Source organism: Microtus oregoni, unplaced genomic scaffold (assembly GCF_018167655.1).
Source record: "Microtus oregoni isolate MIOR12 unplaced genomic scaffold, Mior012 000062F_ref0000492, whole genome shotgun sequence".
In the NCBI taxonomy this organism is placed as follows: Eukaryota; Metazoa; Chordata; class Mammalia; order Rodentia; family Cricetidae; genus Microtus; species Microtus oregoni.
The window spans coordinates 4746726-4965615 of record NW_024543872.1 but is presented as its reverse complement, the minus strand read 5'-3'; the positions used below and the strand labels follow the sequence as shown (position 1 = coordinate 4965615).

The 218890-nt window shown below is 48.2% G+C and overlaps 5 protein-coding genes and 1 pseudogene across 6 annotated transcripts in view; 4 read left to right on the top strand and 2 right to left on the bottom strand.

Moving 5' to 3' along the window:
- The first annotated feature begins 12463 nt into the window (after positions 1-12463).
- On the top strand, positions 12464-29962 carry LOC121439666 (uncharacterized protein C2orf16-like). The gene is made up of 2 exons (XM_041640232.1): positions 12464-14372; positions 29614-29962. The coding sequence occupies exons 1-2, from the start codon at positions 12656-12658 to the stop codon at positions 29667-29669; spliced, it is 1773 nt and encodes a 590-aa protein (XP_041496166.1). The 5' UTR covers positions 12464-12655; the 3' UTR covers positions 29670-29962.
- Positions 29963-37761: 7799 nt separating this feature from the next.
- LOC121439606 (intraflagellar transport protein 172 homolog) lies at positions 37762-43331 on the bottom strand. Its single transcript, XM_041640147.1, has 8 exons — positions 43303-43331; positions 41067-41205; positions 40706-40801; positions 39342-39503; positions 38979-39032; positions 38687-38790; positions 38453-38538; positions 37762-37817 (listed from the first exon to the last, which is right to left on the bottom strand). Exons 1-8 carry the CDS (start codon positions 43329-43331, stop codon positions 37762-37764), a joined length of 726 nt encoding a protein of 241 aa, XP_041496081.1.
- LOC121439562 lies at positions 42488-46040 on the bottom strand (annotated as a pseudogene).
- A 3730-nt stretch (positions 46041-49770) lies between these two features.
- Mindy4 (MINDY lysine 48 deubiquitinase 4) lies at positions 49771-160233 on the top strand. 2 transcript variants are annotated; one of them, XM_041640281.1, is made up of 20 exons: positions 49771-49857; positions 50148-50231; positions 50610-50672; positions 54715-54834; positions 58995-59227; positions 62294-62540; positions 67932-68338; positions 105102-105157; positions 109972-110078; positions 112549-112665; positions 113727-113815; positions 122435-122536; positions 123880-123943; positions 124804-124869; positions 130112-130179; positions 142274-142337; positions 145380-145541; positions 149801-149981; positions 150515-150587; positions 159787-160233. In XM_041640281.1, exons 4-20 carry the CDS (start codon positions 54739-54741, stop codon positions 159833-159835), a joined length of 2181 nt encoding a protein of 726 aa, XP_041496215.1. In that variant the 5' UTR covers positions 49771-49857; positions 50148-50231; positions 50610-50672; positions 54715-54738; the 3' UTR covers positions 159836-160233. The 2 variants fall into 2 exon arrangements, with proteins under 2 accessions (XP_041496215.1, XP_041496214.1); XM_041640280.1 differs by lacking the exons at positions 49771-49857; positions 50148-50231; positions 50610-50672 and adding an exon at positions 51479-51607.
- Positions 160234-178106: 17873 nt separating this feature from the next.
- Aqp1 (aquaporin 1 (Colton blood group)) lies at positions 178107-190448 on the top strand. The gene is made up of 4 exons (XM_041640368.1): positions 178107-178563; positions 187270-187434; positions 187707-187787; positions 188542-190448. The coding sequence occupies exons 1-4, from the start codon at positions 178180-178182 to the stop codon at positions 188719-188721; spliced, it is 810 nt and encodes a 269-aa protein (XP_041496302.1). The 5' UTR covers positions 178107-178179; the 3' UTR covers positions 188722-190448.
- Positions 190449-215920: 25472 nt separating this feature from the next.
- Ghrhr (growth hormone releasing hormone receptor) overlaps positions 215921-218890 on the top strand; it is an 11476-nt gene continuing 8506 nt past the window's right edge. Inside the window, exons 1-3 of the mRNA XM_041640375.1 lie at positions 215921-215977; positions 218483-218585; positions 218705-218812. Coding sequence (XP_041496309.1) covers positions 215921-215977; positions 218483-218585; positions 218705-218812 — 268 coding nt within the window. The remainder of the gene's footprint in view (positions 215978-218482; positions 218586-218704; positions 218813-218890) is intronic.

The following is a 218890-nucleotide window of genomic DNA, read 5'->3' as shown; positions in this document are numbered from 1 at the left end:
GGCTCAGCTGGTACCTGAGCGTGCCCACAGCCTGGCTTTCCCTGGCAGGGCCTATTGTGATGTCATTGAATCTCACTATAAAGGCAGAAGCTGTAGCTGAGAGGGGGCATAGGCTTGAGGAATGGCGTTACTGTGGGGCCTGGCTGCCCCACTGCCAGCGTATCTCAGCGTTGTGTTACTTGGTTTTTTAGTTGTTGTTGCATGGATACTGTTTTCTAGGCATCAGAACAAGGGCCAGGTGGCAGCCAAGACAAAGGTACGTGATAACCACTCTTTCTCAAGTCACTTTTCCCCATGCTGACGTCCTATAGGTTTGTCTGAATGCCTGTTCTCTGGGCCATAGGAGGACCTTGATGGAGGGCAGAGGGGAGTTGAGACATTACTAATAGATGCTTCCTCCTTTTTCTTTCTTTCTTTTGATTTTTCAAGACAAGGTTTCTCTGTGTAGCCCTGGCTCTCCTGATTTCTGTAGACCAGGTTGGCCTTGAACTCACAGAGATTCTTTAGCCTCTGCCTCCCAAGTGCTGGGACTAAGGGAGGCACTACCTGCCTTGTCTTTCTCTTAATTCACTTCAAGAAGCCTTAGGATGGGTATGGTGGTGCATACCTTTAGTCCCAACAATTGGGAGGGAGAGGCAGGAGGATCTCCCTAATTTCAAGACTAGCCTGGTCTACATAGTGAGTTCGAGGACAGCCAGGACTGAACAGAGATTCTGTCTCAAAAATTGAAGAATATGAAGAAGAATACAAAGAAGAAGAAGGAGAGGGAGAGGAGGAGGAGGAGGAGGAGGGGAATGAAACGGGAGGAGGACGAGGAGGGGGAGGATGGGGAGAAAGGGGGAGGAGGGGAAAGAGGAGGAGGGGGAAGGAGAAGAGGAAGAAGAAGAAGAAGACGATGACAAGGAGGAGAAGTCGAGGGGAAGGACGAGAAGGGGGAGGAGGAGGGGGAGGAAGAAGGAGGAGGAGGAACGGGAAGAGGAGGGGAAGAAAGAGGGGGAGGAGGGGGAAGAGGAGGAAGAGGGAGAGGAGAAAGGAGGAGGGGGAAGGAGAAGAGGAAGAAGAAGACAACGACAAGGAGGAGAAGTCAAAGGGGAGGAGAAGAAAAAGAAGAAAGAAGTAGCTTCGGTAGCTTTAGGATCTATTATCAAATAGACACTGAGGAAGAATTACTAGGTATAGAGGAAGTGCTGTCTAGGAGTTCCAGCTGAAATGAAGCATTCATATGACTTAACTCTGGGGAAGTTAGGGAAAAGAATGTGGTAAGTAAGAGTGGTGTGGATATTGTCCATCGCATGGATGGGAGGCAGATGGTAGGTGAGCTTGTCTTATGAAGATAGATTTATAACCATATGACAAGACAAAGAAGGTCTCAGGGAGTGAATTGCAAGTGTCTATTTCCAGTGGGAGAGAGATTGTCTGAGTACATTGTTTGTGTGTTTGAAACATCAGTAGATCATGCCTCTTCTGAGTCTTCGATCCTCTGAGCAGACCATGAGCGGCTGGCTCTCCTGCCATCTTCCCCAGACTTGGCACGCCCACCTCTTTATTGAGTCACTCCAGTGAGTGTGTGGTATTGCACTATGGTTTCATGTGCATCCCCCACCCTGCCCCCCGATAAATAATAACATTGAACAACATCTCAGGTTTAATAGTCGTTTGGAAATTCTCCTTTGTAAACTGCCTATTCAAGTCTGTTGTGCATTTTTTGTTTGTGTGAATTCGTGTGTGTGTGTGTGTGTGTGTGTGTGAGTGTGTGTGTGTGTGTGTGTGTGTGTGAGCATCTGGGTGTCTGTGTGTATGTTAGTGATGATCAAATTCAGGTCATTGCTCATTCCAGGTAAAGCAATGACTACATTTCTGGTGTATTTTTTCCTTGATTTTTGTTTGTCTGTTTTAGGTTTTTTTCCTTTTGGTTCTTCAAGGCACAGTTTGTCTATGTAATCCTGGATGTCCTGGAGATCTTTCTGTAGATCAGGCTGGCCTCGAACTCACAGAAATCTGCCTGCCTCTGTCTCTCGAGTGCTGGGATTAAAGGTGTGTGTCACCACCGCCTGGCAACAGTATGTTTCTATTTATTTATTTAGTAAAAACTTTCGTTTCTCATTTTACATACCAATCCCAGTTCTCACTCACTCCCCTCCTCCCTTCCCCTCCACCTCCCTCCATTCACTCCTCAGAGAGGAGTCCACAAAGTCTAGCACATTGCTTTGAGTCAGGACCAACGCCCTCCCCACTCTATCTAGACTGAGCAAGGTATCCCTCCAAAGAGAATGGGCTCCAAAAAGCCAGTACATGGAGTTGGGATAAATCCTGGTCTGTCAGTGGCCCCACAGTCTGCCCCAGTCATACAACTGTCACCCACATTCAGAGGGCCTAGTTGGGTCCTATGCTGGTCCCCTCACTGTCAGGTCAGAGTTGGTGGGTTCCCATTAGCTCAGGCAAGCTGTTTCAGTGGGTAACCCCATCATGGCCTTGACCTCTTTGCTTGTATTCTCACTCCTCCCACTCTTCGACTAGACTTTGGGAGTTCAGCCCAGTGATTTGCTGTGGGTCTCTGCCTCTGCTTGCATCAGTTGCTGGATGGAGGATCTACGGTGATATTTAAGATAGTCATCAGTCTGACTACAGGACAAGGCCAGTTCAGGCATCCTCTCCACTATTGCTTAGTGTCTTAGATGGGGTCATCCATGCGGATGCCTGGGAATTTCTCTAAAGCCAGGTTTCTTGCCAGAATGCTTCTTTATTCTAATATTTTCTTTTCTTTTAATAGTTTTATTTAAGTATTGGATAAAAGAAACATTTCTCTAGAGTTTACGTCAACATTTTGTTGATCAAATACCCGTGCTGTGCAGCCGTGCACATGAGGACGATGCTATTTGGATTTAGTGGGTTATAAAAAAAAAAGGCAAACATGAGGTTGGGAGTTGGATATGTTGTGGGGTATGTGGGGAAAGTTGGAGTGGGGAGGGGTGGGTATGATTATATTTTATTGTATGCATATATAAAGTATTTTGAATTAGGAAAAATTATTTAAAAAACCCCCTCCATGTTGTGATTTGATACATTTTGCTGCCTCTTGTACTTCCTGTGAGTTGGGATTTTTCCAAAACTCATGTAGAAATATATGCATTTTCCAGGGGATCAGGGTTGCCAAGTGTGACCTTCAGGAGGGATTCATGCCATTCTTTGCAGACTGGGTAGGGTCTCCCAGGCGGGGCTCCTTACTCTCTGAGGACTGGGTTAGCTGCCACAGGAGTCGGATCCATTTTGTCTTCCGCATGCACCCACCAGCTCCTCTGCTTCTGCTGTGAGTTGAAGCTGTACAAAGACGTCACGTGAGCTAAGGACAAGCTAGCACTAGGCTCTTAGACTTCTGGAACCATGAGGCCAACTAAACCCCTTCCTTCATAGATAGGCTGATGACAAATATTCTATTTTTTGCAACTCAACATGAACTAGAACCAGGAGGAATTTGTTTTCTGTTGGGAAGAGAGGACATACTTCATAGGTCACGATACTCACCAGGAGGTACATATTGTCTGCTCTGGTATGGCATTCTATCTATCTATCTATCTATCTATCTATCTATCTATCTATCATCTATCATCTATCTATCTATCATCTATCTATCTATCTATCCTCCATCGCCTATATCTATCTTTTTATGTATTTTTAGTACTAGGGATCGAACCCGGGGTCTGGTGTGCTAGGCAAGCAGTCCACCACCTTTCTTTCTTTCGGGGGAGGGGGCAGGGTTTCTCAGTGTAGCCCAGGCTACCCTGGAACTCACTTTGTCACTCTGTAGACCAGGCTGGCCTACTCACAGAGATCCACCTGCTCCTGTTTTCTGAGAGCTTGCATTAAAGATACATGCCACCACTGCCCCTTGTAAATCCCATTTTATAAATGATGCTGAAACCCGCAAATACAACATCTTTCCATAATGATCTGCTTAGAGGACCCTGCTAAGTTTCTCACTTTGAATCTATTCTCCTGAAGGAATATTCTCTAAATCATGTTATGTGTAAATAACAACAGTTTTATTACCTATTTTCCAGTTCTTATTTATGCCTTTGTTCTCCTTGCCTTCATTTATGAATATGACTTCCAGTACAATATTTAGGAGCAGTGTGTTGTGGGCATCTGTCTCTTTTATTAAGTCAAGGAAAGTTTTCAGTAATTCACCAGTTATGTATGTTTTCTGTAGCTTTTCAAATATTCTTTATCAAATCAAGGAAATTTTAGCAAGAATTGGTGTTAATTAAAAAAATCTAAAATTTTAAATTTAATCTCTTCATACTGGGTACTAAGTATTAAGTATATTTCCTGCCTCTATTTAGATGGTCATATTTTTTCTTGTTTGTTCAATCAGTGTACCGAGTTGCATGAGAATGTAAGATAATAAATCAACTGTGAATTCCTAGGAAATGTGTAATTCATTTGTAATGTTGGATCCAACACTTTAATTAGATTTATTAGATTCAGTTTGCTAATATTTTGTTTGGTACTTTTGCAACTTTGCATAAATATATTGAGTGGTCAGGTCTTAATTAGATTTTAGAATGGTGATTGTTCCAGCTTCTTCAATTAAAACAGAAGCAAATCCACATTTCCATCTCACTAACGGAACAGACGCCCTCAATGCTCACAGAGTTACAGGGGTTTTGGAAGTTTGTACTAAGAATCTGGAACAAAGACCAGATTGCTCTTTATTACACACACACACACACGCGCGCACGGACACACACACGCATGCACGCACACACACATGCACACACACACACACTCCAAAGGAATGTGACTAAAGTTAAGAAATTGGCTCTCAGCTGGGCCCGGTGGCGCACGCCTTTAATTCCAGCACTTGAGAAGCAGAGACAGAGGGATCCTGTGAGTTCAAGGCCTCTGGTCTACAGAGTGAGTTCCAGGACAGTCAGGAACCCTTCTCTCTCAGGAAAAAAAAAGAAAGAAAAAAGAAAAAGAAAAAAGAAAGAAAACAACAACAAAAAATTCACATTATTTTTCACATTTGAATTATTTTTTTAAAAAAATAAGAATTGTTTTATTTTCTGTGTATGAGATTTTTGCCTGCCTGTGTACATGACAACACATGTTGCCTGGTGCTTTCAGGGGTCATAAGACAGCAGCAGGTCCCTTGAAACTGGAGTTACAGTTAGAAGACACAGTGTGGGTGCTGGGAACCAAACCCGGGTCCTCTCCAAGAGCAACCAGCGCTCTTAACGCTTGAGCCACCTCTCCAGCACCCCACATTTGAATTTGCGTCCGTCTCCACATCCCATATTGAGAAATGATACACTTTTATTTTTCTCTTTGTTATTTGCCACTGTCTTAGCTCCTTTCCTGTCCCCTGACTGCTCTAACAGAAGTGACTTAATTGGGGGAAAGGTTCAGTTCTGCTCAGTCTCCCAAGGTTATGGTCCACTGGGGAAATCGTGGCCGTGGGAGCTTAGGGTAGCGGTAACATTGCTTCGGCAGTAAAGAAGAGATCAGCGAGGAGTCCAGACTGCAACTTGCTTCTCTTTCCCCACGGACACAGTCTGGGTTCCCAGAGAAGGGCGCCTTGTTTCCTCTGAGCATGTGACACTTTGAGAACCTTTTTTTTTTTTTAAATAAGGTCTTAGTTACTTTATACAGGGCATTCTTTGCCCCAACTCTTTTGCTAACCCAGATTTTTCTAGAGTCTGACACTGGCGTGACTTAGGATTTCAGGGTGGCCTCTGAGGTTTCACTGTTGCTCCTCGGGTTTTTGTTTTGATTTCTCACTCTTTGACACGTGATAATCAATTCAGCCCGAACCTGTAAAATTAAAAGAACTTATTTGAGTCCTATAAGTAGCAATCCAAGAAGCATAGGTCCAGGAGCCTTTGGATCCATGTTCTAGAGAAGACGGGGAAAGTAGGGATCTGTATGGGCAAGCAGCACTGACTATTGAATGCTGGGTAAGAACAGGATCCATGTAACCAATAGAAGACAAAGAATAAGAATCTGCATACTAGTAACATGTCCATAAAACCGAGTCTCTTGAAAAGCCACTGACTCTTTGATATCTACCCCAAATGGCAATTCTTCCATTCTTTCTTAAGAAATTAATCGTGGTCTTCTGTGTTCAATGATATCTTTCTTTCTTTTCTGTTTCTTTTCTCTCCTCCTCCTCCTCTTCTTCTTCTTCTTCTTCTTCTTCTTCTTCTTCTTCTTCTTCTTCTTCTTCTTCTTTTTGAGACAGTGTTCTCTGTGTAGCCCTGGCTATCCTGGAGCTTACTCTGTAGACCAGGCTGGCCTTGAACTCAGAGATCCACCTGCCTCTGCCTCCTAAGTGCTGGAATTAAAGGTGTGTGCCACCACAGCTCGGCTGATATATTTCTATGACATTTACCCCACCCCATCTTTATTTATATATTTAAAAAAGAAAACAAATTATTTCCCTTCATTACACACACCAATCCAAATTCCCACTCCCTCCCTTCCTCTTACTATATCCACATATCTCCCACCTTACCCCATCCATCCTCAGAGAGGTTAAGGCACATTGCTTTGGGGAAGGTCCATGGCCCTCTCTACTATATCTGGGTTGATCAAGGTATCCATCCAAAGAGAGTAGGGTCCCAAAAAGCCAGTACATGCAGTAGGGCCAGTGGTCCCGCAATCTGCCCCAGCCATACAACTGTCACCCACATTCAGAGGGACTAGTTTGATCCTATGCTTGTTCCTTCCCAGTTTAGCTGAAGTTGGTGAGCTCCCATTAGCTCAGGTAGACTGTTTCAGTGGGTGAACCCATCGTGATCTTAACCTCTTTGCTCATATTCTCATGCCTTCCACTCTTCAACTGGACTTTGGGAGCTCAGTCCAGTGCTCCGATGTGGGTCTCTGCCTCTGTTTCCATCAGTTGCTGGATGAAGGTTCTATGTTGACATTTAAGATATTCATCAGTCTGACTACAGGGCAAATTAAGATTGGGCTCTCTCTCCTCTATTGCTTAGGGTCTTAGCTGGGGTCATCCTTGTGAATTCCTGTATCTAGAGCCATGTTTCTTGTTAACCCCATAATGTCTCCCTCAATCAGGCTATCTCTTTCCTTGCTCTCATCTCTGTCCTTCCTTCATCTCGACTATCCCATTCTCTCAAGTTCTCCTCACCCCTCTCCTCCCCTAGCCTTCCCCTTCTCCCCTCCCTTCTCCATCCACCTCGTGCTCCCAATTTTGTCAGGCGATCTTGTCTATTTCGACTTTCCAGGTGGATCTATATATGTTTTTCTTAGAGTTCACTTTATTACTTAGCTTCTCTAGGATCATGAATTATAGGCTCAATGCCCTTTGTAGCTAGTATTCGCTTATGAGTGACTACATACCATATTCATCTTTTTGGGTCTGGGTTACCTCAAAAAGATGCTCAATCATACTACAAGGGCATTTGTTCAACTATGTTCATAGCAGCATTATTTGTAATAGCCATAATCTAGAAGCAACCTAGATGGCCCACAACTGAAGAGTGGATAAAGAAAATGTGGCACATTTACACATTAGAGTACTATTCAGCAGTAAAAAATAACGACATCTTGAATTTTGCATACAAATGGTTGGAATTAGAAAACACTATCCTGAGTGAGTTACCCCATTTTTTAAAAATTACATTTGTAAGCACTCAGGAGGCAGAAGTGGGACCCCTGTGAGCTCCAGATCAGCTTGATCGACAGAGCGAGTTCCAGGACAGCCAGGTTTCTCAGAGAAACCCTGTCTCGAAAAACAAAAACAAAACAAAATGAAAATTATATTTTGTGTGTGTGTGTGTGTACATGTGTGCGTATGACATGGGGCCAGGGGTATGTGGAAGTAGAGGACAACCTGAAAGAGTCTTTTCATGTACCATACTGGTCATAGGGATTGAACATAGGTTGCCAAGGCTTGGCCACAGGTATCTTTAGTCACTGAGTCGTTTTGCTGGCTCCCACATGGCATCTTACCTGTTTGGTTGGCTATTTTCCTTATGAATGCAAGTCTCTAGAGTACAGGACTCATACACACAATAATCTAGGACTAATTTGTATGTGTGTAATCCATGTACAAATGCCCATGGCACGCGTGTGGAGGTGAAGACGACTTGTGGAAATTGCTTTTCTTCTTTTACTCTGTGGGCTCCAGAGACGGAACTCAGGTCATTAGGCTTGGTGTCAAACACCTGTACCTACAGGGCAATCTTGCTGGTCCCTTAGTATACTTAATAAATTATTCACACGTAATTCGATGAGATGGTAACTAATAATATGGTTACAGATGACAACCGTGTTGATACCTGATATAAAATGTGTCACTATCCCATAGATAAGGTGAGAAGTGTTGTCCATAAAACCCCCAATCTAGAGCATAAACCTGACTTTGTCTCTTTTTGTGTGTTTTTCTAGATTTCGAAGAAACATGAAAAATTCCAGAAACATCAACTTACAGGTCAAAATGATTCTCTCCCTTACTGATCAGCTCAAGGCTGGTGACTGATCAACCGTGGGCCATGCTTTCAAACTCTAGTCTTGAACAGCGGGTGGAAGAAAGTGGAAAAAGAGGGTGTTCCTGGAGAGTACCCCCATCTTTCTGACATCTTCACTTCCAAAGTCATGCAGACAGCTCCATAATTCCTACATTGTTTGCTTTCCTCGTGCTTCTCTGTCCCATACATTTTCATGGCATGGGCAAAAATTAACTACCAAGAGTTTGGTGAGGGAGGTCCATCTCCTTATTTCGCTACCACGGATGTGGATGTGGGGTAGACATCTTTAAAGGAAAAGATGTATTGGGAACCTCTGTGTCCCTCACTACTGCATTCCGGGGTCACTTCTAGTACATGATGAAGACAGTATAGTTTGCTTGCAAAACAAAACTTGATAGCTGGGCCGTACCACTCATCACGATGTGACTTCATCTTTGCTCCCCTAATTGTTAGATGATGTCAGTAGTCACTATGCTCACGGTCTCTTTACTCCTATTACAGTTTCACAGCTGAAAAAAGCTGGAATGATGAATATCATTGAAGCTGATCTAACATGGTAAGCAGAGTCTGTCTTCAGACTGTCCTATGACAAATACCATGATGGCTGGTTTCATGTCAACATGATCCAAACTGGCATCATTTTGGAAGAGATTGCCCTCTCTAGATTGCCCTGTGGACAAGCCTGTGCTGCTTTTTTAAATTTTTTTTTTATTTTTGGTTTTTCGAGACAGGGCTTCTCTGTGTAGCCCTGGCTATCCTAGAACTCACGCTGTAGACCAGACAGGCCTTGAACTCAGAGATCTACCTGCCTCTGCCTCCAAAGTGCTGGGATTACAGGTGTGTGCCACCACTGCCCAGCTACATTTTCTTAATTGATGATTGATATAGGAAGGTCCAGCTCACTGTGGGTGATGCCACCCATGGACTGGTGGTCTCAGGTAGCACAAGAAGGCAGGGTGAGCAAGCCATGAAAGCAATCCAGTAAGCAGGGTTCCTCCACGGCCTTTGCATCAGCTGCTGCCTCCTGGGTCCATCTTGCCCTGAGGTCCTACCATGACTTCTGTCAGCAATGGAGTGTAACCTGAGAACTGTAAGCTGAAACAAACCCTGTCCCCCTAAGTTTGTGGTCATCGTGTTTCAGTACAACAATGGAAATCCTAGCTGCAACACCATCTTAACCGTAGATGCTGTATGTAAAATCCTGGGACTTTTACTTCATTTACTATGACAGCAATTGCCTCCTTCCTAAATTAACTTCCTATTCTTATTGGCTGGCTTACTGGTACTTTAATATCACTTCAATTCTACTGACATCCCCTTTTGTGTTCAGTATTTCAGGAGACTCTACTGGCTGGAGCCAGGAATATATATCCAGATCCATAGACAGGAGTTTTCAAAAGATCTTCCATCATTTGGAAAATGCAAGGTCAGGAAACAGAGTTTCTGGGTAGGGGAGAGAGAGAGGGAGTAAAAGGAGGGAGGTAAAAGAAAAGTGAGTTTGAGCAATGGAGAATAATTTTTTAAGCTTTATTTATTCCATGTTTTATATGGGTATTTTACTTGCATGTGTGTTTGTGCACCACATTCATGACTGATGCCCACAAAGGCCAGAAGAGGGCATTGGATCCCCTGGCACTGGAGTTACAAATGTTTGTAGACTACCATGTGGGTGTTGGTAAGCAAACTTGGGTCCTCTGGAAGAGCAGACACTACTCTTAACTGCTGAGCCATATCTCTAGGCCCCAAAGTGTGTGTGTGTGAGTGTGTGTGTGTGTGTACACATCACATTTATTTAGGTATTTATTTATTTATTTATTATTTTTGTGCATGTGTGCACATGTGTACCACATCATGTACATGGTGGTCAGAGGAGAAGCCACAGGAGTCAGTTCTTTCCTTCTAAGATGTGGGTCTTAGGGATCGAACACAGGTCTTCTTTCTTAATGGCAAGCACAGGTTGTGCGTGTGTGCATGTGTGTGTGTGCATGTATGTGTTTGCAAAACTTGGGTGTCATTTCTGGGGAGCCATGCAGCTGGATTTTTGAGATAATTAGCCTTGGCTGTCCAGTGAGCCCCAGGGTATCCACTTTTCTCTGCTTCCCCAGCACTGGGGCACTGTGTCCCTTTCTTTTCATGTGGGTCCTGGGGATGGAACTCAGCTTCTCTCTTTGTACAGCATGTCCTTTCCTCACTGACTCACACATCTTGCTCTTGGTGGAGGGATTCTTTACATAAATAACTGATGTTTGTGAATGCAACCCGTCCTTTCATCTCTCCCTTAGACCAAAAATGTTTTGAACTTGAAACAACCACTCTCTCTCTTCTTACTAATTTTATGCCTACTGATCCCAAAGAAAATGAAAACATTTCTTTTTGTCAGGTCAACACTTACGAAAACCTTAAAAGAGCCCCAAGATTGGTCTTCCTCCGGCTCTGACATTGTGGGTACGACGGGAAACCGTTCTTCTGACTCCAGCATGTCTTCTGTATCATATAGTGACAGCTCGAACCCATCCCTTCCAGTCTTTCCTGGAAGAGCAACGCGGCAATTCCGGAGCCATAGCTTCCCTGCTCTCTCCCGAAAGGAACCGCCTGCTCCCAGGAGCCGGGGCTCATCCCTGCCTACTTTACAGAAGACAGATCTTAAGAAATCTCTTTTAAATGAGAGCCTAGACTCCCTAGTATGGGCTCCACTCCAGCTCTCTCCTTTAGTCAGAGGAGAACTGGAAAGACACATATCACATAAGGTTTCGACTTTGCGGGCACAAGTGGTGCATCTGCCTGTGAAAAAATCCTGGGAAATACGTAACGAATTGATGAATGTACAAGGAGTCCCTGAACAAGGGCTCCCCAAAACTCAGTTACCTACACTCCTCCCTCAGAGGGCTGAGCAAAATACCAACAGTTCTCCAGATGCTCCATCGTTTCATGTCCATGTAAACATTGGGGTGAATTCTGAATTAAGCAGGACGGAAGTGTCACAGACGCTGACCTCAAACAAGCAGTTACAGTCTGCGAATGACCACCAGGTTCTTAGCTACAACCCTGTAGTTATATCAATGGGCACTCCAGCTCCCATTAACATAGTTCGGGAAGAAAACGCTTTAATAAAAAAGGATCCAAGGCATGTGTTAGAGCTGAATAGAGATCAGAGGGTCCTCGGTCTTCCAGAACAAAGGATACAGCCACAAAGGGCACAAGTAACTGACGTGGAACTGACAGCCCAGGTACCACGCTCAGCCACGGACAGCGTAAAGGTCACTCCAGTGGCACTGCTTCAGGTTATGGGCTTGATGGGAATGATCCCAGAATCACATGCGCAGGTGATAGACTGCGTGGGGTTTCCCCCGCAGCCACCAAATCAAGCAGAAACAGTGAATCTAACTCCTCAGCCATCAGATCAAGTAATTAAACCAAAAACAGTAAAAATTCAACAGTATTCAGCTACGGAATCAAAGAGTATGGCCTCAAGACAGAGTCCAGTCACAGATAATATGAAGGTAACTCCTGCGGAATTGCTTCGCATCATGGATTCTATGGGGATGATTAATGAATTATACCCACATGTCATAAAACCAGCAGAAATAGCCCCAAAGCCACAATACCAAGTCATGGAATCTGCAAAGGTGGATATACTGCATGGCCACCAAGAAATACCACCAGAAGATAAGAGTCTAGGGCTACAGCAATCAGTTCTGGGAACTGTGGAAGTGATTCCCCAGCCTCAGCATAAAGTCATGGGAACACCGAACATGACCTTGGGCCCACAGAATCAAGCCACAGAACACATTGGGATTGCTCCCGGTCCAATACATGAAAATATATTGGAAATTAGCTCAAGTGCACTTCCTAAAGCCATTGATTATACAAAAGCAACCCCAGTGGCACAACAAACCATGGATTTCATGCAGAAAATTCCACCAGGAGAGCCACACATTACAGAACCTAGGGCTTTGACCCAAACTGAAAATTTGACCACACTGCCAGCCCAGCCAGACGTTCTGACTTCTACTGTCCCAAGAGGAGCAGCAGAATCTCGAGGCATACCTCCACAGCTACCGTCTACAGTCCTAGCGTCATCAGGAGTGATTCTGCTACCATCAGGTCAATCCCTGCATGCTCTAAAGGTGACCCCGATAGTACAGGCGCCACCTGGGGTGGGAATGATCCCACCACTCCAAGTTGTAGAGCCTCCTGGTTTGATTCCACAGCCAGTGGCTCAAGTCAAAGAACCTCTGGACTTGCCTTCTGGGTTCCAGGTTCAAGCTGGAGACTCTGTGGGGATGACTCCACAACATCAAGGCGCAGAGGGTGTGTCATCGACTCCAGGACTGTCTCAGCAGGTCATGGACCCTTCAAAGTTTACCCCACGGCACCAAGACTTAGACTATTCTGAAGTGAGCCCAAGGCAAAGTCACAAAATCCCAGAAAGGGGTGGGACCTCTGACACCCAGCCCCAAATGAAGAATTCTGTAGAGATGACAGAGGTACATAATCAAATAGTGGAACCTGTGAGAACAATCACAGCACCACTAGATCAAGGTACAATACCCATAGGAAGGAGCCAAAAACATCACGTTACAGAAGTGGTGCCAGTTACACCACTACTTAAGGAAATGAAACATTTGGGGGAAAACTCAATCCCACAGCCTAAGGTTATGGATTCAACGAATTTATCCCCAGAATTACAGAACGTAAAATCTGAGCACCTAATCCCAGATCCAAGATTGCGAAATATGAAATCTGTGGACATAGCCATGGCTTTAGTCCCAGAAAAAGTAAAATATGGACCACCGACCTCAAGAGCGGTATCTACAGATTTGACCCTAGAATTGCATCAGCTGATTATGCAGTTTGAGAAATTAACCCACAGGCCACAATTGCAAAGTGAGGAATCTGTGCCATCAGCCCCTGAATCTCAACTTCAAGATGTGAAATCTGGCCAAGTGATAGTTGAAGCACAACTCCAAAACATACAGTCTGCTGGGCTGGCCCCAGGTCCACAGGTGCAAAGTGATAAATCAGTACATTTGACCCCTGGTTCACAGACTCAAGGCATGCAAAGGGTTGTTCATTCAGCCCTATCGCAGGAGTTACAAGGAGATACAAAAATGGTGGAGTTGGCTCCAAGACCATCACTTGAAGATAAGAAATCTGTGAACTTAACCCGAAAACCATATTCACAAAGCACCAGCTTTGAGAAGACAGCCCATGTACCATTGCTCGAAGATAGAAAGACTCTGTTGGTAGAAGGTAGGAGTTTAATTCCCGAGGCACTGGTGGAAAGTGTGAATCTTAGTGAATTGGTCCCAAGCACACACCTTTGTGCGGTAAAATCCTTAGAAGTGAACCCCGACCCAAGTTATCATTTCCTGGAACCTGCAGAATTGGCCCTACGGCATCAAGCCCCAGAAGAAAGAGTGGGCTCTGACATTTGTCATCAGGTGGAAGAATCTGTTGAGCTGACACAATCATCATTAGGAATGAGGCTGACGCCACTGCGCCAAACCTCAGACTCTATGGAGATGTACTCACCACCACTCCAAGAAACTCTTGAAACTAGGAACCAGGTTGTAAAAGAGATGGAAGAGACTCCAGAATCACAAAACGCAATTAAAGATGCTCTGGATTTGCTACCAGAATCAGAAGTGCAGAATATGAACTCAGTGGTGATGGCCCCAGAACCACATCCCTACTCAGATGGGAAGTTTCTACATGGGACTCTAGAATCGTGTTCAGAAATAACTCTAAGACCAGAATACAAAGACAGAGAGACTATCAGATTAACATTACCTAAAGTTGATGATACTCAGGGGGCCATGATAGAACCATATTCAGAAATGGAATCTCTGGAGTTGGGTCTAGAACCAGGAGTGCAAGGTGAGAAATCGGAGTCCTTGGCTCAACATTTGCAATCTGGGGAAGTAATTGGTAAACCACCTGTACTAGCTGTAGAGACTATCACACTAACTACAGGACCCAAACCACACATTAAACATGTGATCCCAGGGCCCCAGCTCAAAGTCAAACTTAGGCAAATGGATACAGAATCACAGTTGCAAAATGAAGACTCTATAAATGTAACACGACAGTCGTCTCTAGGAGAGGTAGGTCCTGAAAAGACAAAGCCAGAGTCAGGGCCACAAAGTCCATCCCCGAAGGAACTGATTGAGGAGACACAGCCCCCGAAAGTGAAATCTGTGCATTTCAATCTAGGACCACAGCAGCTAAGTATCAAATCTGGGTTGATTCCAGGGCCACAACTGCAAAGTGTCAGATTTCCAAAGTTCTACCAAGGGGGAAAACGAGGAAATGTCATCTCAGGCCCCCCACGTTATGGTGTGAAATCTGATGAGGCACGATCACGTTCCCCAGTACCAGAAATCAGATCATCAGATTGTATCCCGGGGCCAAATCTTCCAGAAGCAAAACTGCAATATGTGAAGCCTGTGGAAGTAAATGTAGGACCATGCTCGCAAGCTGTGAAATTCTCTGATCTGACCCCTGAGCCCAAGCACCAAGGTTTCAGATGTACACAGGTCATACCAGGTATTCACTTTCAAGATAGGAAGTCTCAGGGACTTTTGCCAGAACCCTTTTTGCCATTAAGCCAAGAGCCACAGGTTGAAGATAGGAAACTTGTTCTACCTATGGAAGTATCAGAGTTTCATAGCAGGAAACACACAATACCAGCCTCTGAACTACAATATCCAAGCGTGATATCTGAGGAGGTAAACCCGGAACTGCGGCAACAAGATACCAAAGTGTCTGAGTTCGCTTCTAGGCTAAGACCTCAAGGGGTAAAATTTGGGGAGCAAACTGCAGGACCGTTGTTTCACGGTATGCATTTTATGACTCCAGAGTTGGGGATACATAATCCAAAGCTAGCGAAGATGACCCCAGAGCTCAACGATACAAAGCAGCTGAGTTTTAACTCGTGGCCGTGCCTGCAAAATGTCAATTTTTTTGATGGAACATCAGGAACTCAATCTCAAGGTGTGACGACTTCAGAGTTACACTCGGGGCCACAGTTGGAGTGTGTAAAAATGTTTGAGTTTACCACACAGCCAAAGAGGCAAGGGATGAAGCCAGAGTTAATAATACAGGAGACGCTGTTTGAAGACAGGGCATATGTCACAAGGAATCAAGCACCAAGCTTTGAAGATGAGATGTCTTATAAACTACCTTCTGGGCCACAGATACCAATGGCAGAATCAGTGAGGTTGACTCCTGGGATACAGCTAGCAAGTGTAGACCATTCTGAGTTGGTTGGAAGACCAGAGGCACAAGGTATAGAATCTTCTGAATCGATCCCTGGGCAGCATTTGGGACATATAAAATGTGTGGAGAAGGTCACAGCATCAAAGCAGGAAGAGTTAACACCAGGGCCACATTTGGGAGATGTGAAATCTATGGAGTTAAGGTCAAAGTCAGAGAGGGAAAATGTCAAAGCTATACTGTTAACCCCAGGGAAACAAGCAGGAGATAAAGAACCTGAGGAGCTGCCCCTGGGCCCCAACTTGAAAGGTTTAAAATCTGAGTTACTACCTTCAAGACCACAGTTAGAGGATAGGAGATCTGCGGTCTTAACTCTAGGACAATGTCCAGAGAGGATAAAATCTACAGTGGTCTCCCCATGTAGCTCCCAGTCAGATGGTACAAAAACTGTGAAGTTGATTCCAGGTTCAACAATTCAAGATTTGAAGACTGTGGGGCTGGCCCGTGATACACATGTGCAAGATCTAAATGCCATGGGTTTGAAACTTGAACCAAAGCAAGAAGAGAGTCCTGTGACTTTTGTACCAGGGAAAGAGTTTCAAGATGAGTTTATGGAGGTGTTGCAAGTGCCTCAACTACAAGGTCTAAAACCCAAGGAACTGACTGCACAGTCACAAATGCGGGGTAGGAAACATGTGATTATCTCATGTTTGAAGCCACAAAGTCTAAAACCTGTGAATATAGCCAAAACACAAGGAATCCCAGGAGTAAAACTTGTGAATTTAGTCTCAACACAACCGTGTCGAGGGATGGCGCCTACGGATTTAACTCTCAAGCCTGGACAGGATGACCAGATAACTGTAAGATCACCCGAGTGGAAAGGTGGGGTTTTAGACCAGCTGAGCAAGCATTTTGAGTCAGAAAATGTGTTATCCATGAAGTCAGGTCAAGAAGCCAAACCTGCAGATAAAAAACCCAAAGAGATCAAATTTAAAGTACAATTTAAAGATACACCATCATTTGAATCGACTCCTAAACCAGTTGTTCACAGTGTAAAACCTGAAGAGGCCCAAGATGAAGCCCAGGTGCCAAGTATGAAACCATGCCAGGTGACTCCAGGGCCACAGGAGCACCAGGTGAAAGTCTCAGAGCCAATGTTAGAGCCACCATTTCAAGATGTGAAAACCATGGTGCTCACAGAGCCACACACTGGAAGTACAAAATCCGTCCGATGGATACCAATATCTGAGTTTCAAAGTGAGAAATGGGTAGGGTCAGACTTGAGGTTGCAATCTCAAAGTGCCAAACCTACAGAATTGAAGCCGTCTACAGAATGGAGGGGTGTGAGGCCCTCTGAATTGACTGTCAGGTCTAAAATAGTTCAAGAAGAAAAATCTGTAGGGTTGCATCTTGAGCCACAGTCACAGCAAGTAAAAACCTCTCCGTTAGCACTAGGGCTTCAGAAAACAAAAACTTTGAACTTAACATCAGAGCCACAACCTCAAGGAATCAAAACTGTGGATCAAAACAAAGATCCACCAGTTGGAAGGGTAAGATCCATTGAGTGGATACCAGGACCTGAGTTCCACAGCATGAAGTGTTTAGGGTTAAATTATGGGTCACAATCTCAAGGTGTCAAATCTACAGAACAGAAAATGTCTATACAGTTGGGAGGTGTGAAGCCATCAGAGACGACTGTAAGGCCAAAACTTCAAGAAGAAAAATCTGTGGGTTTTAACCTTGAATCACAAGTAAACTATACGAAGACACCTGAGTTGTCCCCAGAACCAGAGATACAGAAAGGAGAAAACGTCACATCCAATTCAGAACCACAGCCTCAGGGGATCAAAACTGTGGATCAAAACCAAGATCCATCAGTTGTAAGTGTTAGATCCGTTCAGTGGATACCAGGACCTGAGTTCCACAGCGTGAAGTGTTTAGGGTTAAATCGTGGGTCACAATCTCAAGGTGTCAAATCTACAGAACAGAAACCATCCATACAGCTGGGAGGTGTGAAGCGACCTGAAACAACTGTAAGGCCAAAACTTCAAGGGAATAAATCTGCAGATTTTAACCTTGAGCCAAAAGTACAGCACATAAAAACCCCTGGGGCATCCCCAAAACCAGAGTTACAAGAAGGGGAAAACTCAGAGCCACAGTCTGAGTGTGTAAAAAGTGTGGCCTTACACGATGGATCAGAGCCACAGTCTGATTATGTAAAAAGTGTGGCATTACATCACAGATCAGAGCCACAGGCTGAGTGTGTAAAAAGTGTGGCATTTCACAACGGATCAGAGCCACAGGCTGAGTGTGTAAAAAGTGTGGCATTACACCACGGATCAGAGCCACAGGCTGAGTGTGTAAAAAGTGTGGCATTTCACGACGGATCAGAGCCAAAGGTTAAGTGTGTAAAAAGTGTGGCATTACACCACAGATCAGAGCCACAGGCTGAGAGTGTAAAAAGTGTGGCATTACACCACAGATCAGAGCCACAGGCTGAGCGTGTAAAAAGTGTGGCATTACACCACAGATCAGAGCCAAAGGCTAAGTGTGTAAAAAGTGTGGCATTACACCATGGATTACAGCTTGAAAATACAAAATCTGTTCAGTGGATCCCAGCATCTGGCTATCAAGCTAAGAAATCTATGCTGAATCTTAGGTTACAATCTGAAGATGTCACAGCTAAAGAGTTAAACCCTTTGGCACAACTAAAGAATGTGAAGACTTCTAATGAGTTGATTACAGGGCTGAAGTTACAAAGTAAACAACCTACAGGGTCAACGCCGGAACAACAGTCTCGTGGGTTCAAAACTATTGATTTTAAATCGGAGCGCCAGTTTAGAAGTATGAAAGGATGTGACCCAAACGTAAGGTCAAAGATTAACAATATAAAATTCACATTTGAACCCAGGTTTCCCTTAGAAGTCACAGGCTCTCCTGGATTGAACCCTGGAATGCAGCCACAAGAAGTGACCTTAGGGTCACCCCCAGGAACACAACCTCAATCTGTGACATCTTTAGTGTTTAAACAAGAGTCACAGGCCTCAGAAGCGAACTATGGGGTATTAAGCCAAAGGGCACAACCACAAAGCAGTATGGAGTTAAAAAGTGCAAAATCTTCTGAGTTAGCACTTCAGACAAAGCCTTGGGATATAAAATCTGAGATCAACTCTGGGCCCCAGTGGCAAAGTGCAGAATGTTCTGACTTGACACCTGAAACAGAGTCCCAAAATATGAAATGTATCACGTCAAGTCAAGGTAAGCCATTTGCCAATCAAAGTGTCCAGCTAGACTGTAAACATGGGTCACAGTGGCAAGGTATAAAATCCAATCCAGGTCTGAGGACAAAGTCCCAAGAAATGGAAATGGAAGACTGTGAATCAGGCCCACAGTTACAAGATCTGAAATCTTCAAGGACAATCATGGGTATAAAGGTCCAAGATGTCATATCTATGGGCTTTACTCCTGGACCACAATTACAAGGTATGCCATCTGAAGTCCTTACAGAGAAGAGGGTTCATGGTGTGAAACTGGTAGAAAGCAAACCTAGTTCAAAGTTACAAGGTAAGAAACCTGATTTCACCCCAAGGAAGATGTTTTTAGGCACAAAATCAGTAGAGCTGGACTCAGTGTCCCCTTTACAAGATTTGAAATATGCTGAGCAGATCTTGGGTATGAAACTTCAAGATGTGAACTCTATGGAACATCATGTTACAAGTATAAAATCTCCCGAGCTGGTAACACAGATAAAATCCCAAGGCATAAAAGCAATGGACTTTAATTCAGGATCACAGCCACAAAATAAAAAGCCATCTGAGTTGGCTCATGGGAAAAAGCTCCAAAGTATGGAATCTTTGATAGTGGAGTCAAAGTCCCCAAATGGGGAATCTGTGGAGTTAAACTTGTGTGTGAATTCTTCCGTATGCACCCCAGGACCAAGTCCTCCATGTGTAAATTCTTCCATATGCACCCCGGAGCCAAGTCCTCCGTGTGTGAATTCTTCCGTATGCACCCCAGAGCCAAGTCCTCCGTGTATGAATTCCACTGAGTGCAATTCTAAAGCACATTTTCAAAATGTGAATTCTTCTGCATGCATTCCAAGCCAAAACCCTCAGTGTGAACATTCTAATAGGAATAATCTTGGGCCACTTCTTCAAGGAATGCATTCTGGTACAACATTTCCAGCAGCACAAATGATGTGTGTAAATTCTGTTTGGTGCAGTGTCCAAACACATTTGCAAAATGTGAATTCTTCTGCATGTCCTCGAAGACAAGAATCACAGTCTGCAAATTCTATGGGCTACAACCCTGGGCCACATTTAGAAGCTCCTAAACATCAAGGTATGAAGTTTCCTGAGTTGAACCCAGGGACAGGAATTCAAAGAGAGATGCCTATAACGGTTAACCCAGGACAGCACTTGCAAGATTTAAGGCTTGAATTAACTCCAGGGTCAAATATTGCAGGTATAGCACCTGCAGAATACAACCCTGGGCCACAGGAACAATGTATGAATTTTTCTGAATTGAATCCAGGATTAGAATTACAACGCATAAATTTAGCGAAGCTTGGTTCAGGGCCACAGTTGCAAAACATAGAGTCCTTTGCATGGACCCCTGGATCAGAATCTCAGTATACAAGACCTGTTCTATTGAGCCCCGGACCCCCTTTTCAAGGTGTGAAGCCATCTAACTTATCGGTAGGGGCAAAGTTTCAAGAGATCCCATTTTTGAAGAAGCAATTTGGGTCACGGCAGCAAACTGCACAACCCATGTTGACTCCGAAGCCTCAGTCAACTGGTGTGGACTCTGTGGAAGTTTTACCAACACCACTGCCTGAAGATAAAATGTTTCCAGAGATGAGCAAACAACCATTGCTGTTCCTGCCACGAAGTGGAAACTCTGTGGGCTTATCACCAAGTCCATTCCTTCAAAATGTGACATTTGGGAACCAAATTCCCCAAACAAATGATCAAATCACAGAACCCTCTAAGGTGACAGGCAGACCAGCACACCACCTGGTGGACTATGCAGAGATGAACACGAAGATCAGGTACCAAGCCCCTAAATTGGTAAATTATATTCCGCTGCCCGTTTATCAAGAAGATGCGGGATCTTCAGAAATGATGAAAGGGTTGGGACACAAAAGCACAGAAACAACAGAGAAATCTATGAGGTTGACCTCCAAGCCAACGGATACAGTCACAGAATCATTGGGGATGCCGCAGCAGCCAGAGCTTCAAGTGCCAGGATTTGCTGATCTGACTCCAACACTAAGTGATCAAAAAGGTTCAAATGCCTCAGAACTGACCCCACAGAAAAACTACCAGAGCCTAGAAACCCTGGAGTTGCTTTCTTGTTCGTGGCCTCAAGTGAAAGATTTCGTGCAGTCACAGACCCAACCAGCCACAGGATCTAAGAGAATGACCCTCGACCTCAAGAATCATGCCACAGAAATGACGGGGCTAACTTGTAAGATAAGACAAGGGAAAGAATTTCTTAGAGTGTCTTCAACGCCAGTAAACAGAGAGAATGAATGTGTTGAAAAATCTCCACGGCCATATCCTCAAGACTTAGAACCTGTGATGGGGAGCTCCGAGAAAAGATCCCCAAGGGAACAATCTGTAGCCTCGTCACCAAGGCCATTCTATCATGTTCCAGATTCTACTCCGGGGATAACACCAGGACCTCAGATTCCCGAATCTGTAGGTTTGATCTCTAAGCCATGGCTGCAAAGGGAAGAATTCCTAGAGTTGGCCGCCAAGCCAACCAATCAAGTTGTGGGAAATACAGCCTCTGTAGAGCTCCCGTTTGAGGAATGTCAGACAGAAGAGGTAGGAAGTGGTCTACCAACGCCCCAGAAGACAAGCATTGAAAAAGTGAACGCCACTCCAATAGAATCACTGGATCAGATTATAAACTTTGTAACGGTCAGCCCAAAGCCACTCAATCAAATGACAGAACCTGCAAAGACACAGCTTCAAGTTCCTCAAGTCTCTAAATCTCTGACAGTGATTCCTGGACCACCACTTCAAGTTATAGAGTCAGTGATGATACCGGAGCCGACCTCTCAAGGGTCAAAATATGTTGATTTGACTCCCAAACTGCATGATATGATAGTTTCAGAGTTTGCTCCAAGACTTTGGCTACAAAATGTTCAAACTAAGAAATTAATTGCAGAGCCAACACATCAGATTTTAGAAATGATAGAATTACCAGGCTTTCAAGTGATAAAGACAATATTGCATCCCAAGCCCCTGCTTCTGATTGCGAGATCCGAAGAGCTGGCGCCGGGACCAAGTCCTCAGGCTGTAGAACCAATAGGAGTTGCCACAAGATCAAGAACTCAAGTAAAGGATCCTTTGAATTTGCTCCCAAGACCACATCTTCAAGACAAGATAAAACCTATAGAACGAACTCTAAGGGCAAATATTCAAGAAAATTTTCCAGAATTAATCTTACAGCAAACATCTCCACTTGAGGAACCTCCAGTATTAACTCACAAGCAAAGGCTTCAGGCTGGAAAATCTGTAGGACTCAAAAGAGAATCTCCTAAAGTACTGGAAATGGATCTGAATCAAGGACGGGCGTTTCAGAACAGAGATTCAGAAATGATAACATCAGAAAAGTTACAAGCAGAGAATTACTTCTCTAGGTTCCTAAGCAGCCCTCCGATCCCATTCATTTCAAGCTCTGTCAAAACAAGCGAATTAGGGCCCCTTCAGGGTTCTGGAATGCCGGAAGTGTCAAGAGCCCGGACTATGAAGAACTTTAATGTTGGCATTTTGCAGTCTCCAGAGTCCTATACAGACACTATTAGGATACGGTCACCAGCTCTTCCCTTGGTCCTTCCTTCTGATAAAACAGGGAACTCTGTGGGATCCCTATATCCTGAGATCTGGGATATGGATTTCATAACTAAGGAATCAACCGAAAAGAAGCAAATGGAAGAATTTGGGAATACACTGCAGAGCTATTCTCCGTATCCACTGAGATTACTACCCTCGGAGTTTCAGGCAGGATTAGGAGCTCGAAGAAACTCTATTCGTTCTTTCCTGGGCAGACAACTGAACATCTGGGAAAGCCATGTCTGTAGGCAGCGACTACCCAGGAAGTACCTCTCCAATATGCTGATGCTGGGGAATGTTCTGGGAACCACTATGGAAAGAAAGCTTTGTTCTCAACCGTTTTTAACAGAAGGAGCCACTATGGGTATCTGCCAATCGATTCAGAATTTATTTGGGGTTCCAGCTGAATTGATGGAATTTTCCCAGAGCCTACTAGAGAGGGGCCCAATGACAATTTCACAGACGTCAGTGGTCAAAAACTATATTCAGAGACATATCTTAGGCCATGGTCATGAGAAAAGAATACCCTTAAAGATGTGGACACGTGGATCCACATCCTCCATAATACAGCAGTACTCTGGGACTAGATTGGGACTAAAGAAAACGAACTCAAAACTCAGTGATATATTCCAGGAAGTCACTCAGCACGTGCCTGTCTCATGTACAGGGGCCCAGTTTCTTGCCTTAGGGAAGCCAGAGTCTCCTTTCGGGATACTTTACAGTAGGGAAGATCCTGTTTCCAGGGAGCCGAGTAATATCTCCCAGAGCGATTCACAAACAGGAACTTCCGAGACTCACCACTCCTTCGAGGCAAGTTGTTTTTCCCAGACCAATACCGAGCTCTCAGAAGAGCTTAAAGATCTAAAGCTAGAGATAGCAGCAAAACTCTTACGGAGTCAGATACCCTACAACGTCCCTCCACCCTCAGAGTCGGGTCTTGTCCTGAAATACCCCATCTGCTTGCAGTGCGGCCTATTTTCAGAATGTGGATGTGGTCATACGTCCCAGTCTGCTTACATTCTCGTCTACCCACAGACCCACCTTATAAAAACCCCTGAAGGCCGTGGTGAGATCCAGACGCATCTTGGTTTTAGGTTGCACATTAGAAAAAGACCTCAAGTCTCAAAGGATTGTGGGAGAAACAGAGCAGACACATCGAAGAACCCTTCCTCCTCATCACACAGAAAAGCTAAAATCTATACTCCAGCTTCCAAGAGTCCAACTTCTACAAGAGATTTCCAGTCCAGATCTTCCCAGTCTCCGGCTTCTGTACCAGTTCACAGGAGGCAAAAGCAATGGGGCAGCCATGGTGTGGCAGGGAAGACAAAAGCCAAAGACTCTGGGCATTATGAATTCTGTGAGGTTCTCTCCGCGTCAGAGAGTGACTCTGAAAGTAACCAGCATGAAAAATGGGCTAAGTCAAGACTCAGTAAGACCTCAGACTTAAAATATCCAATGAAGAAAATCACCAAGGAACTTAAAAAGCAAAACATAAAGCTCTACAAAAACAGTAGACCCACAGAAGAGTGTCCTTCTGGAACACTGACAGATCCATCAAGAAGCAAGAGTATCAAAACCACTCAAACCAGCACTGTTTCTTCAAAGAGACAACCGAAGAAATCCTCTCAGCCCAGGTTCATCCAGCGGCTTTCTCAGGGCCTAAAGCAGGCATTCCAAAGAGCACATAGAGCTATGGCTATCACCAAACAGAAGCCTGAGGACAGGGCTAGTCCAGACAATTTGTGGTCAAGCAAAAACTTGTACCCCGAAGAAAAAGACGAGGATGATTGTTTAACAGATGGCAGAGGTGCCAGCACTCCTGTTATCAAGCAAAAGTTCATGGGTTCCACCCCTAAGAAAGAAGACAGATCGCAGGAAACATGTGACCAAGCTCAACAATCAAAACAAGTGAGCTCTCTCCAACCCAGACCTTTGGAATTGGCGAAGAACATTGTTTCTGAGAGGAATGTCATTATCCTAGCTACTCCAATCCTACAGCCTTTGAGTAGAGTTCTAAATGTCAACAGCAGAACAAAGAAAAACTATGAATTCTTCAGTCCAGAGTCTAAGAACTGTTCTAAAGTAGGAGCCAAATTTCAGGTCCAAGAGACACTCGTGCCTGACTCCCTTCTGAAGAGAACCATGCAGAGTCACTTCAAACACGAGCAAGAACAACACAGGACCTATCACAGCCTGTCTGAGAGATCTCTTCGGACACACCACAGTCCTCAGAGAAAGCCTAGGAGTCCCTCTGACAGAACCCTTAGCAGCCTCTCAGTGAGGGGATGTCGCAGTCCCTCCCAGAGGAAGGATGGCAGTCCCTCTAGAAGAACCCCTCAGAGTATCTCTGACAGGAGCCCACCCAGGCTCTCTAAGGGGAGAGGTCGCAGTCCCTCAGGGAGGAGCCAACCCAGCCCTTCTGGGAGAAGGCCTCGCAGTTCCTCAGGGAGGAGCCCTCGTAGTAGTAGCCCTCGAGAGAGAAGGGGACGTAATCCCTCCCCCAAGGGTTGGCTTGGTCTTTATGGGAGGAACCAACACAGTCCCCCTTATCAGAGATGCTGCAGCCCCTCCAAAAGGAGCCATCTCAGTCCCATCCAGAGGACATGGGCCAGTCCTTCAGAATGGAGCCATAGTACTCTCTCTGAGATACCCCCTTCCAGATGCTCTGGCAGGACAAGGCAAAGTTCTTCTGAAAGAGGCTACCGCAGTCCCTCTAGGTCCAGGCTCCACAGGCCTTCTTCCGGACTCCACCGCAGCCATTCTCAGAGAACTCACTACAGCCCCTCTGACAGCAGAAGCAGTCATTCTGAGAGGAGCCGACACTTAGAGAGGAACCAGCAAGGTCACCATGCGAGACCCCATCACAGCCCCAAGGGGAGGCTCCGGCACAGTTCCCCTAAGGAGAGACCCAGACATAGCTGGTCTAAAGAGTTCCTGCAAATCTTCACCTAGCTGCCCCTTCCTGCTCAGCCACTGCCTGCACCCTCAGCAATCAAAGAACTATCTAGGAGGGGAGTGAGAATGGGTCCGTAATTTATTTAAGATCAATAAAGGGGTAATAATTGAACTCTCTTTGCAGCCATAAGATCACTTGTGGGGTGGGTGGGACTGGATGTGCAAACGCCCGGAGCTGAAGGGTTGGGGTTCACAAGGACCCCTGAAATCTTCAGGCTTCGCCCACTTGCTCCAAGGAGGTTCTGATCCTCCTGCCTCCACCTCCCAAATGCTAAAATTATAGGCATGTGCTATAATGTCTGGCATATGTGGTGCCGGGGATCAAAGCTGGGCGTCATGCGTGCTAGGCAAGCCCCAGCCCTCTAGAATTAAAATGGTCTTAAAAATTATTTTAGTTATTTGTGTGTATGTATTACGTGTGTGTGGATGCAGGCATGCCTGTGTTATGCTGTGCCTGTGGAGTTGATTCTGTCCATCTACTGTGGGTCCTGGGGACTGAACGCTCATCAGTAGTAGACTTCTGCAGCAAGACCTTTTAACCACTGAGACATCTTGCCGGTCCTATATTGATGGTTTTAAAAAATATTTATTTTATGTGTATGGGTATTTTGTCTGCATATATGTCTATGTTCCATGTGGTCTGTACACCACATGCATGCCTGGTGTTCCCCAAGGCTAGAAGAGGGCATTGGATCCCATGGACTGGAGTTACAGAAGACTGTAAGTTTCTAGGTGGGTCCTGGGAATTGAATCCTGGACCTCTGGTAGAGCAAGCAGTGCTCTTAACTGATGAGCCATCTCTCTAGCCCCTTAGTTAAAAAAAAAAAATAGGTCAAATGTCATGGCACAGGTTTTTAACCTAAGCACTGGGGAATCTGAGCAGATCACTGAGTTTGAGGTCAACTTGGTCTACACTGTGTGTCTCCACTGTGTGATGGGCAGATTTTGAAGGACATGGCTAACATCAGTAAGGTTAGGGAAGAGGCTTTTGTACGACTGAGGTGGGAGACGCTGGCGGTCTGGACTGGTGGTCGTATGGCCAGGCAGATATCAGACTGGGAATACGTGTGAAGACTAAGACCTGGGCTGGGATGTAGCCCAGCTGGTAGAGCACTCTAGTGTTCGCTAAGCTCTGGGTTCATCTCCACCACTGAATAAACTGGCGAGGCAGTGCAAGCCTGCAATCTCAGCACTGAGAGGAAGTGGCAGGAGGATCAGAACTCCAAGGTCACCCTTGGCTATATATGAAATTTGAGGCCAGCCTGGGCTACACAAGACTTTGCTTAAAAACAAAATCTGAAAAAAACAAGACAAAAACAAAATTGGGGCTGGAAGGATGGTTTAGCAGTTAAGAGCATTTGTTGCTCTTGTAGAGGACCTGAGTTTGGTTCCCAGCACATACAAGGTGGCTCACAACCACCTGTAACTCCAGTTTCAGGGGATCTGATACCCTCTTCGGACCTCCATACATGGGTACCTATGTAAGCAAAACAGTCATATACGTAAAAATAAAATATACCTTAAAAGGTAAAAAGTAGACAGACAGAGAGGTAGATAAGTAGATAGATAGATAGACAGACAGACACACAGGCAGACGAGATAGAGTCCTGAGAACTTGCGGACAGCTTACATGGGGTAAAGGGAGGAGGGGTATATATGAAAAAGCTCAAGCTGCTTCCCAGAAACAGCTGACATTACTAAGCCCTTACATCTAAGCCTTTTGCAGATTTTCTTGTTCTTCACCACCATTACCATCGCCACTCTCCTTTATAATACTATGTGGTAAATACTGTCATCAGTGCCCCCATTTTATATGAAGAAAACCAAATCCCAGGGTTGGAAAGGGTGAATGACCTAAGTTTATACAAGATGAAAAGTTGAACCAATGTTTGAACTCAAGGAATTTGAGGTCGCAAATGTGTTCATTACCTCTGTGCCACACCCAGGAAAGACAGAGAGGTATGTTAAAAAGACTTGGGCAGGCTGCAGAGATGGCTTAGTGGTTAAGAGTGTGTACTGCTCTTGCAGAGGACCTGAGTTCAATTCCCAGTATCTACATATGAAGGCTCATAACCGCCTGAAGCTCTCGCTCCAGGGGATCCTACACCTCTGGCCTCTGCAGGGACCATCATTCATGTGGACATACCCACACATGGACCCTCACATAGACACATTGTGGCAGTGTGGATGGGACTGCCTCCCACTGGCTCAGATGTCTGAAGACTTGGTCCCCAGGAGGTGGAACTGTTTGGGAAGGATTGGGAAGTATGGCCTTGTTGGAGGAAGTTTGTCACTGCAGGTGAGGCTTTGCTGTTTCAAAAGTTTTCTGCCATCTCCAGTGCTGTCTGTTTGCTGGTTCCACGATGTGAGCTCTCAGCTGTCCAGGCCACTGTGCTCGCACTGCTCCTATCATGGAACTGTAAGGTCATTTTGTGCGGCTTTTATAGGCTGCCTTGGTCACGGTGTTTTGCCACAGTAATCGAAAAGTGACTAAAACACACCCAGTTCAAAGTAACTAAATTTTAAAAATGTAAAAACTTTAAATATATAAACAGTAATAATACAAACAAGAAACAACCACTTAAAGGAGAACCTTGCAAAGGAGAAGCTAAAACATTAGGACATACTCAGAGCTAGAGGGACAGCTCTGCAGTCAGGAGTGTGTACTGCTCTTGTAGAGACTGGAGTCTGGTTCCAGCACCTTTACCAAGGCGGCTCACAACCGCCTTGAACTCCAGCTCCAGGAGGTTCAAAACTCTCTTCTGACCTTGGCAGGCACTGGCACTCACATGCACAAACCCACACATCGACATTCTTATTCACAGAATTTAAAACTATTTTTATTTATTTTTATTTTTTTTTATTTTTATTTTTTGGTTTTTCGAGACAGGGTTGATCTAGAGTAGGAAGGTGTTTGGAGTAAGTGCACCAGGAAGGGCTCATGTTGGGGTGTGTGGGAAGCAGTGCTCACACACAGGACAGAAGCAGCCCACAGGCCTCCTAGTGGCCAGCATTCAGTTCCACAGCTCTTACCTCTCAGCAGTGCGGAGCTGCCTTGCCTCCAGGGCCAGTTTGCTCAAGGTTTTCCACGTTGCCTCTGTTTCTGGGGTCATCTCCAGGGTCTCCAAGAAGGCTGTTGCCCTGGAGAGGAAGGGAAGAAATCACAGGAGTGAAGCAGGATCTGGAGGAGCAGAGGGGAACCCTGGTGCTGCTGGGGCAGCAGGAGGGGGGGGGGGGGGAAGAAAGGCCAGAAACACCGCCCTTTGTCTAGGCCCCTCCCATGACTCCAGGGCCCCATTGATCTGTGACAGTTTTATGGGTCACTGCAGGCATCTGCTAGGCCCACTCTGGCTCAGCACCACACTGGCTGTTAGCAGCTCTCACCGGGTGTAGTTGCCATCATCGATGACTGTTCCAAACTCAATCAGGCCCTCGTCCAGGGTGTAGACCACAGTCATCACCCCTTCGGTCACCATCACCTCTGTCTTCCCTCCACCTCGCTCCAGACCTACAACGTCACCCTGCACAGTATACAAAGAGTGGCATCCAGTTCTTCAGTAGGAAACAGACTTAGGGGTGTGTGTGCACGCACAGACTGTGGGTGCGTGTGTGACTGCACTTGTCCACGTGAGCAGGCCAGGAGACACGCTCGGGTGTCACTCCTCAGCTGCTTCCACCCTTTCTTTCTTCAACCAGGATCTCAGCTTGGCCCTGGAATTTACCAAGTAAGCTGGGCTGAGCCCTAGGGGTCTGCCTGTCTCTGCCTCTCCAGCTCTGGGATTTAAGTGTGCACTAACACGCTTCACTTTCTTGCTGTATGTTCTGGGGCTCAAACTCAGGCCCCTCTACTTGAACAGCAAGCACTTTACCAAATGAGTTATCTTCTCAACTCTTAGACTGATATTCTTTTTAAAGTATATTATTTTGTCAGGCAGTGGTAGTACACACCTTTAACCCCAGCACTCAGGAGGCAGAGGCAGGTGGATCTCTGTGAGTCTGAGGACAGCCTGGTCTACAGAGTGAGTTCCAGGACAGCCAGGGCTGCACAGAGAAACCCTGTAATATATATCTATATAATTACTTTTTCACGTTTATTTATTTAGCATGTGTGTGTCCATCCATGTGGGCTCTGAAGACTGAACTCAGGTCATCAGGCTGAGCAGCAAGCACCCTTATTCATGGAACCATTTCCCCAGGCCCCAGACTGAGATAGTCTTGGGGGTCCTCCAGGTAAATTACAACTTAAACCTGAACCCAGAACATACTTTTTCTTTTCCGGCACTGCTTAGTTCACGTGACAAAATCACTAAGAATGTTCCCCACCTCTATGCTACCCATCCCCCTTTAAAAAATAAAAAAAAACAACCAAAACAAAACAAATGAGTAAAATGACATTTTTTAGCGGGGTGGTGGTGGCCAATGCCTTTAATCCCAGCACTTGGGAGGCAAAGGCAGTGAACTCTGTGAGTTCAAGGCCAGCCTGGGCTACTAGAGCTAGTTTCAGGACAGGCTCCAAAGCTACAGAGAAACCCTGTCTCAAAAAACCAAAAATAATAATAATAATAATAAATAAACAATAAAAAAGAGAAAAGACAGAAGGGCAAAGGCCAAAAGCTAAAATCTGAGCAGCAGGAAAGGGGGTGCTGCTCTGAAGGCAAATGCATGTATCCGACAATGAGCCTCAGGCCTTCAGCACGTGGATGGGCTGAATCAGTCTCTGAGTAAACCCAGCCTAGCCCGTTCTGTAGCAAAGGGCACCAAAGCAAGCGGAGCACAGCCTTACCATGGATTCTGATTGCTACAGAAGCAAACAACCATCTCAGCAGGAAAACAAGTAGAGACTGCCTTCAGAGTAACATGTGGGTGTATGTGTGCAAGCACACGCACATACAACACAACCAGTACGAAAGAATAAATTGTAATTGTAAACAATAATTTTAGGTCTTTAAGCATTTTAGATATTAAAAATGGCAGTTATAGATAATGCATTGTAATAAAATTAAATATTACATATTTGAAGATATAAAAATGACATGGAAAATTAACTAAGGAAAAACTGGAATGGCTGGGCATACTGGAAAAAGAAATAAAATTTTATGGACGTGAAGCCTGAGACATTGAACATGGAGAAGTTCCTGGCCCAAATTTAACTCTGAAGCAAAACCCCAATTGTGGCATAAGCAGCAGACAAGGAAAAGAGTGAGCCAAGGAGCTGAAGGAGAGATCTGAAGATACTATCTGGAATGTTCATGGAGCAGAAGAAGGAGACACAGAAGAAGCTGAAAAGGCAAACAAGATGGAGCAAGAAACGTAGCATATGCTGAGTCAGAATTCCTGGGAGAATGGTAACAGCGTTCCGAGAGAGAGTGGCCGAGAAGTTCCCAAGACTGAGCATGATGTGTGTGTTCAGAACTACATGAAACCCAACATATGCTGCATGGGATATCATTTAAATTCATGTAAAAAGGCTGGAGTACAGCTCAGTACCAGAGAATTTATTTCTAATGTACAGGTTCAGTCGCTAGCCATCCACTGCAAAAACAACCCCCAAACCCTCTAACCCGATGGGTGGCCCGTGACTACAGTCCCTATCTCTCAAGAGGCAGGGCAGGAGGACAGCCTGGGCCCCGAAATCTGAGGCCAGAGGAAAAAAACTATGTACAAAAATTGTAGTCAAGTGTCAAAACATCCAAAAAAAAAAAAAAAGTAGGTTTTAGGAGCAACCAAAGGGGCAAGAGTAGATAGCTCAGAGATTAAGAACACTGCTATGGCAGAGGGCCCAAGCTTGGTTCCCAGTACACATGGGCACTCACAGCAAGTGGCCAGTACCTCCAGCTCTGAGGAGTCTGATGCCCTCTTCTGGCCTCAGCAGGCATTGCACACATGTGCACAACACATGTTATCTATTGGGATAACATGTTACAAAAAGCTAAGAAAAGTTAGCTGTCAGTTTGAAGTTGGGTACTTAGTCCCAAAGGGTTTTTAGAACAAAAGCTGAACAAAGCTACTTTCAGATCATCAAAACCTGAGAGAGTATAATCTTCCACTAAAGAGACCCTCACCAAAGGGATTTCTAAGTGATATTCTCCAGGCAGAAAATTAATTCCTGAGGGGAGACCAAAACTGCAAGAAGAAAAAGTAGGAAGAAATATGGTAGTGGGGAAATCTAAGTTCTGTCCATATAAGGTAATAGTGTCATAAATCACGTGTGGTGGCCCGTGTTTGTGATACCAGCACTCATGGAAGCCAGCCTGGGTTACAAGTTCCAGTTCCAGGTCATTCAGGGAGGAAGGAGAGGAGAGAAAGAATGAGACATTGAATATGAATGATGCCCATTTTGGGAGTTAAAAAAAAATCTTATAGCAAGGCATGGCGGCCCAGATCTTTAATCCCAGCACTCAAGTACTTAGGAGGTAAAGGCAGGGGAATGGGAGGGAGGAGAGGGAGTGGGAACTGGGATTGGCATGTAAAATGAAAAAAAGATTGTTTTCTCTCTTAAAAAATTAAATAAATAATTTTTTTTTAAAAAAATCCCTCAAAAAACAAAACCAAACCAAACCAAACAACAAAAAACCCCACACAAAAAAGAAAGAAAGAAAAACAAAAACCCATCAAAACTAAAGGAACCCTTTACTACTCCTGGAAGCGCAGTGGTAAATACTTGTGCAGTGTGCTTGAAGCCTGGGTTTGATTCCAGCACAGCAGCAGCAGCAACAACGAAGATTAGCACTAAGAACCAGAGAGAAGGTTCGACAGGTAGAGGTGCCTGTTGGCCTGCATTCACTCCTGGGACCCGCATGGTGGGAAGAGCAGACTCCCACAAGTTGTCCTCTGGCCTCCATAGATGCATACACACATACACAAAATAAATAAATGTAATTTAAAAATTTAAAGGTTAGAATGAAAATATTGTTCAACAAAGAAAAAAGAGAGGTAACCAAAGCCAAAGCCTTGCAAGGTCCTATATTATTTGTGGGGAGAGAGAAAGTTACATGGTGGCTAACTTGAGAGCCTTCAAGGGCTTGCATATGAGTGTGTGGTAAGTGTGTGGTGTGTGTGTATGTGTGTGTGTGGTGTGTGTGTGTGGTGTGTGTGTGTGGTGTGTGTGTGTGTGTGGTGTGTGTGTGTGGTGTGTGGTGTGTGTGTGGTATGTATGTGGAGGATGTGTGTGTGTGGTATATGGTGTGTGGTGTGTGTGTGTGGTGTGTGTGTGGTGTGTGTGTGTGTGGTGTGTGTGTGTGATATGTATGTGGAGGATGTGTGTGTGTGTGTGATGTATGTGTGGGATGTGTGGGGGTGTGTGTGTATGTGTGTGTGGTGTATTGTTGTATGGTGTGTGTGTGTGGTATGTGGTGTGTGGTGTGTGTGTGTGGTATGTATGTGGAGGATGTGTGTGTGTGTGTGGTATGTATGTGGAGGATGTGTGTGTGTGTGTGTGTGTGTGTGTGTGTGTGTGTGGTGTGTGGTGTTGCGATGGGACAGTAAAGAGTGTTTTATGTGTAATTTGAAAAAGGAGGGATTTTGAATGGCCAAGAACAAGGACAAGGATGATGGCATGGAACCATCCCTCCTACTGGGGTCTGTCTTCTAGACTGCAAAGAATGCCATATGGTGACTTTATATAGTCCCAGGGCCACTGGAATGTGGCCTCATCTCTAGGAATGCAACACAAGGTCAGGAAACGCAAGCAAGGATAATTCTGGAGGCCATGCCAGTATGGGGAGGGGGTAAAAGTTTGGCTTGCCAGTTTTATCATAGTGATTGTGGGTGGTGGGTTGAGAACACTGCACGGTCTCCACATACTTCTCCTTGGAGCGCTAATGAGTTAGAGCGACACACCTGGGCCTCCTGGCACCAACGTACCCTGATAGAGGACATGGTGACTCTCTCGGGTGCCTCAATGTTGTACCACACACACAAGCTGTTTCGGTTCTGGGCTACCAGCACATCGCTCCCGGGAACCCACTGCACGTAGGAGCAGAAGTTGAGGATCATTGTCTTGGGGCAGCTTTCAATATCATATAGATGCAACTGGAGAGGGAGACAGCACAATTAGGAGGCGTGCACTGATGACATTTGGTTCTGTCCCTTTCCCCCACAGTGAAATGATCCACCAGTCAGTTATGTGTTGAGTTGCCAGCCCTTGGAGTTTGTGCTAAGTTGGTATATCCTGACTGGTCAAGTATGAGATGACCAAACAACCACGATCTAATTCAAGGTATAGTCAGGTGAAGGTCAGACTAGAGAGTAACCCTGGGCCAGATTAGCAGGTAGGGCTACAAACAAACTAAGTGAACTGACAGTCTGCAGTGAGGCTCTCACTGGAATGAAGCATCACAAGAAAAGTGAACCTCTTTGGAGATGCCACCCTGACAAGAGACTGCTCGAGTCAGTGTCCATGCCTTCAGCTAAGTGTGGCTGAAGCACACTGCGGCAGTGGGATGGGGCAAAGGGCAGCTGGACCTGAGGAGGGGAAGCAGCTTCACGAGGACGCAGCCTGTAAACGGTCTCTGTCAGGGTCCCTAGGTCAGGTTCTGACAGCGTATAGGCTATCCTTGGTCCACTTTGCTATGCTAATGGCATATGGAACCAAGAACTTATGTCCTGCATTGCCCCCATGTAGTAATAAGGGTGGCGGGGCTGCGTCCCCAGCACCCCGGCTGCCTGGCTAGCTTATGCCCGAAATAACAACACACAAACTGTATTCATTTAATCACTGCTTGGCCCATTTCTATCTAGCCACTTCTAGGCTAATTCTCACATATTAATTTAGCCCATTTCTAATCATCTGTGTAGCGCCCCTAGGTGCACTTACTGGGAAGATTCTAGCCTATGTCCATCCTGGGTCGGAGCTTCATCACGTGCGTCTGCCTGGGAGCTGGGAGCATGGCGTCTCTCTGAGGCCTCTGCTCCCGAGAGGAGAGCTGGGAGTCTGAGCTCACTTCCTCTTCCTCCCAGCGTTCTGTTCTGTTTACTCCTCCCACCTATCTTCTAACCAATGAGGGCCAAGCAGTTTCTTTTTATTTAACCAATGACCTTCCTCCATCACCCCCACAATCCCTGGTAACAGCTTGTGGACCAGCCCAGGTCTAAAACCCTAGTAACCCCTCTCACACAAAGTTTCCGATCCCTGAAGAGAAGCTTGTGCCCAGTCTCATTAAGTTCCAGTCAATCCACACAGCTCTCATGACTGATAGTACCAATAATGTAACCACCAATAAGATCCACTGCAAAGAAGACAGGGTAAGAAGAGCAAGCCCCACCATGTAGAGGGCTGCATTTGGTCTCTAGAATGCTGGCTTTATAATCATGTTGGGATTTAGGAACATTTTATCAGTCCAGAGGTATCAATGGGGACCACAAATGACCAATATTGCACGATTTTTCTAAGATGCTTAAAAAACTGGGTCTTGCCAAGTGTGGTGGCACACACCTTTAATCCCAACACACAGGAGGCAGAGGCTGATGGATCTCTGTGAGTTTGAGGCCAGCCTGGTTTACTGAGAGAGTTCAAGCACAGTCAGGAACAGCTAAGGCCACACAGAGAAATACTGTCAATAAACTTGTCTAGAATTATAAATGTTTTACTTGGCTTTATAGGCAACTAGATAGAAGATCTCATGGAGAAATGGTGGTACACTGCTATAACCCAGCCCTCAGAAAGAGTGGGGGTTTGAGGCCAGGCCCTTCTGTGTAGGCCAGTTCCAGCTGCCTCGTTGGAGCCTGTCTTGAAAAGACAGTGAAAGAGGGTGACCGTGTTACTGAGTACCAGAGAGAGCTGAGGAATGAAATGACCTGGTGATGTCACCCTGGCTGCGCGGAGTCACCAGAACAGTGGATGCACAAGTGAGGCGACAAAAAAGGAAGCCCTGAGGAGAGCTCACTCAGTGAAGCTCAGTGGCTCACACCCAGAGCTCAAGCACAAGGCAAAAAGTTGAGGCAGGAGCATAACCAATGGGACCAACCGGCACACAGACTGATAACCTGGAGACAGAAATTATGACAGTAGACATGGTGACTCATATCATACTGACTATAATCCCAGTACCCAGGGGTCTGAGACAAGAGGACCAGAAATTCAAAGCCAGTCAGGGCAACATGAGACCCTGCCTTCAAACACTGAAAAACAACACAGCAACCAAAGCCAAACCAAGCCAAGTCTGCTAGAGCCTCCAGGACCACATAGGGACCCTGAAATTATATATAAATTACATTAAAAGGGACTGGTGACTCAGAGAACCGACTATCATTTTACACATATTGAAAAATATGTAAAATTCATGGCGTGAGCGAATGGACGGGTCTGAGGTCTGAGTTATCACCGCCACGAGAATTAGGCTTCCTGGCCTACATATCATTCCCAGTGCAGATACCTGCGTTTCTGAGCTCAGATGTGAAATGTAATATTCATGAAATAGGAAACTATCTTAAGAAGAGGCCCATATGTATACGAAAGCTTGACTTATGACAGGGATGGTATAACAAATTATTGGGCTTTCAGTAAATGGTTACACAGATGGAAAAAATAAAGTTAAAACTCTACCCACATCACATACAAAAATAAATTCCAGATGGAAATCAAAACTTAAGAATGTTAAAATATAGGAGGGAATATGGGGAAAAGTTTTTAAATGAGACCTCAAAAACCAGCAATTACTATTACTATTATTTTGGCAGCACTGGTGATTGAACACAGGGCTCCCCTGCACTCTGCCACTCAACTATATCCCTAGACTCAATTTTTTAAACTAAGAATTTGTTAATTACATTTTTAGTTCTTTGTTTCTATTTTGTAAGGAGCACACGTGGAAGTCAGAAGACAACTTGCAGGAGTTGGTCTTCTCCTGAGGGACTAAAGCTGAGTCATCAGGCTTGGACCAGTATCTTTAGAGGCTGAGTCATCCCATTGGCCCTTCAATTAATACTTAAAGGTGTGTGCTACAGGGCCTGAGTCTGATCCTCTAGACCCACACAGTGGAAAGGAGGGATCTACCGCCTCAGAGTGTCTTTTCTTTTTTCAAGACAGAGTCTCTCTGTGTACCTTTGGAACTTGCTCTGTAGACTAGGCTGGTCTTGAATTCACAGAGATCCACCTGCCTCTGCCTCCTGAGTTCTGGGATTAAAGGTGTGTGTCACCACTGCCCGGCTTCTCAGGTTGTCTTTTGACTTCTACTTGAGTGCCATGGCATAATGCTTCCCCCAACCGGTTCCATTACATAAATAACTACAATAAAATTTTAAATGTCTCAATACTAAAGATACCTAAAAGAGAGAAAACTCAAGCCACACATACTGAGAAAAAAACTACAATGTAAGTAACCATCAGAGGTTATATACAGAATTTCACATCTCTAACAAAGAGGCCACTTGACTTTCACAATGCATAAGGGATGAGAAACTGGAAGTCACAGAAGAGAAATCCAAGTGAACAATAAGTAAGTGAAACGGCATTGCACACACACCACGCATTTCAAGTCCTGGAGAGGACGTGGAAGAATAAGAACTCTGACTGGGAGAGGAACGGACATTGATCGTCCTCTTTGGAGAGCAATGGGAGACACTTAGTCAGGCTGAAGGCACAGCTGCTCCTATGATTCAGCAATTCTGCTCTAAGCATGGACCTCAGCAAGTAGCAGTAATGTGATTAAAACCACACCAAACAAGAAACCCCCCAAACAACTAGGGGTTGAAGAAATGGCTCAGTGGTTAAAAGTACTAACTGTTCTTCCAGAGGACCCAGGTTCAATCCCCAGCACCCACATAGCAGCTCACACCCACCAAGTTCTAGGGATCCCACTGCCCTCTTTTGGCCTCCAAAGGCATAAGGTATGCACATGGTACACAGCCATACGTGCAGGCAAAATATCCATTCAACTAAAATAAACCTTTAAAAAATTAATACTCAGCAGGCTGTGGCAGCACACACCTTTCGTCCCAGCACATGGGAGGCAGAGGCAGGTGGATCTCTGATTTCGAGGCCAGCCTGGGCTACAGAGTGAGTTCCAGGCCAGCCTGGGTTACACAGAGAAACCCTGTCTCAAATAAAATAAAACCAAACCAAACAATGAAAAAAAAACCCAAAACAAACAAACAAACAAACAAAAAACCACTCTCTAAATGCTCATGAGTAAGAGATGAGGTAAAAAACTAAATGTAAATGCAACAAAAAGTTCTGATTTAATAGCACTAGGCGTGGATAAGCAAGTATTAACAATAGGTCACGACTCTCAGCAGCTGGACTTTATTAACGATTATGTGGCAGGGAAGGATGAGTGCTTCCCTCTGACATAGGTGCTGTCTTCGTTCACTGTGTGGGTTAAGACATTAAGAAAGACGAAGTAACTTTGGTAAGCTCACAGAGCAGTAAGTACGGACAGGGTAGCTGACGCCAGTCCCATCCTTACAGACACACTATGTGGCATGCTCGTCTCTACACCTTCTGCACGATCCTAAGCTAGTCTTAGTTCTTCCTTCCATGCTTGGAACATTTGGTGACAGAAATCATAAAGTGGAGATTGTGAAATGCAGATTACATTTCTATTGTTACTAGTTACTAATAATAAGGGTTACTAATAACATAAATATAAAATACAGTCTTTCCAGTTCTAAAGAGTTTAGGATTTGATGATGTCTAAACAGGAAAATCCTTAAATTTGCGGATAATTCTTCTCTACTGTTCACAACTTGCTGTCCATAAGATATATGATGAGAGAACATGGTAATTCTATGGACAGGCCTTCTGACAGGCCTGAGCATGAATGTATCCATAGCCAGACACTTCATAAAGGCATCCCCACAGGGACTTAAACATTTGCTCTAACACTGTAAATATGAGGTTACATACTTACCTAGTGCCTTTCAGGTTCATCACCGAATATGCTCATGATACACAAGTGCAATGCAGGTATCGGTGTCAGTATTAAAGTTATAAAAGCATCTTACCTATAGCAATAGTCTTAATATCAACAAGATAAGCCAGTTTCTTATTATCTTCCATTCCTCGCTGGCACCTCTTGTTGATACGGATGCTGAAACATGAAACAACAAGGTAAGGTAAAATGGGCTTAGCTAGGGTCTTCTGGAGGGTTCTGAAATAGCACATGGGACAACATTTTTAGCCTGATCTGGGGACATACACTTTAGAAGTCCCATTCTGGATATTCAGGGTTCAGTTACCTGATGAGGTGAGGGTTCATGAATTCAGTGTGTACAGAACCCAAGGAGTCATTACTCCCATATTCCACCAGGGTAAGCTCTCCAGCACTGAAGATCATGCACACCTGGGGAAGAATGAAGGCGGTGTGGAGAGAAGTGGGGGAAGGGGCACTGTAGTTCAGGGTGACCTCTCCCTGTCTTTTCCTGTTTCATCCCCACCCTTTACCTGCAGTCTTCCCATCCCTCGCCTCTCGCCCCTCTGACTAGAAGCTCCTGCTTACTGAAATGGGGGCAGGGAATCGCGGCTACTCACATTCTCATTTTCAAAGAAATATTTCTCATTGCCACCAGATCCCTGCCAGGCTATCTGCAAAGTGAGGAGAAAACATCATAGACAATGTAGACAATCACCCAAGACAAGGCTGGAGGATGTCAGTGGCAAGGAAGAGAGATGGTATTCAGGGAGGTTTTGACGTTACACAAAAGGTGCGCTGTGTCAGACTCTTGCCCTGATCCTCATATTTCCAAGAGAAACCAGTCTGACTGTGGAAGTTTATATTCTAGGAAATAATATCAGAATGGTATCCTATGGGGAATCCTACTTCTTGGGGCCCGCATCTTCAGAATTAGCAAGCCAAGACATCCCATTACCCACCCTTCCTCTCCCGGTTCCTACCTCACTGAGGCGATTGGTGTTCAAGTCTCTGAGCAGCAGCGTGTCCGATGTGTGAGCCACCAAGTACCGTTCCTTCCCCAGGATCTTCACCTCTTCTACCTCATAGCCATAGTGGGACTTGAGCACCACCCTGGTCCCTGAAGACAGGTTCTTCACTATCACCCGGGAAGGGACCAGTCCAACCCATCAGGCTTTCCCAGAGCAGGAGAAGAGTGAAGGTGCTCTGGTCCCTCATGCAACTCCAGGATACCTTGTTTCTCCCTCGGCCTGGGATGCGGTTGCTAAGGACAACACTTGCACCCACACAGGGGTTTGCTACCTAGGAAATACTTCCCCATGGCCTGGGCTGTCCAAGGCCATTCGATTCTGAGAGCTCTACTCGGTAACACTAATCACTCTTTGTTCCCGCACTTCTTAGTACAAAGCTCCTTACCTATGAAGACAATACTATATCATCATTACTGTTATATAATTATGAACCTATTATTATCGTTATTATATCATAATGTGCCTAAGATGACCTCCAACTGGCCATCCTCCTAAATGCTAAGATTTTCTTTCTTTTTCTTCCTCTTCTACTTTTTTTCTTTTTTGAGACATGTAGCCCTGGTTGGCCTGGAACTTGCTATATAGATCAGGCTGGCCTCAAGCTCACTGGCCACATACCAGAGCACAATGTCTTTTTTACAAAGAATTTGAATTACATGTGTGGGTGTGCACAAAGGTGAGTGCAGGTGCCGGATGTCGGAAGAGGGTGTTGATCCCCAAGGCTGAAGACCCAGTGATTGTGAGACACTAACATGGCGCTGGGAACTGAACTTGTGTTCTCTGTAAGAATAGTAAGAGCCGTATCTCTGGCCCTGGTACGATGTCTTACAGATAAACTACCTTTGTACTCTCAGTCCTTAACAGATCTAACACAGTAGAGAAAGGATAGCGTTTCTGGAGAGACTGGAAAGATCCAGGAACAAACTGGTAATAAGAGAGAGGGAAGGGAAGTGGGAGAGTGAGACGCCTGTCTCTGGGACAACAGAGTCCTGCGCACTACAGTTCGCCTGTGATCATACACGTCCACAACTCTAGTGGGCGGCGCTGAGAACAGCTTCACACTGGGGAGATACAGGCACCAATCCCTGTATTTCTTGAGACAGGTTGTGTAAACCTTTGCTTGCGATGGGTTAGAACAACCACCTAGCAGGAGGGTTGCCAGAAGTTGCCCTGACACATTCAGTTGCCTACGATAGCTCTGCCAGAGAGAGGAAGGTTAAATTTGACACTGTGGCTGTGGCCAGCAGGTGGGGGAAATGTTACAAGGACAGATGAGCCAGGAGAGGTCTCAGCATGCTAGGCCATCAGCTGCTCACCTGGCTGGGTCCCACATACGTCAGCTCAAACTTGTTCTTGTAAATACTCCTTCGGAGGCAGCAGTCAAACTGTTCCACCCCACCACAGAGGGTGCCCTGAGAGAGAGAGGGACAGCATGGAAGGCGATGCACGGCGCGCTGGCCAAGGACGGTATCTGGATATATCCCAAGACCTCAGACCTCAGTGTCACAATCTAGACAGAAGTGGCCAGCAAAAGGGTGGGCAGGTTCTGAACATATCAGAAAAAAAGTGGCAATCCCAGGACTTACAGGGATCACATGTGGGTTGGACAATGTTACCCCACTTTTTTTCTTTTGGAACGTCCGGTGGCCGGGGAATGGGAGTCATGCGATTCCTCACCTGAGGGCTCAGCAGGGTCCTCAGGTGCTTCAACTGCAGGACGCACACAGGTCTCGGATGACCGTTGACCGTTGACTGTTGACCGAGAGGACTCCCGCGGTTACATGCACAAACCGCCAAGCTGCGACGGCGCCAGCCACTGATGCACAGGCAACGTGAGTGCGACGTACATCATAAGGTCACCTAGTGGGTTCGCGACCCTGCAAACGGAACGTGCGCAAGCGCAGTGAATCCTAGGGCGGGCACATAAGAGGAGGTCGTCGAAGTCTATCCTCGACCAATCCCGTAATTGCATGCAAACCCAACGCAAAGCCCCACCCGCAAGTCTTCGTCTGTCCCCACCCTCCCCAACCCCGCCCCTAGATCCTGTATCACTTTAACCCCAGCTTTTCTCCTTGCTGTAACCGGCCAAGTGCGCTTTAGTTGCTTAAACTCTGGAGAAGCGGCAAGGCAGGTGCTAGGAGAGCGAAAGCCAGTTCGCAGAACTGCAGCCTCTGCTTTCCCCGCCAAAAGTTCTGTGACTTGCGCGAGGCCACTCAATACTGATAGGGACCAGTGAATGCTCAAGGATATACCTGTTTGAAGTGGGCAGAGGTACAGTCCCATTTTACACAACAGGAGGGGGTCACACGCCAAAGTTGAAACAGCTAATAAACGGTGGAACCGGATTCAACCCAGAGCTGATAACCTTTTAATTCCCGTAAGACGATTCAAGTCTTCTCAACTCGTTGTCCCTTTGTTCAGCTTCTCTAACCTGTGGGTTTGGTAGCACTGGCTAGGGAAAGGCAAGGCACCCTGTTTGATCATTGGTAAACGGTGAGTTCAAGGCTGCTTGCCGAAATCCAGATGTCTTTATGGGTCAGTGCAGCGGACAGAACTTTGCTGGCCTCCTAGCTTAGAGCTGTGTGACACCTTGGGTTGGGGCTTGACTAAGAAAAGATACTATTGTCTTTATTTTGTTTGATTGGAATGCTCTCAAGAATTTTTGTTCTAATTTTTTGCAGCGTATCAGACAGATTGACTGAAATTCAGAAAAGGCCTTCTCTCTCTAAACAGTCCCAGGTTGGCAAGACTTATACCCCCCAAAAAGCATAGCACATGATCTCCAGACCGAAGCTGGGTCCCAAAACCTTGCATGCACAGTGGTTGCCAATGGCAACGAATATTTCTCTCCCCACCACTACCTCCCTCTTGAAAAATTAAGAACGAGTAGAGGGCAGTTCCTATTTTTCACAGATAACACAAATAGGTCCCAGAACCCAGATTATAATTTTTTTCTATAAGGGCACCCAAACCCCTTTGTTTTATTTCTAGAATGCTTTGGATATGTTACAGAGTATAAATATAAACGTCTTTATGGATTACAATTATTAACATTAAATGAACAGAGACATAGATTAAAGAGAAAACGGAGAGGAGGCACTGGTATGCACAGGGTGAGGATACATGGCACCAAGGGACACAGCCGTGATAGCTGCTCTTTGGCTAGCCCCCCCATGACCCTGCTCAGTCCTTCTGACCATTTTCCCAGAGGGAATGGTGGAGTTGAAAGAATGGGGAGGGGGTCGGTTATGTAACCCAGTGGTAGAGCATTTGCCTGGTATGCACAAGGTCCTGGACAAAGATAAAAGAAAGAAAATCTACTGGCCCTTTAATGGTGACATGGCCTGGTTTCCATTGGTGCAAAAACTTCTGTGTCTTCTCATTGCACCCCTCCCTTACATTTCAACAAAGCCAAAGAAAGGAGGCTTCTAGATTCTGCACCCTTTCCTTGTCTTTTCTCCACCCGTCTTAGACGAAAACACGGACACAAACATCCTATAATGGGTCTGTTCCTTTAAGTTGGTGGTGGCGTGAGGGGCCCTTGGAGAGCTGAGAAGGTGTAGAGATGCCTTCAGCAGACCATACAGTCAGTTCCAGTTTGTCCAAGAACCTTTATTGGAAAAATGTCCCAGGGGTGAGATCACCAGCAGCGGGGGGGGGGGGGCTGCCAGGTGAGGGGGGAGCACCTGAGTCTCCGTGGAAGACATTGGAGTAGTGCAGTGTGGCATCTGCCTCGAGACCCAGATGCTTGCTTCCTCTTCCTCCGTGGAAGAGGGCAATACAGACATAAACAGCTCTCTCTGAGGCCCAGAGGCAAGCTGTATGGGCAGCTAGTGGATGCCAATGGTCCTGATGCAGGTGAGATGGGGCCCCATTTGGGACCTAGTGGGATAGGGTCGAATAAATGACTCACCTGGACCTGGGAGATAGGAGATGTTCCATTTGATATCCACTCCCAGGTCCAGGGGTACAGATTCTAACAGACCTACCTTCTGGCCCTGCTCACAGTGGAAAGAGGATGGGTACCAGCCTGGGATTCTGGGAGTGCACAGCCTTGTGGGAGTCTCAGAGAGATCACCAACTTAGGCTTCCCTGACCCCACCCCCCATTATCAGTGCATCTCTCTCTGGTTCTGGTTCTTCAGTCACTCAGTTCACTCAAACGTCGATGGTGTTGATAGAAGGAGACGTTTTCTATGAGAGAAGAGTACCCAAATCTCAAATTTCAGACAGGTAAAGGTGCTGCTCCCACCTTCTGGACTCCTTCATCCCAGACATCCCATTCCCGCCCCACCCCCCTTCGCTGCCTGTTCTGCTTTTCACTGAATACTCCTGGGCACCCAGATCACCCTTCTCACACTCACTGGTCCCCACGTCACCTGTCTTGTCCCCACTGGCCTTCCCTGAGGACTCTGTTCAGGACCCTTCCCCTTCTCCTTGGGGTTGTTGTTGGAGTCGTTGTCCTTGATGATGTCATACTGACGGCAGAATAGCCCGATCACAGCTGAAACACAACAAACCATCTGAGCCTTGATCTTGACCTCTCATTCACAGCCTTGAGGCTGTAACAGCTGCACGACTTCTAGAAAATCCTGGAATCCCTGGGGCCCATACAACCGTCATCCCTGGCCTTGCAATAGCCTTCTCTCTTTCTCCCCAAACTTGTCCTGATTACCTCCCTCCACCAGCCATTCCCCTCCCCCCCCACTCCTTTTCTCTCCTTTTTCTCCTGACGGGTAACCTTCACCACTTCCCACTATCATGGTCCCAAGTCCCTGGCTCCCCATCCGGTACTCACCAGCCCACATGAGCAACACCACTACAATGATGACCACTTCCCCGGTCTGCAATGGCCGCTCTCCATCCAGACCCTTCACTGTGATGTCTCCTAAGGAGAGAACCATCCTCTGGGTTACAGAGGACCCACTGGACAGCTCTGTTATGTACAGAAGGGAGATGCTGGGGGTTAGAGTCAGCGGGACCCATCATCGCCCTTCTCAGGAAGAAGCCCATGGTGGGCAATGTTTAGATACCAGGGTGATCACAGAAATTGCTCATGCAGGCCGTGGCAGGTGTGATGTGAGCTTGGGTGAAAGGAAGCAGGAAGCCCCCCCCCCCCAAAGGATTCATTAGCAGTGTCTCTGTAGCTGGTCCCCTGTCCACCTGTTTTGTTTTCCGTCCCTGGCAGTAGAACAAATTATATCGTCTTTCTATTTATCTGAGCTAGAATGTTGTTAGCTTTAAGCAAGTCAATGAGAGGTTAAAACCCGGTTCAAAAGCTGGAGACTCTTCTAACACAGACCCTCGCCTGGGCTGGAGCTGTTGGAGGGCATCCTGTCAGAACCCTTGAGAGTACGGAAGTGCACACGGGGCCCAGGAGGACTCTCTCCCCTGAGGCGGATGCTCCTGACCTGCACGGTGTAGTCACTGTCTTCAGTCAGGGCCCAAAGAGCACAGGCCCTAGTGGTGGTGTTCACCTCCCTGATTACACGCTGCCCAAAGGGCCTTTCTGTCGCTGCAAGAAGATGTAGAGAAAGGAGAACAACCTAGCCCCGGTCCCTGACCATGAGGCTTAACTCAGGATTCTGTAACATCCAAGCACTCCAAAGGAGTAATGTGCAGGGGTGTTCAGAGACCCAAGGGCACAGGTTGGGGAAACAGGGTGATTCCTACTTGCTGGGAAATGGAGTAGCCAATGACGATGTTGCCTTCTGGGACATCCCAGGACACAGTGGCCGAGTTGGCTCTGAGGTGAGTGACCGTCACATTCACAGGAGAGGGAGGTCGGTCTGGGGGTGCCAGGGTGTTGACAGGTTAAGAGGTTTCACTTCCACACTAGTTCTGACGGACCCCCACGGCGGGCATCCTCTTCACTCACCTGCTCACACAAAGCCCAGGTCACAGCTGACCAGCAGGAGGACAGTGGGACTCAGATATGGGGAAAGAGGCATCAAAGAAGCCATGGTTTCCACCGAGTTCACCGAGGGGCCCGGAGGCATCCGCTTAACATCCAGGCGGGGATCCTGGAAGAGGCAGGAGTAGTGGGGGTCAGTAGCTGCCCAGAACGCAAGCGGGATGCAGCAGCTCTCCCAGGCTTCCCACGGCCCATAGCCCATTTCCCCCGAGCCTTTCCCGCCTTCGCATAACCCTGGTGCCCACCCCAGCCCCCACCCGCGCAGTCGGATCAGCCCACACCCACCTGCCGGGTCCTCGTGGTCGGTCAGGCCTCGGGGGGTTGTTCGGTGCCCAGGGGGCGGCCCATCGCCGGACTGGCGCTGGCCCTACCCCATCCCGACGCGGGCCCGCCTAGGCGGGCAGCGCCGGCCGAGCTGCGGGCAGAGAGGGCAGAGGCGGAGTGGCCGCGGGCCGCGAGTCTGCAGGGCCCCCAGCGTTCCCGAGGGCCGCGCGTAGTCTGTCTCGGAGCAAGGGGCGTTGCCGGCGAGGCCTGGCAGCTGGCCTGCGTCCCTGGTGCAGAGGACAGTGCGGCGGCCGAGGCTGGTCCCCTGCAGCGGGATGTGACCGTCCGGGCCAGCCAGCCGCCTCCTTCTGCAGAGCTGGCCCCGCGCGCTCCGCTGCAGCCCGGCTGGGACGCAAGGACCTGCCCCGCCCCGCTAGGGTTCTCGTCGCCGTCATCCTGCCCCCTCCCCCCCATTACCTACCCCGCCAGCCTAGTTCTCTCGGGGCTCCTCCCACGACCCTCCCAATGGCGGCCTGCTCTAGAAGATGAACTGACTGGGGTACCCGGACAGGTGCAGATGCGAGGGTCTAGGGCACCTGAAAGAGCCCCTCCTTCCCGGCATGAAATTAGCCAAGTTGAGAGGAGGCAGTCCATCTCCGAAAGCAGGAGGGGGCTGAGAGGAGAGGAGACAGATTGGTGTAGATGATAATTGTTTTAACAATCTCTTGGAGACTGCATCAGCCTTTAAGTCTCTTTCCCATTCATGATCTGATTGGATTCCATTCGCTTTCTCATTCATTCTTTCATTTTTTCAGCAAATATTTACTGAGCATCTTCAGTGTGCCTTCCTTTAGAAGAGCTGGAGATGACCTAAAAAAATTCTGGGCATATAGGAATAATTAAAAAACAGACCTCTCTCTCTCTATCTCTGTCTCTGTCTGTCTGTCTCTCTCTCTCTCTCTCTCTCGTGTGTGTGTGTGTGTGTGTGTGTGTGTGAGAGAGAGAGAGAGAGAGAGAGAGAGAGAGAGAGAGTAATTCATTCATTTTTAGAGAAATCCATTAACCTGCGCCTCAGGTTTCCCACCTGTAAAGCATAGAATTCTGGAACAGAGCTTAGACTATCAAATGTGACAATGCCGGACCAAGGCCTTTAAAAGCCTCTGCTAGTGTATGAAGTGCTGTTCCTTTGGGCCAACTTGCTAGTTGTTGCAAAATTCATTCAGGAAGCATGTAAGTCCTTAAATTATTTCATAGTTTAGCTGAGTGTGGAATCTGTGTAATACTAAACAACTGACCACTCCTCTGAGCCCATCTAAACACAAGGCTGTCAGCAATGACCCTAAGTGTCCACGTATCCGGGGATGCCTACCATTTGGGGGAAAGAGACTGGCTGTATTTAGGGCAGGTTCTTTGGTTTTCATTCTTCTTACAGTATTTCTATTTCCGTGAGTTTTCCTCTGTGATATCCAGTTCAGTGCATGTACACCTGGGGCCCAGCAGCCTCTGTTGCTTTTCTTTCTGCAAGGAGAGGATAAAATGGGCCAGTGGGGCAGAGAAAGGCTGCATGCTGACATGTGACCAAGCCATGGCCCTGGTCCTCTGACTTCTACTGACCCCGATCTCTGGCCTTCAGAGGTATTTGTGCCCCAGAGTTCTCTTTGCTCTGACCTGGGTGTTGTTCTGCCCATCCAGGCTCCCAGCCTTCCAGAGGGTCCTGTGTCTGAAGGGCAAGCACAATGCCCTTCTGGTCCTCTTCTTCAAGAGCAAAGCAGAGGCTGGCAAGACAGAGGGTGTGCAAAGAGGACCCTCGGGAGCTCCCGCGGAGGGCTGGGAACTAGTTACAGGAGCGGGTGTTGAAGAAAGGAGTGCAGAGGTGGTGCTCAGAGACACAGAGCCCGCAGGTTAATCATCTCCACGGCTCAGATAAGACCCTGCCAGCTGGAAGCAAAGCTATTGTCACCAGAAAGGTTTGTGTGACTGCAGAGGCAGGAAGGACGGAGTGTCTGCAGTACAGGGCCATGCCAGGCACGAAACGGTATCAGCATGTGATTGAGACCCCTGAGCCTGGCGAATGGGAGGTGAGGCCCTTTCTCAATTTCAGCCTTCTGCAATGATGCCTAGAACAGTTCTGATTTGGACTGGTTTCAAGCGTGGTCTTCTGCTCCTTTCCTCTTCCTCCTCTTCTTTTTTGGCTTTTAAGATAGGGAATAGCCCAAGCCGGCCTCAAACTGCTACATATCTGAGGATAGCCTTAAACTCCTGATCCCCCTGCTGCCACTGTGCAAATACTGGAATCAAAGGCACACACCCCATGATAGACATCCTTTTCCTATCGTCCCTAATGGGCTCAGAACGTCACATAAAGACTAAGTTCTTGGTATGTGAATGGCATGTGTGTGTATGTGTGTGTGTGTGGGTGAAGTATGTGAATCCAAGCCCGATACTGTGCCTACTTCCACTCCCGCCTCCAGCCCAGCAAGCATGAGGCTTCCTGTTCCTGCCCTTGTGCCCCCTTCTCTCTAGTTGTCAGGGTATGAAACAGCTGTTCCAATCACAGAGAAGTCCAATCCCCTGACCCGGAACTTGGACAAAGCAGATGAAGAGAAAATTGTTCAGCTGCTGGGGCAGTGTGAGGCTGAGATCTTCCAGGAGGAGGGGCAAATCGTGCCCACCTACCAGGTGACCTACAGTCAAACCTCAGACACTGCCAAAGAGATGCTAAGCCAACCACATCTCAACTTCTACCCTCCCAGACTACGGTTTCTAATTTTAAAAATCCTGAGCCCCCTCCTCCATTCCAATCTGCTGTCCTCTGTTTCTTTCCTTTTTTCTCATCCCCCATTTTTTGTTTATTTATGTATTTATTTTGTGAGGTGGGAGGATTTATTCCATGGGGAAATGTATGGAGGCCAGAGGACAACTTTTGGGAATCAGTCTGTTCTTTCATCATGTGGGTCACAGGAACGAAATCAGATCATCAGTCTTGGCAGCAATCCCCTTACTCACAGAGCCATAGCATGCTCCCCTCCTAGCTCCCATTTCTTCCTACTGATTCCTGTCCACTCTCCACAGCGACTGTACAGTGAGTCAGTTCTGACCACCATGTTGCAAGTGACTGGAAAAGTCCAGGAGGTCTTGACGGTACTAACTCTCCGCCTGCTTCCCATCCAGACACTGCTGTTCCCTCTAATGTCTTCTTTCTTGGGTCTCTGTTTCTGATTCTTATAAATCTCAACTCTTTACTATCTTGGTCTTCCCTTTGGATGTTTATTATTATCTTGGTCATCAATAGTAGTTATGATAATTGCTAGATGAATACTTTATCATCAGCAATACATTTTTCTAATTTTCCTTTGTATTTTGGTTTTTCAAGACAGGGCTTTTCTATGTAGCCCAGACTGTCCTGAAACTCACAGAGTTTCACAGGCTGGCCTTGAACTCACAGAGCTCTGCCTGCCTCTGCCTCCCAAGGGCTGGGATTAAAGGCATGCACCACCACAATCCAGCATACATTTTCTTTCAAAAATTATTACTTTTGTTATTATCTTTTAAACGAGGATGATTGTTTTGCCTGTATGTATGTCTGTGTACTACATGAGTACCTGGTGCCCATGGAAGGCCAAAGAAAGTGTTGGGTCATCAGGAACTTGAGCTGCCGGTGTCTGGAGGCTGCCATGTGGGTGCTGGCGATCAAACCTGGTTCCTCTGGAAGGGCAGCCAGTGTCTTAATCGCTGAGCCACCTCTCCATCCCTGGCAATGCGCTTTCATACTCACTCAGTGCCTGCACAGAAACCTGTGACACTGGCATTATTGTCTTTTTTCCCCACTTTTCTCTTCTCAGACCAGAAAACAAAGAAAGGATGCTCACAGTAGCTAGCTTGAATGTACCCAACTAATAACAGCTGGATGCGTCTGCTCTCAAGTCCCTGCTGGAATAAGTAAGAATTTTAATGAATAGCTTAGTCTGAGAGGCAAGCCAAGAGGAGTTCTTTCTCCAAATCATTGTTCTTTTTTGCTATTTCACACAGCCTATGTCCTGCTCAGTTTTATGATGAAGAGAAGATTGAGGAGTTCTGTCTTCCTCTATCATTGACAAAGGAGAAAGGAAAGTATGATTCTTCCTGACCTGGGCCTCTTTCCTTCCTCAGGAGCCAGATGGAGGCCTGGTAGTACTGAGTGGAGGAGGAACCTCTGGCCGCATGGCGTTCCTCATGTCTGTGAGAATGCTAATTCCCTGTTTTCTCCTTTTCCTTCTGGGGACGTCACCCAGAACCATAAAGCTAATTAGAGGTAAGTTCTCTCTGCAGATATATTTTCTCCCCACCACCTTTCCAAAAGCTGAGCCCGGGAGCAAGTCCGGTTTCTCTGACCTTACTAGATGGCCGCCCTCCTCTGCCTAGCATTCCCACATCGCAGGCAGCACTAATCAAGCTGCATCTTTAAGTGGCGGATTGCAAATAAGTTAGGGAGAAGTATCGGTCTGAAAAGACCATTCTGCATCCCCAGTCCTCTAGAAACTGAGACTCCACAGAGCATCCTCTCTCTCATTCCTTCTTTCTACCCTCTCTCCTCCTGGACAGGTCTCTTTTAACCACCTGATGAAAGGCCTGGGACAAAAGCCTCTTTACACATACCTGCAACTTACCTGTTGCAGGAGGCGACAGGTAAGTGACCTGCGCATGTAGCCCCCATTTATTTATTTTAGAAACTGCATTTGAATGTAACTGTCAAAGATTATATTGAACCTACCTCAGTCTCCACCATTCCGCATTGCCTTATATCTGGTCCCTTTACAGACTTTTATTACCTACCTGGCCTTGTAGGTATTTGAGGTTTGTTTTTCCTTTTTTTTGTTGTTGTTGTTGTTGTTTGTTTTGTTTTTAACTCCTTGGTGTATCTACCTTGGTCTCCATTAAACAGTAGGAGCCCTTTCAATAGTAACTTTTCTCTGTTCTGTTCTCTCCGTGTGCCCCTTCCTAACGAGCTATAGGGTTCTGCTTCTCGGCCAGTGCAACTGACCTTGATTGTGTCTGCGTCCTTAGGTCTGCCGTGGCCTCTCAGGAACGGACAGAAGACAGTGACACGGGATTGATGAGCTGAAGAAGGTCTGTGTTTTCCAATACTACTCAACTAGAGAGGCCCCTTTTCATAGGGTTAGAAAAACCCCAACCTCAACCAAGGCCTGGCCCCTCCTCTGGTCCTGATTTTTCTCACACAATAGATTTGTACCCTGGTGTCCTCCCCACTCCCTGTAGCTCTAACTCACACCTCCTCCAGGAGACCCCCTGCTCCCCGTCACCCTAACTCGAACTTGGAGGCTACAAGATTGCTGGAGAGTAATTCTGTGGCTGAAGCCACAGACTGGCATTTTACTATGGGAGCACCATCAAACCAACACAACCGGGAAGTACAGAGGTCAAGCAGGTTGAGGTGGTACCCAAGTGAATGATAAAGACCTGGGCTTCACCCACCTATCATCCCTTCCAGTTTCCAGATGCTAGGAATTGGAGTCTTGGTCCCCTTGCTATACAGACGACAGGTCACTAAGGACTGTATCAGTACACCTGGGAGGCAACTGGAGTCCTGAGGGTGGATTGTTGGTGTTACTTTCCCACAGGTTCAGACCTTTAAGAACCACAGGGTAGGCATGGAGAAATGTATCTGTGGAGAAATGGATGTCTGGAGCAGTGACATCCACCACAGGAGGCCAGAGTCAGTCCTGCTCCCAGGGCTCACAGGCTATGCTCCGCCCTCAATTGCTGCACAGCTTCTTGAGCAGCTTGAAGGATGCTCCTCCCTTCTTTTCTCCCGCTCTCCTAGAACGCCGGTTCCCCAGGAAGGGGAGGAGTTCTTCCTGGTGCGGAGGCCACCGTCGCCAGGGCAACGCTGCTTTACTGGGCCCAACGGATTACGCGGCCTGGGGCTGCAGGCGGCCGCGTGGACTCGGGGAGGGGGCGGGCGGGGCAGCGCCAGCAGCATGGACAGCTTGTACGTGGAGGAGGTGGCCGCCTCCCTAGTCAGGGAGTTTCTTAGCAGAAAGGTAATGGCTGTGCACTCCGAAGCCCTAATGGTGGGGGGCAGCCTGGGGTTTCCGGCAGTACCTTTGCACCTTCGGGGGTGGGGGAGCATTCCACGCCTTCTGTTCGCCTCAGATTCCCCCAAGAGCGCACCTTTTTTTCCGCGATCGAGAAACTACATTTCCCAGAAGCCAGTCCTTCCTAGTCCGAGGTCACTTCTACGAAGGAACCGGGCCTTTGGTCTGCTGCCCTCTCTTGGCACCACTGTCACGGCAGTGTCAGGTTGGCAAAGGTGTCCAGGGCAGAGCAAGTTCTCCCAACCTGGGGCATAGGGCATGTCTCTAGGAAAGAGCTTCTCAAAGGAAAGTTCTGGGCCGTCAATCCTCTGTTCATTTAAATAAAAAGCGGAAATTCCAGCTGCTGCATGAACTTTTGTAGAAGAATCATGTAAATCCTTTTATGCCTTGTCCCAGAAGAGTTTTCAAAGTGTTTATAAGTTAGGAGCATGGTGGGCACCCCGTGGGGTCTAGGAGAGGAGGGTGCTTCCTGGGCGCCAGGAGTCGGGCATTGGTTTGTATTTTACATGAAGTGACTGGGGACCATGCACTAAGGGATCTGTGTTTCCAGGTGATGTCATATTCAGCTGGTCCAAAGGGTACTTGTTTGAGATGGAAACACACACACACACACACACACACACACACACACACACACGTTTGAATGGAACAAAGGGGAAGGATCTAATGGTGGAAGTTTAGATACAGTTACTCGTTTGCAGTGTAAATTTGACCTTACTACCTCATCTCTCTAAACAGGAAGTTTGCAATTCCACTCATGAGTAATGCAATTAGTGATAGACAGGCAGCACCCATGCACGACATCTGATGCTTATACACAACCTGCACATGGATATTCAACTTTACACTTGCTTCCCCAGCTCTGAGTGAATCTGTTTTAACATGCCTGTGTGCTTTTATTATGATTTATGTTTATTTTGAAACACTATGGTGCATCTGGCTTCATAGTGTCTGCTTTGATCTTCTATCCCCAAGTCTTGGTTAGCGTTGGGTCACCAGTGACATGGGTTCAGAGGAGGATCGCTGATGCTAAGTCTAGGCGCTAGATGTAGAGGTGTCAGAGAAGTCGTCATCCCTTGAGTGCAGTCCAGAGCCCTCACCAACATCCCGGGATCCCACTGCTTGGCCCCAGCTTACATTCCCAATCTTGCTTCTAGCTGTTCCTTCCTGTTTCCCTTGATCTGTTCTGTCCTGCGACAGGGTCTGTTTCACTCCCATGATCAGACTTGATCAGGATTGGTCCTGGACTCACCTTGACTGTTTACTCATTGGTTCTTATGTGACAGCTGTCACACCTGCTTGTCCCCCTAGACAGGGTCAACAAGCTGACCTCCCAACTGGGTAACACCTCCAAAACCCTACCTGCCTGACCTCCTCTTCTTCCCATTGTTTTATCTCAAAGAGGTATCTATATTTACTATGATGGATGGCTTTATGCCAACTTGACATAAGCTAAAGTCATCTGAGAGGAGGGAACCTCAATTAAGAAAATGTCTCTATAAGATCAGGCTGTATGCAAGCCTGTAGGACATTTTCTTAATTAATGATTGATGGGGAGGGCCCAGCCCATTATGAGTAGGGCTGTCTCTGGGCTGGTGATCTTGGGTTCTATAAGAAAGCAGCTGAGCAAGCTATGGATCCCTCCGTGACTTCTGCATGGAAACTCCTGCCTCCATGTTCTTGCCCTCTTTGAGTTCCTGTCCCAACTTCCATCAGCAGTGAACAGTGAACAGAAGTGGAAGCTGAATGAACCCTCCCACCCAAGTTGGTGTGGTCATGGTGTTCACCACAGCAATAGAAACTCAAACTAAAATATTCACAAAATCACAGAGAGCGAAAGCTATGGGCTAGGGCAATTGCGTGTGTTTTGGTGGTGGTGGCTGGGGTGGTTCTGAGACAGGTCATGTTTACATTGCCCTGGCTCTTTTCAAGCTCTCTCTGTAGCCCAGGCTGTATTCAGACTCTTGGTTCTCCTGCCTCTGCCTTCTGTGTTTGGATTGCAAGTGCCCACCACCATGTCCAGGCGCAATCACTTTCCCATTGCTTCTGCTCTGGGGGTTGCTTCTGGGCCTGCCTCCTTCTTCTCACCGCCATCTTTTCTCCAACACACGCGCGTTTGTTTCTCTCTGTGCTATTCCTTAAGACCCCATTCACTCTCCCTGGTTCAACTCTATGTGCCTATCTCCCCCCGCCCCCAGATTCACTTTTCATCAAAACCCATGGCAGACAGCGAGTTTGGTTTTGTTTTTCAGCAGTTTGCGCCATGATAAAGTTCTGAGGATAAAGGCGGAGGGAAAAGTTGGGGCCTACCTAGCTAGCATTTGGAGTCAGGGATCCATCAGGAGCAAGGGATATCTCTGGCCCTGAAGGAAGGGGTTGAGACCCCTCCTGCAGGTGTTGGGTGGTCGTAGTGTCTTGTGTGGGAGAAAGCAGCTGTCTGGCTGTTTTCATATGGGGACGCCAAGCTCCTGGGGATGCAGGATTCCCCCTGTTTATTGTTGCCAGGCCTTGGTCTTTGTGTGTTTATAGTGGTGGTTTGCTGATGACTTGGCAGTTATCCATGAGCTGCTCTATAGGGGACAGGGTGCCAGTCAGGCTTCCTGGCTAGACCAATGTGGATCATGTGACTTCAAACATGTCTCCTGACTTCCTCAGCTGAGAAGTCAAGGGAACAATTGTTGGCCTTTTGACTGTTTTTTGTTTCAAACTTCCGTTTATTTTTAAAGGTTCGTCTTTCATGGCCCGTGTCTAGGCCAGACACAGAGCCGGAGCTGGCTTTCGGCAAGCTAGTTACCTGGATTTCATTGTTATTTATAAAATAAGTGCACAACCCCAGCCTTAGCTGACCCCAAGTCAAACTGACAGAGCTATCAAGCCCATTGGCTTCATGAGAATGAATTCTGAAGTCAGCTCTGTGGCCGTGCCATGGCCATACAAGGAAGGCAGATGAGCTTAGTCCTAATGGGTCCCAGCAGTTTTCTGTTTACTGTGCGTCAGAGAGGAGAAGGTTTTCATTTCAGATGGCCCGCAGTGACTCAGACTTCTTCCCTCAGGGGTTGAAGAAGACGTTCGTGACCATGGACCAGGAGCGCCCCCGCTGTGAGCTCAGCATCAACAGTAGAAACGATCTCCGCAAAGTTCTCCACCTGGAGTTTCTCTACAGGGAGAACAAGGTATGCGTCTGTTGAGGTGCGAGTCGGCTGGTGTCCTTGCACCTGGGGCCTGGCATCTGTGGCAGGAGGTTTGGGGATTGGCCAAGATGACAACTTTCAGAGTGAACTAGGTTCACCCCACCAGGCCTGAGCGTCCCCTGGTGGGTCTGAGGTCACCGAGTCTGTGCCTGAGAAGCTGAGTTCTCTGTGCCTTTTTCCCTACACAGTGGTAGCTTTAGTAAGATTGCTTAAGGATATGTTATGCAGTAATATTTTATAAAATAAGATTTCCTTTCTGTGGCTGTAAGTCTCTTGTGACTTAGGTCAGCAGAGGTGAAAGCTAGGTTTAGCACACCCAGGGGTGTGGGAGTTGAGACAGCCAAGGGGACATGTTTACATGTCTTCTTGAGGTATGGCGGGACCCCTGGCCCTAGATTCCCTACCCCACCGGACTGTTGTCACAGTGCCCCGGAGGCTTCTCCCGTGCCCTCTATTTGAAGGAGAACGTTTTGTCTCAGTAGTGTCTGCCTTCCTCATGCCCATGGGCTTAGTCGACGGGCAGAGACTGTGTGTCTGTTTCATGTTGTGTCCCCATATTTAATGAGTTGTCTTATGACTTATTGACGAATCCTTATGTATCTGTGTGATATGTGAGCAAGAGGTTAGAAGACTGAATCCGTGAAGGCAGAAGCTATAATCCTGACTTAAATTTTCTTTCTGTTAGAAGAGTCCTCTCCAGGAAATGTTCCTTCATGCCTGGGCATGACAGACCTGATAGTTAGAGAGAGAGAGACTGGTGAATATCACCTCGTTCTGTGTTTGTCGTACTTTAAAAAGAAAGCCGACAAGTGCCATCTCATGCGGAAGTCTGACAGTGAGCATAAGGGAAGCCATGCTATGTTGAGTAAGGGGAGGATGTTCTGCCGGCTTCCGGGCCCACTTCTCTGGGCACAGGACCAAAGCTCTGAACCCACTGGTATGATGGGAGTTTTCCTTTGAGGAGTGCTGTGGGCCAAAGAGGCTGTTTGATGTCTGACTAGGATAGAAATCTTTTTTCTTTTTTTGTCTCCTGAGACACAGTCTTATTCTGTAGCCAAGGCTGGGCCCAAACTTACTATGTAACTTAGGCTAGCCTCAAACCATGGCAATTCTGCTTCAGCCTTCTGAGCATTGGAATTACAAGTATGTGTGCTACCAGGCCCAACACTGGGCTAGAGATTGATTTTCCAAAGAAGACTTGGGTTTGGGGAGATGGCTCAGTGGTAAGAGTCTGAGTCTCCAGCAACCACATTAAAAAGCTAGTGTGGCTATGCTTTCCTCTCTCACCAGCACTAGGGAGCAGAGACGGGTGGATCCTAGGAATTTGCTGGTTAGCCAGCTTCCCATGCAGTGAGACATCTTATCTCCAGGCAATAAGGCAGACAATGATAAAGGATGGTACCTGACACCCCCTTCTGACCTCCTCGTGCCTGTGAACTTCCATGCACACCTGCACACTTATGTGCATGTAACACACACACACACACACACACACACACACACACACACCCCACCGCCTCCCACACATAAAAATAAATAAAATGAAATGAAATCCTAACTGACTGAATGGGCATATAGGAATGAAAACAAGACTGGAATATTCAGAGAAATCTCCAGATCCCTTGACAACTCACCGACTGTGTATGGTGTGGCAGAGAGGACCTTGGGTCAGCTTGCTCCGTGTAAGTGCCAGATGGGGTTCCAAGCAGGTCTACAGACCCCAGCCGCTGGCCTTCAGCTTACAGCAACTCTGTCTGCAGGAGCCCTTAGGATTCCATTGAGGAGGTTAGGCCCTGGCAGCCAAGTGAGGCCGGCCAGAGACCGAGGCATCCCATAGGACCTTTGTCTTGTGTCCTCCGTACAAGTGTGTGTGTGCAGTCCTGGATCCGGGTATGTTGACTTAGTAGCTCTCTATCCTTCCTCTGCTGAGATGTTCATGGTGGGGAGATGTTTCACAGGGACTGGGACCTTCACCCAGAAAATCCAAAGGACCATACTGGTCCCTGGGATTTTATGTAAAACCACTTGCACCTAATTTCTCAGAAGTACCTTGTCATTTATTTTCATGTTTTCACCATACCATAGTCTCTACAGTAATGATTATCTTCAAAACTTAAGGCTTCATCAGACCTGGGTAAATCTCTGACTGTTTGACATAAGCAGTAGTTTTTAGCTGTGCTAGAATGAATTGGAGCCTCTGTTTTAAAGATACGGATGTTTATTGGTCATCTGTTTTGAAATTCCCGGAGCCCAGAGCTCACTGACCCCAGGGAAATGCTACAGCTCAGTATGAATATTCCCAGTACCTTGTTTTTTCTGAGACGTAAGTGATGGATTAGAAAACCCATGTAAGACTGAGGTCTGGGGAAATAGTATTAGCTTCACTGTGAGGCCGTGTGTCCCTTGTGAGCTTTGTGATGTAAGGACTCACAAAAGTGTTACATGGGCAGCCAAGTAGTCCAGAGTGCCTCACTGAGAGAAAAGGCAGGCTGTTTGAAATAAATTTCACATGTTTTCTTCAACTTGCTTCATTGTAATCTTAATTTAGACCAAGACACAAGTTATAAAAACCAAGTAAATAAACCCCTTATTCCCAGCTTTAACTATCTGGTAAGGCTGTTGAACTCAGTGTTTTCCACTGGTCATGGATCTTGGCCAGAGAGGAATAACAGGGGACGGACTTGGCATATGCTGAGGGCTCCACACCAGGCCCTTCTTGGGACACCTGGCTGCTCCGACTTGGCATACAGGGCGTGCAGGCCTGTGCTCCCAGCTCAGCTCTTGGGATGGGACTGACACATGCCAGATTTCTGAAGCCAACCTGTGGGTCACAGCTCTGACAACTAGGTGACTGTTCAGATTGTTTGGGGGAAGGGATTTAGAAGAAATCAAAGCTCTAATTGTTGCTGTTTGGGTTTAGTAAGTCTCAGTTGGTCTCATATTTTAAAAAAAAAGGCTGGAAAACACTGATATCATTTATTCTAAAAACAATTGTTTGCAGAGTTTCTTCACACTTATATATATGTTTTAATCTTTGTGGTATAACCTGAGTCAGTCCCAGATGACTCTGCCTTTCATCTTAGCCTCTGGCTCGAGGGTCTGCAGTCACTAGTGGTCAGTGAAAAGAGGGATCATCCACTGTGTTAGTTACCTTGGTCTTTGCTATGACAAAATACCTGGCAGAAATGACTTAAAGGATGACACATTTACTTCGGATCATGATTTTCAATAGTTTGGTCCATTATGATGGGTAAGATACGGTGGCTTATAACATGATGTACATCAGTGAGGCTGGAATCAGGGGCAGCTATGACCTTCAAAATCCTGCCCCTTATCATCTGTTTCTGCCAGCCAGGCCCCATCTACTAAAGGCTCCACACACTTCAAAAGAGTACCACAAACTGGTGACTAAGAACCCAGAACATGAGCCTGTGGGGGACATCCCAGATTCAAGTCATAACACTCACTACTAAGTGTTCAGGCCTCAACTGCTCCTCGGCTCGGTGGAGGCCAGAGAGCTGGTGAGAAGAGAGAAGTGACTGTTCTCAGTGGTCTTCTGACCCCTACACACTTGCAGTGGCACCCCTGCCTTAGAAATGAAGTGGAATACAGAATTAAATTAAATTGTATATTCTTAATGAAAGGATATATCTCTTCTAGTTGTTTCTATAGGGAAAAATGCAAAAGGAAATTAGCTTTGGACATCCCTCTGTTTATGTCACAATGCACAAGACGTTTGTTCTTGTAGGGTTAAGCCCAGCCTTAGGGGGCGTGTTTGCCTCGGGATAATGTTTACCTATAAATCTGCTGGGCATGCGCCCAGCCGCCCCTTCTGCTTCCTGTTCTCCATGGGAACTGTGGTCTGTAAGTCTATTTCACCATTAAAGCTGTATATATTTTTTACAATCTGTCTGCATTCATTTATGCCGCTACATGTTCTTTTAGAGTAGATTTTGTCTGTGTCTCTGCATCCCTACCCAGTAATGCCTGGCACACAAATGGGTAGGTGTGTGTTTGCTGGAAGTGTGTAGTGTGATGGGAACGCTGGTGACCTGTGTCAAAGAATCGGGATGGTCATCTTTTCACCCTTCTCTTAATGCTGTGCATTCAATTAATGATATTTTTTTCCTTCCCAATGATAGGCAAAGGAAAAGCCTCTAAAAACAAACCTTGAGCTCATTACCAGATACTTTCTGGCCCATTCTGGGAACACAGACAACTTAAACCAAGAAGACCCGATCCCCACACTCCCGGTTCCAAAGAAAAATAATAAACTGTCTTCGAGGTGCTCAGAGACCACCCTGGTGAATATATATGATCTTTCAGATGAAGACACAGGAAGACGGATGTCCTGGTCAGAAACAGGCAAAGCCAGGTACCCGCCTCTTCCTCCGCCTCTTCACTCTGCCTAGCAGCTTGTGTTGCTGCCGTAACAAATCACAGGGACAGTGAGTGTTCTCCAGGAATCAGAACCATGTCAGCCTTCCCTAACGTCAGCTGGGTCTCAGCGTCAGCATCATTTATAGACTACCTTCACAGCAGCACCCAGCCTGCTCTCTCAGTTGCAACCTGTGCATCCATTTTGACCCCGTTTGTTCTCCTCAGCCCATGGGATGGTCCTGCCTACACTGGGGTGGGTCTTTTCCTATTAAATTAAGCCTTTCTGGGAATGCTCTCACAGATGCACCCAGAGGTGTGCCTCATCAGTCTCCCAGGGGATTCTGAGCCCAGTCGTGTTGACAGTGTGAGTTAATCATCACAGATCTCATAGTTAGGGCTTCCAGGGATCTGGATGTGCACATCTTTGGGTGTCGCTGTTCAGTTTACCCCACTGTATGTTTTGGGGTCTCTGCCACAGAGCCATGTTAGTTTCTTCAAAAGGCCATGAGACTGACCATTTTGTGATGGTGTTTACATAAGATTTCAAAGGTAGACTTTATATTCCATGATTCCTAAGGTTCAGAGATGAGCTTTGAAATGGGTATATTGTTTTATAATTGAGCCTTCATTATTTGAAAAACAGTTTCACTGGTCTGCAACTATCACATGGTGCACGTGGTCTCCAATGGTGTGCATAACTTATACAACCCATACTGTATGAAGTTACCAATAGTCGGGTTAGCTTCTGGGGAATGGGTCTTTTCCTCCACATGGCAGAAAAGCATTTCTTTCTGGTGGTTAAACATGGAAGATCAGAAGGGAGGTAAAAAGGTGGCCCCTTTTGCAAAGGCATTTGCTGTCTGGTTGGGAAAGTCAGTATTTCTGAGACAAGGAGCAAACCAACAGTGTGGTAGTTGAAGCTTCCAGGTCCCGATCCTACCATTTTCCCAAGCCTGATGCACCTTGGCATACTTTTTGTTCCCTTTTCTCTTTTTTCTTTCTTATATCCTGTTAGCTCCTGGTTCCTAGTGATGCTAAATGCTTCCACCCTTCCTGACCAGATGACAAAGTCTCCTTGTTCACATGTCCATCCTTTTTCCTTGCATAACTCTTATGAGTGCTGTCCTGGGCGTAATGTGGAGGTCAACAAATCCACAGATTCTGCCCTGACTTGGATAGTGTGAGCGTTCCATAGTTCACATTGGGACAAGTCATTCCTTGCTTGAAGGTCACAAGACATTCCCTATCACTTTTAGGAGAAATCCCAGGTACCAGCCTAGCCCCCACTGCTCACTGGAGTGAGCTAGCTCCTTCCCAGGCCTGTGTGCTGAACTTCAGGAATTCTCCAGGCGCTCCCTCCAGCTTCCCCCAGCCTCTCTTGGTCTTGTCCTCTCTGCCTGACATTCCCCAACAATGACACAGTGACTGCTGCATTCACGTGTGCTGGGAGGTGGCACAGTGTTGGTATCAGTGCCATGTATACCAGGGACCAGGAGAAGAAATCTGAGATCAGGAGATGCAGGCCTCTGAGCAGCCCAGGCAAAGCTCCCCTTTACCTCAGTCCTGTTCTTTTTTGCTTCTTGCTTTTTTCTTCTTTTGAGATTCAAAATCTGGTCATTTCTTTGATACTATGTTTTGTTTTGTTTTTTTGTTTTTGTTTTGAGACGAGGTTTCTCTGTGTAACAGACTGTCCTAGAACTCCATCTGTAGGGCAGGCTGGCCTTGAACCCACGCAGATCTGCCCACCTCTACTTCCTGAGTGCTGGGATTGAAGGTGTATGCCACTACTGCCCGACTGTTGCTCTTAAAGACTTATTCTTGACTGGACTCAGACTTTAAAGTAGGAGCTCTCAGTGAGGGCAGCCTCCGTCTCTTGGCAATCTGTTCCTGGCCTTTTTCCTGGCTTCTTTCATTCTCCTGGCCCCAAGTTTAGCATTTTCTGTACTCTCCTCGTTTTTCTTAGTGTGCTGTTTCTTCAGAGCGATGTGTTAACGTCAGTGTTGCAGGGCATGTGGGGTGCTGAATCTTGGGTGCTTTGGTCCTGAGCTTCTTACTTCATTTAAGGGCTTTCTGACCACATAGTACAGAACATCATCATCTTTAGAGAAGCTGGAAAGCTTTAGGATTCTGCTAGCGTTTAGGGCCCCAAGTGCTGAGGCACAGTAGAAGCTGTCCAGGAATCATCATCGTCATCTCCCCCCAGTCTCTTCTTCTGTTTCAATAGCCAAGTTGAGAACACTCAGCATGGCATCAACATGCATCCCTGAACAGACTTGAGCTTCCTCTCTCCAGATCTTGGCCCTTTCTCAACAGCAGGCCCATTCTGCCTTGGGTCAAGACATGTTGCTTCATGGGAAAGCCTTGTTTGCCATTCCCACAGTTTGGCCAACGTAAGCCTTCCACTCTGTACCCAGAGCACTAGCACCAGTGTGTGTGGCCATGCGCTTCTCACGGAAAGCACGAAGCTTGTGTTCATCGTCTACTTCAGTGAGTTTCTGACAGCCAGTTGTTGGGAAGATTATACTCAGCTTCATCTCGACATGGCTGACCACTAGGACGCACCACGAAAGGAGAGCACTTTTTGCTTCTTTTTATTGTTTCTAACTTTTTTCTTTTGCTTCCTCCCTGCCCGGTCTTGCACACACACCACTACACACACACACACACACACACACACACACACACACACACGTGCAGCTTTACTGAACACCTGGAAATGTCAAGTGTGCCCAGGTGTGCTCTCTGTACCACAAGGCCAAGTTCTGTATGCCCAGCGGTGCACTGCAGGTTCCTTCCTTTATCGTTTGAATCTGCAGGATCCAAGATGCTCTTCAGCTGTCAGCCATTAGGGCTTAGGGTCCCTTCGGGGATTGTCTCTGACTTTTCCTGTACTTTGTTGCACTTGCCCTGGTACCAAAGAGGTGCTTTCTATTTCCTACCTCTACTGACAGGGCCTTGGCTCATTTCCAATAATATATTTATGAATGATGGTTAACTATGGGGTTTATTATTGTAATTCATTTGGTGGCTCTGTTTTAATGGAAATATTATGTTTTTGCAGGCATGGCAATCATGATGGGGACATACTTGGTAATTTCAGATCACCCAAAAAGAGCCCACACAAAAGTAAGCCTGCGTACACGGTCCTGGGTGATAGCCTCCCTTTGGTTTCTGCGTGGGAGAAAGTGGAGCAGCTTCACTCATCAGAGCCTTGCACAGATGTGAAGAGGGCAGCGGAGAGGACCAGGCCAAAGTCTGGCCTGATCGTCCGAGGCATGATGGCCGGACCTGTTGCCAGCTCCCCGCAGGTGGGACTGACGCCTTTCTGTTTTCTGTAGACCAGGGAGTGAGAGATGGGCTTTAGGCACTGCTGGCTGAGAAAGGGATGGTGCAGAGCTTCCTTCTTTCTGGTGGAGTCTCAGCAGGCTTCATTGCTTCCTTGCCCTCAGTTTGCCTGCCTGAGTTAGTGAAATGGATGCTCTGATCTCATCTCTCCTTACTGTGAGTGAAGATACACATTCCTGGCTTTGTCTTTGCATTCCTTGAGTAGGGTAACTCCCCTAGTTTAGAGACTATCATTGCTTACCACCGTGATTAAAGAAGAGTAGAAATCCTGGTCCTAAAGCTATCAATTTTCTTTCTTTCTTTCTTTCTTTCTTTCTTTCTTTCTTTCTTTCTTTCTTTCTGAGATAGGGTTTCTCTGTAGCTTTGGAGCCTGTTCTGGAACTAGCTCTTATAGACCAGGCTGGCCTTGAACTCACAGAGATCTGCCGCCTGCCTCTGCATTCTGAGTCCTGAGATTAAAGGTGTGAGCCACCACCTCCTAGCTATTTTTTTTTCTTTCAGAAAAACTGTAAAAATTTCACTCACTACTTGGTGGTTTTCTTTAAGGAGGGGGCATGATTTGATCTCATTAGGTGGAAGGGTACATCAAATGAGAGGACAGCATGAAAGAAGTTTTCCAAACAATAAATGGGAAAATAGCAGCATCACGTCCTGTATCAGTAACATGGGGGGCCCGGGCAGGCCTCCACTGGTTGTCTGTGGAGGCCACTTCCTCTCACTTAGCTGTGTGTCTGTGTCTGGATGAGTGTGTTGATGCCGACACTCATCTTTTCACTCTTGTGGAGTTAGAACAAAGGAGGGGAGATCTTCTCCCTGCCTCATCCAGTCCCATGGGACTGTTGATTGGGAATTTCATTTCTCTTGGCTGAGGTTCTTGTTGGACTGCTATCAGAAATCACCTAGGCACCTCTGGCGTTTCTGTAGTCTTATGGTCACACATCTTGGTGTGCTGATGAAGGAATGGGAGTCTGGTTCCCTGCATGGCTCACACCTCACCTGGTGCTGTGTCCCATCCAAGGCCTCTTGTCAAAGAAGAAACTTCATAAACTGGACCTTGTCAGAGGAAAGTGGCTAGCAAGGTTGGAGAGAAGTCAGGAGGAAAGTTATTATTTGGTAGTGTTGAATTTGGAAGAGATAATTCTTATTGGCGGTATGTAAGAGATTTCTCCAAATGTGGAGGGGGAGTAGCCTAGTCCCAGGATGGCAAATATTTGGCTTTCAGACATTGGTGCCATCCCCTGATGCCTTTCTCTGGCAGGCATTACTGGTCAGTGTTAGTGCTCCATGAATGGTCACCACCCGTGGAGTGGTGTGGTAGCGTTATGAGAGCATTATTGGTTTAGTCTGAGGCTCCTGAGGGCTGTCACATGTGTGTGTGGCACATGTGTTTGCTCATGGACCTTTGCAGGGTGGAGTGGTGTGGAGTCCCCCGAGGGCTCTGTGAAGTGAGGCTGCATCCCTGGTTGGGAGTTGGTTTGAGGATTGTACGTTAGAGCTGCCTCAGTGGGGACAGCATGCTACTCTCCCTGCTGGGGACATGGTAAGGGAGGGAGCCTGTCTAGGTACAAGTTTAGACTTCAGCAGTGGCGCTCAGACTTTTTAGTCTCAGGATCCCTGTAGCTCTTGTTTATACGGGCTGTATCCATTGACATTTGCTATATTGGAAATTAAAACTTGGGCCTAGAGGGATAACTCAGTGCTTAAATGTGCTTGCTGCTCCTCGAGAGGTCCTGAGTTCAGTTCCCAGCACGCATCTTGGGTTGTTCATAACTGCCTATAAGTCCAGCTTCAAGGGATCTGACTCCCTCATTTGCCCTGGGGTAGCCCATACAGACCTCAAACTTGCTATCTAGCTGAGGATGATCTTGAACTTCTGACCTTCCTGCCTCCGTTTCCCAATGGCTGGGATTAATAAGTGTGTGCCACCACATCTGGCGTATGTGGCTCTGGGGTTCACACATAGAGCTTCACTTCTGCTAGGAAAGTACACTATCAAACCAGGTTTCATCCCCATCCCTCAATGTGGAACCTTAAACCACATAAATGGCTTTTTGTGCTTTCTTAGTTCCCATAGGCCTGTCACGCGTGTTGAATCTTTTATTCCTGTATGATTAAGTAGCACAATGCTCCACCAGTCATGTGAAATCTATTGGTTACTGAGTCATACGGATCTTCTAAATGGGGACACAACTCATTATATGGAAAATATAAATAAAAAACAACACATTTCTTGATGTGACCACCAAAGATTGCTGGAATTTTAAGTCTCTCCCAGCCCCAAGCTCTTGATGTTGGATTCCCGAAAGTTCTGGTTTTTACCCTGCAGTTTTTATCATGGAGAACAGGGCATCATTTGTTTCCCTTGGTGTGACAAGCTCAGTTTATTTTCAAGAAATGCCTGCCAAATTCCAAGTCTGAAACGCCGTGGTCTGTCTGCCGTTCCCTGAAAATAACAGCAAGTTCACTTCACTGACAGCTAGACGGTTACGCAAGCTGGAGCCACTCTCCTTCCTGCTGGGCCAGTGGGCCAGTGGGCACATGTGCCTCCTGTTTAATTGTATGGAATGCTGAAGATGGGTGCTGTGTACTCCAGACTGAGAGGGGTTAATACTGCTCAAACAAAAGCTCCTGTGGGCCTGTTCTCCAGGTCAATCAGTGTTCTAGTTGTTCCCTAAGGCTCACATTTGTGTAAAGAGCCAGCAGTTTTTCCTACTGACCATATTCCTACTGTCTCAGTCAGCTGCCTGCCATTCTGACAAGGTGTCTGAGGATGGATATTATTACATAGACAGGGTGTTTATTTAGGCCATAGTTTTGGAGTCTCGGAGTCTTAAGACTCCTGTGTGCTTGGACTCTGGTGAAGACCTTTGATCTACATGGCACAGTGGATGCCACCATGGCAGGAGTGTGTGTGGGAGAGACAGGCTATGTGTATGAAAAGGGACTCAGGGAGGTTCCAGGTTCTTTTTCAACACGCCATTCTTATAGGACTATATCCAGTCCCCTGAGATCAGTATTGATCCCCTCAAAGGCTGGTGCCTCTATGACCCACTTGCCTTCTGCTGGGCCCCACTATTTCAAGCTTCCTCCAACTTAACACCATCAGGCTCCCAGCATATGGGCCATGAGGACACACTCGAGTCATATCTAGTTACTTTAAGGTTTTATTTGAACTCCGGAAAGGGTCTGGGGACCTCTACAGTGAGTGGACCGCACTTTGAGAACCAGCGGTACAGTGGGTTCCAGGGTCCAGTCTCCTACCAAGACAGTTCAGTTCAGTCCTTTAGTGTGTGCAGGTGAGACTTGATGCCTGGTGGGAAGGATGTGATGTGATCCACCTTAAGGATGTTGCTGCGGAGTCCTTTGGTAATTGTTTTGGGAAGTTAGGTTTCCCTTGTGACCTGTGAATCTGTTGAGGTGCCTTGAATGGTGGTTGCTGTAGACTTTCCTAGGTTTTCTGGTAGATTTTCGGCATATTGGTCACATGTGCTGGTTGCTGAAGAGAAGGGATTGAAGACTTTCCTAATAAGTCATGGATGAGGCGAGAGGCTACACACGTGTCTCCTTGGGAACGGTGACCGATGTTCTCATCACTCTCTGCAGCTATGCCCTGATTAGCTTTGGAGCAGATTTATGATTTCTAGTCATGTCTGCAAGGCCAGAAAACTACAACATTAACTCTCCTTATTCCAGCCCAGAGTACCACTGGCCCCTGAGTTGTTTCTGGAAATGCTTAGAGATCCTGATGTCTGTACCAAGGAAAAGCCCCAAGGTGTACTTTGTCTCTCTGCAGCAGTCCGCATCCATTGCCTCGATGGTTAGTAGCAGGGGTTCCATTTCTTCAGCAAATCACCAATCCAACTGTTGGATTCCTCCCTTTCAAATAAACAGATGTCGAGTACTAAGGAGGTATAGGTGGCTATGCTGGAGTCTCCATGGACGCCAGAGGTGAGGGAAGAATGGCTTTGGTTATTCCTGATCTGTCACCGGGAGAGACACGAAGTGCGAGTGGCCTGCTGATTGCCATGATTCTGTGGCATCCCTGCTGTACATTAGGGCTGTACCCTGTTCTATCCATGGTTGTAAAAGGGAAGGTCTACCGGCCCCTCCTCCCTCACCCCACACCTGGGGACCAAATGTTATCATAGTGCCTGTGCCACATAGCACATAATGTGATAAGCAAAACCCAATAACTCTATAGCTAAACATGAGGATGTTAGCTTCTTAAAAACTTGGCGACCGCATCCTAATCCTCGTTAAAAATGCCAAGCTGGATTGTGGACAACGTGTGTCACTGGTGAGGGTGTGAGGGACAGAGAAGTAGAGTAGCTTCCACAGATGACAGCCGTAGGTGAGAACACAAGTAGAAACTCAGGCCGTAGGGTTCTTGCCACCGAGGGTGCCCTGGGGTCTGTGCAGGAAGGTGCATCTGTGAGGAGGTCACATGCCACTGATGAATGGCATCTTCCTGAATAGGTTAAGGGGAGGAATTGATCCTCCAGGCCTCAGGGGACCCGACAGAAGAGGAGGCAGAAAGAGTGTAAGAGCCAGAGGGGCTGGAGGACACCAAAGAATCAAGGCCTTCTCAACACAGTGCACATATGAACTCATGGAGACTCAGGCAGCTTACACAGGGCCTGCCCGGGTCTACACCAGATGGGGTCCTAGAGCTGAAAGGAGAAGTGGACACAGACCCTCATCTTCTAATCCTAGCCTTGAGGAATATTATTTGTCTGCAAGGGAATCTCACTCTTAAAGGTAGGCCCCATTCATGTGCAGTAGTAGAAGGCCAACTCAAAACAAACTCAATAGCATCTTTGCAAATTCTTTGTTTCATGTTAAGTCAGATCATTTTCTTTTCCTCTTTCTTTCTCCTCTCTCTCTCTCTCCTCTCTCTCTCCTCCCCCTTACCTTACAGGTCCTTTCCGTATATATTATTTTGTGTGTTGTGGGATTTCTGTGTGTATGACTGCGTGTATCTCTGCATCTGTGTGCTTTTATTGTGCTTCTTCTTTGGCTCTCATTGGGTGTTTTGTTCTATTCCAATTTGTTTGTTTTGTTTTTATCCTCTTGTTTTATTTTCTTATTATTCCCTAGTGTTTGTGTTTTATAAGGAAAGACAGAAAGGGTTTGAGTCCAGGCGGGAGGGAAGGTAGGGAGAAACAGGAAGGAGTAGGGCAAGGGAGAACTGTAATCAGAATATAGTGTATGAAAAAAAAGCATTTCAATAAAAAAAAAAAAAGGAAGGAGTTGGGGTGGGAGCAGATCTTCTGGGGAGGGACCATCACAAGGAATAAAGAAAGTATTTTTCTCCCTAGCTGAGGATGCTCTCTGTCTCTTCCTTACCCTTCCAGGACTCTTTCCACAAGCGCTCTCTGAGACGGTCTTCATCCTTGAACAGGAAGCTCCATGCCCCAGAGGAAAGCCAGCAGCTGTCTGAGGCTCTTGTCCACACTCCAGCCTGTCCAGGTCCACAGGAGGTCCCTGCTTTGAGCAGTGACTCCATCTCCAGGAGCCCTCTGGGCCAGCTGAATGAGCTGCCTGTGGAGAAGCCAAATGGCACTTCCAGCAGCCAAGAGCTGTCCCAGAGAAACAGGCCCAGGCCCAGAAGTGTTTCAGAGGATGGCCCGTCGGGATACAGCCACACAGAAGCCAGCATAACACCTTCGAAGCTGTACTTGCCTGATGGGAATTCCAGGATGACCCAGGAGCAGCTGAAAAGAGCGTTCAAGCGACAGGGCAGCCAGCCCCCATCTCTCAGGTGAGCATCAGAGCCAAGGTCGGAGCTTTCCAAAACCAAACACCACCTGGTACACATGGGCCAGTGTCTCGTGGCTTTCACGAGCTCTCTTGGTCTCTTGTGCTCTCACTGCTAGCCAGGGAGGCGGGGCCAGGGGTCGTGATCAACCAGGAAGAAAATGAAGCCAGAGGTCACGCCTTCTGGTCTTCTGGGGAGGCCTTTTCTGCCCTTCCTGTCACCCAAACTGTCGATGACTTTAGTTGAGGTTCCCCAGCTCCTCTGGAGAGGCACACCTGGCTGGTGTGGCTAAGAGTTCCCTGCATTCAATAATGAACCAGCCCCAGAGCTTCTTGTGGGTGATTCTTTTATTTCTTTGGTCTTGTTTTTATTTTTTATTTTTATTTTATTTTATTTTATTTTTTTGTATTTTTTGAGACAGGGTTTCTCTCTAGCTTTTGGTTCCTGTCCTGGAACTAGCTCTTCTAGACCAGTCTGGCTTCGAACTCACAGAGATCCGCCTGCCTCTGCCTCCTGAGTGCTGAGATTAAAGGCGCCCTCCACCACTGCCTGGCTTTGGTCTTGTTTTTAACTCCATTCTTTCATAATGAGCCACAGGGGATTTCTGAGGTAATTGATTTTTTGAATATTCAACTAGTCTTGCCTGCACCTGGAAAGAGCAAGCCTCTTGATTATAACTGGATTTAATTCATTGATATCTTATTTCGGACTTGAGTGCATAGATTCATGAAGGAGACTGGCTGGTGGGGTTTTCCTGTTGCCACTCTCTCATTGGTTGCTGGCTTCCTTCTCTTCCCTTGAAGAGTGAGTGTAAGATTGATGCTTTGTCTTCTTCAATACGTGGTAGAATTTAGTGGGAAGGACTTCTAAAGGGTATTAAACTGTATACTCAATCAAAATACTTTTAATTAGAAACTTTTATTCTTTGTTGGTTTGGCAAAGTTATATTTTTCGAAGACGTTGACAATTTTAGCTGTATTTAGAATATTGGTATAAATCACACAGTTAAAATATGCTTTTTTTTTACTTTCAAGATCCACAGTGATGTCTCTGCTTCATTCTTGAAATTGTCAGTTAGTAGTGGTTAACATATCAGCGGTCTGTCATTACCGTCTTGCACACTTGAGTGTGTGTGTACATTCACACCGCATTAGTCTTGCTTATCATATTGTCTAGGAACCCCTTTGGCTTTATGATTGGGTTTTTTCCATTAATTTGGGCCCTTTTTAATGATCTCGTTAGTTCTACTTTCTCTTGGTTTGTGACTGTGTTCTAGTTTACTGTTGTGGATCCTTAATGTTTGATTCTCCACTTTCCTCTTGCGTGGTGTCTTTGCACAAGACCTTCTGTCGCCGTAGGTGTTCTTCCTGGCTGGCGGCGAGTCCGGCCACACTTGGAAGGTTTCATTGCACTTGTGAGGGAAACCTGTCTTTTAAAAACCTCTGCTGCTCCCCCCACTTTCAGCTCCTTCTTTGACTTCTGGCAGTTTGGATGCAACACCCCAGTGTGGTTTTCACTGATGATTCTTTTTTGGTAGATCAACCTTTCTGAAATTGAGGATGGATGTTTTTTTTAATCAGTTTTGAAAACTCATCCTCTATTGACTCTTTCTACTGGTTTTGTTTGTTTCACCACTTTTCTTTCTTTCTTTCTTTCTTTCTTTCTTTCTTTCTTTCTTTCTGTCTGGGACTCTGCTTACACATATAGTCTTTCCACCGTGTTTATGTGGTGTGGCTTTTTAGCATTCTTCATTTCTTTCAGTCGTTCTCCCTCTGTACTTCCATCTGGAGATTGTTTCCTTTTTGCAGTGAGGTCTCACTGTCCAGGCTAGTTTCAGACTCCTGGCCCCCAGGGTGCTGGGGCTAGGGGAGCACACACCAGCTCGGCCCCCATCTGGGTATTTTTTCTTCATCTATTTTTTGGTTCATGTTTCTTCTGTTTTGTCATGCTGTTAAAGTTATTAAATAACTTCTTAATTTCTGTTATTTATCTTTACATTTTAGAATTTTTATTCACTTAAAAAACAGGTTTCAGTCAGCCCCTTTAAGATTCTCCTTAAATTCAAGTATAGGATTTTGATCATGGTTTTACAGTTCCCATCCCATGATTCCTGTGGGTCTGCTGCTGCTGTCCAGTTTTCCATTGAACTTTAGTTCTGTTTTGTGTTCTATTTCCATGCAGTTTTGGTAATTTTGACTAGACTCTAGTCATTGGGCATGAAGAATAGCTACATTGGTCCTGACTGAGAGAGAATGCTTTAGTGCAGGTATGGAGGTCAGAGAGAAACTTTTGGGAGTCCATTGTCTCCTCCTCCACGTGGGTCCAGGGGGCTGAATTCAGGGGGTCAGTCAGTCTTGATAGGAAGCTGTTTCACCTGCTGAGCCATCAGGTCATCTTATTCAAAGGGAGGATTTAGCTTCTTTCAGTGGATGGTAGTCTCTTGTTGCTTCTAGACTTTGCAAAATACCTCCTCTAATTCTGTTATTGTCTGCAAATTTTGTTTATCATGCCTCTCTTGAGAAACGATTTTTAATCTTGTGTAATCAATCTTGTTTGGTATACGCCTTTCGTTTTCAACTCTTACTAAATTCTTTCTTGATTTTATGTTTCAATGTTCTGGTGCTTTTTCCTGTTCACATATGGTCTTCACTTTCTTTTATGTATTTACTTGTCTGTTCTTGCTGGGGTGAAAAAGCCCCTCCCCCTTGTCTTTAGAAAGAGAGAAGCTTTCTCTGAGCTGTCTACTCTGTAATCTGATCTTCCACAGTGACCTGTGATGTCGCCTGTGCTCCTTGCTGAGGTCTTGTTCTGGCAGGGCTCTCTAGGATCTCCCACTGATGTATTTCCTCCCTCCCACTGCCCTTCCGTTCTTCTCTCTCTCCCTTCTTTCCTCCATCCTTCTTTCCGTCCATCGCTCCCTCTTATCTATCTGCTGCCTTCCTTCTACCTTGAAGCCACACTTCTGGCTGTGACCCTGTATTTCTCTCTCTGTGTCTTGCTAGGGCCAGTCCTTCTCTTCCATCGCTGTACTTAGTTCTTCATTCTTCCCACAGGGGTTGTTTCTATAGTACAGCATGTCCACCCCTCCTGTGGAGCGGACAGCTTGGCCCCTTCTGTAAAGACTGTACTCCCCATCATCTGACGCTGTCCCTCTTTTGTTAGTCATGTGTTTATGCTTTCCTCTTTCGCAGCGTTTATCAGCACCAGAGATTCCTGGGTTTCTTTACTTGTCTATTGTCCGGCTCCTCCACTGCAGGTTATTTTCTCAAAGACAGGGACCTCTATGTTCCCTGCCTTTCAGACAGTCCCTGGTGTGCAAATACTCCACGAATGGTTGCCCAATGGAACCATCACTACTGCCGACAGCACGGTGCAGAAGTCAGTAATTCTTTGATGTGCACTCATGCTGTGTAAAGCACTGGTGTGTCCTAGTCATCAGGTCTGTGCGTGGTAAGCAAGCCCCATTGCACAGAGGAGGAAACACACTCAGAGGCGTCAATTTGTTCACATTTGCGCATCTAGTGAGACCAGAGCAGAGTCTGCTGAGCACGTGAACAAAGGTGTCATGTCTGTCCCCAGGACGAATCCTGTCCACAGCCTTTGGGTGGCGCTCACTGTCTCCTAGCACCTTTGCTGCTGCTGACCGTCAGAGTCCTCTTCATGCCGAGCCAGTCAGCTTACCTCTAGTTGAATTCGGCGTCTTTGGTTGTCCTCCATTGCCACAGAAACTCTGTACCAGAGAACGGAAACACATCAGAGCTAGTGGGCAACCCATTCTCGAGGTGTGGTGGTGTGGGAGAGTGGTTCTGGTGTGGGAAGTGGGGGGCCTGGGGTCCTTGGTTCTCACTTGGTTTTCATTCTGCCGTCACCCACTGTCCGTGGCTTGCTCACACTCCCTCTGGGCTTTAGTGCCCCTGACTGTTAACACATCCTGCTTACACACATTGCTGGCCAGAGAGCCGCACTGCCAGAGCTCTCCTGCCCCTTGTGGGAAGCAGCAGGCATTCGCTGGGTACCTGCTGCTTACACTTAAGCACTTAGGCCCCTTTGGAGGTATGGTTCTGGGTTGGCACACCAGCTGTGTCCTTCATAACATCTGCCACCATGATCAGTTATTAAACCTTGGGAGATGATGTGAACTTCATCTTCTAGGAGGAGGAGGTGGGTTAAAGTGTTTGCACAGACCCCTGTCCTCCAGTATCAGGCAAGGTGTAACCAGGGGTATTAGTGTGTATTTAACAGTGTTGACTTCTGTCAGTCAACCAACATTACATCTCTGTGTATGTGTTTCGTACTCTTCCTCCTCCTGCTCCTCTTCCTCTTCCGCCTCCTCTCTTTCCTTCATTTTTGGACACCATATTAAATGCACCACATTTTCTCACTTGTTCTTCATAATAATCCATTGAGGCACATATTAGTTCTGAAGTTTTTTATGGGAGAGGTTTCTGTTAGATAATTACCCCCCCCAAACAAATTAATAAAACAAAGGCTGTGGGAGCAAGAGCTGGTGCTATCTCTGTGACTGCTGAAGTGAGGGGAGAGATCAGGAGGTCTTGAGTGCTGGCAAGCCCAGGGAGGCAGCCTTTTCTAGCTCACTGGAGGCCTGTGGTCACCTGGTGTGGAGGCTACCCTTGGAAGAACTGCTCACTCCTAGAAGGAAAGGGTTTGGCCCTAGTATGTCCCTTTATTTCTACAAAGTTCAGCCATTAGACAAGTCCCACCTCCTCATCCCCTAAGGAGGCCTGAAGGAAAGCAGAAGGCCTCTGAGCAGGGGAGCAGTGAACTTTCTCCACACCAAGTAGCTGTCCAGACTCACACAAACCATTGGTTAGGAGCAGGGGCGTGGATGGTCTGACGGTGTAGGCAACTGTGGGCCTGCATCCATTTCCTATTGTAAGCTTAAGAATTGCCAAAATCCTGGGTGTACGTAACAGTACAGCATCTGACCACACAGAGGTCAGGGATCCGAGCTGAGTCTCCCTAATGTTGAGCCGGGGGCAGGACTGGTTGCCTTCTGGGGGCTAAGGGAAAAGCCTCCTTACCCTTTACAGATTCAAATGACTGCTGGTGGTCCCTGGCTGCCGGTCCCTTCCCCCAGTCAAAGCTGACCGCAGTTGCTCAGTCCGCGGTCATTGCTATGCTTTCTCCTCTGTTGCCTTCCTCGAAAGCCAGGCTGCTCGCCTCACCTGAGGTCATGTGACCAGCAGTTATCCACACCTTTCATTTGCGCTTGCTGCATAGTCTGACATTAGTGCAGCAGGCCTGGGTTAGCGTGGGAGCATTGTTAGAGGACGAGGCTGTTACTTGCAGCATTTCAGAATTCTGTTTGATCTCACTACAGTTTTTAAAGATTGTCCTCTGTCCTCTGTCCTCTGTCTGTCTGTCTGTACCTTCCAGGAGTTGGCATTTTTCTGTATTGACCTTTTTCTTTTCTTCTTTCTTTCTTTCTTTCTTTCTTTCTTTTTTTGAGACAGGGTTTCTCTGTAGCTTTTGAGTCTGTCCTGGAACTATCTCTTGTAGGCCAGGCTGGCCTCGAACACACAGAGATCTGCCTGCCTCTGCCCCCTGATTGCTGAGGTTAAAGGACTGTGCCACCATTGCCTGACTGACCTTTATCTTAAAAAAGAAAATTGGCTCCTTGTATGAACAGGGAAGCAGAAAACCCCATAGCGATAGCCATTTATGCCCAGGGACCATGGCAGGTTCCTGAGCTTGGGGAGAGGGTGTTACTGTCACCAACATGAGTAGATTTTCCTTAGAGAAAAGTGGGTGTGTTCTTTGGATGCAATCTGGAAGTATTAAGGTCTCCACGGAAGAGGCGTTTAATTTATTTGATTTTTTTCTGTGAAGGTTTAAATTGGGTATTTAAAAAGGCAGAGTGCAGTAGATTAATCAATGTTCCTTTAGAACCCATTTAACTTCTTGGTGTCACAGACAGTCAGAGTCAGAAGGTCCTTAGACACTAAGACCATCATGTGGGGTGGGAAAGTGAATGGAGGGCCTGCCCAGGCGCATGTAGGGGGCGCTTGACCCTTGGGACATCTCCACATTGTAGTTAATGCTTCACATGCGCTGTGAGTGTGTGGTTACTCCCCCTTCCCAAGCACAACTTCCGCGATCCAGGAATATTGTCCCTTCTGTCCTGTTCCTTGAAAGCTCTCTCCCTGGCTTTTAGGTAAGACTTAATTTCATATCCTCACTTTCTGAGAAAAAAGAAACAGGGAAGAGGGTTAGGGAAAGGGTACAACCAGGAGAAGCCAGGGATCGCCTGACCTGAGGGAATTCAAGAAGGAGGACCACGCAAACCTCTGGGAGCAGATAGGAGGAGATCAGTCCTACAGGGCGGGCAGCATTGAAGGCCAGTGTGGACAGGAGAGGGGAGGAAGCAGAAGCTAGGACTTGCTTGTATGGTTGTGGAGGTCACTGAAGATTCTGTTTTCTTCAGGACATACTGAGCCCTGCAGGCTGGACTGAGGGGTGCTGTGGTCTGGGTTGTTTTGATGGGCCTCCTGAAGCTGAGTGCTGGCTTGAGAAGAGACTCAAGATTGTTGGCGTGGAAGGCAAGGGGCCAGTTAGGAGGTATTTGCCGTAGAAGAGAGTGAGCAGTCGGAGGCTTTGTTCAGTCCGGGTGGTGAAGGTGAAGGTGCGAAGCCATGCGAGTGTGGTGGATTTCCCCCAAGGATTAGATATGCCATGTTAGAGAAGAGGGGGAAGAAAGTCCCTAAGCTTCAGCTCCAGGGAGGGATTGCCTTTTCTGAAACAAGGAAGATGAACTGAAATGAGCTTAAGTCGGGACATCATGCACCATCTATATGCCTAGGTTAGCATGTGTCCTTCCAGGTGGCTTCCTGAGGGTCAGAGACCGATCACTAACATGTGCCATGAGTTGTCCTGTGGCTCTTACTTCAGATGCTGTTGCTGTTGTGACAGGGTGAGGTGGGGAGTAACCATGGCAGGGGAAAGACTCAGCAAGGGTATCACGTCTTAGTCTGATCCCATAGAGAGATGTGGAGCATGAACTCTGCCTCAGTTGGTCCTACTTACAAGAAGCAAGGGACGAGCTTTTGGAATTTGTGTCAGTCATGACTATAGGCTCTCCATCTTAGGGTGGACTGGGCAGTGTGCAGCCTCCTTGGTGAATCTGAGGAAGAATGATTCTCCCAAAGAGGATCTGTGAGTACTTGGAAGTTGGTGGGGTCCGTAGATGGGATGGGTGTAGAGGACTTTGGCTTCATAGAAAGCAACCACTTTAGCCAAGGAGTGACTGGGAGTTTGGTCCCCAGACCCGGAACAGGCTGACCTGTCTTGTTCTGCTGGATGCCTTTGCAGGGTCGAAAGAGCTCCTTCAGACACCTCAGCCCCTGTCCCGCCTTTGTCCAGGCCAATGGTTGGTCCAGGACACTTGGTTCCTCTGACTTCTGTGGATCTTTCAGGCTCTACAGAATGGACACTAGGTGGCAGCATAGCCCTGACCATCTTTGGGACTTCTGGTTATCCACTTGTGTCTAGTTAGCAGTACGCATTAAGTACTCTCTCTCCCTCACCACTGTTCTCTCAATTCCAAGACCCTCCTCCCCAGTTCCTTGCGGGCGCCCCCATATTGGGAACAGAGGCTGCAGACCCACAGATCTTGTCCGCATCCTGAGATGGAGGGACTTCTGCCAGCTGAGGCTTGGCGGACTCTTAGGGGAGGATGTGGCCTTTGCGGTTTATCGACTGTTGCCCTCACCCAAGCATCCCGAGTATGACAACAAGCATACCACATGGGATGAGGAGTGGGTTGGATTTCCTTCTGGATTTGTCTCTGCATTGTCTGGACTCTGTGTAAGACCCTGGGGACTCAAACTTGGCTGCTCTTTGAGACCTATACAGTACCCAGATGTCCTGCTGGCCCTCCCACTGGACCAGGTGAACTGTTGGAGCTCAGCTTCTCTCCATATTCTGCTCTGGAGATCTGTCTTCTGTGCCTACTGCCCTCCACCCCTGCTGCCCAGGTCTCTTTCTGGGCCAGGCCTGACCTGGTGTATGCGCTAATCCTAGCCCACCACTATTTCTTTGTTCTTCCAAGGCTGCCCTCTCCACAGTAGGCACTGGCAGTCGAATGCTGAGTGGCTGTAATGCATACCACAGGCCCCACGCTTTCTCCAGGAAGGGGATGGCATCTCTGAGCCCCCAGGTACAGTGAGTGCCAGGGCTCCCATGTCATTGATCCTGTGCATCCTTCAGGGCAAAGAGGCTTTCCATGATGCGAATTTCTTTTAAGACCAAGAAAGTGTGTTAAAAGTCAGTTCACATGTGTCTCCTCTTATTGGGACATTATTGGGGTCCCGAGTCCTCCTCTGAGGTTGCTAGCTCTGTTGTGGTCTTGAGTCCTGGTGTGCAGAGCAGGAAGATGTCTCCCGTGGATGAAGTGGCTGCTCTTGGATCGAAGGAGGCTTTGAGCTCAGAGAATCTGAAGATGCTTGTGGGAGAGCAGGGCTGGTTATTCAGGCTCTCTTTCCTCTGTGCTTTTCTGATTCTGAGACTCCAGCCTGCAGATCTCCCAGCTAGCTTCCCACATGTCTCCAGCTACCCGAACCCCAGTAGAGGTCCACGTAGAGACAGGGCTAAGCCTACCTTCATATTCATGGAACCAGCGTAAGGGTGAGGCAAATGAAGCATCTAAGATGCAGAACTTGAGGAGGCTGTTACTTTCGAGGCTGTTGGATGACAACAAGGTTGGCACCGGGAAGGTATGACCCGTGGAATTTATACTTTAGTTTTCTTGCTACTCTAACCACCAGTGGCCTGGATAAAAGAATCTGTATACTTCTACTTCTCTTTGGTTCTCTCAGTGTTAGAGCAACCTGTAATATATATTGAACAATAATTTGATATTTCATCTTCACTTTGAAATCCTTGGGGCCTTATTTTGTAATCTTTCCCCATTTCTATTTTCGAGCATGGCAATAATAAACGTTGAGGCAGAGGCAGGCGGATCTCTCAGAATTCAAGGCCAGCCTGGTCTACAAGAGCTAGTTCCAGGACAGGCTCCAAAATTACAGAGAAACCCTGTCTCGAAAAACAAAAACAAAACAAGACAAAACAAACAAACAAACAAACAAAAAACCCCCCAAAAAACAGAGAGAGAACCTCCGACAGAATTGAAGCAATTCAAACTTTCTGTAGTTTTCTTATTGATGTCCATTAATTCATGCATTTATTTCTTCTCATGCATTCATTTTTACCAATTAACCATCCAGGTAACTAATAAATACAATCTAAACAACCCAGACAACTAACTAGCCCAACCAAACAACCCAACTAACCTGACTAAGCAACCAGACCAAACTACCAGGCCAGTCAGACCGACCAACCCAACTGAATTCCTGCTGTTCGTCACCTCCTTCGGGACGCCTTTTTGATTACTTTCCTGCCGCTGGGCTCGGGCCCACCTCTTCATGGCTCTCACGCACACTCCACACTAGGAAGAGTTGGTAGACTGTCTTGTTCCTCCTGTTGCCTGAGCATGGGAGCGAAGGGTCTGGAACCTTACCTCCTCTGTACTTTTCAGAACTGTTCCAATAAGTATCAGGGAAGGTTAGTTGTTGGCTTTGCTGGGAGATGCTCTCTCTCTCTCTCTCTCTCTCTCTCTCTCTCTCTCTCTCTCTCTGTATGTGTGTGAGTGTATGGTGTATCTGTGTGTGTAGTGTGAGGTCTTCCCCTCAGAGCAGAGTGGGGCATCCCACACAGGATCTCTCTCAGGACCGAGAGATGGTGGTGGTTGAAGTACCGTAGGATCTTAGAGATGGTTTCATGCATTAGGGCTGGGCTGGCTTGAATACTGAGTGGGCTCAGTGAAGGGTCTCTTGTAGTGCCTGGAACATATTCATCGTTTTTCATTGTCCTCCAAACCTAAGTTTTTGGGGGAATAAGTTGGCTGGACTGCCTGGAAACTCCATCCTAACTCTAATGGCAGTTGTCCTGGTCCTCCTTAGCTCTCCTCCCTAGGCCTGCATCCAGTTCTGCTGTCTGTCAGCAGTTCTGACCTTTGGTGGGTCACAGAGAAAAATGGAAGCCCATGTGCTTATAGCCCTGCTAAGACTGGGATTTAAACAAAAGACCAACCTCCATCTTCTTCCTCTGAGTCTTCCTGAGGGAGGATGCTCAGGGGCTGGGGTGGAGAGAGCTCGAGTCAATCCCATTCCATCCTTTCCTCCTGACTCCCTGGCTGACTTCTCCGAATAGCAGCCGGGTGACAGAATTCCGCTGTGCCACCCTCTTGGGGAAGACACTCCCACCTTTAAGAGATGGCCTTTGAAGCTGGGTTCATCAAACCAAAGTGACGGCTGCCAGGACAGCTTCCTGAACAGTCAGATTCCATGTGTGCACCTCATTCCAGAAAAGTCTACTTTGTTTTCTCTGTTCATTCCACAAAAAGTTACTAAAGCCACGGGATTTCTTTTGTTTCCTGTTGAAGATAGTCTCGGAGCCATGGGTCCCTTAGAAGCAGAGCCTTTTCCTGACAGAGTAAACAGTTTTTGATCTCAATCTAAATACGTGGTAGTTAGTTTTGTTCAGTTCGGCAAAGTTTTTGCAGAGTACCTTTTGCTGTTCTAGTGGTTTGGGGAGAGCGTGCTGAAGAGGGTTCCTGCGTCTGAAGGCCGAGACACCATACACAGACGTTCCACAGGGCTGAGGGTGTTCCAAGAACAGCCAAAGGCCATGCAGAGAGCCTGGGCTGTGTCAAGGATAAGGAAGCTGTGACATTATTGGGTACTCATTTATCTAACAGGCCCTATTAATTGTAAGAGATGTAGATGAAGTCTTTTATTTATTACAACACCGGGAGGGCTATTGAATCCATTTTACAGGTGGGAGACTGAGTGCAGAATGGCCGAGCAGTGTAGATCTACGTGGGCAGCCTGTACGGGCTTCTGCCGTAGATCGGGTTACTGTTGCTGTGTTGAGACACCATGACTAAAGACAACCTGGGGAGGAAAGTTTTATTTGGCATATACTTCCACATCATAGTCCATCACTAAAGGAAGTCAGGACGGTAGCTCACTGGATGCAGGGGCTGATGCAGATGCCACAGAGAGGGTGCTGCTTATTGGCTTGCTCCCTCTGGCTTCCTCAACCTGCTTTCTCACAGAACTCAGGACCTCCTGTCCAGAGGTGGCACCACTCACAATGGCTGGGCCCTTCCCCATCAATCACTAATTAAGAAAATGCCCCACAGGCTGACCTACAGCCTAATCTCATGGAGGCATTTTCTCAGTTACGCTCTCTCCTCTCCAATGACTCTAGCTTGTGTCAAGTTGACTTAAAACTAGCCAGCATGGCTTCTTTCCTCACTGTCTCCATGCCAGGCTAAGGGAGAAGGCTTTCTGAGGAGCTGGCACTGCAAGGGTTTCCAGAGAGTGGGCGATTCCATGCTGAGGAGATGGTATCAACAGAAGAAAGGGGCAGTGGTTTTAGCTGGGACACAGGGTGTGTGGGACCAGGAGGAGAGGGGACTGGTGGACTGCCTAGATGACTTTAAAGCTGGACCACCTTTTCTAGGAAACACAGAAATAAATCCCAAGTAGTTTGGGTGCTCTGGTGATATCTTAAATCAATGATTGTTAGTTATATAGATATATGGAGTACAGTGTGGTAATTTGACACATGTATATTGTGAAATGACTAAATCAAGATAGCATTTCTGGCCAGCCAGTGGTGGCGCATGCCTTTAATCTCAGCACTCAGGAAGCAGAGGCAGGCAGACCTTTGAGTTCAAGGCCAGCCTGGTATATAGAGTGAGTTCTAGAATAGCCAGGGCTACACAGAGACTGTCCTAAGCCCTCCTGCCCCAAAAGATACGATTTTTGTGTCCTTAAACTTTAAACACCTTTTGATTAGTGCATAATAATTGTGCATATTGTTGGGTACAGTATGATATCTTGATGCATACATGTACTGAGTAAATACATGTACTGACCAAATAGGCATTTCTACCTCTTCATCCTCTATGTGTGGAGACTTGGATCAATTACCAGGTAGAGCCATGCTAAAGGAAGCCTAGTCCAGTGTAGTCCTGAACAAAGTGGCAGAGAGGCAAGGAGCTGAGTTCCAGAGAAAAAAAACCTGAGGGTGTGGGATGCAAGGAAGGCTGTGAGCCTGGAGGTTGGGGGCTGCGAGGATGCAGGACTGTGTGGACCAGGAAGAAGATGGGTGTTTCTGGACACTTACAGGGGAACTTTTGTTCCCATATTTCAAGTCAAGCAGAATACAGATCCTGTGCAAAGTCTGCCAAGAGGTTTGGGGAGAGAGAGGATCATTAGATCATTAGGGTGGTGCTGGCTTAGCTCTGGCTGGTGAAGTGCTTGCAAGGTGGACATTGCCAAGAGTGACTGATAAAGGCATCAAGGCCAGAATCTTGCAGCAGGAGACCCACATGCTTGGCATGGGGCAAGAGAAAGGAGTGGTCAGCATAGAAGGGAGACTGGGGAGTCTGATTCAGTCCCGGTGAGGCAGAGATGGTCTCCAGGAGGCAGTGACTGGTGGCTTGGGGAGGGTGGTACGATGCCCATCTAGTGGCAGTTTGGAATGGTGGGACTCATCAGTGGCTCCGGGGAGAGTGCTCTGGGTAGCAGGCTGGGGTAGAAGGTGGGTTACATGGCACTGAGGAACGGGGGGGCGGGGTAAGAAAACCCAGAAAACCAGGAGTCCCACCAGAGGACCTTCAACAGTAAGAGAAGCCTAGGGTGTGGGTGGCGGTTGGGGCTTCTGGGTAATTAAGGGATGGAGGAGTGTTTGCAAGTCGGGTAAGACGGGAGCATGCTTGCAAACCAAGGCCTGGGTTCCAGCTGCAGAGAGCAGAAATACATCACCCGCAGAGCCTGGAGGGGTCTGCGTGTGTGCTAGGGTTGGGTCTGCCAGGAGGAGAGTTCCTACAATTCATTTTCTGCCATGTTCCATGATGATAATTGATTTCTGTCATGATGGCCCCAGCGGGCATTGCAAGTCTCCAAAGTGCCTTTTAAGTCCCTTGTGAAAGGGCTGATTCTACTCAGCAGAGCCTGTGAGCCACTGGCTTTCAATCTAGCCGAGCTATGGAACATCCAGTTATGGTGGACTGCCACTTGGACATCCAGTTATGGTGGACTGCCACTTGGGAAGCCGCATTTGATACTGTTGCAGGATCTTGAAGCCCAGCTCAGCATCTTAGTGACTCCCAGCATAGCAAGGCAGAAAGGCTTTGGATTTAGAGTTGAACAGATTTGAGTACAGGCCAGCTCTGCCACATACTAACAGGGTGACCTTAGGCAGTCTTCTCTCTTCTTTGTAGAGGAGTTTATTCCTCTAAAGTGGGATAATACTTACCTTTGTAGGATTGTTTTGTTGTTATAAAGAAATAAAGTATTTAACAAAAAAAAGAAATAAAGTAATGTACATAAAGTATGCATTCCACAACAGTTACTTTAATAACAATCTTCCCATTCCATGTGGTTAGGTAAAACACTTTGTTGTTTTTAAAGACATTATTTATTTCTATTTTACGCATGTGAGGATTTTGCCTGCATGTATGCTTGTGCACTACATGAGTGCCCGGAGCATTCGGAGTCCAGAAGAGGGTGCTGGATCCCTTGAACCTGGAGTTTCAGACTGTTGTGAGCTGCCATGGAGGTACTGGGAAGCGACTGTGGTCCTCTGCAGCTGGTCTTAGCTGAATCGTTTCAACCCCTGCTGATTGTTTTTAGATGGGCATATTCCTGAATAGATGGGAATTTTCTGAGAGGGATAACAAGGTTGGCATCAGACTATACAAGATTGTGATGGCTAATGAGAGATGTTCAGAGTTCCAGTGAGGACTGTGGGCAAGGGCGGTGATATCCTATATTCCTGGGTGTCTGTATTCTCAGCACGTCTCTCCTGACGGCTCAGGTTAGTAGTTCCTCTGGTGCATTTGTGGATGAATGGTATTGCTAAAATTCCTTCCCAAGGGTTGTCATGAGCAGTGTCTGTCCCTCCTCCTAAGGTCCCAATGAGAGGTGGAGGCATGATTCCTCCAAAGTTCACTTCTGGAAACCAAAGAGTTTATTGGGCTTTCTTATAGGGCATAGGTGAGGGTTGCTTCTGGGGTGCGGGTGCTCTTCTCCCCAAAAAGCTGCATCTGGGAAGTCTTTACCCAACAGGGATGAGGGGTTATCTCTACATGCAAAGATGGAACCCCGACTCTGGTCTTCAAAGCCTGTGTGTACTCTAGCCCTGCCCCCAGGCCTCCTACTTACAAAAGGTGGGAGGGAGCACTGGGTACCCCACCCCATGAAGGAGAGTAAGCAGTCAACAAGCCCACCTGGGGTGATCTTTTGTAAGAGGGCACAGATGACTCCCCAAGATGTGGCTGCTTGGTTGTTGACAGTCACTTATGACAGTGGACTTGCTTGGTGGTGAAGGTTTTCCTCCCTCTGCCGTGAAGATCAAGGGGGAAGGGGTTGCTCCACTTGACAGTTCTGGAGGTTGGTACGGGTGTGACTGTTCACTTCTCTCCTGAACTATGGACAGGCATAGTAGCTGCCCCTACTGGACCTACACGATTGTGGTTCTCCATTTCCCTTCTGTTGCTTCCTTAGGCAAGTGGGAAGACTCTAGGAGTAGGAGAATTCTTATAAGTGACAATATGGCTCCCTGTGGACCCAGGGTCACTTTGTTTCAATTCTTTCTCTCCATGTAACATTTCACCCCATTTTCATGGGGTGAAAAGAGAGAAGCCATCGAGAACCCCAGGAGCATCACCTAATGGGAGCCAGGCCCAGCCCTCTGCGCCTACAAGAGATCTAGAGACAAGTTTGTTATTTTTTTCCTTTGAATTTATTTATTTATTTATTTATTTATTTTATTAAAGATTTCTGCCTCCTTCCCGCCACACAAGTTTGTTATTTGCACCCACTTCCAGGAAGCAGTGTAGAAGCTGTTGTATGGAGGTCATGTGATAGCTGTCCCGGGGCCAACCCTAAATCTGCCAAGGAAATCTACTCACATCATAGACTAGCCCAAAGTCACCCCTGTGCCCTACCCAAACTTCCCAACAAGTCTCAAATCCCTTTCCATCCTAGATGTGACCAATTAGCCAACCTTAAAAGCTCTAGGAGCAAATTAAATGAAGAAAAGTTGAACATGTCCCATTTTAGATCCAAACAAAAGCATGGCTAGCTCATTTGCTGTTCGGCGAAGACATTACAATTGCTTTATTATTATTCTTTTTGAAGAAAACAACTCCAAAGGGAAGGGGTCCTAAATGTGGGAATTTGGGAGTACATAGGCAATGATCCTGGCTTTGAAATGTCGTCATATAAATGAGTCACCTAGAATTCTCAGGATGAGTGTTGCTGTTTTAGGAGAGGCAGGCTGAAGCACTCAGCTGTGGTGTGGCATGACATTGCAACTTACTTTCAAATGGCTCAGCAAAACAACCCCCTCGCCCTCCAAGAAAGAGACTGTGTGTATCTCCATGCAGGCGTTGAAAGAAACCATGGCAAGTGTGACTTGCCATCATAGTGAGGGTGCGCTAGTGTGTGCTACATTCTCTCACTTGCGCGTCTGTGTGTTTTCTTTTGTTCTGTTTTCAGTGAAGGCAAATTTAAAGCACATGGCACAGGTAGGGAAAAGTGAGTGGCAGATGAGATGTATTTCTTACTACTGAGAAAAGACCGAGGTTAGAGTGTGTGTCATTAAATGTTGAAATCTGGGTGAGGTGATGGCGTAAAATGGGCTCACCAAGAAACGGAGGGCACATGCTGACGTGACTGACGATTGGGATGTGTATAGCAACCCCCGTGCCACACGGGGATGACTCCTGGGAGCCATGTCTATCACAGAACTGGCAGCTTGCACCAGTTGCCCAGACAGCAGCCACCTCAGTGTTGTCCCTTTGGTCACTGGGAAGCTGGCTTCTGCCCCTCCGTCACTTCACATCACCCCCGTTCATCCTGCAAGGCCCAGAACCTGCTTCTGACCCCCTGGCTGTTTGCTTGAAACCCTGACCCTTTGATTAGACATACCTCATGGAGTTCAACATGACATTTCCACCAGCAGACTGTTTGGCGTGGTACTAGCTGCTTCAAAAAGATTCATATTTATTCTGGAAAGAGCTCCAGATACCATTGGTCAAAGCTCTTCCTGCCAGCTGAGTTACTGGGGCTGTTTCTTGCCGACAGGATTTGAGGGCTCCAGTCTAGTCTGTGCCTCTGGACAATGGCCTGCTGTGGGAGGTATGTGGCATGAGGATGAAGCCAGGGGAGCAAGGGTGTAGGATTTGGGAGATACACGTCTGTCCCATTAGATTCAGATCCTTAGAATCCAGTAAAGCGGGAGATACACGTCTGTCCCATTAGATTCAGATCCTTAGAATCCAGTAAAGCAAGGGCTTCATTCTGCTGTGACAGAAGTTTGTAACTTTTGCTTAATGTGTGTGTGTGTGTGTGTGTGTGTGTGTGTGTGTGTGTGTGTGTGTTTGAGACAGGGTCTCACTATGTAGCTCTCCTGGAACTCACCATATGTAAACCAGGCTGGCCTTGAACTCATAGATATCTGCCTGCCTCTGCCTCCCAAGTGCCAGAATTCAAAGTGTGTACCACCCCACCCCCCAGCTTTGGCAGAAGTTTCACTGTTAAGGTGAAAAGAGATTATGTTCCTTACATCCCTGCCCTCTTATAAGCTCCCGTGAAATACTGTACCGCTAAGGTCCAGAAGGGAAATGTGCCCTGTGCTAAAAATCTCAAATCCCCATCTTCTGACTTCTTAAGGCAGTTTGTGCTCTGCAGCTTTGGGACCCGGAGAAAGCGTCAGCACTGATGCCCACTCCCCAGACCAACCTTGGATACCTGGATTCTCAGCCACACCCCAATTTCTCAGCGAATGCCTCACCTGTCAGGCTTCCCACACATGAGCTGTTCAACAGCCGGGGGTGGAGGGGGGGTGGGGGGGTGGGGGAGTGGGAAGCCCTCTCCTTAGAGACTGAAGGAGCAGAGAGGGAGGGGAGCCTTAATTTGGACTCAGGAATATTCACACCTCATTTCTAGTGGAAATAGCTGCCAGGAGAGGCACAGGAGGCAGCTTCTCTGGCTCAGGGAAGCATCTAATTTTAGTCCAGGGTGAGCTGGTTCTAAGTCGGGGCTGGCTTACTCATGAAATTCCACAGCTCTCTGGTTTATGTGTGTTAAGTAGTATACTGCCCAGTCTTACAAGGTTAATAAACTTGAGGCAATGTCACCCCTCTCCTTCTTCTAAGAAATATCCAGAAAACAGTCTGTCCTCTGTGCTGTAAGAGTAGGTCAAAATTTCCTGGAGAAACTTTTCCCATACTGGGCAATGTGGGATGGAAGGGAGAGGAACTAAAGGAGCTGGTTTTGGTGTATCTGTTCTCCGTTCAAACTGAGGCTTCCCAGGGCCTGTGTGCCTGAAGAGACCTCTGGTCATCCACATGCTACAACTGGTCATGGGCTCCAGGGATTGAAGGATTAGTAGAAAAATTAATTAAAAAGATACCGGAGTCAGATCTTGTGGGGAAGGTTTGTAATTCCGGCTACTTGAGAGTCATGTTCACAGTCCAAGATCAGTAAGAACAATATAGTGAGACCCTGTCTCAAAAAATGGGGTAAGGGTGGGGACGGAGCGGGCTTGAGGGTATAGCCCTGTGACAAAACTTTTGCCTAGCATGCATGAGGTTGCAGTTTCAATCCTCACTACCATGAACAAATCCTAGACCCAGGTCAGTTTCAGAGAGAGGTTCAGAATTTATGGGCCTGAGACTTGCCCATGTCTGTCTGGGTGGCCCTTAAAGTTCTTTCTTATTATTTTTTCCTGATTGTTAAGCCCAGCTTTATACATGCTGGCATTCTCTATCACTGAACTTAATAAATGCTTTTATTCATGCTGGGTAGGTTCTTGACCACTGAGCTTCCCTGTGGCCCTTGGAAATTTCATGGATGTGTTTGTGTGTACACGTGTGTTCGTGTGTGTGGAAGTCGGGGGCCAACATGAGACGCCATCCTTATTTGCTCTCGACCTTATTTCTTGAGGCATGGTCTCTCATTGGATCTAGAGCTTGCCAGTTTGGCTAGATGACTGGCCAGCAAGCCCCCAGAATCTTCTGTCTGCTTCTTTAGCTCTGGGATTGCAGGTGTGGGCTCTATGCTGAGCCTTTTCTTTGGCTCCTGGGGACTGAACTCATTTCTTCATGGATGTATGAAAAGCTCTTTACCAATGGAGAAACCTCCTTGTCCCCCTAATAAATACATCTGAATAGATAATAAATACATCCGAATAAATAGAAATACTTTAAAAATTTATTCAGATGTATTCGTTCTGCTGCTTTGGCACACCTTGACCTTGTGACCTTGACCTTGTGATCTTCCTACCTCAGCCTACTGAGTGCTGAGATTACAAGCTTTGATCATTAGGCCTAGCTGGGTGGACTTTAAGAGAAAGAAAAGAAATAATCTTATTTATGTGAATTTTCTAAAAATAACAAATGACATGTATACATTTTGAAGACCCTTTGTGAAGGACGACTCCTGGAGATGTGTGAACTTAATGATAAAATACACCATTTGGGTCATTATAATTTTTGGATGAAATTAATACCCTTCCATACTGTTGAGATAAATGGTCATCTTGAGGTGAAGGGTCCACCTTATCAAGCGGCAAGGCTCTGTGAAACACTTTACTGTAGGGTTTCCCCTTTCCTCTGTGTCACCACGGGCCTAGGAGTTGGGGGACGAGTTTGTGGGGGACAGTTGGAGTCTGAGCCCCAGTGTCCTCATTTGTAAAAACAAGGCCGAGAGTCCCTGTGTTTCGCACAGGACTTAGGAGAATTAAACTTGAGAATTGCTCCAAGGGGGCCTGGGAAAGCAGACAGTGGCTACCATAAAGGCAAAGCTGACGCGTAGAACACACACTGTCACAGGAAGGGAGACCCAGGTCAGGGGAAAGATCCGAAGGCTACTTGGCAAAACAAGTGTCGTTTAACAAGAATGCCTTTGCATTCTCATTTGTCTCCATCTGAATGGCTGTTCACACCTGTCCTCACAGGTCTTTAATGAGTGTGGCTAGCAGGGAATGTTTTGTGTGTTCATAATGAATGTATGTCAACCTAGAAGTCGTTTTACACTGTTTTTGGCATACTTAAACAAACAGAACTAACTTGATTGAATGATTGATGGGACCCGGGGAAAGTAGGCTTTTCTCTTTGGCATGGCTCCCTTCCCTGGATGTGTTCGCTGGCCTTTATTGCGTCAGTAAGGGTAGGACTGCTGCCCCAAAGTAGCTTCTATTCACAGCTAGGCAAACATCTTCACACAGCTTCCTAGCCACTGTGGAAACCCCAGCCACTTATGCAATGCATTCCAGGCAGCCTGTCGGAACCTTTTATCACTCAGAGGATGACCGCAGACTCCCTGTAGCAGGGTCAAGGTTATGGAGACAATCCTTTCTATCCCAGACTCTCATACCATCCCTGGGAGCCAGGCCTGGGAAGCTTTGCCCCTGGTAGAGTCATTTCTGTTAGGTCTTCATGCCACTGGGAGGGGGTGGACCAGGAGTCAGGGAGTCCTAGTCACAGCTAACCTCAATGGGTGTGTTGGCTGGTGGTGTAGGCTGGGCTCTGCTCACCTCTGGAATACCTCAGGATCCTCAAGCTTCTTCAGCATTCTTGGGCCCATCCAGCTTTTTACCGCGAGTGGGCTTGCTTGAACCTGGTAGCCCATAGTAGTGGGCAGAGGGGCGGTGGCAAGACCATGGTGAAAGCGGATCATGGACTGGCATCATTATGTTTTGTGAACTGTCTGTCTCAGTCAGAAAATTGGTTGCTTTGATTAACTTGGCCATGGTCCAGAGATGCAATCCATAGTGACTACTTCCCCCCAAGAAGATGCTAATTCTCCTCTACACATTTTTTTTTTGAGACAGACTCTCTCTATGTAGCTCTGGCTATCCTAGAACTTGCTATGTAGATGAGGCTGGCCTTGACCTCACAGAGCTCTGCCTGTCTCTCTCCCATGTGCTGGGATTGAAGGTGTGCACTATCAGACCAGTCTCTTCTCACAGTTTATTCAATTCCTGCCTCTTGACATCAGTTACCTAGTAGAGTTGAACTCAGCCTAGAAACTTCAGCCCTACACAAGGGCAAGCAGAATGAGAACCACAAAGTCTTGCTCAGTAGTGTCCCCAGAAGGAAGGGCAACCTGCCCTAATGTGGCTTAAGTAGTAAGAAGATGCAAGCAAGGCCTCCAGCTTCCAGCACGGGATAGTTGGAAATGAATGGACCAGAATGTCTACATTATTGTGTAGATTATGTGCCTGGTCTTGCCTGCTCCTAGGATCTTGGGAAAAACACTACCCTCCCTCCCACCCCACTCCATTCTTCTAAGTCAGCGGTTCTCAGTCTGTCAAATGACCCTTCCACAGGGGTCACCTGTCAGATATCCTACATATCAGACACTCACATAACGATTCATAACAGTAGCAAAATCACAGTTATGAAGCAGCAATGAAAAAGCTCTATGGTTAGGGGGAACCACAATATGAGGAACTGTATTGAAGGGTCACAGCATTAGGAAGGTTGAGAACCACTGCTCTAAGGCATTCAGGTTAGACTAGGTCTGGAATGGTTTCTAGCTTTCCAGACAATGAGGCACATCTAGGTGAACTCTGGGAGCTCCAGTGCTCCCAGAGGGAACATCCGTTCAATACTAACTGTGTAGAAGCCATGAGCCAAAGTGAAAGAATAGGATTACAATCTGAGCGAAGATCATTGCTCGTCCAGTTTTGTTTTGCAAACTGTGTGCCCTTGAAGGAACCCTCTGAACGTGAGACTAGGGTAAATTTCTTTGTTCCTGGAATGTTCCAGCTTGACTCATGGAATAGATATACAGGAAGGAGAAATGTTGGACGTGATCTTGGATCTTGCCCGGCCTCTGCATACTTCTTGTCAAGGGCGTGTGCCCGAGCATTTCAGGAGGGACACATACGGAAAGAGAGTTAAGCTGAGAAATTATCACCCCCAAGAACAATGGTTCAGGAGGCCGGGGTACAACGTGTGTTCCCTCTAGCCAGATACTGGGCCGATGGATTTTCCAGGAGGATGCAGGGCCTTTGGTGCCCCACCCCCAATCTGTCATCACCGGGTGATGCCTATCTTTGTTCGACCTTCGTCATCGTGGACCCGGATGAGAGAGACCTGGGTATGCAGCCCAATTCCCAATTAGGGATTTTCACCAGTTGCAGGAAGATCATTTATTTGGGTTGAATTGTTAAGGCAGATTGTTTTCACAGTGTTCCAAGCAGAGAGCTTTCTTACAGGAAATAATCAGACCAGCCAATTGTAGTCAGGTTTTCCACATCCTCAAGAGGAAAGGAAAAAGATGGTGAGAGAAAAGAGAAAGGATTGAAGAAGAAGAAGAAGAAGAAAGGTTTTCTCTCTATTCTAAAGGCTGACGTTTGGGGAACTGGCAAGCTGAGTGTGAAGTTGAGACTTGTTTAAGTCGCTGTGCTAACATTGTATGGTTAGGGCACACAATGACTTCTTGATAACCTGAAGTCCTTCTCGAGACCTCATGTTCTCGGCGACTTAATTTTAAAAACGTCTGCAGATCTGGTGGTGGAGGGAGGCACAGGAAGCCCCTCCATAGGCTCGGACACCTCCCATCGATCACACTGGTCACTAGAGTGAGGTGCTCAGTAACTTCCTCCCTCTCCGGAACCCCAACAGGTGGCTTACCAGCATCCCTTGCGTCTCACCTCAGCGCTGCACCTCTACTTTCCCATAGGGACCTCAGCTGGGACTACACAGGAAGCCAGAGAAATGGGGACAGCAAGGTGAAAAGAGAAAGAAACTCTTCTATGGAGCACTCGGAAGTTTTCAGAAAGCCCTTCCTCTCAGCTGGCCCGAGGATGGGACACGCAAAGGCTGGCTGCTTCTCCTCAGGGCAGTCTTTTAAGTGCAAGGTTTCTGCTGGAAATGCAGAAAAAGAGCAGCATGCAGATGCTAAGAGGGCACTTCTGAGGGGTCTGGGGTAGGATATGTCTGAAGGGCTGAAGGCCAGGATCACCAGATGTTCACAGCCTGAGAGCACCACAGAGACGTCTCAGCTTAGCATCCTTAGAGCGCCTCAGGTAAAATGGGGGCGGTGTGAGACTTGATTAGCATGCAGCCAGTAATGTCAGTCTTTGGTGCGTGCGATCCTTGACTGCTTGGCCAGATTCCTCTCTGGCTCTCGATGTCAGGGTCCCTTCCCTTGTTGCGTGCCTCAGATGTACCTTGAATGGGACGCTTAGTACTGTGGATGTGGACTCAGGGTTCGGAAAGCCACTTCCTCCCTTGAGCTTGCCCTGAGTTCTCTTCTGTAGGACTGTGGGGATTTGTTTTTTATCGAGTGTCTTTGCAGCATCTGTTGGAGTTATTTTGTATTTTAAATCTCTCTTGTGTCGGTGTGAATTACATTATTAAACTTTCTGCTGTTAATTTCTTACATCCCTGTGGGGTCATAATTTTCTTCAGACTCAGGGCCAGTGCAGTTGTCCAGGGTTTTATTTCGGATTTTGCACTTCCGTGGGCACACGTGAGTTTTCTTGGAGTCAAGGCTACCCTCGCATCCTCCTGCGCCTCAGCTAACTTGTAGCAGCTGCTGTGTGTGGTGGGGGCTGGGCTCTGTACTTGACACAGTCACTCAGTTTCCAGAACCTTCTTTGAGGGACGATTTTATCAGTGAGAAAACTGGTGCACAAATAAGCACAGGGTTTCAGGGGTGCTCTGAATTCCTAGCCAAGTGGGGTCCAGGACCAGAGGAGATTTGGATTTGGTGGCAAAATCAGCAAGGCCCCCTTGTGTGTGTGTGTGTTGAGGTGGAAAATATGACTGACTGAAGTAATAAGGGCGGCGGGGCTGCGTCCCCAGCACCCCGGCCGCCTGCCCGGCTAGCTTATGCCCCAAAATAATTACACAGACACTGTATTCCTCCAAACACTGCCTGGCCCACTCTCTTCTAGGCTAATTCTCACATATTAATTTAGCCCACCTCTAATCATCTGTATGTAGCACCCCAAGGTGCGCTTACCGGGGAGATTCCAGCCTAGTTTACCGGGGAGATTCCAGCCTAGTCCATCCTGGGTCGGAGCTTCATCCCGGGAGCGGGGCATGGCGTCTCTCTCTGAGGCGTCTGCTCCCGAGAGGAAAGCGGTCGAGTCTCTGACCTCACTTCCTCTTCCTCCCAGCATTTTGTTCTGTTTACTCCTCCCACCTATCCTCTAACCAATAAAATGGGCCAGGGCAGTGCCTTTATTAGCCAATGACCTTCCTCCATCATTTCCCCTTTTTCGGTTTAAACAAAAAAAAGGCTTTAACATAGCAAAATTTCATATAACAAAACAGTTATCAAGTAAAAGTTACAATAATCTTTATCATAACTAAGGAAAACTATAACTATAACTAACTATTCTTAACTCCATCAAAGACTCCAGAAAGATATATTACCTAAGTAAACAAGAACTAAGAAACTTCAAACTCTAGAAATGACAAAGACATCTCGCTGCCTGGACAGTCACCCAAAGTTCTTTTGTACCGTTGGGGCATCCATCTTCAGCCTTCAGGCCCATGGTATCCAGCAGACATTTCCATAAAGCAGGAAAATTCAAAGTCAGTTCAGTCACTATCTGTTGTGTCCTGCAGAATGTCTCGCAGACTCTTTCAAAATGAATCAGGAACCCCGAAAGATCATCTTACCTTAGGCAAGTTCAGTAGTCCTCTCTCTGCGGGTTCTCTGTGTCCAGTTTATGCAATAGTCCAGGCAAGAGCAGTTTCTTGCCCAAATGGCTATCAAAACTCCATAACGAGCCTCTTTGATGCCCATCTTCCTCTTGAAGTAGATTGGTGCTGCCAGGAGCAGAGTGTCTCATTGTCATGAAAAGTCCTCAGTTATTAAAACATTAAATGTCCTATTCTGTAATCTTTGAAAGACATGAAGAATGTCTATCTAAAATATATCTCTATATATCTAGAAAATCTAACTAACATGACTACAAGCTTTACTATTATCGATGATTATCCATTAACAACCTATATTTCTTAATTATACAGTACATATTTAAATGAACTACACAATCACAATACCTTAATCAAAATCAGAAACACTTATACATATAACAAAATTGACCGTAAATCTCTATCAATAAAGCAAAATCTATACTAATGCAAATTATTCATACCTATATCATATCCCCCTTTAAATGTAAAAGAACATTTATAAACATTATTTGGGAATATGGGCGCAGTTATTTCTCTCCAAACTGCTTCCTGCTGAATGGGGGCGTCGTTAATTAGGTCTTTCATGGTATAACCTGTGTGCTAGCTTCATCTCAGTTGGCAGTTGAGCGAAGCAATTTTTTGAAGGCGTTCACACCAACCCTTCAGGAGGGCGTGGTCCATCATACCAAATTGGAATAGAAGAAATGAACAGCGTCTCATCCTCTGTGAAAACAAAATAAGAAACTCCTTTCCAAAGTATCATATCCTTAGATCCAAATTCATAATATCTATGTTGGATTAGTTCAGCAGTATTTATAAATAAATATCTTTTAGTAGCTTTTGCTCTTTCCTCAGCATTTAAACAATTCAAAGAGAGCATAATAGCATACAGTATCAAAATTCTCTGTTTATTTTCCATCTTTGTACACCTTTGTTTTAACCTCTATTTCATTTATTTTTACTTTTAACTTTTTGCTTTTTGAGACAGGTTCTCTGTATCTTTGACCTGAAGTAACTCTGTAGAACAGGCTGTCTTCGAACTCTCAGAGATCCGCCTGTCTCTGCCTCCCAGGCATTCGGGATTAAAGGTGTACACTACTACACCTTGAACTCACAGAGATCTGTTTGTCTCTGCCTTCTAGGCACTGGGATTAAAGGCGTGTGCTACCACACACAACAACTCTCTTCCTTTTTTTTGTTTTTTACTTTAAGAACTTCAACTTTTAGTCTGCATATATTTTTAACACACTTTAAACCATTCAGAAATTTTCTCTGTCTTTGAATCTCTCTTTACTGTATATCTCTCTTTTTCTGACCACACGAGTCTTTAATTTACCAAGCAATATCAGTAGGATTAAAGGCGTGGCTTTGCCAGCTGGATCCAGTCCATTTCTTAGCTTTCCAGCCTCATGGCGGATATACAGGCTATAGCCATGTTTACTGCAACAACTGTATGGCATTTCAAGGTCCCTGCCAGCAAGTGAGCTACAACAGACAACACTCACGTCCTCTCTTGGTAGCCGGCCCTCCTGCCTTAAACAGTCAGAGTTTGCCCTGGCAGGATGGCCCAGAAAGCCGGCATTTTTAAACGGCGCAGCTTTTTTCCTGCTATGGCTGAAAACCGAAAAGCATGCGTTCAGCTTTTCGTCAACACCGTTTAAGTGTTTCGTGGCAAGACCTCTTAATGAGCTGCAGGCTTTGCAGCTAAAGCTGAGTCAGGAAGCTTCTCTTAGATGAGGCGCTTGCTTGCCTTTAGCAAGCAGAGTAGAACCGAGAAATTGCTGCTACCAAGAAACCAGGCACAATGCTTTCATTTTGTTCTAGAATTACTTCCCAAGCTGTCTCAGGCTTTATGTGGAAGCAGTTGTCCACGTGGGCACCATATGAAGTAATAAGTGTGGCGGTGGGGTTGCGTCCCCAACACCCCAGCCGCCTGCCCGGCTACCTTATGCCCCAAAATAATTACACAGACACTGTATTCCTCCAAACACTGCCTGGCCCACTCTCTTCTAGGCTAATTCTCACATATTAATTTAGCCCACCTCTAATCATCTGTATGTAGCACCCCAAGGTGCGCTTACCGGGGAGATTCCAGCCTAGTCCATCCTGGGTCGGAGCTTCATCCCGGGAGCGGGGCATGGCGTCTCTCTCTGAGGCGTCTGCTCCCGAGAGGAAAGCGGTCGAGTCTCTGACCTCACTTCCTCTTCCTCCCAGCATTTTGTTCTGTTTACTCCTCCCACCTATCCTCTAACCAATAAAATGGGCCAGGGCAGTGCCTTTATTAGCCAATGACCTTCCTCCATCAACTGACTTTTAAAATGACATTTTAAGCAGGTATTTACTTTTCAGGATCCAGACATCAATACGTTGCTCAGGCTGCCCTTGAGTTCCGGCTTGAGTGCCCCTCCCACCTCCATTCTGTGTGTGTGTTTGTCGGGGCTATGGACATGAACATCCTGCCTAGTAGTGGTTTTAAAAAATGATTATAGTTTCAGATTTTCTGTTCATTCTTGCGTCAGTTTTGTGATTTTTTTCTGTTTAATTTAACTCCGTGTGTGTGTGCTTGTGTGTGCGTGCATGTTCGTGCAAAGCTCAGAGGTCAGCTTTGTGGAACATGTCCTCTCCGTCCACCTTTATTGGGTCTGGACTCTGACCACCAGGCTGGCATGCCAAGTTCTTTACTCACTGAGCTGTCTTACCAGTCCAGTTTTGAGATTTTTCTAGAAAACGGTCCAGTTTGTTAGTTTTCAAATGCCTTGTCTTGACCCTGTTTATTTGCTTCTTACTGAAGACATTCTGTCCAAAATGTTTAGCTCTAACCCCCCTTGCCTTAAAGCTGTTCACCCCATCCTTCCTCCTTGGCAGTTGTGATGAACCAGGCTAGCACCGCGTGGACTCCTAAGGGGCGCTTCTGTTCCTCTCCACCCACAAAGACCTGACTTTGGGGACTGCTGCACCATGTATTTTGTTCACCTTAAGTCTTGTCCTTCCTTCCCCTGCATCTGCTCTCTTCTGGCGAACCCCACTGTTGCAGGGCTCGGCTCCTTGCTGTACAGCTTTCGCAGTAACAGGTTCCCTGTGCCACCCGGTTCCCGTTGTTAACCGCCTAAGTGCTCCCTAGAGCTGCATTGTTAGTGCTCACTCCTTTGGAATGCTTCTAATTTCTACTGTCATTTCTTTAGAGTTACGAATGCACAGATTCGTTTTTGGGAGGAGTGTAGAGGAACTGTTCTTTATTATTGAATTTCAAAAAATTCTTTGCAGTCAAAAATACAGCTTGGAATATTTTGAGATTTTTCAGCTTGCTTGTATTCAGCTATATAATTAAGCACAATGGACTTGCCAAGAATGTATATTGTTTAATAATTGGATGTGTTAAATCAAGCACGGTATTTTGACTCTCAGATATTTTTTATTCTTAGCTGTCTCCCCTCCCTATCTGAGGTATTATCTGCTGAAGGAGGTGAGCTAAAATTTCCTACTGTATCCACAGGTTGAGCACGTCCTCCATCTTCCTTTTGTTCTGTCAAGGCCTTGGTCCTGTACTTTGGGACTGCTGTTAGGAGAGAGTCATGGTGGCCACATATTCACTTTTTAATTCTGTAATAAATAGACTTATCACTAATAACGTTTTATTTCTAAATTCCATTTTCCCTGGTAATGTTTTTGTCTCTAGACTTTAGAACAGCTGGTATACAAGTGGTGTATTTCCTGTATTTTCCTGGGGAGCTTCTGTATCATGCCATTTCTCCTGAAAGAACACACGGGTAGATTTATTTATTTCCATTTTATGTTTATGGGTGTATGGGTGTTATGTCTGTGCACCACATGTATGCAGTCCCTGCCTAGTCCAACAGAAGGCGCAGGATCCCCTGGAACTGGAGTTTGGATGGTTGTGAGCCACCATGTGGGTGCTGGGACTTGAACCCTCTGGAAGAGCAGCCAGTGGTCTTATCCTCTAGCCATCTCTCCAGCCCAAGTGTCTGTGTTTTCATTGCAAGGTTAATCAGCTTTCCTCCCTTAGTTACCTTTAATATTAATTTTAGTTGGGAATTTCTCAATCGATGGTTATGGTTCTAGCCACTCTGAAGGTGTCTTCCACCTCTGTTGCTGCTATTGACAAGTCTTCTATTAGAGCAGTCTCTAGGCAACCTTCCTTTTCTCTGGGCCTTTCCCATTCTCTGTGGCTCTCTGGTCATCTCAGTATGATGCGTCTAGACGTGTATTACTGCTTATACATCCCACTGGTGCTGACTGCATGCCCATAAAAATTCGCACCTTGAAATTTTTTAAAAAAGATTTATTTATTATGTATATAGTGTTCTGCCTACATGTAGGCCTGCAGATCAGAAGAGGGTATCAGATCTCATTACAGATGGTTGTGAGCCTCCATGTAGTTGCTGGGAATTGAACTCAGGACCTCTGGAAGGGCAATCAGTGCTCTTAACCTCTAAGCCATCTCTCCAGCCCCTAGGTCTAGAAATTCTTAGCAGTTTCCTTTGCAGCATTGCCCTACATTTTGCTGTCTCTTTCCTCTGGCAACCCCTCTTCAGGGTGCCTTGGGTGGCAGTGTTGTTGCTCTCCGGTGTCTCTCATTTGATCCTCCAGGCAGCTTCTCTTTCCAGACTGGGCCACAGCCGGTACTGTCCTTTAATAGCTCCTGATAGTCTCCTCCTTGTTTCACATCTGCAGTTTAAGCTCACCAAGTTTTTCCCCCCACTTAACATAAAAAAGCTCAACCCTGCAGTAAAACTAGAAGCATAGTAAATGAACACCTGTGTCCCTGTCACTTAAATTCAGCAGTTGTCAAGATCTGCCTGTCTCTTTCCTTTCTTCCTTCCTTCCTTCCTTCCTTCCTTCCTTCTTTCTTTCTTTCTTTCTTTCTGGTTTTTTGAAACAGGGTTTCTCTGTGAAACAGTCCTGGCTGTCCTGCAACTCACTCTGTAGACCAGGCTGTCCTCGAACTCACAGAGATCCACTTGTCTCTGCCTCTCAAGTGCTGGGATTAAAGGCGTGCTCCACCACAGCCTGGCTTATTTTTTGTTTCATACTAATGTATCTGTACATGTTTATGTTTACACATTGTTTTACTGATCCACTTGAGAATAAAAGTCGTTATCATGACATTTCAGCTCAAATTTCCTAAGGGCAGGAACATTTTCTGCTTGGCCACAGGGCCCTTTGTCCCTCAGGGACAAATCCAGTAATACTGTTTATAGCCTTTGTTATAACCTGTAACTAGTCTGGTCAAGTATTCAGTGGTGGATGCAGGAGAATGAGGCACCTCATTCTTTTTATTAAAAATAGATTCTTTTCTCATCCAATACATCCTGATTGCAGTTTTCCTTCCCTCTACTCCTCCCAGTTCCTCCCTACCTCCCATCCCACCCTTTTCTGACTGTCGTTAGAAAAGAACTGGCTTCTAAGAGATAACAACCAAACAGAACAAAGTAAAATGTAGTAAGATATAACAAAAACATACTGTCATATTGGTTGAACACGGCAAACCAGTAGAAGGAAAAGAGCCCCAGGAGAAGACACAAGGATTAGAGACCCACTCATTTACATATTCAGAAGTCCCAGAAAAGACTAAACTAAAAGCTATAAGAGATACGAAGAGATCCCGGGCAGCCCTGTGCATGCCACTTCAGTCTCTGTGAGCTCTGGAAGAGGAGACTGTGCATTCGTTTCCTGGCTGCCCAGACCCGAGTAATCACACAGAAACTATATTAATTACAACATTGCTTGGCCGATGGATCAGGCATATTTCTAGTTAGCTCTTGCATCTTAAATTCACCCATTTCTATTAATTTATGTATTGCCTCAAGGCTGTGGCTTACTGGTAAGGTTCTGGCATCTTTCTCCTTTGGTAGCCACATGGCATCTCCCTGACTCCACCTTCTTTCTTCCTCTGTCTCTGTTTGGACTTCCTGTCTTGCTATATTCTGCCTTGCCATAGGCCAAAGCAGATTCTTTGTTAACCAATGGTAATAAAACATACTCACAGCATACAGAGGGAATCCCACCTTAGAGTTCACATGAGTTTTTGCTCATGTTGATTCAGAGGGCCTTGTTCTTTTGGTGTTCTCCATCCTCTCTGACTCCCACATTCCTTCTGCCTCCTCTTCTGCTAGGTTCCCTGAGATCTGAGGGGAGAAATTTGATTGAGACATCCCATTTAGAGCTGTGTGTTCTAAGGTCTCCACCCGCCCCCGCCCCCTCCGTAATGTCTGGCTGTGGGTCTCTGTATTTGTTCCCATCTGCTGCAAGAGGAAGCTTCTCTGATAACAACTAAGCAAGGCACATATCTACAAGTGTAGCAAAATATCATTAGGAGACATTTATTTTTTTTAGACCAGTAATATTTGGTTTTCCCCTATGTCTCTAGGCTATTAGTGTCTGGTTCTTGGTCACCCAAGCAGTGTCTGATATGGGTTCCTTCTGGTGGAGTGGGCCTTAAGCCAAATCAAACATTGGCTGGCTACTTCCACAAACTTTGTGCCACCATAGCCCTAGCATATTTTGCAGGCAGAACACCATCATAGATTAAAGATTTTGTGGCTCTGTTGATGTTTCTGTTTCTCTTTTGGTAGTTTTCACACTACCTTCCCATACCAAAGATACTAGAATGTAGGGAGAAAATGTTCTGTGTAGGCACCGGTTTGACCTCTCTGTGGTCAATGAGCTGTGTACATGTTGTCTTCAGTAGTACAACCCACTGTCAGTTTGTGGAGAACAACCTAGTGTCTTGGCAGCAACCTGGGTTGTTTGGGGATCTCCATGGGACCCCTTTGGACAATAATCCAATTGGATGTATCCCAGTCTTAGTACTGAAAGCTTCGTTTGGTGACAAGAGATGGTGAGTTGGTACTCACTCTCCCTCATTACATGGAGACTTCATTAGGATCACCTTCATATCTTTTAGTAAGTTTCCACTGCACTAGATTTCCCCATCAGTCCTCAAAGGCCCTTCAATTCTAGCTGTCTTTCCCAGCAATCCTTCCTTCAACCTCATCTCCCATTCCCCAACCCACCAGATCTCAGTCCTGTCCCTTCCCTGGTCCACCCATAAAAGTCTATTCTATTTCTACCTCCTAGGGATATCCGTGTGTCCTTTCTAGTCCCCTCCTCTATACCTACCCTTTTTGGATCTATGGATTGTAGCTTGGCTACCATTTATTTAATAGCTAATATCCACATATAAGCAAATACATACCATATATATCTTTCTGGACTTGGCTTACTCTACTCACTTAGGATGTTTTTTTTTTTTGTAGTTTCATCCATTTGTTTGCAAATTTTACGATGTCTTTTTTAAAAAGAGTTAAGTAATAATCCATTGTATAATTGTGCATTTTCTTTATTTATTCTTCTGTTGAGAGACAGCTAGGTTGTTTCCATTTTCTGGGTATTATGACTAGAGCAGCAATGAACATGGCTGAGCCAGGTGTCCTTGTGGTAGGCTGGCGTGTCCTTGGGTATGGGTACAAGAGTGGTATACCTGGATCCTGGGGTAGATAGATTCTCATCTTCCTGAGGAACTGCCATACTGGTTTCCATAGTGGCTGTACTCCCACCAGCAGCGCGTGAGTGTTCCCCTTGTCCTAATCCTCACCAGTGTGAGCTGTCACTTGTGTTATTGATCTTAGCCTCTTTCTAACTGCATAGGCCCTGATGAGATTTTCGCACATGTTCCCAAACTGTGCTTTCAGGTCTTACTTTCTTTTGTCTCTCAGCATAAGTGTTATTCACTGAATTGACTGACATGCCAGCTCCCATTCAACTCCAATAAGTTTGGCTCAAGTTTGTCATGGAGCATTTCTAGATGGTTTCCTTCAATATTGGGTTTCCGCTAAGCATTTAGAGACAATGTGTCTAAGATGTATCCTGCCCTTTACCCTACATCATTGACGTAATGCCACTGTTTTATTATTTTGGGTGACATTAAGTTAGGGCACACTTCAGTGTGTATCAGTTACCCTCTTACCAAGGAGATAACTTTTCCTTTTGCAGTTAATAAGTAATCCACTTGCAGGCCATGTAAATGCCTCATTTCTAAGAGTCTTTCATCCACTGGTATTGGCATCTGGTAATGGTTTTCTTACGTACCTAATTAAATTAGTATAAAGTAATTTTCTTATTTCAATACTTATCCACATGTTTGTGGAATGTTCTATAGAGAACTTTTCCATTCTGTTCTCGCTCTCTTTGTCTCCCCTTGGAGCAGGCTTGCCACTCGTTTCCAGTGTTGCTGTATCCATGGGTTTTTCCAAAGCTGCTCACTGCAATCTCAGTGGTGTCTTCTTTCTTATGCTTCCCATCTCTCTGAGGAGCCCCTCCCCATCCTCTCTAATGCAAAGTGCTTCTCCTGCTGCCCTGGTGTCTTGGCTCTGAGCATGCTGCTTGTGTCTGTAGGCTTTCACCATTCACTCATGAAGTTAGGAAGTTACGAAGTTTATGTGTTTGAGAGATTGCTTACCCCCTACCCTGGCCTTAAAAACCTTTACATTACCTCTTTTAGGCATGCTGGGGTATCACTGATGTGGGGAAAACTTACGATCATTTCTTAGAATTTAGATTCTTGTGCCATGGGATGGGGACCAGATGAATTCCATGGCTCAGGGTTCTGGTATTTTATTAACGGTAATGGCCGATGATCAATACCCTTGCTCTCCTGAGGGAGCTTTCCTTGAAGCATAACTAATCTGGGCAAGTGTCCAATGGCAGACATAAAAGAGCACCTTCTGTCTGCGTTGCACTAGGACCCAGTGAACTATTTCTGAAGGTACTGGGATGCCAGCACGGGAGTGAGTTTTTCAGACTAGGATGCATCAGTTCTTCATCGCCCTTGTCTGTGCACTGTCCCTGTCCCACAGTGGAGAGAGACTCTCTGTGCCTCCCCCAATAAGAAAATTTGTTTCATTATCATGTAAACACCTTGCCCACAGATATATAGGTTTAGATAGAGTGGGTGTAAAACCCCAGGCCTCTCACTGGCACTTACAGAAAAAGAGTCTTTTATTTAATTATGCCATAGAAGCTTGCTTGTTATCTAATGAGAGACAAAAAGGGGTGGATCCAGTTAGGAGGGGAAGTGGGGGGAACTTCAAGGAGTCGAGGGAGGAAAAACTTAATTATGCATAAACCTAGTTATCCAAATATAGACTTAAGATAATTATTTTTTTCTTTTATTGAAAATAGATTTTTTTTTTCTCACATAATATGCCCTGACAGACCCCTGCAGGCCCTGTGCGTGCTACCTCAGTCTCTGCGAGTTCATATGAGCTTTGATCATGTTGGTTTAGAAGGCCTTGTTTTCTTGATGTTCTCCACTCCTCTGGCACTGAAACTCTTTCTGCCTCCTCCTCGGAAGGGTTCCCTGAGCCCTGAGGGAGGGAAATGATGGAGGTGTCCCACTTAGGGCTGAGTGTTCCAAGGTCTCCCCGTCTCTGCACACTGTCTGCTGTGGGTCTCTGTATTTGTTCCCATCTGCTGCAGGAGGAAGCTTCTGTGATGATGCCTGAGAAGCCACTGATCTACGAGTCTAGTAAAATGTCATTGGGAGTCATTTTATTGCTTTTTCTTCTTCTTCTTCTTCTTCTTCTTCTTCTTCTTCTTCTTCTTCTTCTTCTTCTTCTTCTTCTCTTCCTCCTCCTCCTCCTCCTCTTCTTCCTTCTTCTCCTCTCCTCTTCTTCCTCCTTTTCTCCCTCCTCCTCCTCTTCTTCCTCCTTTTCCTCCTCCTCTTCTTCCTCCTTTTCCTTCTCCTCACCCTCCTCAAAGAGCAGTAGTATTTCATTTTACTCTAGGTCCCTGGGCTACCTAGTCTCTGGTTCTTGATCACCCAAGCAGTGTTGGGTATGGGTTCCATCTTGTGGAGTGGGCTGAAAGTCACAGATATTGGTTGGTTACTCCCATTACCTTAGCATATCTTGCAGGCAGGACACCATTATAAATTGAAGGTTTTGTGGCTGGGTTGGTGTTTATGTTTTTGCTTTGGTAACTTGCAGAGTACCTCTCTGTCTAAACATAATAGAATGTGGTGGTCAGGGTTCTATGTAGGCACCAGCTCAGCTTCTCCATGTGAATGAGTTGGGTAGGTGTTGTCCTCAGCAATGGGCCCTAGCCAGTTTGTAGAGAATGGCCTATAGTCTTGGCAGTAGCCTGGACTGTTTGGGGGATTCCCATGAGATTCCTTGGGCAAACAGTTTCAGTGGCTCTTTCTTCCTAGACAAGGATTCAGTTGCTTGGAGACTAAGTCCTGATCCTGTGTACTCCTAAACATGGGCCTGGGTCTTTGCTCTCTCTGTGGGGTGTGATAAGAAACAGAAATGGGGTAGAGGTCGCCTAGGTATTACAAAATGCATATATGCCATTGGTCCTTGGTACACGCCTCTGAGTTATCCGCACAGTGGCACTTGGAGAAAGCATTGAAGCCTTGATTTATCTTTTTGTCTTTGTTGTTTCTAGTTGTTTTCACTAAAAGGCAAGAACATACTTTTATGCTTATGCCACAAAGGGACACATGAAAGGAACAATAGCACATTCTCCATGTGTGAGCACACTTGAGGTCTCCTTTGGTGATGAGATCTATGGGACATGGTCACAAAGCTCCTCCTGCAGCTGATGGATAGCCTTCTGGGTGGAAGTCCCATGACTGGGGAGAGGCCCTGCTGTTCCCCACACAGTGGAGCATCCCCACCCTCTCATGAGACTCTGTCCCACCATTCCTAGGATGCCATAGAAATTACCAGCAGGGACAGCATGTACAAATTAAAGAAGTAAAGTGTTTGAAACCAGTGGCCTGGGTTTGAGTCCCAGCGTGGGCACTTCTAAATTGCGTGGGCTTGTGTAAGTTGCCCAGTTTCTGTGAGGGTTATTGCATCATTTTGCTTCCTCTCTGGAGCACTGGCTTGTGCTGGACATCCAGGACTCAGGGAGACACAAGAATGCCGCAGTCCTGTGTCCCTCCGTGGTGCCAAACTATGCCTCCCACTCCATGCTACACAACATGAATTTAATGCCTCCTAGTTCTGAAGACCGAAGTCCAAAATCAGTTTTACTGGGCTAACGCCGAAGTGTCAGCATGGCTAGATCTTTCTGAAGGCATTAGGAATCACCCAGAGGGTATTCGATGTAGAGGACATAGTGTATGAGAAGGCACGGTGGCTTGTCCTGAGATAGTCAGCACAGGGTAAGGCAGGTAGAGTGTGATGGCTCAGCAGGAGATGCCTCTGGACAGAAGGTGGCAGGTCATGTAGAGCCTTGCAGAGCGCTTTTAATAGGCCTGCTTCTGTTTCAGAAGGAAATTAGGAGAGCGCTACTGCCGTTAACTTTGGAGTCATGGCTTGCGTTAGATTCCTGTGCCACCACACTTGATATAAAACCATAGAAAAGGTCCTAACCTCTCTTGAGACTTGGAAATAACTACTTCAAAAGGCACTTTTGAGAGACAGGCAGCCTTTGAGGTTTTCAAAGCACATACTCTAGTGCCCAGGATAATCCAAAGTCAGGAGGAATTTGTCACTAATGCTGTGGTTACTTTGGCAAATATGGAATTGCTGTAGGTGATTGACATGAGGGTTAGCGGGGACCTTTAGGTAACTGTGTGGTGGTGCAGTACCACATCAGACTGGCCTCTGCACACACATCATGGGGAGATGTGGGGACTGTGGGCGGGCCACTCTGGGTGTCGGGATAGCGCTAGGACTGCTGAGATACCGCGAGAGGGGAAGAGGCTGAGTCAAGTAGGTGTAATAAGGCCCTGGTGGCCTTGGAGTGCTTATGAGATGTCCTTGTTGTCCCCACCTGAAATGCTTCACGAGAACTATAGAAACCATCTTAGGCCAGTGCCTGGACTTCATGTTCCTGGACCCTGTCCCTTCCATCACAGTGACCAGGTCCTCGGCCCCTGCTATGGAGCAGATGAGCTGGGCAGAGTTTGTGGGAAGAGACTTTCGATGGTGCTGCAGCTTAGTTTTGCCTCATGGTATTAGTGGAATGCTCTGCATCCATGGACCCCTTGTCCCAGCTTTCCAGAACATTCTGCTACCATGTTCTTTACAAACACCTGTCTAGTCACGGTGGCACAGGACTCAGAGAGTCTTTGGGTTTGAATGAAATAAAGTGGATTTCCTGAATGGGATGGGCACGGGGAGAGCGGCTGCTTAGGAGGGAGTATGAGGGAACTCTGGGTTCTGGAGCCACAGAGAAACTCAGAGTCCCACAACGCACAGGCACGGGGTCTGAGAACTGTGTGTCCTCCACAGTCTGTCCTCACAGCCTTCATACATCCTCAGGAGGAAGCCAGTTCAATGGAGGGCACCATGGTGAGACCGTGATTGTTATTGTATTCATATCTTAGCCTGCAAAGACAGTGGAGGAAAATATATTTCAATGCCATGTTCAAAAGAGCTGTCATTTTTGACATAGTAAATGAGTTTTTGGAGAATGATGTAAGAATGTTACTCTCAATGTGTTCTGTTTCCTTTAGTTCAGATTGATGCATGATGCAGGAAAATTAATCTAAGCCGAGCTTCTGCATGGGTGGAGGCTCTGAAAGCACGGGTGTACTCGTGCATGCGCACACACATGTGTGGGCACACACACACGTGGGGCCATACACACACACACACACACACACACACACACACACACAAATAACAAATCAGAACCACAGGGCCAGTTTCCTTTATATACATTGGTTTATCCTGGGAGTCTCTTTGAAAAGGTCACACATGGTTTTACAAGGAGGCTGGGAGAGAAGAAACAAACAAATGTGACTATGAAATCATGAGTGATGAGGCAGACACACTGATAAGTCTTGCCCTTTGTCCCCAGTGTATCACAGTGACATCAAGCTTTGTTGGCCAGCATCCTGCTCAAGGCAGCTCTTAGTATCAGGGCCGGGTGTCCTCACAGCCCTCAGACTGTTTATGTTCCTCTGCCATTCTCCTCTCCCACACTGACGTTTTCTTTCTCTTTTTCTCTTTTTTTTTTTTTCAGGAAAAATCAGTTGGTGTCTGACAAGGCCGGTGATAAGCCAGATGCCCTGTGGCTAGGTAAGTGAGGCTCAGCCCTTTGCTGTCTAGGAAGAGGCAGGACTCCAGCTAAGCTTGGGGAGAGACTCTTCGCCGTCCTCCTCAGGGCCATGGTGCTCTGTTCCTTCAGTGTCTCCATCTACTGCCTGCCTTTCTCCTCTGGACAGTTCTGAAAAAGAGGAATTGGTTGAATAGGTGGATGTAGTCACACACGCTGGCAACCCCAGCACTCAGGAGACTTAAGACAGAAGAATTCCAAGTTGGAGGCCAGCCTGGGCCATATGCCAAGACCCTGTCTCCAAAACCAAGTCAAACCAACCAACCAACCAACCCAACCAACCAACCCACCAACCCACCAAAGAATAGATTTTTTTCCCCAAACCAAACCGGACCAGCCAACAGAAAGTAGGTTGCTTGTCTCTGAACCTGCAGCTGTAGGCAGAGGGGCTCTTTGGGAACATTTAGGATGTTTCTGATAGACAGTTATTTCCAGACCAAGATATGAGATGCCCATGCCTGGGGTGGCGTGTCCACTTAAAAGGTTCAGAAACATGATTAAGGTATCAAATACATTCATAGAGAAGTGCGAGAGGCTCCGCCTCTGCACACAGGCCTGTGTGATTCACACAGTGGCTACATCTGTGTTGCTGCACTCTGAGATCCAAACAGAGCGTTTATCTCCACTTTAGCTTTGAAGCGATTTCTTTCTGTCTGTAATCCTTGAAGATGGAGTCTGGCAGAAACTCGAGTGGAGGATTGACAGGCAGGGTTGGACGTGAAAGGGGAACTTGAGTGCTCTTGAGTCTGCCCTCTTCCAGGAAGCCCGCCCCTGTACCTGCTGGCCTGCTTTTTGGCGCACAGACGCTATTCAGTCACTCTGCCGCTCTCTCCCTTTCAGACATTCCTTTTCAAGCTGTAGGAGGAGAGGTGCGCTCTTAGAAGTTCTTGGGCTGGGCGTGCAGCCGACCATGAGCTTTCATCTTGCTGAAAGTCCAGGCCGAGGCTCTGATCATGGAGGCAGGCTTGTTTATGCTGCATGATACACTTTAGAGGTCTCAGAGCCTCAGAAATCACCAGGAACCCCTGACGGGGATGATGTGGCCCTGCCCAGGAAGGGCAGCTTTCTGTCCATGGCTGTACAGAGGAAAGGAGAGTCGAGAAACCCTGGCATTCAAAGCCTCGGGCTTATGCAGCTCTTGAAGCTTTTCCGATGAAAGCAGCTCGTGTTCAGACACAAAGCAGCTCAGTTCCCAGCCGTTAGAACCCCTTTTGGAAGGGAAGCTTTTGGCAGTTCCCAGAAGCCATTTGAAGTCCTGTCTGGAAGGAGGGGACGACCCTCTGCTGCTGGCTCAGAGGAGGATTCAGACAAAGCGAAGGAAATAAAGGATGAGGACAGAGTTAGGGAAGAGAAACACAGAAAGAGTTGGGGCACAAGGAATATGGGGTGCAGGAAAGAGGCAGTGCATTCTGGGAGAGGGTCCGTGTTCCCTCCTGTTTGCCTTGGGTCTTGATTAGGAGCTTCATCTGCAGCCCCCTGCAGGCATAGGTGAGGCTTTGCTGAAGGCAGGCTGCTGAGTGGAGAACATGTTGTGTTCTTGAAGGGAAGAACTGAATGGCCCCGAAGAGAGAGGTGTCCTCCCATAGAAATGTCTGAGCTTCAGGAGATACAGGAGGCTGGTTCTGTGTTGGGCCCTGGGAGGTCCATAACAGAGTGGCATTTGGACCAGACTTAGGAGGATGGGCCAGGTCTTGCCCAAGGGAGATATGGAAGGATCTTCGCAAGTCAAGGCAATGATGAGGGTGAGAGAGGCTGTGGAGAGGAGCGGGGCCACAGGGGAGTGAGTGTCAGGACAGGGCTGGAGCAGCTGGCAGGGAGGATTCTGAAGGCTGTGCTAAGGTTTGGACTGAATCTCTCGGTGCCAGGAACTGCTGAAAGTCAGGGCTATGCATTGAGCTGTGTAGACTTTGCACAGGATGGATTTCAATGTAGGAACCCCCGGAAAGGGGCTTGTGAGGAGCCCTTGAGAAGGTCACGGCAGAGGGATAGGGCTCTTCTGTCCCTAGTCATCCCTCAGAGTTTCAAGACCTCACATGCCACCTTAATGTGCCGCTTCCTCTACCTCTCGTGACAGAGTCCATTGTCATGCTCTTTGCTCCTGAACCTTTGCCCAGATTCCTACTCCAGCACATTGCACCACTGTGTTTGGGGCTCTGTGTCTCTTTCTCTGGGCTGGGATCTCTTGGGGAACAGAACGGTCCCTTCACCAGTTCTGGGCTTCTCTGTCCCATGTTGTCTCCAGTATATTAACTATGAGTGTTTGATAGAGGATGCCATAAAACCAGGCCCGGTGATACAGACCTGTAGTTAGATTTCTTGGAAGTCTAAGGAAAGAGGATTGCCACGAGTTCAAGGACAACCTGGATTACAAAGTGAGTTCAAAGCTAGGGTGGCTTAGTGAGACCCTGTCTCAATAAAAAGTGAAAAGCAAGCAGCGAGAGCTTGGGCTCAGAGGCAGTACCAGATCACTTGTATAGCACACACGAGGCCCTGGGTTCAATACTCAGCTCTGCAAATAAGCAAGTGCTTTTGGATAAATAGAGAAGAACACTCTTTCTGGGACAATGGAAAGAGAAGGGATAAAACATGAGATGTTTGAAAGATGGGAAAACCCAGAGGCTGGAGCCACAGTGGGTGGAGAGGACTGAGGTTCCGTCTTGGGACACTAGGGGAGGGGGGAGGGGATCCTTATCAAACCCAAATTTTGGAGGACTGTTAAGTGATGGGGGTTCCCAGTGGGTACCCTGGGGCCAGTAGGAAGTACCAGCTTACTGGTAGAGATGCCACATCTGAGTAGTTCATACAGAAGAGAGCCTGATGGCCGTCTCCCTGTGGAATCAGCATCAGCACCATGCCTCTCCCTCTCTTTGGATACCACTTGGAGGGAAATGTGGCTCTTTTTCTCTCTCTCCCCCCCACAAGACCCCCCCAATTTTTTCTCTCCAAAGAGTATATGAAATGGGAAAACAAACCCCTAGCTCCTGTTCAACCACACATTCATAGGCTGACCTTAAAAATAGCATTCTCAAACCACTGGCATTTGCAGGCAGTTTGGTGTCTTGGCCAGCATGTCATTCCTCAGTGCTTCGTTTTCCCTTTGCATGACGGTCTTGCCACATCTGGGCCTGAGGCCTGCAGTGTGGTCCTGACCAACTCCCTGTGCTGGGCCAGGTCCTCCCTGCAGAATCCAAGGGAGGTTTCCGGCTCCACTGCCCACTGCCATCCCTTATGTCTCCCGAGTCCTGCTTCCTAGCTCCCACTCTCCATCCCAGACTCAGTTCATGGCTGAGCAGAGTATGCGGTTGCCCCCTCCACCCCCAGTGTACCAGACATAGGTCTCCAGATGAGCTCAAGCTCTATTCCTCTCATTCCTCAGGAATCAGGTCGACCCCAGACATCGCAAGGAACCCTTCAGACCTGGTAGAGTCGCTTCGGTTGCTCTGCCTGGTAGACTGGGGCCTCTGGTGCCCACGGTGAGATAGGCCATATGTTTCTGGTCTCTGCTCTCCCCATGTATCTTTACAATGTCTGCCTGTCAGCCATGCCCTCCTTCTTCCCTTCAGCCCTCACTCACTATCTTAGGCATGAGCTGCATCTGTTCCTGTGGAGTCAGGGGCATTGCTTTGAATGTGTGTGTCTTTATTCACTATCTCATCTGATTTCTTCCCTTTTCTACACAGTACCATGTTTCTAAGATCTATTCACGTTGCTGAAAACATCTGGTTTCTATTTCTGGCTATTTTTATAAGGCCTTGGTCACAGGGTAACGTTTCCAGAGATTCAAACTAAGAAAGGCCTCATTTAAATCTAGCTTCTTACTTAAAGTTCAGCCTTAAAAAATTGCCTTTGCCGATTTCATGGATCTAGAGGATGGATTTTTGACATTTTGATCCTACTTGCCGTCTCTCATCCCCCCTCTCTTCTGCTGAAACCCCTCTTACCAGCCCCCACTCCGATGTTCATGTCTTGTCTTCAGTGGATGAGTTTTCCTTGTGTGGTGGCTGGTTCAACCCGATGGGGAAGGAGGCTGCTGAGTAAGATAGATTCAAGTGGGAAGTTGTCCTGAGATTCCCCTCTGCCTGCCCGCCCCAGTGGCAGGCCCACCCTGGCAGTGTCTCTGCGGAGTATGTCCTTAGCCTTGCCAGCTTTCTTACCTAGGGGTCCCTTCTGACTGGAGAACAAGGGGAGGCAGGGTACCAAATGGTTTACAGTCAGCCTGGTATATGTCCTGCCTCTGCCACTTTTTCCCGGTTCCACTTGGGACAGCCACAGCACTGCCTATGCCTCATGTCCTTGCTGTTAAGTAGGGGCAGCAGGAATCAGGCTCTCAAAAGGCCAAGTTGGGGTTGGGTGGCACACCTCAAATGTCCAATGAATAGCACTGAGGATCGTAAGAATAGTACTATTATTTTTGCAGAAATATGACTCCTTTAACGCCAGCCTCTTCTCATGTGTCCTTGGGTGACAGACTTGTGCCTCCTGCTGACCTTTTGTAAAGAGTATGTCAGAGCTGGGTCTGGCTGGGCCTTGCTCACTGGCTGTAGATTCTAAGGCCCTGGATTCACTCTCACTTGCGGTACAGTGAGGGAGCGGTGAACAAGAGGAGGTCCCCTCTTTGCTTTCTTTCCTGGTGGAGGAGGCCTGAGGCCCGATGTGGAGGCTGTTGTTCAGGTTGAGATATTCTCAAGTTTTCCCAAAGTTCTCAGTGTGGCGGCTGTATAAGTGATTTCCTGTTCCATTTCCCCTTGACCCACACCATGGCCATATTTTCTTCCAGAGGATGTTGAGGATGAACTCATAAAGGAAGACATTGTCCTGACCCCACCTCCATCATTGCTCAAGCTGCAAACTGTATCAAAGCCAATTGATCTCACATTGGCAAAGGTAGGTGTCTGTGCAGAGGTGTAAGGAGTCCTCATTAAATATAACTGGACACAAACTTCACAACTTTGATGTTTTTGGCTCAGTGGTCCTTTTTCATTATAATCTCTTGGACACTGTTGAAGTGGGAACTGGGATGTGATATATTAAGAAACCTGAACCGAGGCTCAGGAAGACTGTTTTAGTCCTAGCTACTCTCCTGCCTCCATGAGACAGACTTGGGTCTTCTAGGTGGACCCTGTTGCCATCCACTTAGCCAAAGAGTGACAGTTCCAGGACTGTGGAAAGACTATGGGAAAACTGTCTTCTTCTGGATGCTGCAAGACTCTGCTCTTCTATGGCCCAGAGCTGCCTCTCCTGCTGCAGTGGGACATTAGAGGAGTAGCTGTCTTGTGAGACTGACTCTGGGCCTACACTGACTTTATGCACCAGACTGCGGGCAGCTGCAGAGCTGGAAGGACAGGAAGGGCTGGCAGTTTGTCAGCATATCCAGGTTTGAACCTGTGGCCTTTTAGGTGGACCCATGAGAGCAGGACACAGGTTCCGTGCCTTATGGCCTTCTTGGCAGAGGTTCCTGTGCTCCTCAGCATCCTTAATTGCCAAGGTGGCTCACCCCTCCTTTGGCTAGAGGCTCCTACAGGATGAAGGGTTGTTCCTGTTGTTCCATACCAGCCTTTCAGCCAGGATCCATAGGGAAACCTAGAAGTGTTTAGAGATACAGCCAACTTCTTTCTTGTCCCATTTAACTGTGTGTTCTCAGCATATAGATCCTGATGTAAAAGATTTTTCTAGAGGTTTTGTTTCCCCTTCCTTTCTGTTCCAGCTTTTGAAGTTACAAAGCTAGACACATGGAAGGGGCCCTGAACCCGGGTACCATGCTCTAATCATCTATAGTCACAGGACCATGGACCTCTGGACAAGCACATCCACTTGGTGCTGAGCCCTTAGAGGCCCCCAGAGACTGCCCAGTAAGAGCTGCCCCAAACCAATCAGAGAGAATGAGTTTCACAGATGGGAAAGGACTTGCTCAGGCTTCTGGGCTGTTAAACACACGGTGGTGTCCTGGAACTATCAGTCTTTGACCAAGAGAATGGCAACAGGATCCACCCAGAAGACCCAAGTCTGTAGTTTTTAAGCGGTTGGAAGAGCATTCCAAGCACACTCATGGTTTCACTTGGCACAGAAGGGGAACCAAGCCCTGATGGATGAATTCATTATCCAGTGTGCTGTCGGCCACATTTGGTGATGACAAGTAGACACATGTCTATGTCATGCAGTTCCTTGTTCTAAAGGAAGAGAAGAAAGAATTGATCTTAGTGGATCCATGTCCACAGGAGGAGCCTGACCTTGAGAGCAGACACCATAAATGGGCCAGACGCCAGCCTGCTGGTCCTAGAGCCCTCTTGAGGCTTCAGAGTCCCCCACCTCTGGTTATAAAACTGTGACTGAAAGCCATAGACTATCCTTTTGGGTAGCAGAGGGTAGGGCCCATCAGCATGAAGCATTGGTATTGTAAAGCAGACAGAGGTGCGTGGGTTACTAGAAGATGGACCACAAACTGACTGTCCTCTGAGGTCTAGAGATGCTGGAGATCTGGAAGAATGGAGACATGGCCTTGGGAGGAGGTAGGAATCCCTCTGGGCAGTAGAGCTTTCCATAGGATTTAGAGGGAGATCACTTACAGGTGGCGTCCTAGAGGGAATTCATTCTCTACAGAAAGCAAGAGAACATGCTTTTGACTTTGCTCAGGGCTCTGGTCTCTGTTGGACTACTCATACTTGCTGCTGTGATGTAGAAGCAGCCATAGACAAGGTGTAAACAATGCCCATTGTTGTTAATAAAACTTTATTTACAAAACCAAGTAGGTGCCAGATTTAGTTTATGGACTATAGTTTGCCAACTTTGTGCCAGAACTGTGGCTCTGAAACCTTGCTACAAAGTGGAATCACCTGGGTTAGTTTAAAATCTGATAATAGGCCTAAGACAGGAAGTCATGACTTTCATTCTTAGCACACTAAAAAACCAAACAAACCTATGGATGCTGGCCTCTCATCCTCAGGAATGTGGATTGAGTTGACCTGGCCCATGGCCTACACATCAGGATTATTTTTAGTGCCCCTAGATCATTTTAATGTGAGGTCAGGCTGGAAAACTTACAGTCTTTCCAAGGGGGGAGTCTGAGGCCCCCCAGGATCCTTGGTGAAGCCAAAGTTTTGTATTTCAAGGTCTGTGTAAAGAAAATCTTGGCCCATGTTAGCATGGGCTGGTGTGGTTTACAGATGTTCCCGAGGTAAGGAGGCCCTTAAGGTCAGGTTTATCTTCCTCAAATATGAGAAGAATGGGCTTGCAAAATAGAGACCACTGAGAGAAAATGCACTTTCTAGAACCCACAACCAACTCCTGCAGGGCCTGTGCTGCAAGCCTTGTTATTGTTTATTTTACAAACATCCAGTGATATGCTTTTCCCTCCCAGGAGATGAAGACCCTTCTGTTCGGCTCTACCTTTTGCTGCTTCAATGAAGAGTGGAAACTTCAGAACTTTTCCTTCAGTGACACGGCCTCATTAAAATATGGCATTGTGCAGAATAAGGCAGGTTGCTCTTGGGGTCCCCAGGGACTCTTCTTCTGGGGTGTCCCACACAAAGTGGGAACACCATTCACACGATGACCTCTGAGAGCATCAGTGGGATGACCCCGCATTTACCTGGTTGTCCCCTGGGGCAGGCAGTTCAGCTGCTAGAATGAGAAGGGCCACTGTGATCCTTGCTTTGAGAGCATTCATAGGCGGAACCTTGGGAGGGCTGGGGAAATTTCACAGGCAGAGCTGGAGAGGGTCGCTTTCAGAACATGGAGGTAAGAGCGAGAGGAGGGGGCATGCTCAGGAAGTGCCAAGGTGATCATGTGTGCAGAACAGATGGAGGAGGAGCCTGCAGCAGTTGTTGTGGAGCCAGAGGGAGTGGGCGGAGCTTTGCACCACCCCTGGACATATTAAGCAGGATAGTCTCAAGAAAGGCCTGACGATGCCCCACTCTGAGGCTAAGGACTGCAGGAGAGCTCCACCAGGTGCATTTCTCAGCCCCGAGCCTCCCTTGCCTCTGTTGCCTGAGGAAGGGCCCTGAGACTACCAGCTTCTGCCTCCTGTGGTGTGGCGAAGCTCAGCTTCTCTTTCACCACAACTTCAAGGGTACCCTGACCTATGGTTTTGACAATCCTTGAATGCGGGAGCTGTCTGAATGGATGAAAACCCACTGTGGTGTCCCCAGTGCCACACCCTCTTTGTAGATAGTTTCTTTCATCCCATAAGGAAGGATGAAAAAAAATTGACCTCTTCTTTGCAGCAGGGTGAGCCCTAGGAGTCTACACATAGGCGGCTCACCTTGCTGAAGATCCCCTGTGACTGGAGCTAGAGGCTGGTGGGTGGAATGGGGCCATTTTCTTCTTTTCCTTTTTTTTTTTTTGGTTTGTTGAGACGTTTTTTCTCTGTAGCTTTGGAGCCTGCCCTGGAACTAGCTCTTGTAGACCAGGCGAGCCTCAAACTAACAAAGATCTGCCTGCCTTTGCCTCCCGAGTGCTGTGATTAAAGGTGTGTGCCCCCACTGCCCAGCTCTTGGGGCCGTCTTCACGTGTAGCGACATGTGTCTTTCTCTACAGGGTGGTCCCTGCGGGGTTCTGGCGGCTGTTCAAGGCTGTGTGCTACAGAAACTCCTGTTTGAAGGAGACAGCAGAACCAACTGTAATCTGTAAGTTGGTGCTCATCTTCCCTTCTCAAGGCAACTTTTGAGTGTCCAGAATAAATAAGCAAGGAAGCGTGGGTGTTCCCTGATCGTTCCCATTTCCTGGAGGTCAAGACAGGTGAACACAGCTAGCTACAGGGCTCCTGCTGATCTGCTTAAATGGGCGTGGTACTTTTGCTTCTAGGAGCAGGCAAGGTTGGTGAGTCGTGTTTTGCTCCACACGGCAAGTAACTGAAAATGGCTTGGCAACTTTACTGCCTCCTCAGACCCCTTCCTCACGCATAAGCATCTGCTGACCTCTGACTAGGTCCAAGGCTCCCCCGCCCCCGCTTATCTCTTCTCTGTCAACAGCCAGAACTGCACATTCCAGCTAACTCCACTGTGCATGACTTTCTTCCCGTTGTGGCTGTGTATTTTCCATTTCACACACAAGGTATTTGCAACTAGGCATCCCTGCTCATTCATCTGCATGCCGTCAACACTTCTAGAACACCTCTGTGCAGTGAGGGAAGCCAGTGCTTTCCCTCCCTCCTCCCACCAGCAGTGCCAACCAAGAGGTTTGAGATTTGCTATTGATTTCTCATGAGGCCAGCACTGTCTCTGCTGTCCAGAAGCACTTGACACTCCTGATGTGACAATATCTGCTGAGTTTGGGACCCTTGCCACCCTCAGCAGAGCCCTTGCCTCTTTTCCTTCTTAGCTTGGACCAGAAATCATAGGGTTGCGATAATGGTGCCCTTCCCCTCATTGCTGCTAGACTTGAACAGGAGAGCCAGACAAATGGACAGGTGATGATAGGCCATGCATGCTGCTAGGGGTGGGAGAGCCGGCTCCCTGCAGGTCCATTTGGATCTTACTACTGTCTTCCTTACTCTCTCTCCATCACACACGCATATCATACTTTAGTTCCTTTACATTTTCCTGCCACTCAGCATGACCCTCCGATTCTTTCCCTGTGTGCCCGAGCAGTTTGTCTGTTGGCTCCTCTCACCACCCTTCAAGGACGGCCTTCCTTGACCTCCCGGGGGGGGGGGGGGCGTTTAACCCATGCCTTGCTTCTAGTTACACCATCACTCACTGTACACTTGTTCTCTGGTGCAGTTAGGTGTCCATGTCTGCCTCTTCCCAAAGAACACAAGCCCCATGAGAACAGGGACTTACTTCCCTGAGCTGCCTGGTCCACAGGCTGGTTCCTGGAATCCAGCACAGTGCCTGGACCACAGGGCAAGCCCTTAGGATTTTTGTTGAATGAGTGGATGAACAGTGAATGAGTTGTTCAGACAAACAGGGAGGGGAGGCAGAATAATATTCCAGTAAAGAGAACAAGATGTGGAAAGACCCTAGGGCAGGGAGAAGAACAGAGGTTGCCTGAGGTGGCCAGGGATGGGGTAGAGCCAGGCAACCAGAAAGGCCTATGAGCTCTTAGAAGTTTAGGCAACTTTGAGTAAGTCTTGGCTTTGGCCTGTGTGAGTGCTGTCTCATGATGCCTGTCAGCCCAAACTCCTTCAGAGTCTCTCTAGATCCCTTGCTTTGGACTTCTGGGGAGTCCGAAAGCAGATGGTTTCCCAGTAGTCGGGATGCTGTGTCCTGGAAGTGGGATGCTGCTCAGGATGGAAGCTGTATGGAAGTTGTAGTTTCTCACAGCCCACAGGGGATGAGAGCCAGAGCTGTGAAGGCTGGAGGCCCCTCAGGTTGGAGCCTAAGTTGCTACTGAGTCCAGAGAAAACCCTACCAAGTGGTGGAAGGTGAGGCTCTCCCTCACTGGCCTCACTTGTTTAGTGCCTGTCAAGCACTGCCTAGACCTGCAGCAAGATTCTAACTGGTCTTAATAACAAAACCAGAGCCGGATATGGGGATAAATGCTGAATAATAATAATAATAATGCTGAAAGATCAGAGAAGTCTACGAAATCCTCAGACCGAATGGGGTATCCTGTCTCTACAAATCCTCTAACTGAATGCCATCTTTATGAAACTGCAGACTGAATCCTGGGTTCCTGTCTCCTCCCCCTTATATTTCTCTCTCCGCCCAGCCATATCACTTCCTGTCTCCACCTCCCTAGTGCTGGGATTAAAGGTGTGAGCCACTACTGCTTGGCTCTGTTTCTCTTTTAAATTTGATTCAATTTTGTGTACTCCAGGGTGGCCTTGAACTCACAGAGATCCGTCCGCTTCTGCCTCCCAAGTGCTAGGATTGAAGTTTTGTGCCACCATTGCCTGGCCTCTATGGCTAATTAGTGTGGCTAGTGTCTCACTCTTCAGGCAAGCTTGCTTGCTTGCTTGCTTGCTTGCTTCCTTCCTTCCTTCCTTCCTTCCTTCATTCCTTCCTTCCTTCCTTTCTTTCTCATAGAAAATTTTTCAAAAATGTTCATCAACATCCTTAAAAACTGCATGTCAGAAATGCCATTTCAGAAGGCCGTATTGACAAATATTTTTAAGCCCCAACATATATTACCAGAATGTCCAATAAAAGGAATTTAAGCATATTGTGAGTGAAAGCTAAAACTACTATAGGTTCCCTGGAAAGTACATTTGGTATATTTCTAGTAAAGCTCAATGTGCAAGCTTTATTTATTAAAGTACAAACAAAATATCACCACATAGGCCTAATCTGAGCACTGCTGTGTGGGTGACTTTCCAGGGCTCTGCTAGGGACAGGAGCAGGAAGGAGTGTGGCCTTGGCTTAGAACTCCTGTGTGCTGGGACCTGGGAAAGAAAGTGGGCTCACCTGGACAAAAACCCAGAGACCCCACCTGCAGTATTTGTATGTGGGCCCTGGGTCATGAGGGGCACACCTGGAGGGAGGAGGGAAGTGGCTGTTGGGACTGTGCTCTATGTGGGAGCCGTAGTGTCGGGGGCTTGTGTTGTTTGGGGGATTATGTGGGGGAAGGTTGTGTTGTATGTGGGACTGTGCTATGTGTTTGAATTACTGCGTGTGAGTTATGTTTTGTGAGGAAAGCTGTGTTGTGTGTGTTGTGTGTGTGTGATAGTTGTATTCTGTATGGGTTGTCTTTCATTGAGGGGGTTGTGCTGTGTGGAGATCATATTTGTATGGGAGTTATGTAATGTAGAAAAGTTGTATCGTATGTGGGATTGTATTGTATGAGTACGAATTTTGTTTTATGGGATAATTGTGCTCGATTTGGGAGATGTGTTATATGTGAGATTGCATTGGTTGTTAGGTTTATCTTGTGTATGAGTTATGTTACATGAAGTTTGTATTACATGAATTATATTGAGTTGTGCTTTGAGGCTGTGTTGTGGGTTGTTTGAAGGTTGTATTGTATGTGGGTTATATGGTATGAAGATAAGGTTGTATGAGGGCTGTGTTATATGTGGAAATGTGTTGGAGGGTATTTGGGTATGTTATTTGAATGGTTCATGTTTGTAGGAGGTTGTGTTACATCAGTGGGTTATAGTCTGTGTTGGGTTGGGTGACGTTGTATTTGTGGGTTCTGTGAGGGTTGTGTGAGTAGGTTTTGTTGTGTGTAGTTTGTACTGTGTGAGTGTATGCTATTGTGTCTGTGGGGTCTGTCTTTGGAAGATGATGAAGCTGATTTTCTTTGGGCCTGGTAGCTCTGGATGCTGTTCATTATCCCTCTACATCCCATATCCCATCCCTGTGGTCCTCAGGCTAAGAGCACACAGTGTTCCTCCCTACTCAGTGAGAGGGAAGCAGGAAAGCTTGGTTCAGCTCTCTGAAGTCCAAGGAAACTTATGGAGAAATGGTGGAGGGGTGATCTGTGAAAGTCCCTAAGGCCCTCACAGCTGACCAGCACAGACTCTTGATTGACAGAGGGCTCTAGGTAAGGGCTCTGATGCACTCCCCAGTCTCTTACCAGGGGCGTGGTCCTACTGCCTTAGGCAGACAGCTAGGGATGGGGAGGAGAACCACTGGGACCACAGGGATTAGTCTAGTACTGATAGAAGGACAGAGCAGGGGACTCCTGTGGGACAGGAGGAGGTAGAGGAGTGCCATTTGTAGTTTGTGCCTCTGCCTTGCTAGTGTTCTGCAGGTTGAAGGCTATGCTTGTTCAGTGGGTGTGTGTGTCCCAAGGGAGGAAGGAGGCAGTATGCTGGGGGTGGGGTGACAGAGAGCAAAGGACTTGGGTTATCGTGAAGGAGGGTTCACATCTCTGAGTTAGTAAACACCCTTAAGTTGCACTCCTTGAGAAAATGCAAACAGAACCAAAAAAAACCAAAAACAAACAAAAAAAAAAAACCAAAAACCTTCCAGGACCGTGTAAGTGAATAGGCCCATTGAACTCAGCCCATCATGGTACAGATGGGGGAACTGAGGCCCATAGATGGAGAGCTGATAGCTCAGGGTCAAAGTTGGCACCATTGCTGAGCCACAATGGCCTGTGACATCGTGCCTGTCACAGCATGCTCCTGCACACTAGAAGCAGTGGGGACCAGAGATGGCAGGAAGAGATGAGGCTGTTGAAGTTGGAAATGGCTGATGGGTGCTCTGGTACTCTTTAGGTTCTCTATGCACAAAGAGCTTCTCAGCAGAGCATCCTCGGCCCCAGTTTAGGAAAACTAGTGCAGAAGACCACAGAGAACTGCTCTGTGGTCAGTTTGTGTATGTGTGTGTTGCGGGGAGGGGGTTACAATTACGTCTGTTTTGGATCTCCAGCTTGAATGACTTAGTGCCTGGTACTGGTGGACAGAGTCATCCATGTTCCTGCCTGGGCTGTGTATGCTCGGTGGTTTTGAGGCCGGAGTGCCCCCTCTTCACGCTGAAATTCCGTGTTTTTAGAAACTGTCCAGCTTCATAAGAACAGGGTTGGGGTGGGGAGGACAACTGCTCTTTTGACCCTGGGACTGTGGTACTTCTCAGGGAGCTCTGCCTGCCCGAAGATCTCCCACATGTGCGGCTCCTGGGTTGGGTTCTTGGACACTGAGTCTAGAAGATCCTGAGAAAGGGACAAGGCTCCAGGAGAGCATAGCCGAGGGTGGGTGGCCCCTTCAGGGAAGCCAGGCAGAAACAAATGCAGCTTGGCCAGGCCATGTGTTTTCTGTGTGGCTGTCTGGCCTCATTATGGCTCACTCCATCAGGCTGGCAACTACCTCGCCTCAGTTCGCCCGGCAAAGCCAGGCAGCAGGATGTGGTGTTTTTCCACTGGACAGGAGCTATGCAGCTTGGCTCATCCCCTGCACAGGCCCCAGGAGAGCCCTGGGGCTGGAAAGGCCTTTAGAGGCTGGCAGGAATGCAGAGAGAGGATCTGGGATCCTGCCCCCTTACCATACTTCCTTTCTGAAGCCCACGGCAAGAGCGCTTGGAGTTCACAGCAGGAACACTTGCCTTGGCTCTCCAGATACAAGGTCCCCATGGCCCCCAGCCAGCCAGCCCTCTGCCCTCCCTCAGAGGGGCAGAAATGAAGGAACCGTGGCCTGGACACACTCTTCTGCTTTATAGGCTTAGCTCATGTGGGTGCATCTTTGGGGACAGGTACAATTGTCTTGAGATAATTAGGGTAGAAACATCTGTTTTCTCTGAGACACTTGGGCGAACACAGGCTTCTCACCCAGCCCTTCTTCGGCACTTCAGCCTGCACTTCTGGAGGAATTAGGCTCTTGAAGAAACTTCTGTTGTAAGAGCCTGGCTGGGAGCCAGATTTCTGGTGGGAATGTGATAAGTTTGTCTAGGTAATGTAGGGCCTTCTCTGTCACCAAGGGATCTCCAGTGAAGCTATCACCCAGTTACTGGTGAGGGTCAAGTCCTGGCTATGTAGGCAGCTACTGGTGACCCACCCATCTTTTTGTTGTCACCTTTGGGATAAGTGTGTGTGTGTGTGTGTGTGTGTGTGTGTGTGTGTGAATGACAGAGAGAGCCCCAACAACTCTGGGGTAACCAAAATTACAGAACAGCAAGACTGAAGAGGGTGTGGGACTCCCTGCTGCCTGGGGACCAGATACTGACCCCAGACCTCTTGACTGCTGGTCACTGCACTTTCTATGATCTACTGTGTTATTTAGAAAATGATCTCTCGAGGTCTCAGGAAGCCACACCTTCAGAAAGATGGAGAAGGCCAGGCTGAGGCGGGAGCTGCAGAAGCTGCTGGGGAAGCTGGCACAGAGAGTGAGGGCTCTAGAAACAGGCCCGCTCAGAGAGGCAGCAGGCAGAGCCAGTGGGAACAGGAGATTCTGGCCCAGGGGAATGCTGCCTTGATTGCATTACAGATACAGATGGGCTGCAAGGAAGGCGGCAGGTCATAAAACTGTGGTTAACTTGACTCTCCCTTGTTCCCCTTCCCTGTGACTTGGATACACCACTTCACCCCCAAGACTGGGTTCTTCACGCTTGAAGAGGATGGTACAGTGCAGAGCTCCGGGGCTGTTTGTATCGGTCTCATGAAATGATGCGTATAGAGGGTCCTTATCATTAGGGCCAGGCTCTTGTTAGGACTCCTGTACTAACTTTTAAAATCATGAACGACGGGCTCAGTGGTTAAGTGGACTGGCTGCTCTTCCAGAGGACCCGTGTTCAATCCTCAATACCCACATGGCAGCTTCCAACTCCAGTTCCAGGGGATCTGACACTCTCTCATAGACATAAACACAGAGACAACACCAATTCACATGAAAAAAAAATCTTGAATGTCGTTGTACTGAAAAGTTTCTGAGGAAGGATTGTGTGCTCCTGCCATGTCCTTCAAGTGCGATACTCAGAGGGGTCGATGGTTCCTAGACTGTAGGTTAGGTTCCCCAGCCATAGGTACCCGGGCAGTGTGCTTCTGTTCAGGCAGACTTTTACACATCTTCTGCCAGTCAAAAGTTTTTAATCTGGATGGAGGTGGGGTCACTGTGAGAAGAGGTCCCACCTTGAACATGTTGGTGAAGGTGTTCTGTGAGGCTGCAGGTGATCTAGGAGCCGTGAAGCCTGTTTGTTGTTTCTGAATTCAAAGAATTACCATCCAGTCCTCTCGCCTGTTGTTTGCCTGTCTTTACCATCCAGGCAGCTCTGTCCCTGGCATGGCCTCTCCTGAAATCCAGAGAACTGTTTATTCAATGTTATTTTCCTAGCAAGTGCTGAGCCGGGTTGGTGCTCCTAACAGCCATAGGCCATCCGGTTTGGCGATGATATGGTCCCCATTTCCTGTGAGAAATATGACAGGCTTCCTGAGTTTGAGGAGCATCAGGCGGTCCCTGGCTTATTTTCTCCCAGCCTGAGCCTCATTGCTTGTCTTGCTGCCCCCACAGCCTTGCCAGTGCAGGAGTGCCATGTCAGCAGGGGTCAGGTGAACCCCCTGTCTGTGGATGTGGCCCATGTGGTGACAGTGGTGCCAATGGAACCAGTGACTGAAAACTCCCCATGCATCAGGGATGAGGCTCATAGGCACTGTCTTGTTTAAGGCTCCCAAGGCTGAGGGGAGCTCACTGTCATCGCCAGTTTCTAAATGGGGAAACAGAGGCACCACTGTGTCTTGTCACCTTTTGTTTTCAAGTAATAGATTTTCATTTTAAATAACAGCCTGGCTGTAGATGCATGGCTCTGTGTCCCACCATGGTAGCTGCTTCCTGGTCTCCTGGTTTCTCTCCTCTTGCCCTGACAGGATGGGTAGATTCCAGCACTCTCTCCCTCAGACATCTCAGTGTGGAAGTCAGGCATTTTTTTTTTTTTGGCGAGTGAAAACCCGGAATTCTCCTGTGTACATTTCTTTGCCCTGCCCCCAGCAGGTCTTCCTCGTGTTGGTTAAGAAGAGATTCAAGCCAGCTTCTGCAAGAATGTAGGGAGCACCGCAGAGCAGAGAGGAAAGCCAGGAGCTTAGCATAGAGGAGCCCTGGAAATGTCAAGTGGAAAGAAATGGCTATATTTGGCTGCTGCCTTCCTCCCTCTTACTCTTGCCGTGTCCCAGGAACCTCTTAGTCACCATTTTTATTGCAGGATGGCTCAGCGGCTTTAGATGTGGTGACTGAACTTCCTAAAACTGCCCTGTGTCTGCATGTTGCTGCCTCTCTCTCTCTGACCTTCCTTTTCTGCGCCTTCCCCAGGTCCCGGAGGTCCAGCCTAGCAGCCTTTCTCCTTCCCACTTTGTCCTATGCTTTCCATGAATCTCACAGCTTCTCAAGTGGTCTGAGGAGTGGCAGCCCCATCACAACACAGCCACTGCTTGTTTCAGTTGGCAGCATGGCAGCACCCCTACAGCCATCCCTGAGTCTGACTTCCTCACCCATAACTTGTATTTGCATAGTCAGCTAGTTAGGGTCCTGGCTCCTGCTCACTTGTAGGCTCGTCTGCCCCTAGCTGTTGGGACTGGCCAAGGCCAAGGCAGGATAGTGCCTCACTTCTGCCCATTGTGGCAGTAGTGCCCGCGTATTCTTGGCCTTGTCAGAATGAGAAGTCCTCTTACAGTTCATGTCCAGGTCTTGCCAAGGCTTTGAGGTAATTTGGCTCCTGTAGTTAATATTCCTGTCCCTAACCTCAAGGCTGTCCCTCAAAACTCCTCCTCTAGTCTTCATCTGTAGATCGTACAGACCCTGAAGCTTAGCTAAGGGTCCCTGGACTGCAAGGAAAGAGGGGGCATGTACAAAGGGCCACTTAAATATGTCTGATAGGGCGCAGATATGCCTGTTGTGCCCTGTGTCTTCACGAACCTAAACATGCTCCCTTTCTCATCAGCCGGCTGCAGCCCTCAGACGCCCAGAGGACCCATTGCCTTGCCTTGGCCATTGCAGACATCCTGTGGCGCGCCGGAGGGAGAGAGCAAGCCGTGGTTGCGCTGTAAGTGCTTCTGGGGGTCACGTCGCATTTAATGCCCAGCTGATAGCTGAGGATGTCCTGGTCTTGGACAGAGAATCTGTATGACCCATGAAGGAGGATGTGCTCCTACCTGCCCACCACCCAGGACTTGGGAAGTACAGGAGAAAGCCCGTGACCCAGGCCCTCAGTTCCTCAGTGTTTCCCTGATCCTGAGGCCACAGGCTGAATCTGTGCCACCATCCAGGACCCCAAAGCGTACTTCCCCCTGTGTCACTTGGACCTCGTTCCAATGAGGATGAGATAGAGAGGTGAGTGGCAGAGGCTGCGACTCAGATTCAGGATTCTGTTACCTTGACGACACCCCCATCCTGCCCCGCAGTCCCTCAGGGTAGAAACATCACTTTGCTCCAGTTCTATGACTAAGCTTTGATAAAGGAGGTGGTTTGGGGAACCAGTTTGGTTCCTTTAGCATAGTGCTTAAGAAAGGGGGCTTTCTATAGCAGACTCTGAAAGCTGTGGCTTGCTGGATGTGTACTCTTGGGAACTGGCCTCAGCTCCCCACTCCTCATTTATTGACTTGTTTAGAAAATGGGGTGACAATGATAACTTAATGGTTGTTCAGAGCTAAATGAGTATGTATAAATAAATGATGTGTATTAAATATAATAATGTTATCAGTATGAATCTTTTATTAATGTAAATAAATGGCAGATAATAAATGTGATGTGCTTAGGGCAATAGCTGGGCATCACATGAGTTGTGCTTAGGGTGGTCGACTGCTGCTACCCACTCTATGCCAGGCAATTTATTCACATAATGTAGGCACGTAACCTATTTGGCAGCTCTAAGGGCAGACAGTCAAGAGCTTATAAAACAGAAGTCCAGAGAAGAAAGGTGGTGTGTCCCAGGCCACATAGAAGCTGGTGGCAAGTGGGTCCCACCCCAGATGCTACTCTTAATCAGGACTGCACTGGGCTACACACCCGTTGTGGTTGCTGGAGGTTGTCTCAGTGGGGGGGGGGGGGAAGGCTTCTAAGGGGATGGCTGGAATCCTTGCCCTGCGTGAAGGCAGTGGCAAGCCAGCAGTTCTTCCTCTGCAGATGGCTTTGCCAACTGTAAAGGAGAGTCAGGTCTCCTCCTGCCAGACGTAGACGTGGTTCTTCCAAACTCACCCACCACTCTCTTTTTCCATGCCCTGGACTCAGGGGTGAGTTCATAGCAGGAAAAACAAGAAACCCTTGGCTCTGTTCTCCCTGGAGCTGCCACTCCTGTCCTCATTTATTTCACGGCACATGTGGGCTTACTGGCTGGAGGGTGTGCCCTTTCATCTGGTCGAGGACTTAGCACCTTCTTTTCCTTTTTAGGTCTTCAGGAACGCCACACTTCAGTCCAACAGGGAAATACAAAGCAGACGGAGTCTTAGAAACAGTACGGCTTTCTGGAAAACTATCGTGCCACCTTTGGCTTTGTTTGGGGACTATCTCCTTTCATAGAAGTAAATCCTCCCCCAGCTGGGGCTGGCTGGCCATCCCTGCAGCCCAGGCCCCCAGAATCCTGCCCTTTGGGGGTGGGGGATAGGTGGGTGGCTTTGGAGACTGGCTCAGTGTCTCCTTGTCACCTCCATGTGCTCAGGCGTAGAGGTACCCTTGGTGTTCTCAGTGCCCAGTGTGCGGTGTCCCTTGTTCCTCTGGCCTCTGTCCCTCCTGTGTCTCTGGTGTGTTTTCTAGGATTCTCATGGATGGGGAGAGGCATCAGAGTGTAGAAAGTGGGAGGGGAATTGATGGCGTGGAGCAGCAGCCGTGGGCCCAGCCTCAGGGAAAGGCTAAGGAAGCAGCAGAAAAGGCATCTTGTATTATTGAAAATGCAGACCCAGTGAAGATCCTCGAAACTTGATACCCTTCACTGGCTATTTTTATTTTAGCTGATTTGTTTCCTATGATCTAGCCATGTGCGCATGTGACTCTTGAACCCTTGCTTGATTGGGTGTTTTCTGGACATGTGTTTTTTGCTGACCTGCTTGAGAACAGCCTGTTAGGTTTTGACCTGGCCTGGTGTGGTGACATGGAGAAGTGATTCTTCCCTGCCCCTCCTCTTCTTTGTCCCACTCTCTAAAACCTGGGAGCTGGATGTTTGTGAACCATGACAGAGGTGTAAGGGGGACCCTACAGGAGTTCACCCACTCACAAGACTTCATGCACTTATTTATTTTTTTAGCAGTAAAGCCAGGGCTATAGGCATTCGACACAGTAGGGGGACATGTAGCTCACTGTGTGTGTGTTTCTTCACAGCTCACACTATATAGTCTGACCCGCACTGAGGACCTGGTGACCTTTCTCCAGCAGAGCATACATCAGGTATGAGCAGTGGTTCCCTTGGTGGCATGAGCATTGCTAAACTTCCGAATTTCCTTAGGGACTAGTTAGTGCTCTGGTCACCTCCACCCTGGAGCTGGCAAAGAAACTGAGCAGAATGGGCTGAGGGAGGCTGCAGAAGTATGGGTGTGGGTAGGAGGCACAATTTCCATGACAGCCTTGCAGGCTGGTAGTGATCACAGGCCCAGGGAGCTGTCGCAACTGGGCTGCAGCTGGAATTAGAAGCTGAGGCTTGGCTTCTAGGGCTTTCCCTCTGCTGAATAAGCAGCCACCCTGGAAGGTTGAACTCTAAGTCAGCAGAGAGGGTTCTAGGACAAGCTGGGAGGTGACAAGAAAGAAGCTTCTTGGGTGGGACTGGAGGGGACCCTGCTTAGCACAGGACCTCGCCAGTGTCCTAGGGAGGCAGGCTGAACCGTGCAGGACCTTCCCTTCATTGCTGGCTCATGGCCTATGGCTAGGTTGGATAGGAAACGTAGGGGTCTTCTAATCCCAGTGGGTTAAAGCCTTATGGAGTGTGTGGAGGAAGCATTGTACTTGGCTTAGTCAGCCTGGTTCTATTTCATGCTTTTGACCCTGGGTGGCTCTGAGACTTGGGTACCATCCTGAAGCTCTCTGTGCCTCAGTTTCTTCATCTGTCATGCCTGAATAGCATTCATGGCTGCCTCACAAATTGTTCGGGAGCTCTAGCTTCATGGTATGGGTGTGCGAAGACGGAAGTCCTTTCTGGATTCTGGACTTACGAGGGTTAGTAAAGGCTCAAGGGTGGGAGGCGGTGGAGGTGGGGTTGAGTGGTAAGCTTAGGGACAATGGTTGGACCATTAGATGCCCTTTCTCAGCGCTTTTCCCTGAAGATCCCGAACGTCTTGGCACAGCCCCAGCGGCATCCTAACCCTGGCAGCACCAGATTTCCCTAGGAAGGAAACAGAGTCCCACTCTCAGAATAACTGAAGGCAGGCGTGGGCAAGGGGCACTGGCCCCGCTGAAGCCCTTTAGTCCTAGAGCTGTTCCTTCCTATTCTGGGGCAGCCCAGGAGGGCCTCGGGCCTGTACAGCAGTCTTCCAGCTGGGTCTAGGCAGAGGGGTCGGCATATAGAGAAGGTCCTAAACTAGCAGCCTGGCACTTGCCCCTTCCCTGGTTCTCTCCTTTTTTTTTTTTTAAATTGAAATAACCCTGTAGGGTGTCTGCCAGTGACACAGTTCCCCATCCTTTCTGAGAGCAATGAGAGTGCTTGAAACGAGGGCCAGGAGTCCTTCTGGGCTACTGCTGGCGGTATGTGGCCGTGGCCTGGGGAAAGCCTTGTTTCCTAATCTAGAGATGGAAGCTGGAGCAGCTGAGTAGCTTCCAGATCAACGAAGCCCCTTGACCACCTGGGGGGAAATGCTTTCCACACGAAGGGCAGGCACTCTGAGTGGGTGAGCAGAACCGGGGCCGCCTGTTGAGTGGAGGTGGGCCTAGGGGATGCTGTGGAAGCGTGTCCCCTTCGGCAGATGGAGCATGGAGCTGCCCTGGCAGGGAAGGAAAGTGATTGAGGACCAAGGAGGGACCGTAATGCCGTCGGTGAAAGGCTTTCCTGCCAGGTGACTGCCTCTGTGATGGTGATCCTCAGCCCCAGGGCCTCGGTAGCTTTGCCTGCAAGTGGGATCTCATGCCTCAGCCTGTGCCCTAGGGTTTCCATGAAGCCTGTGCATGACAGAAATTATAAAGAAGTTCAGAGAGAGGGGCCCGCTGTCAGGTGAGGGCCCCCTCAGTTCCACCTTGAGACTCTAGGCATGTCTCCCTGCTACCCATGGTTTTTGGGGGCAGCTGGTCCCCATTCCTCTGGAAACAGTGCTTTCCCCACAGCCTAATTTATATTTTTGCTGGAAGCCGTTGAGCTGCCTCAGCACTCAGTACACCAAATCCATTTTTCATGGGCTGTGCTTAAGAAAGGTTCATCGTGCCAGGCCTGGAAAAGCATGCCACCACTGCCCAAAATAAACAGCCTCCATGTTGTTTTCATTGCTGTTCACCACTTGAGAGGTGTCTGGTGGCCTCGAGCCAGCGTGGGAGGCTTCTGTCCAGCTGCCCGTTGGAATACCTTGGTGGGTTCATGTCTCTCCAGGGCCAGGGCTATGCTGGGAGAAGGGTCCCTTCTCCCCAAGTGGCACCAGGCATTGTTCCCACCCTTAGCCATGGTTTCCGGCCCAGGTTGCTTTTCTTCTATCCTGATGCCCCGAGGTCTCCCATGTCTTGGCAGCTTGAATTTGATGAGATAATTTTAATAAATATTTTTAAAAGCAAGCAGGAATATTGGTGCCATTCAGTTGTGTTCTGGGAGGGCCAAAAGGCCAAAGTGGGTTGGGTTTTTTACCCTCTGGGGGCCCAAAGCAAGCTCTCTCCGAGGTGTCCTCATGGGACCATGCCACACTGTGCAGTAACAGCTTCTCACTGTGTACTGAGTTCAGCTTCAGTGGCTCGCATGGTCACAGCTAGACCACAGCCCTGCAGGGTGATAAACCATAGGCTTGGACAGGGAGATAGACCCTAAAGCAGAGGCTTCCCCTAGGCAAAGTGTAAGGCCATAGCTGAAGGGGAATCAGGTTATCTTGGTGACTCCCCTAGGCACTGGAAGGTTGTATCAAAACTGCACACAGGATTCATCCTCCAGATCCTGCCGAGCCTGGGTCACCCGAGGGGGGACCGCAGCATTGCTCTGCAGCTGTCGCATCCACAGGTGTTGTCTTTGAGAGCGTGCACCGTAGGTAACCCAGGAAATCTGCAAGGCAGGGTCTTAGTCATCTTTGTTTTTCATTGTAGGAGCCACAGCACCAAGTGCCTGGTTTGAGGTCACAGAATCTAGATGAGGTTGAATGATATTTATTCACGTTGTTTGTTACCAAAGAGAGTGGGGCATGTTTATAAAATGGGTGTTTCCAGGGCTCTCTGTCCCCTCTGGTCGGCCCCTAGGGCGTTGCACTCTCTTGCCTTGCCCGAAGCAGTGGTCCTTCTCTTCTCACTGCCTCTTGCATTTCTGTTAGACATCACACCTCCAGAAAGCCCTCTCTGGACCTCTCCTCCACAGCCACCTTCAGGTGAGGCCTTCCTGTGTGTTTTCCGAGGAGCTCGCAGTCCTGCTCGGGATGAGACATTCTCCACACTTCCCGAGTTTTGTTTTGTTTTTTCTTTCTGAGTCATGGCCACTGAGTAGACACATGGTCACCTGCTTCTTACGAAGCCCCTTGGCAGAGTCCAGCCTTTGCATTGTCTATCTTTGAGACAGGTTTGTACAGCCCGGGATGGCCTCACAGTCCCTTATAGCCCGCAGTGGGCCTGAGCTTGCAATCCTCTCACCCTGCCAGTGCTGAGGTCACAGGTGAGCATCACTCTGCCGCGAGGAAACGTTTTCTTGGTACAGGAGCTCCACTCAGCGTTACGTTTTTACCATCAGCTAAATGGCTATTTGATCTTCAGGGAGAAAACAAAGACTGTACCTCGAAGGAAAGATAATTTTATTAGAAACTTGAGCTGTCATAGTTTCCGAACTGAAATACCATATTTGATTCTTAGTTTCTTAGTGGCCAAGGGAAAGACAAAAATGTTCTCAGTGACATCATTTTTATTTAAATAGCCATTTCTCCTTTTAGCTTTAAGTCCAAAAATTATTGTTGACACACAAGGAGTACTATTATAACTGCATCTGCAAACACAGCCCATCATGCCCACAGTGGGATGAGTCAAGTTTCATACTGGTTTGGGGCTGGGAGCTTTTGATTCTCCATCTCAGTTGAACATTGTCTTAGTTAGGTATCTATTGCTCTGATAAAATGCATGACTAGTACCATCTGTGGAGGAAAAGGGTTATTTCAGTTTACAGTGCTCAGGTCATACTCTGTCCCTGAGGGACATCAGGGCAGGAACTGAAGACAGGAACCTGGAGCAGGAACTGAAGCAGAGGCCAAGGAGGGTTGCTCCTTACTAGCTTGCTTCCCATGGTTTCCTCATTCTGATTTTTTATTTTATCTTTAAACATTTTTAATTTTTACTTTTATCCCTCTTATTGAAAATCATTTTTTCTCACATAGCATCCTGATTATAGGTTCCCCTCCCTCTAATCCTCCTTGTTCTTCTCCTTTGCTTCTCATCTGGATCTACTTCCTTTCCATCCCTCATTAGAAAAGAACAGGCTTCTAAGAAACAGTAATAAAATATATTATTAATCATCAGTCAATAAAATGCCCTGCAGACTTGTTACATACAGGCAACCTGGTGGAGGCATTTTTCCAATCGGGCGTTTTCTTACCAGATGATTCTAGCTTGTGTCAAGTGACCAAGAACCAAAACAATAACAATGAACAAAACTAACCATCACAGCTCTGGTCCCTGGGCAGGTGGGCAGGTGGGTAGTGCAGAGCTGGAAGTGTATCATAGTGTACCACAGCCACTCTGGGTGCCAGGCAGGCCCGGCTCTAAGTGCTTTACAACCTGCTGTAAGCAAAGACCTCTACTTTACCTATAGTTTACAGTGGAGAAAAGTGGGTAGGGACCGGGAAGTTCAGAAACACCCCCACAACCATGTGGTTTTCTCAGAGTGGCAGAGTCCAGGGGGAGGAGCCTGAGATGCAAAATAGACCAGATGCAGCATCAGCAACATTTTTAGTATCAGACAAATAAACTCAAGATAATAAGACAATCAAATCTGTGTATTTAAAAACCCCTTTAAATAGTAACTTTGTAACAAAGGTGGGGACTTCCTGGTTTCCAGAGGATTCCAGCTGTGTTCTGCATCCGCTGTCTATTTGCTGACGTCATAGCTCAGTTCTTCCGTATAAGGAACTGTGTCAAGCAGAGCCCCCTTAGGCCCCCATTGTGTTGGACAGGACCTGGGCGGCCTCATTCTCTGGCAGAGGGCAATAACAGCTCCCTTCTGTCAGGGCCAGAGGTGACAGTGGTCCCAGAATGGAACGTGCTGCCACTGCTGCTAGCTCCTGGGCTTTGGTGCTTCTGAGGTCGCATATGAACTCCATGGTGGTGTTAATGTCGCCCAGGTTTGGGGGTTCAGTTCTGTGCTCCTATGTCCTTTAGAAGGCCCGGCTAAGAAAGTCTGTGTGAATGGGATATATTCTTTATGGCTACCCACCAACCTCTGTGACTAGGCTGGAAGCCATGAAGCCCAGATGAAGCCATGGCCCTGGCAGGCTTGAGGTGGCAATGTCATTTGATGGTGTCCTCTTTCCTCTTCCCTCAGTTCGAAGTGGGACCCTATGGTTGCATCCTGCTCACCTTGTCTGCCATCCTGTCCAGATCGCTGGAGCTGTGAGTATCCCCTTCATCCCAGGCCAGAGGCTGTCTGTCTTCTTCCCTGGACGGCAAGGAGGGAGAGCTTGGATTCTCTGGCTGCAGTGGAGAGGAGCAATTACAATCTGTATATGCATCTTACTTTCTCTTTGGCCTTCTCATATGTGCCAGAGACAGCAGTGGCAGCCAGCAGGATGACCCTCCCTCCCTCTGTGCCAGGAACAGTGGGGGGGGGGGGACTCCCTCCCTCAGAGAGCTTCAGTGCAGTACTGGCAAGCCTGAGTACTCAGTGAGATCCCCTGACACGGGGTAGATAATGGAGACAGAGACCTGAGCATTGCCATTAGGGAACCCAGCAGATTAATAGCACATGAATTTTCTGTGAGGTACCATCGATTAATCCTCCATTCCTTCCAAGCAGAGGCAGGTCTGGGGTGTGGAGCTCTGGGGGAGGGAGTATGGTTAGGAGTACCTGGTGAGGGGAATTTGGGGAATAGCTCTTAGCAGATCTGGAGGAAGGGTTGAGCCTGGGTTGCCCTGGCAGAAAGAGCATTTGTTCCCCTGTCAACTGGGCAGGTGGCCTAGTGCTGTCTCCCTGGGCCTCTGCTGTGGGGGGCGGGGAGACATGGGGCTTTGCAGCCTCGTGCACTGGCCCTCCTGCTGCTTGCTGCAGCTGACCTTATTAAACCAGAGTGTGCACAGCACTTTCTAATGGTATTTTATTTCTAATCCTGCCATAATGATATGATGCATTCTTGGTACGGGCTCACGTGCACGGAGACCCGTAAGCCTTTCTGCCTTCTCCCCAGCTTGGCTTGTTAATCCCTGGGTGGTGGGAGGGCTGCTTGGGGGAGCTTTCAGCTTCACTGAGGGGAGCTATGCTCTTGGGGACCAAGCCTGGGAGTTCTCATTGCAACTTCCCCATCTGTACAGGAGCCTCTGGCCCAGCTTGTGCACTCATTGAGGCGGCCTGAAGTGAGGGGGCACCCTGGCCATGTGCAAGCACCTGCCTAGAGCCTATCCCTGGATTCAGGGCCGTGCATCCAAGCAATATTCCCATTGAGCAGAGCAGAGAACTATCACTACCTCTCACTGATCCGTCCAATCAGAGCAGCCCCCATCCAGGCTTTCTTACTTGTGGACATCCTTTAGAGTTGCAGTCCTAGCAACACGTGCATGTACACACATGCATGTGCTTGAGCACACACATACACGCACACATGCACACACAGATGGACACACAGACATAGACACTGACTCAAAGACAGGCATGCATAGGGATCCGCACATATGTAACATGGACACAGAGGTGCATTCCACCTGACTCCAGGGCCTCTGGGCAGCTTTCTTGAGCCCTTAGGCAAGTGTCTTGAGGTTCCTAAGGCAGGATAGTCTACGTCAGGATTCTCTCCCTTCCCAGGGAGCTGAATAGGGACCTGCTGTGGGATGGGTTTTGTCTTACCCTAGTGGTCTCTTTTCACCTTTCTTTAGAGGACACAGGAGAGGATAGGCCCACGTGCAGTGAGGACAATGGCGGTCAGCATCTTCTGCAGCTTCAGTGTGCCCAACCCTTTGCCTTGATGTCATGCTAGAACACATGGAGGAGTCTCTATCCCCCCCACCCCCGACACACACTAGGCTGGTGGGTCCTCTATGGTCACTGTGGCTTTAGGAGGTGAATGGTTTGCCCAGGCTACACAGCAAGGCAAGCTGGCAGGCAGCTACCAAGCAGATAGGCCCCACCCAGCTTTTTAGGTTTGCTGCATTCAGAGGCAAATTTGGGTGATAGACTTAGGGTCAGGTCTGATTGCTCGTCTGTGCTGGAGTTCCTTCATCTAAGAACTGGAGCTTCCTGGGCCACTTATCCCTTGTGGTTTACGCTATCTTTCCTCCACAGGAACCCCCTGGATCATAGGTAGGGCAAGGTCACCTCTGCTCATACGCTGTCACCTGCCAAACCCTCTGGGAGCATGAAAGATGGGTTGTGTTCCTGCTGAGTGCTAGCCTCCACTGGTCCTTGTCCCCTCCTCCATCAGTCTTGTCTTGATGCCTAGGAGGTCGCCTCAGTCTGTCATGGTGTGCTCAATGCTCATCCTTGGCATGTACTTCCTGCCAAGCCTGAGCGCCATGGGGCCTGAGATGGACCCAGTGGAGGACCAATCCCTGGCCTGGGGTGTCCATTGTGAAGTGAACTTGAGGTGACATCAACTATTTCTGATCTGATCAAGTACAATAAAGCATATAGACTGAGGGCACCATCAAGAACCAAGACAGATCTGCATAGCCTGGGTGGTGTCTGCATATACTCCCAGAAGGCTACTTGAGGTAGAGACATGCAGGCCGAGCTGATCTTGCCTGCCCACCTGTGATCCAGGGGCTTTGTTTGGAGGAAAAGTGGGGCCACAGTGAGGGCAGGAGCAGCCCATGCCATCTCAATGCTAACCAGATTTTGAGAGTGATGTTGCAGTGACCACAATCCTCAGCCCCCAGATTTGGGGGACAGCTCTGCTGACGAGTGTGCTCTGCTGAGTAGTGGCCCTAGGACTGGGAGAACCCACTTCCCATCTACTGCCATGGGGTCAGCAACCCTCAAAGGTCTTCACAGACATCTGGGTGCAGAAACATCTGGACACAGAAGTGCAGATGTCACCCAGCTCAGGCACCAGGTGACCTGTTGGTGAAACTGCAAATGAAAACCTTTGACAGATTCATAGTAGATCAAGGGCACTTGGTTCCACCCCTACTCAGCTGCCCACAGCCCTGACTGACCAGTGTGTCTTCGGTTCTTCATCATTAACTGACTGGAGCTAGGACAGTGCCTTTTCAACTCTCATGGAAATTAAACGAAATCTAATTTATTCCTCAAAAATTCTGTTTCAAAAAATCAAAATAAAAAGATGCGCACGTGCGCATGTGCACGCGACACACACACACATACACACACATGCACACACACACATACACACACTCACACACACACACACGCACACACACACATACACACACACATACACACACACATACACACACATACACACACATACACACACACACTCACACACACACATACACACACATACACACACATACACACACATACACACACATACACACACACATACACACACACATACACACACACATACACACATACACACACTCACACACACACACACATACACACACACACACACACACACACACACACACACACACAGAAGCTCCCCATATAAAGCAGATGTAGTCAGGTGAAGGTGGTAGGGAGGGCAAGTCCCCTCCGCCCCTCTTCAAACATCTGGCATGACTCTTCCTTGAAGAGATCTCAGCTCTACTTAAAAACGCAGAAGCAGACGATGGCCGGGGGCCTTCCTGCTCTGGCTCAGAGTCAGCGTGGAGGATCCTTTGATGCTGCTGTTTTTGGATGGTCTGTTACCACTTTGGGTTGTCGTTAGAAACAGAAACCCAGAGTTCCTAATATCATTGCTGCTTAGCCATGAGAGTGCTGGACTGGGAAGACCTCTGAAGTTTCTTCCAAACATTCTGTATGTGTGTGTGTGCTGTGTGTATGTGTTGGGTGTGTGTACATGAGTTGAGTGGTATGTGTGTGTGTGTGTATGCTGTGTGTGTTGGGTATGTGTAGTGCGTGTTGTGTTGAATGTGTGTGTGGTATATATGTGTATGTGTGTGTGTGTGTGTTGGGTGTATGTGTCGTATGTGTGTGTTGAGTGTGTATGTGCTGCGGTGTGTTGGGTGTGTGTGTGTGTGATATGTGTGTATGTGAGGTGGATATTGTTGTTCTGAGATTGTGTAGGGGATAACATGATGACATGTGTGATGTGAGTGTGTGCCTTCTGTCTCCCCTTCCTGGCAGGGTTCTCTCTCCAGCCCAGAGGTTGCCCTCATATCACCCACAGGTCATTCCTAAGTCAGAGCAGAACTTGGGTTGATACTGTGGGCACGGAAACCCAGCATAAGCAGCCCAGCTGTTCCTAGGTACAGGCCCCAGTGAAGGCCGAGCTTATGTAGGTTGTTCTTTTCCCCACCTGATGCCAAGCTGTTCACCTTCTTCCTTAAGATCTGAAGTTTCATACAGTAAAAAAATACATGTCACATGTTCATGCTCACATGGCTTCTGTGCAGTGAGCCATGTGGCTAGAGATATCCCCAGGGAGCTCTTGCAAGCTCCCAGGGGTGCTCAGAGTCCTGAAGTCAGGGACTCTCCAAGTCAGACCTGGGTGACCCAGGACTGGAGGTGCAGAGAGGAGAGGGAGGGTACTGTGGGGAGCCCGGCTTGGCTCACAGTGGGGCAGGGCCCGTCAGTGGCAAGAGGTTGTACCAGCAGCCTGAAAAGTTTTTTTTTTTTTTGTCCAGTAGACCATCAGCGCTCATTACTGCAGCATCTTTGGCTGCTGAAGAGCAGTCTTGAAAGTTCAAAAACATAATGTTGGACAGCACAACCAGGCACTGAGGGCCAGGGTCTGGCCACCCTGCATCCCACCATGTGACTCTTCTCTTGAAACTCTTGAGATTAAAAACAACAGTGCCAGCAGGACAGTTTCTTTCCTTGAGAAAATAGCCCTAAAATGAAAGTCAGCCGTGAACGCTGGCTAGGAGGCAAGGTCAGCCCCAGCCACAGGAAGCAGAAACCAAAACTTAACTCATTCGTGTAAAAGCCCGAGTGCCGTCTGGGACTTGGGTGTCTCCTCTGCATCTTCGCCCCTCCTATAGACCAGCCATGTTCCCAAGAACCATATTTTTGCAGTTTGCATCCTGCCGGGTGTCAGATCCCCCAGGCTTCACATTGTGAACAGAGTGTGTGGAACCTGATGGGCCCCAGGGAGACAGTCACAACCCAGAGGTTCACTGGTTGGGGAAGCTCTCGTGGTGAAATGGAATGCTTTGGCTTGGGTCAGGAAGTAGAGGCGTGGGGAGGATGGAAGAATAGGAGAGCCAGGGTCAGTTTGAGGATGGCCTCATAGGCTGCTCTCAGAAACAAAAAGGCAAGCACAAAGCTGGCCAGTTGCAGGCCCCCAGAGGGGAGCTGGGGGCCAGAGACATGTGCAGTTCGGCTAAGAGCTGAGAAGCTCTAGTTGGGAACCTACTGTTGTGTACTCAGTGCTTGGCAGGCAGTGTCTTCAGAGTTCCTAAGTTTTCTCAGGCCTGGATAATGAGAAGCAACAGCCACCAAGACCAGGAGCCCCGACTCTTGGGTGCTCATTTCTACAACCATAGGATCCATGTTACTGGAGAGATCTCCAGCCATCTCCTTTCTGGGGCTCCTCAGTGATGAGCGAGGCTGCCCAGGATGGGGAAGGACCCTTGTCTTGTACCCATTAAGGTCATTAGACTGTAGCTGGGAAGTGGGAGAAATCGCTTAGTGAATTCCAGCACGACTTCTCACAAGGAGACTGCACAAACATCTCCAGCTAAGCTGCTGGAGACCCAAGTGCTGGAAGTCCCCATGTCTTAGCAAATGCCTCACCCAGAGTCCCTTATGCTGAGTTGTCCTTTCTGTTGCCCTGTAAGTCTGTGGCCAGGTTCTGCCATCCTCTCCCCTGAAGCAATGTGTCTCAGTCAGGGTTTCTATTGCTGTAATAAAATGCCATGACCCCAAAAGCAAGTTGGGAAGAGAAGGGTTTATTTGATGTGGAAGGCTTACACTTCCACATCATAGTTCATCATTGAAGGAAGCCAGGACATGAACTCAAACAGGGCAGGAACCTGGAGGCAGGAGCTGTTGCAGAGACCATGGAGGGATGCGGTGTACTTGCTTGCTCAGCCTCCTTTCTTATAGAACCCAGGACCACCAACCCATGGTGAGCTGAGTTCTTTCCCATCAATCACCAATTAAGAAAATGCTCTACAGCAGTGGTTATCAACCTGTGGGTCGAGACCCCTTTAGCAAACCTCTATCTCCAAAATATTTACATTATGATTTATAACAAGAGCAAAATTACAGTTATGAAGAAATAACAAAAACAATTTTACAAAAAGTTGGGGGTCACAACTTTCGGAAGGTTGAGAACACTGCTCTACAGGCTGGCTCACAGCTCAATCTCATGGAGGCATTTTCTCAATTGAGTTTTCCTCCTCTCAGATGACTATAGATTGAGTTAAGTTGACAAAAATCTAGCCAGCATAGAATGTGCAGTCTGGAGTCAGTTTAGACAGAAGTAGAGGAACAAAGGAGAGGGACCTTGTTGCTACCTTGGGCATTTGTGATCTTGTGGCAATATACTACAGGTGTGAGACCACATGTCCCACTTCTCAGGGATCATTGCAAAGGGAAGGATAAGTTAGTGTCACAGCTGGCAGTGTCTCTTGTCTTTTATTTCCAAGCTTAATAGTCTGTGCATAGGTCTTCTTCCCTGTGGGAGGGGCGACAAGTACCACACAGGTGTGTTTGATGACTTAGAAGGCATGGAGAGCAAGGTTTCAGAGAGGCCCACACCAGCCCAGTGCCTTCTGTACTTCCAAGTTGAGCTACCATGTCTGAGCTGGGTCCCCAGGCTGCAGAGTTGGCAAGTTGTAGCTGGGGAGTGCCCACTGGGGCTAGCTGTGGGCAGTGATTCTGCCAGTGGGCTCTTGAGCCTTGGGGGTGCATGGGAGGGGCCCACTCCCTATGATCCAAGATACAGTGGGGTTGACAGCTGAGTGGAAGACCTTCCTGACCCTCTGCCCATGGGTCTGTTTTAGTTCTCTTTGCTTCTTCAGTTGAGGGCTCAGGTATCCAGTTGATGAGGACAGGCCTCAGTAGGAGGAGAGGAGGGTAATGCACTCCAACCTTCTAGAAGGGCAACCTGACCCAGCTGGGCTGCTTAGTTCTCCCTTCCTCTGCTTGCCTCCTGGAATTTAGGTGTTATCTATCAGCTTCCCCCACAGTGAGGTGAGCACCTCAGGTACTTGCTGTGCATCTGCGGGTTCTGGAGCCCAGCCTGGGGCAGGGAAGAACCCAACAGTATATTACCTGGTCCTAAAAGCTTTTGTTGCCTAGGTCTCCAGGCTGCTACCTAGAGAGACAAAGTGATCATATAAGAACAGTTGGTAAGGGTCCTAGAAGATGGGATGGAAAGAGAGTGGAGATGGGATATTTCTGTCTCTGGGCTAAAGAAGGACTCTCTTTATGGAGGAGGGAACAATTAGTGCAGCTCTGAGGATTTGCAATTCAAGCTTGTCAGAAAACCAGATGTTTAGGGTCTGCCCGGAAGGAATGGCACCAGAGCCAGAAAAAGATTGTGAGTCATGAACTACAGGCAAATTCGGGGGTCCTCTGGGCAGTAGTGAAGGCCATGGGTTCCTTGGGGGGGGGTACTCTGAGCAGTAGTGAAGACCATGGGTTCCCTGGGGGGTCCTCTGGGCAGTAATGAAGGCCATGGGTTCCTGTGTTTTCTTTTTCTTCCTTCAGGCAGGCAGGCCCTTTCCCCTTGTCAGTGTCTTCCTTATACCAAGTATTCTCTACTTCTCACTGCCTGGGGAGGAGAAGTACCTAGATCCCCTGCCCTGGTGCTTTCTTGCAATGTGCAAGGCTGGTTTACAACCCTGTAGGGTAGCTATTGTTATCCCAGGGGACTGCAGCTCAGGAGGAAGAAGAGGCCTAACACCCAAGTATCTGATCACTGTCCCTTCTCTCTGAGCCGTCCTGGGAAAAACATTCCCCAGATCCTTTGTAGATGTCCTCGGCTATATTTCAACCTCCTGGAAGCCTGCGTTTACCACAGGCTCTTGGCTGTGACATGAATGGTTGAGGTTGCAGGAATCATGACCCCTCAGTCATTGTTTTCCTGTTTTTAATTGTTGTGATTGTAGGAAAAAGGAAGTGACATTTACCACATGCCAGAGGCTTTATATAGTTTATCTCACTCTGTTCTCACAGTAACCCATAATAGAAGGAGACATCGCCATGCTCCTAAGGCCTCTGGGGAGACGGACTCCCAAGAAGGGACAAGTTTTTAATGGCAACCTTTCCGCTTGAACCCAGGCATCCCCGACTTAGAGCCCACGTTCTCTATTATATCAGAGCTGCCCTTCCCACTGCAGAAACTCACCTCCTTGAGGTAGTTAGGGGTGCAGAAGGAATGCAGCCTTTGGGAGGGGCCATAGGAGCTCACCCAGGAGACCTGGTCCTGCAGAGCCCGAGGACTAGTCATCAGGTTGAAAGGGATGGCTGATTTCTGTCCAACAAGACTTAGTGCTTCAAAGATCAGAGTCAGGGATCAACTACTCTTGTTCCTATGCTAGGAGTTCCGAGAGAACACTAACCATTCCCTGGTTTTTATTCTGTCAGTGTGGATTCACGCTGTGAGGGAGGGACGGGTTAGTCAACTTGGTAGACCCAGTCTGAGCTGGCCACAAACCTTCCCTGTTCAGGTAAATGGTTGTAACCATGGATGGGGCCATGTCTCTAGGCTACACAAGCCTATTATTTTCTCTTCTATTTAGAAGTTTCTGTGCCAAATGCCATGTTCACATGGGAGACTTTTGGGTGAAGGGACAAGCTGGCTGGAGCCAAGGTTGGTGGAACCTGGGTGGGGCTTCAGGGGTTTGGCTTGCCTGGAGCTGGCTGATCAGGCTAATGGCTGGCTGTTATTTCAGGCCACGGCCACAAGTACAAAGTACAGTCTTTTCTCGGGACCTCAGTTTCTCTATCAGTGAGAGATGAGGGTCTTGCCCTCCTGACTTCTCAAAGCTTTGGGAGAAGAATGCATTTGGGAGGATCTGAAGCTGCAGGCCTGACGATCCCTTGTTGTCAGCTTGCTCTGTGGCAGAAGCAGTAACTGCTGGGAGACCTGCGACAAAGGGCAGAGCTCTGAAACTGGTTTCAGGCCTCCAATCTTGCATGGTACATGTCACTAGCTTGAACCGGTCTTCTGTCAGAGCCTGCACTCTCTAGGTCAAGTCGCTTGGTCCTGGCCCATCCAGATGCTGAGGAGTTGGGAGGAGGGCGTCTGGTACTGAGTCCCCCCTCCCATGGTCAGGTGCACGCAGGTTTTCCCACTCTGTGCTTATTGGCTTTACAATGCAGGAAAACACAGTTTGCTGAAGGGACTGAAGCACAGTACAGCGTCTGTGACATGGCTCAGGTGGACCCTGGCCTCTTAGCTTTTATGGCTCGGTATCCTAGTGAGAATTTTGGGGAAAACTCATCTTTGCATTCACTGTAGGAGCTCTGTCTTAACTTCTGTAAAGTGGGCTTCCGCTCAGAAGATTTTATGGTAAGAGAGCTCTGAGTTTACAGTGACATTGGATGTCATTTACCCTAGTATCCTAGGTTGGTGCTAACAAGGCCAGGAGCCGGGCGGTGGTGGCGCACGCCTGTAATCCCAGCACTCGGGAGGCAAGGCAAGCGGATCTCTGTGAGTTCGAGACCAGCCTGGTCTACAGAGCTAGTTCCAGGACAGGCTCCAAAACCACAGAGAAACCTTGTCTCGAAAAAACCAAAAAAAAAAAAAAAAAAAAAAAGAAGGCCAGGAACACTTGGACACAGAGCCTCATGCAGCTCTGCAGGCCGGGTTGGATCAGGGCCCCACCCTGCTGGCTTCATTTTAATATAAGCACCCATTTAAAGGCCCTCACTTTCCCTAAAAGCATATTCTGAGGACCTTGGGGTTGGTTGGGGTTTCAGAGTGTATGTACACACACGTGCACACACACACACACACACACACACACTGTACTAAGGATTGAGCTGAGAGCCTCACATTTGCTGGGCAAATCCTCTTTCCATTTTAAAATTTGAAACAGTCTTGCTCTAACCCTGGCTGACCTTTGACTTTCTCCTTTTTCTTCCTCCTCCACTTCATTTGTTTTTTGAGACAGGGTTTCTCTGTGTATCCTTCCCTGTCCTGGAACTAGTTTTGTAGACCAGACTGGCCTCAAACTCAGAGCTAAAGCTGCCTCTGTGAGTGCTAGGGTTAAAGGCATGCACCACCACGCCAGGCTTGGTTGAACTTTCAATCCTTCTGCCTCAGCCTCCTGATTAACTGGGGTGATTTAGGCAGGTTTGCTTCTTTGGGCTGGATTCAATATGTGGGTTTGGAGAGGCATAATTCAGACTAAGACTGTTTTTGCTCCAGAATGGGAGACCCAGGGAAGAAAGGCTTGCAATTGCCGTGGGCTGGAGCTAGAACTTGGGGCCGGGTCAGGCTTCTGTGTGAGCTGATCTCTTGTACAACCAGAGCAGAGGATGATGGCCTCTGCCCCAGGACTCCTCACACGTGCGCCCTGTCAGATCTCCCCAGGGGAGGACTGGGCATTGCTATTTGCCAAAGTTGTAAATCTCCTAAGCCATAAGCTGCTCCTTGGCGTCTCCCAAGTGCCCTAATGTGAAATACACATGTCCCTCCCTTTTAAGATCCAAGCAGCTTCTGAATTTCCCATCGTGTTTGCACCTAAGGATGCAATTACCATTTCCTCCCATTGTCCGTTCTGCTAGTCCCTCTTCTCCCAGCTGACGCAGGCCTCCTAGCCTGCTGGGTGAACACGCGGCCGAGAGCTTATGAAGATAGGACGGCTTCTGAAAGCCACAGGTGGCTGGTGGCCAGCGATGCTTATCAGTCCCCCCAGGACTGCTTTGAGGTTATTTTCTTCTCATCAGATGTTGTATATGCCACAGAGAACGTTTCCATCAATTCTTCTGCCTCAGCTAGCGCCAACCGAGCACTGTGCTGGCTGAGTCACCCCTTGCTGTCTCTCTCCTAGGCACGCTGGTCGGCTTCTGGTGGGCTTGGGCCTTCCCAGAGGACCCTGGGTCTTTGTGGTTCTTTTCATGTCTCTGTGATGCTATCCAAGGCCCATCTCCTGAACACCATTTCCCCATTTTACCCTCAGTTAAAAACCACACACACACACACACACACACACACACACACACACGGTTTTCTGGCAAGGATGATGGAGTTTGAGTTTCTGCAGTTATCTTGGAAGAGCAGAGGACTAGAGTGTGTTTTGGGTTTTTGAGTGTGTGGGGAATTGTGAACTTAAAGCATCTATTGAGACCAGGTTCTCCTCTCCCACTAACAGGAAAAAATAGATGTTAAGTCACAGAGTCCTTCCTACCCTTGGCCCCAACTCAGTGCCCTTTCTGGGGTATGAACATAGGAAGCACACCAGGCCCTGTATATATCCAGGTCTGTGTGTAGTTGTAGAGGCCTAGGAACCAGACTCTTACCTCACCTGTCCCCAGTGCCCACCTGCCTGAGCATCTTTCCACATCTATAAAAATAAGAAGTCCTTCTTCTCTCTTGCAGTCTGTGGCCATGACTTTCACTTTCCTATGTTCTGAACAAATGGTTCTTGGCCACATAATAATAATAATGATAATAATAATAGTAATAATACATGAAGTTGGCAAGGGTGTGAATTGGGGATCTTGGAGGAGTTGGTATTAAAGGGGAGTAGATATCATATTTCATTGTATGAGCATGTGAAATCCTCAAAGGAAATGTTTAAAAAGATAAGGCAGAGGCTGTCAAGATGGCTCAGTGGGAGAGTGCTTGCCACCAAGACTAGTGACTTGAGTTTGATCCCCAAACCCACATGGAAGAAGGAAAGAACCAGCTCTTGGCAGGTGTACACACATGTGTGTGTTTGTATGTATATACACATCTGCACACAAAATAAATACATCTACAAAACAGTAGGGTGGAGAGTTGTGGAGGAGGGTATCTGACATCAACCTGTGACCTCCACGAGTGTACATACATGTTTGCAACTCTTCCCCTCCTCCTGCCTCACAGCGGGAGTTGTATTTTAGCACATGATCCCTTGAGAGACATACTCAAACCACATTGGAACCACAGCAGAGTCATTGGAGTCCCTTCCAACCAATCCCTCCTGTTGAACAGGCTGGGTGCCTAAGGCCCAGAGATGAGGCAGGCCCTCCATCCTCACCATTAGTAACGGTAATTGTGGTATGAATTTAGACATTGGCTTCACAGCACAACTGCCTGTTACCAAAATGGAGGCCATTTGCTGGTAGCACCTCCACAGAGTCACAGCGTGGAATGCTTAGGTTCCTAGCAAATCTGGAATCCATAGTCCAGGCCCAGAGAGAGCGCCTGGCACCTCAGTGAGGCACAAACATGCTAATGCCTCTTCCTCTTGTGTTTCCTAGTGTCCGCCAGGACTTTGATGTGCCCACCAGCCATCTGATTGGAGCTCACGGATACTGCACACAGGTCAGGAGGCAATGGAGCCCACAGAGGGAATGCCAGTCAGATCCTCCCCTTCTTGAGTTTCTTCCTTCCTTCTTCATCTGATCAAACACCTTCATGCAGCTTTCATGAAGCTCTTCCGGGCTTCACTGTCTTGGAGACCTGGGAGGAATGCTCAGTTTGTTTTCCACATTTGGCATGCTTTCTACCTGCTGACTTAGGTATTCTTGGAGTCATGGGGATGCCTAAGGGGTGGGACATAGATCCACTTAAGTCTGAACTGCACAGAGCCCAGGCTGTCAGAGCATGCCCCAGCGTGGCTGGTAACCCTGGGTAGCCACATACGTCCGTTACACTTGTAGAGGGCATCGTCTTCACAACCACTTCCCTCTGCATCTTTACAAAACAACCCTGGCCTCTCTCATCACTCATGCTCCGTCAGGTGATGCTACCAAAGATACCCATTCAAGGTCCTGTCCAGAGTGTGTTGAGCTTCCGTGCACACCTTTCTCAGCACCCCAAGGCCTTTGATCATGGCCGTGTGGATCATGTTTGCATGTTGCCCTCTCTGTATGCAGGATCCAGAACTCACAGTCTTCTGACAAGCTGGGAACTAACTAATTGTTCTGGGATTTTGACTCACCTGTGCCTTACCCTGGAAAACTACCTTGGTCCCATGCAAGGGCAAGTTTGAGGTCTGTGGTTAACAGACACCCACAAGAGGGGTGTAGGGTTGGTTTCTGCCCCTCCCTGGAAGAAGACCATGGACAATGAATGTCCTCTCATCTGGCTGACTGGTGGCCTTGATCTCCTTCTCTTTGAGGGTGGAGAATGGAGCTGCCTAGACAAGGGGCAGGAGTCAAACTGGAGGCAGAGGAGTCTGAACCAGCATCATCCTGGGCTGAGTTCAAGCCTGTTCTCTGGACACTCACAGAAGGAGCTGAGGCATCTTCTCCACTCCCTGAACTCCAGTCCCCTCCCTTGTGGAAGAAGCATTTGGCCAGGTCCATGACTGATGGCTTTGATTGCACACTAATCCAATGGGTCATGTTGAAAAGCGAGCTCTGACTCAGGCTGGGCTGGGGCTAGGGAATTTCTTGGTTATCTTCTTTCTGTTCTTTTGGGACTGTGTCTTGCTATATAGCCTAGGTTGGCCTTGAATTCCAGATCCTCCCAGCTCAGTCTCCTTAGTGTTGAGATTACAGCCATGCACCACCACACCCCAGCCCCGTAGCGGCTGATTTTCTCAGAGCTCCCTGAGGAGGGAACAGTCTGTGGCACACACTTGGAGGAGCAATGCACTAGATGGTGGTTGAGCTCCCTTACTGCAGGGTGTTCGCACTGAGGGCAGGAGGTACGTGGTGCTCCTCTGTCAAGAACACTTCCTGCTGGGAGGAATGTTTTGAACACTTCCCAGATGGAAGAGCAGGGGCCTTTATTCTTACTGCAAACCAGATGGAAAAACTTTCCACCTTTAAAAAAAAAAAAAGACCGTACTTTTCTTGGTAGCTTTTGGACATGAGGTACAGTATCCCAGAGCAGTTATTTCCTCTGAATTCTTTTATCATTTCCCCTGCAGGACACAATGAGGCCCTTCACTGTCTCCTTCCAATGGGGGCCCCTTGGTGGCCATCAATGGAGGCCTAACTGTCACTGGAGCAAGGGTGTTAGCACCAGTGGAAGGTTCATGTGCCAACTCAAGGGGAAGCCCTTCTGTGAACTCTGCCCTGCAGATCTTGAGTTGGGGAGGGGTGGCACAGCCATTCCTGTGGGCTAGGAGACAGCTACGGTCTTGCTTGCCTTACTGGCAATGCCAGCCCTACTGGGGGAGGGTAACACAGAGGGACTGCTTGTCTGAATGCTAGGGATGGATTCATCAGAGTTCTTCTCCAGCGTCCTTGGAAGCTACCACCTTTCAGCTGGAGTGTTTGTCTAGGCAGGGTTGCTGCCTGGGTAGCCAGGGTGGCAGAGATGTAGCATGGCACCAAGGGTGGCAGAGATGTACTCAGCAGATGCGAGTGACAGTTCAGCTTGGTCACTTTCTGGCTATGTGTCCAGGACAAGTCCTTTTATGTCTGTCAGGATTGGTTTCTTTATTCCTAACCAGTGGTGGGACATGGGGGTTCAACCTCAGTGATACATTGTCATCACAGAGATAGAGACTCCAGAGATGCCACACTGCACTTGACACTGCCTCCAGGTCCGAGGTCACACATCTGGTGACTGCCTGGGTGTGTGGCGTGAGCCACAGGGCTGCTGGATACCTAGTATCTGGGGCAAGCTGAACACCACCTTCTTGCTCCCTCCCTGCCTCCGCTCTTGTCCCTGTCCTGCTTTCCTTACCATCCCCCTGAGACCTCTGTAAGACCAGGGGCGCCTCTTTAGTGCTGCAGTGTGCAGGACTGGCTGGCTTCCTGGTCGTGAGATGTGCTGGGTCCTGTGAGATGTTATCATAGAGGGAAGCTGGGTAAAGGGAACACAGGAACTCTCTGGACTATATTTGCAACTTCTATTGAATTTAAAGTCATTTCAAACATTAAAATGCTTGTTTTTAAAGACATGATCTTTCGAGACCCTCCCACAGGTCACTCGCCAACAAAGCTGCTCTCACTTGGTTATGTGACTGCGTGTCTTTGTGGAGCAGGGAAGACTTTGTGCACATATTTTTATAGTCCCTCTCATATCCTGCATTTGGTTTCAATTGCACAGACACATCCTCTACCTCCCTAACTGGCCCAGAGCATAGAGCTGTGTTGTAACCACTCAAACATCTCCCCAGTACTGAGACTCAGAACAGGCTCCAGTGTAGTCTGTCAAGGGATGCTTGCAGATAGATGGCTGAGTCCCTCAGGGTCCTTTGATGGGAACATGGGAGCCGTTGGCAGATTTCCCTCATCAGAGCTTGTGGAAATATCAAGGCCCTACTGTCTCAACTCTGCATTCTCCTTCTTGCCTTCCATGGTCTCTCTCCTCCTCCGCCCTTTTCTCCTTGTTCCCAGCCTCCCTTCCACCCTCCCGAGGCTGATTTCAGAGATCTGACACAGCTTCCCCTTCTCTCATCAACAGGAACTCGTCAATCTTCTCCTGACCGGGAGAGCCGTGTCCAATGTTTTCAATGATGTAGTGGAGCTAGACTCAGGCGATGGGAACACCACGCTTCTCCGAGGCATCGAGGCACGCAGCGACATCGGTTTCTTATCTCTCTTTGAACACTACAATGTTTGCCAGGTACCGACATGCATTCTGGAGCCCCAGAAGCCTAGTTTCCTGGACCCATGAGATAGGAAGGGAAGCTGGTCTCTAGTTCCCAAATCTGGCCGGAGTTCAGCTCCAGCCTGAATACAGAGCAGACTAGAAGAAATACGACTTGGCTGCCAGTGCCACAGACACTTCAGATTCAAACGGCAGATCCTGGAGTCCAGGAAGGATAGCTGAAAAGAACTCTTAAGGGTTTTTAATGTGGCTGTGCATCAGAGTGGCTGCATCTGGGGTGTGTGTGTTGTGTGGTTTGTACTCATATGCATGCATGTGTGCAGTGTGTTGAGGGAGGGTGATCTCTGGAGGCAGGAGCTTTGCATATTAGGCTTTGCATCACTTACTTTGGGCTGCTACAATGAAATCCTACAGATGAGGTGGTGAAACAACAGAGGTGCCTCTTCCACAGTGCTAGACCCTGGCAGGTCAAGACCAAGGTGTGAGCTGGCTGGGCTTCCTCTGAAGGCGGCAGGGAGAATCTTTTCAGGCGCTTCCCCTGATGGGTGGTGCTGGTTGCCTCCCCCGACGGGTGATGCATTCCAGCACTCCTTGCTCTCCTTGCCTTATAGATGCAGCGCTCCAGGCCCTGCCTCTGCTGTCCCACTTGGCTGATTGCTCCCTGTGTCTTTGTCTCTGAGAACCTCAGTAGGCTTCAGGGCACACTGCTCTGGGATGACCTCTTTTTAACCAATGGCATGCGCAGCAGCCCCAGTTCCAGAGAAGGTCTGATTCAGAGGCACTTGGGTTTGCATGCCCTTTGAGGGGGGCACAGTTCAGCCCACACAGCTTCATTTGGCCTCTTTGCTGAGGTGTGGTCCCTCTGCCTCCTTTCCTGCTGAGAAAGAAACCTTGCAAAGGCCTGGACTTTAAGTGAAGCTGATTGGGCCCTGGTGACAGTACCATGGTCTGGTGGGGCTGCTCTTGATCAGACCTGTTGCCTCGGCTTCTTTCAGACCTTCTCAGAACCTTGCTCAGTGGCTTCATATGGTCCACAGTTCTGTGACTGAGGAGAGTACTGTCCCGAGGGGCAACGGGAGCCTTACTCGAGACAGAGACTACTCAGACACCACGAGGGCCTAGTTAAGGAAGCAGGACTTCCTTTATGGGGCCCCCAGTGTGCTAGGTAAATGACTTAGCAGAGTGGGAGGGAGGTGGGATTTTTGTTCCACCCTTCCTATGTGACCTCTTGTTTAGGTGTGCTGCTTTATGGACCGTGTGATGGACCTCTTCCTGACCCCATCCCTGAGTGATACCCCCAGCTCATGGAATGCAGATGTGTGGGGTCTAACCGCCTGGAGAGGAAAGGGGACAGTTCCTTTCTGATTGCGTTGCTGTCAGGAGGAAAGGAGCAATTTGACCCAGTGGCCAAGGAGAAGTCCTGAGAGCCTGGAGGCTCTAATCGTCTCCAGCCTGACAGTCCATGTCCTGAACAGGATGAGCTTGGCCAGTTTCATAGACTCCAGGATAACCATAGTCCCTGATGTCTTCCTATGGTCCAGGCTTCCTGTGAAAAAAAATAAAATATTATGATTTGGTCAGTAGAGGGCAAATGATGGGCAAAATAGTCAAGACAAGACCACCCTTCACTCAGAATGAAGTTACTGTTGGAGAAACTTGGAGCCAATGCTGTTTTCTCATAGATTCCTTGAACTGACACGGCCCTTTTGCTGGCCAAACTAGGGAGTATTGTCCCCTGTGGAGAGTGGATAGTTTCTTGTGTTGTCCCGTGGCAATTCCACTACAGATGGAATTCTAGATACCACCTTCTCTTTCTCTCAAGAAGTCCTCAAGGCTGGGTCTTGACCTCTTCTCCCCCTAACGACCATGTAGGGCCTGGCAGCCTTCACCCTCTTGATACCACCTCCCCTCCTTTCTGTCCCTAGGTTTCAAATTAATGGAGAGAGGTTTGTTTACTCAATATAAAATATTACAGGAGACCTAGGCTTGTGATATGTGCCTGTAATTCCAGCACTCAGGAGGATCTAGAAGCTAAGGCCTGCCTGGGGTACACGTGGAGACCCTGTCTCACAACAACAACAACATATAAACAACTACCCCCCAAAACCAAAAGCTGAAAAATTAACCCAAACAACAAAAACTCCAAGAGAGTAATTGGTTGTTCATTGATAAAAATCTAGAAGCCTACCAGTCATTTGGCAAATAAATACATGAAAAATAGCTCACATTACACTAGCAATCAAGACACGCAAATGCATTAGCCTCACAGTTTGTTTATCAGATCCACAAGAATGAGACGTAAAAGGTGCAAGAAATGACGGAAGGAGGCTTGACCTGCTACAGCAAATTAAAAGACCTCAAATCCTTGACCTCAAAACGTTGGCTCTGGAAGCTGTTCTCCTGAGATATACTACACCCTCTAGCACAATTCAAAAGCTGCCCATTTGCGTGTTCAGAAACAGGTCATTGTTAGGGCATTCTTACTGACTTATACAGTGATTGTCAAAATCACAGTATATACTTGTCGATGTGGAGAAATCTGAATGGCATAAGATCTCAGGAGCTAGGAGTGTGGCAGGGTATTATTATTATTTTTTTTTACCACAATCGTCCGAGTTTATTCCTCAACACTAAAAATAAGTTTAAAAGTTCAGAATGATAAAAAAACAAATAAAAGTAGCTTGTGAAGGTACAGCATGGCCCCCAGGAGAGGGCATGCCCAGCTCCCCGAGACTCCTAAGGAAGTTTCTCTGGAAAATGTCTGCTCGTGGAAAAGGCTTGTGAATGAGTCCACTCATTTGTAAGCCCTCTGGGCAGTGTTTTGTTCTTAATCTTTTGACTGTTGTTTATAAATGGCAAGCTGCCCTCTGCCCCTCATTTGGAAAATTCAGGAGCTGATGGTGCCCAGGCCTGCCCATGGCTGGCTTGAGGCTCCATCCCTGCATGTTGTGAGTGAATCCAGTCCCCGGCCATGCCTCCAATGAACAGCCTCTTTGGAGCACAGAAGGGAAGCTAAGTCGGGTTATGCAGTAGTCAGGCATGGCCAAATGCGAGCAAGCCTGCGGTCCATTTGGGTGACACACAGCTGAGCAGAGAGAGTTAGGCTTCCTGAGCGAAGAGGGCCTTTATTTTAGTTAAGAAAGCAGCCAGCCCTTGTCAACGTGGTCTTCCACTTTCATAGGAAAGTCCTTCATGGAGGACTTCCCGAATGCAGCCCCTCTGTCCCAGGTACCTTCAGCATTACCTCTGAGGTGGGAGCTGCCTCACGATTCTGTGGTGGGTCCTAGAGCAAGTATGCCCTTCTCCACATTGGAAAAATAGCTTCCATTCTTTCCTTAATCCACAACGGAGGCTGTAAACACTGAGCAGCAAATATCTCATCTCCTGGGGGAGGCTGTGGATTAGGCAGGACCAGCTCAACATAGCTGAATAGCCTAGCATGGGCCAGCGAGGTGCTGCCTGGGGCACACATAGAAGAGCGGGTAGTGGGTAGCCTGCACAAAGGGTCAGAAATAGGCTATCTCTTTGGAGGAAGCCTTGTGCCAGTGTGCTGGGGGTCTCTGGTTTGTTCCCACACATCCTTAGCCAGCCATGAGAGTCCCTGGCTGGGAACTTGCAGAGAGACTTTTTGCTCTGTGTTCCAGTGATGCCCTGACCTTCTCCTCCAGACTCACCACACAGCCCACTGCACCCTGAATTTTTCAGACGTACAACCTGACACCATAGACTGCTCACTCAACCCTCTTGCCTGGTTCCCCAGGGGGGTGAAGTCCAGTGTTAGTCCGGAGGGCCTTCATTTTTCAATCATTTGTTTACACATTGGGGAGGCTCTTGCTAGGGGTGCATGTGTTGGTGTCTCCAGGCGCCGGTTGCTCAGTGACATGCCCCTGGGAACCAGAAGGATGCAGGGATGTACCAACTAGCGTGGTATAGCTCTCCCGAGGAAGGACACAGAATGGGAAGGCCCAGGGATAGGGGACCTGAGCGTCAATGAGAAGTACAGCAAGAATCAGGAGGCCATGGCTGAGCCACACACAAGTGAGGAGTGGGAGAGACTGGAGGAGAAGAGTGGGTTAGAGGACGGTGGGCTGTGGCGTGATGCCACCTGGAACCAATGCTGCGTGTGAATTCCCTGTAAGCCTTGTGAGGGAGCCAGCTCTAGAAGGTGTGTCTGGGCAGCAGGAGGGATTTTGTAACACCACACCAAGGGTTTCTGGGAAGTCAGCCTCACCTTAACCAGTCAGCACAGTGCATCAGGTCTTCCCCTCCTTCAGGTTGGCTGCTTCCTGAAGACTCCGAGGTTCCCCATCTGGGTCGTGTGCAGCGAGAGCCACTTCAGCACCCTCTTCAGCCTACAGCCAGAACTCCTGTCCGACTGGAGGGCGGAGCGGCTCTTTGACCTGTATTACTACGATGGCTTGGCCAACCAGCAGGAGGAGATTCGGCTGACTGTGGGTAAGACACCCTGACCCATCTCCTCAGGGAGCATCCAGGCTGCTCCAGAACCAGCCTTCACATACTTTCTTGGGATACTCATGGGGGTCAGAGAGTGATACTAGGCTGTCCAGCCTGCAAGAGAGAGGCATGGGAGGGCCTTGAACACTTGATGTACTAAGGGCAGAAGGTAAAGTTAAGACCATATACAAGTGTCCTTTGAGCTTTGCTGATAGGTTTGGATTGGCTTTTAAGGAAGTAGGGAGTCATGGGAGGTTTTAGAGTAGAGGAATAATGAGACCACATGTGTTCTTAGGAAAGAGTATTGCGGTTACAAAAGTAGGGCATGGGTTTGCTAGAGGCTGGAGATGAGAGGCCAGTGCACTGTCTAGGTAAGAATCAATGACCAAGAAGGAGGGAAGATCCAGCTAAGCTGGAGCTGAGAGCATGATGCTCAAAGGATTGGGCTGGCTCCCTGGAATTGCCTGTATTGGCCTTAGGAGGAGTGCATATCCTGAGATGATGCGAGTGCTTTTTCTCTCCCTCCTCCCTAGATACCACCAAGACCACCCCAGAGGACAACTGCAGAGACCTTGTCCCGCCCCTTGAGCTCTGTATCAGAACCAAGTAAGTAGGTGCGGTGGGAGGGAGTAGGATGGCCACGTTGTGGTGTGGGGTGGCTGCCCGCAACCTGCTTAACCCCTGTGTGGTATAACCAGTCTGAACACTGAGCAGAGATGTCCCTGAGTTTTCTGACTTTGCAGGTGATGCAGAATGAAAAAGAATTAGAAGAGGGCATAGATGGTCAGGTGTGGGTGGGCGGGAATGGGATGGCCACATCGTGGTGTGGGGTAGCTGCCCACAACAGAAGTACCTGCCTAACCCTTGTGTGGTATAGCCAGTCTGAACACTGAACAGAGATGTCTTTGTCTCCGAGGCACTGGGTAGGTCCTTGACACCTCATCCAGACTCTGCATTCAGGGACAGTTGCAGCTCAGGCTAGAGTTGGGAAAAGCCCATCCCCTTCTTGCTAAACATTTTGTTGGACTCCAGGTTGGGACTGTGCTCTGCAGAGCCTGCGGGCTGTCACTGGTAGAAGCCCCTGGCTCACTTGGCCAGCTCATCTCAAAGTCTGTAGTGATGACTGGGAGAGCTCAGTGCACACTAGGGAAACAGTCAGCAGCATCTTGGGATGGAGACAAGGTTCTGGTTGCTTTTCCAGGCATGTAGTGTATGTCACAGTGATTCTGAGCATGAGTTCTGGAGCAAGGCTGCAGGCTAGCTGTGATACACTGGGCCTCATTATCTGACTTACTTGGTCATCTGTAAGGTGGACAGTGGTAGGTTGGAGCCCAGCATGGATGACGTTTAGCGTTAGCTTTCACTGTCATCATACTTGGTGCTCATAGCTGGTGCTGTCTCAAAAGGAATCTGTTTCCCTGACAGCGAAGTGGCTGGGGCCAGAGCCACAGCCTGGCCTTGTGATTCCGACCACCTGAGATACATATGGCATACCTGGAGTCTAGGCGTGCTGCCTGTTGCACGCAAGCCTTTGAACGGTACTGAGGAAGAGAGCAGGGACTGCCTTGGCACGGTGGAAGCATCAGGAAGAGGAAGTGGGAGGGCCACAGGCCTATCCCCATTGTGCCAGTTCCCTGCCCTGCCCCACAGGGATACAGCATTCCTGTAGGGTCAGAGGCTAACTGTTTTCATCAGAGAATTGGGACACATGCAGGTCGCTGTCCTTTCAAGTACAAAGGGCCACTCATTCAAGGTGATGAGTGAAGGGCTTTGAAGGGGAAAGGAGGTGACACTGGCCTTGGCTCTTGGTCCAGGCTAGTAAAGGGGGCCACAGGGCGACTTTTCTGAAGAAAAAGGGCCCCAACTACCCCCTAGGCACAGCCTCTCCCCTCCCAGACCACTGGGATGCTCCTTGATGTCTGCTTTTGACTTTCTCGTTGTACCCCTCCCACCAGTGGTACCCCTTAATCTCTTCATTGCCTGCTTTTGGAAACAGTTCCTGATTGGCCAAGCAGTCCCCAGCCTTGACTGGGCTTCCTGAGCTCAATCTCTTGGGCAGTTGTTTGAGGAAGGCTCAGGGTTTTGGCCTGTCTTGCCCTGAGACAGCTGGCATGGAACTCAGTTCAGAGTCATGAAAGGTGGGTTTGGATCTCTTCTGTTGGTTCCTTGGTCTCATGGGACAATCCCTAACCCAGTCTACCCCAGTGACCCCTAGTGGGGGGAGCTGGAGAGCAGCTTGAGTTGGGGAGTGGTGCCTGGCTTTCCTGCCTTCACTTCTACTCCCTGCCCTGGGCATAGCCCTGACATCTTCAGAAGTGTTTTCCAGTGTTTGTCATGGAGATAAATATCATTTGTATAGCATACAGGGATGGGGACATCAGGTCTATGGACTTTGGGTGTCCTAGATCCCATGGAGCCCCGGGAAGGCTAGGGGAAGCCCATGTGAATTCTGGATTACTCACTGGAAAGTCTTGCCCCAGAACTTAGGTCCTTAGACTTCTAGTCGTCAGCTTCCTTTGAAGAAAATGCTAGAACTGGAATCTCCAAGCCTCCCAGGACCTCTGTGAGGTCACCTCTCCTCGCCTGAGGAGGTGAACTTCAGTGTAGTTCCTAGCTGCTACTGGTGCTACAGCCCTAGAACCACTTAAGAAAGTAGTCATTTGTTGTTCGTGTTTCGGTGTTTGTGCGTGCGTGCGTACGTGCGTGTGCACGTGTATACACCCATACATACTTGTGCATACTTTGGAGGCCAAGAAGAAGATAGCAGGTATCCTCCCCCCACCAAATTTCTTTAAGGCGGGGTCTCTTGTTGAACTTGGGGCTCGTGTTTTCTTGGATAGTCTAGAGCAATACTCCCATTGCAGCTGGAGTTACAGACATATATGGGGCATCTGGCTTATTGTCTGGTGTTGGGCTTTGAACTCTGACCCCCATTATTGCTCAGCAAGCACTCTTAGCTGTGGAACCGTCTCTCTAGGCCCTAGGACTACTTTTGAGAAGTGCTGATTAATAATGGGTCCTATCTGTGTCCATCTGCTTTGTGAACCTGCCTTAGTGAGTCAGCTACAAAGGGAGGTACCAAGCATGAGTGATAACCAGAGGCCAGGGAACTTTATTCCCAACACCAGGTTTTTGCCTGTTCTACTTTCTCCATTTTCTCCATTCGCCATGGTGGGTCTACCTGGCCAGTTACCCTGGGAGCTCTTTTCCAGAGTTTTTCCCAGAATTATTGCCAGAAGGCTGAGTGGGTGAGTGAAGAGTTCAGTGGTTGGGTCCCTGTCCCCTCCATTCATCAGATAGCATGCCAGTGTAATGGGAAACAGCAGGCCAGGAATGCTAGTCCAAGGGGTTGGATTGCAAAGGCTTTGTGTTTTGTTCTTGCTGCAGATTCTCAAACAGTTCAAAGGAGGAACTTGGGAAAGTGGCCTCTGAGGTCACTATGAGGACCTGCTGCCATTGTCTTGGCTATGGGGTTTGCGGTGAGGTGGCAAATGCCGCTGCCTGTAGACCTGTGTGGTACGCATGGTACCATAGACCATCCTCAGGTCACTGCCAAGCCAGAGTCACATTTTAAATACCTGGTGAGATGCAGCCAAATGTTCCAAATCATGCCGTCCATGTGTGAGAACAGTGGCTAGCTAGCGCACCTAGTGGGTAGGTGCAATTTCCTTTTCATTGTGCCAACTCTCAGGGAAGCTCTGTTCTTGATTATTTAGAAGAAATAGCAGGATAAGAATTAGTTCCCACTCTCAGGGAGTTAAATCAAGTGGAAGTCAAGTTCAGAATCAGCCCTGATCAAATCCAGGGGAAGATGGCCTCTTATCCTTAAGCCCAGCCTTAGGGCCCTGCAGGAATTATGACCCACCCTATAGGATATACCTACTGCATATCTGGCCATCTGGCAATGGACTTAGTCCACAGAGGGGTGCCAAGACACCTCTCAATCTAGCCCTTTCTTTTATAGATGGGGAGGTGCAGGTTTCCCACATGGAGGTCTACCCAGCCACTTTGAGTCACCAGCAGCTTAGACTCTCACTGTCCCAGCCCAGTGGTAGGTCACTGAGCGGACAGTGTGATTTCCTGTCACCTGGCTTTGTTGTCACGGAGGCATTACACAAGCCCAGACTTTGGGTTTTGCCTTCAGAGAACGGCACCCTAATTGGAAACATCACTAGGGCTCTGTGCTGCCTCTGCTCTTCGGTACCATGCACGCGTCAGCCCCACGGGGTCTCTTGTAACCTACACAGTGTCAGGCATGTCTTGTGTCATCCATCTCTTGCTCCTCCCCCTGTTGTTCTGAAACGACATCAGCCAAATCAGACTCTTTGGAGGTCATTTCTAACAGCACGCACTGACCTCTCCCAGGCCTCCATCCTCACTGGAGTGAGAGAAAAATCAAACAGTTGTCAACAGGCCAGAGAGGAGAGGAAAGAACTCTTAACCGGGCCTGGAGCTAGGGCCCAGATGTTTCTGTTTGGACTCTCGGACAAGAGATGGAAACTGGTTCCAGCTAGGGTCAGTATCTGTCTCTGAGGCCCGGGAGGGCACCCGCCTCCCTCAGGAATTCCCTATCCATCTATGTACCCCACTTCCTCCTATTGATGCCCTTGCCTGGGATCCCTATTCACGGTGCCCCTTAACCACAGAAGGACCTCTCCTTGGCATCCCACCGTCTGTGTCCAACACACTCTTTTGGCGTGCTGCTGTCGACGCATTCCCACTCTGCCCTGGCTCATCACATCTTATGGTTTGTCTTCCTGAACTCATTTCTGCCCATCTGTCAATCAGGTATCATTGCCTCTTTCCCAAGCTGCCGCGAGACAGAAAGTAGAACCCACGGGAGTATTCTCTGATCTTTACAAGGGGCTCTGGACATGTGGGGAAAGGCAGGCTGGAGAAGGATTGGGTGGGGGAGAAGGTGTGGGGGTGACTGCAGGACGGCGTGTGGAGTCGTGTAAAGAGTCTGGGGTTGGGGGCAGTAGGCTCCAGGGCAGATGTGCAAGAGGAGAGCTGGGGTAGAGAAGTGTCCCTATACCTCAGAACTCTGAGCGACAGGTGATATCAGCCCTTCCTGAGCCTAGCACAAGTGCTGAGAGCCACCGTCAAGTCAGATCTCTTCTGCAAGGGGGCTGGATCTGAGCCTAGAGAAGGTTGGGTGGGCCAGGAGGAGGACTGGCCAAGGCCATGGGTGCCAGGGAGCACACAGGGCTGGCTCTAGAACTACTTCTAATTTGGAATGGCCAAAGGAACAGAAACTTGAGCACAAGCTGTCTGGAAGATCAAGGTCAGCAAAAGGACCCCTGGGTGCATCTTCAGTAGTCTGGAACATTGAAATCAGGCCTGCCCGCTTTTTGCTGCTGCCCCACATGGGCTCTTTTCCCACATGAAGCCCATCAGGTTCAGCAGTGGTCTGAATCAGTTCAGGCTGGAGCCCACTGTGGGGCACTGATTGCCCTGGGGTTGGGGTGGTGGTATTTGCATGCCATAGCCCTCTCTGTGATGTTACTATTGACTTTGGCAGCCTTGAAACACTTTGGGCAATTACAGTCAGGGAAAGGGCACGAAATGTCCCACAGTGAGCAGAAAAGCTCCCACACCAGAATTATCCAGTGCCAAGGCACTTTGAAGTGTACTGTCTGCCTGACTCCCGAGTTACTGCTGGTGACAGTGCCATTGACTCCCGCGGCACATTCAGGCACCTCTCTATCTCACCGGTCATGTCCCTGCAGTCCGTCCTTGTTGCTGCCGCATTGGCAAAGCTCTTCTTCCTCCAGACCATGCAGAGCCACGGTCCTGCTCAGTACTTTCTGGGTTTCAGACGCTCTGATTTCTCATACCACAGCAAGGTGCTTCTCTCCGCTGCCTTTGCTCCTGGCCGGGATGGGAGGCCTGGTTTCCTTGTGAGTGACTTCAAAACCAGCCGTAGATCTAGCAGCGTGCCAGTGGGGCAGCTGTGACACAGATGTTGTTCAGTGATGGGCGAGTACAGCCCACCTTGCACTGAAGCCACACCCCATTTTGTCTGTCCGGAGCTCATGGGAAGGTAGAGTCTGGGGATTGAGCGGATATGAAGAGGATGGCAGTCTAGACCCCAGGAACCAGGCTGAGGGTGGAGCTGTCACTCTTCATTGTGCCTCCTTTCTGTCACTGTTTAGGAATCTGTACAGAAGATGTGTGTTTGGGTTTTTTTTTAAGATTTATTTATTTTATGTATGTGGGTGTTTTGTCTACATGTCCATCTGTACACAAGAAGGCATCAGATTCCATGGGGCTGCAGTTCTAGATAGACAGTTGTGAGCTACCATGTGAGTGCTGGAAATTGAACCCAGGACCTCCAGAAGAGCAGCCAGTGTTCTCAGCGGCTGAGCCATCTCTTCAGGCCACTAAGATGTGGTCTTGGTACCTAAGACTTTGATGTGTATATACAAATCTTAGTAGAAGAGTAAGAGTTTTTTTTTTTTTTTATGGTGCACTTTTCAGAACTGCAAAGACGATCAGGAAGAGATAAGTAAACATTTCAAATAGCATTATATTGTTACAGATCACTGAACTGCTGCTTACTCACTCAGTGTCTGCAGTAGATGAGCCTGCCTTCCAGAACCTGGACCCAGCCCCTCTCCACCCACACCTGCTCAGTGTGCCCATCATAGCAAGGGACATTTTCCCTGCTCATAGACCTATGCTGCTTCCCCGGGACTTCATGAGATTCCAATCCCCCAAATCTTACCAACAGAAGACTCCTCATGTAACAGCCAGTTTCCCCAAGTTCTGTCAAGTTGCCTACCAGTACGGTGGCCATGTCTACCACTCAGACAGTGGAACAGTGGAAGGCTACAATGTAGATGCCTTCCATCAAAGTGGGGTGTGTTCTGTCTAAGTAAACAAAACTGATAAGAGTCCGTTGGCTCCACCTGACATACAAAAGGCTCGGGAAGCTGTCTAGAGCAGCAGAGATCACTGAGTCACCCAGTTCTCCCACACCTAATAGACTAAGAGACCGACTTGAGGTTCTCACACTAGGAATGATGCGGGCAATGCTGAACGTGCATTGGCATTTGCTTCCAAACACGGGATAGGCCAGATCTTAGGAAGGCGATTCTGCCAGCGCTGGTGTTTGAAAGACCTCCTTTTGAAGTTGGTTCTGAGTAGTGTGACCAAAACAGAACCAAATGCCTCTCCTGCAGGCAGTGATGGATCTACTGCTCAGAAAGCTCATGGCCCTAGGAGGTGAGGTCTTTCAGCATTGCTGGGTGCCACCAAATGACACCAAAGAGAACACAGAATTTTGGGAGCAGTCCCTCAAATTAACATTTATGTCTAAGCTGATTTTCCTCACCTACCTATTCTAGCCTTTTAAGTAGACTGTTCTTATTGTTCTGGAACATTGACTAGGGTGTACATTAGGGCAGCATTTTGTCTTGCACATGACATTCTTGCATCCTCGGTGGTTTGGGAAGTTTATCTTGTCCCTGTTGTGCCCTGGTGGGGCTAGAGTGTGATGTTAATTATTCCTGTGTGACTGTGGGCAACTTCTGTCGCACAGAACTACAACTAAGATTTGTTTTTTTGTGTTTTCCCAAATGACAAGAAATCTGCTTGCTTCTTTGATGGGAAATGGAATGGTATAAAACAGAAAATATGAAGCAGGGGAAATGCAGTTTATAACTCCGTCAAGAAGCTGCTTATAACCTGCAGGAAAGTGAGTTAGAAGACAGAGTGGGTGTGAATTCCGCTACCGCTGGAACAGTGTAATTTTCAGCCTGAAAACTAGAGACCCTGAGGCAGCAGTGCAGAGAGCTAGAGAGGACAAAGTGCAGCCTCCCCAGAAGGAAGTGGACATGAGTTGGTGGATGGGCTAATAAGGGTGAGCAATGTCGGGTCCAAGATGAGCCGTTCAATTGTCACTCCATAAAAATAGGGAGGTTTCAAAGCCACCTGAGAATATAAAAATCTGAGTATGCTTAAATCTCTTCTATAAAATAGCTTAGTATTAACATATATTTCTGTAGAGTTTAGTCTCTAGATACTTATAATATCTAATATGTAATGTACTTAGAATAGTAGTCTCTGGGTACTTATAATAGCTAATATGTAATATCTAATATGTAAAATGTAGTCTCTGGATACTTATAATATCTAATATGTAATCACATTATAATATTATTACAGAACAGTAATAATATTATTATAGTCATGTTATACATGTTTAGTACAGGTTAGTTTCTTGGCTTGTGGGGTGTGTTTTTGTTGTGCTGTTTCTTGATGTACAGGTGGTTGAATCTGTGGGTGAGAAACCAGTGTGTTAGTTGTGTTCATAGTGCTCTGACCACCATACACAAAATGAACAACTTAGAAGAGAGATTTCACTTTTTTCATGGTTTTGGGGGTTCAGTCCATCTGGGTGAGGAGGGCATGCATGGTAAAGCAGCTTTAGTAGAAGGATCATGTGGCAGAGGATATTCACGTCATGGTAGACCAGAAGACCGAGTCTGACAGGAGCCAGGGCTTAGGTATCATCTCTAGAGACTACTAGTGGTCTCACTTCTGGAAGGTTCCACAGCCTCCCAAAATGGCACCACAAAGACTTCAAACCATGAGCCTCTGGGGGACATGTCTCTGTGGACAGTGCCTCCTGCTCTGGTCATTCAGTTGAGCACTGCAGTGCTACTGGGTGAACCTGTTTTCTCTCTCTCTCGTTCTTTTTTTTATGTTAAGAATAGTTTTATTTTATTTTTTTCTTTTTTTTAAAATTTATTTATTTATTAAAGATTTCTGCCTCCTCCCCGCCACCACCTCCCATTTCCCTCTCCCTCCCCCGATCAAGACCCCCTCCCTCATCAGCTTGAAGAGCAATCAGGGTTCCCTGACCTGTGGGAAGTCCAAGGACCTCCCACCTCCATCCAGGTCTAGTAAGGTGAGCATCCAAACTGCTGAAGTTCCTTTCTTGGGGATTTGGGCTTTCCCAAAGAGTTGCTGAGTTAAAACAAGTACAGTTCTGTTTTTCCCTTGCCTGTGGCAGTTGGATTTTGACTTGACCTCTGGATTTGAAAACATGGTATTGGTTACCTCTTATTAAACTTCATACACTGTGAAACAATGTTAAGCCCCAGTCTCCTGCTCTGCCTTGTTGTGCTGTCTGGCAGCATCCATAATCTATTCGTGTTGTCTTAGGATGCAAACTACCCCTAATGGAAGATAGATTTGCATAGATTCTCTATCTGCTATAAATTTGATTCCAATCAATTGTTTGGAAAATCAACTCTTGATTAGAATCAAGTGTTAGGAAATTCCCTGGTGTTACCTACAATCACTGTCCTGTTGGATCAGAGGTACTACCATTTATCTACTTAGTTCTTCTTATAAACCAATTTTCAAAACCCATCTTGTTCCTGTGGAACTCACAGCCCTCAGTAGGTCCTGTCGCACAGAAAGAAATGTCCTGGTCTATTTTTTTTAGCTCTCCAGCCCCCTCTGCATCGTTTCACGTTTCACTACCTTCTGGCTCCTCTCCTGAACCCCAGACACCCCAGAACATCTGTTTCCCTGATCCTAACAGGTACCCCTGAGCGGCCATTGTCAGGTCCAGATTTACTTGGTGCCAGCACCAAGCACAGTCAGCTGCGGCACAAATGGACAAGCTGCCTGTCACCTCTAGTTACCAGTGTCCTGGGTGTCTGTCCATTCTGCATGCTGTATGGGTGTTAAGCTGGGTGAGAGTGTGGAAAGCTAGTGGGCAGACTGGAGTTCGAAAGCCTCCTTCCTGGACCCCTGCAGCTCTAACACTGTCCTGTCACTTTCCTCGTAGATGGAAGGGAGCATCCGTGAACTGGAATGGCTCCGATCCCATCCTGTGACCCTTGTATACATCAAGCTCTCTGGCTTCATCACTCATCACTGGGATGACCTCTGGACCACAGGTCATAGGGCCAAGTCTCTTAGAGGAGTCACCCTGCCTGAGTTTGCATGCCCACAGTGTCATGCAGAGTCTTCCAGATTCTTCCATGAAGGGCTGTGGTAGGGCCTGGTGCACTGCTGACGCAGCTGTGACTGCGATGACAGGAAAGGACACTGAAGACTCTGCCTTTTGTCTGCATCCTTCCTGGATAGCCCTCTCTCCAAGGCCTCTGCTGTGGCTGGCCTTGGGGACTCTGGACACTTGTTACTACAGCTTTCATAAAGCAAAAGTCAAGTTTGTGACCAGGGCCAAGACTGTGTGGTTCATTGGTTGGTGTGAGGGGAGCACAGGTCTGTTCTCACTGTAGTTAAGGTGGGGCAGGGAGGGGGAGCCCCCCCCCCCCCCCCCCCCGCCATGGGCAAAGTATCTCCTAGCCAAGATCTGAGGACAAGCCCTGTCCTTTGTCTCAGGGATATCCTTGTCATGACCCTTGGTCTCTCTGTTTTTCATAGGAACAGCATAGTCTAAGATACAAGCTACATAGCCTGCTGTCCAAGAGCAGCCTAAGCCCTAGAAAGCCCTAGCCAGGGAAGACCTGATTCTCCTGTGAGGTCACATGAGGATGGGCTGGACCTAGAGGAGGCTGGAATGGGTGCAGGTAGAAAGCTACCCAGGGAGTGACTTTTTGGCCACACGTGTGAGCAAAGGAGAGGGGGACAAGCAGATGGATCAAGTGTGGACTTCCCTGTGGTCATGGGGAGAACCGACTGCCCATGTGACTGGGCAGGAATTTGAAAGTACTCACATTGCAGAATAAGGAGGGAGGTTGGTTGGGAAAACGGTATGCTCTGAGCTTTGCTTGCTACGCTGGTGGATATTCCGTGGTTTTCATCAGGGAGTGTGATATGGCAGCAGTGGGAGGCTGGGGAAGAACTACAGGCTGGAGTACCTGGATCAAAGCCAGGATCTAGGGCCACTTGCAGCAGGTCACTAGAGGGACCTAGGGACAAAGCTCCAGCCCTCAAAGTCCCTGTCGTATGGCTATCCAGGGACCGAAAAATAATGATAAAGCCTGCAGGTGCATTCACCCCAGCTCAGGGACCATGCAGAGGTGGGTGCTCACACACAGGGATCAAGAGAGGCTTTCGGGAGTCCTAGATACTTCATGGCAGCCCATCTTTGGCCTCCATGTGTCCCCATGGGGTTTAGGAGCCTTGCTGTTCTATGGCTGTGTCCTCTGCTGTAAGAAGACCCCTCCTTTAGGGAACTGGGGATTTGGTGGGGACAACTACAGAGCTTGTCTTGTGTTCCTCTGGATAGGGCACATGCTGTGTCCCAACTGCAGATCTTTGGAGTGACAGGGAGGAGTAAACCATGCCATAGGAGAATGGGAGGGCGGGGATGGCTGTGTCCTGCACCGGGCTCCCTTGGGGCTTGCTGTGTAAACTTTAGTGGCCATTCACAGCAGGTTCCCAGTAGAAATGCTTCCTATATCTCCTTGAAATGTTTATGCATTTGTTTTCCTTGGCCAGGGATGGGCCTCTGCAGAGTGCCTGACTGAGGAAGTTGGTTTCCCTGCAGTGGCCTTGTTTATCGGCTTGGGGAGGAAAAGTATCTTTTCAATGAAACCCACTTAGTCTCCTTGCCAGGGGCTCTTTGGCAGCGCTAGAGAAAACAAACAATTCCCAGCATTGCTGCAGAAAGTTAACCCAACAAAGCACAGAGCTTGCTTTTCTAGGAGCCCACATGCAGATCCTCAGATGATGCCCTGGAGTGGAAGGTGGGCAGAACTAGGTACCACCACTCCCAGGCTCTGAAGCCATAACACGTTCTCAGTGCCGTAGGAGCTAAACGTATGAGGCTGTGCCTCATCACAAGTGATCATTGTCACATGGGCTCCTTGTTTTCTAGGGATGCAGTTTGTAGCCTCCTGTCGCTCATAGCCCTCTCCCAGCCTGGATTAAAACCTTTAATGCTCACATACTTGTGTGCTAAGGGTCCAGAGTTCTCTGTCTGTGTTCTGTACTTAGAGGCAAAGTCCTGAATAAGCTGGCAGTCTTTTCCCACTGACTTTCTCTGTATCTTTAGTGTCTGCTCCTTGATCTAGCTGGACAAACAGGCCTAGCTGTTGACTTCTGGCATTATGAAGAGTATATGGTGCTCTTAGGACTGGAGAGGGAAGGGGAGAGGGAGTGGGGGGAGTGGGAGGGAGATGGGAGGAGGGGAGGAGGTGGAAATTTTTAATAATAATAAAAAAGCGTATATGGAACCAATGTAATGGGCCCTTAACTTCAAAATCTCGTGAGAAAACCCCCCTTGCCCTGGGATGACCATTTGAGCAGAGTGCCGTGGCAGTCTGTTTTCACTTCCCAGCCTGGCTGGAAAATCTAGGACTTCTAGACCCCGTATTGTCTCTGGCTCTTCCAGATCAGCTAGACAGCTAGATACTTCTTACTGTATAGTACAGCCATCCTAGAGACTCTCTTCGCCAACAGTGGGCACACAGATAGTTCTGGGTCCTTCATTCCTGAAAATTTCTTATGCAGGGTTCAGGGTGTGTGTGTGTGTGTGTGTGTGTGTGTGAGAGAGAGAGAGAGAGAGAGAGAGAGAGAGAGAGAGAGAGAGAGAGACCCATTTCTCAGGATGTCTTATGCAGGGTGTGTGTTGTGTGTGTGTGTGTGTGTGTGTGTGTGTGTGAGAGAGAGAGAGAGAGAGAGAGAGAGAGAGAGAGAGAGAGAGGAGAGAGACCCATTTCTCAGGATGTCTTATGCAGGGTGTGTGTTGTGTGTGTGTGATGCCCTACCTACTGCTTAGGTAGGCCAGCTCTTCTGTGGGGGACAACCTCTCCCCTATCCCTTTGGTGGAACACCTGAGCCTTCTCTCTGGACTCCACTTGAGAACCATATGAAGCTCCACGTGGTTTTGCCTCTAAACACTGGATCAGTGCTGGCTGTGTGCTCAGAGCCTCAGCATTTTCCCTAACTCTTCCCCCAGGTGACTCAGCTGCCGTTCCTTCCATCACAAGTGGCCATTGTCCATTAGGACATTGATTTTTAGGGATGAAGTGGGTAGGCTTCTATGTCTCATGGCCCTCTCCCAAACTGTATTAAAATCTTTAATGCTCAGATACATGAGTGTTAAGGGTTCACAGTTTTCTGTTTCTGTTGCTCTACTTGGAGATATACTCTGTGGTTTACAGCAGGCTTTCAAGGAATCGTCCTGAGACCCGTTTTACTTGGCCTTAGGAGCAAGGACACATCTCTCTGTCCTTGCAGCTGATGCCTCTATACAAAGACTTCCTAGCTAACTGCAGGACCCAAACTGCTCACCTTCACTCATGGCCAGGAAGGGGCTTGGTAGAACATTGGCTCTATTCCCTTAGAGCATTTCTAGGACAGCTGAAGTTTCTGGGGGTCAGAAGTAGACCAGGGCTTAGAGATGTCCAAAGTTAAGGATACATTCAGACTTGGCCTGATTGCCCTGAGTGTCTGTGTCACGGGGATGGGACCAGCATTCAATGGAGAGCAGGGCCTCCAGTCTGCTAAGAGTGAAGAGACCTCCTTGCCACATGCCCTCAGAACTCTGCTAAGCAGCAGTGACAATGGAGGACTTTCCCTTTTTTTGGATGCTAGCTTTACTGCTCAAAGAGCGATCTTCAGACCACCAGCACTGCTGTGAGTTTCTCAACCAGGCCCCATCCCAGCCACGCTCACCTGGAATCTGCATTCTAAATTGGTGGACCAGTTCAAATCTGAAATACTCTGCTACAGAGCTTGTGATTGCCATGAAGTTTAGAGGGCTACCTAGGAAACTCACATTGTAGGTCTGGGAGGAAGCAATTGCCCCAGCATCCGCCTGACCCACGTGGCCCTGAGCACTTGACTTTGGCTTGCCGAGCTCTGGTGTCTTGAGTATGAAGTGGCAGCATCACAGCATTCTAGCTAAGATGAAGCGAGTTCAGACACTGAAGCACTTAGACCAGGTCTCAGCACCTTGTAAGCACAAGTCTCGATGGAGACTTCTTGCCAGGTTCTCCAAGAGACCGAGAAGAAACTTCTGCCCTGGGCCTAAAAGCATCATTGGGTGAATGATTATTCCAGATGGAAGGCACAGTGTGGGCAGACAGACCATGGCAGTCACAATATCTGTCTACCTCATCATGTGCGAACAGAGTGTGCCCAGAAAACCGGTGTTCGGAGGAGAGGACAGATGAAGACTCGGTACACAGGGCAGGAACGGGGTGGCTGCTGGTGGGAAGATAGCATAGGAGCACATACTTGGGTAAGGTGCTGATGTCTTGTATCCTGTGCCACCACAGGCCCTGTGCAGGGTCCGAACATGTCCACCAGACCCTCAGAGGATCCCCAAAGTTACAGGCAGCAATCAAATTGGGCTGCCAAATCTCTTGGCAGGTCTTTGGCTCCACTCGCCAGAGTTTTCCCGCCTCCCTAATCATGCCCTAATCCTCCCGGGGCTGTGGGAAGTGTGATTATCAGGCAAAAATGCCAAGCATGTGTGATAATGGAGATTGCTTCATGCACACTGCGGGATGGGGGTTGGTGGGTAAATGGCATAGCCAGGTGTAATATGGCCAGGACTTTTATGGGGGACAGCAGTCTGAGCTTGAGGTAGCCCTAGCAGTCACAGAGAGGGCTTAGGACCCCACCGGACAAGCTGAGTGCTCAGTGGTGACCATAGCCTACAGATGGCCTCTCTGACTATGCTCTTGCCCCTATCCTCAGTCCCACAAATACCCAGTCTGCACCTTTCTTCAAGAGAATCATTAAAGACCTTCTTTGCCTATGCAGATGGGGAAACTGAGGCACTTTTCTTTTGTGGCAGGTTCTTGGAGGTCTGGCCACCAGGTGGTACTTGGGCTGGGGCCGGGTTTCCAGCTTGCTTATCCAGGCATTCTTCCCATCTCCCCTCCAGCCGTAAGTGAAGTCACAGCAGCAGATTCCCCACGAGTCTGCCACTATTGGAACCTTCTTTGGTGTTCCTAGGCATGGCTGGTTCCAGCTGTTACGTCCTGCCACTCACGTGGGTGGGCTCCAAGGCCCTCCCTTGGGAAGCTCCCAACGTCCTTTCATGATACTCTTGACTTCTTTGCCACAACCGCAGATCCTGCAGGGGTCCTCGTCAATGGGCTCTCCTTTAACACAAATGCACCTGATACACGTGCAGCCCTCACCTAAGGCATCATGCTTCTTTCCTTCTCCCTGGACCCAGGGCCCTTCCTTCCTTCCCCAGGGACTAATCCAACTGAAGGTTATGGCTACAGGTTTTCAGGCTTTCCCTTCCCTGTCACTCCCCCCGCCTGTCTCCACCAACAACCTGTCACTGAACATTGGGCTGGGCAGCTAAACCGTTGGTTCAGGGTGTGGTTCTGAGCGTAAACCTGGCGGCTTTCCTGTGGCCCCTCCGATAAGAGTGATCCTGGGTGTTTATCTGTCCTTTTTTTTTTTTTTTTTTTTTTTTTTGGTCCTTTGAGTCTATGAAGTCTGACAAACACCAACCTCTCTAGGAGCCTCAGAGAACTTGGTGATAAGCACAGTGCGGAACCACCTCCCTGTTGCCTGCTCACTTTCAGGGTTCAATACCACCCCTAAGGCCAGGCCTGCCCTGCCCTGCCTTGGCCCTTCCTGCCCCAGCACAGGAAGAACCCGGGACATGATTAATAATTACATGGGTACAATGTGTAAACAGACACTGCTGTGCATGGGGACCTTGTTCCGAGGAAGGGCTCACTATTGATCTTCTACCCCCTGCCCCACACATTCGCGAGCCAAATTCCTTCTTGGATAACTCTTAAGTAGAGCAGACGGAGGCTTCCTGATGTGAGAAGGAGCAAAGCTATTTTGTAAGGGAAAGGTGGTGATGGGGCACAGGGGGTACTCTGGGGCTATGGGGGGAGCAGGGCACAGAGGGTGTTCTGAGGATGTGGGGGGGGAGCAGGGCACAGATGGTACTCTGGGCATGTCGGGGGAACAGGGGCACAGTGGGTACCCTGGGGATGTGGGGGAGCAGGGCACAGTGGGTACCCTGGGGATGTGGGGGAGCAGGGCACAGAGGGTACTCTGGGGATGTGGGGGAGCAGGGGCACAGTGGGTACCCTGGGGATGTGGGGGAGCAGGGCACAGAGGGTAATCTGGGGGTGTGGGGGAGCAGGGCACAGAGGGTACTCTGGGGATGGGGAGCAGGGGGCACAGATGGTACTCTGGGCATGTGGAGGGAGCAGGGGCACAGAGGGTGTTCTGAGGATGTGGGGGGAGCAGGGCACAGAGGGTACTCTGGGGATGTGGGGGGAGCAGGGGCACAGAGGGTGCCCTGGGGGTGTGGGGAAGCAGGGTACAGAGGGTACTCTGGGGACATAACTATCAGATGGAAGGGGTCTTGGGAATCTAGGGGAGATGAAAGTTAAAGTTGTCAGAAAGTAATCACAAAGAACTTTGAATAGGTTTCAGAGTTGAGCATGTGCACTGGGGAGCCACAGCAGGGTTTAGGGCAGTTGTGGCCCCGAGCTGTGTCCAGAAGACTGAGATGTCAACCATTATGGACAGTAGATCCTAGAGAAGAGACAAAGAGCTGGGGCCAAAGGACAAGGTGGGAGAGGGAGAGGCCACCTAGGACCCAGGTGGGTGGGGCCATGACCTGGATTCAAGTCCTGCTGTCGCCTCTACTTCTTGGCCTGGAGCAGCTGCCCCCTCTGTTGGCTGCTCTGACAGCCACCATTCTCCCAGAACAGTCTGTAAAACTTCCCAGCCTAGGATGAAGGTTTCCTCTACTAGCCTGCCTTGGCAAACCATGAAGGGGGGGGCCTGAGCTCGGAGAGGTGCCAAGTCTTTGTTCAGATGCTGGCCATGACTGAACCCACTGCCCATTGTTTCCCTTACTTTTGGCGACCTTGGGCCAGATGGCAAGAATTGCTTGGCTCCTGTAGGCTAGCACTGAATAAGCCAGGCTGGCAGGATGGTTCTCAGTCCCTTGGTAGCCTTGGGTAGGGCTCCTCCCATGGGGATACTTGGCGTCCCTATCTGTGTTCTGAAGGCCTGAGACCCGTCTCTGACCATTTGGGGTTTCAGAGGCCATTGTGGAAAATGCTCAACCCCCCAGAATCAGGATCTTCCATCAGGTGTCAAACTTCAAATTCCAGGATGGAACTCTGGTACCCTTGTCTGGCGTCAGATTCTGAGAGCTCTTCTAGACCATGGGTCAGAGACCCGAATCTATCTTCCCTGGCTCTTATCATCCTGGGTTTGGGTGACTCCAATCATGGATTTTGTGCGATAAGACAAAGCAGGAAGTTGGGATACTGGCGTGTTTATGATTTTGAACTTGAAATTTGCTTGGTTTAGATTTTAACTCCCCTCTAGTATTTGTCTCACCTGAGTTAAATTACACAGCAATGGGTTAGGAGTATAGCTCAGTTGGTAAAGTGCGTATCTATCATGTACAAAGCCTTAGTTTCAAGTCCTAGAATCCCAACGTTTGGGAGGTAGAGGCAGGAGGATCCAAAGTTCAAGGTTAGCCTTGACTGCAAAGCAAATACAAGGTCAGCCTACACCATGGGAGGCTTGCCCCAAAACAAAGGAGCAAACAAGCAAACACATGACATGACTCTGTGCCTCGGTGTCTCTACTCTTAACGACGGCAAGAATAGTCACACACGTTTGCCCTCTGGCGTGAGGATACCCCATAGAGGGCTTGGAGTGGAGCTGGCGACTAGAGGTGCTCAGGAATGGTTGGCCTTGCTCCTGGGAGCTGGAGAGAGGTCCTGAGGCGCAAGTGCGACAAGATGGGACGTTTTGGTAGAACGAGGCTGGCTGGACCTCATGCATGTTGGCTGAATCCTGGATGATGCTCACCCCATCATCCCCAGAGTCCCCTCCCAAATCACACATCTTTTTCCCTTAGGCACCTCTGACTTCTCCTGGGCCACACAGAGAAATGCCTTCCTTTTGGTTTGTCCTCCCTATACCAGACTTTGGTCTCAGGTTTGGAAAATGAGATTGGGCTAGAAGCTGGGCCTCTCCCCTCAGCAGTGACTGGAGGATGAGACTGGAGGCCATTGTGACAAGCTCTGGGTGCTGCCTCAGTGGTCCTGGGGACAGATTGGAAACTGAGTCTGAGACTGTTCATCCTTCCTTCTTGCTCGGCTGCTCTGTGGAGAAGCAGTGGAGGCTCCAGAACATCTCCACAGCTGACGGTGGGTGGAGTTTCCTGCAGCCCCTCCCCTCTTATCTCCTCTGGTTTCCTGAGGTTCTGGGAGCTTGTGTATCTGGGTGTCCTGATTCCATACCCGGGTCCTATTGTGTGGGAGTCTGACCTTTCCTTCAATTCAACCCTCTCCCAGAGGGTGAGTAGCATGAGGAGCGACAGGTCAGCAATGCACAGACCCCGAAAGAAGTCAGCTGGCTAAGGTGGGCAGCTCTCAGCCTAGGCACCTGTAAACCCGCTTCCCGTCACTCCTAAACCTTTTCAGAAAATGCCAAGCACTTCCCTTCTTCCCGGCCATGGTGCACGCAGCTTAGGTTTGTGTCTCTGACTGTCTCACTCTCCTGTTTTCTGGAAAGTCATCAGGATCCTAAAAGCTGCCTTCACAAGGGAGGCAGGGAAAGAGGGGTGGGGGTATCCCAAGCATGGCTGGGTCCTTAGGACCTGCTGTGTGTTATCCTATCAGGACCCTCGAGTGTACCAGCTTGAGAGTGGAAACCGGGGACTGGACAACACTTTCCCCCATGGCTTCTTAGCAGGGCTCCTGCTTAGGTCTTTCCTCTCTGTCCTACCATCTTGGGCTCGCATTCACCTTCCCAGGGCTGACTGTGCTAGGTCCTCCCTCAGCTCTGCTCCCCCTCTGCTGGCCACGGAGGAGGCATAGGGCTTCCTCCTGCAGAGCCTCTAGCCTTCTCACTTCCACATCCTCTGTCCTCTGTCTCCGTCTCTGGCAGGGTGCTCTAGACTGACTCAGACCTCCTTATCTGTACGTGGCATTGGCTGAGATCTCCACTGGTCAAAGAGTTCAGGCAGGGGAAAGAAGACAGACTCACGCAACAGGGACTGGGGGTGGCAGGAGACATCCCATCCCATCCTATGAGTCCCTCTCTTAAAGTCAAGCACAGCCAAAGCAGAGAGGCTTCATGGGAACCACATCTGTACCTGGCACGACCAAAGAGTCACCCTTTTCATTCTTCTCCTTGGACTGTCCTCTCCCTCCACCACCTCCCTTCCTTGATATAAACAAATCTGTCTGTCATATTCTCTCCTCCTCTGGGAAACCATTCCTGATCGCCGAGAAGAGGTGGGACTCTTCTCTGGCTCACAGAGCCATATTGCCTCTTCCTGTCCTTAGGCCTGAGTCTCAGCTGCCCTCAGTCATTCCCTGTAGGGCTACATGATGGGGCACCCCAAATCTACTTTCCGTCTTGTCTGTAGGCAGAGGTGTTCAACTGGCTGGTATTGAAGCCAGTGTGCAGTGTGAAGATGCTTCCCTGGGCACAATGTCAGTTTGAGCCCAGGATGGGCACCAGGGGCACTGTGTTAGCATATCCGAACCATCTCTCTGGGCAACAGAGTTACCATATTACCATACTGAGCCTGAGTCCCTCCCATAGCACACCCGGCAGTTCACAGTCTGCTCTTTAAGACTCTGGCTACAAAGTTTAGTCAATTCCCTGGCAGCCAGAATCAGGGAAAATACTTTCTACTGATAGCAAGCAGCTGCACTGGCTATCTCAAGGTAAGAACTTGCGAATGGTTCTTTGCATTCTTGCAGTGGCTACCAGCTCAGGGGGAAGTAACCATCCATTGTATCAGTCACTGATACGGCAAACAGCTGGCTGCATTGGGGAGTCTTGACAGTTCAGCCCCTTACTGCTCATGGTGTAACTCTGGACTAACTAGCATTCCTGGGAGTGTGTGAGAACACGGAATTCATAGGTTCTACCCAATCGGACTTAGGTATCAGCCACTGCATTTTAAGAACTCATGTTCCTACAGAAAGCTGAGACTTGCCGGGGAATCATTTGACAGAGGCTTCTAGAACAGATGCAAAATATCCATTCAGGAATGCCTGTTATGCCTCCCCTCTGTCCTCTGTGATTTCATGGTCCTCAGGTCTGGTCCACGAAAACTCAGCCTGCCTTTGACTGACCCTTCAATGTTGCTCTGGCAGGGTCAGGTTCCAAAGACTGCAGGGTTCTCTGTACACACGGAGCACTCTACGTGGCGGGTTCTGAGAGAAGAGGCAGGCAGTGGGCATGTGCCTCAGGTCACGACTGGATATCATCTTTAGTGCTGGGCTTTCCTCAGTAACAGGCATGGTCACTGGGTAATCATGCCAGGCTTGGGAGCTGTACTGCTGTTAGGCTAGGGAAACCAGCTCTAGAGACCCAAAGATGCCCTCTGAGAAGTTGTGACTTGAGAAGATGGAGCCTCGAATGCCCATTCTGCTCTAAGGAACTGTTACTTTGTGGCGGTGCAGAACTCCCATGGACTATGGCCTTGAAGCACAGCCCTGGAACAGGTGACTGAGTACCTAAGAAAGTATGAAAGGTGCCGTTCAGAGCTTCCCTGAGATGGGGATAGGATGCCTGGGAAGGGAAGATGCGCCAGTCAGAGGACAGGACTTACCAAAGGGCTTTTGCATCTGATAATGCACCTGTGATTCAAACCCTGTCCCTCCCGAAAGGCCTCTGAGACTTCTGCCTCACCAACCAACCTTTTCCTGGTGGCATCCGGCTGTGCCATGGACTCTTCAATCTTTTTTATGAGTGTGGGCTCCCTGAAGCTTGCAGACTAGGGTATTGGTCTCCATCTGTGACCATCCATCCTAAGCCATGAGGGTAATCAGAAAGGAAGGAATGGCCCATTCCTAACTCATGAAGTGGCACGTCCTTCTCAGTGTGCCCATTGCCCTGCTAGAGCCACTCTGTCTGGCAGAGGAAGGTGGTGACCTTCTATAAATGATGTTTAGAGAATCACCGGAGCCTGGAGCCTCAGTTTACCAGTGTGCAATGGGGTTGTAGTAACCAAAGTCCCAACTGCTCCAATGCTCTAAGATCCTGGGAGTCGGGGGAGGAGTTCAGAACGGGTGACTGCAGAGCCTCAGAGTCGATGACAGGGAGTCCCTGGAAAGTGACCTGGTGGGCCACTGTAGCAGAGGAAGGATTTGTATGGCTCTGGGGCTGGACTGGGAGTGGGGTTGACTGTGGGGGGCCATGTCATCATTTTCTCATTAGATGAGACAGTGATCGCCTGTGTGAGATGATCTTGCTGGCTCGGTGGGCTCCTGGAATGTTGGCTTCACATGAATAGAATGCTCAGAGGGACACAGGGGAGGAGGGGGTCTCCAAGGCAATGGGGCAGGAGCTGGCCTTGCTCACTCTCCCCCTAGTATTCAGCCCACTAACCTAGCTCACAGTTCCACGATTCCTGAGGAGATAAAGCATGAACAAGAATGGTCTCATAGGTGCCCTGCCTTGTCTTTGCTCCAAGGGGAGTCTAGCACACACGCTGACACTGGCTGCCCGGTAGGTTAGTGATGTCTGGCTCCATTCATCTTTGAGAGTGGTCCCTAACTGTACAGTCTGCAGAGCCTGCTTTCTTCCTGGCCAAGGGCAGGGAGCACCCAGGGTGCAGAGTACTGCTAGGTGAAAAAGAGAGAAGAGCACACAGGTAGCAAACAGCATCCCCCCAAAAAAGACCATAATCAGGTGGCCCCAGGAAGTCCCACAGATGTATTCCTTTTTGTGTCTGTCCTCTCCACCATGAAATTTGGCTCCATGAGTGGATTAGGAGAGTCAGGTCCCTAGATTATGAGTGGCAATAGCTGTGAGCACTTGGAAGAGACGTGGGACAGAAGTGCAGGAACCAGGGTTACTGATAGCAGGGCCACAGTGCATGGTGGAGGTTCAGATGTATGTGGGACTATCCTTATCCTTCATGGGTATACTCATGTATGCATCTAGTGTCCCTATGTGTACACATTCATATGCATGACACCTATGTGTGATATATTCATGTGTGGATAGACATATAAATCCTGTATGTTTGTATTCATGTTTGATCATGCATGTGAAAGCAGGTGTTGTATGTGTGTAATGTACACGTAACCCATACACAAGAAGAGGGACAAATAAGCCTATCATGTGACATATGTTAGGGCTTGCATAGGCTGTCAAGAAGGATTGGGAGCAGAAAAGATCAGGAAAACCAACTCATGGGAGCTTGCTAGAGAAGCTAAACAGAGTTTAGCTACATGGGGCAAGTGCTGTGGTTGCTAAGAGTACTCCTGACTGTTGGTGGTGGACCAAGCCATACTACACTTTGGTGACCTCTGAGTTCTTCCCTAGAACAATGTCCTCAAGGCTCTGGTGCCTATGGGCAAGCACTGTCACTGGGGACACAGCCCAGGACAGAAGGCTTTCTTAGAGAAGGGGTATCTGGGACCTGCTGGGCTTTGCATTCTGAAAACCCAAAGCCACCAAAAAAGCCAGAGAGGCCTTGGTGCTTGAAGCCCCTGATTCTCCTGCAGCATCCCTGGACGAGGTCGCAGAGAATCGGATTTATCTGAGAGGTGCAGGAGTGGTGTCTGTGATGGTTCTCAGTGGTTGACAGAACCAACAAGAAACAGTGGCATGGTGGAGGACATCAGGCCCCACTCAAGGCTGAGACCCCAGTGCCAGCCCAGAGGGCCCAGAGGTATTCAGGAAAGGGTTGTACCTCAGGGAGACCCTGCCAAGTCCCTGCCTTGTGTCCTGGGTCTGAACACCTGGGCACAATCTGTGGAGATTGTGAAGAGCAAGGGATAGCATGGGTGGGATGTTATGAGACCCTCAGAAGCTGAGCAGCCAGGAGTGGTGATGGAGGAACCAGGGCTACTGCAGGGCCACAGTGCCTGCAGGAGGTTCAGACAGATGTGGGACTGTCCTTTTATATGAGCTGGAGGCGATGTTGATGTCACTCTGTGGGTTCCAGGCCTTTCTTCTGTCATGGTATTGTGGAGCCTTTCAGGAAAGCCCGTGAAGCTGTCTGAAGAGGTGGCTTTTACTCAAGAGGGGAAGAAGGGAAGCTGGTTATGGCTAGCAGATCAGAAGGGCACAGGAGCCCAGACTGTTACGGATCCATCCTGATGGCCCTCCGCCTACCTCTGGACCATCTTTCTTTTCCTCTCTCAGCCCCAATTTCTCCAAGGGCTTTGGAGCAAGTGGTTTATGGATCCCTTCTCTTGAAGCTTTGTAGTACAACAAGGCAAAGACAGGAGATGTCTAAAAAAGGCCAGGATGACAGGGAGCAGGAAGCTAAGCTGTAGCCAGGCTGGGCCCAGAGCAGAGAAGGAACCCAGAGTGAGGAAGTCCTCCCAAACCACATACACACATGACACTTCCTCCCAGGGCCCCACAGAGCAGCAGAGCCCTGTTCTGTTCTGCCTTCTCCAAGGGTGCGGTCAGGCTGCCCATTTCAGAAACCACCAGCGGTGCTCTCTGCAAGTGGGAAGACACCGCTCTCCTGGACCAGAAGGGATTCCCACTGCAGAACGGATTGGGGAAATTTTGACTATATTCCTTCATGGAGGCCTTTGCCAGCCAGCCCTGAGTGGGTTGGAGTAGAGGCAGGGGCATCCCTGTCTCCTCAGGCACCCTCCTTGGACCTCAGACTTATTCCTGAATCTCCATTTTTAATCCTGGATATGAGACAAGGATCAAAACTGAGTAGACTCCACCAGGCCAGTGGCAGCTTTTTTCCATCCTGTCTCAGATATTGTTTCACTATAGCCCGAGAATTGCTGGTGACACATTAAAATAGAAAACCCCACTGTCCAGAAATGGGTGTGGTGTTGCCCCTAACCCCAAAGACAAGAGGCCTGACTTGTGACTCAAGGCAAGCAGGGGTGAGGATGAGGGTAGGGAGGAGCAGGGTGAATGGGAGGCAGTAGCCAAGAAAATTATTAAATTGTTCCATCCCTGCTGAATCACTGGGGACCTGCTAAATCCGTTTTTGATTTAAGAGCGATCGTGTGATGCCTAAATGCCCAGGTACCGCCTCTTAGACAAGGAGCTTCCTCCCTTCACATGCTAGGAAAGGCAGGTGTCCCTCCCTTGACAGCGGGGGTAGATGCTTACTAGAGCACTGTGCCCAGCTTGCTGCTCAGCAACCTTAGGGAACTAGTGTTTCCTGCGCTCACTATGGAATGATCCAGGGTGCCTTCACAGTGGAGGATGTGCAGGGGCATCTGGGAAGGAGGAGGGATGGGCACTGTGCAGGGGAGGAATGTAGATGGCCACAGCAAGTGTGATGAGCCAGAGCACAGGGAAGGGCGACATGGGACCATGCTGTGCTGCGAAGAACCTTAGAACTGAGTAGGGGAACCGAGTCTTGGAGGTACTGAGAAATCCCCTTCCCTGGCTTTGAGCTGACGTTGCCTTCCCCGGTTATCTCATGAGGAGGATGGCTCCAGACTGGCACCTCTGGCTCCGAACTCCTGAGAGGAGTCCAGAGAGCTATGGCTAACAAGTCCTGGATGAAAACCGGGAGAAGGGTATTAGCAGGTGACCCACTGCGGGGAAGTTTTCAGACAAAGCTGGGAGCCCCATTTGGTAGGCCAGAAGGGGAAAGGGGCCCACTTTCCTCAGGCCTAGGAGAGACTTTCCTCTCTTCCCCTCCTGTTTCAGTGTTCTTGCTTCCAACTCAGGAAAGCTGGAGCAAGCCTAGAAAATGCATTCAAGCTGTTGGTGAGCTTATGGTGACTGTGTGCTGCCAAGTCCTCTCCTGTCCCCTACTCTCTTCCTGGTGGACCTTCTGAGGGGGAATAAAGTCATTGCTCTCTCCTGCTGGCTTATAGAGAACATCTCTGCTGGCAAGAGGAGCAATCCTTTCCTTTCAGCTCCTCTGCCTGGCATGTCACAAAAGCTAGGCATTGAAGATGGACCACACCCAGGGACGTTTTTTTTTTTTTTTTCCATACGACCTAGTAATCCTGTCCGTAGCCTGCATCTGAGGCTCCGGTGGCCATCCTCTGAGGTGGAGATGCAAGTTCTGTGGATCTGTGAAGGAATAAGACAGCCCCAGATCATCCCATGAACAGCGGGCTCTGACTGGCGCCAGCTTCACTGGCCATGTCAGGAGTGGGACACATCTGGAAAAGCACTTGCTAGGACAAAACTTTGGCTGATGCCTGGGCCCCAGTGGCCTCAAGTCCTGCATGGATGGAGGGCGTATGCTTTATTTAGCCTTCCCGAGCCTGGGAGTCTATTCACAGGAAAGACATAAGCCAGTCCCAGGATTCTGGGACACCGTGAATGAGAAGCACACGGCACCAGGCCTTGAACCTAGGTTCCCAGGGCTGGGTTCTGGCTGCTCCCTGCTCCTCTGTGACCACTGCAATCCTCCCCCCCCCCCCCCCCCAGCTATGCATGGAAGCCGGAGCTGCTTTCACCAGCACCACTGTTTGAGGCTTGTAGCCCGCGGCCCTTGCCCTTTGTTCTGGGCCAGTGAACAGAGTAGAGTAACCTGTACCTCGGTGACCCTTCTTTGGGGGAGAGGTGGAACTTAGGCTCTGGGGTCAGAATTGAATGGTGGAGCATTCTAATGCCAGCATCCCTTCCCTTGGCACATCACTGAGGGTTACCCCAGCCTCAGCAAGAGACTGCCTACTTTTGGCCTGCCTCTCCTGGCCAGGCAGCGTGGACTGTGACAGACCAGTGAGGGAGAGGTTGAGGTATAGGCCTTTCTGTCTGACATCCAGCCAGGAGCCTTCCCACCTTTTCTTGCAAATAGTCCGTTCAGAATTGTAGTGGTCCCTTGACATGGTGGGAGGTAGTGACAGAATGCCTGCATTCTGATGGCATCCCCTATTGCTGACATCACCTTTGCCCAAAGAATGTAGCCATGTTCATTGGTTCAGCTGTTACTGGGTTTTCACAGAGTTTATGAGATGATGTGGAGGAAGGGAAGCCTCAAGAAGACAAGGGGCTGGTTTCTGTGGCCCATGGCTGTTCAGCGGTATCCAAAATGGTATTTGGGATGCTATCAGTGCTAATAAAATACCTGTGTTAGTGAATGTGTTAGTAGTTTCCAAGGACCAACACACACACACACACACACACCACATACTTCAGCCACAGTAGACCTGGTCTGCAGATACTACCATAGCCTCCTGGGACATACTTAGGTACAAAATGGCTCATATTTCCTCACTTGGTTCTGTTGTGCTGTTCTGCTGCCTGGCCACACCAGCTTCTGGAAAGTGCTCTTCCTACTGTTTTCCTAGAGTCTTCCTGACCGGGTCCCTTAGCCAGACAGCATAAGATCTTAGCCTCGCAGCCTGATCTTTGATTAGAGGCCCCTGGAACTGAAGAATGAGTTCCTTGAATGGCTACACCACTGTCAGGCCATAAGGGAACCTCTAAGAATAAAGGATGTGGTGGAGGTCCCGGGAGGTGGTCCATCGTACTAGCTGCCCCTCTAGAGGGTTAATAAACCTTTGATTACCTCTGGCTGCCAAGACTGCCTGGGCAGAGGGAACGAAGTGCCCTCTCTGCCACCGTTCTGCCCTGAGCCCCTCCCTCTTGGCCTTGTAAGAATTTAGGTGCATGGCAGTGAACGCATTCCCAACATCAAACATACCACAATCCCTGCAGGCCACATCCAGCACCAGGGATGCAGCTGGACACAGGTGGCCCTTGGGGGAGACAGTATCATGCTCTGTATGGTGGATCCCACTTTAGAAGGTGCTTGATCCACGTGTTTATCCTGCTCCACCTTGACCGAGGTCAGATTAGAAGATGTTCTTCTCTCTCAGTGGGCCTTGGTTTCCCAGGTCTAGTGGGTAAGAAGCCAATGATCCCGAGAAGGACTGAGGTGGGGAGAGGGTGGACCTGATCATCCTAGGCCCAGCCCTGTGGCCACAGAGAGTGCCCCACCCCTGCTGGGCTTGGTTCATCTCCCAGCACACTCACACAGTAGGTAAGTGACCAGTTCTCTGGTCCTTCTTTCCGGATTCTGGGGGTGTCCAGGGAGTAGGGTGGGTTCGGGGTCTGCAGCACCTCCTGCTGTTGGAGGTCTCTGACCTCCCTCTTCCTTCGTTTCTGTATCCTGACTCCGGTTCAGCCAAATGTCCCCTCTGCTCAGTTTGTGCCCTTCCTGTTTCTGAAGTATTGCGTTTTGTTCATGTTTTCTTTGTTGCTGGGGATTGAACCCTGTACCCAGGCAAGGAGACCACCCAGAGCTACGACCCTAGCTCTTCCTGCTGTCTCCCTGGCTGGGAAAAACTCCTTCCCTTTCCACTCTCACTCAGAAAAGCTTCCCGCTGCCCTGTCATACCATCTCTGTCTCTTAGCCTCAGCCGTGTGTGTCTCCCTTACTCCCCTTCTCAGGTCCAGCTGCCATTCCTTCTATCTCCCCAGTGACCTGCCAGCTCCACTGCCTATTAGAGGAAACCCACACAACACACACACACACACACACACACAACCAACCAAGCACTATTATTTCCCTCTCTGTCTTTCAAATCATTGGTTCAAAGTGTTTTTTAAGTGTGAGGATTTGGGAGGGCATTCCCAAATCCCAGGCCTTGCCTGGCCCAGACCCAGGCCCATCCTTGTCTGGAGAATAGTAGGTGACTCCAAGAAAGCTTCTCAACCCCAATCAACTGAGGCCTGGGTGCTGAGGGAACATCCCCAAAGTGACATGCAGCCCCTCGGCTCAGGCCAGGACTGAGGCCAGGCTTGCTCTCAGATCCCTGAGCCTGAGGACTTCAGATTAGTAACTGCGCAGAGTGGGATGGGACAGGCAGGCGGGTTTGGGTGCCACCTCCAGGGAGGGCAACGTCCATCCTGAGAGTCCAGTCAACTCCTACTCCCCACCCTCTCTAGAGTGCCTGGCTCTGCCCTCAGGCACCCTTGAGCTTTCCAGGCTGGGCGGGGACACCTGGATTTCTCTGGCCCCCTGAGAAGGGCCAGCTTGGAAGAATTTCCCAAAGCCTATTAGAGCAACGGCTGCCTCCTGCCTGCCTCCTCAGGCTGGGCAGGGCTGAGGGCTGAGGCGGGTGGAGGGAGCAAGGGAGGGCAGGAGGGGGAGAGGAGGAAGGAGAAAAGTTGGCAGGCAGACAGCAGAGCCCTGTCTGCATCCATCGCAGAGAGGAGGCCCGTGTGGTGTGGGGCGGGACAGGAGCAAGGAGAGGCCCTTCCTCCCTTTGTGCTCCCCCCGCCACCCAGCCCTATAAATAGGCCCAGCCCAGGCTGTGGCTCAGCTCTTGGAGGGAGTCGAGCACCAGGCATCCAGCAGTTAAGTCGTACCCCTGCCAGCATGGCCAGTGAATTCAAGAAGAAGATCTTCTGGAGGGCTGTGGTGGCCGAGTTCCTGGCCATGACCCTCTTCGTCTTCATCAGCATCGGCTCTGCCCTAGGCTTCAATTACCCACTGGAGAGGAACCAGACACTGGTCCAGGACAACGTGAAGGTGTCTCTGGCTTTTGGTCTGAGCATTGCCACTCTGGCCCAAAGTGTGGGTCACATCAGTGGTGCTCACCTCAACCCAGCTGTCACACTGGGGCTCCTGCTCAGTTGTCAGATCAGCATCCTCCGGGCTGTCATGTACATGATTGCCCAGTGTGTGGGGGCCATCGTCGCCACTGCCATCCTCTCGGGCATCACCTCCTCCCTACCTGAGAACTCCCTTGGCCGCAATGAGGTGAGTGGGGTGTTTCAGGCTTGGGAGAGCTAGGTAGGAGGACACAGAGAGGGCATTGGCTCCATTTGCCTTGTGCACAATGGGGACACTGAGGAACAGAGAGGATGATGAGGGTCGCTGGGGTCATGCCGAGTGCTGGGGCTGGAACCCAGTATGCTGCAGGGTTTGTTTGCTGCCAGGTGCTGTGGGCATGGGTGAGCTAGTCACTAACGGTTGTGCCAAAGTCCCCTGCAGAGTATCTACTGCCAGGAATGAACTGAGGGGGCAGCTAGCTGTGTGCCAGCATTTCTCCACCCCTCCACTAAAGTTTCTTGGCCCTCCTCTGTTCTACCTGAGAAGCCACTTACCTCCTTGGCAGTCCTGTGCCCTAGGCAACCTCTACCTACTGTCCCAAGTCCACTTTCTCCAGATACATATCATGTTTAAACCCACTTTTGCAAGTATCTGAGCATGAGCCCCTTATGAAGTTGCCTGGGCTTCTAGGTCCACACTCAGTTCCCCAAGTCAGCTTTCCCAGAAGGTCAGGAGACAGCTCTCTTTCATTCCTCTGTCCCCAATAATCAGACAAACTTGAGGAGTTGTCGGGAGAGTTTTCTAGATAACAGTTCAGGAGAAGGGCTCAGCTCTTCAGTCCTTGGCCACTGAATGGTGTGCCATGCCCGCTTGTTGTGTGTGGAGGTGGGAGTGGAGCTGTGCACGTGTATACACGGGTCCTGAACTTGTGTAAGCTACTTTCAAGTTGATGGTGCATTTGCGAGTGTGTAACCACTTGTGCCCATCGTTCCTGACTTGGATGATAAGCAGATGCTGACAACTGCGTGGCAGCTGTTCAAAATAACTGCTAAGTGGCTGGCCCTGATGGTGGCTGCCTGGCCACAGACCTTTCCCATCTTCTTAGCTCAGTGCCTATGCCGAGTGCACTTGGGTTTAATGGGGACCAGTTTAGTAGGAGTGTCTGAGTAAGGGTGGCGGATGTCTCAGGCGGGAATAGGCTGGAATCCCTCACCAGAGACAGAGACTAAAGGCAGAGTAGAGGAACCAGCCCCAGAGAAACGAAGCTGGCTGGACCTCGGCAGGGCAGGTGCATGGGGACAGGGGCAAGGAAGTGGTCTGGGGGCTCCTGTCAGTTGGATGGTTATGGATGAGTAGACTCCTCTCATTTCCCAGCCGAAGTTCAAGTGCAGGAGATGCAGACAGGGAGGGAGGTGAAAGTCTGGTGCAGAGGGCAGCTGATGTGGCCCCGCTGCAGGGATGAGCACGTCTGTGTCACAGTGACACCTCAGGATCATGCTTTTAAGTCAACCTCTGCTCAACTGGAGATTGAAGATTAGCCCTGTGGCTGGAGTTTAGACTTTAGTTGGAGAAAACTTGGCTACAGTAGGCGCAGGGAGCAGAATTAGATAGACTGTGTCCCTCTAGACTCCAGTCTCTCCAATAGGAGCAGGACTAGGTGCCTTGCTGAATTCCTCTGAGAAGGCTCAAGTTCCCACTGAGCTGGGGGCTGGGGGGACAGAGGCAATGAAGGGCCCCTGTGGGAAACAGGTGGTGGAGACTCCTAACTCTTGTCCCTTCCAAGTCAAGTGACAGGCAAGACCTCTGCCCTTGCTGGCAAAGGCTTTGCATTCTCTAATATGTCATCCAAGGCAGAGGCAGAATGTGATTGCTTCAGAGGCACCTGAATCTGGCTACACCCCACTTCAGTTTCTGCAGCCCCCTCCATTTTCCAGAGTTACCCCAGTATTTGTGTCAGGCAGGATACAACTGAAGGAGAAGGAGGGCCAGGCTTGTGTGGGGACAGCTTGGGGACAGGCACCCTAGCCCGAAGTCCTGTTTGCTGTTAACCACTGAGTCTTCTTGGAGCCGAGTATCCTGAGGTTTGAGATGGGGGCTAGGTTCTGGTGACATTTCTGCAACCCACATACTACCAACTTATATTGTTGGCTGGAGCTAATTACCTACCTGAGAAGGGCGTGGCTAAGAGGACCTCCCCAGTGGCAGTGAAATATGAGGGGACCAATATGTGGTGGGACTCTTACTAGCCACCCAAACCATGGACTTTTGGCATACAGTCTGTCCCCCAGCCAAATAGCTCTTCTCAGGCACTAGCTCCTGGACCTGGCGGGACTGAGGGTGGTCTCAATGCCTTAGAGGGACAAGCAGACAATGGAACAGGTGGCAATCCCTTCCTCTGCATTCCAGGGGAAGGCTCTCACTGCTCCTCTGCTCTTACTCCCACCCCGCTGCCAAAACCTGGGTGGGGTGAGTTGTTGGCATGGAGATTTTCAAAGAAAATAGAGAGAAAAGTGGCAGGAAGTGGTTGGGTGAGTCAGGGGGTGTCCCCAGGGGACATGGTGGGGACAACTCTCTCCTGACTAAGTCAGGAAACGCCCAAGAGAGAGACCACGGACCTCCTATAATCCCATTGGTGCCTTCTGGGTTAAAGACCTGAAGCCTAATTTTCACTCTTGGTTGGAGGCTCTGAGGTTCCCTGCCCAGGGTCAGCCACCTGCACCTTGTGTTGCTCCATGCAATTGATGAGACTGAGATGTCCCTGATTCCCACCTATGAACCATGAACAGGATATAAAAGGGTGTGGCTATCTTTGGAAAGTAGAGGATGCTGGGGCCTTAGAGTCCTGGCATTCTGGCTGTTTTCATTCTTACCCCTCTCTGGCCCTCGTCCTGCAGAAATGACTGGGGCTGTTGGGTGCTGAGGGTAAAGTTGGGTCAGCCAGGCTCCCCACACTGGGCAGCTCATGGGCTTGGAGCCAGATAAGCAGCACAGCTGCCCGAGATACTGCGCAGGAGGCAGGTGAGATAAGAAGTGTCAGGGCGGGCCAGGGAACTTTTGAACTGGAAGGATGGGAGGGCCAGGAGAACTGTAGGGAGGTGATCTTGTAAGAACCCACGTGCGGACTGAGAAGGGGCTGCTGGGCAGAGCTCAAGCAAAGGGCAAGGGAGGCCATGATCTAGAGGTGGTCACTGAGTTTGGGCAGGCTGGGATCATGATGGGAGGCTGGACCCCAGAAGCGGTAGGAGCTGGTATCTAAGTACGTCTGGAGAGGACTGTGTTCCCCAAGCCTCTCCGTCTCGCCACCTGGGGATACAGGCAGAGGGCACAACTAGTCTCTTCAGGGCCATTCTTAGTCCTATTCATTTGGGTCCAAGGACCCAAAGGCTTGGAAACGCTTCCACCTGCTCTGCCAGATGGTATAGCTCTTGGTTTTAAGTTCTCACTCTTCTAGTTTCTTAGGGGTTAGCTTCCTCAGAAAATGAGGAGAGAGGGCCTTTCCTACCAATAGGCCTCCCCAGGTTGAGCCCCCCCCCCCCACTGCCTCCCCCGGGACTTAGGAGTGAACTATGCTAAGTAGATGTGAGTTTCCAATGCCTTGGGCCAGTCCAGCGTGGCCAGGGACAGAGCTGGAGACGGGGTGTATAGCAAAGCTGGGACCTGTAATTACTGTTTCCAGCCAGAACCTAGGAGCGAGGGGGCAAGGGAAGAGTGTGGAGAGGTGGAGCCTTTGTGGCAGGGTAGACATTCCTTCTCGCAAAAATGCCGAGGCCGGGTCCTCCAACAGCATCTGCTGAGCAGCGCAGCTAGTGTGGACCACTTGTCCCAAATCAGGGTCTGCCTGGAACACGTATCTGAAAGAGTGTACTCCATGAAGGTCTATGCAGGTGGAGTCTGAGAAAAACTGCTCCCACCCCAGGTCACCCCACCCCACCACACCTCAGCCCTTCTGCCCCGGTGCTCCCCTCTCTAGCCTGAGCAGCTCCTAGCAGTTCATCTGGAAGCCCCTTCACAGTTTATTCTCTCTCTCTAGGGCGCCACTCAGGGTGTCCTCACCTGCAACCCATCAAGCCTTTCCAGGCAGATCGCAATACCCCCCCCCACCCCACCCTGCTGTGTGTCTGGGAAGCCATTCATGGTGGCAGAACAACCTTAAATTCTTGATCACAGTGGTTCCCTAGGAACTCAGGTCCTGGTCACTCCTGTTCCCACCATTTAGAAGCAGCTTAGAACTCGGAATGGTTGAAACTTGAGCCTCTTACTTGCAGATCTGAGCGGGAACATGTCCTTGAGGTTCCATGGTGACCAGGGACTCCTCTGTCTGGACCTTTTCCTGGAGACTAGAGAGGTCTCTCTGCCACAGTAGGATGGTACCTGGCAGAATGAGCAGGAAGTTATCCATACTCATGTTCCTCAGCATCCTTGAGACTGAGACTAAAGCCCACAGACCAAAGACAATGGGCAGGCATGATTAGCCCTTCAGGGATCTGAAAGCTCAGTCAAGCCTTTCCAGAGGGGAGATTCTGCTCTGTATAAAGAAGATTTTGTTGTTTGTTTGGTTTAAACTCAGGAAGCAGTTTCCTCTAAACAGATGAGCTCCTGTCTCTAGAAATATGTAGGTTGGACCCATCTGACAAGGCAGCTACTCCAGCAGAGCCTGGCTGTGTGGAGGTACAGTGGAGATGGGCAAGAGTGTTTGTGACACAGGCCTTGTGCCACACCGAGAATGGAGACTTGTACTTAGGTCTCTAGACGCTGGCTAGAGAGACACTACCTGATTTCAGGCAAGAAGAAATCTGAAGACCACCTGGGGCTGGAGTCTAGGCCAATGTCCCCATTCTACAGTTGGGAAAACTGAGACCCAACGAAGGTGTGGATCCTTGTCAAGGTCATACGGTGGGTAATGTCAGGGTAGGACCGTGTTTTAAATCTGCCTCCCCACCCTCCAAAGTGCACATATACTGCACAATCATGTACACAGCCATGCACATACATGACATGGGGCACAGAGCATGGGCTCGACACTGCCTGGATCTGGGGGCCCAGGCAGGGAAGGCTCCTCTCAGGAGCCCCTTCCTCTCCCTGGCCTGTGGTAAGGAAAAGGAAAAGAGGAAGTTGGAAACCATTGCTTTGTGTATTGTTTCTTGTCAGAAAGACAAAATGGTTCTGGGCGCAAATAAAAGGCCTTTGAGGCCAGCTGCTTTCTTACTCGAGGGGTCGCTCCCTCGGCCACTTCCCCCCCTTCTCCAGCTCGTAGTGGCACCACCCCTGTGGGTGTGAAGCCCGAGGAGGGACACAGTGACGCACTCAGAAACGCCAGCAGACACACCAGTGCAAACACACAGCAAACATCTGGGACTTCGTGCCGTGCAGAGCTCCCTGCTCCGCAGAGCATGCCCAACGTGGTGTCTTGAGTCACAGCGAATGTCAGGCTCCGCTTAGGAGTACTTGGCCAGGACCCTATTGGCTTGTTTAAATTTCCCTCAGAAACTTCAAAAGACTGACAAGCCTCTAATCCCAAGGCGAGGGTTTTCCCTCCTTTTCTTTAATCAAGTACAGCTAGTTAAGTGTCTGGATTCTCGCCTGTGTATGTTATTAGGCTTTCGGACCGCCTCATTCTATCATTTCCTAAGGGGAGGGTTGCTGAAAAACATTCACTTTGGGACTAGCTTGATCCAATTCTTGTAACTTTCCATTTTTAAATAATTTACTTTTTAGTCTAAGCAATTTCTTCTTTCTGCCTATAGGTCTAAAAATTTTTATAGTTCTTAGAGCATTTAATTATTCTGTAACAAACCTGTTAAGGTCTAATAAAAGAGAAGGAACGAAAAGCACAAATGCCACTTGCAGACACAGCTGACGGTGGTCCACAAACCCATGCAGCTGTACCCTGAGACAGGCACACATGTAAGTTCTGGCTGTAGGGTGACAAGGTGGGGCCCACTGTTCCCTGGCGGACCAGTGCCAAGTACTGGAAACAGTGGGGGTGGGCAGACAGCCCTGTCTCTTAAGTCGTTCCTTGAGAGCAGAGCCTCAGCCAGGCCCAGCTCTGGACTCTGCAGCTCCCCAAGGGTGGGGCACAGGGGCAATCAGGGCCCTGTGCCTAGGACTTAGTGAGTTTTCCCGGTAGGCTGCCTACAAGTGGCAGGGAGGGTTCAGGTAGCATGTCATGGAAAGGGCGATCCTGGCCTGGGACACACACACCTCCTGCCAGCAACCCATTCCAAGTTGGGAACAGCCCGGTCCCTTGGTAGCCAGCGGCCTGGTGCCCTGGTAACCAGCACATTAGCCTGTGAGCCTGGGGAGAGGGTCCTGGCCTTACTGCCTCCTCCTTGAGCATAGGTGCTCCTGTCCTTCCATATGTGAGTCTCAAAGGTCACTGGTCGGCCGATCCTCTCCCAGCTAAACAGCAAAAGCATGGGCCCTTCTCTCTAAGAGCTTTGTTGAAATCAGCTGCCACACAGAGGTTGGAAGTTCTGGAAAATGTGCACTTTCAACCCATTTTGTACTGCACAACGAGCTTCCCCGTGGAGGTTTGCAGAGACCCACTCAGGCTCCCAGGTTAGGAGGGACAAACACCCAGCTGGGTGGCAGGTGGATTCCTCTTCTCCGTGATGCTCAGCTACTCAGGTGATTCCATGAGGGTGTGGCAGATGGGAGCAGAACGAAGCCAACTCCCATAGAAGGCTCAGAGTTGGTGTGTCTGAACGGTGGCTTAAGCCGTGAGCTTGCCTGGGTCCAATAGGGAGCTTTCAGATGCTTCCCAAGAGCTGCGTGGCCTGGTCCGCCACTCAGAAAACTCAGTGCTGCAGTTGCAATGTTAACCAGTGAAAATCCAGGCAAAACTCTGCACGCATGTGCTGACCTGGATCCTTGCCAGTGACAAACGGCAGCAACCGGGGTTGGCACTATTAAAGCGGTTGTTTGAAAGATAATGGACTGTATGTGATCGCTACGGTTTGACGTTTCTAACCTTCTCTTTCCTGGACGTGGAGTTTCTGCAGACCTTTATCGTTTCTGACCCTCTTACGTTTTCTCAGATGTAAGTTGAAGTGCATTAGGCAGTGGAGAACAGTTGTGATTAGCAGCTGAGACGGGAGGTGGGTGGGGGAGCTGGTGACTGCTGGGAATGGTGGTAGATGTGGGCTTTGGAAGGGAAAGGCTGCCAGTATTATTGTGGCTTTTGGCAGACAAGAGTAGGTACCTTCTGGAGTTCCCAGGCCTCCTGAAGACTCAGACCTCTGGGCCTGGAGCCGCCCGCTCTGCTTTGTGTAGACAGTGGTACCTGGGGTATGGCCTGGGATCGGCCGTGGTTAAGAAGCAGGAGAAAAGATGGACTGGCTCTGGCTACATCTGTGAGAAGGGCAGGGTGGTGGTTGGATCTGAGCAGGAGACTTAGGGACAGCTCCATTAATTGGTGAGGAAGTGCTCATCTCAGGACTTCTGCCAGCTAGCAATTAGGCCATCCCCAGAGAGAAGAGATGGAGAGAGAGAAGCCATGAATTTAAATGAGGGTCACAGCCTTCCAGACTGTGAAGTGGAATTAGCCATCCTGGGCTTCTAGTCCTTCCTCCATCAAGCCTTCCCAGCCTTAGGTATGCTCTGCCAGACAGCCGAGCTATCCCTCACCCATCTCTACCTCCCGATAGTTCTTGCTTCTGCCACCTTCACCAAATGCCTGAGACAGACCCGGGACCCTTGAGTCTTCTGGAGGCTCTAGAGTCTAGACAGAGCTGAGACCTTGAACCCATTTTGCAGATGGAGAAGCTAAGGCCCAGAGAGAACCAGGTTTGTGGTGCCAACAAGCAGAAGAGTAAGAACCTGAGCACTGGGTTCTGCCTCGATTGCCTGACTTAACAGTGAGGTGATAAACAGGCATTGCCCCAGAAGGCTCACAGGGCTTTGGGGGGGGCACACATAGCTTTGGGGTTGGTCAGGAAAGGCCCAAAGCTGGGGCTTCAAGGCAGCCCAGGGGATGTGAGTCATTCTCTGGGAGCCAGCACTGCAGACAAAGGCGGGAAGAGAATTGTTCTTGTGAGAGGGCCTCAGGGCCGAACTGGGAAAACCCCTCAAGAAGTGGAGGTGTGCCTCCCACCTATACCCCATAGAATGCCTGGTGGCCTTGGAGATACCACCACTCAGTTGGGAAACTGGAAGTGAGCCTTTCGTGTGAGCTTGCTGGGGCCCAGCCATGCCTCCTGGGAGGCAGACTGAAGGCAGAACATGCCGGTGTGTTCACCAACGTGGCCCAGCTCCCCTGTGGGTCTTCTCACTGCAGCTGCAGAGATGGTAGGGCTCCAGTGACTTCGTGGCCGTTCTCGTTCCCTTCTTTTTCCATGAGTCATGTTTCCAAAAGTGGTGTAGGCACAGGGGCAGCCAGACTACGGTGGTGGGGCCCGTGGAGCCAAAGAGAGGGGAAGGCAGGGCGGGGACCAGGAGAGAAAAGAGGGAAGAGAGGAGATGCAGGGGGGCAAAGGGAGTGGAGATAGGAAAGGCTTTGGACTTGAAAGGGTGAAACGACATCCACTTGGCTCCTCCTGTCTATGCTTCTCTTCTCCTGTGGATGTCCCTGACCACCTCTTGTGTCTGAGAAGCACCTCTCACCTATATGAGCACTCCATGTAGCCAACAAGGAGGCCCTGCTTCACCCTGGGCCTCCGAGCAGAGGGATGCAGGGTCTAGACAGGACAAGGGATCAAGCTAGAGGATCAACAGGTGTCGAAGGGGATGAGGACTGATCTTCGTTAACTGCTGTGTATGTCTGGCCCCTCTGGGTACACACAGTGAGAAACTGAGTGAAAAGCTAGGAAGGGGTTGAAGGTTGTCTGTTGGTGCCCGGACCTAGTGCTCTGGGGTTCTCATTACAATCGCCCCCCTACCCCACTCACTGGGCCTTCTTGCTTCTCTCCTTTGCAGCTGGCTCGAGGTGTGAACTCTGGCCAGGGTCTGGGCATTGAGATCATTGGCACTCTGCAGCTGGTGCTGTGTGTGCTGGCCACCACTGACCGGAGGCGCCGTGACTTAGGTGGCTCAGCTCCTCTTGCCATTGGCTTCTCTGTGGCCCTGGGACACCTGCTGGCGGTGAGTAGGGGAATTCCTAAGTGAAAGCCACGGTAGGGATCAGGGTCAAAGCAGCTGGTGAGAAGGGCTAGTGTGGTATTTGTGGTACCCTGGATGGAACTTCCACCATGGGTAGGGGATGACAGAGCTGCTTTGGGTGCCAGGAAAAGGACCCAAGGACTTCTAATCATGCCCCTTACTCAACTGGGGTTGATTGTCCCCTTCTCTGCACTCTCTCCCTGGTCTCCTTGCCACTTTCTTTACATTCCTGTTCTTTATATGCCCCCTTCCAGATCGACTACACCGGCTGTGGTATCAACCCTGCCCGATCATTTGGCTCTGCTGTGCTCACCCGCAACTTCTCAAACCACTGGGTAAGTGACCCTGGGGCAGCCAGGCACATGGTGGAAGCAAACTCTACCCCCACCCTTGAGGCCTATCTTCCTTTCACAAAGATTTTGGGAGATACGTAGGGCAAAGGAAATCAAGAAATCAAATCCTGAGATGAAGAAGGGTGTTTGCATCCTGATAAGATTTCTGTTTAGGCTCCACTCTGGTAGCTCAAGCCTACAGCCCTGGCCAGTGCTCTTCCCCCATTGTCCTAACAATATGTTGGAGAGTGGGCTTGGAATCTTGGCTCTGCCACCTGTGCTTTTAGCAACCTCAGGAAGGCTTTGTGCCTTGGTTTCCCAGGCTATGAATGAAGTGGGCTTAGGAGAGTTGGCTCTCCCAGGCTTTTTAGGATCAGGAGAGGACCCATGTCTGCAAACAGAGCTCTGAGCAGAGGAGACATTGCGTAGGTTTTAGCTCTAATTACCGTTGGTCTGTGTGCTCCTGGCCACCCTTCTATTACACTAGCCCATCGCTGGGAACTTTCCAAGGCTGGGGGAAGGGAGTAGTAGCCATCTTAAGAAGTGAGGTGCTACAGAGATACCAACAGCTGGGTACAGAGGCCAGGATGTATCTCTACTACATACCCTGGTCTGGACCCACTCTGGGGAACCCAGGAATCAGAAAGTAAGAGTCTGGTCTATCTGCTTCTGACTCAAGACCGATTTGGCGAGATCCCCAAGGGGAGAAGGGATGATGAGGCCAGCTGTCCCCTAAACTCTCATGCTTCTTTCCTAGATTTTCTGGGTGGGGCCATTCATCGGGGGTGCCCTGGCAGTGCTGATCTATGACTTCATCCTGGCCCCTCGCAGCAGCGACCTCACAGACCGCATGAAGGTGTGGACCAGTGGCCAGGTGGAGGACTATGACCTGGATGCTGATGACATCAACTCTAGGGTGGAGATGAAGCCCAAATAGAGGAGGCTTGGCCTAGGCATCCATATGGGGGTGGGGCAGGGATGGGTGGAGGGAGGGGAGGGCTTAAATCCTATTGTAGACACTCTGACAGGCTGACCAAAGTCACTCCCCGAGACCTGCCTGACCTGAGTGGTCCTGCCTCGTCTGGGGCAGCAATATCAATGTCTTTCTTTCTATTTCCTGGTCTCAGAGCTTCCTGGGGACCAAGATTTATCAACTCAGCACCTCATTCCATTGACACCATGGAGGAGTGAAAGGGAGGGACCCGCTTGCTAGGTGTCCCCTCAGAGTGTGCTAGAAAGTCCCCCTCATCCCAAAGTTGCCCAGCAAGTCACCCACCTTAGGTGCCTGGAATCCTGCCATTGTTGCTTTGTGCCTTTGACCTTGGCCTTCTTTGAGTAGGCATCTTGTCCCCAAACTTGGAGGGAGAGGAGGTCCCCTAAAACTTTTACCTTTGGTCTATCTTACCTTTAGGGCCCTTCCTCTTAGACTCACTATAGGACCTTGAAATTGTCCCTGTGTGCTGGGGCTTCAGTGACCACATCTGTCAAGTGGCAAGGAAGGAACCGCTATGGGGACCCATAAGAGGGGACATACCACAGGTTCTAGAAGGAACAGTCTAGACAGCATGCTCTGTCTACCTGGCCTGAGCTCTTTCCCAACATCCACAGCTCATGAGCACATGTGGATGAGCTATGAAGCAGAGATGTGGTTTGGGGTGCTGGAAATGCCTGTCACCCAAAGAGGCCTTCTTTAGGTCGGTCTGCGGTAGCAGAATGAAGGACATTTTGTGGTGGAGGAAGAGCTCCCGCTCAATTATCGAGCTCTAGTTGGTCTGCCCATCTAGTATGGCCCTAACCGGATAGTTTTTTTCAGTCCTCCAGGCCCCCATGCAGTGTAGATTCAGGGGATGTGTTTATTAAAGAGCGTTGAGCTAAGTATCACCGTCTAAGGACGGAAGCAGCTGGACATGGAGAAATCCTGGGACAGACACCCACACTGGGCATGCAGGGCCTTGGGTGCCCTAGCTCACACCATAATCAAGGAGGTCACTCCCGCCCTGGTTGATGAGCTCCTGGCTGTCTGTGTTCTGGACAACCTCAACAGGCTCACTATGGGACCCTAGGCACAGTCTTCTTTCTTTATGGACCTGATGAGGCATCTTCTGCTGCAGCCCAAGGACAGGTCAGAGCACAGGCAGCCCAGGGGCTGACATCCTAAATTCAGCTCTTTAGGCTAGTCCATCCAATCCCATCAGGCCAGAGTGGCTCCACCACTGTGCCCTTAACCTTGTTGTGAACATAAACAGATAGGCACATTCTTCAGGTGCTTAGGAACAGCAGGACAGTCAGAAGGCCTATGGTTACAGCCTCATCTCCACTCCCTAGCAGGCACCATAGCCCACTTAACAGATAAAGACACTGAGAACCCATGTGCCCAACTAGATCATATTGGGTCAATCTTAACAGCCAAGGTCATGTTTGGCCGCTCCCTGGTCAACGACGTGGACTCCTCTCACCTCCAGCTTCTCAGTTTCTGCCTGGGTAATGGCTAAGGGTCATGGGTGGTGATGAGAGACTATGTTAGAGGGGGCGGGGTGGACCCATCCCACCTGGTTCTGGCTACAATGATCAAGGACCCCACATCTGTCTGCTCTGTGTATGTTTCTTTGCAATTGAAATTTTATCTTATGGTAAGAAAATAAAGGACAATGACTTGTAAGGTCATCCAGCCTTCCTGTGTTTTTTTTTTTTTTTTTTTTTTTTTTTTTTGCTTTGTTGTTATTGCATCCCCCCCAAAAGATGCAATCCCCATCCTGGTCTGTGAGGGGATTTGTCTCACTGTTATGCCACCCAGTCTGGGAAGATGACAGACGCCCTTGTGTCCTAAGAGAATGCGTAGAGCTACAGGACAGGCCCGAGGGGTCACAGGGTCTTGCCCTTAGCAGGAAGACTACTGAGAATGTGGCGATCTTGGGACAACTACGGAGAAGTGAAGGACAAATTGGAGCCACTTTAAACGGAGTTACAGGAGACATTCTGGGTTCTGGAGGATGGAAGGGTTAGGGAAAGTAGGGTTGAGGTTGTATTCTCGTTACCCCTCTGATCTCAAGACAGAGTCTGCAGGACCAGACTCTGCCACGCCTCTACCACCCCTCAGCTCATCCTGGAAGCCCCACTTATAATTGTGTCTTAGAAGCCCCAGGGGAGTTTTTGGGGTTGACTCATCAGAGAAAATGACCCCTGTGCTATGCTATACTGAGATCTGAATGCAAGTTCCTGACACTGACCCCACCTGTGACACATAAAACACTTCAGGGGAACTAGGAGCCTAGCCACTGGGACCAGGCAACGGGCAAGTCGGCTCCTTCCACAAGCTTGCTGTGGGAGGAAAGAACCCTCATCTTTAAGGAATGGTTTCCAGACCACAAGCACACCTATCACTAGGAGTGTAGGCTGAGAAGGGCTCAGTATTCCATCATGTTTCCTAAAGACACAGTGATGACATAAGAGGTCACACTGAGAGGGCTTAGTGTCATTGGAATGGTGTCTCTTACTGCAGTCTGTGTGCAGCCTGGGGCTGCCTCAACCCATCCAAACTTCCCTGGCTTCTTTCTGGTGAGGTTATGTGCTGCCCTTATGAGGGAGTGATTTCTAGGCCACAGGGACATTGTAGAGGCTAGCCCAAAACCTCACAGCCTCACCTGTGAGGGGATTCCAAAGTGTTACCTCACAGTCCCTCCTAGCCTGCCTTCTTGTTCCATCTCCTAGATCACAGGTCCCCTCAGTCTCCAACCACTGCGGCCCCCAGCTACTCCAGTGCCCAGCCTCTACTCGATTCCACAGTACAGCCTTTCTTGTATGGCTTCTAGAAGTTGTAATTTCTAGAGTCCTAGAGCGTAGATAGGTCCTGGAGAAGAGGCCAAACTGGGTCTTCTGGAGTACCTACAGAGTAGAGTTTTAGGAACCTTGCTGTGACTTACTATTTAGAAGACAGAGCTATCTGCGTTTGCAGAGATTGCTCAGGCTCCTGAAATCTTTCTCTCAGGGCTACACAACAGGATGGTGGTGGGATTGAGATTTGAACCTGCTCTGCCTGGCTTCAACAATTGGCTGTCTCCATCACGTGATGCTGACCTATCTATTTTGTTGTGATGCTTAGCAGAGTTAGGCTCTGGGCTCGCAGAGAACCAGGCTGAGCTGCAATTGCATCAACTCCTACAAGGTAATGGGGAGGCAGAAGGGAGAAGGGCTGGCCTTGGGGCCCCTGATGCTCTGAGAAGCCTGCTCCTTCTAAACAGACTCATGTGGTGATGGCTAAAGGCAGCACCAGGCTGATGCTACATCCATGAAACTGTACTTATTCCTGGCTGAAAGGGGATAAAATAGCATATATGAACAGGGGAGGCCAATGTTGCACCATGAGGGATGATAATGCACCAAGCCAGGTATTCGATACCCAATAGGCTTGGCTATAATAGTTTTGGGGCCAGGCTGTCCCGGACTCTTCCTCTAGCCTATGGGATTAGTGCTCTAGGTATCCGTCTCCCTGGGGTCAACAAACATTGTTCCGCTCATGTTCTACTTAGCTCTGCGCAGAGAAGCGGTTTGGGGAAGCACTGGGATTGGACGGGACTTCTTGAGTAAGCAGAGGTCCTTGTCTGTTTTGTTCATCAGATTTTAACACAGGCAGCATATTTCCTGAAAGCCTCAGGACTCAACCTTTGTCCCTAGGCTCCTGAATAGTCAGGCGACTAGCACGTGAGGTGCCTTGGTGGGGGGCATCTGTCACCAGCCTCTAGATTGTGACCTTGTGGAGACTAGATTATAGGTCAGCCACCCCTATCAAAACTATCCAGTGTTAATCTGAGGTTGATTCAGCCAGCACGAAAGGTCATGCCTCTGCACCTGGCCTACAAGGAAGTAGGATGTGTTCTAGCAGTCACTGAATCCTAGAGTATTTGTCTTTCCATTAAACGCACAAGAGCAAAATGCTGAAATACTACAATTGTCACACCCCATTGAAGGTCTCTGATCAGGCCTGATACAGAGCAGAAGCTCTTCCAAACCAGGGAGCCGGGAGCTGTGTTCAGAGTCCTGCCAGCTTGAGGTTGAACTAGTGCTAAGAGAATCCTCTGTCATTTCTAAACATGTAGTCTGGAATCTTTACAGATCTGTGACCGTGTGTGTGTGTGTGTGTGTGTGTGTGTGTGTGTGTGTGTGTGTGTGAGAGAGAGAGAGAGAGAGAGGATGAGAAAGAGAGAGAGAGGTAAATGTGTGTGTGTGTGTGTGTGTGTGAGAGAGAGAGAGAGAGAGAGAGAGAGAGAGAGAGAGAGAGAGAGGGAGGGAGAGAGAGAGAGAGGGAGAGGGAGGGGGAGAGGGAGAGGTAAATGTGTGTGTGAAAGAGATGTGCATGTGTGTGTGTTGTGTTGTGTGTGAGAGAGAGAGGTGTAAATGTGTGTGTTTTTTCTCTCTCTGTGTGTGAGAAAAAAGTGTGAATGTGTGTGTGTTGTTCAGGTATGTGGGTGTAGGCATCCACAGCATTCTTGTGAAGGGCAGACGACCTTCAGATATCAGTATTTGCCTTTCTACCTTGTTTGAGGCAGGATCTCTTTGTGCCAGGCTAACTGTGACCCAGCTGGAGATGATTCTGCTCCTGCTTCCAACCTCCTCTAGGGGCATGCTGGGTATACAGACACTACTGCATTCATATCATAAAAGTTTTAAGTTGTTTTGTGTGTAGATTCTGAGGATCTGACCTCAAGTTATCATACTTCGTGTGGCAATGCTTTTATCCATACTCCACCATCTCCCCAGCTCCATGTTTCTTCTTTCAGTAGCTCAGATTCTCCACTAGAATCAGGGGGATTACGCTGTCTGGGTGCTGAAGAGGTCTGTAAAAGGATGGGCCTATGCAGGTACCCTTGGCTAGATCACCTGCTGGTTAATGTGATCTATTATACTGGCCTTGAACCCGGCACTGTTGCCTAAGAGCACAAAGCTCTGGTGGAAGGTGTGGTGGCTTAAGGCAGTCACTTGCCACTTGACCCTAAGGACCATAGTACCTTTGGGGAACTTGATAGATGTCTGGAGGGTTCCTTTACTTTGGGGTTTCCAGGCTGGTTCTCAGCATCCTTGGAACCAAAGTTGGAAGCCCAGCTGGAAAAGCACTGGCACCAGGCCCCCGCTCTCGGTGTGGCCAGGCCCCCGCCCTCCGTGTGGCCAAGCCATGTATATTAGGATTTTTCCATGGCTCCTGTAGAGCATACCTTCGCTGGTCAGAGGATTCTCAAGGAAGGGACAGTGATTAATGTTTTATAGACGAGCTGCTGGGCAGGATGCCTTGTTTTCTTTAGGTTTAGAATACAATGAAGACGATGATTGGAATTTGCTGCCCAGCAAAGGGGGCTGGGTGAGGCCATCCTTGGGAGGCCAAGGACCAAAGGTGCTGGTGTTTACCATTCTTAGTGCCAAAAGGGAAAGGAGGTGAAACCCTTGCTTTCAGGGCCATCTTTACCAGCCCCAGGGGACCATAAGTCCCCATCTGTGCTTTGGGACCAGTGTTCAGTGGGGCATTGACAGAAAGTCCAAGAAACTTGCCTGCCAGGCGATTCCCTTGCATGCTGATAAACCATTTTGGCTGTGTGTAGAGTTGGCGCCATTGTTCTTCCTGAAGTTCACTGATTGGTTACAGGGAGGGGGATTCCGCTGCTCTGCAGTTGTAGGGCAAATTGACGGCACTTGGTTTTGTTGATCTGGGGTGTTTGTTTATTTGTTTAGATAAAGTCTCCAGGTTGGTCTTGAAGTCTCTGTGTAGCTAAGGATGATTTTGAACTTCTTATCCTCCAGTTGCTACCTCCTAAGGTCGTTGTTACCAGGCCTGGTTTTTTTTTGGCAATGCTATGGGCAGAATCCAGGGCCTTAGGAATGTTAGGCAAGTATCCTACTAACTGAGCTACACTCCTAACCTTCATGTCTGTTTTTAAAATACTACAATTCATTCAGGTGGGAGAACACAGTAAAGGCTAAAGACCAGAGTATACGTGTACACGCACTTGTGCTGGTAAATGGGGACAACTTTCATTTGTCATACCATTTTAATTCATCCTTCTACGGACCGTTCCCTGTAGTCGACTGTCCTAAGGAAGGCCAGTTCAAGCCTTCAGAACTGCACAGATTCAGGTCTCGGGGGATTTGCAGCCTAGCCCAGGACAAGCAGAGGCCACAGAAATATCTTCTGTCAATAGCCACTCTTTCCATGGGTGCTGTTTGGTTTGCCTACCTCCATTCTGCTGTTTGAGTTTATGTAGCTCAGCTTGGGTCGCTGGGGGACTAGCACATGTTTTGAAAATAAGTGGCAAAGTAAGTGATAGACTTGTAATTTGTCTGCAGTTATGACATCATAGACAAGGGAAGAGAAGACTCTGTGAAGAAGTCTAATCCAAGGGGGGGGGCATAAAATCCCAAAGCATTGATTAAAGAGAGACACATCCTCTGAGGATTGGAGCCCACCATTGGTTGCACAGTCTTTGATGTTCTGGAAGGGTCCAATGTGTCCCGACACCTTACTAACATAAATCTCACTATTTTTTAAACTTATTGTTTGTAATGAAAATCAAATAGAAAACTAAAACCAAAGAAAGCAGTAAGATAATTCAGATTAAGTTTAAAATTGATGGGTGGCATCGAATCCTTTGAATTGTTAATCTCAAGTATCATTTTGGTGTGTGTGTGTGTGAGTGTGTCTGTGTGTGTGTGTGTGTGTGTGTGTGTGTGTGTGTGGTTTGTATTCAGTTCATTGCAGAGAGCTGCCAGGCCTCCATATGGGATGCCCATGCCCATGCTGAATCTGAATTGACTATGGAAATTGGCCCAAATACGCCATGCCCAACTCACACCTTTATGGTCACTTATCTGAACTCCAAGGATGCCTTTCTTTTACTTGAGTTTTGAACAACATGAGGGCAGCCACTGGGCAGGCCTCCCTCTGAGCAGAGGCATCAGTGTTAAGTTCATAACAAGCAAAGTAAGCCTCTGGGTGGCTTTCCAGGTCAGGTGACATCCATGTCCCTAGTCACCTTCTTTGTAGATGTATTGTCTGAATTGACCTCTTTCCTTCGTGGGTATCGTACAATGCCATTGTGCTCCCCTCCATGGAATAATTTTGTTTCACTGACAAATAGATACTAAATTCTAAATTTGCTAAGAATACTGGTAACCTGCGTCTTCATTCAGCATGCTTCCTCAGCTGCCAGTCTATGCCAAAGATGGTATGGCTTCGACAAAGCTAGTCCCGTGTCTCAAACCAGGATTGGGAGGCAGGTCCAACAGGTGATTTGGCACGAGCAGGAGCCTGGCATGCATCCAGGATGTGCTTTTCCTGCATCCTGCATGTTCACGGACTCTGGGGGACCTCAGTGATGGAGAGATGGATGGGCAGGAATTTCCAGGCTCCCCTTGCACCTGATCCTTTAGCTTCCTGCCTCTCTTTGCACCATCTTTTTTTCTATGATGCTGCAGACCCAAAGAAGCATCTCTGCTTCTCCTGTGGATTTCTAGGCCCTGAGATGGAATGACTGCTCAACCGTTCGTGAAGTTCCCGGAATCACTGATTCACCTGGACTGTGACCACGCCAGGGCACTGACCACGCAAGACAGACTCCAAGAATTGCACAGCTGCTAGTGACCTCCTGAGCTGGGAGGGGCAGCTCATCTGCCTCCAGGAATGTGGGACCCAGAGACACCAGATCGGAAACTCTCAGAGAGCCTGTGGCTTTGTTTCCAGAAGATTCTGAAAGCCCCTGCTCCCATTCCTTGCCATCCTTCTATGTGAATGGGAAGCCAATCTAGGTCTCCCTGGGCAAGATCTTTGGAAGAAAAGATATCCTAGAATGTTGGATCTGAAAGGAAATGAGCAGACTCTGGGGTTTCAGTCATGGGGGAGGGGTGTTCCATTTTATTCTGTCTGCCCACCCTGGAAGATGCAGGCCAATGCTTCATCCAGGAGCTGTTGTACCCACAACTTCCAGTCTACCTTGCTTCTACCTAGCTGTAGTACACTGAAAGCCTCTTTCCATCTCAGGTCCCCTGAGAAGCACTGAGAAGAAGGTCTGAAGCAGGTCATCCCAGGCTGTGCTTGGCAGAACCCCTCCGTATTCTGACCACAGAAATAAGACCCACTCTGGTCGTCTACCCTCACATGTCTCTCTGTCATTCCACATACCCTGCAACTTATTCAGGTAGAAACAGCACCTTGTCTCAACAGTTCCTGAGCCAATACTTTTGGAAGCTGCTAGAGGGTTATGGCCAAAGGCCTAGGCCTGCAGAGGCTATTTGTGAAGCCCTATTCTCCAGACCTTCTCCCTCACCTCTCCCTGACTGGAGACTAAGCTGTTTCTGAACAACAGAGAGAAGAAAGGAGTCTGGAGCTTTGGTTTTAAGGCTGTCCCCACAAAGCGGGGCCAGGAATGCTGTTTTCCCTGGTGCTAAGCGGAGGGACTAGGGTATGGGGAGATTAATGGGGAGCAGGGGCCATAGGAACTGTTGGGCAGGCTTGGGGTTCTCACTACCCATGCACTTCAGAATAAAATCTGGGCCTGGAGATTGGGGATCCCTGACCGAAGCCCCCTGAGCAGAGAGGGGAGGGCCTCCGTTGCTCCTACAGCATGTGGTATTGTGCTGTGACTTTATAAACACACTACCATGCCTGATGTTGAAAAATGAGCCGAGAGTGAGGGATTCCGTACTTAATACATCGGCCAAATCTGTATCAAGTTCTTCCTAGGTGTCAGCACTATTTTGGCCGCTGGGCATTAAACAAAAGGGGTAGCATTTACATTTTATGAAGAACAAACCAGAGGGGTTAGGTGATAAGCCCAGGTTGCTAGAAAAGGCAGACCAGGACACAGAGCCAGAGCTGGGGAGTTCTGAGATGGAACTGCTTCCACATCTGTGTACCGACTGGGCAGAAAGGCAGGACGGTGAAGTCGGAGGTGTCCAACTACCTGGCTGTTCAAGTCGAGGCAGCTCACTTTTCGTTTTGAGCCTCGTTTTCCTCCACTAACTTCAAGGCCCTTGGCCAAGCTGTGAGGAATTGACCCTGGGCAATAATAGAAATTAAACTTTTACACGAGAACAGCTGTCCACTTTTGAGCAGGTCTAGGTATTAGCTTCTTCAAGATCTATAGGAAGGTCTGGATGGTTCCCCAGCAGTGGAAGGGATATGGCAATGCATTCCTGAACTCCACATGCCCCGAGCCCCTCCCAGTTCCCCAGAATTGGTCCTTGAGTTATCAGGGGAAGCAGCTGAAGCTGTGGACAAACAGGCAGGGCAGGCAGGGACACAGGGACATGTGGTTTATAAATAAGGGTGGGCGGGACAAGGACAAATCAGGTAGGAAGTGGGGAGGGGAGCAGCAGGGAGAGGCAGAAGGTCTCAGCCTCTACCCCGACCTTGAATTCACATCCCTTCCCCAAGGAGCAGGCTCCCACTCAGATCAGAACTGACTGTCAGCCCCCTGTACCAGTCCCAGCCCCAGTAGCTCCAAAGGAAACCCAAGGGGCAAAGTCCTGGCCCAACCCCAGGTCCTCCCAGAGGGATTAGGGCTGCTTCCTCTTCAAAGTCTTCCAAATTCTCTGGACCACACAGGTTACACTCTAGGTTTGTAAATGGAAGGAGGGGCTAATTAGCACCAGGTGCTCAGGAAAAGGAGGGAGCTAGTGGAGGTGTGTGTGTGTGTGTGTGTGTGTGTGTGTGTTTGTGTGTGTGTGTCCCCATCCTAGCGACTGCTCTCTGTCAAGCTTCTTGCCTCTTTCTTCGGACACCGTGACCATCTCGATGTTTTGACCCTTTCAATTCTCCCAAGATATTTCAGTTACTTATTTCTTTAAAAAGCAGAGCATATAGTCAGGCATTGGGGCATACCTCTATAATTCTAGCACTCTGGAGGTGGGGGTAGGAACATCAGGAATTGAAAGTCAACCATTGAAAGTTTGGTGCCACCCTAGGCAACATGAGACCGGGTCAGACAGCCTGGCTTAGGATCTGGGGTCTGACGCCAGCCATACGATCTTCAAGGACTGATGTACCCTGTTTCTCCATCTTTAGAAAGGACCGCACATCCAGAGGTCTTTGTGGATGCAGACTCTCCATACCACAGTGCTCTGGCTCACTCCTCCTCCTCAGTTCCCCAACTCTACAGCCGCGGATCTGCTCCACCTATACATTAAAGGCTGCATGAACCTCAAGGGCGATCAGAACCATTATTTCCTCAGGCAACAGGTAGGGGGCTATAGAGTAGAATGGAGAAAGAAGTGAAGGACCAGGGCCGATGGAGCTGCTAAGGGCGTGGCCTGGAGGCGCCCCATTTTGTAGGTCCCACCATGTCATCCCTCTGCTTATGGCTCTAAGCAGAGTGGCTGGTCAGGGGGCACTGGGCCTGAGTCCTGGCTTTGTGGCTGACTGTGTAATCTTGGCTAGTCTTCTGTTCTCTCTGGCTCTCGGTGCTTCTCCCCACCGAGACAAACGAAAGGCTTCCAATTCCAATTCCTGCCTCAGCCCGAGGGCACTGTGCTCTACCCAACATGCTCAGGGGTCAGGGCCTAGCTGGAATTCTGCCTGTAGCCCTGTTTGTTCCTTCTCAGCTGGGGTTTGGGGTTCGTTCTCACAAGACGCTCCCATCATGCTCTGGGGACACCACTCCCTGTGTTCTTTACGCTAGTATGCAATAACCGCTTTACACCCCAAACAAAGACTTTGTAGGTTTGAATAAGAACATCACAGCGAAGGGCAGCATGGGAATGGATAGTTCCTGGGGGTCCCCTCTTTGAGAACCTCAGGTGCCCCACTTTTTCCTGCAAACTCAAGCCAATTATCCACATAGGACACATGCAGAAACAGCTGAACCTGTTCAACCCACAGAAGCCCCTGCTCCAAGGAGGAGGGCAAAGTCTGGGGAGACGCTGGAAGTTTATAAAGGCCTGAGTTACCCATGTACACATCAAAGCACTTCTTCCGTTAGAGGAAAACAAAGTGCCACGTTGTTCTCACATCGCCTGGCCTGGCTGGAGGCCAGCGCTCCTCCTCACCTTTGCCTCTCACACCTACCTTGCCCTCCACCTCCATTCACTTAGCAGGTGCCCTGGCCAGATACCCGAAGGGGCCACACTGCTTCTGGTAGAAAGGGAAGGGGGCACTCAGGAAATGGACCAGGGTCTGGGCAGGGTGGTCTTGGGTGGACAGGGCCACGGACAGGTAAAGATGCAGCATGCTCCTTCTACCTGCACTAGGGACATTGGAGTTCTCTTCCTCCCGGCCCTAATCGCTTCTCACAGGGGGCTCTGGGCATCCATTGTACATGGACTCTAGGGACACACTACCATAGAAGACCCAGTCTAGCCCATATGTCCAGTTAGGATCCCAAATTCTAAGTCAGAAGATGCCTTAAATAAACCCTGGACAGAAACATTTCTGAGAGTGACCCATGGAAGCTGGGGAGTAGCCAGCGATTGTAAAGCTATGGTTAAGAAAGGGCTGGGGATGGGACATCTGCCTTTGTGCTATTCATTCTGAGGAGACAGGGACCCTGCTTTTTCAATACCAGTGATTCTCAATCTTTCTAATGCTCTGACCCTTTAATACATTTCCTCATGTTGTGGTGACCTGAACCATAAAAGTAATTTTATAATTACTTCATAACTGTAATTTTGCTAATTTTATAGATCGTATTGTAAATATCTGATACACAGGATATATAATTTGTGATCCCCAAAGGGTCAACCCCATAGGTTGAGAATAACTGTTCTATACTGTTCATTTTCTCCGTAGGGAGGGCAATGTGAGAGCAAAGTTCAGGATTGTGGTTATTCTGATCTTTCCCTGAGTACAGCCTGAAACCTACAGCAAAAAGCCATTTGAGCTAAATATCCAGAGGTAGCTGACCCCCGAACCTATCCAGTTTAAGGCCCCAGTCCCAAACTGGGTAAGTATTAAGGGCCCTTAACATTCATAGGAGTACTCTCCAGTCTGCTTCTCGAAGATGATGTAGTTGCTCAGGTTCACCACCGGGGGCGGTGGACGCAGGTGAGACGAATGTCTCAACATAGCAGCTTTGCAAACACGGAAGGCTCTCTGCGACAGCGAGAAGCCAACTGTCCACTATCAAGGAGTCCACCTGTTTATGGGATGGGCAGAAAGAAGTCACCCCGCTATCTCCAGCATTCACCCAGCGTGGTCAGAAAACCATACCATTCGCTACTGCTAGAGTTTAAATATAATTGTATATGTGGTGTCCAGATAAATATTTTTTAAAAACTAGAATATAGGAATAAAAGATAATGCTTGTTTTGGCGGTTTACCCACATTACAGAACTCTGTGCCTTGGTCCTGAGAACATCTAGACTTTCATACAGAAACTTTTAAATACAAACATTGGGTTTTCCTTAAACAAAACAAAACAAAAACCAATTTATTCTGTACTTTCTGTTTTTGTGTTAAGACCTACGTATTTTTATTAGATTAACTGAGTAATAATTTACAAAGAATATATTTCTAAATGTAAGGTCTGATAAATTTTACCCAGTGTGCACAGCCACAATCGTGATCTCTGGGACATTCCTAGCATCCCCAAACATTGTCTCCCCAACCCCTCACTATTCATTCATACCCTCCCCCCTGTGCCCTGACTACCTCAGCTTCTCTGCTGCTGCAGTTTTGTTCTCCTGGAAGGAATTATTCTAAGCCTGATTTCTTTCACTCAGCACAATGCCCTTGACATTAACCTCTATCATGTTTAAGAGCCATGTCCCTTTTTATCATCAAGAATTATTCCATAGTATGCAAATGCCACATGAACTCCCACCAGCAGTTTGAGCTGCTGGATAAAGATCTTTGGATATCTGAATACAAGTTTACCTTGGGCAAATATGTACTTGGAAGATTACTGATTCAGATAAGTGTGTTTGACTTTATATTTAACTTCCAGCCTGTTGTCTGGATAGGCTCTGCTTTGTATTCCAGATTTGTAGGTGTTCCCATCTTTACCAGTGCCTACACTGGACCTTCACACTCAGTTAGCCTGTCCAGCTTGGTGTGCAGTGGGGTGTCATGGTGGAGTTTATGTTCCTCTAACGGCCAGTGATGCTGAATATCTTGAAGAGATCTTATTTGCTATTCATAGCTTCTTCGACTGACAAAAGAGCTGTCCATCCTTCTAAATCTTTTTGCTTCCTTGTCATTAAAGAGGTAGGGCGTTTTATGAAATACATACTTTAGAAATGTGTCTTCCCCGCGGCTTTCCTTCTCATCCTAGGTAGTTTTACTTGGAAAGAACCTTAGACTTAGCACCCTTGCAGAGGTCACACTGAGTTCTGCTAATGGTAAATCTCAGTGGTCAAGCATTAGAATCTATGTTAGCACCGCAGTGCAAATATCTGTGCACTTTCTAAAGATCAAGCTCCAGTTACGTCTCCCTGGTCTATTCTAACCTGTGTTGGGCCAGTATTTTGTCAGCGGCCCTCAAGAGCCTTGTGCAAGCTTTCTCCTCATTAGATTGGACTACTGGGCTTGGAGCATACGATGCGTTCTCATTACGTCACACCATAGCACACCTAACTTCTCACTGGAGATGATAGCTTTGAACGTTTCATGTCTGATGCCTTTCTCTACTCCCCCCTTGATGTCTAATGCACATTTGGGAGAGACACTTGGAGACCAGACAACTATCCCATTCTTCCTAAACTTTGGCATTTAGTGGTGGATTTGCAGGTAGAGATTGCTCCCATGATGTTCTGAGTTCCTTGTTTCAGCTCCCTGTAGTGACCGAGTCCATACGCAGGGCTGTGCCCCCTTCTCTGCCATCTATTTCCAGCCCTGCCTGTGTCGGTGTTTGTTTTTCTCTTTAGATCATAATACCATGTCTCTGCTCTTTATTTGCTTGCTTACCTGCCCGGCCCCTGCAGTGGGAGCTCTGCCAGGCTTGACTGATCCCCAGTTCTCTCTCTCTCTCTCTCTCTCTCTCTCTCTCTCTCTCTCTCTCCCTCTCTCTCTCTGTCTCCTGAATACTTTTGTTGTTTCTAGCACTGAGAAAGGCTTCTCCAGGCTCATCTTGAATTATTTGGTATGTAGTCCCCAGGTCAACCCTTTCTTAAACACCTTAGGTCCTATATGGCATGTGATATTTAAATGTATTTAGATACTAGACAGCTGCCAGGTGATGTAGGGATATCACTGCTTTTGTGACATTGTAGGCCAGAATTGGGACATTTGTGAACACGAATATGTGTGCACACATATGCTTGTTCATGGATTGACAAATCTACATATTGGTAATCTACTGACCTGTCAACCCACCATCCATCACACTGCCTATTAAAGAAGCCTGATTTTGCACTAACACTGATTCTGGCCCAGCACAAACTCCTCATTGCTCTTTACCCCCTAGCTTCCAAACTAGTATTTGTTTCACCATCTAGTGGCCATTCAGATTCTTTGACTTAGAAACAGACAGAGCATAATATGTGTTCCTTTTTGTCTTTAGCCTCACAGCATCCAGGTGAAATATTTAGACTATATCCTCTCTTTTCTGTCCACTACTGGTGACTAAATCACACGTCTGTGATCTAGCCAAGCTAGTTTGTCACAGCCTGCTCTCATCTGGAACCTGCTAACATTCTGGTTGGACTTTATAATTTAGACGGTAAAGTGGGGACTGTAAGGTGCACAGAACCATACATCGAACACCACACTACAATTTAGAGGAAGTGTGTGTGTGTGTGTGTGTGTGTGTGTGTGTGTGCCGGCCTCTTCTTCCCCCAGCCTTAGGTAATTACTAACTTGTTTCCTGTCCCACCATCCTGTCTTCCCCTAGAGTGTCATATAAATGGAATGGCACGGTATGTAGCCTGTAGGATTTGACTTCTTATATTTTTAATCTGTGAGAGTAAATTTGAATTCTTCTACACTGTGATGTGCAGTATTCCCTTTTCCACAAGCAAGCATTCACATGTTGAAGGCCATCTGGGAAACGCCCAGGCTTTTGAAGTAAAGATACCCTCTGTAAGCATTTGTGTATAGGTGAACTTACATGTCCAATTAATCTGGACATAAACCTTGGAGTAGGATTAATGGCAAACGTAGATTTAACATTAAAAGAAAACATTACACAGCTGGCAAAAACCTGTGCTCATTTGGACAGACACCACGAATAGGCACCTTCTTTAGCGCCGGCAACCCCAACTTCCAGAGGCTTGGAGCTGGTTTTTAAACCTGGGCTTGTCACCCTGGACCCTGAGACCTGGAATCTTATAGTTCAACTGTCAGGTGTAGTTCTGGGCCCTTGAAGCTAGCAGCCTTCTGGGGTCATGAAGACCCCAGAGCCGCAGTCACTGGCATGCTTGGCTCTTAGTCATTTCCAGTTCTCTGGAACTTGCTCTTTCGGAGTCATGAAGACCCCAGAGCTGCAGCCACTGGCCTGCTTGGCTCTTAGCCATTCCTAGTTCTCTGGAACTTGCTCTTCCGGGGTCATGAAGACCCCAGAGCTGCAGTCACTGGCCTGCTTGGCTTTCAGCCATTCCTAGTCCTCTGGAATTTTCATGACTCAGTCTCAGTGTCTTCCCTTTTCACAACCTCTTGGCTATTGTCCTCTTGGCTTTCTGTTGTCACTTGTTGTCTTAGTGCTTGTGCCCTCTTTCCTACTTCATAGCCTTTGCTCCAGTCACTCTCTGGAGTTCTCAGTGTCCTCCTGGCTCCTAACTAGGCTGTAGACCCATCGGCTGTGGAGTTCAGGGAGTTGCTGACACGATAATCCTCTACATCCACTTCTTTGTCACCTCTATTGTGTTCTTGGTACTGGAAGCCAAGGATTCTACTGCTTACAGTACTACCAGCTCAGCTTCCCCAGCTTAGGACAAAGATCAAGAGTAGACCATCAAAAACCTAAAGGAAAAATATAAGGGACAAGCTTTTCGTTTCGGGGTGACACACCTGAGGTAAGCTTACAGGAAGAGAGTTATCCTCAGACAGTGGAAACGAACCAACTTAACCTACTAGGAGAAGGGCACACATGGGCACAGCATGACAGTTTCGAATTTCACCAATCACAAGCCTCCCACCAACTACCACAGGTTTTCTGTTAAGTCACTAAGGAGGTGCCTCCTTCCTGCTGCAGGATGGCCAGAGTCATCTCTACCTCAGGAGGCCAATGACCCATGTGAAGTTTTTTTTATGGGATATTGTTTTAACTATGGTAAAGTGTGTTACATTTATTTCTACTGCATTTGTTTAATTATGTAAAGATGTGTTGCTGTTTCACCTTGACTACCTAGGGCATCTGATTGGTCTAATAAAAAGCTGAATGACCAATAGCTAGGCAGTAGAGGGATAGATGGGGCTGGTAAGCAGAGAGAATAAAAAGAAGGAGGAATATAGTGGGGTGGGAGAGAAGGGAGAATGAGCGTGGGGCCAGCCAGCCAGGCAGTTGCCAGACTGTTGTAATGGGAGTGGTGGGGCTGCATCCCCAGTACCCCGGCCGCCTCTCTAGCTTATGCCCCAAAATAACAACACACAAATTGTATTCATTTAAACACTGCTTGGCCCATTAGCTCTAGCCCTTACTGGCTAATTCTGATATCCCGATCAACCCATCTCTAATAATCTGTGTAGCATCAGTCTTGCTGGGAAAGATTCTAGCCTACGTCCATCCTGGGTCTGAGCTTCATGCATCTGCCTCAGAGAACAGAGCTATCGCGTCTGCCTGGGGGAGGGAAGTATGGCGTGTCTCTGAGCTCACTTCCTCTTCCTCCCAGCATTCTGTTCTGTTTACTCCACCCACCTATGTTCTAACCAATAAAATGGGCCAAGGCAGTTTCTTTATTTTTTAACCAATGACCTTCCTCCATCACCAGACAGATAGACAGAGTAGGACATACAGAATGAAAGAAAAGTAAAAAACCCTAAGGATGAAGAGAAGCAGGTTAAATTAAAGACTAAGAGCTGATGGGACAAGCATAAGATAAGGCCGAGCATTCATAGTTGATAATAAGTCTCCATTTCTTGATTTGGGAGCTGGTGGTCTGAGAAAGCTTGCTACAGAAGGTTCCTTGACTTGTGCAAGGTGTCTGGAGTAGTTGTGACTGGGGCAAATCCCCCCCACCTCCACCCCAGAACAGAAATTGTGAATGCACTGCTTCTGCAACTGACATGGACCTCCCTAGACACCGCTGATGTGCTCAGATCAGCTAAGCTACCGTGTGACTGTCTGGCCGATTGTCCAAGGAGGAGTTGTTTGGTTGACATCTCCCAGTTAAAAGACAATCAGCACAAGGGGGAAGATTTGTTATCTGTCAGTCAAAGGATCAAAACCAACCCATCTCCCCAGTAGCTTAGTTTGTCTGAAGGAAAACTAGGCACCAAAGAGTACTTACAGTAAAGGACTTGCCTTGACACTGTGATGTTAACAGTCCTTAACAGTGGTTAACCTCTGGCCAACTATCCTTAGTGGGATGTGGACCCCTTCTATTTTTCTCACTACAGAGTGTTTCCCATCTCAGCAATACTGTTTGACGTTCTTAACAAAGGTTTCAGAGGACTCCACTTGCTCTACATCTTCGTAAATACTTAGTTTTATTAGTTTGAAAGTTTTAGCCATTCTAGTAGGTGCTAATAGGTATAGAGTTTATATTTTGTAGCTTGTGGTTTTAATTTTCTTAATGACCTATGTGGAGAATATGCTCTGATGTCATTTGAATTGCCTCTGTTGATGGGTCTTTCTTGGAGAAGTATTTGCTTAGTTCTTTGGCACATCGAGAATTTTATTTTGCTTTTCTCTGGGTTTTGAATGCTTTTGTCTTTATTTTTAGTACAATTCTGATTGAAGATCTGACATCTGATCTGTACATCCTTGAAAAAATAATAAACTAATTTGTGGTTTGTCTTCGTATTATCTTTGAAGAGCATATGGCTTTGCTCTGTTGGATAATAACGTCTCAGTTTTCCCTCATGTGGATTTTGCTGTGAATTGCCTCTACTGTGGACAAGCGCAAGGAGACGCCAATCTCCCTGAGCTTTCTTCCAGGTTATTTATTGATTTTGGGTTTAAATTTAGGTTGTGATCCACTTTAGGTTAGGTTTATGAACGCTATAAGGTGTGTATTGAGGTTTACTTTTTTCTTTCATGTATGGGCATTCAATTGTTTCAGCAGTCTTTCTTAAAGAGCTGATCCTTTCTCACTGAATTGACTCTGTACCTAAATATGTGTGGCTCTATTTCTGGGCTCTCTGTTTTGTTACATTCCTTTATGGGGTTGTCCTTTTGCCAATATCACACTACCTTGTTTACTGTGGGTTTGTGGTAAATTTTTAAATTGAATAGTGGGCAACAGGATCTGAGTATGTTATATTGCCCATGGCTCATATCTTGAGTGCTTCTCACCAAATTTGTGGCATTATTTTGAAGGCTGCGGAGCCTTTAGGGAGTGGAACCCGGACAGCAGGAGGACACTTTTGAAGATTATACCCACTTCTGGTGCTAACCTGAATTCTTTCTTTCACATCCTGCAGGATGCCACCTGCCTGTCACCACAGAGCTGTTCTGCTATGCCTCACTGTGGTGGGCTGGATTCCTTCTGAAAACATGAGCCAAGCAAACCTTTCCTTTCCAGAGTTGTTTCAGCCAGATGTGTTGCCATAGAGATTAAAGTGGTGTCTAGCACCGTGGGGTCCTTTAACTTTCCTTCTTTAAGAGAATTATTTTACTTATTTTGCTCCCTTTGGTTTTCTGTAAAATCACTAAACTATATCAGTAAAGCAGCCACCTAAAGCTATGTTGATTTTATAGTTCAAATCAGAGAGAACTAAAAAAAGCATTTTCTTTAATTTTTTTTATTCTTTGCAAGTTGCATATATTTATAGAATGTATTGATCATATTTATCCACCATCCCTTCATCCAACTCTCCTTAGTGCCTCCATTCCTTTTTCCCTCCCAGATTCATGTCCTCTTTTAATTTAATTAATTTTGTTATGTTATTAATAACTCCTGAGTCCAATTAGTGCTATCTGTTTGCACGTGGGTGTAGGACCATCCACTGAGTCATGAAAACTCATTATGGTCACATCCCCAGTGAAGAGTGACTGTCCCTCCCTCAGTAGCCTTCAACTGCCTATAGTTCCTCTGATAGGGTAGAGCTTTGGGGACCCCTCTACCACTCATGCTGGAATTTTGATTGACTTGCTATTATGCAAGTAACCACAGCTGCTATGAGCTGATGCATGCAGAAGCCCTGCCAAGCCCAAATTTAACATTTCACAGCTCTCCTTCCCATTTACCAGCTCTTACATTCTTTCTGCTCTGTCAGAGGCTGTGGAAGTATTGAGCAGGTGACAGCTAGTGTTCAGATGTCAACCCACCAGAGGAATGATTCTCTGATGGAGAAGAATCCCATTAAGGTAAGGCCCATGGGACCACTGACTCTGGAAACTTTTGCTCCTGTTTATAATTTTCCATCTGCAAAAGCAGCTATGGTGTCTCCTCAATATCTGAATTGTAGTATATAATCTCATGTGATGTGTATATGCAATCTCATGATTGCATCTCAATATTATAGGCACATATATCCATGGGTGTTCAGGAAGATGACTTCTCAATAATCTGTATAATTTTGATATATAGAAAATATACTAGAAATATGCTTTATAACTAGATCTATTGTGCCATGAGGACTGTAAGATACTTAAAAGCCTTCTTTGTTTCTTTTACTCAGACTAACACAAGAAAACAACAATAATTTCTCCCCAGTCTATGACAAACTACATACAGTCAACCCATTTTTACCTCAGAGAAAGTTCAAACTAGACTGAATGTTTTTGTAAACGGATCCTAAGTTAAAATAAAAACTTTACAGAATCTTGGTTTCCACATGTACTCCAGACAAGAGTATTAAAACTAGGGTCTACATATGAGAAGGAAGCTGTCATATTTTTTTTTTTTTGTGCCCGGAGGACTTCACTCAGTTTTTAAAAACTCTATCCATTTGCCTGTGTCTTAGTTACTTTTCTATTGCTGTGATAAGACATCATGACTAAGACAACTTATGGAAGAGTTTATTGGGGTGGGAACTCACAGCTCCAGAGGGTTAGAGTCCATAACTATTGTGGGGGCAGGCAGGCACGAGACTGGTATGATAACTGAGAGCTTGTATCCTGATCTGCAAGTAGGAGGCAGAAAGAGCTAACTGGGAATGGCATGGGCTTTTGAAATCTTAAAGCTCACCCCCAGTGACACACTTCCTCCAACAAGGACATTGTTCCTAATCCTTTCCAAACTGCTCTACCAACTGGTGATCAAATATTCAAATACATGCCTGCATGGGACCATTCTTATCAAAACCACGAATTCTGTAAAGTTCATGATTTCAGCTTTTTTACAAGTGAGTAATATCCCATTGTGTATATGTACTACATTCCCCTTATCCATTCATGAGTTGATAGACAGCTTGGGAAATACCATTTCCTCTCTATTGTGAATCAAGATATAGTGAACATGGGCGTGCAGTATCTCTGTAGTAAGATAGAATGGACATTGGGTATATGCCAGGAGTGGTTTGACTGGGTTACATTGCAGTTCTGTATCTAGTTTTTTTGAGAAACTTCCAGAATGATTTCCACTAATGGTGTATAAGGGTTCCTCTTTCTCCACATTAATGCCAGTATTTGTTGTCACTGTATTCCTGATCCTGGCCCCCAAATGGCACTATGTAATCCACAAATACTAGTTCTAGGAGCTTTTCTGTGGGTGTCTTGAATTTTCTACAAATGCTGGTGTATACTCAAAGAAATCCAGAACAAAACAAAGTAAAAAAAATAGCTTTATTTTTTTCATTGATATCTATAGTTCCCTGCTGTCCTTTTGATACTGAGTAGGAGTAGGGAAGGATGCTGTTTTTGGATCCCAAGCTTAGGGTAAAGAATTAACCTTCTGTTATTTGTCACAGTAACAGCTGTGCTTTGAAATGTTCTTATTTATTATGTATTTATTTATTTAGAGAATTTCCTATGTGAGTAATGTATTCACATGGTTTCTCCCCTCACATGGACCCACTACAAGAGTAATAGCTACAAACCAATGGTTGCTGAGAGAGAGAAAATTCATCTTAAAAGGTGATGAAAAGCCTGCAAGATTATCCAATCTCAAGCAGTCAGCCCTAATTACTTATACATATGAGCAACAGCAAACAAATTTAGCAAATTATATTAGAATATATATATATGTGTGTGTGTGTGTGTGTGTGTGTGTGTGTGTGTGTGTGTAATAACTAAATAATAAGAGGTCAAGACTTTGAGAATGAGTCGGGGGAACACAGAAGGAGCCTGAGAGAGAAACCCATTATACCATGGGTTATGATTCATGAAAATTGCATTTCTGGAGGTGTCTAGACAATTTTTTGGCATCTCAATAATCAAAGAATTTCTCATCAACATTTGTGTTGCATGCATGCACATACATATAAAATTTCCTTGAGAAGGACTAGCTGTTAAACAAATTCTCTGGTAGGTAGACAGTTAGGGAGAGGGAATAAAGATGGCAAACTTCAAAGATGGCCAAATTTTCCCTCACCCTCCTATCTGACATGAAAGCCTGAACTTAAAACAAAGGCCTTGTGGGATTTTTCTCCTGCCTATAGATCCCTTGATAATGGGCTAATTCAACACATTCAAGCCTGGATCAGGAGGTATTTTCATAACAGTTGTAGGCCAACTAGTTATTTCGTCTTTCTATAAACCAATTGAGCCTAAATTAGGGGAGGAAGACCCTTCACACTTTAGAAACTCCCGGCCTTCGAGGAGAAGGCCAATCATGTATTGGATTCCTGAGTGCCTCTTCTGTTTTGTGGAGTTTTTTTTTTCCCTGGGTACCTGCTGTAGGTGTGTGCTTGCTGATCCCTAATAAAGCCTTCCTTCAACTGTTGATTTTCTCTGCTCCTATTTGCTATGTTAGCAACTCTCCCAGCTGTTACCTGTCATGATTGAGATTTTCCTGCCCTTGAATTCTTTAAATGGTAGAGAAAACAAACCGGATCAAGACCCCTAGATGGTATCACTTTGAGAAGGGACTTGGGGATCTTGTAAGTTTCAGTGTCTTCCTGGGTCTCAGAATTTCATCAGGTTCCCAAGTCGTGACTTGTATGTGCCAGCCTGTTGGAGATTGATTTCAGGTTCCTGAGTCATGGCTTGTATGTATGTGCTAGTGTGCTGGAGATAGATTTCCCTCATATTTCCTCAGTCTTTGTCTCTTTGAGGAATGGATATTTCCTGTATCTTCCTGGGTTTTTCTGTTTCTCCAGCACTTGACTTATCTCATGCACCTCCATGTTTCATAGCTTTGGCTGTTAGTCTATGAGAGGCTCTTTTGTTTCTTGTTTGAATCCTTTTTGGTCCAAGTAGTTCAGATGCTGAATGTTCCCTCATTATCAATTTTCCATACTTGGCTGTACTGAGGCTCCCATCTGTGTATGAATCACAGATTTTCTTTTCATCTACATTAAAGATTGAACCCAAGGGCTATCTCCTATCACTTCTATCACATTTTTTTGCACTGTCCAATTCTTCACTTTTAGATTCTGAAAAGGGCTCTTTAACACATATATAACTTATACTCTCATCTCTTATCTCATTCAAGCATTAAGAAACAGCAAGACAACACACCTTTATCTCATGCTCCATATTTTCTGTTTTTCCTGTCAAATCAAAGCCTAATGTGCTGGTGGTTTCATCACTGTTCTGTTGCTGTGAAGTGTCCATGATCATTCTTATAAGAGAAAGCATTTTAGCCATGCAGTGGTGATGCATGCATTTAATCCTAGCACTAGGGAGGCAGAGGCAGGCAGATCTCTTTGAGTTCAATGACAGCATGGTCTACAGAGTGAGTTCCATGATAGCCAGTGCTACAGGGAGAAATTTTGTCTTGAGAGAGAGGGGAGAAAGAGAGAGAGAGAGAGAGAGAGAGAGAGAGAGAGAGAGAAGAGGAGAGAAAGAGGAGAAAGAGAATAGAGAGAGGAGAGAGTGAGAGAGCTTTTAATTGGGAGTTTGCTTCCAGTTTCAGAGGCTTTAGCTCATTATCATCATGATAGGGAGCATGGTGGCAGGCATGGCAAGCAGGTGCTGGAGAAGTGGTTGAGTGTTACATCCATATATTACAATCATATATATATATTCCCATTATATGTACAGGTTACATTTTAAGGCAACCTTTTATTAAAATAAAAATATGAAGAAATAGAACTTCTTGCTCTTAAGACATGTTGTCATGGAGTCAGTAAGTTGTACCAAGTTATTTTTAGAGTTGCTCAATAACATTTCACCCATTCGCACACACACATACACACACAGTTTAAAGGTACCTGTTTTCTCACATCATCATAATGGTACATTATTAAACACAAAAGTTTTGAGCCAGAAACTTGGAAAAGATGGCTTGTTGGTTAAGAGCACATGTGTATTGTTCTTGTGGAGGTCCAGGGTTTGGTTCCAACTACCCACATTGGGAGGCTTGTAACCACCTAGGACTCTGGCTCCAGGGGACCCAAGGGCTCCTTCTGGCCTCCATGGGCACCAAGACTGTTGTTCTCTCAATACATACCCAGGTTAAAAATAAAATGAAGCCTGAAAATAAGTTTAGGACAATGTAAAGAAGGGTATATTAGTACTTTTCATTTCTTGAGTACTATCAATGTTAAACATATTTTCTTCTCATCTGTTTGGTAGTATATATGTTTTACTTTTCTCAATTGCTAGTATGTATGCATCCTTAGCCCAGTTTTCTGTTGCATTTCTCTTTATTACTGATTAATAAGTATTTCGAAAGCTAGGCATCTACTAGTTGGTGCTGTTGGCAAGTGTTTTTCAGTGCGGAACTTGTTTCATTCTCATCCACAGCATCCTTTCTAGAGCATGCACTTACCTAGATGTTCATATGGTCAGTCTTATAGACTCTTCCCTTATAACTTTATTTTATTATGTAAGAAAGTCTTCTTATTCTAAGATCATGTAATAAATTTTCGTTTTCACAAAGTTTTTATTATTCTACTATCTTATAGTTAGGGGTTTAAATATTTTCTTTCTTTGTTTTTTTAATATTTATTTGTTTATTATGTATACAATATTCTGTCTCTGTGTATGTCTGCAGGCCAGAAGAGGGCACTAGACCTCATTACAGATGGTTGTGAACCACCATGTGGTTGTCCGGAATTGAACTCAGGACTTTTGGAAGAGCAGGAAATGCTTTTAACCACTGAGCCATCTCTCTAGCCCCTCTTTCTTTGTTTTTTAAAAAAGATTTATTTAGCCAGGGTGACGGTGGCGCACGCCTTTAATCCCAGCACTCGGGAGGCAGAGGCAGGTGGATCTCTGTGAGTTCAAGACCAGCCTGGTCTACAGAGCTAGTTTCAGGACAGGCTCCAAAGCCACAGAGAAACCCTGTCTCAAAAAACCAAAACAAACCAAACCAAAACAAAACAAAACGAAAACAAAACCCCAAAAAAGATTTATTTATTTATTTATTTATTTATTTATTTATTTAATGTATATGAATACTCTATTGACTTTATGCCAGAAGAGGGCATCAGATCTCACTATAGATGACTGTGAGCCACTATGCTGTTGCTGAGAATTGAATTCAAGACCTCTGGAAGAAAACCAGGGCTCTTAACTGCTGAGCTATCTCTCCAGCCTGATTTAAATATTTTCAAATTTTTATTTCACAGTTGTGAGCTGGAGATCTGATCTCTTTTGATGCAAAGGATCTTCTGTGCCAGCTTTGTTGATGGTCCATTCTCAGACATGCTGGTTATTGTCTATTGAGAGCAAAGCTCTAGAAGAAGGCTCTTCCTGCCTTTCCTTGTCTATCTGTGTCTATATGAAAGGTTCTAGTATTAACCCTATGTGCTGGAAGAGTTTTATGTCAACTTGACACAAACTAAAGTCATTGAGAAGAGAGAGCCTCACCTGAGAAAATGCTGCCGTAAGATCTGGCTGTAGGCTAGCCTGTAGGGCACTTTTTAGGTTAATGATTGATGTGGGGAGGCTCAGTCCATGGTGCGTGGTGCTACCCCCAGGCTGGTAGTCCTGGGTTCAATAAGAAAGCAGACTGAGCAAACCAGGGGGACCAAGCCAGTAAGCAGCACTCCTTCATGCTCTTGCTTCCAGGTTCCTGCCTTGTTTGAGTTTCTGCCCTGACTTCCCTTAGTGATGACTAGTTACCTGGTAGTGAAAGCCAAATAAACCCGTTTCTCCCCAAGTTGCTTTGGTCATGGTGCTTCATCACAGCAATAGTGACCCTAACTAGAGCACCTCACTTTTTACAGGTAGGGAAACAAGCTCAGCAAGATGTACAGCAACAAGCAAGTATTGGGGGCACTCACATCCTGGGTGGTACACTACACCAGGGTGACCAGGGTCTTCTAATGACTGTCCTGGGGAAAGCATGGGGAAGCAGAAACATGGGGTTAGTTCAGTCTTGTCCTGCTGACCTTTCAGACTGGGTGGATCATTGCATGGCTATGGAAGCTGCCTACCACACACCAGCAGTACCTGGCTGCCATTCTCCCCAGGCCCAGCCCCTGCTCGTGGCCGTAAAACATACTGTCAGACATTGTTAAATGTCTCCAAGGGGGCAAAGTTTCTCTTTAAGTGCCATTCATTTAAATAATATGAACTGCTGTGAATTCTTGGTATAGATTATTAATACCGCTAATGCTGGTAGGGGAGATGCTAATTACGAAGCACGATCAATCATGTATTTCTTCTCGTGCAGTGGCCTCTGTCCCTTTTTAGTCGTGTCTTTTCAACAGCCATTGATTTCTTCCTGCCTGAGTCTCCTTAGCCTGCCAGGGAGCAGCCACGTACCACCCACACTGGGCGACATGTGTAGAAAATATTTTCAGCGTTTTGTTGACAACGAGTAAGAGTGGAAAAATAAAGCCTTGCTGATGTCAGATGATTCCTAAATGCAGATGCGGTGGCGGGAAGCTTTCCACATTCATGACACGAATTCACTAGAACCACATCTGGTGCCCCCAGCAGCAGCTCTGTAAATGGCAGTGGCCATTCAGGAATCAACACCCCATAAGTTCCCCAACATTCAGGGTTGTTAAAGGTGATATTCATTTTAATTTCTGAATGCTCAGTAAGAACTAGTCTGGTTTAGGACACTGTTATTAGTCTGGCCAACTGAGAGCTTGTATTTTAAAGTCAAAATAATTTGAATGGGTCTCTTCACTCCTGTAATGGAAGATGGATATCTTGCCCCTGTTGAATGGCCCAGCTCCAGGGATCCCTTTGAGAGGCCTCTAATTGGCTTCATTGTCATCTCTAGACAGAAGGAGTCTTGGGAAACTTTGCTTAGCCCCAGGTGAAGTTGGGAGCCTTGATGCTCAGATGTCACCTCACTAAGTGTCCCCGTCAGGTAAATAACGTGACACATTCTTGGGCAGCCTAAGCTGTGGTTAGTGACTGCTTCTTTGTTTCATGGGGCAAGAGATTTGAGCCCAGAGCCTCACACACATTGAGCAAATGCTTTATCACTGAGCCACACCCCAAGACTCTTACGGTCACTTTCATAAAGCTCATTTAAACCTTCAAGGCTCCACTGTCACCTGCCCCACTTCTTCTGGGTTCCCTCGGCTTTGAGCTCACCCTCCACCCTCCATAGAAGAGACTGGACCATCAACAGATCTGGGGCTCCTTATTTTGTGAGGTCCCCTCATTCTGATACAGATGTTGGAGGTTCCTTCTTTCTGATGCAGATCTGGGACCATCCTATACTTCTAGGTAAGACCACTGAGGCTCAGAAAATGATAGGAATGCATACTGACTAAGTGGAACCATGCCCCGTGGTTGTCACCTCTCTCGTGTCTTATCTGTGTCCTCTGGATTCTTGCTGCCAGAACAGGTACACTGGGACATAGAGTGAGGTGGTGTACCAGAGCTCAGCTACCCCCCGCTGAGGACACAGCGTACCATCTAGGGCTGGCAGTAACACAATGTCCCACCATTCTGCTCAATATTCAGCTGGATGTCTCTTCTGCTGGCCCTGCCTACACAGCTCCTGGGAAGGGAAGGCAACAGAAGGCACACCTAGGTGGCATCAGCAGAGACAGTCTGGGAGGGAATGGCCAAGGCTCACTGAGGCTGAGCACACACATCACCGCCATGGACCGCCTGTTGTGGGGTACCTGTGTCCTCTGCTTGCTGAACCTCTTGGAAGTGGTAAGTAGTCAGCTCAGACCTCCTCTTGTGTCTCCAGCTGGGTGGGGACCTCCTGAGTCTGCTGGCTACCTCCTTCACTGGACTGGTCTCAGATTCTTCCTGGAAGTGAGCTGTCTCCTTGTTCCCTCAGACATGTCTTATCTGTGTTCCCTGGGGGTCCCAGAGACACATGTCCAGAGACTCTGTCTTGGAATAGCTGAGGCCAGGTAGGACCACCTTGTCACACATGAGCCCGCCCCTTCTGTAAGCCACATACTTCCAGGCTGGCCCCACTCCTTCATCCTCCCATTGTCCTGTCTCCTCAGACATCTCTGGAATGGATGCTTCCTTGAAGGGAGTGTGGCCAGCGACCTTGTGGGGTTAGGGTCCCTGTGGGGTCTGAGGAGTTAACTCTTCCAGCTGTGGCATTGGGGGACTCTTCCTGTGGTGATGCTAGGGTTGGAGAGGCTTCAGAAACCAGCCGCTGCTCCCTGGTCTGTGCACCGGGGTGTGGTTTGGCCAAGAGAGGAGGCTTCCCTGGATGTGCTGCAACTTCCCAGCAGACTTTCGGGGTCACTCAAAGTAGCATCAAAGGCCAGTAGGGGAGGAGTCACATGATACTAGTGGGAGCACATGGGGACGGAGACTGTCTTCTTCCTCTACTGCGTTCCCAGGGTGACCACCCATTTTAGTAACTCACTGCCCTTCACTCAAGATGCCAGCATCTGGGGACTGTGAAGTGAACTGTGTGACACTTGAGCCTTTATTTGTGGCTGTAAAAAGAAAATCTTGCATGAGGTGTGGCGACTCATACCTGTAGTCTTGGCACTTGCTCATATCTGCCGTCTTGGTACTCGCAGGGCAGGGGTATTACCATGGGTTTGATGTTAGTCTGGGCCACACTGAGAATTATAGGGCACCCTCCATGGGACTACCATGCCTCAGGGAGGGGGTGGGGGGTGAGTGATCTGATTTGCCATGGGCTGGCGTGTGAGTGTCATGTGGGTAACTTCCACGAGCTCCCTGAATAGCACAAAGGGCTCATACTCTCTCCTCTGTACACAGCACCATGAAAACTTCAGTTGGGGGAGGGAACCCTTGACTGGAACCTGTTGTTCAACAGCTGGAATAGATACCAGATTCAGGACAAGAGTTAACTATTATCTCCCAAACTTTGAGGTGACCACCTTGGTCAGGTCAGGAAAAGGATGTGTGTGTGTGTGTGTGTGTGTGTGTGTGTGTGTGTGTGTGTGTCTGATCTGGTAAGGGCAAATGGGTAAGTCTTGAGAGATGTTAGAAATTCTAATTCTCTAAAGAAAATTAAACGGCAAATCCTAGACATATCCCAGATCTCTGCCTAGCCTGGAGCACTCGGGCTTCAGATGGCCTCAGAATCACCCTTCAGAAATAAAGGTGTCCAGAAGAACTTAGAGACCATTCCTTGTGGTCCCCAAGCTCTAGGAGGTACCCAATCTGCAATTTTGATGATCACCAAGTCACACAAGAAAACAACTCCTTCTATCTGCCTAATGATCAACTCAGGCACCCTGATACGGGGCCCTTATCACTCCCCGTACTGACATGCATTCTATGTGTCCATCCTCCCCTATCTCATTGTCTGTGTGTCTGCCTGAACACTCATCCCCTCCACCAGCCCTCCAGCTAGTACCCTTTCTCCCAGGCCCTCCTTCCTTCCTGTCCATTGTTCCTTTACCTCTTAGGTGTATTGTCTTCCTGTTCTTCTAGCCACCTGGATACTCCACCTCTTACTAGCCTACACACTTGTTCATGTAACTTGCCTGAAGCATGTCAGAAGGCCAACATGCTAAACCTAATTGCTTGGCAGGATTGTGGTCTCTAGTTTCCTTCCCTGGTTTGAGGCTTTTCTTCATCTTCAGTAAGCGCAGTAGCCCCATATAACCTCTCTTTCCATCATTCCCTCTCTGACTTGGTCTCTGTGGCCCCTTGTGATGACTCTGGCCCCCATCAGATAACCAAGGACATCTTCCTGCTTGGTGATCATATCTGCTAAGTTCCTTGGTTGGGTTGGGCTTTGTGGATTGGGAAATGAACATCTTTGTGACCATTGTTCTACCTATCAGGGTTGTTTATGCAGAAACACTTCCAGGACCTAGGAATATAGAGCAGTGGGTGGGGAAAAAGGAGAGGCCATGTTAGGGACTGTCATATTCTGTAGTAACTTTAGATGGCTTTCTTTAACGTGTCTCAGACCTTACTGCCATGAAATGGAAAAGTGCATCTGACCCTCCCTCCTTCCCTCCTCTCTCTCTGACCCTCTCTTCTTTTCCTTCCTCTCCCCCTCTGCTCTCTTTTCCCCCACTCCTCTCTTCTTTCTGAACTTTCCCTCCATTCCCCCCCCCTTCATGCCTCACTACCCACCAAGCATTCCTGGATTCCAGTGGGGCACAGAGATGTGTCCAGCTTGGTCTCTATCTTTAGATCATTAGAGCTTGAGAACTGGAGGCTGCCAGTGGGCTTGGCTCATCCTGTCACTGTTTCTCATAGGCCCTGGGTCACCTCCATTCGGAATGTGACGTCATCACTCAGCTGAGAGAGGATGAGCTCGCATGTCTTCAGGTGGTAGAGGAGACCAACAACACCTCCCTGGGTATGAGGGAATAGGGGATGGATCCTCCCTGATCCTGACATCTCTTCCAGGTTGCCCTTCAGAATGCCATATCAGCTTCCCTTTCTAGGTCACCCCGTGTCTTCTTTCTCTTCACCTAGGCTGCCCTGGGACCTGGGATGGGCTGCTGTGTTGGCCCCCAACAGGTTCTGGCCAGTGGGTGGTCCTCCCTTGCCCTGACTTCTTCTCTCACTTCAGCTCAGAGCCAGGTGAGTGGCCTGGGTATGGCCAGGGTGGGGATGTGGTGATCCTTTCTGGGTTGTACTTCACTGATTTGGGGACAGGTG

Excerpts from the sequence above, each read along its gene's own strand:
- LOC121439666 (XM_041640232.1), top strand. The coding sequence starts at position 12,656 with ATGATCCCACCACTCCAAGTTGTAGAGCCTCCTGGTTTGATTCCACAG. Across the intron at positions 14,373-29,613 it reads TCTAGAACCAGGAGTGCAAG|CATGTGTGTGTCCATCCATG; the intron begins GTGAGAAATCGG and ends TTATTTATTTAG.
- LOC121439606 (XM_041640147.1), bottom strand. The coding sequence starts at position 43,331 with ATGGAACATCTCCTATCTCCCAGGTCCAG. Across the intron at positions 39,504-40,705 it reads CGTATGTGGGACCCAGCCAG|GTGATAGTGAAGAACCTGTC; the intron begins GTGAGCAGCTGA and ends GTCCCTTCCCGG. Across the intron at positions 38,791-38,978 it reads ATTTCTTTGAAAATGAGAAT|GTGTGCATGATCTTCAGTGC; the intron begins GTGAGTAGCCGC and ends ATTCTTCCCCAG.
- Mindy4 (XM_041640280.1), top strand. The coding sequence starts at position 51,545 with ATGGACAGCTTGTACGTGGAGGAGGTGGCCGCCTCCCTAGTCAGGGAG. Across the intron at positions 124,870-130,111 it reads TCCAGCAGAGCATACATCAG|TTCGAAGTGGGACCCTATGG; the intron begins GTATGAGCAGTG and ends CTCTTCCCTCAG. Across the intron at positions 145,542-149,800 it reads AACACTACAATGTTTGCCAG|GTTGGCTGCTTCCTGAAGAC; the intron begins GTACCGACATGC and ends CCCCTCCTTCAG.
- Aqp1 (XM_041640368.1), top strand. The coding sequence starts at position 178,180 with ATGGCCAGTGAATTCAAGAAGAAGATCTTCTGGAGGGCTGTGGTGGCC. Across the intron at positions 187,435-187,706 it reads CCCTGGGACACCTGCTGGCG|ATCGACTACACCGGCTGTGG; the intron begins GTGAGTAGGGGA and ends GCCCCCTTCCAG. Across the intron at positions 187,788-188,541 it reads GCAACTTCTCAAACCACTGG|ATTTTCTGGGTGGGGCCATT; the intron begins GTAAGTGACCCT and ends CTTCTTTCCTAG.